Here is a 259,761-nt window from a genome sequence, read left to right on the forward strand (position 1 = left end):
GGAAATGAGGGAAAAAATCAAACAATGGCTGTGGGATAGGTACCATCTCATATGAATATAGTGCATCCACCTAGATATCATCCCATATCTCACCCATTCTGGTCACTGCCAAACACCTATTCTAGACAATTTTCCTGGAAAGTTCCCTTCCTGACAGAACTCAGGTAACTGTTCTTCTCTTCTAGGTCTCGTCTCCTGACTTGCAAGTTTTGGATTATATACACCAAGCTTTGAGAAATGCTTATGGTTCCTTCAATCTTGGCAACTTGAATAGATACCACTTTCTAGCACACTGAATGCACTTCCTCCTTGGCCCTCAGTTTTGCTCACTCACTCGATTTAATGATTCCCCAAAACCTAAAAGTCCCAAGGCTGGTGTGTGTTTAAACTGATATTGAAACTCAGATCTTCTGACTTATGATGTATGATGCCATTTAAACTCTAGAAATTTGCCATTTTAAGATAAAAGGTTAAGAAATGTGGCAACCTACTACTCAAGGTACTTACTTATTCTCCTCTTTATTTCTCTGAGTTAAGATATTTCCATTTTGGTCAGATATAAAAGTGTGGTTCCTATTCAATATTTCCTAGAATTACTACATATTTGATAAAGTCAGCTTTGCATCAGCAACTTTGTTTTGCTTTTACTGTTGTTGCATTCTCTGTCATCTTTAAAAGGGAGCATGTAATGGCATTTAAATCATATAAAACACTGGGACCATGACAAACATTATTTGCCTAAAATGGAAGCTTACAGGAGTACAAAATCAGCACTGTGATAAAATGGTGGCAAAGATCCTCATGTCTTCAGGGTACAAGATGATAATAGGATGTGAGAGGAAAGGGATGACATCAAACAGACTTTGTCTAAAAATCTTAGTGTAGTTTTCTCATGTAATATTTAGCCACTATCTTGCGAATATGTGCATACTATAAAATATCTGGGCACAGAAACAAAATTTGAAGGCTATGTAACAAATTATGGGTATCAAAATTAATTTATCTCTTCCTGTTTATTTCCTTCAGATAGAATAATTAGTAGAACCTGGTTGAGGAGGTAGATTTCTTGGCCCTTGAAAGTCAGGAGAATTAAATACAACAGAACCATAGGATGCCTGGAGTCAAAGATCACAAAAAGTGCTCCTTGAATCAACGATCTCTCACTATCTCAATTTCTCTTCTGAAGAGTTCTCTGGAAAATGAAGCTGGAAACGGTTGTTAGATATATAAGAAGATTCTGTTTACCCAGAAACAAGTCTTTATCTAAGAGTAAAAAGGTGGTAGTGAATTCTAAATTATGTTTTTTTAAAAAAATCATAAAAATGTTTAAACTCTTTTAACACAAGCACACAAACACAGCACATTTCAAAGTTAACATTGAGAACTTTTATAAATGTTAGTTTTGTTTTTGGATATTTATCTCGTGATACTGTTGACTATTTGCCTGATGTTAGAATAAAAGTTTAAAATTTTGTATCAAAGAGAAAACACATAGATGGACTCAAAATAATGAAGTCTATTTTTTCTCTCATTTACCCTCCCTCAGGTGAGTAAGTGGGCTGCTTTGCTCCACATAGTCATTCAGGGATCCAAGTTTTCTCCATCTTTCTAATTCACTTCATTTGCCTTTGAGAATATCATATCATACTTATCTGGTATACTGCCTATCTTTTTCACTGCCCTGTCTCAGTTGATTAAAATCTGTGGTCTTGTTTGTTTTTCTGGGGTTTATTTTTGTTTGGCTGTTTTCCCCTCATCTCCCCTACCTCTAAATGGTGCTTGGGCTTTTTCTTTTTTCTATTATTACTCACTACCTAGGTGATCTCATCCAGTCTTGTGGTATTAAATAGCATCTATATTGATGGCTTCCAAATTAATACTTTTAGTCTGGATCCCTCTTCTGACCTGCAGACCCAGATGTTCTATGGGTCACTTGTCACCTCAGTTGGAGTCTAATAGACATCATCATGATGACATATCGAAAATAGAGTTACAAATATTCCCAAGTCCTCTTATAGTCTTCCCAATCTAACTTAACACTAATCCTGTTTCAAGTTCCTCAAGCCAAAAATCTTGGTGTCACCTTTGACTCTTTTTTTTCCTCTCTTATTCCGTGTATCTAATCCCTCAGCAAATCTTCATGGCTTTATCTTCAGAATATTCAGAATTCAACAGCTTCTCCTCCCACTGCCATTAATTTGTCTGTGCTACTATTTGCTCACATTTTATTTCCTATAATGGCCTAATACCAAGTTGGCATTTCAAATCTTTCCTCCCTGCTTTATTTTTTTCTTTAGCATTTGTTCCTAATAAACTATACATTATGCTTATTTACCTTTTTTATTGTCTGAGTTCAAGGAAGGCAGGATTTTGTTCTCTTTTGTTCACTGACATATCACCAGTATTTTGAATGCTGCGTGTGTCATGGGATCCTTCACCAGCCAGAAACCTCTGTGGCAGGTAGTGCCTTCTGCCGGAGCATTAATCATGCCCACTGGGTTCATTCCACTCACTCAGCCTGGCAGGCTGCACATGGCTTGCACGACTAGCCTGGCTCCCACACCTGCCAAGGTCAAGTCAGGTGCAGAACAGTGATGGGTGTGTAAGCGAGCAAGTGCAGGGTCCAGCCACTGTGCACAGCCAGACACATTGGCTGCTTCAACAGGGTGGGTGGTTGTGTGAGGCTGTGGCTGAACCAGGGTGTACCACAAGCAGCTTCTGCTGCAGGTACCCACATCTGGATGAGGGGAACACAGTGGTGCCTGGAAGCTTGGAGACACCAGGAACCACAGAGCCCCAAAGAGGGTGTCACAGCCCTGGCTCGGGAAGCCCCTAGGTGTGAGCTCCCCAAAGGGTCACAGCTCTTCTCTCCTCGATGCCAGCAATGTAGTGAGCAGGGGGTTGCGGGGGGTGTTTCAGCCCTGTTTGTATTACAGCTTATTCAGTCCCACCCTTCAGCAGGTCTTGAGTTCTTGTCCCATGTCCAGGAAGAATGAGGTACATGGACGACTGGAGGGTGAGCAAGGCAGAGAGAAGATTTGCTGAATGACAGAACAGCTCTCAGAAGACCTGAGTGGGTAGCTCCTTTCCACATGCAGGTACTCCTGAGGAGTCAAGGAGACCTGAAGTTCGTATCTCCCTCCTGCAGCTGGTAGTCCCAACATCTGTGTGGGTCTGCCTGAGTCCAGGGTTTTTATGGGCTCAGAAGGGAGGAAGTTTGTGCTGATTGGTCCACGGGTGGCCATGGGCAGGACAGGAAAAAGCACCATAAGTTCTCACTCCACAGCAGACTCTACCCAGAACTGGCAGCCTGGCCCCCCAGGCTTCAGGCCTTCCCTGACTTGAAGGTGGGATTTCACCAAGGACCCATCCCTTTCCCCTCAGGAGCCTGCTGCTGCCTCCTGCTGCCATTAACATGCCTTCCATGGCACCCAGGCTGTTCATGCCCAGGCGGCGTCTGCAGGCCAGTGCTGAACCACCCTCATCCCCACTTTGGCCTCCCTCCCATGCTTGTCGGCATCCAAATTCTGGAGGGGGTTGAGTCAGCAGGGGGCTGGCATGTCAGTGTTGTCCCGAGCACACACACACATGCAGCTGGATTGCGACAGCACCCAGGCTCAGCCACAACTTTGCTCTGCTTTGGAGTGGATGCCAGGAGCAGGGAAGAGGCCAGGGAGCAGGAGCAGGCACTTTCAAGCCTGCAGGGGCAAGGGGCTTCCTGGGTCCCCCAAGAGCACAGGGATGCCCAGAACTGGAGCTGAGGCTAGGTGGCTGCAGCTGTGCCCAGGAGCACAGGGGCTCCCTTGCCCCACCGCCAACTTGGTAGGGGGCAGGGCTGCCACCCCCACCAGCTCTGCAGAGCATGCAGCCTTGACCATGCATCTCCTGCTGCAGCTGGCATCCCCACAGCGGCTATTCCATACAGGCCACTGCCACAATCACCTGCATGGAGTAGACTCAGTAAATATTAGTTGAAAGAATGAATGACTGTTGTTTCTTCTCCATTGTCTAGGGTGTTTTCCTCAACGTCATGGTTGAAACTCAGTCTCAGGATGGTCCATGTTTACCACCCAGAGATGGGACAGAGAATGGTGGGGTGAACATGCAGTGTTTCCAAGTCTTAACCTGGAAATAAACACGTATCACTTCCACTGATACTCCATCAGGGAGACATTGGATACATGGCCATCTCTAGCTGCAAGGGAGTTTGTAAATAGCATCCCTAGCTTGTAAGCCATGGGCTCACATATGTCTCTATAATTTAGAATAAGGAAAGAACATAATCTCTGAACAGCTGGAAGCTTCCATCTTACTTGGATTTATAACAGCTTATTTTATCCAGAATGACAATGGAATTAAACTGCTTTAAAGTCCCAAAGTGAGTTACAGGCTAAAGGTAGACCAAGTTGTTCAATAATACAAAAACTCAGGAGTATTTTATAAGCTATTGATCACAAATTTGCTTACTAAAGCATGGCTGAGGCAAATCCCATTTAAAGATGATACCAAGTCCCATATATTCTTACTAATTGCTTTAGACAGAAATTGCCCAGAACATATGGAGCATATCTTCAGACTTCTATTGTTTAGTGCAACTTTATTGTTTAGTTCAACTTGCAAAAGTTGTACAGAAATAATGTTGAAACTGAGGTGGAAAAGAAATGTGGGTCAAAACTCCTGAAATAGTATAAAGAAAGGAATTTGTTACTGAGTTTTCTGTCTTGTCACCTCAATTACTACAACTCCTAAATTAACAAAACATTGGACTGACTTTCCTCCTTCTAAAAGAGTCCAACAATCTATGAAATGACCTTAAGAGATTCCAGCAGGACTTGGCAAAGGAAAAAATAAATCAAATGTTTAAAAAGAGAACTAGAAGATGGAGTGGAGAAAATCTGCAAATCTAAGTCCAAGCACAGATCTTTGCGGGAAACAGTCTCAGCTATTGAAATTAATCAGACTAGAAGTAACAGTATTATGCTTTACCTAACATTTAAAAATTTTTAAAATCCTTTTAAGTCTTGTAAAATTAATTAATTGAAGTTAATTCCCCCAGTTGGCAAATAGAGTTTACATTCTCATGCACCAGGATAGAAACATAATAAAAAAGCGTTTGTTCATTGGGCCTACTTTTTCAGCATCTAAAATGTATTAAGTGCCTGATAATAAGCATGGTTCATATCTAAAAGGCTTTTGTTGACCTACTGCAAGACCTTATGATATTTTAGGCAATGAGTTTGTTTCTCTGCCAAGGAATCCAAAGAAACAGTGTCAAATAGCCATCCTTTCCTCTGGTTTTCACTGTGTCACATGAAATGTATTCAAATAAAGACAGCTGGTGGGAGCAAGGCAAGAAGATGAGGCACTTAACTGTATACTTAAAAGTAGTATCTCAACTATTATAACTCCAAACTACTGTAACTCAGTTTCTAAACATTCTCTCCTCCCCTTTTTAAATTATTAAGAAGATTTGGATTTCATCTGACATAATTTATTAACATATGTAAAACTTTTAGCATATGATATGCAAAGTTAAATTTTAGTTACTATTTTAAAAGTTTCTTTTCTTGATTATAGCTATATCACAAACACTCAGTTTATTGAAAAAGTTATACACCTTGATGCGCTGAGCACTTACTTGTTTTTAAGGACTTCACTACTTGTTGGGAAATTACAAAAAGACTTCATAAAATGTGAAACTCAATAAATAGAGAAATTAAAGAGCATTTTCCATTTTCATAATACCCTAATGTACTTTAGCTGTAATACCAAAGTACCAATACAAATTTTTAAATCAGAACAGATTTCTATCCAATTTTAAATAAAATAGTGCTTAGCATGGGCAAAGTAATCCTTTCCATTTTTGTTAGCACTACTTCCCCAATATTAATTATTAAATCCTTCAACCATCCCTTTTAGGGATTATTCCTTAAAAGATTAGCATGTTGCCTAAATGGGACCTTAAAGTCATTGAACCTGAAGTAACTGCAAAGAACAAATTAATTTTGAAACAATTAAAATATGGCAAGAAGCATTTGAAATCATTTGGGCTCTAAATGGTAATCAGAATTTAACTCTCTCACCTTCATGCCATTATCACAGCTGAGGGTGCTAATTTTCCTTGCATTGTAGTATAGAATCATTTGGATTTTTAAAGTGGGTCTCAATCAGCAATGAGTTTTATAATACTGAGTCTGTAGCGGTCCTGTTTATTTCACATTTTATGGTTAGATTGTCTAGTCCAGCTGGCTATATCCAGTCTCCAGGATCCAAACCTTGCAAGGCAATGAGAACAGTCTGGCTGTGCTGTCTAGAAGGCCAACTTCACAATCCTGTGGCAAGTAGGGCCTGAGAAATATTTGTTGAAACCTTATTCTGCTCAGTTCTGTGGATCCAGCCTACATTTGCCAATAGCTTTATAATCACTTTTCCTCACGGCCATACTTCTTAGCTATCAATTAGTTTACTATTATTTTCCCATTTTATTAATATTAAGCAAATGAGACAGAGGAAAGGAAAGTTATTTTTCCACGAAATAAGGCATATAATAGGGTACATATTAATTCGGATTTACTGTCTTAAGACTAGAGACTGCCAGTCATCTGCTGAGCAGAGCGTGGGGTTCGTATATACTGTACATTCCTAGCACATTTTTGTTCTCATTCCCAATCTTCTGAAACAATTAGTCCATTGCCTCTCCAACCCATTCAGATTCATTCTGTAGCAGACATGGTTGTGATCTGTAATATTTGCTAGAAGCCAAGAATGTATTACTCTTCTGACTTAATACACCTGCAAACAATGGATCATATGACCCATCTGGTGGCCTATATAGAATGCTTTTATGCAACTTCCTTCTAAAGAAATATTTGGCAGTTGAACTCATAAAACCATAACTTGAAATGATAGCCTTTTCCTCTGCTAATCCATACGATTTCCCCTGGTTCACTGGGGTTGGAGGTTTTGAAATACAATTGTACATATGCTTCCAATGCACCAAATTTAAAAGAAATCCCTTTCCAGGTGAAATGCAAAGCATGTTGAATTGCATTCTTACAAAAAACATAAAGTGCATGCTCCTTGGGATTATTGCTAAGATATTTATTGAAAACAAAATCCCAGTGCAGGCTTTGCAAATGTGGGCAGACCCATAGGCATTCTTTGGAATGTGAAAGATTTCACAGCCTGGTATTTTTTGGTTACTCTTTTCTAAAAAACATACAGCAATTTTTTTTCAAGCTTAGACAAAGAGTCTAGTGATTGATTTATGATTTATTTAAATGTTCCTCCTATTTCTTGAGCTCAGGGGCAAGGAGAGGCTCTGTTAGGGTGGGATGTGGGGTAAAAACCTGTCTTCAGGTTCCCTTTCTGCTGGCACCCTCTCTGCCCACTGCCTCTGCCTTCTCGATGGTCACACATATGCTCATGGCATCTGACATTTTATAATGATGCATGATTTTATGCCTTTCCCATAATCTTGATAAAGTACTATCACCGGCATTGATAACCTACAAAATGTGCTGTAAAATGTGACCCTGTTTCATGGGTGTTGCACCCATGGTCACATTCTAATCCCTGCACAGTTTGAGGAACCTCTGCTGATAAGCACTGTTGTGCTCCACTCCATCATCCCACTGTGAGTCATTGGCAAACACACCCCTACCCTTATGATAATATCCCAGATGCTCAACATGGCCATCTTTACCTCCACCACCATGGGACAACACACTGGCTTTCAGTTCCTCAAAAGGGCCCATCTTCCCTCATAAGACCTTTGCTGTTCCTTTAGCCTAGGATACTTCCCATCTCTCCAACATTCATCTCCCACCCCTCGAACACACAGGCACAGGTACACACACACACACACACACACACACACACACACACACAAACATCTTTACTGACTCTGACTCAGCCTTCAACTCTCAGTTTAATATCATTTACTCAAACTATGGCCTTCCCCAATCCTCCACTTCTAAATTAGAATCTCCTATAGCAATGATTCAAGTACCTGATACTTCTTTTTCACAACAAATATCACTATTTGAAAATACATATTTTTTTTGTCACTTGCTCTTAAAGTGTCTTCCCTCACTAGGCTAATAGCAAGCTCCATCAAGGCAGTCTGGGTCTCTCACTTACCATTGTAGCCCCAGCAACTAGAATGTAGCAAACACTCAATAAATAAGTATTTGCTGAAAGAATAAACTTTATTTCCACATTGCATGTCAGGAGAAAAGGTCTCAGTACATTGGTCAAACATTTTCCAAAGGTTCTGGGTCCCTGCCCTAAGATCAAGTTTTTTTAAAAAAAGATTGAGATGTGCCTTTTAATCATCACAGGGTAGCATGCCCAGTGATGGCTATCCAGTCTTGGATCACTCAGGCATCCTTCAGAAGAGCAGCTAGCTCACCTCCTGTCTGGTCCTAGCAGGAGAGGGCTAACAGCAGGTGGCCACGCAATCCCTTTGTATGACAGGTAGAAGCTATTTGGATGTTTCCCTGTGTTCTCCACACAGATTTTACACCTTCCCCACTTTCTTCTGGATATCTTTCTCCATCTGAACAGCTAGAAGGCATTAAGCATTCCCAATAACTATTTTTGTCTTCTAATGTTGTTAGGTGGAGTTGGGGAATGTTACCTTTCACCGTGCCTGAAATCAAATTGTCACTCGTTAAGCCTGGACTCCATGGAGACCACATCATATAAGCTCCAAGTCCAATTCTTCATCCCTAGAGCTCTCTAACTAGGGGAGCTTAATGTGCATTCCACTACTTTGTTGCAGGATTGCTATTGCCTCAAGACTTCCTTATGCAGCTACAAGACAAACCATGGTTAAGGAATGTTCAAACTAGCAGTTTCACTGGCCCTGCTGTTGAATAAATGCAACCCTATCACATTCTTGTCCGGAATTTCTGTCAATCCCTTTGCATGACATGAGGAGAATTCTGCTTAGTAACAGAAGACAGAGTCTCATGAGAGGAACTCAGTGGCCCTGCAAAGGCAATCTGTGATGAATAGCATAGTCCTGGAGCCACTCCCATTAACAACCCCTAACTCTAGGCAGGCCCTGGGTCAGCTGTGCGCTCTCCATAGCTGGCTTATGACCCATGGCTGTAATCACACCAGAGACAATCCTTAGCATCTTCCAAGGCCATAAGCAAGGCTAGTAGCTATAACAAATAAATTATTATCAGAAATTCTTGCTGAAGCCAGCTGACTTTACAGTTCTTGGGCCACTTCTTTTAAATGTAGTTCCCTTGCAGTTCCTATTGGTCTTGGCTATGCATAATTTATTACTTCTATTTTTAAAGCGCTATCAGAAATCAATAAGAATATAAACACACCAACTGTTATAAATGTCCTCAAAGCAACTGTTTTCCCATGCCATGTTATTCTTTTCACAGCGGTAACTAGAACAATTGATGTCCTTTTTATGTGAGTTGCTTTGCTCAGGTTGAGCCACAGCTAAATGCAACATTAGCTCATCTTAAGGAAGAACATGCTACCCCCGAACTTGTAAGTCAGGACGAATCATTTAAAGCATAGTTGAAACTCAGCAGCACTGCAGCGCAGTTGAGGATTCAATATATTAACGAATGTCTATTGTGTACATTATATTGAGATATTTTTCCCAACTAGCAAATCCTAACTAAATTGTTACCCTGCAAATCACTTTTTGGTAATAATTGAAGTCTTTATCCATATGACATGTATTTGGTAGTTTAACACTACCATGTGACTGTTTAATTAATATATGGCTAATGCCTTCATTAAGTCACTCAGTAAATATTTATTAAATGCCTACTACATACCAGTCACCATAGTGTTGGTGATACCATAGTGTTGGTGATACAACAGTGAAATAAGTCTCTCTCCCTGCCTTCAAGGTGCTGCTTTTAGTTTACTCCATTGCTGCATTTGAATTTTTCATTAAACTCTGGAGAATGGGCACTAGGTCTCATTCATCTCTGCACTCTCAGTGTCCTGCTGAGTTCCTGGCAAACAATAGATCTACAATGAAGGCTTGTTGAATAAGTGAATAAATAAACAAAGGAATGAATTAAGAAACAGAGGCTACTGAACAAATATCTAAAGATCTAGGTAGCCCAGAGACCATTGAAGTAAGAAGCAATATCCATTTTTCTCTCTTCTTTGAGTTTAGAAAACAAAACAGACTTACTCTTTGCCACGATTCCTGCCATCTGGCTCCCAACCAGCCTCCAGAACCTGCCATTTTCCCATGAACATATTATTTCCTCCTGCTCTTTCATTTGTTCTATATGAAAAAGTTGTCCAGAGTAGCACAAGGAGCAAGCTGTTTAGTTTAATAAGCAGCCAATTAGCCAGAGTTTCTTCCCCTTCGATCTCCCAAAGCAGGTCATGTGGTGGGTTATTGCTAGCTTTTCAGATTTATCTAATACTTGCATTTTCTTCTGTGAATTTATTAGATCAGTCCTGAGCCTCAGGTGACCCAGAAATCTGGTGGCTTATAGGAAGTAGAATGTAACAAAAGTGTCATTCTTGTGTCCTGAAATTCACTATGTATGTGAACTCCACATTTGAGCAGGGCATGGAATCAATTTGCAATTATTTACTAACAATGGCCCAAAGAGTCATCCTGTCCCCCTGAGCCTAGGAAAAGCCTATTTAAGTGACTTCTCAGGAGGTTCCCTGAAGATGTTCAGGCACTCAGCACCAAGCACCACCCTCTGGATGCTTCCACTTAGAGATCTAGGGAGAAATCGGGCTTTGTCCATCAAAACTGTGTGGAAAGTTCTAGTTAGTGAAGAAGAATGATCAACATAATGTCACCTGTCTGCATATAGATCATTAGCCTGGACATTTTTGTTTCTGGGTTTGAAGCAATCACCATAATGAATCACGTTACTTTCAAGACTATGATAATTCTGGCAGATTATAAAACAGCAAAATAAATAAATAAGAAGAAAGACTGTGATAACTGTGTAGAACAGAAAACTCTTCAAAAGCTTCTTTGGCAAGAATAGTATTCATTTATTTAACTAAAAACTTACCTACAAAGTGAGAGACAGCAAACTAGCCAATAAAGATGAGTATAGACAGGTTCCTGTCCTGGAGGGACTTACAATCTAAGGAGTAAGAAGAGGTCAAAGGAAGAGGGATTATTCCGAATTTATTAAGTGATGTGGAAGAACGTATACAAACTACTCTGACAGTAAAAAGGTAAGCGAAATCTGCTCTAATTTATACAATGGAGGCTGTGTAGCTCAGCGGTTAAGAATGCAACCTCTGGAGACAGATGCCCCAACCCCACAGCCCAGTATCTAAGCCTCACAGGGTGTGAGAACTAAAGGACTAAATGAGTTAATACAAGCACTTGGTGAACACTTACCAGTTGTTAGCTCCTCTCCCCAAATGAAGCTATCAGGCTTGTTCTATCCATTGCTATTTAAAATGATCTTTGCCCCATGTGTAACTCCATTTTTTTCTCATTATTGAATATTAATTTCACTCTCCGAAGTTTTTGCTAAAAATATAAATAAAAATTGTTGTTGCGCATTAGCTGTTAAAAGCTGTTTCCAAGACCAATGAGTGTGTTGGCAACAACAACAACAAAATCAGGCTTGGAAGGACATAGGTCCCAAAAACATAGCCAATTCGAGGTGGCCACTAGTGCAACATGAAAGAGTATTCAAGTCTCCCAGTGTCTAGGAAACGAGTTTTTTCAGTACAAACAGGTATACTGTTGAGCCCCAGGAGAGAAGAAGGGACTCCAACTGACAAATTTTAAGGTATGGCCATAGGCAGTTCCAAATACCTATTTAATCCCAAAGCTATCTTTGGGTTATCTTTTGGGGATGGGGGTGAGGAATTCTGTCCCTACCTCTTCATTTTTCATAGGGAAAGAGAGAAATTTCTAAACTCCAGCCCTTGGAGGAAAGGACTAGAAACACTTCTGGACTCTCTTGACCCCTCCCCATCTCCTTCCCAAGAAAGGGGGAATGATATCTCTGATTGGTGACATAGGAAAGAAGAAATAGCATTGGTCTTTGGTCACTTTTCTCTCTCTTTTAGAGGGCCTGATCTCAGAATGCTATAGGCTGAATTGTGTTCCCCTACGAAACAGATGTTAAATTCCCAACCCCCCAATGCCTTAGAATGTGACCTTATTTGGAAATAGGGTCTTTAATGAGGTAATCATGTTAAAATGAGGTTATTAGTGTGGTCCCTAATTCAATATGATGGGTTTCCTTATAAAATGAGGAAATCTAGACAGAGACAGACGCAAGAAGAGGGAAGGTAAAGTCAAGAGGCAGGCAGAACACCATGTGACAATGAAGGCAGAGATTAGAGTTAATGCCACCACAAGCCAAGGCATGTGTGGGGCTACCAGAAGCTGGAAGAGGCAAGGAAGGATTCTACCCCCGTAGGCTTCAGAGGGAGCATGGTCCCCACTGACATCTTAATTTCAGACTTGTAGTCTCCAGCACTGTGAGACCATATATTTCTGTTCTGAGCTCTAGCAAACTGGTACACAAAACACTTTCTCCACTCACCCTGCCGTAGACTGCCTTCCCCTACAAAGAAACCTGCATGTTCATCCTGTTCAGTGACTAAAAGTGTTGAATTGAATAGATGTGAAGTGGGTATGGCCAGGAAGGGGGTCCCCTTTTCTCAACAGATTTCATTGGTAGCAAAGCGAATCATTTGATGTGTATCTTAAGTCTCAGTCGTTCCTGAATTTGGAGTGGGGAGAGAGTCCTGATTTTCTAGCCTAAACCCCAAATCTAGGCTGAGGCACATACTTTACAGGTATTAATGCATGTAATCTTCATAATAAGCCTACAAGAATATGTCCTATTATTATGCCCATTTTATAGGTAAGAGAGTTTAGGCATGAAGAGGTCACATACCTTTCCCAAGGATAATGAATGCTGAGGACTGAACTGCAGGCAGCCTGGGGCCAGAGTCTACATCCTTGCCCACTAAGGGGTGCTGCCTCCCCAAGGGCTACATTCCAAGGAATAAGTCATCAAATGGTTCTATTAAATGGGAGTCTAAGGGTAATCACTGTGGTCCTCCCTATGTACATGTTAATAAGTTTGTATGCCTTTTCTCCAATTAAAAAATAATAATAAAAGGAAAGGGATTCTGTGGTCAAATTTATCAAGAGAACCCTGGGTGAAAAGAAGTGTTTTCTTTAATCTCTTCTAATCTTCTCAGAGTCCTTACAATGCCAACATGTCTTGTGACTGTTAATCAGGATATGGAGCACAGTGTTTGACCACAGAGCACTTTTCAGGGAGCACTTCTTGGGACTAGTGTTCTGAAGAACACCAATTTGGGTCTGAGAGAATATTTTGAGTGGGAGGTACTCTTTCATTTGGATATAGTTCTAGAATCTTTCATAATTTCTATAAGCCAATCAAAATGCTCAGAAATCCCTTAGTTTAAATTTTACAAAGCGTTTAATAGGGCTTAGAGGGAAGGCCGGGCATTGAGATCCACACGCTGAAGCGGACACATGTCCCAGCCACAGAAATAGAAGACACTGGAATGACTGTAACACCAGAACACAGCAAGGACTGCGGAAGGTAAGGCACAGCCTCACAGGAGGATGGGATGATTTCATAGAGGAGTTGGACTTGAGCAGGCCTTGAAGGATGAGTGGGACTTCAGGCAATCATTTTGGATTAACTACCTTAGGACAAAATCTCTCTGTTCCAGGATGGAGTCAGACATCCTGCTGACTCTTGAGATCTGTTTTGATCCCACAGTTTGGACAGAGAAATTTTCCTACAGCTAAGCAAAGATCATAAATTGGTAGCCTTTAGGAAGGATGTGACCAGCAGATCCTTTTTTGGACAACACGATGTGGCTGGTGTGTGTGTGTATACGTATGTGTATGTGTACGTGTAGGTTTAATTTCATGTATATACTCTTGGGACTCACCATCTCTCCCATTTTACTGTCCAGTAAATGTCCAGTCCCGGAAGTTATCTGAGCTCCCCTTTCTAGGCTGATGTAATCACATGCACAACTAAAAGATGAGGTGCCTTTACGCCCCTGTCAACATTTTGGTATGACTGACAGTATCATGGGAAACATCAGAGAGGAAGGTTCTTCCCAACCATTTTCAGCGTATATGTTGTGTTACTTACCAGAACCTGCCTCCAAAATGAATTCCCACTGTAGAGCAGTGGTATATATATTTGCACTAGTCCTGCCTATTCAGTATTCAACTTCAGTACTTTATATAATGGGTTATATTACATTAAACTAGATAGATCTATCATCCTCTTAAATGTGGTGGGGAAAAGGAGAAGCACAGGATGCCAAGTAATTTAAAATATAATCTTTAAAAATCATTAGATAATGATCTGCAGGCCAGCTAAGTCATTTTCCTAAGGAGATTTTGGTCTTGAAATCTTTTACAGTTTTGGTTGTTCTATAGCAGGATGGTTGCTTCACCAATGTTCAGAAAGTAAACATTATATGCTTATAACATATTGTTATGGTTATAGGCACTTGAGTGCAATAAAATACATCCCTACCCACAATACTCTCAGTAGAAGTGTCACCCCAAGAACTACTCTATGCCTGCTTATATTAATAATTACAGTCACAGGAGGACTGGACAATGATGTCAACAGAAAAGCTTTTTTGAGCTCATTTTTTCCTTTGCTCCTCAAGAGGGGCAGAGATACTCATTTCACTTCCCCAATCAAATTCAGTTCTCACTTTCAGCGACGCTGCAAATGGAATTGACTTTTTTCTTTCACCTTTGCACCGGCATTTTCCTAGTGGGACGTTGTGATTCTGAGAGTCCACAGGATTTTGCAGAGCACTACTGTGGAAATGCTCTTACTTCTGACTTCCTAGCCTCCCCTCTGGGCACTCATTCCCTCCGAAGGCCTTGGGTGGTGGGAAGAACACGGCAGAGGATTGTGCCAGCGGCAGTCGCTCCCTCACTGGAGAGCGGTTGCCCCTGTCCCTTAGCAGATATTGCTGTCTGTGCCTTCCTCTCACAGGGCAGGAAACTGCAGTCATGTGGACAGTAGGGCACTGAGAGCAGCCAGCATTGAAATGTTTATAAGTGAACAGAAAACAATGAGTTGGAAAGGGTGGAGCAGGGGACTTTGTTCTTCATTATAAACCCTGCACTAATTGATGGGTTAACTAAATATTATTAGTATAATTTTTTAAAGTTTAAGTCCTCCCTTAAGTGTTTGGACTGCTGCCCCAACCCCTTGCTACACTTTGCAGGCAAAGCTTCCTGAAGGAATTGTCTACACTTCCTATATCTCCTTCTTCACCTCTCCTTCAATCTTACTGAAAAAAAAAGGAAAAAAAGTTGCAATGTGTAAATGATTTTTATCAATATGTGCATAGAATTTTAAATATTTGGCTAGTACTAAGAGGCTTTAATGAAAACTCACATTCCCCTGCCCAGCCCACAATCCTGTTCCCCTATCCCACTCCCAGTAGAAACCACCTTCAACTTTTATGCTGTTTTTACTGGTAACGATTTACTGCTATTTCTTGATCTATTTTAATTTTTTAAAATTCACCTCCTGTTATAGAAGTTGAACTCTGTCAAGACACACACACACACACACACACACACACACACACACACACAGAGAACTTCCCTTTCTTTCTTCATCCTCTCAATATCACTTTACTATAATGTTTGGCTAAGTCAGCAGTCATAGTCATTGACATTACTATGAGCAGTAAATATTCACTGCTTGACCCAAGTTGTTCCTTATGAATATTGTGGTTTATCCTAGAGTTTAAACTGTCTTTGCTTAGCTTTCCATGTAGCTAACATTATATTTTTTCTAAATGTTCTGATAGAGCTGCTGAAACTCTACTAATAATTTTTGCCAGACATCTGAACACATCAGTTCCTTTTTCACCTGGCAACCTCCCTCCTAAAGACCTCTGTCTTCTACCCCAGGTAGGATAAGCTGGTTGCCCTCTAGAAAGACCTGTGCATGAAACCTCACTCTTTCCTCTGTTGTATCCCCTTCTATTAATCAAGATAAGGTAACTGCCATTATAAATAGATCTCAAAATGTATAAAAACACACTATTGAAGTCTATTTCCTACTGACTGCTATGGACTGCATTGTGTCTCCCCCTCCTATGCCATATGCAGTGAAGCTCTAACTCCGGTGTTTATAGATAGGCATTTTAGGAGGTAATTAAGGTTAAATGAGGTCCTAAGGGCCGGCTCCTAATCCCATAGGATTGGTGGCCTTATAAGAAAAGTAGGATATTGCAGCACCTTGATCTTGGACTTCCTAGCTCCAAAACCATGAGAAATTAATGTTCATTGTTTATGCCCCCCAGCCCATGATATTGTGATATAGCAATCCAAACTAAGACACGTACAAAATTGTATAGTGAACTAGTTGGCAGGAAGCCCTCTTCCATGCAGCCACTCAGAGACCAGGTTGAGACGGGCGCTTTGCCATCTTTAACATACTCCATTAGGTTTGCCTGGGAGCCATTCCCATTCCAGCCAGCCCAAAGGGGAAATGAGCATGGAGGAACATGTGTGGTAAGTTTTTATAGGCCAGACCTGGAAATGGTGCCATTCATAAACACTACTGTTAAAGTGGCTATGAGTCAGCCACGTGGGCACACTTAATAGCAAGAGGAGCTAGGGAATGTAGTAGTGTGTCCCAGGAAGAAAGCAGCATGGGTCAGGGTAAGTGGGTGGCTGACTGCCGCACCTCTGTGTATTGGATCTCGTTTTCCTTTTGTATTGCTAGAATTTATACACCAATAGTTTTCTTTAATTCAAATGTACATGGAAGGGGAATTCTTCAGTCTTCACATGTCAAAAAACAATTTTACCTCATACTGACTCAGTTGACTCTGCATATCAAAGTCACAGCTCCACCCTCATCTAGTATTCTGTATGTTACTCAGCAGTCCATGCCATTCTGCATGCTCATCCTTTTCACTTGCTTTATTTTTTTCTCTTAATAATCTCTTAGTGTCGCATCTCTGTTGCTGGTACCGAAATACCATGTTTTATTGATTGTATTAGGTATTAAGTGTCTCTTTCAATGTGGAAACCCATGAAGTTCAGTTTTAGACATATTATCTCATTGATAATTTGTTCCCTCTTCCCTCTTTCTCAAATTCTGATTAGTCAGAAGTTGGACTTACTGAATTGTTCTAATTTCCTTGCCTACTGCTTTGGAAGAGTCTATTGGAAAAACAGCTTTGAAACAGTCTATTGGGTGTTCAGTTTTTCCCCACATAACCTATGTGGAGATGTTCCATATAGCCAAGGGATACACCTGTCAAGTGATGGCTATTTATTTTAGTGATTTACTGGGAAGCAGAGGTCACTGTATCATGTCATACTTGCTTCCCATTCTTCTTTGTTTTCTTTTTCCCTTATTTTCTACCCTGGGATTACACTTCACAATAAAGCAATCATGCTTTGTCTTAGTCTATATTCTGAAAGGAATCTCTGTATGCATGTCAAGGTTGAGGGGTGTTTGTCAGCTACAAATATTAGGGTGCTTGTTATGGACGGAATATTTGTTGAAGGTCTAAGCCTCAATGTGATGGTATTTGGAGGTGGAGCCTTTGGGAAGTAATTAGGTTTAGATGAGGACATGAAGGTGGGCCTCCATGATGGAATTAGTATCCTTATATAGCAATAGTTATATAAAATTATAAGGATATAAGGATATCCTTATTCTTATAAGAAGAGGAAGAAAGCCCAGAGTTCTCTCTCTCTCTCTCTCTCTCTCTCTCTCTCTGTGTGTGTGTGTGTGTGTGTGTGTGTGTGTGTGTGTGTGTGCAGCATGTGAGGACACAGCAAGACAGTGCCTACCTACAAGCCAGGAAGAGGGCCCTCACTAGGAATGGAATCTTTATGGTCCTTGATCTTGGACTTCCCAGCCTCCAGAATCATGAGAAATTAATATGTATTGTTGGAGCCACCCAGACTATACGGTTTTTTGTTATGAAAGCCCAAACTGACCATGACAGTACCTTTTCACTGGGTGATTCTGAAAATATCAGTACATGTCAGTCTTTTCTCAGGGGTAATTTAGATTCTCCAGAAAAGAATCCTTCAATCTGCTATCCAGTCTGTTGCCAAAATTCTGGGAGTAGAGCAGGAGAAGGGAGTCCAGAAACTACAATTCAGTGTGACAATTTTCTCCATATTAGGCCTCCATGCCTTGTCCTTTTGCCAGTCCTAGTTTCTCAAAGTCAAGAGTCTCTAATCAAATTTCTCCAGAGAATAAGACTCCTTGGGCAGGTTGGAAGCACATGGGGATAGGGTCTTCTGGCTGGGCCATGTAACGAAGGGGATTGGTGAGCTCAATCATTCTATAAAACTTTCAACGAGCATTCCTGTTTTCATCCAGGCTTCTCACCTCCGCCTTCTGTAGTACCTGGAGTACCTGGAGAATCCAAGTGCAGAACATCTAAAGGATCCTACATGGCAAACTGCCTCGTTCCTCATTAAATTTCTCATTCCTGTTACTTCTTCCAAGTACACAGGTGTCAAATCCATTTCTACTTCTCCATATACTTTCCATATTCCAAAAATGTATTGCCATTGTTGCCCGCTCTTCTTTTCTTTCTCATATGTTTTGACGTTGTGTTATTATCTCTTGTTATTCCTCTTTTCTTATTTAGTGGGGATGTATGACAGTGCAATCCTCCAGCTTATCCTTGAGCCATTTCCACTGCCCAGAAACTTCTCTTACTGAGGTTAGCAAAGATCTCCATGTTGCCAATATACTGGGGGCTTTTCTAGCTTTATATTCCCCAGCTCCACAGCCAGAGATGATATTGTTGATCATTCTCTATACAACACCTCTCCAGGCATCTCCTGGTTTTTCTCATACATTACTGGTCCTAATTATCTATCTTCTTTCTTGGATTCTTCACCTCCACCTGACCTTGACATATTGAAATTCCCCAGGTCTTAGGACCTCTCTTTTCTAGCTATGCTTTTTCTCTGGGTAATTTCATCCATTCTCATGGCTTTAACTACTATCTACTTCTAGATTAATATTTCTAGACCTCACCTCTCCTCTGAGCTCCAGATTCTTCTACCCAACCCCCTATTTAACATCTCCTTTTAGACATCAAATAATTATTTTTACTCATCCAGCCAACATTTATTGGGTATCTACTATGTGTCAGGGAATATTCTAGGTTCTTGGGACAGATTAATGTCAAATACCTCTCTCTCATGATGCTTTCAGAGGAGACAAGACAAAGATTAATAATAGACTTTATAGAAGTGTTATAGTATAACAAAAGGTGATGAAATAGAAGTGATACAAAAAAGAAAGAGTAGAGTGCCAGGGATGAAAGAGCAGTTAGGATTTTAAATGGGATTGTCTGTGTAGATCTCACTGAGATACTGAAATGTGACCAAAACTTGAAGGAAATAAGGTCAGGAAGGTATCTAAGATATCTGTAGAAAAATTATTCCAGGCAAAAGGAAGAGACTACAAGGGTGCTGAGATAGGAATGTGCCTGGTAAGTTCAAGGAAGAGCAAGGAGATCGGTGGAACAGAATGAGCAAGGAGAGTGTAGGCAATGAAGTAACGAGGAGAGGGTTGGAGAGGGGGAGAAAATATAAGGATTATATATCATTGAAATGACTTCAGCTTTAACTCCAGAATTAGACATGGACTCATTGGATAGTTTTGAAAATAATTTTTAAAGGTTCCCCTTAGCGCTGTGCAGTGAATAGATACCATAATGGAGTATGGGTAAAACAAGTAGGAGACCGGGTCTGTCTAGTGCAGAAATTTCAAACTTAACATGTATAAAACTGAATTTTTAATCATTCTCCCCTAAATCTAGTCTTCTCTATCTCTGCCCAGAAGCTGAGGCCAGACACCTATGAGTCAGGCTCAGTTCCTCCTTTTCTATCACCTCCTTCTCTCTAAACCCATCAGTAAATCCTAACCTCATCCTGTGAACTCCTCACCATCTCCGCAGCCATCCTATTTGTTCAACAACCATTGTCTCTTGCCTGGTCTGTCACAACTGCCTCCTCATTTATCTCCTGCTTTCACTCTTACCACAATCCATTTTTTTCCAACAGTAATCTTTTGAAAATGTAAATCAAATCACATCATTCCTTGCTTAAACATCATCAATAGGAAATGGAGAGAAACTGCTTACTAAGAGTTGTATTTGGAGTGATGTCATGTTTGCAAATTAGATAAAAGTGGTGGTTGCACACACTGCAAAAGTACTAAAAGCCACTGAATTGTTCACCTTTAAATGGTTAATTTTATATTACATGAATTTCACCTCAATCAATTTTTAAAAACCCTTTGATGGCTAGTCATTGCATTTCTTACTACATAATTAGGTGTAGATTTGGTTGCAAGTTTTAGAAAACCCAAAATAATAGGGACTTAAACAACATAGAAGTTTACTTCTCTTTCACATTAAAAAAAAAACCCCTGAGAATAGCCCTTATCAATAGTCAGATAGGATGTACATGGAGTGCAATGAGGTAAATATATTTGACTGAGGGGCTGAGAACACCAATCAGTGCTATTCTCCATGACGTAATCCCAGACATAAGTTAAGGATAGTGCAGTGTCAAAAAAAAAAAAGGACAGCAGCCAAGATAAATAAGGCTCTGGAATCAAATTCGTGACAATTACTGGGGTCTCCTTCACTGGGGCTACCACAGCAGCAGAGAGACATCATCTGATGATTGGGGGTGTCTGTCACTCTCTTAGCCAACCCTTGGGCTTCATTCCTCCCAAATCATCATCTCCTAAAAAAATAATTTTTTTTCTATTTATTATTCAAATGTATTATACTTTATAAAAAAGAAAAATGCTGAGATGGTCTTTCAAAACCATTACTTAGGGGTAGAAACTGCCAAAACAATACAGAAATCAGAAGAGACAGAGCAATAAAATTTTCCAGTTTGGGAAGGGAGAAAAACACAATGATAAAAGCATTCCTTTCCCTTTTTTCTCTGCCACCCAAGTTCTATTTGTACTTGACAAGACCAAACTAAACTTTTTTGCCTTGTTAGGAACTGCAAGGATTTTTCCAAATCTTTTTTTCCCAGACCACAACAGACCTCTTTCAGTATAGCTGGTTGATTTCAACTTTTCACCTTAATCCCATTGGATTTCTCTCCCCCGTTTTCTCAAGAGAATGTCATTTGAGTACATATTTCAGTGCCAAAAGAATGAGGGAAATGTTTTGGTTGGATTTTTTTTCTGTTGAGACAGAATTTCACTCTTGTTGCCCAGGCTGGAGTGCAACGGTGTGATCTTTGCTCACTGTAACCTCTGCCTCCCAGGTTCAAGTGATTCTCCTGCCTCAGCCTCCCAAGTAGCTGGGATTACAGGCATGCACCACTGCATCTGGCTAATTTTTTGTATTTTTAGTAGAGATGGGATTTCACCATGTTGGCCAGGTTGGTCTCGAACTTCTGACCTCACATGATCTACCTGCCTCGGCCTCCCAAAGTACTGGGATTACAGGCGTGAGCCACTGTGCCTGGGCGAATATTTTTATATCACTAATTACTGCTCAGTGAGGCTCGGATGCTCCAGTATAAAAACAGATTCCTTCTTTCAGACATGTTTTCATTTGGCCAGAACTCTGCATCCATCTTTCTGTTGTTGCAGTGGAAGACTTCATGGGAGACAATCTCAAAGAGTTTCAAGGACTAAGGAATTGCCTTATTAAATGGTGGCATCTCAATTTTTTTGCTTCGTTGACTATTTCATTTACCTCCCTAATATTTCTGCAATTCTAAGCATTTCTGTTCATGTAAAGTAAGAACAGTGTCTCAGTTAAGAGCATGGTCTCTGAAGCCAGCTGCTTAGTTCAAGCCTGGCTAAGAAAGCTGTACAATCTTGAGGGCTCCCTCAGTTTCCTCATCTTATTGAGATGTAGAATTGAGATATGCCAAGCACATTCTAAGTGCAATGTAAGTGCTAGCAATATTCAAGAGTTAGGTATACACTTGTTGCTGTGGATCATATGAGGCAAGACTGACACCATCCTGCCCATATGCAGCTTATTAAGGTTTAGGCAAATTACTTAACATAGCCTCGATTTAATTATTTGTAATAAAGTGTCTCTCTCACAAGATTGTTGTGAAAATCACGAGATATGCCAAGAAACATGCTTAATATGAGGTATGGTGAATATTAAACACTCAATGAGAACTAATATTGTCTGGCAAGAAAAGCAGATAATTAAACAGCCTTAGAAATGTAATTATAATAGAAAAAGTTCAGGGTGCTAAAGGAGAACCCACCAGGATATCTAAATTGAGTCCTGATAAATAAGAAGGAGTTAGCCAGATAAAGAAGAAGGGAAAGAGAGGTTCCAGAAAAGGAGGCCAGAGAGCCTCACCATTTTAGATGAACTAAAAGAAGTTTAACACAGAATGGGAGCTGGGAATAGCAAAAGAAAAAAATGAAGTGGTAGACAGAAATCAAGTCATAATAAACATTTTAAGCTACACTCGCAGTTGTATTTGATCCTGAGAAATAGGAGAAACAAGAAGCTATGCAATGGGCTTAAGCAGGAGAGTGATAAAACCAGAAGGCACAGAAGGCATCTTAGAGTCTGGTGGCCACAGAGAGTGGAATGGAATGGAGGGGACCAAAACTGGAGGCTGGAGATGCCTTCGGAAGCTGCTGTTGATCCTAACTGAGAGATGGAAGGGGGCACTTGGGCAGGGTAGTGACAACGGGTGGAGACCTAGTATCCTTCATCAGTCACGTTGCTTTGCTGAGCACTTCACATCTTCATTTGAAATGTCCTCTTTTTTTCTTATATGTACAGAGTTCACTGTGACTATTTCTTTGGTTCAGCTATTCTCTGTAGTGAGGAGTATTATTTGTCCTCCTGAAACTTCAAAAATGTGATACCACTGCTGCAGGTGCTGGAGGAGCATTCACCCGTGTTTGCTGGCTTCGGTGCTTATTATCTCCCACAAAGAGATTATCTCCCACAGTTTTATTTCCCTCAATTCCTTTTTTTTTTTTTTTTTTTGAGATGGAGTCTCGCCCTGTTGCCCAGGCTGGAGTGCAGTGGTGCAGTCTCAGCTCACTGCAGGCCTCCGCCTCCTGGGTTCAAGTGATTCTCCTGCCTCAGCCTCCCGAGTAGCTGGGATTACAGGCGCATGCTGCCACACCCAGCTAATTTTTGTATTTTTAGTAGAGACGGAGTTTCACCATGTTGGCCAGGATGGTCTTGATCTCCTGACCTCATGGTCCACCGCCTCAGCCTCCCAAAGTGCTGGGATTACCGGCGTGAGCCACCGCGCCCAGCCTATCTCCCACAATTCTTAATCAGATGTTTAAGCATTGTACCATGGGTTTTACATGCTGCTGTCTGAAGCTGCCCCCAGATATGCCATGTGACCAGCAGTGACGCAGAGATGATTAGGACCGTAGTTTTCTATCCAGAAGGTTAATGTTTTACCTTACCTGGAGGAGGAGTACAAGTACTTCTTCAAAAAATCAAATAATGAGTTACAAATGTCTTCACCACCTGACCATACCCTATCAAACAATTTTTTTAAATTCCTTGGGAATGACTTGGGTGGCGGGGAACAGGAAGAGTGTGAATTAGCTCTTTCATGGGAGCCCCACCCCCTCTAATCACCGACTTCTTCATCAGAGTACAATGTGACTTGGCATAATCCATATAGAGGTTACGAGTTGTGATAAGATTAATGAGCAATAACTAGTTTATTTAAATAAAGAAGAAATGCCATGTTAAAGGTCATTGACCTTAACTGTTTTTCTCATAAAGCAATATGGGATTTGCAGACGAGAGGATTTATGGTTTGTTTTGTTTTTATTTTTGTCCAGTAGATACCCTGGGAAGAATGACCTCAAGCAAAATTGTAAGTAAAGGAGGTGAACTTAGCATTTCCTACTTTACTGTTCGCTTTACTCTTTGCTTTCCCAGCCTTCAACTAAGACAGGCCCAGTCCCAGGGAAGCAAAGATGATCACGGACTCAGATGGCAAGAAGAACCTGCTGAAAAACATGGATTTGGGGTCATGAAGATAACAGAAGGAAGTGAAAGTCAGAGCCAATTCAGTTGAGATCAATGTCCAATCTGCGTGCTATGAACAGCAGGTCTTCCTCCCCTTCTCCTCCCTTCTGACCCTCCCCTGTGCAACTTAACAGGTAACTTCACAAACTTCAGATTTGTACTGCCACTACAACAGCAAGCTTTGCTCCATGTCACTAGTGCAAAAAAGACCTTTGGTCACTACTAGATTAAATCGTATCATTACTTGGAACTGTGTCCAGTCCAAAACAATAAACTTGTAAATCTCCCTCTCTCTCTCTCTCTCTCTCTCTCTCTCTCTCTCTGACAACAATGTCCTCAAATCTACACTTTACGTTCACATGGAGACTCGGTCCTTATCCCTTTCCCAAACCCCCCAGTTTCCTCCTCCCCTTCATGGACTTTGTAGTCTAACCTGAATTCTCTCCCCTCACTGAATTAAATTTATTAGGTTTCTACTTTATACCATTGTTCTAGACCAGTTGTTCTCAACCTGGTTGTACACTGGAACCATTCGTAGAGCTTAACACACACACACTGTGAGTAGTCCCCACCTAGAGATTCTAATATAATTGGTTCATGGTGCAGCTTAGGTATAAGAATTGTTAAAGCTCTCCAGGTGATTCTAATCCACAGGTAAGATTAAGGAAAGCAGGTACTGATCCAGGTGCTCAAGATATATAAATAAAAAGACAACTAAGGAAGAGTCCATATTCTAACAAGCTCAAATTCCATTCCTCTTCTTATTATCAGCTGCCTGAATTTTTTTTTTTTTTTTTTTTTTGATACAGAGTCTTGCTCTGTCACCCAGGCTGGAGTGCAGTGGCACGATCTCGGCCCACTGCAACCTCCACCTCCCATGTTCAAGCAATTCTCCTGCCTCAGCCTCCCTAGTAGCTGGGACTACAGGCATGTGCCACCACACCTGGCTAATTTTTTTCTATTTTTAGTAGAGACGGGGTTTCACCATGTTGTTCAGGCTGGTTGTGAATTCCTGACCTCAAATGATCCTCTGCCTCGGTCTCCCAGAGTGCTGGGATTACAGGCGTGAGCCACCGTGCCTGGCCAGCTGCCTCAATTATCTTGCCAGCTTGTTCTCTTACTATAGTTGCTGCTTCAGATTTTGGTCTTAAATGAAACCATCAAACCACTGACTGGACTCAAGCGCCCAGGTGTCCTGGCACAGCTGTGTTAAACATGTGACTCTGCTGATTAGCTGCATTACAAATGTATGAGCTCCATTCTCAGCTTGGCTTTCAACGCTGGAAAAATTTTACTTATATTTTGCCAACTCCCTTTCTCATTTCTGTTAGTAGATATTTCAAATCTTTATCTCTCTCTTAAGCCCCCATCAAGATCCTGCCTCTCTAAGCTGATAATTCAACCTCTTATTTAACAAAGAAAATCACAGACATGGTAGTAAACACCTTCAGTGATCTTCCTCTCAACATTAACACTATACCTTTTTTCTCACTTGTATTTTTCATTTCTTTCTCTCTTCTCTACTCTCTAGAAATGTGCTCAAGCATCTGCTTGCTGAATCTGCTTTGAATCACTCCATTTCCTCTCTCTCCACTCACTGACCTATATCTTGAAAGAAATCCCTATACTTGTGGCCACAACCTCCTTTTTTCCACTTATTCCTTCATATTTGCCACTTGATTTCCAATGCTATTACTCTATAGGACTTCTTCCCAATTATTCCATGTCATGACACCCAAAGAAAATTATTATGTTTATTCAGCATCTGAGGACAACAAACAAGGTAACTTTAGCTGCTCCTGGCCATGTCAGAAACTGAAGGGGCTTATCTTGAGCTCACCTGTAATCATTCATGACTTACCAGCCTGCCTTGGCATATGAGGTGGGAAGGTCTGCTCCACTGAGCTGCTCTGGCAAGGGACACTAGTGGCCCCCATTGACAAGTGCAACATCTGCTTCTCTGTCCTTATCTGCTCTACAGCAGAATTTATTGATTGTGAAAATTCTTTAGTTAAAATGTTCACAGGTTGGTCAAGATAATGTGGAATTGGAAGCCAGAAAGTAGTTGAGAATAAGAGAAGGCTACTTTCCTTTCACTGTCTTGTAAATTAAATCATTTGAGAAAACTCTGCCATCAACAGGCAATGCCTTGGAATCCATGCTCAGATTAGGTGGCCAGAGATAGTCATTACTACAGGCAAAGGGCCTCAGAGTCTTAATTTGGCTAAGCAATGGGTAAATGGTGACACTCAAGAATTACTTGTAGGTTGGGCGTGGTAGCTCACACCAGTAATCCCAGCACTTTGGGAGGCCAAGGCACATGGATCATTTGGGGTCAGGAGTTAGAAACCAGCGTGGCCAACATGGTGAAACCCCGTCTCTACTAAAAAATACAAAAATTAGCCAGGCATGGTGGTGGGTACCTATAATCCCAGCTACTTGGGAGGCTGAGGCAGGAGAATCACTTGAGCCTGGGAGGCAGAGGTTGCAGTGAGCCGAGATCACACCACTGCACTCCAGCCTGGGCAACAGAGAAAGACTCTATCTCAAAAAAAAAAAAAAAAAAAAAAAAAAAAAAAAAAGAATTACTTGTATATCACTGTAGCCCTATAATGGTCTCACAAATTAATTGTAAGTAATTAAGATCCTGAGCATAGATTATCTGCATGTTTCTGAGGAGAGGCCATTCAAGGAGTTTTTGCATTAGAAACCTTAACATGATTATTGTGTTTGTGTGTGTGTGTGTGTGTGTGTGTGTGTTTTGAGATGGAGTCTCGCTCTGTCGCCCAGGCTGGAGTGCAGTGGTGCGATCTCGGCTCACTGCAACCTCCACCTCCTGGGTTCAAGCGATTCTTCTGCCTCAGCCTCCCGAGTAGCTGGGACTACAGGCACGCACCACCACACCTGGCTAATTTTTCTATTTTTAGTAAAGATGGGGTGTCACCATATTGGCCAGGCTGGTCTCAAACTCTTGACCTCATGATCTGCCTGCCTTGGCCTCCCAAAGTGCTGGGATTATAAGCACGAGCCACTGCACCCGGCCACGTGTGTATGTTTTAACTTGGGATTGTCCAGGGAAAACCTGTTCACTTTACCTTTACATAGATTTCTTTTCTCCTTATTGGCCCTTACTGTAGAGGTTAAGGTTTGGCCTGAGAAAAGAGCATTTTCCACTAAAATAAGAGAGGATAGAATGTTAACAGCTTGGCATACAACTATATATCTAAACTGTATAGCAGTTGGTAGATATAGTGGGAGGTGGCCTGATAGAGTAACTGGCTAAGTGAAATTCTGAGATTATGGTCTCTTCCATTTGTCCTATTATTCCTATCCCAAACTGGGCTGGGGATGCTGGAATTTACTGCTTTAGGGAGTTGTGCTGGCTACTCATCATTTCCTCCTCCAGATCCATTCTCCACCCTTCTCAGCCCTGTTCTCTACGCCTGGACGCTGACTGCATCGCCTGGGTGTCCTCACCCTTCAGCTTCTGACTGGGGGTCCATCAGTAGGAGATACCAGGAAGAAATCTGAGAGTAGGAGGAGAGATCGGGATAATTGCACCTCTCACTCTCTCCCTCTTTTGCTGCAGTTCTGAGCAGCTACAGTCCTCCACCTAAGGCCACAGCTCTCGCCCAGCGGCTCCCCTCAGACAATCCCTCTTCCATAATTCCAGCTCTTGTTGGCTCTGGAAACATTTTTCCTTCCCCTTACAGCCTACAGGTGGTAATGACTTCCCAGCAGACACTGGGTTCTTCATCATTTTTTATTGTATCTTTGTGCTGGCCTCTCTGCTACACCCTTTATAAATAGTCCCTTCATTAAGGTCTTTTTTGTTAAACTCTTTGAGTATGCATCTTTTCCTTGCCAAGATCCTAACTATATGAGTACATGTATAGCTATATGCCTATGGTTCTGCATTTCAGTGAATATAATTACTATTATTATTCTAGGTTGTTCTGTTAACTTTTTCTATTTATGTAGTTATCTACAACTTAAATTACTTAGCATGTAGGAGGGGCAGTGGGAGGCCAGAAGCTAGCTTGTTGGCACTGCCAGAAACAGTTAAAACCAGTTCTAAGCAGATTGGCATGTTGCCCATAAGTTGGGTTGAAAACGTATGAAAATAAATTTTAATTTACTTCCAGGTGAAATATGATTACATTATGATGAATATAATTCTAAGTGTTTATCTTATTTTTCCCAACCGTATTGAGGAAAAAAAAAACTTTTTTTTTTTTTTTTGAGAACTCTGTTTGTTGCTCAGGCTGAAGTGTTGTGCAATCCAGGCTCACTGCAGCCTTGAACTCCCGAGTTCAAGTGATCCTCCCACCTCCTGAGTAGCTGGGACTACAGGTGCCCGCCACCATGCCTGGCTAACTTTTTAATTTTTTTTAGAGACAGGGTCTCACTGTGTCACCCAAGCTGGTCCAGAACTCCTGGCCTCAAGAGATCCTCCTGCCTTGGCATCCCAAAGTGCTGGTATAATACCCGGCCTGAGAACACTTTGAAACTGGGAATATATGCTACTCTTTTGTCTCTTTTATAAAACTCAGGCTAGGCATGGTGGCTTATGCCTGTAATCCTAGCACTTTGGGAAGCATGGCCGAGGTGAGTAAATTGCTTGAGCCCAGGAGTTTGAGACCAGTCTGGGCAACATGGAGAAATTTTGTCTCTACAAAAAAATACGAAAATTAGCTGGGTGTGGTGACAGGCACCTATAGTTCTAGCTACGCAGGAGGATGAGGTGGAAGGGGCACCTGAGCCTAGGAAATCGAGGCTGTGGTGAGCTGAGATTGTGCCACTGCACTCCAGCCTGGGTGACAGAGTGAGACCCTGTCTCAAAAAATAAAAAATAAAAAAACAATTAAAAATAAAAATAATAAATAAAACTCAGCATACAATAAGTACTTGATAAATGTTTATGGGTTAAATGGGTTTGAAATGGGTGAAAAGGACACTTAATTAAATGTATTTATTGAATAGCAACAAGTTGCTAATAGTGAAACCTGGAATACATACCACAAAAATAAGGTAAATTCCTCCTTCAAATTTAATCAGAAGAAAAGTAAACGTAATATATTAAACCACATGAGAGGAAGAGAGTGTTAAAAGAAAGACGAGATTAATTTATGTGAACCTGCTAGAACAGGGCAAGGGCAGGAGAGAATGAAGACTATCAGGTTGGGTGTGTCTATGAGGCTGGGGTATTATGTCAGGAAATTCAGTAGAAAACATTGGATTTTGAAAGCCCAAAAAGAAATAAGAAATGTTTTTTTAAAAAAATAATGATAGGCAATTACTTTCTTTTGAATATTTAAACATTTGATATTAATTACTGAATGCGGACTAAAAAGTCATAGAAATTTAATTTAAGGGGGTGTTGTAAAATATAACAAATGAGTTAATGGCATATGCAAGCGCTCTGGATTCTTTTCAGTAACACCATTAGTACAAATGCAAGGTGTTATTTCACATTGAATTTATAGATTGTATGTATGATATATACTTTAATGGTTACTATCTGAAAACACACTTAAGCTTAGGAGAGTTGAAGAGGCTGAGGAGAAGTCAAGATTTCAGTCTATTATTACTCCTCTTTCAGTCTATCATACCATATAAACTACTAGGATGTTGTAAAGATTATTGACATAGTATTTATTCATGTTTGAGATCATTGACTGGATACTTTCATAAGGAAAATACAGCACTGTACAATTATTACCTTCCCTTCATTATAGAAAAGTTTGGATAATCAAGCAGACTTTGTATATTTCTCGTTAGACAGTTCAGCTTGAGCTAACTGCTGAAAAGTCAGGTCTGCATGAAGTTAGCATGTCCTCTGGCAATATCACTTTTTTTTACATTTTTAATTAGAAAAAAAAGTCTGTTTTAACTTGCAATTGAAGTACTTTTAAGAAGGGCAAGTTGGAGTAAGGTGATTTAATCATATGTAGTGCCCCAATAAACTGTGGAGAGGAGGATGTATGTGTACTTCTCACTGGAATAGAGCCAGGGGAAACCACTGGAGAGGCAGTCGATGAAGACATGTGTGGTCTAGAAGGCTAGCAGGCTGTCCAGATGTATCCTACAGGGAGTCACTTTCCTGGTGTGGGCACCAGTCTGTTAAGAGTCTGGCCTTTAGTTTGGTAGGCTTGACATTCAATATTGCTAAAACACTAAGGTGACTAGCCTTCTAGTGACTGACTTACAAGAATTATAGTCACAGAACACTCTCAAAACCAGAATATAACTATTAAGCTTGTTAGTAAATTCTCTTCCTCTAGACTAGTCTAGGCTGTTGACTGACAAACAATGAAGGAGACTGGGAATGGGATGGTGAGGCGTCGTCTTTCTTTTTCTTTTTTTTTGAGACAGGGTCTTGCTCTGTTGCCCAGGCTGGAGTGCAGTGGCGCGATCTCGGCTCACTGCAACCTCCGCCTCCTGGGTTCAAGTGATTCTCCCACCTCAGCCTCCCCAGCAGCTGAGATTACAGGTGCCCGCCACCATGCCTGGCTAATTTTTTGTATTTTTAGTAGAGGTGGGGCTTCACCATGTTGTCCAGGCTGGTCTTGAATTCCTGACCTCAGGTGATCCACCCTCCTTGGCCTCCCAAAGTGCTGGGATTACAGGTGTGAGCCACCACATCCGGCCTAAGGCCTCTTCTTTCTATTGAGGCCACTGAGAAGAGGCCTCAGTCTCCCTGGAGAAGCTTTTCAAACTATTTAAGTCACCTCTGTCTTCCCTTCCCTTCTCTCTCTTATCCAACCCCAGACAGTCTTATAATTTTGATAGCCCCTTCCAAAAAGATGGCATCATCCCTGATGAACATTATAGCTAATATTTCTTTAGATAGTATGTAATTTGCATCTACTGCATAGCAAAAAATTTGAAGATTATCACCTTAGCCTAAAAATTTCCAAATTTTTCTCAACATAAAAATCATCTCAGGCACTTACTTGAAGTAGTGGCTAGAATCCCTCCCCTGAGGATTCATTAAATCATGGGTGAATCCCACATGGTGATGATCCTTAGGAAACTTGCAAGTTCAGGCAATGCTGCACTAGGCCAGTCCCCCTGGGAATCAAATTGTTGTCAATGTACAGAACTCCTTTCCTTTGCTGCTGCTGAATTTTCCAAGGCGTGTGTTCCCAGTACTCTCCAGAAGACTCTCTGCCTATATCTGCCAGGTCCTATATGGCCCCAGCACTTACCACTTGATGATGGAGGTGAAGGTCATACAGTAAAAGCAAAGCAATGTTAGCCAGTCAAGCACACACATAGAATTCCACAGGTTAGACCAGCCTTACTTCTGGTTCAAGCATTATGTTTCAACCAGATTCCCCTGAGTGATGGATATTTGTACTGTTTTCTCTAGCCCTGTCAGTTTACTCCCTAACCACCCCTACTCCATCCACAGCTGTATATTATCCCAGCAGACCCCATGGCTTCCTCTCTTGATCAGCAGAGTGGCCCTAGCTCTACCCCTACTGAAATCTCTCTCTCTCTTCCCCAAGAGCTGCTCAGTACTTTTAAACTGTTTTTCTCCTACCTGTTTCCATAATATTCATCATGATTTGTCATTCATTATCACATATATCTAAGCACAGGTTAGTGGTCTTTGGGTCCTGAGGGAGGAAAAGGGGAAAGGCAGGGATCCTAATAGCAGTGCCAACCTAAAAGGAAGAAGTTGAGGCAAAATTAATATAAGTGGAGAGTTTATCTGGGCCAAACTTGAGAATTGCAACTCAGGAGCACAGATTCAAGTTGCCCTGAATATACACTCCAATTAGCAGCAGTTACAAGTGGATTTTTAAAGGCAAAAAAAGGGGACTCATACACAGTTGTTTGTCAGAAATTCTCATTGGCTTATTGTTACAGAAATAATAGTGATTAGTGATTGGCTAAACATTGTTAAGCTATAGGGTGTGAGTTATAGTGTCCAGTGTGGCATTATTAGGCTAATTTATAGCTACTTGTGGCAATAGCAAGAAGTTTCAAGACATGAATACATAGCTCAAAGTGGGGAGTGAGACATCACTGTGGGTTCACTTTAAGGTTTTTCTGCACCTGATAATTAAAAGAACTTGCATTCTCAGATAAAAGTTCTTTTCTCCCTATGGAATCTAAAAAAAAATCAAACTGGCTGGGTGCGATGGCTCATGCCTGTAATCCAGCACTTTGCAAGGCCAGGGCGGCTGGATCACTTGAGGTCAGGAGTTTGAGACCAAACTGGCCAACATGGCGAAACCCCATCTCTACTAATAATATAAAGTTAGCTGGGCGTGGTGGTGCTCCTGTAATCCCAGCTACTCGGGAGGCTGAAACAGAAGAATCGTTTGTACCTGGGAGGCAGGGGTTGCAGTGAGCAGAGATTGTGCCACTGCACTCCAGCCTGGACAACAGAGCGAGACTCTGTCTCAAAAAAGTAAAATAAATAAATAAATAAGTCAAAGTCATAGAAACAGAGTAGAATGGTGGTTGCTGGGGCCTGGGGGAGGAGGAAATGGGGAGATGTTGATCAAAGTGTACATACTTTTAGTTGTAAGATGAGCAAGTTCTGGGTATCTAATGTACAACATGAGTGGTGTCAAATGTGTTGTGATCATCATTACACAATGTATACATATATCAAATCACATTGTATACTTTGAATATCTTCACTTGTCAATTAAATATTTTTTAAAAATTAGAAATCTCACCACCTGACCTCTTAACGTTTCCAAATTCTTCCATCTGTTACCCCTGGTCCATATGTTTTGCAATGCCCTTGGAAACCCTAGGCCATTGATCCTTTCACTTTTCCCTTATTCATTAGCCTCCTCCTCTATTTGCTTGTCTCCCTGACCATCTTTTATTTCCTAGTCCATGGTTTCATTGATGCCATCCTAGGCTTTTTCTTTTTTGGTCTATCGATTCCAACCACCAGCTCCATTCTCTGTACTTATGCCCAGGTAGCTGAGTGCTACTAGAGACAGCCACTCTTAGTTAATACCAAGATTATACCTCATTATACAAGAGTATAGTAATCTATAGTGCTGACTTCGATTCAGCCTTTGGTGCCACCTGTCAATTTTACAAAGTTCTTGTTCTTACTTTCCAGAATGGTTACTTCAAACTGTTTCCATTGTTTTTAGAACTTTTTCTATTTCCTTATTCTCAGTTGATGATGTCACCTTGTGGTCAGCAGAATGGGCCCACAAAGTTGAGCACACCCTAATCTGTGGAACCTGTGAATGTATTATATTACATGGCAAAAGTGACTTTGAAGATGTAATTAGGATTGTAGGCTTGAACACAGTGATAGTATACTGGATTATCCAGGTAGGCCCAATTTAATCACATGAGCCCTTAAAAGTGGAGAATGTTCACCAGCTCAGGCAGGAAGATGTGGCTGAAGCAGAAGGCAGAAACATTCCATGTGTGAGAGCATTCCACACACTGTCACTGATCTGGAACAGATGCCTCTAGGAGCTAAGAGTGGTCCCCAGTTGAGAGCCGGCAAGATATTAGAAACATTCGTCCTGCACCTGGAAGCAACTAGATTCTGCTAACAACTTGAATGAGTTTGGAAGCTTGCCAGAGTCTCCTAATGAGAGCCCAACTGGCCAACACCTTGATGTCAGCCTCATGAAACTCAGAAAAGAGAAACCAGCAGAGAAGTCTATAGAACTTCTGACTTGCAGAACTGTGAGATAATACATTGGTGTTGGTTTAGGCTGGTAAATTTGTCATTCATTTGGTATAGCAGCAATCGAAAACTGACCCATGTCTCCTAACAGAAAAATTGAAGCATCAAAAGGAACTTTTTATTTTATTTTTTTGAGACAGGGTCTGGTTCTGTCACCCAATCTGGAGTATAGTGGCACAATCTTGGCTCACTGCAACCCCCATCTCCCCGACTCCAGCCATCCTCCCACCTCAGCCTCCCAAGTAGCTGTAGGCATTCGTTCCATACCTGGCTCATTTTTGTGTTTTTTGTAGACATGGGCTTTCACCATGTTGCCCAGGCTGGTCTTGAATTCCTGGCCTCAAGCATCCGCCCACCTTGGCCTCCCAAAGTGCTGGGATTACAGGTGTGAAAAGAACCTTTTCAACTTTGTACAAGCAGCCTATGAACACAGCTGCACCACTCCCATGCTTTTCTTTTCCCTTCCTCTCCCTTGTTGTTTTGGAGGAGTTGTTCCCTCTAATCTTTCAGGCTATTACTTCCATCTGTGTTCAGATGCTATTTCCTCCTGACTTCTCATGAACCTCAACTCCTCACTAACCTCTCCATTACCTCTTTCCTTATGTCCTTTACAGATTCCTTCCCATCAGTGGTCCATCAATTTTAGAACATTTTCAGCAGTCTAGAGAAAACCCTGTACCCATTAGTAGTCACTCTTCATTTCTCACCAACCCAAATTATATTTTAACAAACTTATTCTGGGAATGCTTTAGCATCCCTCATGTTTATTTATGAGACACGGTCTTGCACTGTTGCCCAGGCTGGAGTGCAGTGGCACTATTACAGCTCATTGCAGCCTCAATCTGCTGGGCTCAAGCGATCTTCCCACCTCAGCCTCCTAAGTAGCTAAGGCTACAGGTGTGTGTCACTATACCTGTCTATTTTTTTTTAATTGTAGAGATGGGAAGGTGGGTTCTCGAACTGCTAGGCCCAAGTACTCCTCCACCTTAGCCTGTCAAAGAGTTGGGATTACATGTGTAAGCCACTGTGCCAGGTGTGCACCCTTTACCGACCAGCTGTCCAGGAAGCCAACTCACAGGTTCTCTGCTGAACCAGCTCTTCCTCACCCTACTCAATCAGAATTCCACATCTCCATAGCATAAGCAAACTCCCTCTGGTTAAGGTCAACAAAGACCTCAATGTCACCAAACCCAATGGACATTTTCTAGTCTCTATTTCACTTGCTGTCTCAGGAACATTTGATATAAATGGCATCTCATCTTTCTCAAAAAGAGGCTTTTCGTTGGCTTCCTTGTCACCACATTCTCCTGGTTTTCTTCTCTCTCTGGACCTGTATTTGTAGCCTCATTTGCGATGTTTTCCTACTTTACCTAAACTATAATGGGTTTTCCCTTGGACATCTTCTCACTCTCTAATATTTCCAGACCATCTCGGTTGATTTTCCGTGGAATCCTTTACTATTACATGCTGGCTATTCTCAAATTTGTATCTCCAGTCCATGCCTCTTTTTCTGAGTTCCAGACTAGTATCATCAGCTGCTCACTTTTCATTTATACATCTCACACCTCAAACTCATCAAGTTTGAAACTCATCATTTGCCCCCCAAAAGCTGCTGCTGTCTCAGCACTCCCTGTCTTGGTAAAGGGCACCACCATCCACCAAAGAGCTCAAACCAAAAAAAATATAGAAGTCATCTTTGGCTTCATCCTCATATCCCAACTGATCTGCAAATCCTGCAATAAACATCCTCATGCAAAATTAAAAAAAGAAAAACCTTTCAATTCCTGAGACATATGTTCGTTTAGAAGGTAACACGGTGATTCTTTTTCTTTTTCTTTTTTATTTTCTTTTGAGACAGAGTCTCGCTCTGTTGCCTAGGCTGGAGTGCAGTGAAAGGATCTTAGCTCATTGCAAACTCCCCCTCCCAGGGTCCAGCGATTTTCATGCCTCAGCCTCCCGAGTAGCTGGGATTACAGGCATGTGCTACCATGCCTGGCTAATTTTTTGTATTTTTAGTATAGACGGAGTTTCACTATGTTGGCCAGGTTGGTCTTGAACTCCTGGCCTGACGTGATCTGCCTGCCTTGGCCTCCCAAAGTGCTAGGATTATAGCCATGAGCCACTGCGCCCAGACCATGGAGATTCTTAGATAAACAGCCATGGGCACAAAGTAGGAATTCAGTACAAATTTGTGGGTTGAGCAAATGACTTTAGATATGTTCAGATTCGAGTTATTGTAAGAGGAAATAAGTACTATAGATCTACACGTTTTCCTAAATCAGTATGTTTTATCAAATCAAAGAAATACCTGTAAAACTTGATTTACGCTGCCTTGGAGAAAACAATGGACAAGAACACACTTATCTATCATCCATTTCTCTCCCTTGAAACACTCAGTGCCATTATTTTTGAAAGGTGATGAATTGCAAATTTTGTCACTTTTCATACATGGTAAGAACAAAAGGTGCAGTTAAAAAACAAAAAAAAATCATCTTTCTGTGAAAAGGATGTTACTATTTTTTAAAACATAGAAATTAAGATGAGTAATTTGCTTTCTCATATGTTGATAATGAATAGATTGAAAAAACTTCGTATCATCCATTATCAATTATATTATTTAATATATGTACTTGGGGATATTTAAATGGTATAATAAAATGACCTAATTACTTATTTCACAATATTTAAACTGAGGCACAATAGTAACCACTAATTCAAAACTACCCATTCAACAGCCTTCCACACAGAGGCTTATGAGGGAACTACAGGGTTTATATCAGGCAACAGTGCAGGCAGAACTGCAGGCTTTGTTTGGAGCTTTTTGACTTTATCCATGTACACAGGCCAAAAAGCCCACAATATCATTTGAGATCTGTAGAAAATTGTATTTAGACTTATCCCATAATGTCCAAATATTTGGATCATGAAGTAGGGAGTAGGTGGGATATTCATGCAAACTTACTTATAGATGGCTATACATTTGAATCTAGTCATTCAGTGTTACCAATGGATAGGACACCCATGCTTCTGAATTAGCTCTGTGATTGTCTATAAAAACTGCTGATTTGAATTTTGACTGCATCCTAGCAAACCAATCCATTTGCTATTGCCTTCTGGGCAAAATGCCTGGGCTTTGTAAATTTGAAAATGAGCTCCTTATTGAAGGGGAAAAATAAACTCCAGGACAATAACTTTCGATTGGTGGTCTCCTCTGGGTTCTAACCTTTAAAAGTAGCTCTAAAAGAGTCCATTTTCCACAACAATGATGTTGAGCCCTTGGTTAATTTTAGGAGCATTTTCATTTGGGGGAAACTTCTGTATTGTGACAACATCTTTTTTTGGTTTTATATTTTAAAAATTTGGGGGGACCGGGCACAGTGGCTCATGTCTGTAAATCCCAGCACTTTGCGAGGCCGAGAAGGGTGGATCGCAAGGTCAAGAGTTCGAGAACAGCCTGACTAACATGTTGAGACCCTGTCTCTGCTAAAAATACAAAAATTAGCCAGGGTTGGTGGCACACACCTGTAATCCCAGCTACTCGGGAGGCTGAGGCAGGAGAATTGCTTGAACCCAGGAGGTGGAGGTTGCAGTGAGCTGAGATTAAGCCACTGCACTCCAGCCCAGGCGACAGAGCAAGACTCCATCTCAAAAAAATTTTTTTAAATTTAATTTTTGTAGGTACATAGTAGGTATATTTATGGGGTACACATAATATTTTGATATAGGCACATAATGCATAATAATCACATCAGAGTAAATGGGATATCTACCATCTCAAACATTTATCCTTTCTTTATGTTACAAACCAATTATATTCTTAGTTATTTTAAAATGCACAATTACTGTTGCCTGTAGTTGCCCTGTTTTGCTATCAAATACTATACCTTATTCATTCTATCTAACTATATATATATTTTTTACCCATTACCCATCCCCCTTACCCTTCCCAGCCTCTGGTAACCATCATTCTACTGTCTCCATGAGTTCAATTGTTTTAAATGTTAGCTCCCATGAATAAGTGAGAACATGTGAAATTTGTCTTTCTGTGCCTGGCTTATTTCACCTAACATAATGACCTCTAGTTCCATCTATGTTGTTGCAAATGCCAGGATCTCATTCTTTGTTATGGCTGAATAGTACTCCATGGGTATATGTAACAATTTCTTTATCCATTCATCTGTTGATGGACACTTAGGTTGCTTCCAAACCTTGGCTATTGTGAGTAGTGCTGCAATAAACATAGGAGTGCAGGTATCTCTTTGATACACTGATTTCCTTTTTTGGGCATATATACCTAGCAGTGAGATTGCTGGGTCATACGGTATCTCTATTTTTAGTTTTATGAGGAACTTCCATACTGTTCTCCATAGTGGTTATACTTTTTACATTCCCACAAACACAAGGGTTCCTTTTTTTTTCCACAACCTCGCCAGTATTTATTGCCTGAGCACCTTTTCATATACCTGTTTGCTATTTGTATGTCTTCTTTTGAGAAATGTCTATTCAAATCTTTTGCCCATTTATTACTCGGACTATTAGATTTTTTTTTCCTATAGAGTTGTTGGAGCTCCTCATATATTCTGGTTATTAATCCCTTGTCAGATGGATAGTTCCCATTCTGTGGGTTGTCTCTTCACTTTGTTTCCTTTGCTGTGCAGAAGCTTTTTAGCTTAATATGATCCCATTTGTCCATTTTCTTTGGTTGCCTGTACTGTGACGACATCTTGAAGTTGTGAGTTTGGGGATTGCCTGCCTTGTATATTCTTTTCTGTTACCATCATCTTTAATAGCCACAAATGACTGTTGACCCACATGATATCTGCACTAGAAACCCAAAGATTCCCGTCATTATTTTTGTTGATTATATGGAAGCACCCATAAACCAGCGCAAATCCTAAACATAATTATCTAGTCCAGAAGGAGACATTAATGTAAAACATTTATGTCAAGAAAGATTTAGCCACATTCCCTCCGATTGGTCATTCCTAGTTAGAGTCCTTGAGGCTGCCATCGTTTACTTTGAAAACTGCCCAGCAGGTGTATGAATAGCAACTCCAGGACAATGTAGAACCATTACCATTTTAAAGACAGCAATCCCCCTTTTAAAAAACTACTGAGGCCTTCGAAGAAACCACACGGCTGCCTTGGGCCCCAAAAGCTGCGGAAAAGCGCAGTATTCAGTTAAGCAAATAACTACTTACACTGTTTATTTTGGTTACGATTCCTTAAGTGAGAAGTAAATCAATTAACAGGACAAATGACACGATGGTTAGGCACGAAAGGGACAGTGCTGCCACCTCATTAGCTTGGAGCAACCTTCCAGCTCATACCATGCGGACTGATGACTAACCTTGCCAGGCAACGCTGTGAGGTTTGGAAACCCACCTCTTTGACCTAGGCCCGGTCAACACCGATAAACCCTCTGAATCAACGCTGGCGCTCCCAAGCCCACTCACACGCCGTCAGGAAGCAGTTTCCGAAACAGGCCGGGTGCGGGGGTGGGGGATCCCGTTCCAGCCCCACCCCTGAAAGTTGCTGGGAGTGGCACCCAAAGAACTTTCCCAGATTGATCTCTGTTGCCGCTCAGGGAGGTCAGCTCCAGGCCCTCAGCCTTTCGGCCGGGAGCCAAACTGCCCTGCCTGCCAAGCCCCTCCTTCTCTGCACCTTAAACAGCCGCGAGGGGAGAGTCGGATGGGATTTTCTTCTTAAGAAGTCGCGCAGGTTTTTCGAGCTCCACTCTGCGCCAGGAGAGCCACGGCAGCAGGAACGGGCACTGCTGCCACCGGGCCGACGGGTGAGTCACTGTTTGGAAATGGAGTGGGCGGGCGAGGGTGTGAGAGAATGAATGATGTCAGGAGCGCGCTGGGCGCAGGGCGCAGGGAGCGGGCCGCGCGCGGCGGGCGGGGAAAGCGGGCGCGGGGCCGCGGTCAACACTGAGCGCCGCGCCGTGGGCCGAGTGGGGCGGGGAGACCCAGCCCTCGGCGCGCACGGAGCCGCCGTCGGCCGCTCGGAGCCTGGCCGGTGCTGCAGCGCCGCCGAGTGCGGCCTCGGGGGCGGCAGCCGCGGGAGGGACCCGGAGAGCTGCTTCCCCTAGTCAGGCCGCGGCGTGGGAGGGCGAGACCCCGAGCAAACTTTCTAGCGGCTTCGGCCCGAGGGTGGTGACGCCCGGGGCTGGTCGCGGCGGCTGCGGCAGCGGGCTCCATCCCCTGGCAAATCCCCTTCCCGGGAGCAAGTGCCTTCAGCTGGGAGTGTCTGGAGCCCTGGCCACCAGCGGGTAAGGAGCGCGCGGAGGGGCCAGGAGGAGGATGGGCTGGGGAGCGGAGAGTCCTCCGAAGCGCGGGAGGGGAAAGGCGGATTGCGAAGCGGGGACGTGGCTCTAATCCGGCCCCCACCCTCCCCGCCCAGGGCATCCTTCCTCGATTTTGTGGTCTGGAGGAGAGATGTGTGCCTTAGTCTCCTTCCTCTGAGCAGTCATCTCATTCATTTGCAGCCCATTTCGGGTACCCCGGTCCTGGCGTTGGAAGGGCACAGGTTAAACCCCAGATTGTCCAGAACCACTCCGGAGGTCAGGGCTGAAGTTCAGTTGGTGGAGGAGGGACTGTGTGTGTGTGTTTGTGTGTGTGGTTTTTCTTTTCTTTCTCTTTTTTTTTTTTTTTTTTTTTTTGAGAGGCACTTACTGATGATGTGTGAACAGTAACAGCCCAGCTCTGGGCAGCCCACACCGAAACCCTTCAACGTGTGGCATTCCAGAGCTGCTCCCTTTACGGAAGGGAAGACTTGGTTTCTCAGCGAAAATAAGGGGCGGGGAACCCCTGTCAACATCCATCCAGAGGTATGGATAATCATTAATTATCCACGGCTTGAAACCAACTCAAAATGTTATGTCCTGTAGTCTTTTTTATTTATTAATGTTGCCGGTCCTCTATTTCAAGTCTTGCCTGCTCTGAAATGACCTTAAAATCATTTTGACATGTGTGTTATATTTTGAAGAGATTCAACTGTTTAGTGTCACTGGATTCGGCGTGGGTTTTCAATCTGTACCTAACTTTTCAAATCCTTGGTTTCATTACCAGTCTCCTCTATTAACGGTGGGTGCTCAGGCACATTAAACATTCTGAACCAGTAAAATGGGATTATAGCTACTTCAGATAATAAGGTGGATTAAATAAGGATTAATAATGAGGATAATAATGAGGATTAAAGCGCAAAAGACTTCTCATAATGTCTGGTACAAAGCAGACCCCAACAAATTATAGCTGTTTATATATAAATAATAGTGTGTTGCAGCTGGCTTAGGTAATAACCAATTAATTTCCACAGAATGTCCTCCTTATAAGCCTGGTGGGCCGAGGGTTAGCATGTGAAATCCTTTGGCAAGTTCCTTAGATTGGGAAGTGATGTTTTCAGCAAGTTAAACATTTTTAGTACGGATACCTGAGAAGGTTATGGTTTCGATCCTGTGTCATGGGAACTGCCATTTACTGTTTAAACAATGTCAGAGCAATGGCTGAAAGTGACAACCTGGAATTTACAGGAAGAAAGGACGTGAGGAAGCTAACTTTACCTTTACCTTTTTTTTTTTTCCTAAAGAAGCAGTGCAAGCAGTGCAAAATTTCCTCTTTATGGCCCTTTCCTTGGTCTTCTAATGTTCTTACTTCACAATAGTCTGGTTGAAGTGTTTTTTTTTTTTTGACAAGTTAATGTTTAATTTGGTTCCTTTGGTTTCATTTTTAAGTAAAGCTAGTTGACTTGCGAACCTAGAGGGAAACACTTGGACACCTTGAGGTGGCTGCACCTTGTTCTGAGTTTCTCCCCTCGCAGAATCTCATAAAAGCCCTAGGAAATGTTTGGAAGAAACTTTAGCACTTGTGCACGTTATTGAAGACATTTGCTCTTACCATAACTATAACAACTTACAGGGTGAAAGATCTGGGAGCTGTCCTACGACAGTACCGTGTAGTAAGATCATGGACATGGGAATCCAGGAGACCTGAGGCTCTCTGAGCTGTGTTCCTTTGAGCAAGTTTACTTAAACTCTTTGGGATTTTTGTGGGACTTTAAACAAAATATAGGGGAAAAATAGAAATAATCTTAGAACTATTAAAATAGACAATGGAGTATCAGTGAGAACTTTTTTTAAAAGTGATGCTTTGAGGTGAGATGTTTCTTTTTTAAAGGAATAATTAGAGTTTTGGACAGTTTTAGACTAAATCATGACTTACCCACCTTTAGCGCGTTGTCTCAATGGAGAAATTGAAGGCTTTGTCTTGAACTACTAGTATCAGATATTTATTTGCTTAACGTTTAGTATGCAACAACTACATAACAGCCACTGTGCTAGGGGCCAGCAATGCAAACGAAGGAGATAGTTGCTACCCCAAAGCTTATAGTCCAGTAGAGACCTCAGGCTGTGATTATCAAGAGGGGAAAAAAGGAGTCAAAAAAGGAGAGTGCTGGGGACTTGGGAAGAGACAAGAAGTGATTAGGCCGTCATAGGCTGCCTCCCACTGATAATAAGAGATCTGGTGGCATTCTGAATGGTCTTGAATAGGGGCTCGTAAATTCTTTATGAGGCCGAATAATAAAAGTATGCCTTGCTTTACACAGTAAAATATTACGGACAAGTGATAGCTCTTCAGTTTAAATAATTTTAAATATTCAAAGCAAGCTTGTTTAAATGAAATCTGAAGGGTCAGCTCAGCTCAACTGAGATATATTTGCTGTGTGGCTGGGTGCAGTGGCTCACACCTGTAATTCCAGCACTTTGGGAGGCCGAGGCAGGCAGATCACTTGACGTCAGAAGTTCAAGAGCAGCCTGGCCAATATGGTAAAACTCCGTCTCTACTAAAAATAGAAAAATTAGCCGGGCATGTTGGTGCTCGCCTGTAGTCCCAGATACTCGGGAGGCTGACGCAGGAGAATCGCTTGAACCTGGGAGGTGGAGGTTGCAGTGAGCTGAGATTGCGTCACTGCACTCCAGCCTGGGTGACAGAGCTAGATTCTGTCTCAAAACAAAACAAAACAAAACAAAACAAAAAAAGATTTATTTGCTGTGAACAAAACACTATGGTAGATTTTTAAGAGGATTATCCTTGTATGAGTATTCCAACTTATTAGTTTTCCCCATATTATAAGTAATGTGTTACTTATGGAAATTTATAAGTATAGGCAAAACAAATCAGCCATAATCTCACCACCCAGAAAATCATTTAACATTTCTATCCGCCCCCTCTTTATATTTTGCCCCTATGCACAGATAACACAAACAGCTAACGAGTATTGATCTTACTATGGGCCAGGCAACGTGACAGTTGCTTTATACATCAAATCTCTTGTAATCCCCACTCCAACCCGGTGAGGTAGGTACTCTTATTACCTTCTTTTACTGAGGATACAACTGTTTTAGGGAAATTAAGTAACTTTCCTGAAGTTGCAGCAGCTGAAATTTATCTCTACAAAAATGGGTTCATTCTCTATGTTCCAACTTACGTTTTCTCTCCTCATCCAAACATGGACAACTGTATGTCACTAACATACTCTTACACAGCATCATTTTTAGTTTTCTGTTTTGTGGCTGTGTCTCAACCAGTCCCCTATTGCTGAACACTTAGTTTGTTGCCAGTGTTCACTATTTTAAGCAGCTCTGCATTAAATCTTTCTAGCTATGTCTGTGTACACATTCTTGATTATTTCAGTTATTTTGCATTTTAAAAAGTGAAACATAATGTTTAATTTAGCTGCCCTTTTTTCTAAACTGTATTCAGAATTAGAGAACTTTTCCCTGTCTCTTTAATTTAAAATTTCAGAGTCTTAATTTCTGCGTTCCTTTAGCATATCTCATAAGATTTCAGCAATAGGATCAACCTTCTCTATGGAGCCGCACAGTGGAGCAGTAGCTCATTATGCAAGGAATTTATCTGTTGAAAAGGGAACATACAAACTTTCTTAAAGTACTGTTTGTGTGTGTTATTTTTATTAGCCATGAAGCTAAATGTCTTTTGTGGGGAAGTATAGCAGAATGGAGAGGTGCTAATTTTGCCAAGGAGCTCTCTGAAGGACATTCTACTTCTACACTTTGATGAAGCATTAGAACCCAGTGAGACAGATGAATTAAATACTTTCAGGTGTTGCATTTAGTAGACTTATCACTACCTTTAGAATAAGTTCCATCCATTTTAAATAGGTCACCTGTTTTTTAAAACATTACACATTTGTTGTTTGACATTTTGGGGCTGATTTAATGAAAGTGCGAGAAATTTCCATTAGTTTACTTTTATTATAAATATAAAGCATTTCTTGAAACATTCTCAAGTTTTACAATAATATCACATCTTTGCTACTCTGAGTCAAAATTTTAGTTTTTCATTCACTTTTCTATTTTGATTTCCAGTGTTAATTTATCTTTAAGGTTTTGATAAAGGATGTTAGAATATGAGTAGTGTTCATTTCAGCCACTTCATACAGATACCCAGATCAGTTCACTTTATTAGTTTCTAACAATGACTTGTAATTCAAAGCAAAGTTTAAAGAAATAGCTAATAGAATTAAAGTCAAATCAGATAATGAGTTATTTTATAATTGGTTTTCCCTCTATTGACAAACCCCTATACAATTTGAAATTCAGCCTTATAATTTTGTGTTTGTGTTTATTTAAATTGATATCTCGCTTAAAGCTTTCAAACTAAACTTGTGCAACTAACTGAATTATTTCTTTTATATGTACAGTCTTTCCTTTCACTGTACCCCATTTACTATTTATATTATTATTCTTTTATTTTTTTAAATTGAGACAGAGTCTTGCTATGTTGCCCAGGCTGGTCTTGAATGCCTGGACTCAAGCGATCCTCCCACCTCAGCCTTCCAACGTGCTTGAATAACAGGCATGAGCCACCCTTGTCAGCCATGCAATTCCTTTATTTTTCCTTCCAGCTTTTATTTTGGGTGTGCAGGTTTGTTACATGGGTAAATTATGTGTCACAGGGGTTTGATGTACATATTATTTTGTCACTCAGATAGCATAGTACCTGATAGGTAGTTTTTCAGTCTTCACCCTCCTCCCACCCTCTACCCTCAAGTAGGCCCCTGTGTCTGTTGTTCCCTTCTTAGGGTCCATGTCTGCTCAGTGTTTAGCTCCCACTTATAAGTGAGAACATGCAGTATTTGGTTTTCTGTTCCTGTGTTAATTCACTTAGGATAATGGCCTCCAGCTACATTCGTGTTGCCACAAAGGACATGATTTCATTCATTTTTTGACTGCATAGTATTCCATGGTATGTATGTACCACGTTTTCTTTATCCAGTCCACTGTTGGTGGGCATCTAGGTTGAGTCCATGTGTTTGCTATTGTGAATAGAGCTGTGATGAACATACATGTGCATGTATCTTTATGGTAGAATGATTTTTATTCTTTTGGGTCTATATCTAGTAATGGGATTGCTGGGTCAAATGGTAGTTCTGTTCTAAGTTCTTTGAGAAATCTCTAAACTGCTTTCCACGGTAATTAGCTGAGCCAATTTACATTCCCACCAGCAGTATATAAGTGTTCCCTTTTCTCTGCAACCTTGCCAGCATGTTTTTTGACTTTTTAATAATAGCCATTCTGACTAGTGTGAGATGGTATCTATTGTGGTTTTGATTTGCATTTCTCTAGTAATTAATGATGTTGAGCATTGTTTCATATGCTTGTTGGCTGTGTGTATGTTGTCTTTTGAGAAGTCAGTTTGTGAGTTTGCCCATTTTTTAATGGGGTTGTTGGTTTTTTTTGCTTGTAAATGTTTAAGTTCCTCATAGATTCTAGATATTAGACCTTAGATAGAGTCCTGTTTCCAAAGAGAAGTGGAGACTACTCAGGAAGACTTGCAGCATTAGTTGAACATGAAGTTCAGTCTTTGAAACAGAGAGAGGTCAGTTATGTGGGTTCTCCAAGCTTCTCCAAACACAGAAGATGGAGTTAGTGTTGATAAATAGTGGTGGTTAAATAATGATACTATAAGTACTAGTGAAGATTAAATGAACTGCTATCTTCATCTTCAGACAGCTCTGCAAAATGGAAATTATATCCACTCTGTAGGTGTGGAAGCAATTTGGAAAGTGTTTAAAGGTGAAACAAGGCAAAAGTACCCTTAAAGTAGCCAAGGGTACAGAGCTGGTGGGAAGTAGAGCAGGGATTTGAGGCCAGGCCCAGCTGATTCTAATGCCATGCACTTCCCAGTACCCTGCATGGCTTTCTGTTTTGTCTCCACTAGCTTCAGCGATATGTTGGGTTTTGAGAGACATAGTTTGATATAGGACTGTATGTGTATGCTCTCCTGGAACATTTCTCTGGTCCGTGCTGCCTTAAGATCATGAAATTATGCCAGAGGTGAACCCTGACAGGCTTAGGCTGGCTTGGACCTGAGTCCCAGCACTGCTACTCATCACTAGATACCATGGAGCAGCTTCCACAGGTGAACCTCCATTTCCTGGCTGTATAATGGGAGTAAAATAATATTTACCCCATAAGGTGACTATACGAATTACATGGCTCCCCGTGTATAAAACATTGAGAGTAATGCCTGCTTCATGGTAAATATTCAAGGGCTCAGCAATCATTATTTTCTGCATATAAGCTGCACTTCTAACTTTTAAAACAAAGAGTTCAGTCCTGTTGTGTCAAATGGAACCATTCTTTCTCGTTAAGGTGGCATGTATCTTTTGGAATGATATATCCACATTCAAGTGTTACATCTTGGCTGTGCTAATAGGAGCTGGAGCCTGTCCCATATTTTTCCCTCCCCGTTTCCTTTGGGGTTAAAATAAAATGATTGAAGTTGGTTGTACACTGCCATTGAATTCAAGAACTTTCATAAGAAGTGTATAACATCAGCTGTGAATGCTGAAAAGCTTTTCAAGCCACAGTCACAATATGCCTGCCCTCTTAGCAGATGCTGGTAGCGGTAGTCTAGCACAACTGGTACTGTCCCTCACAGAGCTTAGGCTTCTGGGGAGTATTGTACCATGAACACCACTGTCCCAGAAAGTGCCCGGGCCACTAAGAATCACAAACCCTACTGTCCTCGCCAGTGCTGTGCGTCTTTCTTTAGGAGGCCCTGAGACAGTTTATTTAACACAGCTGCTACTGTCTTCTGATATTTGCATTTGTTCAGCGAGTTGTTGAACCACCCAGTTATTACTACCCCAGTAGTTGCTACCAAACTTTCATAGCAACAAAGGGTATTGTTTTGGTTAGTGTAATATACCAGTTCTTCTGCATGAATGTCATTGAATATATTTACGTATATATAAAATATATGCCATATGGTAAATTAGCTAGGGCTGAGAAGTTTGCTCCCTTGAAATATAGTTTCATTGGCAAGTTATAAGCAGCAAGCAGGAGCATTTAAAAGTTTATTTAACAAATACTTATATTCACTATGTGTCAGGGTTTGTTCTAAGTACTTAAAACTGTTACTCATTTACTCCTAAAATTCACTTTAAGGATCCCTACTTGAAACACAGGGGGGTTAAGTCACATACTTAAGGCCACACAGGTGGTAAATAGTTGAATTAGATTTTGAAAGCAGGCAGCTTGACTGCAGAGTCTAATCACTGCAGTGTTGCTTGTGGAATCTAGCATGTTTCTCACAGTTTGGGCCCTATTTGTGTCCTTGTGTATGCAATTTTGCCAAAGAAAAAAATTGCACCTGTTCAAACATATGATCAACTCCTTGATTTACCATGTGGAGGATTACAACTAGATTATATATTTCAATATTGCTATTGAAAGACATTGATAGACTGGGTACTGTGGCTCATGTCTGTAGTCCCAGCACTTTGGGAGGCCAAGGCGGGTGGATGGCTTGAGTCCAGGAGTTTGAGACCAGCCCAGGCAACATGATGCAACCCCTCCTCTACAAAAAACACAAAAATTAGCCAGGTGTAGTGGTGCACACCTGAAGTCCCAGCTATTTGGGAGGCAGATGTGGGAGGTTTGCTTTATCCTGGGAGGCTGAGGCTGCAGTGAGCCAAGATTGCACCACAGCACTCCAGCCTGGGCGACAGAGTGAGATCCTTTCTCAAAAAAGAAAAAAGACGTTGATACTAATTTTCACTATGATGTTACCAAGCATTTCCCTGTAAAAGCTTCTGAGTGCATGGTCGACCCTGGTGATGATCCGGGAAGGAAGCATGCATTCTCCCATTCCCCACTCAGCACACTCAGCTGAGCAAGACTAGCAGCAATCTCAGGCCTCCTGTCCTAACAGCATTCTTTTTATTTTTTTAGCTTTAGGGTTTTCATTTGTTGTAAATTAAAATAGTTAAAAATCTTTATTGGAGGAGAGTAGCTTGTACACTTGAGGTTGCTTTGTTTTCTAATTACTGTTGGAGATGGTAGTAAGCAGAATAATGGCTCCCCAAAGATGTTCACATCCTAATTCCCAGAACCTATGAATCTGTTATACAGCTTGAACATTCCTAGTCTGAAAATCCAAAATGCTCCAAAATCTGAAACTTTTTGAGTGCCAATGTGACACCATAAATGAAAAATTCCGCACCTAACGTCACATGATGGGTCGTAGTTAAAACAGTCAAAACTTTGTTTCATGCACAAAATTATTTAAAACATACAAAATTACCTTCAATCTGCATATAAGATGTATATGAAAAGTAATGAAAATATTCCAAAATTCAAAAAAAAATCCAAAAGACTTCTGGTCCCAAGCATTTCAGATGAGGGATTCTCATTCATCCTGCACGGAAGGGGGAATTCAGGTTGCAGATGGAGTTAAGGGTGCTGACCAGCTGATGTTGATATTAAGATTATCCTGGGTCATCTGGGTGAGCCCAGTGTAATCACAAGGACCTTCTGAGTGGAAAAGGGAAGCAGAAGAGTCACAGCAGGAGAGTTGACATTATTGGAAAAACTCAAAACATCCATTGCTGGCTTTGAAAATGGAAGGAGGCCACAAGCCAAGGAATGCACACAGTCTCCCGAATCTGGAGGAGGCAAGGGAATGAGCTCTCCCGTGGAGCCTCCAGAAAGGAGCACAGTCCTCCTGACACTGTGATGTTTAGCTCAGAGGGATCCATTTTGGACTTCTGACCTCCAGAACTGTAGGAGAAAAAAATCTGTGTTCTTTTAAGCCTCTAACTTTGTGGTAGAGCAGCAGTAGAAACAAATACAGAGCAATCTGTGTTTTGATTTGTTCCTTATGCCAGTCCTAGCAGAGGGCTGCCTGATCTCATGATTTATTACAGACACATTGAGTATAGCAAGGTTTACATTTTGACGGCTGTTTTATTTTATATGTAAAATTAACCACTTTGTGGGAGGGAGAGTTAACTTTTGATAATTCTGTGTATTTCTATACCTAGCAATTATTTAAAATGACAGTACCAAGGTTTCCAGGAAAAAAGTGTCTTAGTGATTCTGGAGCAGGTAGAGCCACTTGAATCTTTTTTGTCAAGAGTTACCTAACAGGAATGTGGCTCTGCATCCTATGTAGTTGTGTCATACCTTTGCATTTGTTTAGGGTGAAATGATAGTCCCAGCATGGTGATACTGGGATGGTGGAGATTATCACTTAATTTTTACTCCAGGTTCCTTTTAATTTTTAAAGATCTGGTATTTTCTCATTTGCCTAGCAATGTTATTATGAAATCCTAGAGAACAACAGCTGTAAACAAAAGGTGGCATCATTCATTGGGTCATCTATTGTAAGTACGTAAAGGGCTATAGACTCTTAGAGTAGACAATATCTCAGAATCACAGTGTCAACTTCTGAAATTAAAAGAACAAGAGGCTGGGCCCCGTTGCTCATGCCTGTAATCCCAGTGCTTTGGGAGGCCAAGGTGGGAGGATCACTTAAGGCCAGGAGTTTGAGACCAGTCTGGGCAACATAGCCAGGCCTCCATCCCTATCCCCTGCAAAATTAGCCAGGTGTAGTGGCACACACATGTAGTCCCAGCTACTCAGGAAGCTGAGGCAGGTGAATCTCTTGAGCCCAGGATTTAGAGGTTGCAGTGAGCTATGATCATGCCACTGTACTCCAGCCTGGGCAACAGACCCCATCTCTAAAAATAAAATGAATAAGAATTATAATAATAGATGGGGTTATTTTTTTTAAGGAACCCTGTGATAACAATCCTATATTCAGTTAAAGGTCTTCTCTTTGTACAATGTAGCAATAGCACTAGTGTAAGAAATAAAATCTTGGGAATTTTCTTGTGTCTTAAAAAGTGGAATCAGAAATAGTGTAGAATTTTGGTAATTTTTATGAAATACAGGTGGAAAATTAGCTGCAGTTTCTAGGGGGAAGAGATTGTCTTGTGTAGAAGTATAAAAAAAATTGGAAACTCAAACCATAGAGACAGAATATTTTCATATTTGTAATTCTTTTAAATGCATTCTTTTTAGATTTGGAGTCACTTTGCGACTTTCAGAGAAAAATATCTATACATATAAGCTGGATTGAATTCCTCTTATAAATGTGCACGTTTGAATAAAAACTCGATGTGGGAGGATAGGAAGTTTTGGTCTGTATTCTAAAATGCTTTTAGAGATTTTTCTAGGCCCTTGCTTCTCTAATTTAGAAACTTCTTGAGCCCTGGCTCTGTGGGTGCAGTGTCGCATCAGACTCTGACTCATTTGCTTACATTTTATCCTTGTCAAGCAATTCTTGGTTAATAGTTTGCTTTGTCGTGCCAGTATCTCCATAACAGAATGGGGATGTCTTGGCTATATAAGTAGCCAAGTAAGAAAGCTTCACTAGTACCAGAAGGGTATCTGTTCCATCTCCCAGCAATTGTTGATAAAAGATTGATGTTCTCTGTTGCATCTTTTGTTAATATGAACTAAAACTTATTTCTCTTTGATGAACTAGTTTCTGAGCTTACAAAGAGCAGACTCCGGACCAATGTGCCCAGAATCCCTAAAGAGTTAACCATCTCCCAAGAACCCAGTACTGTCAATGGAAATATAACATGAGCCATACATGATAGCCATTTATGTAATTTGAGTTTTCGAACAGCCACATTACAAAAAGCAAAAAGAAACAGATGTAATAATGTTTATAACATTTTATTTAGCCTAGTATACCAAAATATTATATGTAATGTTACCAGTTATAATCAATATAAAATTCTTGAAATTTTTACATTCTTTTCCAAGCCTTTGAAATCTGATGTATATTCTACACTTACAGATATCTCAGTTCAGACCGGCCACACGTCAAGCACTCAGTTGCCACATGTGGCTGGCACCTCCTGTACTGGGCACTGCAGCTCTAACCAGCCTTATCCTTAAGGAAAAATATCCCACATAAATCTGAAGACAATTCATTAAGCGTTGCCATCCAATGACTTTGGCATATTGTATTTTAAAAACTGAATTATATCATGGAGTTACTCAGTGAGTGCCACAGCACACTGGTTCCAGTGTCTTCTGCAAGTATGAGTTAACAAATCTTACAGTGAAACTTCTCTCTGAGGTTGTCTGTACCTTCGATTTGTGAATATCAATGCCAGAAAATGTGCCTGGGCCTATAAATGAAATGTTTAGATTATTTGATTATTGAGTATGGGAAAGATGACCACTCATACACTTTTGCATCTGGTCTGGTCTCTTAGCTCTAGTGCATCAATACATTTAACTCCTCATCTATCACCTCATCGTCTACCTCTTGTCCACCATCATCTTTACCCTATCCTTTCCTTGTTTTTGTGGGTAATGTTGTTTACTAATTTCTGCTCTTCCTCAGTTGCTTATTGTGACAATTTGGGAAGCAAGGCCACTGTAAAATCTAGATCAGAGAAAACATTACTTGATATCAAATATTTGGCGGCCGGAACAGATATGATTAGAATGTAAGAAGACCCAGGCATAGTAGAGAGACTGGGAGAGAGGATGGGCAGGGGAGGGAAGGGAGAGGAGAGTACCATTCTCTGGGGGAAAAATAACTCAGTGCAGATGAAAGATTTCATAGCAGAAAACTCACCTGACCACTGGGGAAGCCACTGCATTCATCAAGCTTCCAGGATAGGTTGCCTTGGATTTCATAAATATATTGACTTAATCAAATAACTGCATGACACAGATTGCTGAGACGCAGTCCCAAGCCCTCCTCCATTCCTTTGGAAATTGATTAATGTATTTAACACTTTTTTTTGCACTTGCTAGGTGCTAGACCTCATTTTTGATTCTGGGGATTCAGCAGTAAACAGGAGTCTAGGTTTCTCCTCCAATGGAAATTGGTTGTATATGTTGAGAGAGGAAAAGGTGTTGAAAAGCAGGATTGATAGGATGATAGGCAAGTAAAACCAATGAATAAGTTGAGATTTGGACTAGTTCTTGGAAGGAAGTAGTGACTGGGGCAGCCTACCCTAGGACAGTCAGGAAAGGTTCATCAGAAGAGGTCAGATTTACACTGAGTTGTGAAGGATAAGAAAGACTCAGCAGAGTGAACAGCATGTACAGCCTGTGGAGGGAAAGAGCGTGATTACACAGGAAAGGGAAGAAGGCCAATCTGCTGCAGCCTGTGAGCAGCAGAAGTAGGCGAGAGATGGGTGTGGCGAGGCAGGCAGGACCGAGGTGGGTAGGGCTGGCAGGCTTTGTAAGGAGTATGAGCCTTGTTCCAAATGCCATGAGAAGGCATTGTGATGTGACATAAGGAGAATGAGGTCTGATTTACATCTGTAATAGATCCCTCTGGCTGCTGGGCAGAGAGTGGAGTAGGAGGGGGTTAGAGCAGAAGGAAGGAGATGGTTATGAGGCTATTGGGAGCATTCTGTATGAGAATTGATGCAGCTTGGAGAAGGGTGGTGGTGTTGGAGATCGAGAATGGTGGATGGGTTTGAAAGTACTGGAGACTTACAGGTACGATATGTGGCATAACAGTAGAAAAAATTAAGCATGACTCCTAGTTTTTTTTGTGGGTAAAGAGTTGTAGTGAATGGTGGTGTAGTTTAGCCATTGATTAGAGTTGCCCATTAGTCATCCTAATGGTGACAGATGTCAAATAGCCAGTTGTGATGCAGAGACCTGCATTCAGTGGTGAGATCAGGGCCAGAGTTGTGTCAGTATAGAAGTGATATATAAAGTTATGGGAAGTCTAGAATCACCAGGGAATATTTTGTAGGCAGAGAGGCCCTGAGGAATAACAGTTAATAGGTCAAGTAGGAGACCATGGGGTAACCAATGAGGAGGAACGAAAGAACAATGTCCCAGATGCTACAGGAACCAAATGTTTAAGACAGGGTGGAGTAATCAGTTCTCTTGTTAAGTTCTTAAAGAGTTGAGTAAGATGAGAACACAATGTTTGTTGGGTTTAGCAATGTGGAGGATACTTGAGATCTTGTTGAGCATTTTTAGAGAAGTGATTCAAAGCACAAATGAATTACTTCCAGCGTCCCCTGCAGGAAACTTTCCTGCTCTCTGTCTTTTCCACTTTACCCTGTGGGCTAGAGGACTTCTTCTTCTTCTTCTTTTTTTTTTTTTTTTGAAGTTACATATTAAAATTTTTTTGAAATAATTGTGCATTTACAGGAAGTTACAAAGATGATTCAGAGGGTTTCGTTAGCCTTCACTGGTTACTCCTGATGGTTGCATCTTGTGTAATTCTAGTACAATATCAAAACCAGTCCTCTTTTTGTTCCAAAGTTCGCAGGCCCTTCTTTGTCACTCCACTACTATATTATAATCTGGTTTTCTGTTTATATTGTATTTCTTCTAGACAGAGCGCCTTGAGCAGAGTTTATCCTTTTTTTTTTAAGTATTTCCTAGCATGGTGCCACTTCATACCTGTTTGCTAAATTAATGAGTTGAATATTCTTGGATGCTGCTTTTTGCTTATATCATCTGCTACTGTGTTCTCTTAGGCAGAAGCAAATGAAGAGCCCAGGTTTCCTGTTTTCCAGTCAATCTGCTAACCTCTTCCTGCACCATCTGCCTTCTGTAGCCACTGCCTTGCCTGGACTGAGGATATCTTTGCCCAGAATTACATCACTCCCTCTCCTCTCTGACTCTTCCTCCACCACAACCAAGCCAATTGCCAGTGATTGATTCTGAAGGCTTGCTTAGCTCCATTCCTTTCTTCTTGGACATTTCATTTGTACCCTGTACTTTTTTGGGAGTCATATATGAAAACCTGTGGAAATTCCCTTCTTACCTATTTCAGAAACTCCATCTTTCCCCTACCTCTGAGTTCTTTGGGTGAAGACATCTCTGAATTTACTTCATACAATTTACCATTTTTGAAACTTTCATTTGCCCCATTGCACACTTAAGTATCTTAGAGACCTAGAAAGTTTGGGTTCTATTTGCCTGGTAATAGTTGACTGTGGCAACTTCAAAAGGGTTCTTTTTAACAACTTCCCCCTGCTCCACCCCAACGGTAGTTATTTTGCTACCCGGGCTGTATGGAAGTGGTTGTTTTTTTTTTTCCTTCTCTCCTACTTCTATCAGTTTGTTTTCCACTTCATTATCCTCCTGTTGCAACACCCCAATTATGCTAGTTGCTGTGGAGATATTAAGTGTATTGCTAATGGAGGATTATTCCTTTAGGTGGAGGGGTAGAAGCAAGAGGAGGTTATAAATCTTGTTTTTGTGCAAATGTTTCCTAGTAACAAAAATAATTAATGTTACTGGAGACCGTGGTGTATAAATGGCTATATAGGATTTGCTTGTGTTTTTAGAAGGGATTGAATTTCTTAATTAAAGAAAATATTAAGATTCTGATCTTTTTTGAGATTAATACCCTATTTTAATACTTTGCTGTTCATTAAGTCCCTTGAACATAAATTCCCCATATAGACAGAATATTTTCTTGAAATGATCTTTTAAAATTTATTTTTAAAAGCTTTTTAAAACTTTACTAGAGGGAGACACATTTTTGTATATTGTTCCATCTGATTTCTATTTCTTGAACTCTTGCAGCTTCCCATGGCCTTTATTCTATAATAATTAAGGTGATTGTGTGTCCTGGTTCACGCTAGTCATGGTATATACCTATTGTCCTAGTGTACTTATTCATTAGTAAGGCTGTCTTTCACTGTCACAACTGGCCAGGTTTGGATGTTAAATTATATGGTCACCCTACTTAAAGACTACGTTTAATAGAAAACTGAAGGAGTGAAGTATTTCATATATCCTGTTTTAATCCACATAACTTTTATACACATATGCACATACATATGTAATTTTTCACTTTTTTCAACTAAACTTGTAGAATCTTGCCCCAATGTCTTGAAACTGCAGAAAGATATATATTGTTACTGTTGTGAGTCAAAAGAACTTTTCTTGATAGAACTCTGATTTCCTCATGTTATGTTTTCACTAAGATTCACTGCACTGTAATAGTGCCTGACTTGGCTCCTCCTAACTGGGCGAGGGCTGTTTTTGGGTGGTCAGTGTTGTACAAATATTAGCTGTTGTGATTTGAAAAGATCGTATCTCAAGTTTGATTCCCTCCTCCATATACATTTTCACCTCATGTTCACAATAGATTTCTTCTCCTAGACTGTTCATAGCCTCATCTCTCTATTAGCAGCTCAGTTATTGATATACCCAAGGGTAGACTAACAGCCACTGGAGTGAATAGGAAATAGGAAAGGAAAGATCTTTTAAAACTTGGACACAGTAAGAGGTAAAAAGTTCCATGTTGATATGCAATCTTGCATTTAAAAATATTCACATTCTTTCCCTAACACCTTCCTCTTAATATCAAGTATATTATTGTAAAAACTCTGAAAATCATACTAAAATTTTTATAATTTAATGAAAGATCCTGGAGAAATTTTTGGGCAGGTTATGCTCTAGGGCCAATGGGATCTTGAAGTGATTGTAAAAGTGAGTAAGAGTTAGTGAATTACTAGTATTGGAGGCCATCTTTCAGGGTTAATCTCTAGAAAAGAGTCCTGTTGCACTCTTCAACATGTCAGCAGAATCAAGGTTGGTGAAGGTAAGAGCTTGGTGACAACCAAGCAAGCACATATTTTGTGCCAGGCTGAGTGTACTGTTGTAAACAAAATAGATGTGGTCCCTACCATCATGGAGCCTACCACCTAGTGTGGGAGACACCCAATTAAAACAAGGAAATAGGCATATAATTACAAGTTATGGAAAAGGACCAATGGTGCTGGGAAAATAAGAAGAGAGACCCACTTTAGAGAGTGATTAGTAAAAGGCCCCTTTTAGGAAGGAATATTAAAGTTGCGAAGCTGCTGGCCATGTGTAGCTGTTAACCCAAACCAAAACTCTATGAAGTTGGTGGTGTATCAAGGTGAGACTCATTAAGTAATTTGTTCAGGGTAATTGAACCAACTATTACCAAACATGAGGCCCTTCTGGGTTCCTCTTGCAGAGTTTCCCCATCTTTTTTTCATTATTAACCCCTGAAGGCACCTTTTAGGCAAGTTTTTTCTAGCCACTCTTTTTCCCCTGTGAAATTTTAATGCCTTTGGAAGACTACAAACCTTTTTTTTTTTTAATATGCTTTTCAAGCACCAATCTTTGCCCTTGTTGAGAATGCATGGTCTAGTAGTAGGGCTCATTTTGAAGCAGTCAGAAATTGTCCTTGGATCTTCAGTTGAACTTTAAGTCCCTTGAAGTAGGGACCAACACTAGTTGGGAAGGCTGTAATAATAGATGCTACTTATCATGGTACTTTTTAAAAATTTTTTATTTTTTATGGGTACATTGTAGGTGTATATACTTATGGCCTTTTTTTTAAGAGACAGGGTCTCACTATGTTGCCTAGGCTGGAGTACTGTGGTGCAATCACAGCTCACTGCAGCTCAAATGATCCTCCCACCTCAGCCTCCCAAGTAACTGGGACTACCGTGCATGCCACCATGTTCAGCTAAACTTTTCAATTTTTTTTGTAGAGATAGGGTCTTGCACTGTTGCCCAGGCTGGTCTTGAACTCCTGGGCTCAAGCAATCCTCCTGCCTTGGCCTCTCAAAATGCTGGAACTTACAGGCATGAATCACTATGCCTGACCTTTAAAAAAATTTTTTTTAATATTCTATGAGGTTGGGAGAAGCAGAATAAAGATGTTGGAAGTAGAGCTTGAAAGTTCTTAGATGGCTTATTAAGGGTAGTCATGTAATACATATTAGGTTGCGAAGAAAGTAGGGAATATATTTGAAATTAGGTAAGAAAGCTGTAGTCTGTATCTTCTGCTCTGTATCTGTGTCTGTGTGTTAAGGTGTGTAGTAGGCTGTTCTTGCATTGCCATAAAGAAATACCTGAGGCTGGCTAAATTATTTCAAAAAGAGGCTTTAATTGGCTCACTGTTCTGCAGACAGTACAAGAAGTGTAATGCCAACATCTGCTTCTGGTGAGGGCCTCAGGAAGCTTACAATCATGGCAGAAGGTGAAGGGGAGCAGGAGTCTCACATGGCTAGAGCGGGAGCAAGAGAGAGAGGAGCGAGGTGCCACACACTTTTAAACAACCAGATCTCATGTGAACTCAGAGTGAGAACTTATCACCAAGGGGATGGTGCCGAACCAATTCATGAGGGATCTGCCAGTTCTACCTCCAACACTGGGGATTACATTTCAACATGAGATTTGGAGGGGATGAACATCTAAATTATATCAAGATGTGTGTGAGTGAGACATTTAGATCAAACTAGTTCTAGTTGTCTGGTAGACAGTCATGGAAACTAGAGTAAGGTGTACACGACTTAATGACCTGTCGTGTAATTCCCATGAGTGCCTCAAAGAATTTTTGAGGTAGGCTCATTCTATCAGACTTCAACATTTTAAAGGCATTACATCCTTTTATTGTTTCATCAGCCACTAGTGCCAGATAGATCTTACTTTTTTTTCAACTCTTTAAATCCTGTGGTGTAATCCGAGCTGATTTTCCCCCTTTTAATCTTTTTGTTTTGTTTTCCTTCTTAACAAGCAAATTCCCTTTAGTAGGGGCAGGAAAATTATGAAACTACATTCAGAAAGGATGTGATTTATAAAAGTTCCTTCTAAATGGTTTAGTAGGAAAGGCAATATATGATATTAGTCGCTACATTTCGTTTCTGTTCTTTTTGCCCCATTTGCACAAGCAACTGAGCCCCTACTTTGAGATGGCCCTATTTTGCCATCATCACTAAATAAAACAAGACCTTCAGTTTGTTTTTAAATGGTGTGCTTGAACCTTCTAAAATGTTATTTGTGAAACAATCTTAGGGTTGGGTATAGACTCACTGTTTTGTTTTTTTTTTTTAATGAAAACTTCCTCTTCACTTTTTTATACAAGTAATTAGCTATTCTGGCATTCTGAGAATTCTTTGATCCCTTCAACTTAAATATTGACAAAATGCGTAATTTGAATCATTTGTCCTCAAAAATGCTTTTACTTATTTATATGAGAATTGATTATATTCTAAAGAGAATGTGGATTGTGACTTTAAACTTATCCTGAATTTAACAAATTATTAAATGTTTATAAAGCACAAATGTTCCTAATAGTTTCTTAATATGGAATTTGGAAGCAGAAGTAGTGGAAGATGTGTGGTGTCAGCTGTGAATTGCCATGGATGTGCTTGTCAACAAAGAGAAGCCGAATAAGCTGAGTGTCATGGCAACAGAGACTGGAGGAGGAGCTCTGAGGCCTGGAGTGCTCAGGTCAACCTCCATCCTCTGGGTGCTTTCACCTGAAAAGGCTCAAAGATCTCACATCCTTTGGGTTAGGACTGAAGAATAAATTTATTGTGCAACAGAGTGCTGTGTTATGAAGGGCATTCAGTGTGACCAACCAGGTTCCAAGAAGGCTTGGATGTCTTCTTCTCTGTCCCCTCAAGTCAGAAGCAAGGCAGAGCCCATTGAATTCTAGATGTAATTCACAGAAAACACCAAAAGTTTGTTTGAAATTGAGATGTTTTCATTTAAAATCACAGTATAAAACTTACATGGAATTTTGAAAATGGCAGAAAATTATTTTTGGGGACCTGGCTGTTATTTCTGCAGTCAGTTTTCTGTCTTATGGTAGAATCTTATTTGTAGATATGCTTCATGTTAACTGTATATTCTTGATCAATGAGTAGTTTCAAGAGGTGATTAACATACCTCTTTTTGCCGGGCATGGTGGCTCACGCCTATAATCCCAGCACTTTGGAAGGCCAAGACAGGCGGATCATGAGGTCAGGAGTTCAAGACTAGCCTGGCCAACATAGTGAAACCCAGTCTCTACTAAAAATACAAAAAAAGTTAGCCGGGCATGGAGGTGGGCACCTGTAGTCCCAGCTACTTGGGAGGCTGAAGCAGGAGAATCACTTGAACCTGGGAGGTGGAGGTTGCAGTGAGCTGAGATTGGGCCACTGCACTCCAGCCTGGGTGACAGAGTGAGACTCTATCTCAAAAAAAAAAAAAATGCTCTTTTTAAAATCATTTTGCATTTGGCCAGGTTGGGTGGGCATGTAACTAAAGTGTCTAGGAGTGTTTAAAAAAAAAGTGTCGGATGGACATGGTGGCTCACACCTGTAACCCCAGCACTTTGGGAGGCTGAGGCTGAAAGATCACATGAGCCCAGGAATTCGAGACCAGCCTGGGCAATGTAAGGAAAGATAGTCTGTACAAAATAGTCTGTGCAGCATGGAGGTGCACACCGGTGGTCCCAGCTACTCTACTGGAGAGTCTGAGGTGGGAGGATCACCTGAGCTCAGGAGGTCAAGGCTGCAGTGAGCTGTGATTGCACCACCGCTCTCCAGCCTGAGCAACAGAACAAGAACCTGTCTCCAAAAAAAAGTATCTATTCTCATTAAGACTGAATTTTAGATTCTAAAATGAACCAATTTTAGAATCTAAAATGAACCAATGAAATGACAGTCCATCTCTTCAAAGAGCTCATGTGTAAATGGGATTTAACCAGGTATAGTCAAATGCAGATTAATTTTCTTTCAGGTGCTGATCAGTGTAGCCTTTGATCTGTCTTAGTTCCTAATGGAGACTGGACCATTTGTTCTCTCTTAAACTGGGGAGAGAGTTAATACAAGCTGTGGCAGATGATTGTAGCTCTCCTAGAAAAGAGGCTTGGAAGTCTTCTTCCCTGTCCCCTCAAGTCAGGGGCAAGCCAGAGCCCATACATGCAAGAGCAGTTTTGCTGAGCCAGGAAGGGAAACTAATCAGGAAAAAATGAGACAAGAGGCTAGGCTGAATGCCCCAGGCCAGGGAGCAGAAAGTTATAGAACTCCCTAGAGATGGAGTCTTTTGGGCCACAGGATGATGTTGTAGCATCCTGCAAGAGGCATCTGAGGCCTGGATTAGCAGAACCTTCCTTCTCCAAGGCTCTGAGAACAGTCTGGATTTGGTACTGGAAGCAGGAAACAAGAAAGAGTGATCATCATATGTTGCAGGAGTAGTAAAGGAGCCCATGATCTGAAAGGAAGAGGAGCATGTGGCCATTTAGTGAAAACAGGGTTACTGAGAAGCATTGTGAGGTGTGCTCTGCACCTTCCTCTGTTGTGTGTGGTTTGTACCCCAACATTCTCAACATAATCAGCTGGTCCTCAAGGGTGCTTCACTATTGTGAGCCTAATGGGACTCACAAACCAAATAAAGTATAGGATAGCTGTCTCCCCTTGAGAAAAGGTTTTAAACAAGAGAAACTTGGCTTGTAGTATGGTTCCTTGAGACAAGCAGCTACTAAACCCTTTAATTAGGGGCATTATTAAAGTGAATCTTGGGCTAAAAGTATGTTCTTAAGGGATGTCTGAAAAGATGTCATTTTGGAAGTAAAGCAAGTCTTCTCTTAGGCATTGTTTTGTCAGGGTACAATTTTGCAGATGCACATTAAGGATTTGTGCTAAGCTTCCCTACATGTGCTTGTGTTGCACGCTGAATGAGGGATAAGGCGTGTCCTGCCATTTGTTATATAAAGCTTCCCTTTCATGAATATGTATGTTGAATACGAAAGCTATAGGAGGCAGCAATGGAGTTACAGATCTAAATGTTATACCACCAAATGGAATGCTGCCCTGACCACAAATGTTGTTTCATCAACATTAAGCTGCATTTAGAATGCTCTTTACTTTTAGAAGGCTTAAGTGCTTTCGAATTATAAGGTAAATTTAGATCAGTGATTGTATTTGAGCAAATTGTCATTATTCTTAAAGGATCTAACTAGGGGTGCGGAAAGCTGTTTTTTTTTTTTATTATAATTGTACTTTAAGTTTTAGGGTACATGTGCACAATGTGCAGGTTAGTTACATATGTATACATGTGCCATGCTGGTGTGCTGCACCCATTAACTTGTCATTTAGCATTAGGTATATCTCCTAATGCTAACCCTCCCCCCTCCCCCCACCCCACAACAGTCCCCAGAGTGTGATGTTCCCCTTCCTGTGTCCATGTGTTCTCATTGTTCAATTCCCATCTATGAGTGAGAACATGCAGTGTTTGGTTTTTTGTCCTTGCGATAGTTTACTGAGAATGATGATTTCCAATTTTATCCATGTCCCTACAAAGGACATGAACTCATCATTTTTTATGGCTGCATAGTATTCCATGGTGTATATGTGCCACATTTTCTTAATCCAGTCTATCATTGTTGGACATTTGGGTTGGTTCCAAGTCTTTGCTATTGTGAATAGTGCCGCAATCAACATACGTGTGCATGTGTCTTTATAGCAGCATGATTTATAGTCCTTTGGGTATATACCCAGTAATGGGATGGCTGGGTCCAATGGTATTTCTAGTTCTAGATCCCTGAGGAATCGCCACACTGTCTTCCACAAGGGTTGAACTAGTTTACAGTCCCACCAACAGTGTAAAAGTGTTCCTATTTCTCCACATCCTCTCCAGCACCTGTTGTTTCCTGACTTTTTAATGATCGCCATTCTAACTGGTGTGAGATGGTATCTCATTGTGGTTTTGATTTGCATTTCTCTGATGGCCAGTGATGATGAGCATTTTTTCATGTGTCTTTTGGCTGCATAAATGTCTTCTTTTGAGAAGTGTCTGTTCATATCCTTTGCCCACATTTTGATGGGGTTGTTTGTTTTTTTCTTGTAAATTTGTTTGAGCTCATTGTAGATTCTGGATATTAGCCCTTTGTCAGATGAGTAGATTGCGAAAATTTTCACCCATTTTGTAGGTTGCCTGTTCACTCCGATGGTAGTTTCTTTTGCTGTGCAGAAGCTCTTTAGTTTAATTAGATCCCATTTGTCAATTTTGGCTTTTGTTGCCATTGCTTTTGGTGTTTTAGACATGAAGTCCTTGCCCATGCCTATGTCCTGAATGGTAATGCCTAGGTTTTCTTCTAGGGTTTTTATGGTTTTAGGTCTAACATTTAAGTCTTTAATCCATCTTGAATTGATTTTTGTATAAGGTGTAAGGAAGGGATCCAGTTTCAGCTTTCTACTTATGGCTAGCCAGTTTTCCCAGCACCATTTATTAAATAGGGAATCCTTTCCCCATTGCTTGTTTTTCTCAGGTTTGTCAAATATCAGATAGTCGTAGATATGCGGCGTTATTTCTGAGGGCTCTGTTCTGTTCCATTGATCTATATCTCTGTTTTGGTACCAGTACCTTGCTGTTTTGGTTACTGTAGCCTTGTAGTATAGTTTGAAGTCAGGTAGCGTGATGCCTCCAGCTTTGTTCTTTTGGCTTAGGATTGACTAGGCAATGCGGGCTGTTTTTTGGTTCCATATGAACTTTAAAGGAAAGCTGTTTTTGACTAATGTTTGGGTGTTGCGTTGCATCTTAAACCACGTAATTGGAGTATTTCTTGTTTTACTTTGTGAAAACAGATTATTGTTGTCTTAGATAATACTAAGAGTTTATAGCTAATTCTGAGAAATACTTTTTTGGTAAATTAATAGGCGTTTTTTAAAAAGCAGTTTCAGATTTACAGAAACAATGAACAGAAAGTACTGAGTTCCCATAAGCTATACCCCTACCCCTCAGTATCCCACATTAGTGTAGTACACTTTGTACAGTTAATGAGCCAATATGATATATTATTAACCAAAGTCCATAGTTTAGAGTTCACTTTTTATATTGTACAATCTGTGGGTTTTGAAAAATGTGTAATGACATGTAGCTCTCATTGTAGTACTATACAGAATAGTTTCACTGCCCTAAAAGTCTGTGTTCTGCATATTCACTCCTCCCCAATCCTCAACCTCTGGCAACCACTCATCTCTTTACTGTCTCCATAGTTTTACATTTTCTAGAATTTCATGTAGTTGGAATCATACAGTATATAGCCTTTTCAGATTGGCTTCTTTCATTTAGCAGTTTGCATTTAATGTTTCTTCATGTCTTTGTAGTTTGAAATAGCTCATTTCTTTTTAGCCTGAATAATAATACTGCATTATGTGATGTACCATAGTTTGTTTACTCATTCACCTATTGAAGGACCTCTAGGTTGTCTCCAGTTTTAGGCAATTATGAATAAAGTTGCTTAAACATTTGTGTGCAGCTTTTGTGGGGACAGAAGTTTTCAATTCATTTGAGTAAATACCAAGGAGAACTATTGCCTTGTCACATGATAAGACTCTGTTTAGTTTTATAAGAAACTGCCTTACTGTCTACCAGTGTGGGTGGATTATTTTGCATTCCCACCAGCAATGAATGAGAGTTCCTGTTGCTCCACATCCTCACCAGCATTTGGTGGTGTTAGTATGGATTTTAGCTGTTGTGTATGGTTGTAGCTCATTGTTGTTTTAAATTGCAAATCCCTAATTGCATATGATATTGAGCATCTTTTCATATAATTTTTTGTCATCTATATGTCTTGTTTGATGAGGCATCTGTTCAGATATTTTGCCCACCTTTTAATTAGGTTATTTTTCTTGTTGAGTTTTAGGAGCTCTATTTATATTTAGAATATGTTTTTTATCAGATGTGTGTTTTGCAAATACTTTCTCCTAGTCAATGACTTGTCTTTTTCTTAACAGTGTTTCTTAGAGTAGAAGTTTTTAATTTTAATGGAGTCCAACTTACCAATTTTTTCTTTCTTTCATGCTTTTGGTGTTACATCTAACAACCTATTGCCAAACCTAAGGTCACTTAGATTTTCTTCTATGTTATCTTATAAATTAGTATCTAGATTCATTTTTTTTTACATGTGGAAGTCTAGTTGTTCAGCACAATTCGTTGAGAAGACTATCCTGAGAAGCAGTACTTTCAACATGCAGAGAAACAGACTGGTTCTCTAAGGGAATGCTTAATTTCTGCTTGAGTTCCTCGTGTTCCCTCTGTAAACCTTTCATGAAGTTTCATAGAATAGACAGCTGTGTCTACAGGAGGGTACAATGCGTTGCCTTTCTCCTTAGTTATGTCTGAGAGCACTCCTGTCCAGCAAAACTGACTGCAATGATGAAATGTTCTATAATTTTACACTGTCCAGTACAGTAGCCACAAGTCATCATATGTGGCTATTGAATACTTGAAATGTAGCTAGTGTGACTGAGGAACTGAATTTTAAATTTTAATGAATTTAAATTAAAACTTAAGTAGCCCCATGTACCTTGTAGCTGTTGTATTGGACAGTCCGGCAATGGAAAGTCAGAACAAATTTGAGAGACTATTAAATCAGTGTCTTTATTTTTCTCCTTCAACAAATACTTGAAAATACTTACTATGTATTAGGAGATGTCTGGGTCCTGAGGGTACAGATGAACTGCAAATTGTGGTTGAGTTCACTGTGGTCCACAGAATTAAAGTGACTTTTTAAAGATCACAATTGACTTTTTAAAGATCACAATATCAGAGTCCAGATTAAAACCAGATCTCCTAATTGTAATAAATAGTTTTTGCCCATGGTCTTTTCCCCAGAAAGCCCTTGGCTTGTTTTCATCATATTTCCCTCTGCTCTCAATTAGACGGTAGCTCACAAACTACATTATTCCATTATCATTACATTATTACAATTTAGCCAAAGTACTAAATTTGAAATGAAAAACAAAGTGAAAAATGAGTGTGTGTATCCCCACTGGAAAGAATACACGTGTGATATAGTTTGGATGTGTGTCCCCACCCAAATATCATGTTGAATTATAATCCCCAGTATTGGATGTGGGGCCTGCAGGGAGGTGATTAGATCATGGTGGTGGATTTCTCATGAATGATTTAGTATCATCTTCTTGGTACTGTTCTCACAATAGTGAGTTCTCAGAAGATCTGGTCATTTAAAAGTGTATGGCATCTCTCCTCCCACTGTCTCTTGATCCTGCTCTGGCCATGTGATGTGCTTGCTCTTCCTTTACCTTCCACCATGATTATAAGTTTCCTGAGGCTTCCTGAGAAGCAAGCAGATGCCAGCATCATGCTTCCTGTAAAGCCTGCAGAACTGCAATTAAACCTCTTTTCTTTATAAATTACCCAGTCTCAGATATTTCTTTATAGCAGTGCAAGAATGGTCTAAGACAATGTGGTTACATTTCCCTTATACTTTTTTGTTTGTTTAGAAATGTGATGGAAAACTGGTATTGTTTACTATCTCTAAGCCTTTTTGGAAAGATAAGAATTATTCTTTACTTTTTCCTATAGCAAGCTTTAGACTCTTTATGGAGGTAAGGAAAAACCTCAGAGGTTCTCTTTCTGTGTGCTAAACCCCATCCTTCTCTTGAAGGTGCCATATTCTGAGATCAAGGGGCATCCAGGGTACCTAGCCCAAGAAGAGTGGTGTGATCACTGAAAATGACATTAGTAACATTTACTCCTTTCACTTTCCCTTCCTGTAGTACCTGAGGTGTAGCCTCTGACCTTGCATGACTTAGAAGTCTGAGGTAAAAGCATGTGGCTGACCTATTTACGTGGTCAGCATCACCATCCCGTTTTGTGACAGCCCATTAGAGCTTGGGTGGTTTCTGAGGTTCCACTGGCAGGTCCTCTGATTTCCACCTTGATGCTCATCCAAATGCATTCATCTTCCCAACTTCTGGGGGCTTTGCTTTATTTTCCTTTATGTTGCTCAAGATTCAGTTGCAAAACCTTCTACGAGTGTACCCCTCATTTCACTTTCTTCTTCTCTTGCTCCAGTGATTCCTGGTACTTTAATACTCTCTTTCATATGGACACCACCAAATAACTCCTTGGCATCATGAATATTTAATTTCTTAACTCCCGTTTTGTTCTCTCTGCATGTCATCCTGCCTCTAAAACTTAAAAGAAGACTTGAAAAAACTTTGCTTTGCGAAATAGGGGTTTATGTAAATATGCTAATATGCAACTTGCTTTCTGATTGCTTGGAAGGAATATTGGAAGCCTGCAGGGTGTGGAAGTCTACGGTGCATGCCATGCTCATGGTACACCTGGTGGAAGTCTTTGTAAGAGTTATGACAAGTACAAATCATTCGTCTTTCAAACAAGTTTCTCACAAGAGAAGCAAACCGCTGATAACTACAGAGGAGGCTAGAGTAAGCAACCTCTTAGAAATCTTAAGAACAAGGACAACAACAGATTAGGAGAGAGGAAAATAAAAACTAGAGGACATGGATTACCAACCAGGTAGTCCAAGTAATTACTATCCAGTCAATGAGAGATTTGGATGGCTAGAAAGCTGAAGGGCACTGCCTAACCTGGATAGTTAACATAAACTTAGCTCTGGCTAAATTACTCAGGTATAGCCATTCTGCTCAGTCTGTTAACCTACTCAGGTGTATATTCTACAGGATCCTTACAGTTTTGATAATAACACTTCTGTATATCCTGATGAGTTTTTCTGCATCCCAGCAAATATCCTCTCTCCCTGAGCAAGAAGGGAAGCTTCTCTATAATAACCCCCTCCCAAATTTGCTTCTATCTTAATTCACATTTTTGAATTAAGTTTCTTGTTTTATTTTTACTTTTGGTTTCATTTCTATTTCAAAGACAGGATTTTATTTGAGCATGAGTAGTAATCATAGTAAATGCGTACATTTTCCTTTATTTTTATCAACTATATAATTAGGCTATATTTAACTGGAGAGGCTGATCTCTTTGCTACTTGGTGGTACATCACCACAAATGGCATCTTGCTAAAAGGAAAACTTTTAAGATTCCAGACTGAATGTCTTTATTTGCTTGCCCCACACACAGACTGATCAAAATGAAAAATGAGGTGTGCCGTTTTTATCCTCAGAGCATAATGATATGAAACAATGTGCTTGTCATAATAATTTTTTTTTTTTTTTTGAGACGGAGTCTCACTTTGTCGCCCAGGCTGGATTGCAGTGGCGCGATCTCGGCTTGCTGCAAGGTCCGCCTCCTGAGTTCACTGCATTCTCCTGCCTCAGCCTCCCGAGTAGCTGGGACTACAGGTGCCTGCCATCACTTACACCCAGCTAATTTTTTTTTTTGTCTTTTTAGTAGAAACGGGGTTTCACCGTGTTAGCCAGGATGGTCTGGATCTCCTGACCCCGTGATCCACCTGCCTCAGCCTCCCAAGTCATAATAATTTTTTTAAAAAGAATGTGACTATGGTAGCTATTTGGAAATGTGTTTTGGGAGTTTTTGTGTCATCTTTTCTCTTTAACTTTCTAATTATAATAGCAACTCATGTTTATTTTAGGAAATGTTATGCCTGAATAAGCAAAAGAAAAATTTAAGTCATCTATAAATCTATTATCTGTTAGCATTTTGCATTATCTTTCTAGTCACGTTTGTATTTACACATGCAACTTGTAGAAACAGGAGAAATAGGATCATACATGTATCATTGTTTTATACCCATGAATATATAATGCATCTCTTATCATTCCCCACTAACTGTGATAGGAGCATTTCATTATTCCATTGTATCTACCCACCATGTTGTTTTTAACATGTCTCTTATTATTGGACACTTGTTTCTCATTTTTTTTACTGTTACTGGCAATATCATGGTTAATAGGCTCGGAGCTCATCTTTGTTGACATTCTTAGGAGGTTTATAGAATATATGAAATATATTTTACAATAGCCCTGGAAAGCAGCGTAATAATTTTATGTTGGTATTTTAAAGAGTCAATTTAATATGTAGAAAAATGGTATCTCACTTCTTTGAGTTTCTTTTCTCACTAGTAAGGTTAAACACTTTCTCACTTTAAATGTTAAAGTATAAGAGTTTATTTTCTTTTATTGCAGAAGGTTTGAAGGCATTTGTTTAAAATTATTTAATTTTTACTGTTATGATATTATATGACCTTCTTGTCATTGCTCATGACTTTAACCTTAGGAGGTTAATCATTTGGATATAACAACTTTGTGTCATGAAAGAAAGAACAAGATTGCCAATTGTCTGGGCCATGGAAGACCTAACAGAAACTGTAGAAAGCAGAGCTTATGAGACAGAACTTTTTAATAGGTGTGTCAGGCTTTCTGGGCTTAAAAAAAAAGTCCTGTTTCTTGGATATTTTAATTCAGTCTGCATTGGGCAGAGAGCAGTACAGAGTGGCCTTTCAATATATTTTAAATTTAACAGTCTATAATTAGAAAACACTATTTGAGCTCTTATAATAAACTTTCACTCTGAAAGTACCCATCTAAATTAGTGGGTCATTCCTCCCCACTCCTTTTCTCCCTCCCCCTCAGTCACATCTGCCATAGCCATATCCATGGACTCTGCTTCTGTAAGTTCAAACTTGTGGGTCACTGTTTCATAATATTAAATGATATTAGTGGGGCTTACTCCCTCCCCTTATAAGATTACTTCAGTGACTTCCTTATCTTGAGAGGAACTGACATGTGATTCTTTAGGAACACAGCTTATCTTATAAAATGGGAGTTAGTCAGTGAACAAATATTTATAACCCTCAATTCTGTGCCAGAAAGACAGCAGAGAATCTGACACATGTGATCCCTTCCCTCACAGAGCTTGCAGTCTCACTGGAAAGAGACAAGTAAATCTCTACAAATAACTGACCAAAGTTACAGTTAGCAAACTGTTAAGTCAGAGAAAAAGTAGAAAGTAACGTGGAGCAAGGGAAAGGAAACCAAATGCGGTCTGGAAGGGTCAAAAAAAGCTTCTCCAAGAATGCACAGGAGTTAGTTATAAATGCCATCTCTTGCTCTCCTTCCTTGCAGAATGCTACATTTAGTGTACGTGAACTGCAAGGGAATTAATCTATTTTCTATTCTCTTTAGCAATACTCCATAGGTATGCAAATGAAAATACATTGCTATCGTTGGTTAATAAGATTATTACCATTTTATCTGAAGAAAACATTGTTAAATAATTAGCCTTAAGAACAACATGCTTTGCCAGATGGAATGAAAACGGCTGATAAATCACTGGGACATCAGCTTAGTCACAGGACTGTGTAATAGCTGTGGAAATTCAACTTTATCATGTCTTCCATGTACAATATGGGACTATCTGAAGGAAGACGGGTCGTTTTCTAGCTAAGGTTTGTACTGTATAACTAGTCTTTTAAAGAAAAGTTATCTACTGTCCAATTTACAATAAAACATGGCTTAAGCATAATAGCTTTTGTAATTCATAAAAGTTCTGTGTTTAACTGTTAGGTGGAGCCTGAGATGACTATGACTAATAGGAATATTCTTCCAAGTTGTTTAATCCCCTGAGATGATTATGGCTGTTCTTTAGCCAGACAATGGCTCTGAAGTCCATTAAACTTAAAAACAGATGCTTCTAGGGGGAGTTGCTTTTCAATGCATCAGGTTACTTAGTGTTTTTATGTGGCTATATTTTGGCCATCTCCTAATGTTGGAGAATTTGTTTCAGAGATCTGGAACTGTCTCCTCCTCAGCTCTGGTTATCAGAAGCATGGCAGAGGGAAATGGAAGTAAAAGATGGATTGGAGATTTCTGGTGCAGTTGTGAGCCGATCATCAGAGCTGTATATTTGTATCACATTGCCTTGTCTTCCTACTACAGAATTTGTAGAGAGTTATGCCTTGGGATTTATTGAGAAACAGTGAAAAACTATCAAGTGACGTCATATGGCGGTCTTCCCTGGTCTGCAGTATTGCTCATAGCCTCTTGTGTACAGACCATATTAAAGTTAAGTGTCAAATGCTTTCTTTTTCCTCCTGAGGAACAAAATATGGTTCCCACTTGCCTTCCTCCTAACACATATGGAGATATATGCATTTTCTCTCTTTCTCTGAGTTTGGAAAATTTTTTCCCCTCTAGCTACAAAGGAGAGCCAAATATGCAGTACAGTTTTAGTCATTTTGCAAGACTTAACTAGTATCCTCTATTTTAATCATTTAACAAATACATATAATGCTTACTATATACCAGGTGCTGTTTCTGATGTCTTTATTAGTATTAACTCCTTTGGTTCTTTCTTTTTTCTCCATTTATTTCTGCTTTGATGTTTATTATTTCCTTCTACTCATTTTGGATTTGTTCTTTTCTAGTTCCTTGAGGTACACCATTAGGTTATTTATTTGGAGTCTTTCTATGTTTTCAATGTAGGCATATGGTGCTATAAAATTCCCTCAGTACTGCTTTTGCTGTATCTGATAGGTTCTGGTATGTTGTGTTTCCATTTTCATTTATTTTGAAAAATGTTTAAATTTCCTTCTTAATTTCTTTGTTGATTGTTCAGGAGCATTTTGCTTAATTTCCATACATTTGCACAGTTTCCAAAGCTCTTCTTGTTATTGATTTTTAGTTTTATTCCATTGGATTCAGAAAAGACACTTGGATATAACAGTGACTTTTTGAATTTGTGGAGACTTGTTTTGTGGTCTAAGATATGATCTATTCTGGACAGTGTTCCATGTGCTGCTGAGAAGAATGTGTATTGTATAGCCATTGGATGAAATGTTGTGTAAATGTCTGTTAGTAGGTCCATTTGGTCTAGAGTATAGTTTAATTCCAATGTTTTTTACTGATTTTCTGCGTGGATGATCTATCCATTGCCAAAAGTGGGGTGTTGAAGTCCTCTACTATTATTGTTTTGCAATCTGTCTCTCCCTTTAGATCTATTTTTGTTTTTATATAACCTTTGATTCTTTTAAGGACCTTGTTAAGTTAGTACTATTTATAGATGAGGGAACTAAGGCTCAGGGAAATTAAGTATCATGCCTGGAGCCATAATACTTAATCGTGGAGTCATGCTAAGTGTGGAGTCGGCCTTCAGAATCCTTGTTCATAAACATCAAGCTTTGCTGTCTCTGCAGTGATTTGCTACCGGGAGCAGGTAGAACAATATTCAGTCCCAGGAGATAGCATTCCCTCTTCCACTACACCTTGTGATCAAGAACCCCTCTCTATATTTACCTGCCTCTGTGATTCTACATTAATCATCTCACAGTAGTATTTTGCTGTTGTTATATAATTTACTTTATTCCTTTGTGAAATTATACATTCTACATATACTTTAAAATAAATCATGAACTTATAAGATACTATTTAAAATGAATGTAGTCTTAATGTAACACCATGTTAAGATGTATACAGAAAGGGATTTTGGAGTAGTAAGCTTGAATTTGTTTTGCATTTCCAGTATCTACCCTTTTGCCCATTCTCCTTTTTGACAAGGGCACACATTTTCAGCTTGACTAGATGAAAAGTGCTAGGTTTGGCTGTGTAACTGAATAAAATCTATAAGCTGACCATATTAGAAATATCATTAATACCATGCTCTAAACAATTGTAATTGTCCACAGACTTGAGTTAGAGTGCAAAAGCAACTATCTGCTTTAATTTTATTTGCGTGGAGTGAGTGGGGATGGTAGGTGGAGTCGAGAGAGGGTGATAACCGGAGAAGGGTTCCAAGTGAAATGAGAAAAACATCCTCCAAGGATAAGGTGATCTTTCCAGAGGGGTAAACATGTACCATGGGGAGTGTGGTGTACAGTATCTGAAGTGTAAAACTAAACTGCTTGTGCCTTTTAATGGGGTCTAGTAATGCTTACTGGAATATAGCATTTTGGGCCAGTTGAAGTTTATTTCATCTGTTCACAGCATTTCAGATATTCTTTTGTTCTTTTAATTTTACAACAGTTGCACTGAGATGTAATTCACATACCATAAAACTGGCCTTTTTAAAGTGTACAAATCAGTAGTTTTTGGTGTATTCAGAGTTGTGCCACCAACCCCACTATTTAATTCTAGAATATTTACAGCACTCCAGAAAGAAACCCTATACCCATTAGCATTCACTTTCCATTCTCTTCTTCCCCTAGCCCTTGGCAACCACAAATCTTTCTGTCTTTATGGATTTGCCTATTCTGCACATTTCATATAAATGGGATCATATAACATGTGGTCTTTGTGACTGGCTTCTTTCACTTAGAATAATGTTGTCAGGATTCATTCGTGCTACAGTGTGTATCACTGCTTTATTCCTTTCCATTGCCCAATAATATTATATGGGTTTGCCACATTTTGTTTATCCATTTAATAGTTGATGGACATTTGGGTTTTTTCCACTTTGGGGCCATTATGAATAATGCTGTTATGAATATTTGTGTACAGTTTTTGCTTGGACTGGTGTTTTCATTTTTTTGGGGGGTATATACCTAAGAGTGACACATTTGTTCTTGAGTTTCTTCCAAGAGTTGAGTATTTTTGATTAAGATGGGATCTCAACTAAAAATCGATTTCTGGTTGCAGATGAGTGTACATCCTGCAGTTGTTAAACAGATTTTAATGAAATTTGTTAGGTAGTTAAAAGATATATATATATATATGCTACCAAATCATATACATATATGCACTATTGGGTAGTCTCAGGTTGTATTCTTTGGATATTCATATTGTGGTTCTATGAACTGCAGACCTCTGGCCAGTAGCCTATATTTTGCTTCCATCCACAAGGCAAATTTCAACTAAAAAATCCATTGAAAGACTGCAGCAACTGTATGTATTTCAAAGGAAATCTTCCACCATTTAGTAGAAGGTGACAGATTATGCACAGCACATCAACCTAAGTTTCTGTGACACTTAGTTTGCCCTTTATGTACATAGTCCTTCTACTGTCCTATAAAGCCCTCTGCACTCCTCTTCCCTTCTCTATGCCTAGTTCACAATACTCCCGCCGTGCTTCCCATTCTTTTTAAACCTTCCTGGCTCATTCTTGCCTCAGGGCCTTTGGGCCAGCCGTTCCCTCTGCCTGACTTACTCTTCTTTTGTAGCTGCCCCACCCCTCCATCCCCAACCCTTATTAAGTCTTAAATATCCCCTCAGAAAGGCTTCCCTGACACCACTTGCTCTACATCGACCACATCAGCCTTGCCCTGACTCTGACTGACTTTTTTGAGTGACATTGACTGGTCTTCTTGTTTATCTGTGTGTTCCTGTGTTAGAACGTGAACATCAGGAGGCAAGGGAATCTGCCTGCCTGCCCTGCTCCAACTTTAAATAGGGGCTGGCAGGTGTTAAATATTAGTGGAGTGAATGGCTGAGTTGCTTTACTTGACCTGAAATGTCAGTACCTGTTAGAGCCAGTGTTTTCCTGGCAACTCTCCTAGAGGGCCAGTATCGGAGAGCTCTAGGAGGGTAGCATCAGAGGGCTCTTCATTCCACCTCCACCCCCAGAAAACTAGCAAAACATAGCAACAAAGCCTCATTCTTATTTAATCTCTGACTTTTTCTTCCCCTAGAGCTGCATCCTGTGGCCCTATAACACTCTTCTCCAAAAGGACCTGCCAGAAACTGGGAGTGTTGACTGCTGCAAGGACCAAGGTGGGAATTGCTGTGCTACCATCTGGAAACAGTAGGTTTGGTGCTTCCTGCTGCTATAGCATGAGTCTAACTTACATCAGCTGAAGGTTGGCGGTCTATCAGTTATCCTGCAGCTTTGCTGCTATCTTCCCTTCTCTGGTTAAGACATTCATAAATGTCGTAACTGTGAGAATTTTTATTTCATCCTCAGGAGAGTCTTAAATTTCAAGTTCTTTCAGGTGAATGGATATTTTCTCAGTCTTGGATTGCCGTTTTAAATGACAGCCAGAGAAATAGAGGTAACCCCATAACTTCCTAACCTGTTTGCATTATTGCCAAAAGAGAGCACTCGATTAACTGTCTCAACCATGCCTTAAGAAAACAGAAAATCTTCAAAGAGATATCAGTCAGCCATGTACCTTTTAGCAACAGTACAGAAATTACTAGCAAAGTTATTCTGTTTTTATTGTTATCTAAACCAAAATTAAAGAGCTGTGGCAGTTATACCCATTCTGTGCCCACTGAGGAAGAAGAGGTTTTGCTTGTGTGGTTGAAGCAGTACAACTCAATTCACTGCCTAGAGTACTTGGAATTTTATTTCAAGTATAATTTTATTCTTGACAATAAAAATAGTTGCATTTTTTAGTGCAAAAGATTTTCCCTTTTCTTGCTATATCTCTGGGCACCTTAAGACTAGGGTTCATTTGACCCTGATGATAGCTGTTTTGGTTTTTTTACTTTTTATCATTACTGTTTATTGTGGTGTTTGCCTAAAAAGATTTCTACCCTAAGATAGACACCAGGACCATGTAATCCCAAATCATTTAAAATAAATATTTGTAGGTAGTTAATATTATTCAGCACAGTATTCTATAACACTATTTGTCTTCTGTGAAATTCACAATAATTCTAGGAATGTTGCTAAGGTTAGAATGCCTACTTTGAGCTGGCACTAAGAATGGCAGCTATTTCTAAATATTTGACACCATTTTGATATCTTTCCCTTTGTCTGGTGGTGTCTGTCTCATTGAAGCTGAGTGAAGAAAAGAATTTATTTATTCAACAAATACTTACTGAGCGCTTTCTATGTGCCAGGCATTCTTGTCAGTGTTGCGAATGAGGCAGTGAACAAAACAAAATCCTTTCATGAGCTTTAAAAAAAGCTCTTGAATATCCTCAGCCAACAAACCAGAGCAGGGAGGCACAGAGGACTTGCCTCGCTCTCAGGTACTCTGGGGAAACCCCCTTCAGGATGGCAGATGGACACAAGCAGGAAAGGAGAGAGTGAAACCCTGATTTGGAAAATAGAGTAGTCGTATGTTCTAATTTAATCACTGCAGAATTTTAGAAGCGTGTTAAAATAATAAACCAAAAAAAGGTGCTAGGTTGATATAACTTGGGCTTGAAAAATAAAGGATTACTGTTTTTTTTTTCCTTTGCAATGTCCCACACACTTGATGTAAGGATTACTTTTTAAGTATAGCATTTTCATACATTTCGCATTCACAGAGTCTGCCCAAATTCTGCCTCCACCATCCTCTCAGCCTCTGTCAATGTCTAAAGCATCCTTCTAGAATTTCTTTATGCATAAATAAGCAAATAGGAATATTCCTATTTGCCCTCTTCATAATGTAAAAGATAGCATACTATATTTCTCTGCAATGTATGTTTTTTTCCCTTACGATATATGTAGGAGGACTTAATAAGCTAGTACTAAGACACTTTCCTCATTCTTTTTTCAAAGCAGTTACAGACTAACAGAGTCCATTTATGGATGTTCCACAGTTAAAATAGTGATCTATTGATGGACAACATTTGGGTTGTGGCCAATTGTTTGCTCTTAAACAGTACTGCAGTAAGTAACTGTATGTAGGTTATTTTGCATGTAGACAATATATCTATATAAACTTGTAAAGTAGAATTGCAGGTCATAAGGTGTATGTGTAATTTTAATAGATATCATTAAATTGCCTCTCTGAGAGGAAGGTTTTTTTTTTTTTGAGACGGAGCCTCTCTCTGTTGCCCAGGCTGGAGTGCAATGGTGCGATCTTGGCTCACTGCAATCTCCACTTCCTGGGTTCAAGCAATTCTCCTGCCTCAGCCTCCTGAATAGCTGGGATTACAGGCACCCACCACTGCGCCCGGCTAATTTTTGTATTTTTAGTAGAGACGGGGTTTCGCCATGTTGGCCAGGCTGGTTTCGAACTCCTGACCTCAGGTGATCCGCCTGCCTCGGCCTCCCAAAGTGGTGGGATTACAGCCATGAGCCACTGCACCTGGCCAAGGTTTTCTTATTACATGTCTACTAGAAACTTGTGAGAGTACCTGCTGTCATCAGCGTCTGGATATTTTGCCAATTCTCATAGCTTAAATGTCAGACTGGGTTGCGTGCCTTGGCAATGTGTTCTTATAGCATCCTGAACTTTCAATTATCTAAACATTTATCTCCCTGTGTGATAATGATTTGTTTGTTTCTCCAACCAGACTGCAAGCTTTGTGAGGCCAGGGACTAGGTCGGTCTCTTTCGCCTGGCCATAACAGACATTCACATATCTAATGAAGTTTAAATACATTTTCGAAAGATGAGACAATTAGTGGTAATTTAGCTCTCAGGGTATACAAATGCAGTAAACTGGCTTGCTGTCATAGATGGGGCTCTACTGCTATTTAATTATTAGAAATCTTCAGTTTCAGCATGGGAACAAACATTCTTCTTTTATGTTACTGAAATTTATATTAAGCAGGTAGTCAGCAACAAATTCATGAGGTTAAATCCTCAGTTATCTGCTGGCAATTTGATTTCCCAAGACCTAAATTCAATTTTGAGAATCTGAAGAAATAAGCTTTCTACTTCTGGTTATGTGCATGAGCCAAAACATTTTACAGGGCTTCAGGAGGTCCACCTATCAACTACGAACCCCAAATTAGAAAACTTGCTTGAGAGATGTGGTTAAGGACATTGAAATAGTTTGGAGAGTGATTCAACCCCCTTATTTCTTGCCACTAGTAATTGCAGCCTACAGTTAGCCAGTTCTAGATAATGAGGGTACTCTTTTCTTAAATCTGTTATGGACTTTGGTGGAATTCAAGAATTTTTTAATATAGAAAGATTTTTTTCCTTAAATGTGCCTTTCAAAAAGAAAAATATTTTGGAGGAGATAAAGGATTAACGTGTTTAAGTTGAAAATCTTTGCTAAGTAAACTCATATACCCATTTTATAGTTGTTAAAAAAGTGAAGTAATTCATATCTATTTGATTTTTAATAGTTCTTACGAATATCAGGATACTGAAACCCCAAGGTTAGGATGAATATTATTGGATGAAAGGAAGAAAAAATAAAATTTTCTAAACAATTTTTGTATCCTCCTGTTCATAAACATTTAATAAATCTAGAACTCAGGACTGTCCCACTAAGATTAGGAGTAACATTTAAGCACACCCTTACATCTTACTTTCTTGTTTCTATAGCAGGCATGTCCTCTGACAAGAAGAGCAAAAACGAAAGAAACAACAACAGAAATTCCAGTATTGGGGCGGTGGTGGGGGCGGCTTTTCTAAAACCACTTTTCTTTCTCTGAATATTTAACGCATAGAAATGACTGGGAAAGTAGCGGAGACATAAAATAATAGAGGAAAAGCCATAACTGTCGGAGAATGTATATGGAATGCAAGCCCACAGTGTTTTGTTCTAGATTTTTGGCTCCTAGAGTAACCCAGGCACACATGCTAACTTAAATTTGAAGATGAAGGTTAGTAAGGTGACTTTAGGCCAGCTTTGCTATATATTTGTATTTATGACGGTATTGGAGGGTGAACCTCCTTGATTCCGAAGCTACTTATATTGTGGTAATCAATTCTTGTTATCAAAAAAAGGGACAGATATGCGAATATGTGAAAGAACTAATTCTTTTAAGGATGACAAGTAATTTCCATGATACTGTATAACTCTTTTCCCTTTTATATGTAAGAACCCTGTAATTAGCTTTGTCTTAAAAGTTTTTTTTCAAAACTCTGTAGGAAAAATAGTAGCCTATATTTCAGCTACAAAGATCTGTTTATTCTGTGTACAGCATAGTGCCTTTTGAATGCTCCTGACTTAAAGAGAATGACTGAAGGAGCCTCTACCAAGAGTGAGAAAGTGGGAAAGAACACTGTCAAGTTTAAGCACTAAATCAGCAGTCTAGTGTTGGGAGGACGTCGTGCTGAATAGATTTCTGCCTTATATCCGACTGTACCTGTGCCTGAGTTGTCTTCATCCTGCCAAACACAAACAAGTTGCTAGGCAACAGGAGTGATTCAGATGCTCTGAACACCTCACTGAATCAAATGTCTAACCACGATGTTTCCAGGAAATGCTGCCTCTACAAGTCACTGGGCAGCCTGATAAACATTTGCATGTGCCCTGAGGTCAAGTGACCTAGAGCTTCTCGCTTGTGTGTTATAAGGTGGGGCCAGCTAATGTTTGGAAGAATGCCACCTTACTGGGCAAACATGGATAGTTTTCATGCTCCTACATGGTAACTGTGAGGAGGAAGAGTTGGGGACAGGACTGGGAGAGGTGCAGTCTCTCCCCAGAAGAACTCACCAGGATGGAAATCCATTGCCCTTGGGTCACATCTCTAATTGTAAAAATAGCCCAAGATCCCAGAAAATCACAACATAGCATGGTTCCAGGAGCCTGGACTCAGATGCGTTCAAATTCTACCTCTGTCACTTGTTACATTTCTAACTTCATACCTCAGATAGGGGTGGTAATGGTGACTACCCTATACAGTAGTTGTGTGTATTAATGTTAGCATTTGGGGAACACTAGAACTGGCATCTGTCATAAACTCTGGGAAAGCATTAGCTTGCTCGCCATGCTCTAGACAGCTCCTTGAGAGGTGGGGGCTGAATTGTGAAGGAATGAAGAAAAAGAGAAGTGAGATCTTTTCCAAGGATGTATTTATTCTTTTATGATTTCGAGGACTGCAATCATAGAAATTTTAACCATAACATCATTTAAGAAAGCTCTTCAAGGTCTTTCAGCACTGCATACTTTGAGAATTATGTATCAAAAAATGACCTCAGGGTTATGCAGCGGAAAGGCCATGCGATCATGGAGCATTGCTTTAGGGCTTCCAGTGGATATGTAATGCTCTGAAGCTAGATATGGGTTTTTGCTTTACTGTTTTTTCCTTCTGTTATATCCCCCTTTTTATATAAGATATAATAAAAATGTAATCACAAAAAGTAAACCACAGTAAGTCAGATGAAATGTTTGGGCTCTGTGACACATATGGAAACCATATTTATACAGACACATTAGTGACTCATTTAGGAAAAGAAAGGTACCTGAAGCTCTCTGGGAAAGGGTAAGATAATTCTGGTGTCTTTGAGTGTGTGGGCTGCCACGTTCATTCAACTGCTATTCTAGGGCTGGGCTGCAGGTTCTTGGCTAGTGGCCAGGAACACCAACACGAACAGGACATGGACTCTGTCCTTGCAGCTCATAACCAGCAGAGGAGATAGCCCTGTGTTAAGCAGTGAGCTTTAAAACCCTGTGCTGGGCTGAAGAGATGTGTAGGAGCATAGGTATGGGGAGAAAGCCAATGGCATTCAATCTCAATCTGATCTTTAAGAGTTCTAATTTCACTTGAATTTATTTTTGGAAGGGAAATCAGAATATTAGAGAATTGTGTTGGGAATGTGTCACCACATGCCAGGCTAGTGGCTCTGCAGTTCCTGAGCAATGTTTTGTAGTAGTGACTAAACCCTGCTCTGAGAAAGTGGTGACATTAGGAGATGCAACGGAGAGTAAAAGTAGTTGGAACCTTTCTTCCTGAACTTGCAGAGTCTCTCTCTCTGGTTCTGTCTTTGCTGACTGAGAGATGGTGGTGTTTCCCAAGGAAGTAGTTGGCCTGAAAGTCAAAAGGATGAAAAGGATTGGGGAGTGACTCTCAGAGTTGCCTCAAAAGCCAGTCATAGTAGTTAATTTTGAATTAGGTAGAAACTCTGGTCAGTTGTACAACGTAAGTACATGACGTTTTATTCAACAGCTATAAAGATTTCTTTAAAAATATGTGTTTTTAATTGACAAATAAAAATTGTATATATTAAGGTGTATAACATGATATAATGATTTATTTATTGCCAAAATAATGGCCTAGTGACTTAAGGTTAACTTTTCAATCTCTATAAAAAGTAAAGGAGAAAGCCTGTTGAACTGTAAAATTTTCCAGCTTTCCTTGAAGTCACAATATATAAAGTGCTTCACTGAATTTAATGTTGAAGATAGAATCCCTGTTTTATATGCAGTCTTATGCCTTGAATAACTTTCTATAAGTGTATGTTGGTTTGGGGAAAATGCATTTAAGTTTGGTTTATTTTATAAAGAGCCCAGAGGTTTTTCTACTTTATTACCATTTACATGAATTTAAGTTCTCTATCTTTCATCAGGTATCTTTATGTTACTTGGTGGAAAACTGTATTAACATTATTCATAAAATATTACTGAACAAACATAACATTTTCAAAAACAGCCATAAATAATGCCTCAAGTGATTCAAATAAGCTTCGATAGAATTCACGTTGTTTATATTTGTTTGTTCCAAGAAGCATTTGAGATAGGAATTTATAGTTTTAATGAACAAAGTTCTAAGACATAATCAGCTGCTTTCTCAAAGCTATCTGGCTTAGGAGTGTATGTCATGTATGATGTTAAAACTGGAATAGTCTGCAACCCAGAAAAAAATACACAATCTGGGATTGCTAATCTTTTACGAGAGAGGTCTCATCTAGCTTAATACTGTAAATTGTCTACCTTTAAACATTAATGCTGATGGAATTTATAGTTTAACTTTAAATCAAAATATGCAATTTCAGATTACTTGGGATATTATTATATTTCAATTTTAGGTATTTTGGAAAAGGCCTTTTAAAGTACCAACTATTTATAAACACTAACCAGTTTATACTAATTGGTATTATATTATTTCCTAATTTTGAATCTGCATCTGTATAATGGTCAGTTAGAATTATAAAGCATAATACTTTTTTATATTCTTTCATGTTGGCCTCTGAGCTCACCCAATAACTTTTCTATTGTTTACCTTCTAATTAACTATCTCTTGTTCTAGGGAATATGACCTTTCAGCTACAACTTTATAAAATTATTTTCATTAGCTTTAATGCCTTATTTCTTCTCTAGTAAACCTGAATCAGGAGCTCTTCATTAAGATCTTATTTAATTGGTTTCAGTCCTGGTGGAAATCCCCCCACCCCCATAGTCTCCTCTTGTTCCATTCAGATGCCTTAAGTAGTGACTAGAACCTAATGGGTGATTCTTCCATGAATTTATTTTCCTTTTCATGTGGCTTATTCTGACTGTGTGATTGCCACAAGAAATAAAAGTATAAGATCAACTATAATATGCCAATGGCCAATCATTTAGCATAGCCCCTTATTTGAGAATGCGATAGGGGTAGGACAGAAGAAACTAAGGACCAAGGAGATTGCATTAATTCTCATCAAGTGGCAGAATCAGGGTTAGAACCTGGATTTTAGGATTCTAAGATGTTACAATGTACATTTGACCTGTGTTTAATTTGCTTCTGAGATTAGCAAGGGCATGTTGTAGGGGCCATGGTTATTGAATAAACTTTTGTTATTTATTAATAGTGAATTCACATGGATGTGTTATCCACAAATTATCTACATCAAGCTAAATAAAAATACCAAGTTAAAAAAAAATTCTTGGCTGGGCATTGTGGCTCACACCTGTAATCCCCAGCACTTTGGGAGGCCGAGGTAGGTGGATCACCTGAGGTCAGGAGTTGGAGACTAGCCTGGCTAACATGACAAAACCCTGTCTCTACTAAAAACAGAAAAATTAGCCGGGCATGGTGGTGTGCACCTGTAATCCTAGCTACTCAGGAGGCTGAGGCACTAGAATCGCTTGAACCTGAGAGGCGGAGGTTGCAGTGAGCTGAGATCGCGCCATTGCACTCCAGCCTGGGCGACAAGAGCGAAGCTCTGTCTCAAAAAAAAAAACCAAAACCAAAAACAAAAACAAAAAAAAAGTGTTTGGGAAATATTGATTTCTTATATGATGGGACCAATCTCATGGTGGTGTTCTGAGCAGTGGATCATATGATGGTTAGTAAATTCTTTATCAATAAATTACCTTACCCTATTTCTTTTCTTTCTGTGAGACATGGGATTTTTATTTACCTTTTTAAACTTTCTTTGGTGAGATCACTAACATATCTTTTATTTCTTTCGTTTTATATAATGATATATTTTTAATATGGCCAAGAGTCTTAGAAATCTGTAAAGTAATGGTGTTACACTGAGAAAACTACAACCCAAGATTGCAAAATTACTGACCCAGGATTAATCATGACTTGTTTGTGGCCAAATTGAGAGAGAGATTCTTGTTTCTTGACTTCTGATCCAGGGCTTTGTCATGGCACTATCAGTTTTTAAACTTCTTTAGCCATGGAACCCAGATTTCAGATGAGATTTTGGGTAACCCCTCTAAAATAGAAGGAAAAGCAGAGCTCCTCAAGTTGAAAGGAGATGGAGGCCTGAAGACACATGCACATGGCCTCCCCAAGACTCTCTGTACTGTAACGTACTGCTCTCCTCCACATAGTTCACAACACAAATGAAGGGTGTACTCCTTCTCTCCTCCTCCAAATATGGTGTAGTTCTTTTCTGGAGCATTTCTGTCCCCTATATCTGAAATGAACGTAATTGGAAAGATTGGAGGAGTTACCGACCCAGCCTGGGAATTACATTTATAAATGCAATGCCAGTCTTCCCAGTTGATTCTGGAACATTTTTCCTGTGTGTCAAGAGGAAGCAGTGGGGAGATGTTGCTATGAGAATCCACTGATGTCTGATGTTGGTTCTTCTGACATAGCAGGGCTGTGCTATCCCATTTCCTTTTCTTTGCTGTAAGAATTCACCCTGAAGCTGTGTGCTCATTTGCGATGCTTTTCCCAAAGGGGTAGAACAGCCTGCCGAGTCAGAGCTACCAAAGTACCAAATGCTGGCTTCACTGCTTACTAGTTGGTGACCTTGGGCAATTCACTTAATATCTCTGTGCTCATCTGTAAAACATGGGTAATAATATTTAACCTCATAGAGTTGTGGGGATGATTAAATAAGATAACCAAAGCATTTAGAACTGTGGCGTTTGGGCAATAGTAAGTACTATATGAGTGTTAGCTATAGCTCTTGTTCTTAAGTCTAGGCTATATAAATTTATTTTTTTTATATGGAACACTTCGCGAATTTGTGTATTACCCTTGTGCGGGGGCCATGCTAATCTCTGCATCATTCCAATTTTAGTATATGTGTTGCCGAATCGAGCACAGGCTATATAAATTTAAATCATTAATAGGATACATAGTCAAAATTTTTAAACACTTGGAAAATATTCCAATCTAGTGTTGTTAAACTGAAATAAAAATATATTTTTGGCAGAGGAAATATAGCATAATAGTGATAAAGCCCAATTAGCTCTGCATGATCACAATGTTGATGAAATTGTTTAAAGTGTATATTTGTAAATACTTTTCCAAATAAAAGCTTAAAATAACAACAAAGCCACAATATAATAATCACTTGGGTTTGCAATATAAATTAGATTGTTAAAGGCTTGGAGACATTTTCACTTTTACTTAGTTTTGCATGATTTTATCGTAGGTAAGGAAAGCTACACAAAGTGGTCAACCAACATTTCCCAGAAAACTCTTTTTGACAGTTGATCTTCAAATTAAGGTTTCTGATTGCACTTCGGTAAAAACCTCTGCAAAGAAAGTGTGTATTTAGGCTGTTATCTGTTGAAGAGCAATAATGCCCTTGATGAGTGCATTCTTATTCTTAAAGTTGCTGCCCGCCAGGTGTGGTGGCTCTCGCCTGTAATCCCAGCAGTTTGGGAGGCCTAGGCGGGTGGATCACCTGAGGTCAGGAGTTTGAGATCAGCCTGGCCAACATGGGTGAAACCTTGTCTCTACCAAAAATACAAAAATTAGCTGGGCGTTGTGGTGTGTGCCTGTAATCCTAGCTACTCGGGAGGCTGAGGCACAAGAATTGCTTGAACCCAGGAGGAGGAGGTTGCAGTGAGCCGAGATCGTGCCACTGCACTCCAGCCTGGGCGACAGAGTGAGACTTTGTCTCAAAAAAAAAAAAGTTGCTGCCTTTTTCAGAATAAAATGAGGCCTTTTTCTGCTCCTGTAATCATAGGATTCTGGAGCCCTATTTTAGAGTTAGGATTTTCTTTTTCCACTATCCCTTTTGTACCTGCCTTTAGCACCCCTGGATATTTTTCACATTTGAAAGCTTTATGATTATTTAATATTATGTTCAAGTAATTTTGTGCATTTTCTTACTATTGACAGCCTTTGAACAAGTCTGATTTGTACTTACAGAACACCATTTTTAAGAGATTTGTGTAATTGTGCATGAGTATAGGTCAAAAGGTAGAAGTAAAGAATAGTAGTCATATCATGAACATGTTGGGCACAAAGCACCCAAGAGGGGAAAGTTGGTTTCTTAAGAAGCAGAAAGTTATAAATTAGTGTTTCTTTTTAAAAGGGAATTTAGGGGAGAGGAAGACACTGGGTTTTGTAACCCACCTGGGTAGTGAGTGCTGTATTTGAAAGTTCATTTCTAGGTCCAGTAGCACATACCAGGGAGTTGTAGCAGGTAAGGTTTGTTGGAGGATGTGACATCTGCTGAGACCTGAAGCACGAGAGCCAAGTGTGTAAGCAAGTGGATGGGATTGGGAAGAAGTTTAGGCTGCTAAAAAAAATTTACATAAAGCTTGATAAGAGGGGATATTGCATGTGAAATAAACAGAAATTCAGTAAATATGGTGGAAGTGCAGGATTTAGGGGATGGAAAAAAAATACTAGTTTCAAAAATTGAGGCTAGAAGTGAAGGTAGGGGCCAGATTATGAAAAGCCTTGTAAGCAATGCTAAGAAACAATAGATGTCAGAAGGACATGCCACCATCTAAAAAGCAGTCTTGAGAATAAGTAATTGGATAAAGGTGACCTGACTAGGTATTTGTTTTTTTAAGTAAATTGTGTTAATTTTGTTAGGTGTAAAAATGGCATTAGGGTCATGTTGGGGAAAAAAGAATCTCTATCTTACAGATGAAATTACATGGTCTCTGAGACTGCTTCCAAAAATACAGAGTAGAGGACAGATTAAAAAAAGAAAGATTTCCTGTGATAATTGTTATAGCTAATGGGGTTCACTGTAGTATTTTCTACTTTCATTATGTTAGAGATTTTCTATTATAAATTTTTTCTTAAGTCAAAATAAGCAATGGACTTTTGGGTCATAGGGAGCCATTTAAGGTCTTTAACGAGGTCAGTAAAGCAGGAAATAGATTAGGAACAAAACCAGAGAGGAAGGGAGTGCTGCATTAAATACCATGATTGTGGAGCTGTCAGTTTTTCCTTGTGTAGGAATGTCCATGATTTTATATCTTCTTGGTGAGCTGTTCTCTATTATCTATTTTCTCAATACTTTTACTTTGTACTCTAGTTGTAAAAGTACTGGTGATGCCTGCTATTCCTAATACTATATCAGCCTTTTATTTACAAAATAATCTTGTATGTAGCTTTTTAGTGGATGGATTGGATCCATTTAAAAATTGTTGTGGCTGTTGATTTGTTTGGACTTACGTCTGTCCTCTGTAAGTAAGATGTCTGTGAAAAGAAAGCAGAGGTAAATAGATGGGAGATTAAAATGGACAGGATTTGTAGTGATTTTCAGGTGAGCAGGGGAGGGCGTTTGAAGTCGGGTAATAGCCAACATTTATTTACTCCGAGTAGCTGATTGGATGGTGGTACTGTTTACTGTGGTAAGAAATGGAAGAGGAGGTGCGTGAGTGGAAGGAAATGGCAAGTGTGTTTTGGTACATGAGTTGTAAGCATCTGCTTTTTCTTTGTTCTTAGAGCTATGAACTCTTAGATGGAATTCATTCCTTTCCTTTAAAGATACCCGCCATTAACCCATAATCACTTTTGCCAATTTTAAGATTTCCTCTAAAGTATAGATGCACATTAACCAGAATGTCATTTTTGGTTTCGTTTGGTTTGGTATAAGCTTTGGAAATGGGCTCCCAATGTCCTATGCTTATTGATGCAGATTATGCTGTAAGAGATAATTTTAGAAACAATAAAAACAAAAACTCATTTTCTAGGCTGCTTCTTTGTTTCATGGTAAGCAAAGAAGTATAATTCTTTGATATTTTTAAATATAAATTTTTGATAGCATGTTTATATTTTAAAAAGCAATTTAAAGTGATTATTTATAGGCAAGCACTTTTATTTATATAGAGTCATCAATGACAATTAGATTTAATGGAAATAAGATTAACTATAAAATTACATCTTTTAGCTTCCTAATGCTAATTGAACATTGAGTTTGTAATGTTTCCTGACTACCTCTTGGCATTATGTTCAGGTTTAGAGACAGCGATTTTAATCATCCTGTGTTTTTCTAAGCCCATTTCACCCTTTAGAAAACAGTTTTGATCATAGTTCACTCCCATGGATAGACCACTGCCAAACCAAATAGGATAAGTACTTGGCTGATTTTCTATTCACTGCTGATAGGCGGAGCTTGGCATTTTAAAAGGCTATTAACAGAGAGAGAGAGAGAGAGAGACTATTTTACTTCTTTCTGATTTTATTTTCAGTTTTTATCTATATACCCTAGACGTTTTAAAAATTCCTGTTAAGTTATATATAACCAGTCTTTTTCCCATTTTATTTCTGTCATTTGAATTTACTTTTCACTTTTACATCTACCTGGCATATGGTTTCACTAAACTTCAAATGTTATTTCAGGCTGTTTTCTAATTTGTAAAAGTTTTTATCTCTCATTGTTCTTTTTAAGTGACTTCTGCTTGGGAAGAGGGGAAAAAGCAGTTACTGAATCAAAAATGCCTTGAGGACGGGAGCCAGCTTTCTCTTCTGCCGCCTTCCTTAGCACTTAGGACCCAATTCTGCACAGAGCAGGAGGACATAAATAATTCTGTCTTTGTTGGCTGTCTGTTTACTTTACCTTCTAGGCTATTAGCAATAGTATTAACCATTGCTACATATTTAACCGGCAAGTACTGGTATCTTGAGTTTGGTCACTGTTTTTCATTCAACCCAGGGTACAGTTTTAAAAGTTTTCTATACCTGTAGTTTCTATCCCATTTACTCAAGATAAAATTTAAAAACGTCTGCATTGAAGGTCAAATTCTGAATTCTTGTTAGATATTTGATAGCTTTAACTTTTATGTCTCCACATAATGCTTTTGTTTTTATTCTTCCTCTGCTTATAATATTGCATCTTTAGCCTTTTTAAAAAAGCCTAATATGCGTTAAACACTTATTTTAAAAAAACAGCACTGGGATGATCAATTAAATAAAAGTCCATCATGACCAGTGTAATTAGAATACTATACACATGCTATTTTGATCTATTATAAATAGAAAAGAACTCAAAGGCAAAAATCCATAATTGAGTAAGTATGGGAGCATCTTCAGAGGAATCTTTTTAGTTTTAGAAAGTTATATTGGTACAGGTTTCTAGAGGGCATTTACTTTAATTGGATCTCAGTAGGTTGGAACATAGATGTTCCTGATGTTCTTTTGACTTGATGTTGCACTGATTTTTCTTTCTGACAATGGTTGTTCATTTAAAATTTTAAATTGAGTGTTATCTCATAAGCCTGGTGAGCCTGATTTGAATAGCCACCCTGTTACTTTAACGTCCCATCCTGCTTTGTCTTCGCAGCACTTTTAATCTTTCATTATTATTGTCTTACATTAGCAGAATTCAAGCTCCATGAGGGAAGCGACTTTTTAAAGAATTGTTATATCCCTAGAACAGTGACTAGTACATAGTTGGCACTCACTAAATATTATTGAATGAATAATTATCTTAGCCAAGCATAGTATTGTGCACCTGTAGTACCAGCTACTCAGGAGGCTAAGGCAGGAGGATTGCTTGAGCCCAGGAGTTAGAGGCTGCAGTAAGCTATGATTGTGCCACTGCACTCCAGCCTTGGTGACAGAGTGAGACCCCTTCTCTTAAAAAAACAATAAGAAGAACAACCTTTGTCTTTTTAGGCAGTAAAATTAAAACATGCTGCTTATTTATTTTTTCAATGCAAAAGATAAAAAGTGAAGTAAATGTTCCATGTAGTATCACCCTTCCAGTAACCATGTAATTTATGTAACATAATTTTCTTTATATAATATACATTTATTTATAATGTAACTAGTCCCATTTTGATGGACAGTGTGGTTCTGGTTTTTCAGTCTTACAGATCCAGAATCACTTATCCACAGTTTCAAAATCTGAACAGTAGTAGAATTACTATGTCAAAAGATAAAAGCATTTCTAAAGCTCATCATATATTTACAAAGAGATTCTCAAAAGAATGGTACCAATTTATGATTCTACCAGCAGTTCACTGCAGTTTTTATGCTCCTTTCTGATTACAGCTTAAATTACATTTTAATGGGATTTGTTTCAAAATAACTTTCCAATGTTCCTTATCCATGAATTAGAATAGGGTAGAAGCTTGTGTGCTAATTTGTCAATGAGACATTCTGTAGGAAGTTCTTATTATTGGTAATTGGGAAATATTTAGTCACAAGAACTCTTTTGCCTACTATTTGTCAGAGAAGGTATAGGGGAAATCAGCTTCAAATAGGAAGTAAAGAAATGAGTTCTGGTTCACCTCAGATTTACCTTCTACTTCTGTTTCTCTACTCACTGCAGAAGTAGATATCACAGCAAAAGTTCTTCTCTGTTACCCATGTTTTCTCAGGGTTTAGATTTCTGAAATTACTTGCCTTCATATACATACGAGGGATATGAAAAGAATGTGAAAATGAAAAACTGACTTAATGTGCAAAGAAAGATGAGCATCAAGGCCCCAGATGAAAGCCTTGATTATATAAATAATCAAAATTATATTTTATATATTATTAATCTAAAATTTATTATATACTTATGCTGTGTTTATTTACATACAATAATGAACTGTTCCTGAGAGAGTATCTGACTTTTTCACATGGTAAATTAGTTTTAATTGTGGTTCTGTATACGATTTACTGTTGCCACAGCAGAAATATTTCAGTCAGTCTGTAGAATTTTAATATCATGTTGCTGTGTAAGAGCACCTGCCCACAGTTCCCACCACAATTTGGATTTTCATCCAAATACTCAGGATTTTAATGGCAAGGATTGATCCCCCTGTAAGTTTTACTTTTACAGAACATGTCTTACTTTGGGCTCCTAAGAACTATTTAAGTGCAGCTCCAGTGTCTACCTTCACTTTTCCACATTTTTATTCTCTTTTAAGGCTTTATTGCAGAAACTCTTACTCTTGTTCAGCTATTCCTTTTCTTTTCCAAACTCATTTCTCTCTTCTGATCACCTTCCGAAGGGACAGCTTGGATACATTGGAACTAAATTTCTTGTTTTATAATATATCTAAAAGAAATACAAAATAAGAGCTGTATACCGTGTTCTAGGTTTCTGCGAAAGAACAACAGGCAGTTCACTAGGGATCACAGCATAATTAATGGTGTACAAATAGACACTCCACAATCATTATTGTGCCAGCAGCCACCAAAGCTTTGTGATGGAATGTTCAAGCTCTGTACAGGGGGCATTACTTTAGTAGAGTAGGCAACAAAAGACACATTTGTTTATTAGAAACTTTGCTTTGCAACTTTGTGAACCAGCACAGTTGGTCACAAATGGAAATAAAAGTCTTGAGTGAGCTGTTCTGCCTGTTTTAAGAGAGAAATGCGTCATTCCCTGAAGGTTACTGGATTAGTTTACTTGCTCTAGAGCTAGCAACATAGGGATTTAGTTCTAAAGAACCTTATTTTTCCCTAGGAGACTATGTCTGTTGGTAGCCATTCTGAATATCCACATACTAAGCCACTAATGTTATCTAAAACAGTACTTAAGTACTATGATGAATAAACCAAATTTATTTCCAAGTGATTTTTTTAAGTATACAAACTTTCTAGTGAACATTTTGGAAATTTACATTTTATGGCAGTTTCTTCATTTCCTTGATTTATTAGAATAAATGAAAATTCAATAGATAAATATTGTATATTTTAATTATCAATATCACTGTCACTTGCATTCCTTAAAATTGTTTAAATGGCATTGTTAGATTCATGATTTTAATCTTTTAGGTAAATTTCATGTCTTAGGTTATTCTGTTCATGTCTCTACCTCATGTCTTCAGTGAAGGGTTGGGTTGAGATATCTGCATCCCTCTTCCTAGAGCCAAATTTGAAGAACATAAATCATCATTATTAGGTTATTTGCAGAAGCCAATCTCTGAAGCCTATGATTGGAAGCACTGGTCAAATAAGTGCTTTTGAGAGACAATTATTTATTTAAAAGCAACATAACAGTTTAAGTTCTAGGAGAACCTACAGCCTATTACAACAACCTTAATAGCTTTAGAGAAGGTTTACCTTTTTACAGTTTCATACCACTTGAAAGCAGTGGCTTATTTAGTCACTCATGCAAAAGCAACTCTGGAAAAACAGCCCTGCATAAATCATTCTGTTATAAAGACACATGCACATGTCTGTTCATTGTAGCCCTATTCACAATAGCAAAGACACAGAATAACCTAAATGGCCATTGATGATAGACTGGATAAAGAAAATATGGTACATATATACCATGGAATACTGCGCAGCCATAAAAAAGAATGAGATCATGTCCTGTGCAGGGACATGGATGGAGTTGGAGGCCATTATCCTTAGCAAACTAATGCAGGAACAGAAAAACAAATACCATGTGTTCTTACTTATAAGTGGAAGCTAAATATTGAGAACACATGGACACATAGAGGGAAACAAAATACACTGCTGCCCACCTACTGAAGGGTGGAGGGTGGGAGGAGGGAGAGCATCAGGAAGAATAGCTGATGGATGCTGGGCTTAATATCTGAGTGATGAAATAATCTGTACAACAAATCCCCATGACACACATATACCTGTGTAACAAGCCTGCATCTGTACCCCTGAACTTAAAAGTTAACAAAGAAAAGAAAAACAGCCTTGCATTTTTAAATGGAAGCGGAAAATAGTATGGACTGTATATGAATGGTCTACATTGTTTATTACTTCATTTGTGGAATATTTTTGTGGTTGGCATAAGAGAATGAAAAATGGAGGATTTACAGTCCTTTCTGGTTCTTCTGTGTTGTCTCCCTTTCTCTCTTTTTTCCTTTCCTTTTAATGAAGACCCTGCTCTACCTTGAAGAATCCAGGTGGACTGAAGCATAGGACTTCAGGACACTAGGAGCTTTCTAGCCCTCATGCTCCCCACTCCACAATGCCCCATACTAAGGCCTGGTAAATTGCAGCAAGTGATGGAAATAAACTGTTCAAAGTACAGATTCTAGAACCAACCTTCTCCTTAATAATTTTTCAGTGCCCAATTCCTGCTTCTAGGAAATGTGCCCCTAAACCTCTCAGGCTGTATGAAGCTATTTCTTGAACTCACTTTGTTAGCACAGAGCACAAAGCACAAATGTAATAACCAGTAACCCATTATATTTTAAATAAATATCAATGTCTAATTCTAGACGTTAGACTCCTACAAGGAAATGATATTGAAGTGTATCTAGGTGCCATTTCTGCAGCAGCACAGGGATTGAGTAAACTTCCTGTTCTTAGGCATGTGCCATCCGCTATAACCACCAAATGTTCTAGCCACAGCACCTGGTTAAGTGTTTCTCCTCAAGTCTCTGCCTTTATCTCCATACAGAGCAGGATTATCTAACTCACTTCTATAGATTTTTGCTTAAAGGTAACTTTGCTTAAATCTCAAAACAGAGAGGTAATATCTCTTCCATTGCACTAGTAAACAGCAAGCAATGTTTCAAGAAGTCATTTTTAAATACCCGTTTCAGTCACCTGTTTTTATTATGCTTTGCAACATTTTTTTGAAATGGTATGAAATATATACACTGGTCTCCATGTGGTAGAGGGAGCAATCAATATGTGGATTTCTAAAATAATCTGAAGGTCACAGAATACAAGAGCTGTATTAAAATAGAGAGTTATAAAGTTATTTTAAGAGAACTATTCTTTTTTTTCATTTCATTTTTTATCCTGAGTTTTCTACAACAAGATTATGTTTCCAAATCTAGGAAATTTTTTGTGGTAGACAAGGAAATATACTGTTGACTTCGATTATGATCTATTTACTTAGAAGGAGATCTCTAGTTTCATTTAGAGAGTGTTATGTGGTTTGGGGAATATAATGTTAAACTACTAGACTCAGGTTTTGCTTTTCCTTCTTCCCTGGACTAGCCGTTATTCTTAGGAGAAAATATTAACTCCAATATAAGTCTTAAATATCTTATTTTAAAACTATTAAATGGGACTGGGTGTGGTGGCTCACACCCATAATCCCAGCATTTTAGGAGGCTGACTTGGGAGAATCACTTGAGGCTAGGAGTATGAGACCAGCCTGGGGAACATAGCAAGACCCATATTTCTAAAAAAAAAAATTATTTAAAAAATTAGCTGGCATGGTGGTGTTCACCTGCAGTCCTAGCTACTCAGGATGCTGTGGCAGGAAGATTGCTTGAGCCTAGGAGTTTACTGCAGCCTGGATGTCAGAAAGATATCTTGTCTAAACAAAACAAAACAAAAATGACTAAATGGGATGTTTTTTAAGTTTTTCAACACCTCTCACTTCAATAGGTAATCTATGCAGCCTCCTGTTACAGAGTAAATTAAACCCTGAGGTATTAAAACCTAAGAGAATCAGTTTCTAGGTATATAAATCTTCGGGATATATAAGGAAAGCTAGGAATGTAGAAGCAGATAATTATCACTGTTGTTCAGTTAGGCTGTTATATTTAACCTTACTGATAAAGCCCCCAGGGTGTTTGGCCTAAACAAGTGCTGGCTGCTTTTGTTTGACCATTAAACATGGAACAGGTAATGCAAGTTGTATGAAATGTTTCTAGTGACCACGTGTCTATCTTATACGAAATGATTCTAGTGACCACATATCTATCCTGTAAAGTTTTTTTGTGAATTAGTAAAATGATAGTTTAGGTTATTGAAAGTGCAAATGTCTGTTTATATTATAGGGACTTAGGGACTTCCTTTGTTCATCTGCTAAAGTAGATAAGCATTTTAACACAAAGATAAGCCTTCAACCCAGCTTATTCTCTGAGGCCATGGGTATGTCATACTTCACTAGCAATAAGTCCAAAAAGGGATGGAAAGTAGAAAATTTCCACCTCACTCTTTCTTTCTTTCTTTCTTTGTTCTTTTCTTTTTTTTTTTTTTTTTTTGAGATGGAGTCTCACTCTGTCGCCCAGGCTGAAGGGCAGTGGTGCAATCTCGGCTCACTGCAACCTCCACCTCCCGGGTTTAAGTGATTCTCCTGCCTCAGCCTCCTGAGTAGCTGGGACTACAGGTGCGCACCACCATGCCCGGCTAACTTTTGTATTTTTGGTAGAGATGGGGTTTCACCATGTTGGCCAGGATGATCTCAATATCCTGACCTCACGATCCACCCACCTGGGCTTCCCAAAGTGCTGGGATTACAGGCGTGAGCCACTGTGCCCGGCCTCAGCCTTGCTCTTTCTACTAAACACCGAAAACATCTAGGTCAAGAAGGAAGACACTATTTGGGGAGTCCCATATTCCCTACCCTACAGAACCTCTAAATGTGTCAGAAATGGAGCTGGGGAAAAGGGGTTGGGAGCAAGCATAAACCATCATTTGGGAAAAGCTCAAATGCATGATATGCTCCCCACTCTCACACCTTAACTTTGAGAACCTCTCATCTAGGGCATATTTGAATGGAAATGTGAAGAATTATTTCAAATATCCCCTAGTCTTTGACCTTGTTTTACAGTCTTCTTCTATCTTCAGGGTTTGGGTAGCCCTATCTATCTTTCCATTAACATACCTACCTATCTAGTTAATCCACCTACCTACCTATTTATCTATTCTCTCCTTTATTTTTTCATTTGTCCATTCACCTTACTGCATTTTCCATATTGTACCGTGGATTATTAAAGCGACTTCCCATGTGACTCCATCTTCTTTGAAGATTCTCCTTCTGGAGAGCTTTAGCTTCACAATCCCAGGGCTGCAATTTCTCTCTTTCCAAAATATGCTAAGAATCAGATTTAATCATCAAATTTTCCAGTCACCAACAGAAAGCCTCACAGCTAGGAAATGTCTAAAAAAAGAAGCCAAATTTTAAAATATTCTGTGGAACTTCCAGTTGTATTGAAGGTACTTTATTATATCAACGTCATTAAGGCAGAAACAGTTGATACAGGTGAGCAGTCTTCCACCATCCCTGTGTGCTACACTGTGGACTGCAGATCATCCCTGCTTGTGAGATATTCTCAGTTCTACAGTTTATTGTTTTCAAATTTGTACAGCTAATATTTGCTGTGGGTAAGTACTGTATTCATTTCAACAAGTATTGAATGGTCTACCTGGCCATTTTTTTTTTTTTTTTAGTGAGAAATAGACCGATTTTCCCCCTTTTAATCTAACTCATAGTAAATTTTGATGAATTTTGCTAGAAAATCCATCTTGTCATTTTATGATGTTTAATTACAAGTTTTTTAGAGCACAGTTTATACAAATTTTGTTAAACAGTTTGCTTTTCATTAGATAGTTCTTGATCTTGTCTGTAGAAAATTTAGAAATGTGTGTTATTTCAGAGTCACTGCAAAAGTAGTGCTTAGCTGGTAAGTACAACACTTTAAAGGGATAAGTGAGCCCAGAAGTTAGTAAGAGAGTATGGGATGTTCCTTGGTTTTCTAGTTCTTTAGAAATAATTTATCTTGATGGGCTATTTTTTTTTTCGAGACCGAGTCTCACTCTGTTGCCCAGGCTAGAGTGCAGTGGCACCATCTCATCTCACTGCAACCTCTGCCTCCCAGGTTCAAGTGATTCTCATGCCTCAGCTTCCCGAGTACCTGGGATTACAGGTGCACCCCACCATGCCTGACTAATTCTTGTATTTTTAGGAGAGACAGGGTTTTGTCATGTTGCCCAGGCTGGTCTCGAACTCCTGGGCTCAAGTGATCCACCTGCCTCAGCTTCCCAAAGTGCTGGGATTATAGGCGTGAGCCACCGCACCTGGTGGGCTATACCTTAAACAGCTTGAGTGATAACTCAATATCATAAAATTAAATTGTTTTAAGGGTAAAATGAAATGATTTTTAATAAACTTACAGAATTATGCAACCATCATTACTAATTTTAGAACATTTCTGTAACCCAGAAAGAAACTTCCAGCCCACTTGCAGTCACTGCCATTCTCACCTGCATTCTCAGATAACCACTAATTACTTTGTATCTCTGTTTGTTAGGCCGTATCTTTCTCTTCGTATAAAAACTGGATATAGAACCAAAGTAGTCCAATCTGCTTTAATATGGGATGGAAAATAAGTACCAGAAATCAAAATATCTGCCCTCCACCCAAGCATATCTCCCCTGAAGTTCAGAAGTACAGCTACTAGTAGCTAATTTTTCTATTATATCTTTTACCTGAATTTTTTTTCTTACCAAGCCATTCTCAGAAGAAAGTGTCATCAAGATACCATCAAGCTTTCCCATTTCCCAAATTAAAAATCCTATCGTACTAAAAAAGATATAGGACTTAGTCGCAGTATAAAAACTTGTAGTGATCTGACAAGGACTCTTTTCAGTGTTACTTTTGTTGGGAAAGTATTTCAGAAATACATGATAACTTTTTGGTAAGCAGTGGATCTTCTGTCAGTTTTCAAGAACTTGTTGGTAAAAATACTTAACAAATTTTGTGGGTGCTTCTGAAACAGAATCCCATCACTCACAAAGCACCCTCACATCCATAAGCATATTGGTACCTCCCCATTTTGGCTGGAAAGAATTTTATAAACAAGTTAGTCTCAAACACTGTTAATAAGAAAAAGCTGGCCTGGTGCAATGGCTCACACCTGTAATCGCAGCACTTTAGGAGGCTGAGATGGGTGAATTACTTGAGGCCAGAGGTTCGAGACCAACCTGGCCAACAAGACAAAACCCCATCTCTGCTAAAAATACAAAAATTAGCTGGGCATGATGGCATGCTTGTAATCCCAGCTACACAGGAGGCTGAGGCATGAAGATCGCTTGAACCTGGGAGGCTGAGATTACAGTGAGCCAAGATCGTGCCACTGCACTCCAGCCTAGGTGACATTCTCAAAAAAAAAAAAAAAAGAAAAAAAGAAAAAGAAAAAAGAAAAGAAAAAGGTAAGATGTCTTGGTATTTAGGAAAAACTTTATGGGTATGAGATTTCTTAGCTAAACTGGATGCTGTTAACATAAAATTATATACCCACATGTATTACAGATTTAATATGGTAGCTTATTAGTAACATTAATTAAATGGCAGATATGGGTGATAGGGAAATTTTTAACAGGCTCCTTTTCTTTTTTCCCCACAATAGCGGTGAATTATAAGTTAAATATTTTTCTAAGTTTATATTGATTTTTACAAAATTATAAAGACTGAAGAATTGCCTGTATTGCAGTCTAGAAAACCTCAGCACCATGCAATATACCAGATAACAAACCTGTACCCCCGATCTAAAATAAAAGTTGAAATGTAAGAAATGAAAAAAAAAAACAAGTTCATAATTGATTGTCTCTTAATCTTTTTCACTGATGCTATTGTTGACCTTTTCATATGGAATGGTACTAGAGGCAGTGGTATACCATTTAGGCACAGAGGCTCCTGAGGTCAGATTCCTGGTTAAATCTAGGCTCTGCTACTTCCTCTCTGACCTTGGGCAACGTACATCATCTCAATTTCTTTTTTTTTTTTTATTTTTATGGGTACAAAGTAGGTGTATATATTTATGGGGTACGTGAGATATTCTGATACAGGCATACCGTGTGTAATAATCAAATCAGGGTAAATGGGGTATCCATCACCTCAAGCATTCATCACTTATTTCTGTTATAAAGATTTCAGTTATAATTTTAGTGATTTTTAAATGTACAATAAATTATTGTTGACTGTAGTCACCCTGTTCTATCAAATACCAGAACTTATCATTCTATCTAACTATATTTTTTTACCCATTAACCATCTCTACTTCACCTGCCCTGCCACCCACTACTACTCTTCCCAGCCTCTGGTAACCATCTTTCTATCTCTATCACCATAAGTTCAATTGTTTTAATTTTTAGCTCCCACAAATGAGTGGGAACACGTGAAGTTTGTCTTTTTGTGCCTGGCTTATTTCAATTAACATAATGTCTTCCAGTTCCATCCATATTGCAAATGATGACATCCTCTTCTTTTTTATGGCTGAATAGTACTCCGTTGTGTATATGTACTACATTTTCTTCATCCATCCATCAGTGGACACTTATGTTGCTTCCAAATCTTGCCTATTGTGAATAATGTTGCAATAAACATGGGAGTGCAGATATCTCTTTGATATGCTGATTTTCTTTCTTTTGGATATATTCCCAGCAGTGGGATAGCTGGATCATATGGTAGTTCTATTTTTAGTTTTCTGAGGAACCTCCATACTGTTTTCCATAGTGGCTTTACTAACTAACATTCCCACCAACAGTGTACAAGGATTCCCCCATCTCCACATCCTCACCAGCATTCGTTATTGCCTGTCTTTTGGATAGAAGCTGTTTTAACTGGGGTGAGATGATATCTCATTGTAGTTTTGATTTGTATTTCTGTGATGATCATTGATGTTAAGCACTTTCCATATAGCTGTTTGCCATTTGTCTGTCTTTTGAGAAATGTCTATTTGGAACTTTTGCTTATTTTTTTACTCAGACTATTAGATTTTTTCCTGTTGTTTGAGCTCCTTATATATTCTGGTTATTAATCTCTTGTCAGATGGATAGTTTGTAAATATTTTCTCCCATTCTGTGGGTTGTCCCTTCACTTTGATTGTTTCAATTTAAAAAAAAATCTGGCTAACAATATTTCCTAGGGTTGTTATAGTGATTAATTAGATAATACAGAAGCATAGTACCTGCCATGTAAGTAAGATTTGCTGGGAACTATTATGTTGTGACTATTTTATTCTACAAGTTGATTTTTTAATGGCTTTATAGTGACAACAGAGTTTTCTTTTTTAAGGTCTAAGAAAGCTCTTGTGTCTGTTAAGAAATTCAGCAGATTGTTTCAACTGATATTCAATTCAATAAAATTCTGTTTCAAGACCTCATTTTTCTTATACCTTTAAGTTCAATGTATAAACATCTATTATTCATTATTGCAGTTTATAAATGCAGGAACATGCTTTTTTTGATCAATGTTTTGCATCTATCTTGAACAGATTAAATTCTTTTAAATATTAAAACTGTAATCTGTAGATAAAAATCTCTTAATTTTAAAATTATATTTACACATTTAATATATCTTAAACACTTCATATGCACCACAAGGCACACTTACAAATCTGGAACACAAAGCATTTCTACGTCCTTCTACTGGAACCCATGTCTATGCTCAGTAGCCTCTGCAGCTGCCGTCAATGAGCTTCAGATCTGAACTGCCATCCCTGCACCTTTTTCTGTAGCCATGAGTATCGATCACATGGCCTTTTCCCATTTTTTTAAACTATAACCTTTGATATGAATTATTGAGATTCTACAGTTTCTATTAAGTTTGAAGTTTCTTCTTAATTTGATACTTCTTTTTTTATTTTTGAAATAGAGTCTTGCTCTGTCACCCAGGCTGGAGCACAGTGGTGCAATCTCAGCTCACTGCAACCTCTGCCTCCCAGGTTGGAGGGATTCTTGTGCCTTAGCCTCCCAAGTAGCTGGGACTACAGGCGTGTGCCACCACGCCCAGCTAATTTTTTGTATTTTTAGTAGAGATAGGGTTTTGCCATGTTGGCCAGGCTGGTCTCAAACTACTGACTTCAGGTGATCTGCCTACCTCAGCACTGTTTTCTTCTTATATAGTATTTATATATCTGTCTTGCAATTTTATAGTTACTATGGTATCACACATTATGTGTAATATTAAGGTAACCATAATTCATTTAGCTAACCCCATGTTCTTAGATATTAGATTATTTCCAATTTTCCCTTATATGTAACTGTTGAAAATATGCTTGTAAAAATATGTTTTGTACATCTAATTCCCTTAAGATAAAGTCATAAAATAGGATAACTGAATAAAAATGCCATTCAAACCCAATTTAAAAGCCTGTGTAAAAAATCATTATTCTTGCTGCACTGTCTACAAATAATGAGGCCAAGTATAATAAAGCAAACCAGTCCTACCATGATTTGTCTTTAGTAAAAATGGGGAACTGGAGAGAGAAAAATTATGTTTCAAAAACTATAGTACACTTGTTAGATTCTAGTCTTGCCTAATGTTTTTCAATTTTTAATATTTTCTACAGTTTGGACTGAATTCTAATTTTTCTTGGCTAGAAGTCTTCAAAATAATGTTTTCAATTTTTTTCTTCTTTTTTCCCCATTTTTCCTAATTTGAAGTCACTGAAAACTAAGCTGTGCTTTCATGAAGCCCTGTGAACTGAAGCTAGACAACTTAAACTTCAGAAGAAAATAACAATCTATTTACATTCATAAGCCACTTTCATACCTGCCTACTAATGTATGGACTTCAGAGTAATGTGATCTATATTGATTTTCCAGGATTATTTTGTTTGTTGTTGTTTTTCTCCCTTCCTTCCCCTATATTCTCTTCATAGGACATGAGACTTCACAACCTTCTAAAAATGAGCTTTCCTAATAACTCAGGGCCTACCCATCTAGGAACAAACCATCCTAGCCATGAGAGATAAGATGAAACCTGAGCCCAGAGACTTTTTCTTTTTAAATGCTTTCTCCAAAAGATTTAAACAAGGGAGGGGGGGGCGGAAATGTGAAAGGAAAATATCTCTGGGCCCCAAATTCACTAAGCTAAAGGGAAAAGTCAAGCTGGGAACTGCTTAGGGCAAACCTGCCTCCCATTCTCACACATCTGCTCACTGAGATAAATGTATAACTCATTGCCTCCTCTGGAGAGGCTAATCAGAAACCCAAAAGAATGCAACCATTTATCTCTTATCTACCTCTGACCTGGAAGCCCCCTCCCCGCTTTGAGTTGTCCCACCTTTCCAGACCGAACCAATGTTCATCTTACATATGTTGATTGATGTCTCATGTCCCCCTAAAATGTAGGAAACCAAACTATGCTATGACCACCTTGAGCACATGTCATCAAGACCTCCCGAGGCTGTGTGATGGGTGTGCATCCTCAACCTTGGCAAAATAAACTTTCTAAATTAACTGAGACCTATCTCAGGTTTTCAGGGTTCACACTATAGTTATCCTTTCCTACCAGTGTCTGGGAAAGCAAAAAAAGCCACAATAGTTCCTCTCTCAGTGGATGGCAGTTTCATTAGTTCATTTGTTTAGGGTACTATGCCAGAGTGCAAAGCATATGCCAAGCCTTCTGAGTCTTCTTACATTGCAAAATACTGGAAGTTAACCTAGATAATACTGAAAAAGTTAAAGATCTCTGTAGATTCATCTCCCTTTAGAAGGCAAATGGCAAACTCTGAACCTTCCAGTACACTGCTAGTGTTTTGTTACATTTTTTTTAACTAAGCATGATTTATTCCAGAAATGTAAGGAAGATTTAAAATTAGAAAATGATTGTAATAAAATACATCACAAACATGTTTAAAAGGAAAAGACATTATTATCTGGAGTGAAGCCAAAATGGCATTTGGTAAAACTCAGTATCCAATTGATGTTGCAAGGGAAAAATATTCAGTATTTTATTTTAATAGAAGTATGTATAGTTAGGCTCTTTTGATGTCAATATCACACAATTTTAGCTGTGTAATATATGTTCTAATACCTAGTGGGAAAAGTCTTCTGCTGCTTTCATATTCACTCCTAAATAAGATTTAGAATCTTTTTGTCAAATTACAAGAAAACACATCCATAGACACCATTGTGCTTCTGTGTTTTACTTCTACATCTCTACTTTTTAACATTGTTCTAGCCAATTAAGCCAAGAAAATAAAAACAAAACAGGCAGGTAATGACTAAAAGGCAGAAAAGAATATATATGTGAAAATAACTAAAAACTAAAACATACAATATTCAACTGGAAGGTTAGATTTTGTTTACAAATTAAAAACACAGTATCCTTATAGAATCAGTAATAACCAGTTAGAAAACCTAATAAAAATATGATCACTTACTTGACTATTGGTTACTGATGCAGCCACTACAACAAAGACAAAAATGGCCTCAAATTTTAATAATTAAAATAAATGTTCAGAACTTATTTGAAGAAAGCTATAAAAATTAGCTGATGTGGATAGAAGCAAGCATAAAGCTATACTATATTCATACATGGGAACCTGAGGTTATTATACCAGTAAAGATTTGATGTTGCCATACTATATAATGTGAGTCATTTCCTTTTAATAATGCCAATAGAATTTTTCCTGTAGTCTGATAAAATGATTCTAAAGTTCATCAGAGAGTAAAAATGGTAGCAGCAGCAGGTTTACACCACTAGGTTACATTACATAACGAATACAGCACCTTTGTTTTTTTTTTTTTTTTCTTGGAGACAGGGTCTCACTCCATCACCCAGGCTGGAATGCAGTGGTGTGATCACTGCTCACTGCAGCCTCAACCTCTTGGGCTCAAGTAATCCTCTAACCTTAGCCTCCCAAGTAGCTGGGACTACAGGTGCACCACCACACCCAGCTAATTTTTTGTTTTTGTTTTTTTTTTGTAAACGCAGGGTTTCGCCATGTTGCCCAGACTGGTCTTGAACTCCTGGGCTCAAATGACCTCCTGCCTTGGCCTCCCAAAGTACTGAAATTACAGGTATGAGCCACCACATCGATAGAAGGAATCTCCTCAGATAAGACTTTTTTAAAACCAGCCCAGCCATGGATTTGTATCATCAAATACCTGTGAATTGGGTGATTCTCTCCTCTTGAGGTTCTAAGATAAAGCTTGGAGCTCCTAGGCCTGTCAGAAAGTGACATTCTTTACTTACCACAGGTCAGGAACCCTGTTCAGGGACTGTGTAGACATGTATGAGGCCAGTTTTCCCAAGAGGCTTTTATTGGCTCCATAAGTCAAGTTTGATTCTTTAAAGGAAAGCACACCATTCCAGCCTAAGCCTTGGTAAAATAACCAGTTTCTCCAGTTGTGTCCTGTTATAAATGAAAACAGATTCTTATTGCACTTACACAAATAACTGTATTGCCATAAGTTAAGAATACAAATAGTTGCCAATAGTTTCCAAATTCTTGAGAAATCATGTAGAGAGAAAACAAATATGCTCCACATTTTGTTCACAGGAGTATACTTTACTCAATTGTTAAAAGCTGTAAATAGCTTAAAAGTTTTCCTGACTCTGAAAAACAAAGGATGAGCAGGTTTTAAACAAAAAAAGTTAAAAAGATTACTTTAGACTTCTATTAGTTTAGTCCATGCAGTTAATTCCTGTTCTGCTTAATATTCATGAACATTTCAGCTCTCCATGAGTCCTGAAAGTTTTTCCTCTATTCTGATGTCACAGTCTCCACAGTTATCAGAAACCTGCATTCAGGAGCACCTGTAAGGGTTTTATAGCTGATTATAAAACCACCTTCTAAAGAGGACCAAAATAAGACAATTTTCTGTGGATGACGAAACGTTTTAGGGCAGCCATAGTCAAAGACACAATTGGAAAGAAATTTGTTACCTCTGTGGCATACAATAATTTAACATAACAATTATAATTATTACTGATAATGTACATTAAGTCATATCAGAATTATGGAAGTTTCCCATAATTTTAGAACACATACCAATAGCATATTTATACAAATACAGCCCAAAGAAAACCAAACATCATTTTATATTTGACAATGCTTTCTGCATAATTTTTATACCAAAGCCAAATATGTCATTTTTGGACTTTAGGGAACCTAATATCTTAAAGGATTAATTAGGTAAGAAAAAGACATACTTTATAATTTGATTTGGAAAGTTTGTCAAATATCAAAAGTTTAAAACACTTGATATCACAAAATAGGATCACAGGTCATTGTAAAATAAGTCATTTCATTTAACCAAAGTGATAACACAAGGATAAAAAGGCAAAACCTTCATTCTTTGGGAAAGGAGACTTAATTTTCCAAACAATAAGCCTGAATAAAAACAGCATGAAGCCAATTAAATTTGTCTTTCAAAATTTTATAAACCATAAAATTTTAATTTTGACCATAAGATAAAACTTCCATAAGCCTTTTATAACCTTTATAACCTTTATTAAGGAGTCAGTTAATGCTTCAAGAAAACCTTGTTAATCAGACACAGGGACCTATATGCTTGTCTTGCATCAGTGTGTCTTTGACATTGATAATTAATTTGTAGAGAAACTGAACTTATCTCTCAAAATCAGTTCCTACAGTCTCATACGCCCACCTCTTCCACGATAGTTCCTGGGCCTTGAGGAGTTGAATAGCTTTAATTTCTGGCCCAGTGTCTTAGGAATGCAGTTTATTTTGATTGGCATCTTCTACCTGGCCTGAAGATGGGGTTTAATTGCTGTCAGTGTTTAAAATTTAACAGGACTTGGTGTCCTTTTCAGACACAAGAGTCAAAGGCCTGTAACTTAATGTCACAAGTACCTTTAAAAGCGCATACAAAGAGATACATGGATGCAATAACCTTAATTAAAAAAAAAACTTTTAATCTCAGTTTTTTCCTAAGCAAACCAAAACTTAATAATATGACAACTTGATAATATAAAAGTTTATTTTTAAATCCTCTCATTGTGACTTACACAGACCGTTCATAACATGCTTAGACTTTCTGGTTTGTCCTGAACATCCCTCTTTCTTAAACAACCAGTCATTCTACTCTAGGACTAAATTCTCTCTCATATGAAGAATCTCATACAAAATTATTTTTCATTTGAAATTATTTCTCTTTAAGCTTTCTTACCAAAAAAAAATTTATTTTTATAACTTTCTCTACATCTCTCGTATTTCCTGGTTCATTTTACCTGGTTTTATACATAACCTTTAAATAAGCTTTGAATTAGACAAAAATTGTTCACCCTTTTTTAAAAGGACACACTTTTTTTTAAGAAAGAATGTTTTCCTACAAATATATTTTATTGGAAAATATCCAAATAATGAAATATCTTTTAATTTAATATAACTTTAGATTCTAAATTATGACCTGTTTGTCTACAATTATTTATCCCATTACATTTACCTAATTATTTTAATTGTTTACGTAGATTATTTATGAAAACTGTGATAGTCATCATTTAAAGTTTTGGAACCACCATTGCAAAATTGTAACTGAAACAGTGAAAAAGATTTAAACTAACTGACTTCATCTTGCTTTTAACCTCCAAGCTGTCCTTGTTCATTCCTGGGTGTAGGCCAAACTAATTGGGACCTTAGCTTATAGTTTAGCTTTGAAACAAAGACAGTAACAGTCCTTTCTCAAAACAAACCTCAGTCCCTGTGGACTAAACTGCCCAAAGCCACAAGATTAGAAGTTATGGTAATCTTACTAAATTCAAGATGTAGCTATTTTTTATTAAACCAATATCAATGTCTTGTTTATTAAAGGTTACACAAGGAAAGTTCATTCAGCTTTGGGCTAGGTTCATAGTTTTATAACCCCCATGTCAAATTTTGACACCTTATAGTATTTGGCAGGGATAAGTATGAAATTGCTTGATTAATAAATGCAAACAAGAATGTATGCTGGCAATTCTTAAGACATTTCTAATATTACTTTACCAATAATTTTAAAGCTAGCTTATTTATTAAAGATTTCACTTAAGTTCCGTAAACTTGAAAAAGCATTTGATTAGTCTCTTATTTTTTCCTGATAAACTATTTGATTCAAGTGCTTTTTTCTTTAAGCCAATTAATTAGAGCTTTTTAATATATTTTCAGTAGTGAAACATTGTGTACACAACATATAAATGCATAGACATATTAGGCATGCCAATAGAAACACATCTTAGATTCATAAAAAACGTTTTTTTCCTATCCTAGATTTTCAAGATTTTGATAACCTGTTTCACAACCTTAGGTAGTTGTCAGCTAGATAGCCTTAAATTTGCATATTAAAGGAAACAACTCAGGTGAAAATCAAATAGCAACATTTGCATCATAAGATACAGAGAGAAAAAGTCTAGAGGGAGATTAAAGATGGATGCCAAATCGAACATAAAATTATAAAAATCTATCATAGGATTGCATAAGGAGACCAATTTTATTTTGAGACTACCTATCTTTTAACCAGATCTCTGAGCCCTGGGCAGAGCCCACACTGAATCCTGGGTTTCCAAAAAGGGAGAATTTTTATGAGGCTAGACCATGTGATGTTTTTATGGTTCACTTAAAAAAATTTTTTTTTTAAACAAAGACATTTTTAAGTGTCTAAACTACACTTTTCTTTAAAAACCCAAGAGTAGCCTCTGTTGCAATAACTATTTTAGTCAATAAATCAGGTAACAATATAAAAGCAAGCAGTTTAAAAGCTGAGATGAACTTGTCTGTTTACACTCTTCAAGTTCCATAAGGAGAAACAGGTTTCTCCCCGAAAGGGAGTCTGGTGTCTTCTCCATTTTCTTTAAGGAACCCCAGGCTATTGTAAACTAGTTTAGGTCCCTCATGCAGCAGAGGGTGAAAGAGAAAGGAGAGACAGCAGAAGTAAATGAAGAAAACAGAATCCAGTCAACTGAGAAGAAAAAATTTAAAAAATGGGTGCTAGGCATGGTGGTTCACATCTATAATCCCAGCACTTTGGGAGGCCAAGGCAGGTGGATCAACTGAGGTCAGGAGTTCAAGACCAGCCTGGCCAACATAGTGAAACGTCATCTGTACTAAAAATACAAAAATTAGCTGGGTGTGGTGGTATGTGCGTGTAATCCCAACTACTTGGGAGACTGGGGCAGGAGAATCCCTTGAATCCAGGAGGTGGAGGTTGCAGTGAGCCAAGATCACACGACTGCACTCCAGCCTGGACAACAGAGCAATACTCCACCTCAAAAAAAAAAAAAGACAAGGTCCTAGGGGAGAAAAAAGGAATAAAAACATGAAGGCCTTTTAAATACAAACACACATAAACATACAGACACACATCTTGGATGGTAGTTTTCAATTAAGCTGACTTTAACCATTGAGTTCCTTTAAAAAAACAACTCTTTAAATCTCATTTCCATATTTCACGAACTAGGACAAATTGCCGCTATTTCAGAAGTACCAAGTATCAAACCAGAAAGGGCTTGATTTAGGAAACAAAACTCAGGCTGTCATGGTGGGGAAAAAAAGGCAGAACCTTAGCTATTGAAATGCAGTGTGGGGTGACTGCCTTTGCTTTCAGTTTGACCTGGCTAGCAAAATGGTGGCATTGTTATGTAAATAAAGCCCCTTAAGTAGTCAAAATAAAAATTCTTTCCTTTTTTTTCTTTTTTTTTCCTTTTTCTGGCTGTTTTTCTCCCCCCCATTATACCACCTTACCATACTACCTTTTTTGTGTGTGTCTTTATGAGAATTTAGCCACTTCAGTGGCCTTGTTCCCCATAATTTGGAACTTTCCTTTGGATTTGATCAAGTCGGATGAAGTTGGTCAAACCCAATGGGAAAAAGACTGAAACAACATGAAAAAGAGAAACAATAAAAAAAACCAGTTAAGCAAAAAAAATGATTGCACAACTTATATGATTACTTAGCACTCTAATGGTAAAGACATTAAGACCAGCTGGTTGTTAATTTTAACTTTAGCCAAGACAAACCCCAATTTAGTTAGTTATCTAGGGGTTGTTGGGTCTCAGGCTGAAGACTGCTCTCTATCCTAGAGAAGCAGCCTTGTTGTCTGGGGTGATACCTGAGGTTCATTGTCTCATGCAAGGAAATCAAGGACATGGACACACAAGGAGTGAGGTTAAAAGCAGAGGATTAATAGGCAAAAGGAAAAGAAGAACTTTCTCCTGCAGAGAGAGGGGTCCCAAATGGGTTTCTGCTTCCTCAGTGAAATGCAGGTTTTATAGATGAGCTTGAGGAGGTGGTGTTTGATTTACATAGGGCATGAAAGATTGGTTGGACCAGGTGTGCCATTTGCATAAGGGTGCAAAAAGCTGGCCACCCCCACCCTAATGTTTTATTATGCAAATGGATTATCTTCCTGGCCCACACCATGTTGCCTGTTTCTTTACACATGGTGACAAAAGGGAAGATGGAGGCTACACGTTGAACATACCTGGCCCCCAGGTAGCCATTTTGTATTGGCACAGCTGCCGGCAGTAACCTGTGCAAGCTTCCAGCTTGCTTATCTATGTCTGCAGCTCAATTTTTCAGGCTGCTCTTCATTAGACAAAAGAAGTTTCTCGGGCTGCTTTCTGTTAGAAGGGAAGCCTTGCGGAGAACTCTTACCCTCACTATCTGCCTAAATAACTTCTATCTCCTGTGTCACTAGGAGCAGGAAAAAAAAAAAAAAAAACCTCATCTTCCCTGTTGGAAGGGAAACTCCGTAAAGGAGTTACCTACCTTCCATCATCATGGAAGCAGGAAAAACTTGCCTTCCTTGTGTTGGAAGCAACTAAAACTCCAAAAAAAAAAAAAAAAAAAAAAAAAAAAAAAAGTTGTACAGCAAAATAAACTTTAGATCTCTACCAGAATTGGGGAGATCAGGGATTCTCTGAAATGGGTGCTTCCAGGCCTCAGCAAATTGTCCTATTGGTTTAAGCCATAAAGATAGCCCAAGGTTGAACCAAGCACTGATAGGAGATTTGTTAAAGGTCAGGGGCACCTCCACTCAGAATCCCTCTGTGGTTACCAAAATGTGAACCCTGAAAATCTGAGACAGGTCTCAGTTAATTTAGAAAGTTTATTTTGCCAAGGTTGAGGTTGCACACCCATGACACAGCCTCGGGAGGTCTTGAAGACATGTGCCCAAGGTGGTCAGAGCACAGTTTGGTTTCATACATTTTAGGGGGATATGAGACATCAATCAACATATGTAAGATGAACATTGGTTCGGTCCGGAAAGGTGGGACAACTCAAAGTGGGGAGAGGCCTTCCAGGTCATAGGTAGATAAGAGATAAATGGTTGCATTCTTTTGGGTTTCTGATTAGCCTCTCCAAAGAAGGCAGTCAGATATGCATTTATCTCCATGAGCAGATGTGTGACTTTGAATAGAATGGGAGGCAGGTTTGCCCTAAGCAGTTCCCAGCTTGACTTTTTCCTTTAGCTGAGTGATTTTGGGACCCTGAGATATTTTCCTTTCAAAATAGGAATGAATATGTTGTGATCATTATCTTGATGACAAACATTTCGTCCCAAGATTTGTTCACACATGATGAATGTGCTATGTATATTTAATCTTAATGAAATCCCAAGGAAAATATTAATTTTAACACTAATAACGATAAATAGGCATTGTACTCACATAGTGTTCTTACTCCCAGGGGCACAAAGCTCTTCACAATTAATTATTTCAGTCATTCTCATAGCAGTCCCATGAGGTGGGTGGCTGAGTGTGTCCTCTTGGAAAAAAAAAAGAAAAAAGGTTACTAATTGGATTTTCTTCTGTTCCACATTCTGTGTTCTAGAACCGAGTAGCTACCTTATAAAGACCATCTGTACATCCACTGTGAAATGGAGTTTCAAAATCACAAGCTTCTTTCCCACATGAACATAAGACTAGGAGCACATATGGAAGAGTAAAGTTGAAGGGAATTTGGATGATGATTTGGCAAGATGCTGTAAGTGGATTAGGCAAGGCTGCTAAAGAGAGACAGGAAATGGCTGTGTTAGTGCTTCGGACCTCCGTTAGAAGTAGCAGTTCATGGTGTTGAAGGTTTGTTGTTGAAAATACCTTCCTGAGGCACCTCTTCATTGTGCTTATTCTTCCCACAATATTGTGCCAAGACACTGTCAAGCCTGGGCCTGTCAAAGCCTGGGATGTTAAAGGCCTGGGTCTTTCTCATCCTGCTGTAATGTATTGATAGCTGGGGGCTCTGCAGAAGGACAAGAGAAAGGTGAGATGTTTATAATTCTCAGTAGTACCTTTTAGCTAGTCTCATGCTCCCTTATCCCCCATTTCTCTACCAGGCCAGCTTTCCACATGCTTTTGCTTTCTCAGAAACAGAGCCTGTGTGTGGACACATCTTGTCCCTGGAGCAGGGAAACAGTACAGCTAAACCTCTCACTTTACCTAGTGATCAGCTCATCCCTCTCCTTCCTTTCACAATATGCCATTCAGTCTTCTCCAATAGTCTTTCATCATTTTAGTCCTGTCTCTTTGGTTAGACTGCAAGCTCTTTGGCTGAATGTTCAGGTCAGGTGTTTTTCACTCCTTTTAATTTGCCCTACATAGCCTTCAGCACTGGGGCATTTAGGTGCACAGTAAACACTTGTGGTTTATCTATTTGCCACCCATAATTGTAAACAGACATTGCCTGTACATATTGACTGCCATTTTTGCTGTTTTTTTTTCTTTCATTAAATAAAGGCTTAGCTGTCATCGCTTTGAGTTTGTCCTCCTCAGTTTTCCCTGAAGTTACCCTGAAACGGGGGAGGCAGGGGAGGGGGGAGGCTTTAAAATGCAGTGGATTGTGCTTAAGTTGAGCAGTGTATCCAGGGAGAGGACTAATTACGAGGTTTGAAAACCTCATCAGGTGGCTGGTTTCTGTAGCAGGACTAAAAGACTGCTCTCCTAAATTGAGAACAGCTGGGGCTGTGTGCTAGCAAGTATAAAAGAGGTGGCAGTGGTGCCCCGTGTCCGAAAGAAGTGTGTGCTCTCTGGAGCCTGTGGAGCTGAAGCCAAAGGTAGTTATCCTCATCAGTGTCGTGGTGGGTGAGTCCCCTGAGCTGGTCCTCTGGAGGCCCATTTCTATTGTTTGGTAGAAATTGTGGTAGCTGAATCAAAATATTGTTAATTACTAATTTATCATGCCAGTTGTAGTGAGGTATTTTTATCCTTCAAATAAATTCTACTTGTTACCTGCGTGAGAGACATAGCTAAGGCTTGGTGTATCTTTTCAGAGTTATTTTGAAGGCTGCCAGCTTTTCTTGTATATGGTGTGCATCTCTGAACATAAAAGGATAAACTGAGGCTGTGCCATTTTAAAAATCTTGAATGTGTTGTTCTTGAATCTGTTCTTAAAAGCGGTCACTTAAAAAGACTTCTGTTTTTTAATTAGAAAATAGAAAATTGACTATTTTGACAAATGAAGAGAGTAACAATTATTCAATGCATATAAGCCTCTTACCAGTTTTTTATTCTTTCTTTATGGCTCATAGAAAATACAGTCTTAGGAAGGATTGATGTGATCTCTGGGTAATTTCTAGCTTGTTATGACTTCATGGTTAGCAACAAGTGATAGTGTCTGATGAAGTGTTTGCAATGTTAGGTCCTGATTTTTCTTTAAGGAAATTTAAAGGGAACTGATTGTTAAAATGTTCCTATTTCTACCAATACTAGCTCAAAAAGAGACAAGAATTCCAAGATAAAACTGTTCAGTATTTTGTAAATAAACTTGATCTCAGCAGCTTTAACTAGGTTCTGACGTTACATTTATAAAGCAAATGGCTTTGGTATTTGTTTCCTTAGTTTAAGAATGTTTCTGTTTTGGATGGTTGACAGTTGGACAAGCATAGTTTCTGAACATAATTTTGTTTTGCTTTTAGGTGGGATAGTAACATCTTTTTGAGGGAAGAATTGGCTTCCTTTCTTGAAAGTGGTGAAGGTACAGCATATAGCTGCATGGAAGAAACAGTAATCGGATGGCTACCTTCTACATTTTGTATTAGGAAACAAAGTCCATTGTAAGAGTCCATGTTGATCTTGGAAATAGAAGGATTGAAAAAAGCTAAATTTCCACAAAGAACAAGAACTTGACCATCTCCTTTTTGATCTGAAGACTAGGGGACAATGGATATCATAGAGACAGCAAAACTTGAAGAACATTTGGAAAATCAACCCAGTGATACTACGAACACTTATGCAAGACCCGCTGAACCTGTTGAAGAAGAAAACAAAAATGGCAATGGTAAACCCAAGAGCTTATCCAGTGGGCTGCGAAAAGGCACCAAAAAGTACCCGGACTATATCCAAATTGCTATGCCCACTGAATCAAGGAACAAATTTCCACTAGAGTGGTGGAAAACGGGCATCGCCTTCATATATGCAGTTTTCAACCTCGTCTTGACAACCGTCATGATCACAGTTGTACATGAGAGGGTCCCTCCCAAGGAGCTTAGCCCTCCACTCCCAGACAAGTTTTTTGATTACATTGATAGGGTGAAATGGGCATTTTCTGTATCAGAAATAAATGGGATTATATTAGTTGGATTATGGATCACCCAGTGGCTGTTTCTGAGATACAAGTAAGTAAATCTAATGTTTTGAGGATTTGCCATGGGTTTGTTTTTGAGTGAATAGATGGGTTATTGAGATTATTTTTCCTTTTTTTCCCCAATAAATTCAGTCTTACCCAAACATTTGATGAAAGAAAACAGTAGAAAGCTCTACCACATTGAATAAATTCAGTCACTATTCAGTAAGTGTTTGATGAGCAACTGTGTATGAAAGTGGCCAGTGTACAGCAGTACTGTGGTGGATGACTCAGAGTTGATGAATTTAAGGTGCAGTTCCTGACTTCCAGCAACTTGGTGCTATGGTATTTGTATGATAAATCAAGAGGCTTGGAAAGGAATAACATTCACTTCCATCATGTTTGTTATTTCAGGCTCTTGACAAGGGGGAAAAGGAATAGGTTGAGAAACTTTTTTCTCCATTACTCATAATGTGATGTCTGTATTGGTCTAGAGTTAATAGCCTGCTTTAAGGTTTGCCTAGATTCAGTTCTCAAATTTTACATTTCTGTGGGGCTGGGTGTGTGGATGTGGTTTTGGTTTTTTGTTTGCTTGCTATCTAGTTACAAGTGTTTAAGAGACTGAGTTTAGAACCGGATCCGTGCGGTTTTGATTTTTAGATTTCTAAAGTAAACTTGCCCTCTGATTTTCCTTGGACACCACAAAGGAGCTCATGGTTTACTGGGTTCAGCCTCCTCATTTTTGGAATAGTAGGAAATCAAGAAGAAATAAGTCAGGTACTTTTGCTTTGAAGACACTTAAGAATTGGACATAGCCCTGAAGTGGTTATTTCTGCTTCTCTATGTGAATTCTGACTCCTAGTCCATAAAAACGAAGGCTCCTTAATTCCTCCTTTCCTCTCATTCATCATTTAGACATTTGTTTTCCACTGGGATGGTAGTGATTAAATCACTAAAATATGATTTTGATCAAAACACTGACCATAATATGGAGTTTAAAAATGTAACGTATGCTAACTTGGATACAATCTGAAGATTCCAAGTCAAATAGGATTTCAGTATTAATGCCACAAGATCATTCTTAGAGAATTTTGGCTGTATTGTTTTTTAGTTGGTAACACTTTTTCATTACTTGATCAATTATAGAACTCTCAATGTGGTATATCCACTCAAACCCTAACACTGTTACTGTTTTGTGATTAGAGGAATTCAGTCTATCTTTGTTAAAGAGTTCCCCAAATGCAACTTTGCAGTCTTAAAACCTTATTCCACAAACTGCAGTCATTCCTAAGCATTTTCCTTAATATAACTCTTCATGTGTTTCCTTAATATGCTTAAGTAATAGACTTAGCTATGAGTTGTCTTTTACTTAAAAAAGTAACCTACTCCTGAAATTGTTAAAGGATGCTTTATGCTAAAAGCAAAAAATGTATTTATGAACTTCAGTGTTTTTCTCTTTAGTGTCTGGAAATTAACACAATGTAAGAGCCTGCTAAGGCCGCAGATAATTTGCTTTCTCCTTTATTTAGAGCAAGGTTTTATTGATATATGTGTGAAAAGAGAAATTGTCCAGAATCTGGTAAGTATGTGGTGGACTCCACCCTGAAGTACAGTCTTTCCCTCAATTTAGCTGTATTTTCATCTAGATCTTTTTTGAATTTTCATTAGATAGTTATTATTAACTGCCTCTACCTACCACCTTAGATTTTCAACATGTCCAAACACACGGTCACATAGCCGGACCATACATTTTAATGATATCCACTGTTTCAGTCGCAATTCACACAAGTTTGCCTTTTTACATTTGAAGTAGAATTGGATCTTACATTTTAGTAACTAGTAGAATAATTTTTATAACCTGTTTTGAACATCCCAGCTGAATGAGGAATGTTGCTTGCTCTCTCTTTTAAAAACACCTTTCAAAGCTATGGGAAATAGTCATTAGCACTAGTTCTTTTTCTAAATAAGGCTGTAGAGTACATCTTTCACCTTCTAAGTTGGTTTTCTGTTCTGAGTACAGCTGAACTCAGAATGCTGGAATGAATGTAATTGACTTATAATAATTTCTGCTTATTACTTCCCCTTGTCTAACAGCATGGAGCACAATTCGAAACAGCACTCTGTTGGAACCTGAGGTTGGATCAAAGGCTAAATTGGTTTTCCCTTAACCAAGGGAAGAAACTCAGCACTGTTTATTACCTGCTCCTTTTTAGTACCAGGAAAGGCAGAACTAGAATAGCAAGCCTTTAAAGAAATTCCTTGGGGATAAATAAATACTCTCATCTACCAGTCTAGGTGGTGTTCCATTCTATTTTCTTTTTTGACCCCAGAAACCTTGGAATATTCTTAAAATAGCTGTTGGAAACAGACATCTGAAATATATATTTATACATAATTCTTGAAATTAGAAGTTCCAAATGTTATCTGAATTAGACCTTGATTCATGTCAGAACCACAATCTTAGGGAAAACTTAAAATATGTCACATTACCTGAAACTGCCTGTTTTTTCAGAAGTCTTTGATCACTACCAGTCTTGAAAGCTTGAGACCTCTGAAAATGAGAGACCTAGAGTAATATGTTTTATGCAGTAATGAAGTTACACCTAGCAAGTCTAGGGGCTTTATGTGGAGTCCCACTCATCTCTTAATCCCCAGAGCCCAGAGCTGACAGACCTAACTATACAACAGAAAAGGAGCTGTCCTGTTCAGCTGGACTAAAGACATTCAGACCCATGATGCCCATTCAGATACCCATGAGGCAATGGTACAGTGGCAGAGCCCTTCCCTTTTGAAGACAGGATCCTCCATCATCCACTGGGAAGCCTACCTCAAGCTGAGGACTCAGGTCATGAAGCACAGGGGCTGATGTTAAGACAACGTTCTTCTCACAAACATATAAAGTGAAAAATGACTTGTGGGATTTTTTTATCCTTTTTTTGATCAAGATTGAATGAAATAATCAGCTTACACATTCACTATTAAATGTAATTAACTGTATGAGAACACTTTGGACATTTTCAAGATAGAGTTTTTTGAAAATCTAGTCATAGAGAAAATAGTTCATGCCCGTATTGTCAAAATACCTTCAGATGGTCCTCAAATAAACCCTGCTTATATACCGTGGGCTAAATGTGTTGTCACATTTCCCTATGTGTCTAATTATGTAATGTCACCTTGGCTCATTAGTTAATTCCTCTGTTACTGTGGCTTGCTTATTCCTTTCATATGTTCTCAAGAAAGGGTTTTAATGCAGTGAGTTGACTGAAAATACAGACAGGTTCATTCTCTGGCAAAGAGTGCCTTTGAGGAGAGGTGATTATGTAGACTCTTCGTCTACTTTAGTTCCCCCACTCCACACACACACATCCTTTGGAAGCCAAACAACCTAGATTTATTGCAGTATGTGAATCTTCATTTCTGAAAACTGTGGTGCAAATCTCTCCATGAAACTGTAGGGATGGGCAACTCAAAAGTAAGCCTTTAAACTCTGTGAAACTGTGGTTTGTTTGTTAATGCCATTCTGTACCGATTATTCTTTATCCTGTTAAACATTGTTTTATTTTTCATTAGGAGTAAAACCAACCAGTAAACTTGTTTTTCCCCATCCCTATTTTTTCCTTTAGGTCAATAGTGGGACGCAGATTCTGTTTTATTATTGGAACTTTATACCTGTATCGCTGCATTACAATGTATGTTACTACTCTACCTGTGCCTGGAATGCATTTCCAGTGTGCTCCAAAGGTCAGTACCTCCAAACTGCCACTTAGAAGAAATCAGGCAAACAGTTATTGATCACTTACCCTGTATTATACATTCTTCTAGACACTTCCCTATGTGTTAACTGAAATCTAGCATCTTTTCTATTTTCTATTTAGATTTGAGGGGAAGAAATTAAAATGTATTTATAAAATATATATCTTTTGTGCTAAAAAAATGTATTTTCTGTTAACTGAAAATTACCATTGGGGGTTTGACTCTGCTTTTTTACCTTCTCATTTACTTATTCATTAATGCTTTCATTCTACAGGCATTAAGCTTATGTACCAGGGATTGTAGTAACCCAAACAATGTCCCTCTTCTGGAGCTTATATTCTATTGAGGGATGACAAATTATAAACAAATTCATAATTTGTCACATGCTGATAAGTCAGGTGATTGTCAGGTGATTGTCACAAGCAGAACAGCAAAGCTGAGTAAGGTGAAAGGGTGCTTGAGGGTTCTATTTGATATAGAGGTCAGGAAAGGCTTCTTTAATAACGAGGCATTTGGGCAGGAACCAAGACAAGGAAGTGAGCCATGTGGACGGCATGAGAGCTGCAGGCTAAAACATTGCTTATTCACAGTGGGTTAAAGGAAGAGTAGGGAGGCCAGTGTCTCAGAGTGGAGTTGTGAAGGGTTGGGGTGTGCAGACCACAGATCACATAGGGTCTCGCAGCCTAGTATAGGAACTTTAGCCTTAGTGGTAGCAGTGGAAATAATGAGAAGTTGTTCAGTTCGGGATATAGGATATGCTAATAAGTTGGATATGGGTTTGACAGAAAGAAGTCAAGGATGACCCCAAGGTTCTTTAGCAGCTGGAAAGAGAGAGTGGCCTTTGACTGAGATAGTGTGTGAGGATGTCTTCTGAAACCATCCTAAGAAGGAATTACAGTTTATCCAGGAAGAGCGAGTTCTTCAGAGAGCTGTTAATCATCTCGGACTTCAGTGCACCCTGGTTTACAAAATGGAAAATTACAAATCATGTGCTTTCTGGACAAAGGAATGAAGTCTAACATCATATTTTACTGAACACTAAGCAGATGTCTGAGGTGAAAGAAAAATCAAGCTTCTCTGAAGACGTCCACAGTCTCCCTCACCAAATATAGGTGTGGTTTGGAGAAGCTATACTTTTCCAAAGCCATCAAAGCAGAAAATATCTGTAATTAAAACTGTGCATATTGAATTTAAACACTGGCCGATTTTAGTGAAGCTAATTTAAGGCATGGGAGAAGTTCAGAAGTGTAATAAACACTTCTAAGGGGCTATTGCAATGCGTTAAATGGAGAAATGGCCACAGAAAAGAAGGCAAACCCATCTTAGTAATGGATGAGGTTTGCAGGATGAATTGCTATGATTACAGAAAGAAAGTAAATTAAAGATTGTCCTCTGTGGAAGAGTTGCAATCTTCGGAAGCCACATCAGTGCCGTTGGATAGCCAAGCTACAAATAGTCATAGTGGAACCTCTAGTAACATCCTTACTAATCATCTCCCAGGTTCACTTGTCGGGACCCCTTCCTGAAGCATAAGCAAGCCATATATGCCTGAATCATGGTTCAGTAAAACAAACACAAATCACTTAGTTTGACTAGAGGTGAGGTGCTGTTACAGAACAGGCATCAGAGTTGTGTTCTAAATTTGGTTCATCTGCTGGCTTTGGGTGCTGCTTAGATTTTTATGGTTACAAAGCTATTACAAAATCTTGTCTCCTGTGTTGCTGACTCTATAGAATGTCCTTCATGAGTATAAGCATGGCAGAACTTTGTATATGGAAGCCACTCACTATGGAAAAGTGTCATATCTGTTATAGTAATTGATGCCTGTACAACTTGTAACTCACCAGACATGCTTACAAGAGCCATCACAGTGAAAGCTTTGCTTTCCTAGTTTTCCAGTTGCCTGCTCCCTTATGTATCCTATGGTTCACTTTTAATTTTTTGCTTATAATTTGCTTCAACCTCCAACCCAAGTTTTGATTTACAGTCAGACAATCTGTGTTCTTCAAAGTGTGTTTACATAAGTGTTGGCCCCATTATTATAAAAGGATTATGTGAAATGATTTAGCTTTGCAAACCTATTTTTCCACATACAAGAATGTTTGGCTGGGAGAGCAACATTCCCGTCCCTGAGAAAGTTTTCTAGGGTGAGCTATCCCTCATCTTGGCCATAGGTGGCCACTTACCTCCTTCTTCTTTTTTTTTTTTTTTTCTGAGATGAGTTTTGCTCTTATTGCCCAGGCTAGAGTGCAATGGCGCAATCTTGGCTCACCGCAACCTCCACCTCCCAGGTTCAAGTGATTCTCCTGCCTCAGCCTCCCAAGTAGCTGGGATTACAGGCATGTGCCACCATACCTGGCTAATTTTGTTTTTTCTTTTTTTTTTTTAGTAGAGACAGGGTTTCTCCATATTGGTCAGATTGATCTTGAACTCCTGACCTCAGATACTTACCTTCTTAATGGAAGAAACAGTGTAGATGATAAGCTTTCCTTTTTGGCAGCAGCCAAGTTGGTCTCTCCTGTACCTAATGTGCCACCCATTGCACTCCAGTCTGGGTGAAAGAGCAAGACCCTGTCTCAAAAAAAAAAAAAAAAAAAAAAGGTCTTTCTGTATTTCTCTTCCATGTATTCTATTACATGATTTTTTTTCTGAGCATTGTTCTTTGATTTTCTCAATTTGCTTTATACTTATCTGATCTGAATCCCCCACCCTATCTAGCCCCTCAATAATTCAGTATTCCAATTTTCTATGCCTACAGTTTGGACCAACTCCTTCCAGTATGATTAAATTGTAATGGGGTACAAACCTCTCTGGCCCCTGGCCTAGCCCAGCGTTGTTTCTCACTGTCATCACAGTGGCTTTGCAGGGCTGCTGCACCTTGTCCAGAGGAGCTCTCCCAGCCTCCTGCCGTAGCACACAGGCTATTTCTTTAGGGGATGTTTTTCCTAATCAAAGCTACTCATTTTTAAAGCTGCCAGTACATCCCTAATCCATCATTTTCAAACCTATTTAAATTATTTAATGAGTTGCAACTCCTCTTCTTAATTGTAAATGTTTTGATCAGACATTAATGCAGCTATATATCTGTCCACTTTAGGCTGCCCACCTAATACAAGATACCAATACACTGCAGAGAATATTGGTAATGTGGTATGCAGCTGAATCAAATATTAACCATTCAAAACCCTCACTTCCCCCTGCAAAAAGAAAGTAGCTTTGATCTGCTTTTTAGCACGTAGCTGTGGTGAAGTCATTGGTTATTAATATTTTTAAAAGCTTTGCCCAAGGACACACCACCACCAAGACATATTATTAGTAACATATTGAATAATTTAAAACATGTCAATAAAGCTTGCCAATAAATGAATAAAACCCAGTTTGAGGAGCTTCTCCTTGGATTCTTTTTGACTTTCTAGGTTAAAAAGAAAAAAAAAATCACAACCTGGTGTCCTTTCTAAGAGTCACACAATTAGACTGAAACATGATTTTAGCCACTTGTAAATTCCCTTCTTAATCTTCTTGTGTCATTCAGCTCAATGGAGACTCTCAGGCAAAAGTTCAACGGATTCTACGATTGATTTCTGGTGGTGGATTGTCCATAACTGGATCACATATCTTATGTGGAGACTTCCTCTTCAGCGGTCACACGGTTACGCTGACACTGACTTATTTGTTCATCAAAGAATGTAAGTAATAGCCCATTCCCACTGAACTGATAGCTGTAGTGGGAGGGATCCCTGGGCCCTGAAATTGATAGGAGCCCTTATTCTCTTGGGATTGATAAACTGTGAAAGAGACAGATGTGTGTGTATATATGTATGTGAATGTGTATATATGTATGTGAATGTGTGTGTGTGCGTGTGTGTCTGTATATATATAAAATATAAAATTTCAACTAGTCATATGTGATTTGAACCCTGAAGGCTTAAAACCTGGCCCTGGCTTCTCTCTAGCATTTAACATGCCTCTAAAACATCTCCCTTCTTGGTTAGTACTTCTTAAGGTATGAAAAGCTATCTTAATATTGGAATTAATTGTTAATTTTATTGCAAAAAGGATTGGTACATTCTAAAGACAGATGTAATGACCTTTGAATTATTTGTAGGACACTTCCATTCTAGCATTCCAAATAATTCGGTTAATGTGTTCCCCTTTTTAAAACATTTCCAAGTCCCACTTTATTCTAATTTCATCATCATCTAGCACTTTCTGTGCTTTCATAGGAGTCTTCATGGACCATTTTGCCAATACCGATTATTTTCTTCTCAAGAAGAAATGTGGTGGCAAGAAATAAAAATCTCTTTCTATATTTATATGCTTAGTTCACATTATACAAAATCCTTGGGTTTTCTAGCCGGTTTTATGGCCAAAATCATGTCTTGTTCTTTGTAGGGTTGTACTGTTTTAGCTGCCCAGTAGGTCCCATTTTTATATATTTCGGAGGATTTGTATATTTAGGCCTATTACCTCAAAATCTTTTTGAAGTAATAATGCTTCTTCCTTCATGTTTGCAAAGCTGGTCAGTATTACCCTTCATATTTAGTTCCAAGTTACCTCATGGCAGTATTTTTTGGAGGTTTATCTTAATCCTTTTCACTGGGCATATTTAAAAGGGGGTCTTTCAGCAGAGAGCAGCAGAAGGCAGCTTCCCCTCCCCTGTCCTCCTTGTTCTTCCCTCCTCTCTTGGCCCTTTGTTCATCCAAATAGGTTTATCCTAATTGAATGGTGGTGTGGAAGTCAAGGGTTATCTTCAGTGGTGCAGAAGTGAATTATTGCCCCTTTGATTACCTGGGGTATTTAAGTTCTGCTTTGAGGGTAAGATGACAAGAGTTGAGGTTCTCTGTAGTAGATGAAGTCAAGTCTTTTTTGTGAGAATTGTAGCATCTTTTTGTTGCTTCCTTTGTAAATTCTACATACAGACCTGCAGTAGGGAGAATAGTGGGATACATGTGGGGTCTTCATACTTGACTTAAAAGCTTTTTCCTTATTTCTGTTCTCACACTCTTGGGGTGGTGGGGTGGGTCCTGGATCTGTCTCTGCACCATCATCAGAGGATGGTCTCTTCCTTAAATTTAGTCACTCCATTTCTAATATTGAGTTATTGGTTCTGGGGGGTTGGATGGAAGGATATATGTTGCTATGGTTCTAACTCTAATTTTCCCAAGGAAAGTTCCATGAGTATGCTATGTAAGATCAGTCATTTTCTAGTGTAGATGTACATTTGAGTTTAGGATCTTCTCTATAATCTGAGGATCATAAAAAAATTACAGAAGAAGATGGGGATGAGGGTGGAGGTGGGGGAAGAGGTGCATTTCAGAGTGAAGGCACTGTAGTTTTAAAGTAATAAAAACATCCCCAGGAAACTTAGATTCAGTTTTCTAAAATAACTGAAAACCAACTGATATTAACTGTATTAGTCTGTTTTCACACTGTTGATAAAGACATAACCAAGACTGGGTAATTTATAAAGAAAAAGTGGTTTAGTGGACTCACAGTTCCACGTGGCTGAGGAGGCCTCACAATCATGGTGGAAGGCAAAAGGCACGTTTTACATGGCAGCAGACGAGAAAATGAGAACGAAGCAAAAGGGGTTTCCCCTTATAAAACCATCAGATCTTGTGAGACTTATTTCACTACCACAAGAACGGTATGGGGGAAACCACCCCCATGATTCAGTTATTTCCCACCAGGTCCCTCCCACAGCACATGAGAATTATGGGAGCTACAATTCAAGATGAGATTTGGGTGGGGACACTGCCAAACCTCATAAACAATAATAGCAAATAGACATAATACTCTGTCCCAGGCACTATTCTAGGGCCTTGATGTACATTAACTCATTTGATCCTTACAACCACCCTCTGAGGGATGCAGTATTTTTTCCCATTTTTCAGATGAGTAAACTTAAGCTTAGAGAAAGTGACTTGGCCACAGTGCACAGCCATCATTTTGAGAAGCAGGTATTCATGTTGAAGCAGGCTGAATCCAGGGGTTTTGCTTTTAATTTCTTGGCTCTGTTTAGAACTTTGGAAATTCAAGCTGGCTAACTCTATTGTATTGCCAAGGAATAGTCTACTTATCTATAAGCAGGGACATTGCTCATTATTGTACATTCTTTCATCTCAGAGCAACAGCAAGGCAACTTGTGATTGATTTTGTACTTTAATGAAGGCCTCTCAGTATGTAGAGACATTTTTTCCCAAGACATGATTTTGACTAGAGGTTTCTAAAATTGTGTACATTTATATATAGTGTGCAAGGAATACCATTCTGCTTTCTCCAATTTTTGATTAGAAATAGAGGGACAAATCTGTAATACTTAACACAAACTCAGTTTATAGTCAGTTTTGTATGTAAGCAGAGCATTCCATGTTTGTGTCTGTTTTTTTCTATGCAATTAGGAAAAACATTTATCTTCTAAATTATACCATATGTTCTTGTTCTGAGTAAGCAGTGGTTCCAGTGGTTTCTTTGAAAAGTCTGCTTCTAGAATTAGATGTATCATTTATATATATATTTTTTTACTTTCCCGCCTTTTGATCAGTTTGGGCTCTTTTCCTTGTTTGCTCTGTTGTCATGAGTAGACTTAAATTTAGTTGTGAGAGCACATGAAGATGTGGCACCAGGACCATTTCGGGGTTAGCAAGGGAGGGCTTCATACAGTCGTGCAAATATTATAATTGGGGGGTAGGTTCATGATAAAATTAGCCTGGAGAAATCAGACTAGCTGTTAGTGCCAATCATCTGGCTAGTAGAGAACAGTTTTTTGGTTTTTTGTTTTTTCACCTGGCCACCCTACTAAGTCTCTATTATTTAATGCGCCCTAGGGCTAGAATTCCACACAGACAGTGATGTTAACTATTATTTGTGTCATCACCTAGCTCATTGTTATCCCTATGGGATGAATGAGAAGAGGATTACCATTTTGCCATTCTATTTCAAAACAGCTTCTATTCAATCTTTTCTTTGGGTCAGCCAGTGTTCTCAGTTAATGAGTGGTGGGCCCAATGTGGTAGCATAATAGGAAATACATTTTTATGAGAAAGCACTGCTGGGGTTTCCAGCCATTCCTAAAACCTCACTTGCAATTCCGTGAGTAGTAAAAAGAAGATTCAGGCCACCTCTGGACCTACTTCAACTTTGCTTCTTGTGAATAAACAAATGCAAAATAGTTCTAGTTTGCCTAAACATTTTAAACTTCTAAGGTAAATCCCAGATGACCTGTAAGTTGGGAAGCAGGGTTGCTAAGAGACCTTGGGGGTGGGAGGCGGGTAGGGTCTGAGGTGCTGGGGAACGCATATTTAGTGAGACCTCCAGATTTCTCAATGTTCATTCAATTTTTAATGTCCTGAGTCTAACACAACAGTTATGGGGACTGGATCTGGCTCCTAAGACTGCAAGAGTAAGGCCTCTCCCATTAAAATTCTGAGATTCCATGAGTTTTCTTCCAGAACTTAGTTGCAGAATGAAGTAACTGACAAGTAATAAGGAATATATCCAAAATTAGAAAATCAGACTTTCAAATGCCCTACAGGTTTATTTTCTTACTGTGTGCCATTTGGGACCAACAGAGCAACGGCTAGTTTTACCAAGAGATTATATTTGAATGATACCTGATTTGGCATTTCATTTAAAGTTCTGGAAATGGGCTGGGCACAGTGGCCCATGCCTATAATCCCAGCACTTTGGGAGGCTGAGGCAGGCAGGTCACCTGAGGTCAGGAGTTCAAGACCAGCCTGGCCAACATGGTGAAACCCCATCTCTACTAATAGTACAAAATTAGCCAGGCATAATGGCGCACCCCTGTAATCCCAGCTATTCGGGAGGCTAAAGGAGGAGAATCGCTTGAACCCAGGGGACAGAGGTTGCAGTGAGCCAAGATCGTGCCATTGCACTCCAGCATGGGTGACAAGAGCGAAACTCCCTCTCAAAAAATAAATAAATAAATATAAAGTTCTGGAAATGGATCCTTTTGCTATTCAATCATCTTTCTACATGTGAATGTAAATATCACTATAAATGTAAACATAGTTAAATATGAAATCAATTTCAGTTTATTGGATTAACTTTTATTGTGAGCTAATACAGCTTTAAAATAAAACAGATCACCAAGCTGCTAGAGATGAACTCTGGTTTCAGTTATATTTGTCATTAACACTTGTGTGAGAAGGGGAGGACCATCATGTTTAAACCAGTGAGTGCCACAGTTGTCTCTTACAGCTAGTAAGTAGAATGAACTTTTAAGTGGCCTTACCAGGAAGGCTGAGTCCATAAGTGAATGGTTAGGAACCCTAACCTTTACAGAGGGAATGTTTTATAGTTTCTATTGGCAATAACAGTGTAAAATTGCTGAGAATCAAAATATTGCTAGCCACAATGCCATTCCTTCTGACCCCCTTACCCTACACATACCCCTGGAGAAATAATATAAATTTAAAATCTGAAATTACTCCTGCTTTCCCATTTCCCCCCTTATTTTCATAGACAACCACCTTTTCTTTTGACCCCTACTATCTTTCTTTCCAGTGGGAAAGTGGCTCCTTTATGTGAGCCAGTATGCAGCAATTCCAGCAAACCTAATAAGAAACAATTCTGTTCTTTCTTATTAAACAGCTTATTCATGTGGGTAAGGCCTAGAATGTCTAGTGTTACCAGCTTCCCCAGTGAATGACTATTAGGCCCACTGCCAGGGAGCCCCTCTGCCTCCCTCCTACCTGAGCAGATCCTGGGCAGTTCATAGTGACTCAGTTTAGGTTATCAGTTTTATCCTTCTGGTGACTTCCTGATCCTGGGTTATTCTACTTAAGGTCGTTAGGACAGACTGTAATCATTACTTTCATCTCTGGGAATCTTATTAACTCTGTAATTTTTCTACTGTCCAGATTCGCCTCGTCACTTCTGGTGGTATCATTTAATCTGCTGGCTGCTGAGTGCTGCCGGGATCATCTGCATTCTTGTAGCACACGAACACTACACTATCGATGTGATCATTGCTTATTATATCACAACACGACTGTTTTGGTGGTACCATTCAATGGCCAATGAAAAGGTGAGAGCAGTGAAGATGCTTGGATAATTTCTTTTCTTTGAATGCAGTGGACCCTTTTCATGTCATGGGGTTTTAGATAGCCTAATGGGGATAACCGATGTTGCCACATTCACTTAAACATATATCCATTACTGCTTTTTAAAATAAAGCAAAGAACTTCACAAATATAAATGCCATTTATGGATAAAAATGCCATAAGGTTATGGAGCACAGTGCATTGCTAATTCAGGTAACTTAAACTAGAATGAAGAAATATATGTACTAAATTAAAATTTAGGAACCTTCTCTGTAAAAGCATTGTAGTGCAGCTGGGTAAGACATAATCCTGCCTTCAACTTAAATTAATTTTAAGGAGAAGGTAATAGCTACTTTTTTAATTTTTTTTTTTTTGAGACAGAGTCTTGTTCTATTGCCCAAGCTGGAGTACAGTGGTGCAATCTTGGCTTACTGCAACCTCCACCTTCCAAGTTCAAGCGATTCTTGTGCCTCAGCCTCCCAAATAGCTGGGATTACAGGTGCACGACACCACGCCTGGCTAATTTTTATTTTGTATTTTTAGTAGAGACAGGGTTTCACCATGTTGGCCGGGCTGGCCTTGAACTCCTGACCTCAGGTGATCCTCCCGCCTTGGCCTCCCAAAGTGCCAGGATTACAGGCGTGAACCACCGTGCCCAGCCGATAGCAGCTATTGTTTAAAATCACACAAAATAAATAGCTTATGAATGACTGGATTTGGTATATCCTCTGGTGATAATGGTGCTCTCTGGCTTCCCTTCTGATTCTTCTTCATTTGCTACTGCTGCTTCCTTGTTTCCAGATGCCTTTTCTTTCTTCTCCCATTGAAACTTAAAGAGCTAGCTCAAATGCCACCTCTTCCAGGAAGCCGTCTCTAACTCTTGCTCTCTTCCTCTGGTCCGAAGGCAGAATTATTCCTCCCAGTCTCTCTTTTCTCCTAGTCTTGGTATGTGTCCTTGGTGTAATAGAGTTGGTCTGTGTACCATGACTTACTTATCTTTGAATAGACTTGCCATATTGTCAATTTGGAGAATTTGTGAGCAATTGAAATATTACATTTCCAAAGGATCTACGTCCAACTCTTGGTGTCCACTAATAAATGCTCTTTCTTTGGATTACTTTATTTCTCTTTGTAGCTCTGTTTCCTATTTTGTAGTCTCCCATTTCCATCTTCCTTCTTACACTTCCATCTAGTTGACTACTGACACCACTGAACCAAAATTTTCATCTTTCCTCTTAAATGTGTTCAACTTCTGAGCTCTTCTTTCACTCTTTGACTTGCTTGGCCCCTAGATTTGATCACTCACACATCCTGAAAATTATTCCTCCTGAATAATTCTGAAATCCATTCCCAGAGTCTCCATTCTTACTGGAATTGCAGGCAGAAGAAATTGCATGAGCCACAAAGGAAAGAAAGACACCTAGGTGTGTTAGGGGAGCGGAGTCATGGTAGAGTTAGGGAAAGGACATGAAAATCATTACTGCCATGTGATTCTGAATTCTGTTTTCCCTAGGTTACAGTGAATGACAATTTAAGAAAATAATTGGGATGCAAATTGAGAAAGATATGTCTCATTTAAATTTTTTTCTACCATTTACAGAACTTGAAGGTCTCTTCACAGACTAATTTCTTATCTCGAGCATGGTGGTTCCCCATCTTTTATTTTTTTGAGAAAAATGTACAAGGCTCAATTCCTTGCTGCTTCTCCTGGCCGCTGTCTTGGCCTCCTGGCTGCTTCAAATCATCATGCAAAAAGTATTCACGGGTTCAGAAGATTGGTGAAGACAATGAGAAATCGACCTGAGGAGCAAAACAAAGGCATCAGCTCTTACACCAAAAGAGTTAACGCTGTAACCAAAGGTATAGTTTTGTTTTTTATTTTAGGAGAACTGACTGGTAAATGAAGAAATGGACCAAATTTTGTGTAAACGATTAGAAAGATGAACAAAGTATTGCCCTTTGACTGGTTTTCTTCTTCATCCTGAGAAAGATACATTCTCTTGCAGCTCTTCATTCATTGGTGACAAGCCCCCACCCCGGGACTTTACTAATGAGCTTGTTAAAGAGGTGCCAAAGAACATATTCCTCCTTTCTTTATTCTTTCTCCACCAAAACCCTCTACTTCAGAATTTTTTCAGGATATTTTTCAGCCCAAGGTCAGAAGAATGTGTTAATATTTTAAATAAAATATCTGGACATCTACAGCCACTGTGTAAATAGAACTGCCTAATGTTGAGAGTGGTTTTTAGCATTAGGTTTAGCAAGGGGGAGATCCGTGGGTTGTGCGTCAGCTTTGGGTGAATTTTGTTTCTACCCTGTCACGGGGAAAGTTCGGGTTGAGTCCAGGAGTGCACACTGCTGCTGCCACCCAATGCGCTACGTATCACTTTTTTTTGTTTTGTTTTGTTTTTAAAAGATCATTTTATCTTAAAAAGGAAAGCTGATCCAAGTAAACACAAAAGTATTTGACACACCCCACAGATTTTACATGTGTGTAAATGTTTCACTTTAAAATCTCTATGACAGATACACAGGAAACATGAGATGGTTTCTGCTAATGAGTGGCCCTTGAGTACACACTTGGATGCTGTCTGCCCTGTAAATTTGGATCTGGTGCCCCAGGGCAGTCAACTCTTCTAGCACAGGCTGAAAACACGTGTGTGTCAACTGAGGTTCACGCCACTTGGGGAATGAGCCTGTTTTCTTTCCAGGTCAGGCCCTGGTGTGAGATCAATTTTAGGGCTCCTAATTGGAGCACAGAAATGTATTTGGTCAAATTTCATTGAAGGTGATTTCTTCCTTTTTATGTTGTACTTTATGGAAAAACCAAGATGGAACCTGAAAGTTAATGTATCCTTGCTTTTAGCAAGAGACTCAGTTTCTTATAACTAGTCCTAAGGACATATGCCGCAATTGAGTAATTTTACTTTTACCCTATGAAAATAACATGGTGCTGCACTATAATATACTCTCGGAATCAGTGTGTTAGTTACAGCTATACAGTGAAGGGGGATAACTGTTTCTAAATTTCTTTAAGGTGATGCCAAAAAATGGATTAAAAAATCTGATCAGATTTAATGTTACCAGATTTAGTGCATTATTTAATGCTATTGGATCTTTTGGATAATTCTTGGCTTAATTTCTTAACTACTTGAAGGTTAATTTGCAAGACTTTTAAAACCTTAGAAAAGTTTTAAGGTTGCAAAGTTATCAACACTGGGGCAGAGGGTGGAGAGGCCAATGCGGGTAGAAGGAGGCAGTTATGTTTATATTGAAGGTGAAATTTTTCTTTCATTTAGAATGGAAAACATCCCCAAATGTATCATTATAAACTAGTCAGCCTTGACTACACAAAATTGACCTTTAAGTTGCTTGAGAAAAACACAACGCAAATCGTTCAGAAGGGTCAACATCCTTTGGTGCTAAAATCTTGTGTATGTTTTCAGAATGGCTTTTTCTGTATGTCATAGAATAATCACTAAAGGAAAGGTAGTTGAATTTAAAGTCATGAAGCAAGACTCTTTAATTCAGTTATTTTAAACAAGAATTAAAACCCCAAACATCCTTGGCAGGCTTTGAAGCACACAGAATTTTCTAGTATTTCTTATTAAATACACCAATAATAAACATATACTTAGTTTACCTGATGAGTTTAGACATAATTCTATATAATGTTCACTTATATTCATTTATTAACTAGCAACACTTGTGCAAGAACAAGGTATTCTGCTTGAAAACACTGATTTTTAAGTTCCTGTTGCCCGATTGTAAAGAAAATCATCTGACACAGAAGCCTGGATTTTGCTCTCCTAACACTGGTGTTTTCCTTGAGCCTCTAATTCAAATAAAACAAACTGATACACCTTACAGCCTTATTCATCTGTGTCTGGATAACTCACTTTTCATCTATTGAATAAGAAAAAGTGTTTAAACTTAATAAAATAAAAAATTGTGCACCAATTACTACAGATCCTTGAAACAGTAAGCCTTGGATTTTAGTCAAGTAATCCAGTTTTTTTTTTAATTTAAAAAAAACCATCACCTTTTAAAGAACTTTAAAAACACCTGTGATGCCAATGTGGACACTGCCGCTGCCATGTCTTTACACGCATGTGTCGTATAGCTCTGTCATCGAGTTGAGGAAGTCCATGGTTTGCAAATAAGGGTGGGGGAATCAAAATTTCAAGATGGAAAAATAAAACAAATAGTAAAACCCATTTACATGTAGGAAAGAAAAGTTGAGCTTCAACCCAATGTGCCACTTTGATATAAAACAAGTATGATATATATATAAACTGAAGGTATAAAACAAGTATGATCTTGCCTTTGAAATCATAAATGTTTGGGGTACCTGTTCTTTGCCAGTTAAGATACATATCTTATTATCTTTGTTTTTTTTAAGTCTATGCTCCTGTTTGAAGCTTTTCCTGTAATTTAGGTTGTCTGTGAAATACCTATAACATATAATTCCTATAGAGTATGCCACATTTTTTTTCTAACTCATTTCAAATGAAGTTCTCTCAGATTCTAGTTTTTGAGCTTGTCCACTAGATCTGAAAATAAAGCATCCTTTCCTGAGTCCACTTGAACTAATTGTGAATTTGTTACTTAATTTACTGGCATCTTGGGAAACAAGTTTTGCTGTGGCAGGAAGGCTGTTTTGAGAGTGAGCGTTGAGTCTACTCTGGTTTGTGGATGACATTGCATTAGGGTTATTTCCTGTATTACCAGTGCCCCCTTGTGGCAATATACTTTATGACTTGGAATGCAAACACCACTTTTAAAAGCCTGTTTTCAAGTTTTTGAAAGGCATTTGTTTTCTGTTGTTTGCCAATAATCTGAAAGTATCATGTGAAAGGAATTATTTTAAAAGCATTTTAAACCTTTCCCAAAGGTAAAATGTGCTCAGATTATAGGCACTTGTAATTCTAACCTTGTATCCATTTGATCAAAGAAAATTTGTAGAACATTTTTACCTCTCATGATCACAATCATTAGTGTCTCCCTTTAAAACGACCTATGTTTTGTTTACTTTGAAACACCAAATTTGTTGTCTTGGTTTTTTTTACATGACAGAACTCATGCAGTTTCTTTTTTAGTTGAAAGTTCACATCTTGCCCCTTGAATAGTTTGAACATTTCTTTCTTAATTCTTTTTTGTTTTTGTTTTGCACTGTAAAACTGATGAAAACTTTAAGCCAATCTTAATGCACTAGCCTCTGTAGTGTAAGGAAGTGTGAGAAGGAATTTCTTAATGAGTTTACACGTTTAAATCAAGCATATTATAAGTTATATGCCATGTGTTGAAGGCTTTTCTATTTATATATATAAAGATTTTTAGTATTTGTTTTTAATGTCCTTGTGTTGCAATAATTTAACTCCTTTGACTCAGTTGCTGAAAATATTTCTTCTATTAAGAAGTGCTCTTGACTTTAACACCCAAACACTGAAAATCATGTCAATGTTACCCAAAGATAAGTTTTTATACAGATACACACCTTATAAGTTCTGATTTATTTTCTTACTCATTATGCTGTGTTCTAAATAAATCATGAATGAGAAGAGTGCTTTATTGTGAAATTATTTAAAACTGTCCTTTAAAAGAAAAAGAGGAAACGATGAACAAAAACTAATCTAATTGCCAAGTTAGAATTCATTATTTAATTTACCTCCTATGCAATGATTAATGCTGCAAAATGTATGGTTATGTTACCGTATATTCACAAAAGAAATATTATTACAAGGTTTCAGAGGTAGCCAATTGCATTCTTTTGGAAATTTACTGTACTGTTTCAATGTGTTAAGTGCCTTGTTGTAAAGTAAAATTTTAAGTCTAGATTCATTATTTTCCTGACATATATTTTTCATTATGATATCTACTGTATGCTATTGTGATAGTTTTATGAAATGCTTACATTTTAATCAAATATGTAAATTTCAGAAGCTCTTTTCTCCTACCCACCAGTACCTTAATCATTGGTTTATCACATTGGATTCAAATTCAGGTTCCTTTTTTGATAAAGAGGAAATTTGTTTTCCATGCTTGTGATTTTGTGTTTGTAAACATTTCAGGAGGAATTTAGGAGTGTAACTATAGTTTATACTTCTATAATGTTGTCTTACATTTACATTTTTAAGTGCCTAATTGTTAAAACTGATTTATGTTTCTCTTCTAAAGAGGATATGTGTACTTGGTTTCTAATCTCTTTGGTTTTGCTTTTTAAAAAATGCAAGAGCCTATACTTTGTATTTACCTAATAAACCACAGTGACATCAACAGTCTTTTCAAAATTAATATTACTGTTTCTTTCCATTTACAAAATGTGTCATTTTTAAAAGAGTTCTAGAGTACTTGTTAAAACCGCAAGAGGGATATTTTCTTCAAGCACTATTTTTAAAATAAAGTAATAACTTTCAATTAGTGGATTTAAGGTGAAAAATAATTCAGAACAATACAAGGTCATTCACAGAGAAGAAAATAATCACACATTCCATTATTCTGATTTTCATTGTTCACAAGAGGACAAAGTCACTCATGAAAAGCAGACCCCTTTCTGTCACTAGGTCTCCTTATGCCTTCACAAGACAGAAGCCTAAGGTAATATCCTCAACTGGAGTTTGCTAGACATTGCAACAGCAAGGTGCGGTAAGTAGGTTTTGAATCTGCTGATGACAAATGCCCCTCCTCCAAGATAAATTTTGTAAAAGCAATTCATTGGGGTGAAGTGAATAGGATAAGATAATAAGGTTCAAAGAGTAAGTTACAGGAGATAGTCCAGGCTTTATCCTTAGATTATCTAGAAATGATAGAGCATAGATCAGAATAGTTTTTCTGCCACCTCCACCCAGACCTTGGATGAAAAGCTCATCACAGTGACATTCCCATCATCCTGTGGAAACACTGGCATGCTGATTTTGCTGGCCATATAGCTTCAAAGTCTGCCCTTATCTAGAATGCATCATGCAAGAAACTAACGTGAACTCTTGTTCATCGTGCAAGGGACTAACAGGAACTTTTACTAAGGGGCTAATTCATTCTGGGTTCCATTTGTTTTCTTCATACAAAAGCTCTTGAGTGTGCCTCCTACGAGAGGATAAAACTCTCTGGGCATTTTTGAAAGTACTGAGGATAGTGAAGTTTTTTAAAGTAGTACTCTGTCTCTTACTCCAATAAGGAATCAATAGGCACTTTACAACTGCAGTTAAAGTGGCATTTTCAATCACACTAATCATGGGCAAGTTTCCTAAGTAATTAAAACCACTTTAAAACAAAAAAGAATGGTGATCATTCATGCTTGGTTTGAGATCTCTACCTCACAGCTGTTGATTTTAGAATTAGAATGTAGTGGTGTGTCCAAACAAGTTTTGCCACCAGGTTAGATGCTAGTCTCACTAGAAAGTGAATTTAAATTCGCTTACTTCAACCCCCATCTCATCCCCACCACATTTAAAGATAGAAAAGTATCTATATGATCTATATGTCTACTTAACGACGGACTCAGCTTCAAGTCTGTAAGGTTTTTTGATTGCAGGTCATTACAGTCTTGACCCTGCGTAATGCCTTCAGTCTCTCCAGATGATCATGCTATTAAGAGGTCGCCACAACTTTTGATAATATTCATCTTCCCTGATATTTTGAATCTCCTGCTGAGACACAGGAAGACAGGAAACTAGACTATGTTCACCAACCATTTGAGTGATTCTGTGTGCCATGCACTAGAGCTGCTGATACATAAAATTCCTGACATTTAAGTGGAAATGTCTGCACTATAAGACTCGCCCATAACTCCTAAGTCACATCATAAGAATTTCAATTGCATAAAATATATGCAAGTCTTAGGAAATGTTTGTAAGTTTTAGGAAATGTTGGTCAGGGCCTTCATAGCCAGCTAGATGTTTCAGAAGTGGAAGTGAATTGCTTTTCTGGATGCATTGTCACTGAATTTTACCATTCTTTTCTATTTAATATTTTAGCAAAATTGCACAATAGACATCAAATTTTATCTCATCCAAAGGTTGGGAGAGGTCATATTTTATCTCATCCAAAGGTGGGAGAGGTCATATTTTATCTCATCCAAAGGTGGGAGAGGTCATGTTTTATCTCATCCAAAGGTTGGGAGAGGTAATGTGCCATGGGCTCTGAGCATCCATCCAGCACATTTTTTGCTGGGCATGCTGAGTGCAAGGCCCTAACTCCTGTTACCCAGGCCATTTCTCAGGATTGTATTTGCAGTAAGCAATGTTAAGTAATGAGGTAGCGTATTACCCTAAATAAAGAGAAGTCTTTTTTTCTGTTTACTGTAAAGCAGTAAAAATGCGAAGCTCAGTGGTCCTCAGTTGAGGTGCAAACCCACTGCATATGTAACATCTGTCTTCACCTCTCCAAGTCATCCCCATGGGATTTGAGAGACAAGGGAGCCAAAGGGACCATGCTGACACTTTGGATACTGCTATGCTATGTGTAGTGAAGTCCTTTGTCTCTGACTCAGGAGTCTTGTGTCTTCTAGCATCCAATGAAACAGGAACAGGCTAACTTGTGGGCTTGTAAGTAAAGTCATAGATGCTTCACGAATTGACATGTAAATTTTATTTTCTTCTAATACATAAGAATATCAGAAGCATAATACTGTATTAAGTTAGGATAGTAATGGATTATGTATTACTGTGTGTGTATATAGATATATGTATATAATGCACATTTAATCCGTATGTGGCACCCGTAATCGAACATAGCATTTTACAGTTAACGCTTGGCATACATTTTTAAATCTAAGTTAGGATAGTAATGGATTATGTATTACTATGTGTGTGTATATAGATATATATATATAATGCACATTTAATCCATATGTGGCACCTGTAATCAAACATAGCATTTTACAGTTAACGCTTGGCATACATTCTTTAATCTTCACAAAACCCTGTGAAGTAAGCAAGGCAAGAGAAGGTGACCCCATTTTATGACATGAAAGGGTTCATAAATGTTAGAGCTAGAACTTGAGTTTTGTTTTTGTGGGCTATAGCTTGCTGCCTCCCTGTCGTAATTACTATGGTCACCATCACAGTTAGGGTTTTGTTAGGAAATTAGTTTCAGAAGCAAACTGTCCTTGGGACAGGTTCTTTGTCACATGCTACAGATTTTTCTTAAAATTACAATTTACTAATTTCAAAGGGGAGAAAAGTTGGCTCCTAGTGCAAAATGGCCTTGAAGGCAAAAGAACTCCTCAAGAATCCTCGAGTGTCTGAACCCACAAGTTTGTTAGAATAAAGCAAACTCACTGTCAATGAGTTTTAATGTCATATGTCTCAGATTATGTTTCCAAAGCCCCCACTCTGCCTGCCTTTCCCACATAGTGCACACTAATCAGATACCTGAATTGTTTAGCCGTAATCTCTCCAGAAACTTCCAGAAAAGTGAATGATGAATTGCTAGTGTGGAAATGTCTTTTTTTCTAATAAAAAGAGAAGATTTCATTCACTAATCTATGGCACCCTTGACCATGGGATTAAGAGTGATCCTGTTATCCCAGTCCCAAGTATTAGGTTGGTGCAAAAGTAATTGTGGTTTTTGCCATTGCTTTTAATTTCAAAAAACACGATTACTTTTGCACCAATCTAATAACTCCAGCCGATCCAGCACAGTGACACAATATGTTTAGTACCATCCTGTACCACCAACAAATTTACTGTATTTCACCAGTAACTAGTGAGTTGATTTTTTAATAACCTGCCTATATATTGGAGAGAATATCAGAGTTTGGGCAGTTCTCAGAGGATTTTGAGATTAAATTATATCAGAGTTCAGTTCAAAAATAATTGTTCAATATTGTTTTGTATAGCAGCCTTTACAAAAGAAGTGACAAGTCTTCTCCTGGAGCTATATAAAATGAAATTGCCCAAACTGAAAAAAATTGCAAATATGTGGGAATTAACCAACACACTTAACTGGTGGAGCAAAGAAGAAATTGCAAGGGAAATTTGATAATACCTTGAGACAAATAACAAAAATACAGCACACCAAAACTATGGGATGCAGCAAAAACAGCACTGAATGAAATGTATACCTATAAATGCATATGTTTTAGAAAAGAATAATGTAACTTTAGATCTTAAGGTACTTGAAAAAGAAGACAAAATAAAATTCAAAGTTAGCAGGAGGAAGGAAATAATAAAGACTAAAACAGAGATAAATAGAGAATAGAAAAATAATAGAAAAATCGATGAAATGAAAAGTTGGTTCTTTGAAAAGAGCAGCAGACTTGACAAACCTTTAGCTAGATTGCCTAAGAAAAGAAGGCTCAAATTACTAAAATCAGAAATGAAAGTGGAGATATTACCACTGATTATACAGAAATAGGATTATAAGAGTACAATGAACAAATGTACAAAAAACCTACCAGTACCGAATCATGAAGCAATAGAAAATCTAAACAGACCTCTAATTAGCAGGGAGGTAGAATGAGTAATCAGAAACTTTTCAACAAAGAAAATCCTGAACTGTGGCTTTGTTGGTGAATTCTACTATGCATTTAAGGAAAAAAGTAGCCAGACGTGGTGGCTCACGCCTTTAATCCCAGCTCTTTGGGAGGTTAAGGTGGATGGATCACTTGAGCCCAGGAGTTTGAAACTAGCCTGGGCAACATTAACAAAACCCCATCTTTATCAAACAAACAAAATAGCTGGGCATGGTGACACATGCCTGTGGTCCCAGATACTTGGGCACAAAATAGGAGGACTGCTTGAGCCTGGAAGGTTAAGGCTGCAATGAGCTGTGATCACACCACTGCACTCCAGCCTGGGCAAAAGAGCGAGATCCTGTCTCAAAAAAGAAATAAAGAATTAACACCAATACTTCTTAGACTTTTCCAGAAAGAAGAAAGAACACTTCCTAATTCAGCCTGTGAAGCCAGTTATCACCAATACCAAAGCCAGACAAAAACACTACAAAAAAAAAAACAAAACTTAAGACTAATATACCTTATAAACATTGGCACAAAAATCTTCAACAAACTACTAGCCAACTGAATTCAGCAGCATATTAAAAGGGATATATAACAAGACCAAAAGAGATTTATTCCTGAAATGCAAGGATGGTTTAACATGAAAATCAATCAACATAATACATTAACAGAATGAAGAGTGAAAAGTACATGATCATTTCAATTGATGCAGAAAAAGCATTTTACAAAATTCAACATTCTTGCATGATAAAACTAAACATACTAGGAATAAAAAGAAGTTGCTTCAACATAAGGAAGTTATCATGAAAAAGCCAGCTAACATCATGTTCAGTGGTGACTGAAAGCTTTTCCTCTAAAAGGGAAATGTCAAGAATGATCAGGAACAAGTGAAGAATGCCCAGTTCTCCACCTCCATTCAACATAGTATTGGAAGTTCTTGCCAGAGCAATTAAGCAAGAAAAAGAAATAAGAGGAATTGAAATTGGAAAGGAAGAAGTAAAATTAACTATTTGCATATGACATGATCTTATATGTTAAAAATTCAACAGAAAAACTTTAGATTTCAAATCATGAGTCTGAATGAAAAGTTAAAAATTAAAAAGTTAAAATGAAAAATTTTAAATTGTTATATCTAATGAATGAATTCAGCAAATTTGCAGACAAAAACACACAATCGTTTGTATGCACTAACAATGAACAATCTGAAAAGGAAATTAAGAAAATAATATCATTTATAATAACATCAAAAGAGTAAAGTACTTTGGAATCAATTTAACCACGGAGGCAAAAGACTTGTGTGCTGAAACTACAAAACATTGCTGAAAGAAATTAAAGATCCAAATAGATGGGAAGACATCCCATGTTCATGGATTAGAATACTTGATATTGTAAAGATGACAATATTACCCAAAGCAATCTACAGATTCAATGCAATCTCTATGAAAATATCAATGGTGTTTTCTACAGATATAGAACAACCTGTCCAAAAATTCATATGGAATCTGAAGGGAGTAAAATAGTAGCCAAATTGTTTGTCAGTATGCCCAAATTTTTCAGAATAGCAAAAACTACTGAAAAAGGAATGGTTGGAGAACTCATATTTCCTGATTTCAAAACTTACTCCAAATGTACAGTAGTGAAAACAGTGTGGTACTGGCACAAAGATAGACATACAGACTAATGGGATAGAATAGGGACCCCCAAAATAAACTCTCACATATATGGTCAGTTGATTTTCAATAAAGGTACTAAGACCATTAGATGGAGAAAGGATTGGGGTGGGGCGGGGGGGATTGCTGTTTTTGTTGTTATTGTTTTTGTTTGTTTGTTTTGAGACACAATCTCACTCTGTCACCCAGACTGGAGGGCAGTGGCACAATCTCAGCTCACAGCTACCTCCCCCTCCTGGGTTCAGGCAATTCTAGTGCCTCAGCCTCCCAAGTAGCTGGGACTACAGGTGCGTGCCACCACACCCAGCTAATTTTTGTATTTTTAGTAGAGATAAGATTTCGCTATGTTGGCCAGGCTGGTCTTACTCCTGGCCTCAAGTGATCCGCCTGCCTTGGCCTCCCAAAGTGCTGGGATAACAGGTGTGAGCCACCATGCCTGGGCAGCATAGTGTTTTTAACAAACAGTTCTGTGAAAATTGGAAATCTACATACAAAAGAATGAAGTTAGATTCTTACCTTATACCCCATACAAAAATTAATGCAAAAAATGGATCAAAGACCTAAATTTAAGAGCCAAAACTATGAAACTCTTAGAAGAAGCAGATGAAGCTGTTTATGACCTTGGACTGGGTAATGACTTATTAAGTATGACATCAGAAGAATAAGCAATAAAAAACAGATAAACTGAACTTAATCAAAATTAACTTTTTTGCATCAAATTACAGTATGAAGGGAGCAAAAAGACAATCCACAGAATGACAGAAAATAGCTGCAAATCCTATATCTGATAAAGCAGTTGTCTCCAACCTTTTGACACTAGGGACTAGTTGCGTGAAAGACAATTTTTCCACGGACCAGCAGGGAGGAGGGAGATGATTTCGGGACGAAAGTGTTCCAGCTCAGATCATCAGGTAGTAGTTAGATTGTCATCAGAAGCATGCAACCTAGATCCTTCGCATGCACAGTTCACAACAGGGTTAGCGCTCCTATGAGAATCTAATACCACCACTCATCTGAAAGGAGGTGGAGCTCAGGTGGTCATGCATGCTCACAGGCCTTCTACTCACCTCTTACTATGCAGCCCAGCTCCTAACATGCCATGGACTGGTACCAGTCTGCAGCCTGGGGGATGGGGACCCCTATGATAAAGGATTCATATTCAGAATATCTAAAATGATCCTACAACTCAGCAACAACCAAACAACCTAATTCAAAAATGGGCAAAGGATTTGAATAGACATTTCTCCAAAGAATATATATAAATGTCCAGAAAGCATATGAGAAGATGCTCAGCATCATTAGTCATTAGAAAAATACAAGTCCAAAACCACAATGAGATACACTTTACTACCATTAGGATGGCTGTTAAGGAAAAGACAAACACAAAATGACAAGTGTTGGTGAGGATATAAACAAATTGCATTCTTCATTTACAGAACCCATTAAAAAATAATAAAAGAAATTGCAACCCTTATTGTTGCTGGTGGGAATGTAAAATAGTGCAGCTTCTGTAGAGAACAGCATGTTGGGTCCCCAAAAGAATTACCATATGATCCAGCAATTTTACTGCTCTGTATTTAGCCAAATAAATTGAAATCAAGGACTCAAACAGATATTTGCACACCAGTGTTCATAGTATTATTCACAGTAGCCCAAAGGTGGAAACAATCTATGTGTCTATCAACAGATGAAAGGATAAACAATGTGATATATACAACAATGGAGTATTATTCAGCTATTAAAAGGAATGGAATTCTGACACATGCTACAAACATGAGTAAACCTTGAAAATGTTACTCTAAGTTAAATAAGCCAGATACAAAAGGACAAATATCATATGATTCACCTTAAATAAGGTACCTAGAATAGGCAAATTCATAAAGACAAACGGAATAGAGCTTATGACTAAAGGAAAGGGAGAATGACAAGTTGTTGCTTATTAGGTACAGAGTTTCTATTTGGAATAATGAAACACTTCTGGAAATAGCAGTGATAGTTACACAACACTGTGAATGTACTTAATGCCACTGAACTGTACACTTAAAAATGGCTAACATGGTAAATGTTATACATATTTTTACCACAATAAAAAAACCCAAAAAAACTCCTGACATTTCAGCATATTTTTAATTGAAAGAAACCGAAAATAACTTAGATATTTACTAATAGAGGATTTGAGTAATACATTGTGACATACTTAAATCGATTTCTTAATGGGCTCCTTGGTTTGATCTTTGCCCCTTTAGAGGCAGCAAAAGTGATTCTGTTAAAATACAAGCCAAATGATGGCATTCCTTCTCAAAAACTCTTCAGTGATGCACCATCTTACTGAAAGTAAAGATCAACATCTCTAAAATGCCCTACATTGCTACCTCTCTGATTCCATCTCTTACCACCTTTCTCTTCCTCTTTCCACTCTAGCCAGATGGCCTCCTTGTTCCTGGAAAACTCCCAGCACACCTCAGCCTCAGGGCCTTCACACTTACCATTTCCTCTATATGGAATGCTCTTTCCCCAGGTATCTAAAAGCAGTCCATCAGGTGATCAGCTGTCTATTTAAAAGAGGCCTTCCCTGAACAACCTAAATGAAATAAAACACTCCCCTACACACACACATACACACACACACACACACACACAGCAATTCCTACCATCCTCTTCGTGTGCCTTATTTCCTCCATAGTACTTATCACCAACTGACATTATACATTTGTCCATCCCTTTCTATATCTTTTGTAGAGATGGAGTTTTACCATGTTGTGCAGGCTGGTCTCAAACTCCTGGGCTTGAGCAATCTACCCACCTCAGCTTCCAAAAGTGCTGGGATTACAGGCTTGAGCCACCATGACTGGCCTGTCCATCTTTTGTCTTCCCCCACTGAAAAGCTCTTCGAAGGGAAAGCGCTTTGTTTTGCTTAGATAGTATCTCCAGTGCTGAGAATAGTTCATGACAATTGGTGTGCTCCAGTAAAAATCTATTGATGAAGAGTCTATTCAGTGAAACTACCAGACAGCTATTAAAAAGGATGAGGCTGATGGATACTCACTGGCATGGCGAGATTCTCAAAATACATTGGTAGGTTAAAAGAGCAGGTTAATTAACCAAAAGTAGAGTGTGATGCCATTTATGGGGGAGCAGGAGGGAAATTATGTAAACATAAGAAATCCGAAAGGATATATCACACTTTTAATACAAGTAACTCCAAGAGGTAGAAAGGCAAAAGGGTGTGTGTGTGTGTGTGCGTGTGTGTGCATGTGTACACTTTATGTATCAATAGCCTTAGAAGTGTACCAGTTCTTTTTGGTATATTTATCCTACTGAAATAATCAAAGATGTATATATCCCACTATGGTTTATAATAGCAAAAAAACTGTAAGGAGGGTCAATAACTGGCTATTGGTTAAACTTTGAAATATTTTTAAACAATCGACTAGATTTTTTAAAATTCAAGTGTCAAGAAATAAAAGCCTGCAGGCTAAGCACAGCTGCTGCCTTTTTTCATAAAGCAAATTTTATTGGAAATAGCCATACCCATTTATTTACTTATTGTCAGTGGCTGCTTTCCTGCTCCCACGGCAAGCAGAGTTACACAGTTGTGACAGAGACCATATGGCACACAAAATCTGAAATATTTACTATTTGGTCCTTTTCAGGCAAAGACTGCTGATCCCGGGGCTAGAATATAGTAATTAAAAATGATTTGTGGGAGGCAAGAGGATCACTTGAGGCCAGGAGTTCAAGACCAGCCTGGCTAACATGGCAAAACCTGTCTCTACTAAAAATACAACAACAACAACAACAACAACAACAACAATTACCGAGGTGTGGTGGCACATGCCTGTAATCCCAGCTACTTGGGAGGCTGAGGCATGAGAATCAGTTGAACCTGGGAGGTGGAGGTTGCAGTGAGCCAAGATTGTGCCACTGCACTCCAGCCTGGGTGACACAGCAAGACTCTATCTCATAAAATAATAATAATAATAATAATAATAATAATAAATTTTTTAAAAAATGAGCCGGGCACAGTGGCTTATGCCTGTAATCCCAGCACTTTGGGAGGCCAAGGCAGGCGGATCATGAGGTCAGGAGTTCGAGACCTGCCTGGCTAACATGGTGAAACCCCATCTCTACTAAAAATACAAAAATTAGCTGGGTGAGGTGGCAGGTGCCTGTAATCCCAGCTACTCGGGAGGCTGAGGCAGGAACTCACTTGAACATGGGAGGAGGAGGTTGCAGTGAGCCAAGATCGCGCCACTGCACTCCAGCCTGGGTGACAGAGTGAGACTCGGTCTCAAAAAAAAAAAAAATACCATTCAGGACATAGGCATGGGCAAAGACTTCATGACTAAAACACCAAAAGCAATGGCAACAACAGCCAAAATTGACAAATGGGATCTAATTAAACTAAAGAGCTTCTGGACAGCAAAAGGAACTATCATCAGAGTGAACAAGCAACCTACAGAATGGGAGAAAATTTTTGGAATCTACCCATCTGACAAAGGGCTAATATCCATAATATACAAAGAACTTAAACAAATTTACAAGAAAAAAACAACCCCATCAAAAAGTGGGCAAAGGATATGAACAGACATTTCTCAAAAGAAGACATTTATGCAGCCAACAGACATATGAAAACATGCTCATCATCACTGGTCATCAGAGAAATGCAAATCAAAACCACAATGAGATACCATCTCACGCCAGTTAGAATGGCGATCATTAAAAAGTCAGGAAACAACAGATGCTGGAGAGGACGTGGAGAAATAGGAACACTTTTACACTGCTGGTGGGACTGTAAAGTAGTTCAACCATTGTGGAAGACAGTGTGGCGATTCCTCAAGGATCTAGAACTAGAAATACCATTTGACCCAGCCATCCCATTACTGGGTATATACCCAAAGGATTATAAATCATGCTACATAAAGACACATGCACACAGTATGTTTATTTGTGGCACTATTCACAATAGCAAAGACTTGGAACCAACCCAAATGACCATCAATGATAGACTGAATTAAGAAAATGTGGCATGTATACACCATGGAATACTATGCAGCCATAAAAAGGATGAGTTCATGTCCTTTGCAGGGACATGGATGAAGCTGGAAATCATCATTCTAAGCAAACTGTCACAAAGACAGAAAACCAAACACCACATGTTCTCACTCATAGGTGGGAGTTGAACAACGAGAACACATGGACACAGGGCAGGGACACAGGGCCTGTGGAGGGGTGGGGGCTGGGGGAGGGTTAGCATTAGGAGAAATACCTAATGTAAATGATGAGTTGATGGGTGCAGCAAACCAACATGACACATGTATACCTATGTAACAAACCTTCACGTTGTGCACACGTACCCTAGAACTTAAAGTATTAAAAAAAAAAAAAGATTTGTGGGAGAACAACATGGAAAATGTTAATGATATCTTTTCATTCATATATTTATAAATATGTGAATATTATAAATAGGAATATTTATAAAGTTTACAAATACATAAGACTAGAAGAATATATACATAAATGTTATAAATGATTACCTCTGAGTGGTAAGAATAAAAAGGTGATAGTTGGCTCCTTTATAGTTTCCTGCATTTTCAAATTTTCTATGAAAACTGTATTACTCTTTTAAAAAGCAGAATAAAATATTGGCTTTGAAATATCTGGTTTGCAATGAGTATGTTCTTACCTAAAAGAAGAAGTAAGTAACCTTTCAATGTCCTTTCTTTCTAAAACTTCATTCTCAGTGAGGTTTAGAAATAAGACTTCATTATTAGGCAGAGGGCCAAGCACAGTTACCTAAACCAGGAGGTAACAATCTTGTGTTAGTTTTTTTTTTTTTCTTTTTTGAGACAGAGTCTTGCTTTCTTGCCCAGGGTGGAATGCAGTGGTGTGATCTCAGTTGACTGAAACCTTTGCCTCCAGGGTTCAAGCGATTCTCCTGCCTCAGCCTCCCAAGAAGCTGGGATTACAGGCATGTGCCACCACGCCCAGCTAATTTTTTTTTTTTTTTTGTATTTTTAGTAGAGACGGAGTTTCACCATGTTTGCCAGGCTGGTCTCGAACTCCTGACCTCCAGTGATCTGCCTGCCTCGGCCTCCCAAAGTACTGGGATTACAGGCATGGGCCACCGTGCCCAACCCCCTTGTGTTAGTTTTATTGAAGTAACTGGCTTATACTTTGCCATGTAAATATAATTTATTCTTTCAGATTTTATTGACTAAGCATGCTGTTAATCAGAGGCCAAAGTCAAAGTCCTAAGAATCCACTTAAGAAGAAGAATGTTAGAGACCAGAGGAATCTAAGAGTCCTTGTGTTATAACTCTCTCTTTTGACCAGATGAAGAAAACAAATCAGAAATGTTAACAGCATAGCCTGGCCAACCCAGTTAGATTTGGACAGAGGTCCCCATGTGGTTTCCACGATGATTTCTGCATAGTAAATGGAAGTAAATGAGGAAGAAATAAGGAACAGAGAATTCAGCAACGCTTTGGCGTACACAAAAATAAAATGTCAGGAATCAGTAACAATTGTGGCCAGGCTAACTAAAGTGACTAACTGTTCCTATGGCTACCCACCTCACAATAGATTCATCTCATAAATTAAACCTGCTAAGTCTTCTTACTTCACCATGTCTTTTTCGCCAAGATACTGGCTTTTTAAAAAAAATTGTTTTACTGAGGTATAATTTACCTATAGTGAAATGCACAGTTAAGTTTTGACAAGTGCATACATCCAAGTAACCAACACTTCAATCAAGATATAGAACATTTCTACCACCCTAGAAAAATTTTTCAATTTCCCTTTCCAAACAATCCACCCTGTTCTAATGTCTATCACCATAGGTTCACTTTGTTTGTTCCAGACTTCATATAAATGCAGCTATTTAGTATGTATTCTTGTGCCTGGCTTTTTCACTTGGCATGTTTTTTGATATTTATCCACGCTGTAGAGTGTGTCATAACTGATTGATTTTTATTGTGGTGTAGTGAGCTATCAAATAAGTATACCATAGTTTCCCCTTCCCCTGCCCCCCCTCTTTTGTTGAAGGACATCTGGATTGTGTTCATTTTGGTGTTAAATAAAAAATGTGTCCTAATCCTGGCCCCACCTTGACCAAATAAAGGGATGTTTTCGGAATTGGATTTTGTGACTTTTGAGATTCTGCCTTACACTGTTTTAGATTTTTTTCAGGGGCCTTTCTCCTGTCATCTCTTCTCCAAGTAAATCATACATAATACATGCAAGTGGAGAGGAATGAAGTAATACTGAAGACAGGCACGTTTATTTATTCATTATACAAGACATAAAGGCTAAATATAGGAAACAATATCCTGGCAAGTCTCACATTCTAATCTTGGAAAAAGCTGGTAAATCTGCAAGGTGTGAATAAGAGGCAGCAATAGTGACAACCTATTAAGTTTAAACTATTATCAAGAACCCAGTGATAACTATTATAATTACAGCTTTTATGTATTGAGTACTAGTTGCTAGACATTGTGCTATTATTTAATTATTATTATTTAATTATTTTATTTAATCCCTATGCTTGATATAGGTATATTTATCATCCCAATTTCAGTTCAGGAACATGGAGGCTCAGAGAGTACATAAACACATATATAGAAGACACTCAACGGAATATATATGAAGTAAATCATAAGAACTTAAAGGGAATAAAGGTGTTAATTTTTAAATGGCCAGTGGAGTTGTGCAACTAAATAGTGCTAATAACATTTCTACTTTCTCTTTTCATTAGCATTTTGCAAACCCTTCTTAAGCCATGCACTCTCTCTGTTCATGCTCATTGATTCTGGATGGGTGTCGTGTGTGGCATTTACCTCCCAGAGAATTACAAACCAACTGAACAATTGTAGTTTTACAAATAGAGTAATTTAATACCACTCTTTATAACAAAATAAGTACTCAGCTATTTTGGATATACTGTAACCAACAATTCTGGCCAAAATCCATGTCGAACAAGAATATAGGTAGGAAAGTGGGTGGTTTAAAATTATCTTTAGGGTCTCAATAAAAATGATTTTTTCCCATAATCCTCTTTCTTACCACTTCTGCCCACCCAAAAGATCTCTTAGTATTCTCTTCCTTTACTGCTTCTGCTATTATTTTTTTACCTATATAAAATAAGAGAGATGAAGCAGAAAGTATTCCTTTATGTGGCAAAATCGCCCTGAATGTAATTTGGGGAAATTCATCCTTAAGGAGCACTGAATGAGCTGTGTGGTTTCATGTTTAAAATAGTGTATCCAGCTGGGCATGGTGGCTCTCGTCTGTAATCCCAGCACTTTGGGAGACTGAAGCAGGCAGATTACCTGAGGTCAGAAGTCCTAGACCAGCCTGGCCAACAGGGTGAAACCCTGTCTCTACTACAAATACAAAATTTGCCGGGCGTGGTGGTGCGGGCCTGTAATCCCAGCTACTGGGAGGCTGAGACAGGAGAATCGCATGAACCTGGGAGGCGGAGGTTGCAGTGAGCCGAGATCACACCACTGCATTCCAGCATGGGCGAAAGAGCGAGATTCCATCGCAAAAAAAAATAATAATAAAATAAAAGTGTATCCATAATATTATGAACAATATCACTTCCTGTATTCGTTTGCAAGGGCAGCCATAACAAAGTACTACAGACTGGATGTTTTAAACAACAGAAATTTATATTTATATCCTCACCGTTCTGGAGACTAGAAGTCAAAACTCAAGGTGTCAGCAGGGTTGATTTCTTCTGAGACCTCTCTCCTGACTTGTAGATGGCTGCCTTCTGACTGTGTCCTCACATCCTCTTTCCTCTCTGTCCTTATCTCCTCTTCAGACACCAGTCATATTGGTAAGAGCCCATCCACAGGACTCCATTTTAGCTTAATTACCTCTTTAAAGGCCCTTTCTCCAAATACAGTCTTATTCTGAGGCACTGGGGGTTAGGACTTCAACATATAGTGGTGAGGAGAGGCTGAATTCAGCCCAGATTTCCTATCTGCCCCACACAGCTATTAACCTAGTGAAAATGAGAGATTTAGGAAAACACTACACGTGCAGTTACATCCTGTACAATATAAAAGGGTGGCTGTTGGAGTTGTTAAATTAGTCACAGCTTCAACTATTTTAAAATCATTTATGAATTTAAATTGCTTGTATGGGATGATGTATATAGTGGCTACTGTTTCAGAGAGCAAAGCCCTAGAATCAGATGACATCCAGAATGTCATGTTGAAGATCATATCTGCAAACAAGTAGTTTAAATTTTTAAAAACTTCTCTTAATTCAAAAATTCAAAAAAATGAGAAAAGTAATCTCACAAGTAGTGGTTAATTATAGAAGATGAGAGGTGTGGAGGTTTTTTTTTTTGTTTGGGGTGCATAAGCTTAAAATAACATGAAAAGCATGTCAAAAAGAATATGAGAACAGAGTGGACTTGAAATTTAACATATCCTACTGGCATCACTTGTTTATAGAAAAATAAAATGGATCATGTATTTATTTGAGGACTCACTATGCTTTCTTTGATCACATTTTTATAGGTACAGCGTGGTGTTCAAACTTTTAATGTATGGAGAAAAATGAAAAGGCTAGAAAAATGGCCCAGTACAGACAATTCTATGCTCAATCCAACTTGAACAGAAACTACAGGATTTGGCCTAAACAAGACAGAAAGGGAAGCCCTTATCAGGAAAGCCATTATCTGAGAAGATAAAATAAAGTAAGACTTTGTTTTTAAAGTATTATACAATTCATATCTAATATTTCAACCTCAGCCTTTCAAGTGTTGTCTAACACCAATAATAATATTGCCACCCCTCCCTCAACCGGTTATCTTCTTTTCATATTTCTAGCTACTTAAATCCACCAAGCAAATTCTGGTTTCGCTATTTCTGGATTTAAGTACATTTTCTAATGCACCCAGGCCACACGCAGGAATGGACACAGCTTTCGCTCTCCGCATAAGTTTTCTAGCCCAGGGCAAGCTCTCAGAACGTGACTCCTCGTGCCTCGCTGCCCGCCCCTCGCTCCCCCCACTCCCGCCATCATCCCTTCCGCAGAGTTGGCTGCCAAGCCGACACCCACAGATTCTGCATTCCACGGCTTCCCAGCATCCTGCTGTCTCTGCGTGGAGGAAAGGGTGCTGCGAATCCCAGTTTAGATAAGGAACCCCGTCTTTTCACTACTACACCGAAGCATGCAGGAATAGGGCGTTGACCCCATTCTCCCAGCTCAGGGCACATGTGCTAAGGCCGAGCCATCTCACGGGCCTGTTCACCAGTTTCCCGCACTCAGTACAGATCCTAACACGGTTTATGCACTTCATAACCACGCGTTTGTGTTTGTCAACTGACAAACGAGTGATAATGACAAACGAATGACACAAGGGAAACCAACAGCCAATCAGAGCGCAAGGTTGTGTTGCCAGCATCCCAGTTTCAGGGACAGTCACCGCCAAGCCCGACCCTGCAAAGGGTCGTAACCGGGCTTCGGGGCAAACTTCAGGTTCCCCGCCCGCTAGCCCGCCTACCCCCTCCGCCAGGCAGCCGGCGCGTCTCCAGGTTCCGCCCAGGCGTCGCTGAGTGGCGGCGGCGGGGAGAATGCGCGCGGCGCAGCCAATCCGGGGGCGCTCCTACACCCCCTGCCCGCCCCCGACCTTCCAGCGCAGAGCAGGACACTGGCGCCGCGGGGCAGGCAGCTGCGTGCGCGTCTCCTCCAGGCAGCAAGGGGAACCCGAGGCCGCCGGCGCCCGGACCATGTCGTCTCCGGGGCCGTCGCAGCCGCCGGCCGAGGACCCGCCCTGGCCCGCGCGCCTCCTGCGTGCGCCTCTGGGGCTGCTGCGGCTGGACCCCAGCGGGGGCGCGCTGCTGCTGTGCGGCCTCGTAGCGCTGCTGGGCTGGAGCTGGCTGCGGAGGCGCCGGGCGCGGGGCATCCCGCCCGGGCCCACGCCCTGGCCTCTGGTGGGCAACTTCGGTCACGTGCTGCTGCCTCCCTTCCTCCGGCGGCGGAGCTGGCTGAGCAGCAGGACCAGGGCCGCAGGGATTGATCCCTCGGTCATAGGCCCGCAGGTGCTCCTGGCTCACCTAGCCCGCGTGTACGGCAGCATCTTCAGCTTCTTTATCGGCCACTACCTGGTGGTGGTCCTCAGCGACTTCCACAGCGTGCGCGAGGCGCTGGTGCAGCAGGCCGAGGTCTTCAGCGACCGCCCGCGGGTGCCGCTCATCTCCATCGTGACCAAGGAGAAGGGTGAGCGGGAGGTCGTGGGCTGTGGGTACGCAGATGCTGCGGATGAGTCTCCAGGTGCGTGGGGGCTGCAGTTCCTGTGCCCCTTCCGGCCGCCCGCGCCCCCAGGCTGCCTCACACCTGCATCCTGAACTAACAGGTGATGGTGGTGGCGGCGCTTCTCCTTTCTGATGCCTTTAAGATCCCATCAAGTAGTGACGGACGCGTGACTTGCTCATACTCCAAGATCATAAGTAGAAAAGTCATCCGGAGATTGAGGGAGAGTAATAGGGATGGCGGAAGGACAAGGTGGCAAGCCAGGTTCCATCTTTCCAAAAGTAGCCTTCCCTTCCACCAGCTGTGACCTCGGAGAGAAACTTTGGCCCCCATGTTAGAAAGAGGGAAGGATATTCTTTTTACCTTGTGGGTTTCGAATGTAAGAATTTAAGAAGATAATTTCCAATAAGATAAAAAGTCCAGAAAACACAGAAGAAGCCTATTACCAAATCTCCGGCTTTGGTTCATAGCCTCTGATTCCTGCGTATGGGAGTCTAAATTGGACATTTTTGCGGGTTGGAAAACGTGTTATCTGCTGCAATAAAATGTCCAATCTAACCTGTCTCTACCGTCCCCCTTTGTCTTACTGGCTGGCTTAGATCTCTGACTTCTTTTCTGAGTCACTCCTACGCATCAGTCAGGTGTTAAATGCCTTTTCCTCGGGGAAGCCTTTTCTCACAGCCTCTGCAAGTAGGGTAAGCTCCCTTGTTAGAACCAGGTCCCTTGCCCAAGCACTTTTCCTTCACTACACTTTTCAAAACTGACGCTACATAACTTTATGACCTTGGGCCTGGATGTCAGTCTTCACCACTGTTCTAACATCTAGGAGGACAGTCATTGCTGTCTGAAACATAGTAGGAGCTCAAGTATCTATTAAATGAATGCTATTTCCTGCACCTATAACATGGCAAAGAAAGATCTAGGCTTTTCAGAATCTGATAAAGCCAGAGTTTTGCATCAGGATTTTAAACGGAAAAGACAAATATTGTATGATCCACTTATATGAGGTGCCTCCTAGCGTAGTGAAATTCATAGGGACAGAAAGTCTCAGTTTTGCAAGATGAAAAAAGTTCTATGGATGGATGGTAGCAATGGTTGCACAACAGTGTGACAGTACCTAATGCCATTAAGGTGTGCACTTAAAAATGGTTAAGATGGTAAATTTTATATGTATTTCACCACAATTTTTAAAAAAGAAAAGCAGGTAGGTTTTCTCCAGGCAGCCATGAGCTCAGAAGAGAATTTTAGGTAGAAGCAGTATTACGAAGGCATGTAGTGGATGAGGTGTGAACTGTGACATTTGTGTTTCAGTGGGGCATTTAAAGTATTATGATCTTTATCCCTACTCATTTAAAATCCTTAGATAATGTCTTAGTGTTCATCCATGTTGTGGCATATGTGAAAATTTTCTTTTGAAGACTAATATTCCATCATATGTACAATCATCCCTCCTTATCTGTAGGGGATTCCTTCCAGGACCTCCTGCGAATAACAAAACCCTAGGATGCTCAAGTCCCTGATATAAAATGGTGTAGTATTTGCATATAGCCTATGCATATCCTCTTGGATACTTTAAATCATCTCTAGATTATTTATAATACCTACTACAATGTAAATGCTTTGTAAATAGTTGTTATACAGTATTGTTTAAGGAATGACAACAAAAAAAGTCTACACGTTCAGTAGAGATGTGTTTTTTTGATCTGCGGTTGGTGGAACCAACAGATGTGGAACCCATAAATGTGGAGGGTCGACTGTATATACCACATTTTGTTTACCCATTCATCCATTGATAGACACTTGTGCCTCCAACTTTGGGCTATTGTGAATAATGCTGCTATAAATAGAAGGGGGCAAATATCTGAGTCCCTAGGAGTTACTTGATCATGTGGTAATTCTAGGTTTAATTTTTTGAAGAACCATCATACCATTTTACAGTGAGTGCACCAGTTTACATTCCCACAGGGGTCCCAATTTCTCCACGTCCTCACCAACACTTCTTTTTTTTTTTTCACACTTGCTTTTAAGATTGGGCTTAAATGTTACCTCTTTGAGAATGTGTACCTTGAGATGCTTCCCTACCCTGCAGAAGGAGATGAACTTCTATGATACCATTGTTTCATTTTAAGACCTTCCCAGTCCCTTCTAATCAATCCATAAGTCTTACTGACTCCTACAGCAGATATGTGTGCTACATCCATCTACTTTTCTCCATCTCTACTGTCAGCATCCTCATCCAAGCTACCATCATTTATTTATTTTTCTTTTTTTTCTAAAGCTACCATCATTTCTAAGCTGATACTTTAGAAGCCTCTTAACCGACCTGCTTGCTTCCGCTCCAGATTTTCATCCACAGAGCAGCCAAAAGTATCTCTTACATAAACCATGAATCAAATCTTGTAGCTCTCTGGCTGAAACCAATTGCCTCTGCACTCCTTACTTGACCTACTATGGCCTGAAGGATCTGGCTGCTGCCTTTCTCTTTTTCAGCTCTCCCTTCACTTGTACATTTCAACCTGACCTTCCTACTCTAGACACACTAAGCTGATTTCTGCCATGCCTGGGCCTGCCTCAAGGTACAATGTTTGTCTTCTTTGGGCCTGGAATAACTTCTTACTTGACTGATTGCTTGTCATCCCTCAGGCCTCTCAGGCCAATTGTTACCTTTCAGTGCTATTTTGGTCAATGCCCAGTACCACCTCTTATTTTATCTCATTCATATTTTTCTCAGTAAACACTGGCAAGTATTTAGCCTGTGACCACTCCCACCTCTCAATGGAATGTGAGTTTCTTTAGGGCAGAGATTTTGTTCTTTTGTTAACCACTGTATCCCTACTTCTTGGCACAGAATAGAGAACCAAAAGATGAATGAATTCGTGCATACAAGCATCTATTGATGTATGTATCACATTTTATTGTAATTTGTTTTGTGTGTCTGTCTCTTCCTCTGGATTTCTTAAGGTAGGAATTAGGTTTTCTTCTTTGAGATCTCAACAGTATAGTTTCCAATTCTTAACAAAACAGTTTATCAGAGTGCTTCTTGGTGGCTATTGTTTGGTTGAGAATCTATAACAAGGTCATTTCTAAGCATTAGTTGGACGACTGCTTACTATTAAATCTCTATTTAGAAAAGGGCTGGGAGCCTGGAGGCAATTTGGTGCTTCAGTAGTATCTCAACTAAAGTATTTATTCCCCCAAGAGACAGGATTTTCTTAGGCAATGCTGCTCTGGTATGTGTTGGGTGAATGTGCTGTAAAAGAATTAATGAGAGAAATTTCAGTGGCTAGAGAAGGTGTTGACAAGATAATGCAAGGCAAGAACCGTATGGCATGAAGTAAATGCTTGTGGAGTTAACTTGGAATAAAGAACAGATCATCTGAATAAGAAAGTGTGGCTAGCAGAGGATTTTTTTAATAGAACTTTTTCAAGAGTGAAGAATAAAAAGGGAGGATGTGAATTTATTTCAAGATGATCATCAAAGGATGAAGGAGCAGATGAGTTGTGAGTGGACTTCCCAGATCAAGAAATGGACAGTATTATCAGCCTGAAGAAAAGAGGCCACTGTGACTACAGTCAAGATGCTCAGCTCAGCAAGACTTGAGGACAGCTCAAACCATCTTTGGCTACTGTGCCCAGTAGCAAAGGAGTAAATGTGATACTGTCCAGAAACAAGATGTGTAGGCCATAAGAGAAAAGAAATTATGTTAGGAATTAGAGGCCAATAACATTATTGAATATTTATTATTTTTTGAAAGAACTTTGCTGCTGAAGTTGGTGAGAATAGCAGAGAAGGGTATGTTTCATAATGCAAAGAGAGGCTAGAAATAGTTGACTTAATACATTTGCTGAAAAGTTCCAGAATGTAGGAATTTTATTTGTTATGTTTAAATTCTTCAAAATTTCATGATTAGACAAGGTGGTCTTCTTCTTAAGCCCATAAAAACTACAGTAAACTAGATAGGCCATAAAGATGCTGTGTCCATCATTCTGACTGATTCTTTTCCTAAGCACAAAAAGAAAAGAAAATTACAAAATCAGAGCTAAGGCTACCAAAGGAGCGTTTCACTCTTAAGTGTGCTGATATGGTTTGAAGGTGTCCCCAAATGTTTATGTATTAGAAACTTAATCCCTAATGCAACAGTGTCAAGAGATGGGAACTTAAAAGATGACTAGGTCATGAGGGCTCTGCCTTCATCAATGGATTAGTGCTGTTATCACCAGAGTGGGTTAGTTATTGTGGGAGTGGGTTTCTGAGAAGAAGGATGAGTTTGGCCCCCTTTCTCTCTCTCTCTCTCTTTCATCCTCTCTTACCCTTCTGCCTTCCACCATGGGATGATGCAGCATGAAGGCCCTTGCCAGATGCCAGTGCTATCCTCTTGGACTTCCCAGCCTTCAGAACTGTAAGAAATAAATCTCTGTTCTTTATAAATTACCCAGCCTGTGGTATTCTGTTATAGCAACACAAAACAGGGTAAGACATGTGATCTGTTTCTTCTAAAAGGTTTGTATACATCACATTTTTATTTTAAAATATTCAAATATAAAGCTTAAAGAACAGTATAAACTTGATTATCTGCAGCTCAGATTTGCTTCAGATTTATAAATAACACATAGCTTTATTTGGTATGTTCTTCTAAAACTTGCATATGTTGGATACTTAAAGTATCTTTCTCTAACTAGCTTTTGTTATTTAAAATAACCGTATTATGCAGTATTCCACTAAATAGAATGAATAAAATGGTATCATATTCTCTATTTCACTGTTGATAAAAATTAGGTAAATTTTGCATTTTTTTGCTCTTACAAACTATGCTACCACAAGTGCTTGTAGGGCACTAGTCATGAAAGTAGAAAAAGAAACACTGATTTGACTCTTAAAACCTGATATGGCTCGGATAATATCACTGGAGACTTGGAGCAAGAGTCAAGGCAAGTTGTAAAGCCATAAAAATAGAAGGCCAAAAGAAATTTTGAAGAATTTTAGAAGTATGGGATAGATCAGTCTGACATATACCTCAAAGGGGAACAAGATGCAAAATGAAATTAGGAAATGAAGATAAACAGAAAATGAAAGTTCATCTGGGGAATTTGAAAATGAATAGGGAAACAAGTTAACTGAGTATGTAATAAAATAGGTATTTGAAATGATTTTGAAATAGTTATGCACTCACATTGAGACTGCCTGAATTCTCCCTAATAGGAACACTTCTATGATCCTATGGAAGGAAAGGGTAAATGTAATCAGTGTACAACATCCTCTGTTCAGTAGGTAAAGACTGAGATCGTATTGACATTTTCATGTATCACCTTCCAGTCTTTTTTCTACATGTACATGTATTTTTTTTTTTTTTTTTTGAGATGGAGTCTTGCTCTGTAGCCCAGGCTGGAGTGCAGTTGCAAAATCTCAGCTCACTGCAAGCTCCGCCTCCCAGGTTCACGCCATTCTCCTGCCTCAGACTCCTGAGTAGCTGGGATTATAGGCGCCTGCACCACACCTGGCTAATTTTTTGTATTTTTATTAGAGAGGGGGTTTCACTGTGTTAGCCAGGATGGTCTCGATCTCCTAACCTCATGATCCGCCCACCTCAGCCTCCCAAATTGCTGGGATTACAGACGTGAGCCACCGTGCCTGGCCCATGTACATGTATTTTTAGAAATATATTTGCCTCCTTAAAATGGAATAATTTTCATAATTTTAAAAATTGCTTTTTATCAAAGTATTATGAGCATATTTTCATATTATTAAATATTCTCCTGTAAAGTTCTTAGGAGCTGTATAATATCTGTTTGTGAGAATGTATCAATGTCAATTTAGTCTATACTTTATTTGGTTTGAGTTGGATTTTTATGTTTCCACTGTCTAGCACCTGTTCCTTGGACAAGAATACCTGCTTCTTCTGAGGAATTCTTTTTTTCTGACCTCAGTCCCTTTTACCCTTAACTGTGGTTGAACGGGAGATGCCATATCTTTACATAAACTCACCTTCTTGGCCACAGTGATAAGTAAGTTGAGGGACATACTGACCAAAAGTGGACTGATCAGAATTTCTAACCTTTTTGTAACTGGTTAATCTGTAGGCCAGGCACAGAACTCAACAATTCACAACTATACATCAATCCTCACATAGTTTTGGGATAAGAATAGCATGGCATAGTTAGAAACCTCAAGCCATAAAATAAATTTAAGTTATCTCAAGTTGGTATCACCGCAGGACACCTTACTGAAGCATTTGAATCCTTCCCCAGAATTTCTCAGGTTGAATCTAGAAAATAGAGGGCTTTTCCTTTTGGTGGTGAAACTGGGAAAATAGGCATCTCAGGATAGCTCATTTTTCATTGAAAAGCTGGTTTGCAGTTGGAAAGAATGAAGTCAGAGAGAGAGGAGGGAAAAATAGGTACAGGGAGAAAGAGTTCTGTGACAGTATTCCCTGAGGTGGCAATACCCTTTCCTTCCTGTTTGTTCATTCCATAGCCTAACTGGCCTGTTTGATGAACTAGCTTGAGGGTATATTTTTGTTATTCTGAAGCAAAAGAGTCCTGATTTTTGCTTCGGAGCCATTTTGTTAGACCAAATATTTCTAAAATACAAATTTGTAGTTTAAAAATGGTTAGATGATAAGATCGAGGACCTAACAAAGGAAAAATAATGTTTTTTGATAAATAGGACAAAGCAGAGATGCTATATATGATATATTAAATAAGGAGAGGGCCAGGCACGGTGGCTCATGCCTGTTAACCCAGCACTTTGGGAGGCCGAGGCAGGTGGATCACCTGAGGTCAGGAGTTCAAGACCAGCCTGGCCAACATGGTGAAGCCCCATCTCTACTAAAAATACAAAAATTAGCCGGGTGTGGTGGCATGCGCCTGTAGTCCCAGCTACTCGAGGCTGAGGCAGGACAATCGCTTGAACCCAGGAGGCGGAGGTTGCAGTGAGCCGAGATCGCGCCACTGCACTCCAGCCTGCGTGACAGAGTGCGGCTCCGTCTCAAAAAAATAAATAAAAATAGAGAGGGTAGGTGGGATTGGTATCAAATCCTGAAGCTGGTGTGGAAGACCATATCTATCCAAGAGAAGAGGAGGCCCACCAACACTTGGCCTCTGAATACTCTGCAGCAGAAGACTTGGTCATGGTTAAAGACAGGAGGAATGATTAAACTTTTGTAGCCTAGGAAATAGTTTATGGGCCTTTATTACACAAAAGGAGAGTTCTGGTTTCAGGAGTGGTTAAGACATTTCCATTCCTTCTTTGTCTCAACAATCACATACCATACCAGAGGAATGTTGAACAGAAGAACACACTCTATCCACATTGAAATGAAATGACACATCTACATTTCTGCACCACAACATCTGAAGACAAAGTGGCTATATGATTGGCAAATGACTTAATAGAGTGGAGGATGACTACACTTAAGCATCTACAGAGGGGAATGCCAGTGGAGTATGAGAGGACAGAATGAGAACTACTCCCCTAGTTTACCATGCAGAATCTCAAAACGGGTTAGAAATTGGAGGTACCAGTGATCATAGGAGACAGAAATGAGCCAGTAGACTGAGAACAAGGATAGTTTGAAATGCACATAAAATAAGATCAGGTCCTTATCACTGCCCCCATCCCTGCAGAAAATAGTAGGTAGATGCTCTGGAGAGCCTTGGCTGGGGGATGGGGGGTGGGGAAGAGATATGGCCTGGCAAAATGAAAAGTTGCTTCTAGACAAAGACAGAACTCTTGAAGTGCTTCAACTGGGTGAAAGTTTGACAGAGAACACTCAACAACCCTGGCCACCGACAAAAGAAAACAAGGACGTTTGTCTATCTTGGCCTGGACCTTAGCATAGAAAATGTTTTCCTACCCCTACTCTAAGTGGCAACTATATACTTGACGCTGCCATTTCTTCTTTTTTTTCCTTTTTTTTTTTTAGACAGAGTCTCACTGTGTCACCCAGGCTAGAGTCCATTGGCATGATATCAGCTTACTGCAGCCTTGACCTCCCAGGCTCAAGTGATCCTTTCACCTCAGCCTCCCGAGTAGCTGGAACTACAGGCTTGAGCCACCACACCCAGCTAATTAAATTTTTTTTTTTATTTTTTTAAAGACAGGGAGGGTCTCACTGTGTTGCCAAGGTGGTCTGAAACTCCTGGGTTCAAGCAATCCTCCCACCTTGGCCTCCCAACCTGCTAGGATTACAGGCATGAGCCACCATGCCCGGCAGATTTTGCTATTTTAATGCAAAAACAGCCATAGAACGTATGTAAACAAATTAGTTTTTTTACATCATGAACCGCTGTGTTCCAGTTAAACTTTATTTATAGATCATGAAATTCGAATTTCATGATCTGTAAATAGATCTATAAATAGATCTTTTTGCCCCTTGATTTTACACTAAAGGAAAGATTTAAATTTCATATGCTTTTCACGTATCACAAAATAATATTTTGTTTTTTTTCAACCATTTATAAATGTAAAAGCTAGTCTTGGCTCTCTGGCTGTACAAAGGCGGCAGGCTGGATTTGGCCTTTGGGCTGTAGTTTGCCAACCACTCACCTAGACTTTAAGTAAGCCTGTTAAAAATGTAAGAGTGAACATTCACCCTGTTTGTCTCAACCTAAAGGAAGATGAGAAGGAAGGGGGAAGAGAATGAATAAAGCAGATAAATAAATCTCAGAATAGTATGCTAGATATTAGTAATTAGAATAAATGTAAGAGGACTAAGCTTACTGGCTAAAGGACAGCTTGCCAGAATGGATTTTTTTAATATCCAATTATATGTTGTTTTAAGAGACATAATCTATCTTCCCCAAAAAAGAGACATTCCCCCAACATAAGGGTACAGAAAAGTTCAAAATGAAAAGGTTTTACAATACTAAGAAAATACTTTAAAAAGAAAAGTGGTTCTTTTTTGACAAAAGGTACTCTAAGTGATACTTTATTGTTAAGAAAAAGGAGGGCATTCATGATAAATGGATCCACTTTTTAAAAATTTAAAAAACAGGAAGATAGAATTCTAAGCTTGAATGTACCTAACAATGTCATCTAATATATATCTGTATTTAACAGCATATATATATAAATATAAATCTGTATAGCTACATTGATATTTATCTACCTTTAGCAAAAACTTACAGAACTGTAAAGAGAAACTGATAAATCCACCATTATAGCAAAATAGCTTAATATAAGTATCTGGTTGAGAGATCAAGCAGTTAAAAATTTGTTAAGGATACAGAAAATTTGGCTTTGACCGTTATCAAGCTTTCTCTATTGGACATATAGAGAGGACATATTCCTCAAAATTACTTGGACAAACATTCTTCTCAACTTTATTTAGAAATTTCATTGGCCACATACTAGGGTAAAAAAGCAAGCAAATGTCAAATGTCAAATATCAGCATAAGATAAACCAGGTAAGGTAGCAAAGAAGACTCAAAATAGAAACTTTTTTTTTTACTTAAAACCACATAATGAAAATACATGGAAGCAAGACTTGTGAACTGCAGCTAGAGTAGTACCCAGACAGAGGCAAATGTAGAGCTTTAAATTATTTATTAAGATAGAGGTCTGAAAATTAATGAGTCAGATGGCAAACATTATGTATTATAATAAAAAGAGAATAAACCTAAAGGAAAAGAGGAACATGTTCCAATTTTAGACAAATTCTTTCAGAGACAAAGACTACACCCTGGCTTGTTCTAGGAGGCCAGTATATTCAAGACAAATACAGCATGAGAAAGGAAACTTATAAGCCATTGTCATTCGTGAATATACTATTTTTAAAAAACTTACATTACAAAACAAAATCCAGCAATTTTTTAAAGAAATTTAAAAACAAGCAAGTTTAGATTCATTCTTAGATTACAAGTTTAATAATCATAAAGAAGGCAGTTTTCAAATTAACCTAGAAATGAAGTGTATCTGCGTGAGAATGGAGACATAGACGCTACAAAGTGAGCGTCCAAGCCAAGTTCTGCCAGCAGAAATTCTGCCTCTCCTGGGGTCTTGGTGGCCACATCCAGAGACAAACAGTCTCAGACTGGGGATGGGGCCTGGGGGTGAACCCAAGCCCTCCCAGGAGACAACTTAGCTGCCAGTCACCACCTATTAGGCTCCTCCACCCACTGTCTGCACCTCAGCAAATGCCTCCTATGCTCCATGGATCCCCCAGACCTCTGTGTTTAAAAAAAATAAAATAAAGGAAAAAGAAATTAAATGCAGTTCCAACCAAAATCCTAAATAAGTTTGAGAAACTGATTTTGAAGTTTTTGAAACAGTTTTTAAAAAGAACGAGGTTTTGTAGGGAAAAGGGGACTTCCCTATTAGATATAAAAATTACTATAAAGACTATTTATATCTTATTATAAAGTAACAGTAATTAAGACAATGTGCTTTGAGCACAGTGATAAACACATAGACCAATATAACCAACTAGAAAGCCTGTAAACTGGCCCACCCCTATATAGGAAATGTGTATCAGAGACAGCATTACAGATTGGTGGTGAAGGGTGAGGTAGAGTGGGGACCCTTTGACAAATCATGCTTGAACAATAGGTTGTCTACATAGGGAAAAAATGTTTGGATTCCTACCTCACAATAGGTAGCAATACCTAACACAAATATAAATTCCAGGTAGATTATAGAAACTTAAATGTGAAAACAAAATTTAAAATTTTTACAAGAAAATAGAGAATGTGTTTATGAACCCATGGTAGGAGGAGATTTCTAAAATTATGCAGCACAAATCAAAGGATTGATAAATCCAACTATATTTAAAACTTCTGCTTATCAAATAATACTATTTAGAAACTTAAAAAATCAGATGATAAAAGATCTGCTATGCATTTCAAATATATAAGAAAAAGAAAATTGCACAGTAGATAAATGCAAATTACAGAATAGGAAATCTGGCCAATAACCATATAAAAAGCTGCTCTGACCCACTGGTAACAATCAGAGAAATGCAAATAAAAATTGATGAGATACGTTTCAGCCTTCTGATTGACAAAACTAAAACATTGACAAGTATCAAGTGATGGCAACTATTCTGAACAAATGAGAACATTTAAACACTTCTGTGAACAAGCTTTCAGAGTACTCTCCAATTCAGAGAGTAATCTGCAATGTCTAGTCATACTGAATATGTACATATCTTATGACTTATCAGTCAGTCCAGTCTTAGCAATGTCTTTAAAATTCTGAGGAAGTCCAATGGTAAAATAAATATCACACATAATCTTTAGAAATTCGCCTCCCATGCGTCCTTTCTCAGAAGCTACTAGAGGATGTGCTTCAGCAAAATGGGGGAGTAAAACAAAGAGGAAGAAATATAATTCAGGAAATGGGTTCTGACACAGAAGAAAATTCCCAAATGATAACTAATGGAAGTCATAGCACCTGAACCAAAGGCCTGCAGAGCAACCACTGCAGATTTGAGCAGACATTTGGAAGATTCCAATGAGGAAAGTGGAACTGATAAATTGTCTGATATGTTTGACTGCATGGATGTTTACATTGAAAGACATTTTCAAGGGACATTAAAGAATATGAGAAAATTTAACCACGGAGCAGGGTCTTTATTTCATTTGCAGCTGTATCTACTGCACCCCATGCCTGGCAAATAGTAAGAATTCAGAAGTAATGTGGGAAGGAATGAAGCTAGCCAAAATGATAGAGTACACCATGGAAAATAGGATGAAATAGGTGACAGTAAACAAGGAATATTTGAGAACAATTTGATACAACATCTGGGAGCAATTTTGTGGGGTTTGATGGTGGGATGTATAAGTGAAAATCAAATAGGATGTAGTTGTGGATGACCTTAACAAGTTCATATGTTTTAAAATCAGGGCTGCTGCCGACAACAGACATTTTAGATTACCTGCCAGTTATCAGATTCCAAATTTTGATGTCCGGTAGTTCTAATCTAGTTGGGCTATTCATTTAGTCAGCTAATATTTAACAACCTCTCCTATGTACCAAGCACTATGCCAGAAGCTGGATTTTAATGGTGAGCACAATGAGATATGGTCTGTGCCCTCATGTCAATCTGTTGCTATAATTATCCTTCAGTTCAGAATGTTTAGAATATAGGTGTTTAGAACATGGGGATATATAGCGTGAATTATTTTTCTGTCTTTTTCTTCTTTTTTTAGAGGCAGGGTCTTGCTCTGTCACCCAGGCTGGAGTGCAGTGGCATGATCATAGTGGACTGCAGCATCCAACTCCTGGGCTCAAGTGATTCTCCGACCTTAGCCTCTTGAGTACCTGGGGCTTACAGATGCATGCCACCACACCCGGCTAATTTTTTTTTTTTAATAGAGATGGGGTCTTGTTCTGTTGCCCAAGCTGGTCTGGAACTCCTGGCTTCAATCAGTCCTCCCACCTCAGCTTCCCAAAGCTCTGGGATTATAGGCATGAGCCACTGTACCTGGCCACCTGAGAAATTTTCTAAGCCTGGATTCACTCTTATGAAATATAATACTTTGAAATGCACAATAACTTTGAAAATGAAACTCATTGCTTTTCATTTCACCAGGAGTTACTAACTATAATAAGCTTTAGAGCAAATTCTCCTTAGATATGATCTTTGTTATTATTAGAAACACATACTATCTTGATAACTAAATTTTGCCAATCATTCTTCTTGACTAGTGGTCTTTATATATACATATATATATATATATATATATATATATATATATGAGGAATTTTCCATAAGTGACTTGAAAACTACAGAATGCACTCCACGGTAGGTCTGTTCAGTGTTATCAGGAATACTGTTTCTCATCTTCCTTTCTTGGTGTCCCTTTGCAGGGGTTGTGTTTGCACATTATGGTCCCGTCTGGAGACAACAAAGGAAGTTCTCTCATTCAACTCTTCGTCATTTTGGGTTGGGAAAACTTAGCTTGGAGCCCAAGATTATTGAGGAGTTCAAATATGTGAAAGCAGAAATGCAAAAGCACAGAGAAGACCCCTTCTGCCCTTTCTCCATCATCAGCAATGCCGTCTCTAACATCATTTGCTCCTTGTGCTTTGGCCAGCGCTTTGATTACACTAATAGTGAGTTCAAGAAAATGCTTGGTTTTATGTCACGAGGCCTAGAAATCTGTCTGAACAGTCAAGTCCTCCTGGTCAACATATGCCCTTGGCTTTATTACCTTCCCTTTGGACCATTTAAGGAATTAAGACAAATTGAAAAGGATATAACCAGTTTCCTTAAAAAAATCATCAAAGACCATCAAGAGTCTCTGGATAGAGAGAACCCTCAGGACTTCATAGACATGTACCTTCTCCACATGGAAGAGGAGAGGAAAAATAATAGTAACAGCAGTTTTGATGAAGAGTACTTATTTTATATCATTGGGGATCTCTTTATTGCTGGGACTGATACCACAACTAACTCTTTGCTCTGGTGCCTGCTGTATATGTCGCTGAACCCTGATGTACAAGGTAATTAATAGGTGTTTCCTTTGTTCATGGCAAAACCAGGTAATTTAAATGAGGATTAGCAACCTCAGTGATCTGGTGGCTTCTAACACTGAGCAGTGTCTTCAGGCTGGCAAACAAATACTTGCAACTCATAGGGAGTTGGTAAGATGTTAACAGTGAAACCCAAGTTTCTAGACAGTGGGACTGAGGTCATAACTTGCTTACCCCTGCTTAAATCTCTACGCGTCTGATTCTATGTGAAATCTATGATCATGAAAGACCTTTAGAGAAGAACATTCTAGAGCTGAAGGGAATCATAATGCTGATCTGAACACGTCTTGTTTTTTTGAAATTGGAGAACAGAGGCTCAGAGAAGTTGTGTGACTTTCACAAGGTCACACAGCTAGTTCTACCACCTAGTCCCAATAGATACTGAAAGTCCGTGGCAGTTCAGAGTAGAAGAATACAGGGAGGATGGTGTATTATTAGTTTCTGTTGCTGTTATAACAAATTACCACAAACCGAGTGGCTTAAAACAACACAAGTTTCTTAGAGTTCTATACATTCTAAGTCTGATATATGTCTCATTGGACTGAAAATCAGGATGTTGACAGGGCTGCATTCCTTTCTGGAGGGTCTAAAGAAGAATCAATTTCCATGCTGTTTCTGGCTTCCACAGCTCATGGTTTCCTTCTTCTGTCTTTGAAGGCAGCAGTGTTGCATCTCTGTAACCATTTGTTCATAGTCACATCTTCCTCTGACTCTGAACTCAACAGGGAAAGGTTATCTGACTTAAAAACCCATGTTCTTAGATTGGGCACACCCAGGTGACCAAGGATAATCTTCCCATCTCTGTGTCCTTAAGTTAATTACATCAGTTTAGTCCCTTTTGCCATGTAAGGTATTATGTTTACAGACTCCAGGGGATTAGGGTGTGTACATCTTGTATGGGCCCGTATTCTGCCTACTATAGATGTGATTATACCTACCTGTATTAGTTAATTATTGCTGGGTAGCAAACTACCCCCAAATTTGCTAGCTTTATAAAAACCGCCACCAGGCATTATCTCCCAGTTTCTGAGGGTCAGGATTCCAGGAATGACTTCCAGTTTAGGGTTTCTCTTGAAGTTAGAGTTAAGATGTTGGCTGGGGCTGCAGACTTGAATGAGACCAAAGAATCCAGGTCCAGGGTGGCTATCCATATGACTATTGGCCAAGTTCCTTACCACTGTGACCCTTCCATAAGGTCACTTCACTTGGTGGCTTCCTTCCCCAAAAGTGAGCAACCTGAGAGAGAGAGAGAGTGGCAAAGATGAGGAGCCACTCTGATCTCAGAAGTGACATGCCCTCACTTCACCCTTACTCTCTTGGTCACACAGACCAACTTGGTACAGAGTAGGAGGGGACTGCACAAGGATATAAACCACAAGAATGGGGAATATTGGGGGCCACCTTAGGCTATCACATGTTGTCACAGTCTACTTAGAGAGTCAATCCCATGTTCATAATGAGAGTATGACTTAGGATGCTCCTGAATCCAGAGTGTTTTCTCTTTGGCCCCTCTATCTGTTACACTATCCCACTTCTAAGTCACAGAGTGGCACAGGCACCCTGGGGCTAGCTGTCTCTACCTGAAATGTCTGACCAATGCTTCAACTTCACTGAGGCAGAGTCAGGCCTGAACTGCCAACTGACCAGTTATGTATTAGTGGTGATGGAAAGTATGCAGAGGAGGGCACGTTCGACTCTGTCCCATGCTTATCTTCTGGTTTATTCTTCCCTTTTTACATAGAAAAGGTTCATGAAGAAATTGAAAGAGTCATTGGCGCCAACCGAGCTCCTTCCCTCACAGACAAGGCCCAGATGCCCTACACAGAAGCCACCATCATGGAAGTGCAGAGGCTAACTGTGGTGGTGCCGCTTGCCATTCCTCATATGACCTCAGAGAACACAGGCAAGTCCAGGGTCTTCCTCTTTGAATGCCCTTGACGGAAGCAGGGCCCTCTAATCCAGGGTAGTTGAGGTGAGAGGTGTGGTGACTGTTGTCTAGCTTGATCCTTCTGAAGATTTAGCATTGTGTCATATGTAATAAAATGTCTAGGGAATGTTCAGCCCTCCGCTGTGCATCACTGGTTGTACTAGAATTCTACTACTGCTTAGTTTTACTAGTAGTTCTGTAGCCTTCAGAGCATACACAATTATACTGGCAAAACAAACAATGTCAAAATTTAAATTGGCTATGTTGGCAGAAAAAGCTCCAGAATTGACAAAGGCACCTCTCCCTCCTTTTCATGGAGGTCAGAAGAGCTCATCTAAATGTGGATTAAGGATTTTGCCTGAAAATTATCTTACTTCAACTTTTAAAATTCTGCAGCTGAAGCATAAATATGAAATAGTTAGAAGGCCGGGTGTGGTGGCCCACACCTGTAATCCCAGAATTTTGGGAGGACGAGGCAGGTGGATCACTTGAGGTCATGAGTTCGAGACCAGCCTGGACAAGATGGTGAAACCCCATCCCTACTAAAAATACAGAAATTAGCCAGGCATGGTGGTGCACAACTGTAGTCCCAGCTACTCAGGAGGCTGAGGCAGGAGAATCGCTTGGACCTGGGAGGTTGCAGTGAGCTGAGATTGCACCACTGCACTCTAGCCTGGGTGACGGAGCAAGCCTCTGTCTCAAAAAAAAAAAAAAAAAAAAAAAAAAAAAAAAAAAAAGGGCTGGGTGCAGTGGCTCACACCTGTAATCCCAGCACTTTGGGAGGCCCAGGAGGGTGGATCACTTGAGGCCAGGAGTTCGAGACCAGCCTAGCCAACATGGTGAAAACCCATCTCTACTAAAAATACAAAAATTAGCCAGGCATGGTGGCACACTTCTGTAGTCCCAGCTACTCAGGAGGCTGAGGCAGGAGAAGAATCACTTGAACCCGGGAGGCAGAGGTTGCGGTGAGCCAAGATTGCGCCACTGCACTTCTGCACTTCAGCCTGGGTGACAGAGTGAGACAGCCTGTCTCAATAATAATAATAAGAAGAAGAAGAAGAAGAAGAATCATAGTTAGAAGAGCCCATCTTTTTCTAAAGTCACCTGTTTCAGCCTCTCACCTACAGTGAACTCTGTCTATTTGGTCATGTCCAGACTCTCTTTAAACATCCCTATTAACAAGGAATTTACCTCTGGAGTCAGCCCATAGTATAATGGGCTTGATCTAGTTTTAAGACAGTTATAGCATGCCGTTGCTTATACACGACCTTGGATCACTTAATGGGTTTTTTTTGGTACAAGTTAGATAGACTGTTTATAGTATCTTTTGGGCATTGTTTAAAGCGCATATTGACTTGTCAGCTGGTAAGAGCCAGGGTTGGCTACCCTGTATATTTCTTTATCTTAGTTTACCTCCTCATTACATTGTTATATGGACATAAATGACCCTGTAAACTAAGTTTTATACATATTGGGAATTTTAATTTTTAGGGAACGTTTACTTGAAATCCCCTATTGTTTCTGTTTTAGTGTTTTCTCTTCATTGTAATGTTTTTATGGTTTTATTTATTAATTCAGCATTCATTGGAGCACTGCCTGCTCCCTGTCTCAGGTGGGTCCTGGAATGGTGCGGGGAGAGGGATGCCAGTTGGTAAGATCTTATCCCTGCCCTCAAGTACCTCACAGTTTGGTCTCAGCCAATTAAAGTGATAGGTATATAACTACATTTTTTTTTTCAGATAATGATGTTCAGGGAGAACTACTAGTAAAAGCATACTGAATAACACCCATATGTTTTCTTTTGTTTTAGTGCTCCAAGGGTATACCATTCCTAAAGGCACATTGATCTTACCCAACCTGTGGTCAGTACATAGAGACCCAGCCATTTGGGAGAAACCGGAGGATTTCTACCCTAATCGATTTCTGGATGACCAAGGACAACTAATTAAAAAAGAAACCTTTATTCCTTTTGGGATAGGTCAGTTACACTTTTTTAAACTGCATAATTTTTAAAAGAAGTAGAACTAAAATAATATTTTATTATTTCATGTTGTTTTAAAAATGTTTCTTTCTTGGCAAGCTAATATAAGAGAAGGGATCAATAATTTAGACAAGGCATCTCCCCTATGTTCATTTCAGATTTTAATAAAGCAGTTGGTTTTAAATCTCTAAATGTGACTAGAAATTTTACTTTCAGAGCTGATCAGGTAATTTTGGGGGGTCCCAGGGAGCTACTTAAGAGCAATTTCTGATCTGGTCTGGTGGGTGAGAGGATGGGTTCTCTAATCTCAACAGTTCCTCTTTTAGGTTCCTAGATTAGGAACAGAGGATTCTTTCTGTGGAAAAAGGGAGGCTCTAGGGATTCTTATCTGAATTTTTTGCCTTAATCTTCCAGGCAAAAGTGGAGGAAAGAGGTAAGTAGGCACGGAAGAGACAGGATAGCTGCCACACTGGATCTGTCTCTAGTTCCTGTCTAGAATGAGGATAGGTTTTTACGAGTAAGAGTTAAAATGTGGATTTGATATGTAAAAATTCTGATCAGCATATGCTGTGGGAGGCTATGTGGTATATATGGCAATTTGACTTAAAAACTCCATCTGCATTTAGAATACTCAATTTAGATATTTCATATAAATTTGTACTTTTTGAAATAGGAGAAGGGATGGTATTATAATCCTTCATTTTTTTCTGATCTCATTTTTAGGGAAGCGGGTGTGTATGGGAGAACAACTGGCAAAGATGGAATTATTCCTAATGTTTGTGAGCCTAATGCAGAGTTTCGCATTTGCTTTACCTGAGGATTCTAAGAAGCCCCTCCTGACTGGAAGATTTGGTCTAACTTTAGCCCCACATCCATTTAATATAACTATTTCAAGGAGATGAAGAGCATCTCCAAGAAGAGATGGTAAAAAGATATATAAATACATATCCTTCTAAGCAGATTCTTCCTACTGCAAAGGACAGTGAATCCAGCAACTCAGTGGATCCAAATTGGGCTCAGAGGTCGGAAGGAGGGTAGAGCACACTGGGAGGTTTCATCTTGGAGGATTCCTCAGCAGGATACTTCAGCCATTTTAGTAATGCAGGTCTGTGATTTGGGGGATAGAAACCAAAGTACCTATGAAACGGGATATCTGGATTTTACTTGCAGTGGCTTCCACCGATGGGCCAATCTTCTCATTTCTTAGTGCCTCAGACATCCCATATGTAAAATGAGAGTAATAAAACTTGGCTTCTCTCTACCTCTCAGCACTAATGATGGTCAAATGCCTTACATCTTTTCTGATATCTCTAAAATGCTGTTAAGTTCTGGAGAAGAACTTCAGGAGAAGAAGATCTATCAGCTGGCTTTTAAAGACCTATGACAACATGAAAGTGGTGTTCAGCCTGGAATGCTTTGTCAGAGATGGGTGTGGATTTAGGTTATACTGGGGGAGAACTTTTCTCAGCACAGATTCTATGCCAGCTTCTTTGGGCTTGTTCTGTCACTATCTTTTTGTTTATGATTTTAGTTTTTACTTTTTGTAGATGTGGGATGAAGTGGACTCTGTCGTGTATATTGAGGAAAAAAGAAATTATAATTTTAAAAAATCCCTTGTAGGATTATTATCTAAATTTATATGTCTAACTTCTACTACAACTACAGGAACAGTGAGCCTTGCTACTTCTTTAGTAGCTTCTTGGCAGAATTCCTTTCTACTGAGTTATTTGCAAAGATGCAGCTCTACCTTTTTACTTAAGGCCTGAATGGTGAGCATGGGGATTTTGATACTGGGACTCATCAGGAAAGGATTCTGCTTTCAAACTATACTGAACATTCCTGTCCTAGCATCCCTGCCACCAGGCCCAATGTATCTGATCCTTGAATATACTCTCAAAGAATTCACTCTCTTTTTATTAAGAGAACTAAATTGTTTCTAAATGTAGATGGTCCCTCTGGAAGAGCAGTTTTCAGCAGGGGTGGTAACCCCTTCAGAGGGAGTTTGGAAATGTGTGGGCATGATTCTTGGTTATCATAATGATGGGGGTGCTACTGGCCTTCTGCTGCCATGGGACCAGGATGCTAAATGTCAAGGTAGTCCTATACAGTGAAGAATTGTCCTGCTCAAGATGCCAGGATTTCCCCCAGTGAGAACATGCTCTAAGGAATGACCACCCCTTTCTTTTATTCTCCCACAGTGCTCCATGTACAGAAGTAAGCATAGCAGTCATATGAGCAACCACATTCCTGAACCTTTCCTCATGCTGGCTCTACACTTAATCCTTTACTTGTATGTTTCTGTAATTCTTACATAAATTCTATTAAGAGGGTGGCATACTGTAGTGGATGAAGCTGAGGCTTATAGTAGGTAAGGCACAAAGTTAAAAAGTAACATCACTGGGTTTCAAACCTACTGGTCTCTGTGACTAAAGAACACTTTCAGAACCACTTCTTGATTCTGCCACCACCTGATCCCATAACAGGCTAACCCTTGGCCTCATGCTGGAGTTGTGTGTGTCTGTCTTCATCCCAGGCTGAGCTCCTTGAGGTGAGGATGTTGTGCTGTTTGCCTCCCTCACAGTGCCTTGGTCTTAGTGGATGCCCAGTCGTCTTGTGAATGACTTTTAAGAAGTGTACTTAAGAGAAAAATCCTACCTTATTTGAATAATTACAAGTCACGTTTTTGTTGCTTAAAGGTGATAAATCAGTGTATATTATTTGTTAATGTCCATTAAAGCCAGTTTTTAAAAAAATCACTGGACTTTTGTGTTTACCATTTAAAACAACCATTTTAAACAAACTTAGAACGATGCCTTAGCTGTTTATATGTAACAGAATGTAAACTCCCACCACCTGGAGACTAGGCCATATCCAGGGACCTCACACTGACTTTCCTAAAGGAGAGAAGAAGCTACTGCTGTTCATACTGATAGAGAAGAGGGCAAGAAAAGATCCAGAGTGGCTGTTACTTTGAAAATTAAACGAAAGATGAAATTCTGAACTTAAAACACTTCTGTTTGACTGGCCTTCTATAACTGATCACCCTTCTTTGTTCTGTTTTCCAGATAAATGGAGACACCAGATCTCCCTAACCTCTGACTTCTGCCGTTAGCCATACTCTGTGTAGTTAGATCTCAGTCTGGGAATGGCATTCCAGGGCAATTGTGAACATGAGGCTAGATTTTTCCTTTGATTTAGCACATTCCTAGGCAGACTTTTGCAAGCTCAAAAAATGAAAATAATATCTGCTTAATCAAAACATAATCATAGGAAGAAGAAAAATTTTAAAATGATTGATTTTTGACTCTACATTCTTTATCTACCATACTGCTCTTTTCCTTTTTAGAAATATTACTAAGCACTTTCAGTATAAATGAAATACAGGCTAATCTTTAGGTGTCTTAGGAATTTTTGCTTTTTGAAAAAGAAAAGCTAATAGCCTAACTGCAGAGGAACTGAGTGGATGGGGTAGCTGCTGTATAGATTTTTAGATGAGATGATACAGTGTGGATTACACTGTACCTTGGGCGGGAGAGTTTGTTCTTGATATGGAATTCATATGCTTTTGAATTGCACTAATAACTCAGCATTAACAAGTATATTACTCCTTAAATTATACATGCATTTTCAATATTCCTAACCAAATAGTTTATAGCTTATTGAGAAGAAGTCTGTTCTTGGAGAGATGTTGAAATTAGATGTTTATTAAACTTTAAAATATAATGCCTTAAGCTGTGGCACTTTAAAAACATCTTTATATATAAATTGCTAAAAGGACTGTTAATGCTTTTCTCAGACATATTGGCATTTTACAATTTTGCACATGGTTTATTTGAAATCAAAAAATAACTATACTTTGTTTTATAAGTCTACCTAATATCTCATTTTTGATTCTCATCTTTAGCACAGTTTTGTTGCTTTTATTAAACTATTTTAACTGAGAAAGTGTCATGTCTGTTTTTTGTTTTGATTTAATTGCTACGCAAAATTTTGTTTTACCAGATGTCAAGTTAATGTAAAAAGAAAATAGGCCTCCAAAGACAGATGTCCACAATAGAATGTAAGCATGGTTCTTAGAAACAAGGGTAATTCTTTAAAACTTTCCCCATGGAGTGAAGTTCCTTAGAGGACTGCATCACCACCCAGGTGTCTTATATTCCCTGTAGAAGCCCAGCATGAGTTGAGTTGAGAGGAGATGGGCCCACATGAGCCTGCTGTGGCCAAGTATTGAGTGCTGGTCTTACACTTCCCAGCTCAGGAAAAAGAGCTTTTTCATACTTGAACCATATTTTGCCTGTGGAGGGACCCCCTGCCAGCTTTTTCCACAGCCTACTCTTCTTCCTGAAGTCACAGCTCAGACAGCATCTCCTCAGAGAGGTCACCCACCATGACATCCAAAGTGGCCTTTCCTGAGAACTCCCTAATCTCATCACCCAATTTCCTCCAGAGCCCTCATCACTAACTGCAACTACCTTGTTTATTTAAACCTTCTGTTTCTATCCTCTCTCTCATCTCCACTCCATGAGGATGTCAGGGACTGACTATATCTGATAACTTACCAAGAGTGGATGCCTTATGCAGAGCAGGCATCAGTAAATATGTTGGGCAAATGAAGAATTAAGTGAGTTTGATGGAAGGTGATTATTTGACCCTTTAGGCTACAGAGGTGATGATACAGGCAAACCTGTCATTGTTTTCTGTCTGCTGCCTCAGTGACTGTGGCTGTGCCACCAGAGTATGAGTTCTGGTGAAATAACAGTAGTGAAACAAGGGGAACACCAAATAATGTGGCACCCTCAAATCTACTTCGGTTTTGCTGCACTGTTTTTAGAAACCAAATTCATTTAAGTAGGGTATTTGTTCATTAGTAAATAATTTGGTATTATCATCACTGAAATGATATACTTTTATTTTATTTATTTTTTTTGAGACAGGGTCTCACTCTGTTGCCCAGGCTAGGGTGCAGTGGCATGATCATGGCTCACTGCAGGCTGAAGTGATCCTCCAACCTCAGCCTCCTAAGTACCTAGGACTACAGGTGTGTGCCACCATGCCTGGCTAAGATATTTCATATTCTTATCAGTTCTTCCCTTTGTATGAGGGTCAAATAATCAGTTTTTGTTAAGGGAAAAGGCTAATTATCCATAAGACTCTCAGTGGATTGCTCAGCAAAATCCCTGCAGCCAAGGATAGAGTAGGATGATGTATTCAAAATTCTAAAAGAAAAAAACTGCCAAACAAGAATATTGCATTGGGCAAAAATAGCCTTTAAAAATAAAGGATAAAGTCATCCCAAGACAAATGAAACTGAGGGAATCTGTTTGTTACCACTAGACCTGTCTTATAAGAAATACTTAAGGAAATTCTTCAAATTAAAATGAGAACATGTTAAATAGCAACATGAAAGCATAAATCTCACTGGTAAAAGTAAATATACAGGGAAATATAGAATAATGTAACACTATAATAGTACATAAATTACTTTTTACCCTAATATAAAAGTTAAAAGATGGCTGGGCCCAGTGGCTCACACCTGTAATACCAGCACTTTGGGAGGCTGAGGCAGGCAGATCATGAGGTCAGGAAATTAAGACCATCCTGGCCAACATGGTGAAACCCCAACTCTACTAAAAATACCAAAATTAGCTGGGCATGGTGGCACATGCCTGTAATCCCAGCTACTTGGGAGGCTGAGGCAGGAGAATCGCTTGAACCAAGGGAGTTGGAGGTTGCAGTGAGCTGAGATCACGCCACTGCACTCCAGCCTGGTGACAGAGCAAGACTTCGTCTAAAACACACACACACACACACACACACACACAAAATTGTTAATGGATACACACTATAAAGATAATTAAACACTGAATTCAAGGACACAAAGGTTGGGGAGAATGGCATTTTTGTATGAGATTGAAGTTAGTATCAGCTTGAAATAGACAGTTGTAACTATAAGATGCTTTATGCAAGCCCAAAACATAATCAAATCACAAGGGAAGACAGAAAGAGAGGGAGAAATGAATACAGAGCAACAAAATAAACCAGAAACAGTTATCAGACTGGCAATAGTAAGCCTTTACCTATTGATAATTACTTTAACTGTACATAGACTTAACCTCCCCAGTCAAAAGACATAGAGTAACTGAATGGATTTAAAAAGAAGATTCAACTGTATGTTGTCTACAAGAGACTCACTTCAGATTTAAGGACACACATAGGCTGAAAGTGAAGCAATGGAAAAAGATATTCCATGCATATGTTAATTAAAAGAGAGCAAGGATGGCTATACTCATGCCAGACGAAATAGACTTTAAGTAAAAAACTGTAACTAGAGACAAAAAAGACCATTATATAATGATGAAAGGGCCAACTGAACAAGAAGATACAATTATAAATATATACACATCCAACATCAGTGTACCTAGATATATAAAAGCAAATATTGATCTATCTAAAGAGAGAAATGGACAGTAATACAATAACAGTAGGAGACTTCAACACCCTGCTTTCAATAATGGATACGACATCTGGACAGAAAATCAATTAAAATAAAAACAGGTGACTTGAACAACACTATGGACCAGATGGACCTAACAGACAAATATAGAACTTTCCATCCAACAGAAGAATATACATTCTTCTCATGTGTACACAAAACATTCTCCAGGATAGATCATATATTGAGTAACAAAACAAGTCTTAACAAATGTAAAAAAAATGGAAATCATATCAAACATCTTTTCTAACCACAATGGAATGAAACTAGAAATCAAAAACGGTAAGAAAATGAAAAAATTCACAAATATGGGAAAACAAAACAATACAGTCTAATAAAGATTGGGTCAAAGAAGAAATCAAAGGGAAATTCAAGAAATATCTTCGGACAAATAAAAACCTAAACACAACATACTAAAATGTAGGGGATACAGTAAAAGCTGTGTTATGCGAGGAGTTTATAGTGATAAATGCATATGTTAAAGGAGAAAGATCTCAAATAAACAGCCTGACTTTATACCTCAAGAGACTAGGCAGAACAAACCAAACTAAGCTCAAAGTTAGTGGAGGAAAGGAAATAATAAAGATTACAGCAGAAATAAATAGCAAATAGAAAAGCAATAGAAAAATCAACAAAACCAAGAGTTGATTTTTTAGAAAGATAAAATCAACAAACCCTCAACTAAACTAAGTAAAAAAAGAAGACAAGAGGTTCCAAGACGGCCGAATAGGAAAAGCTCCAGTCTACAGCTCCCAGTGTGAGCAACACAGAAGACGGGTGATTTCTGCATTTCCAACTGAGGTACTGGGTTCATTTCACTGGGGCTTGTCGGACAGTGGGTGCAGCCCACGGAGCAGGGCGGGGCATCACCTCACCTGGGAAGCGCAAGGGGTCGGGGAATTCCCTTTCCTAGACAAGGGAAGCCGTGACAGATGGTACCTGGAAAATCGGGACACTCCCACCCCAATACTGCGCTTTTCCAACTGTCTTAGCAAACGGCACACCAGGAGATTATATCCCGCACCTGGTTCAGAGGGTCCCACGCCCACAGAGCCTCGCTCACTGCTAGCACAGCAGTCTGAGATTGAACTGCAAGGCTGGGGGAAGGGCGTCCGCCATTGCTGAGGCTTGAGTAGGTAAACAAAGTGGCCTGGAAGCTCGAACTGGGTGGAGCCCACCGCAGCTCAAGGAGGCCTGCCTGCCTCTGTAGACTCCACCTCTGGGCACAGGGAATAGCTGAACAAAAGGCAGCAGAAACTTCTACAGACTTTAACGTCCCTGTCTGACAGCTTTGAAAAGAGTAGTGGTTCTCCCAGCACAGAGTTTGAGATCTGAGAATGGACAGACTGCCTCCTCAAGTGGGTCCCTGACCCTCGAGTAGCCTAACTGGGAGATACCTACCAGTAGGGGCTTACTGACACCTCATACAGCCGGGTGCCCCTCTGAGACAAAGCTTCCACAGGAAGGTTCAAGCAGCAACATTTGCTGTTCTGCAATATTTGCTGTTCTGCAGCCTCTGGTGGTGCCACCCAGGCAAACAGGGTCTGGAGTGGACCCTCAGCAAACTCCAACAGACATGCAGCTGAGGGTTCTGACTGTTAGAAAGAAAACTAACAAACAGAAAGGACATCCACACCAAAATCCCATCTGTATTCACCATCATCAAAGACCAAAGGTAGATAAAACCACAAAGATGGGGAGAAACCAGAGAAGAAAAGCTGAAAATTCTAAAAATCAGAGCACCTCTTCTCCTCCAAAGGAACACAGCTCCTCGTCAGCAACGGAACAAAGCTGGACAGAGAATGACTTTGATGAATTGAGAGAAGAAGGCTTCAGATGATTGGTAATAACAAACTTCTCCAAGCTAAAGGGAATGTTCGAACCCATTGCAAAGAAGCTAAAAACCTTGAAAAAATATTACATGAATGGCTAACTAGAATAAACAGTGTAGAGAAGACCTTAAATGACCTGATGGAGCTAAAAACCATGGCACAAGAACTACGTGACGCATGTACAAGCTTCAGTAGCCGATTCGATCAACTGGAAGAAAGGGTATCAGTGATTGAAGAGCAAATGAATGAAATGAAGCGAGAAGAGAAGTTTAGAGAAAAAAGTGTAAAAAGAAACAAACAAAGCCTCCAAGAAATATGGGACGAGGTAAAAAGACCAAATCTACGTCTGATTGGTGTACCTGAAAGTGACGGGGAGAATGGAACCAAGTTGGAAAACACTCTGCAGGATATTATCTAGGAGAACTTCCCCAACCTAGCAAGGCAGGCCAACATTAAAATTCAGGAAATACAGACAATGCTACAAAGATACTCCTCGAGAAGAGCAACTCCAAGACACACAATTGTCAGGTCCACCAAAGTTGAAAAGAAGGAAAAAATGTTAAGGGCAGCCAGAGAGAAAGGTCGGGTTATCCTCAAAGGGAAGCCCATCAGAATAACAACGACTCTCTTGGCAGAAACTCTACAAGCCAGAAGAGAGTGGGGGCCAATATTCAACATTCTTAAAGAAAAAATTTTTCAATGCAGAATTTCATATCCAGCCAAACTAAGCTTCATAAGTGAAGGAGAAATAAAATCCTTTACCAGACAAGCTAATGCTAAGAGATTTTGTCACCACCAGGCCTGCCTTACAAGAGCTCCTAAAGGAAGCACTAAACATGGAAAGGAATAACAGGTACCAGCCACTGCAAAAATATGCCAAATTGTAAAGACCATCGCTGGTAGGAAGAAACTGCATCAACTAACGAGCAAAATAACTAGCTAACATCATAATGATAAGATCAAATTCACACATAACAATATTAACCTTTAACATAAATGGGCTAAATGCCCCAATTAAAAGACACAGACTGGCAAATTGGATAAAGAGTCAAGACCCATCAGTGTGCTGTATTCAGGAGACCCATCTCACGTGCGGAGACACACATAGGCTCAAAATAAAGGGATGGAGGAAGATCTACCAAGCAAATGGAAAAAAAAAAAAAAGCAGGAATTCCAATCCTAGTCTCTGATAAAACAGACTTTAAACCAACAAAGATCAAAAGAGACAAAGAAGGCCATTATGTAATGGTAAAGGGATCAATTCAACAAGAAGAGCTAACTATCCTAAATATATATGCACCCAATGCAGGAGCACCCATTTTCATAAAGCAAGTCCTTAGAGACCTACAAAGAGACTTAGACTCCCACACAATAATAATGGGAGACTTTAACACCCCACTGTCAACATTAGACAGATCAACGAGACAGGAAGTTAACAAGGATATCCAGGAATTGAACTCAGCTCTGCACCAAGTGGACCTAATAGACATCTATAGAACTCTCCAACCCAAGTCAACAGAGTATACATTCTTCTCAGTACCACATTGCACTTATTCCAAAATTGACCACATAGTTGGAAGTAAAGCACTCCTCAGCAAATGTAAAAGAACAGAAATTATAACAAACTGTCTCTCAGACCACAGTGCAATCAAACTACAACTCAGGATTAAGAAACTCACTCAAAACCGCTCAACTACATGGAAACTGAACAACCTGCTCCTGAATGACGACTGGGTACATAACGAAATGAAGGCAGAAATAAAGATGTTCTTTGAAACCAATGAGAACAAAGACACAACATACCAGAATCTTTGGGACACATTTAAAGCAGTGTGTAAAGGGAAATTTATAGCACTAAATGCCCACAAGAGAAAGCAGGAAAGATCTAAAATTGACACCCTAACATCACAATTAAAAGAACTAGCGAAGCAAGAGCAAACACATTCAAAAGCTAGCAGAAGGCAAGAAATAACAGATCAGACCAGAACTGAAGGAGATACAGGCACAAAAATCCCTTCAAAAAATTGATGAATCCAGGAGCTGATTTTTTGAAAAGATCAACAAAATAGACCGCTAGCAAGACTAATAAAGAAGAAAAGAGAGAAGAATCAAATAGATGCAATAAAAAATGATAAAGGGGATATCACCACCGATTCCACAGAAATACAAACTACCATCAGAGAATACTATAAACACCTCTACGCAAATAAACTAGAAAATCTAGAAGAAATGGATAAATTCCTGGACACATACACCCTCCCAAGACTAAACCAGGAAGAAGTTGAATCCCTGAATAGACCAATAACAGGTTCTGAAATTGAGGCAATAATTAATAGCCTACCAATCAAAAAAGGCCAGGACCAGGCGGATTCATAGCCAAATTCTACCAGAGGTACAAAGAGGAGCTGGTACCATTCCTGCTGAACCTATTCCAATCAATAGAAAAAGAGGGAATCCTCCCTAACTCATTTTATGAGGCCAGCATCATACTGATACCAAAGCCTGGCAGAGAGACAACAAAAAAAGAGAATTTTAGACCAATATCCCTGATGAACATCAAGGCAAAAATCCTCAATAAAATACTGGCAAACCGAATCTAGCAGCACATCAAAAAGCTTATCCACCATGATCAAGTTGGCTTCATCCCTGGGATGCAAGGCTGCTTCAATATACACAAATCAAGAAACGTAATCCATCATATAAACAGAACCAAAGACCAAAATCACATGATTGTCTCAATAGATGCAGAAAAGGCCTTCAACAAAATTCAACAGCACTTCATGCTAAAAACTCTCAATAAACTAGATATTGATGGGACACATCTCAAAATAATAAGAGTTACTTCTGACAAACCCACAGCCAATATCATACTGAATGGGCAAAAACTGGAAGCATTCTCTTGGCACAAGACAGGGATGCCCTCTCTCACCACTTCTATTCAACATAGTGTTGGAAGTTCTGGCCAGGGCAATCAGGCAGGAGAAAGAAATAAACGGTACTCAATTAGGAAAAGAGGAACTCAAATCGTCCCTGTTTGCAGATTACATGATTGTATATTTAGAAAACCCCATAGTCTCAGCCCAAAATCTCCTCAGGCTGATAAGCACCTTTAGCAAAGTCTCTGGATACAAAATCAATGTGCAAAAATCACAAGCATTCTTATACACCAATAACAGAAAAACAGAGAGCCAAATCATGAGTGAACTCCCATTCACAATTGCCTCAAAGAGAATAAAATACCTAGGAATCCAACTTACAAGGGATGTGAAGGACCTCTTCAAGGAGAATTACAAACCACTGCTCAACGAAATAAAAGACGACACAAACAAATGGAAGAATGTTCCATGCTCATGGATAGGAAGAATCAATATAGTGAAAATGGCCATACTGCCCAAGGTAATTTATAGATTCAATGCCATCCCCATCCAGCTACCAATGAGTTTCTTCACAGAATTGGAAAAAACTACTTTAAAGTTCATATGGAACCAAAAAACAGCCCACAATGGCAAGACAATCCTAAGCCAAAAGAACAAAGCTGGAAGCATCATGCTACCTGACTTCAAACTATACTACAAGGCTACAGTAACCAAAACAGCAGGGTACTGGTACCAAAACAGAGATATAGACCAATGGAACAGAACAGAGCCCTCAGAAATAATACCACACATCTCCAACCATCTGATCTTTGACAAACCTGACAAAAACAAGAAGTGGGGAAGGATTCCTTATTTAATAAATGGTGCTGGGAAAACTGGCTAGCCATATGTAGAAAGCTGAAACTGGATCCCTTCCTTACACCTTATACAAAAATTAATTCAAGATGGATTAAAGACTTAAATGTTAGACCTAAAACCATAAAAACCCTAGAAGAAAACCTAGGCAATACCATTCAGGACATAGACATGGGCAAGGACTTCATGACTCAAACACCAAAAGCAATGGCAACAACGCCAAAATTGACAAATGAGATCTAATTAAACTAAAGAGCTTCTGCACAGCAAAAGAAACTACCATCAGAGTGAACAGGCAACCTAGAGAATGGGAGAAAATTTTTACAATCTACCCATCTGACAAAGGGCTAATATCCAGAATCTACAAAGAACTTAAACAAATTTACAAGAAAAAAATCAAACAACCCCATCAAAAAGTGGGTGAAGGATATGAACAGACACTTCTCAAAAGAAGATATTTATGCAGCCATGAGACACATGAAAAAATGCTCATCATCACTGGCCATCAGACAAATGCAAATCAAAACCAAATGCAAATCAGTGAGATACCATCTCACACCAGTTAGAATGGCGATCACTAAAAAGTCAGGAAACAACAGGTGCTGGAAAGGATGCGGAGAAACAGGAACACTTTTACACTGTTGGTGGGACTGTAAACTAGTTCAACCATTGTGGAAGACAGTGTGGCGATTCCTCAAGGATCTAGAACTAGAAATATCATTTGACCCAGCCATCCCATTACTGGGTATATACCCAAAGGATTATAAATCATGCTGCTATAAAGACACATCAACACATATGTTTATTGCAGCACTATTCACAATAGCAAAGACTTGGAACCAACCCAAATGTCCATCAATGATAGACTGGATTAAGAAAATGTGGCACATATACAACATGGAATACTATGCAGCCATAAAAAGGATGAGTTCATGTCCTTTGCAGGGACATGGATGAAACTGGAAACCATCATTCTGAACAAACTATCACAAGGACAGAAAACCAAATACCGCATATTCTCACTCATAGGTGGGAATTGAACAATGAGAACACTTGGACACGGTGGGGAACATCACACACCAGGGCTTGTTGTGGGGTAGGGGGAGCGGGGAGGGATAGCATTAGGAGATACACCTAATGTAAATGATGAGTTAACAGGTGCAGCACACCAACATGGGACATGTATACATATGTAACAAACCTGCATGTTGTGCACATGTACCCTAGAACTTAAAGTATAATAAAAAAAATAAATTGAACTATAAAAAAAAGACAAATCAGAAATAAGAAAGAAGACATTACAATGGATGACTCAGAAATTAAAAGGTTATAAGAGACAACTTATGAACAACTATACAACAACAAATTGGATAACCTAGAAGAAACAGAAAATCCCTAGTAACATACAACCTGCCAAAACTAAATTAAGAATAAATTAAATTCTGAAAATAAATAAGAACATTGAATCAGTAATCAAATACCTCCTAACAAAGAAAAAGCCCAGGCTTTTTCTAACACTCAGAGAAGAACTAATACCAATCCCTCTTAAACTCCTTAAAAAATAGAATAGGGAACACGTTCATACTCACTTTAAAGGCCAGCATCACCCCAATACGAAAGCCAAAGATATCAAAAGAAAAGAAAACCATAGGCCAACATCACTGATGAACATAGCCATAAAAATCCTCAATGTAATACCAGCAAACCAAATCCAACAGCATATTTAAAAGATCATACACCACGAACAAGTGGGATATATCTCTGGAATGCAAGAATGGTTCAGTATATGCAAATCAATCAATGCCATATACTACATTAACAGAATGACATGTAAAAAACCACATGATCATCTTAATAGACAACAGAAAAAGCATTTGACAAAATTTGACATCCTTTCATGATAAAAAAACTTTCAACAATATAGGTATAGAAGGAACATACCTCAACACAGTAAAAGCCATATATGTAAAGGTCACAGCTAACATCATAATCAATGGAGAAAAACTGAAAGCTTTTCCTCTAAGATCTGATACAAGGAAGGGATGCCCACTTTTACCACTATTATCAATATAATGTTGGAAAACCTAACCAAAACAACTAGACAGAAAAAAGAAATAAAAAGGCATCCAAGTTGAAGAGGAAGAAATAAAATTATCTCTGCAGATGACAAGATTATTTACACATGGCTAGGCATGGTGGCTCATGCCTGTAATTCCAGCACTTTGGGAGGACAAGGAAGGCAGATCACTTGAGGTCAGGAGTTCAAGACCAGTGTGGCCAACATGGTGAAACCCTGCCTCTACTAAAAATACAAAAATTAACCAGGCGTGGTGGCAGATGCCTGTAATCCCAGGTACTAGGGAGGTTGAAGCAGGAGAAATGCTTGAACCCGGGAGGCAAAGGTTGCAGGGAGCCGAGATCGCGCCACTGCACTCCAGCCTGGGCGACAGAGTGAGACCCTGTCTCAAAAAAAAAAAAAAAAAAGAAAATATTATTTACACATGTAAAAAACCCTAAAGGCTCAACAAAAAAATCTGTTAGAACTAATTAGCAAATTCAATAAAGTTGCAAGATATAAAATCAACATAAAAAATTCAGCAGTGTTTCTATACACTAACAATGAATTATCCAAAAAGGAAATAGGCAAACATTCCCATATATAATAGCAACAAAAAGAATAAAATACATAGAAATAAACTTAAAGAGGGGAAAGACTTGTACACTCAAAAGTACAAAACAATGATGATGGAAATTAAAGAAGATTAGATAAATGGAAGGACATCCCATGTTTGTGAATTAGTGTTTATACTATCCAAAATGATCTACAGATTCAATGCAATCCCTAACAAATTTCAAACAGCACTCCCTACACACGCATAGAGAAAAACAATCCTAAAATTCATGTGGAACTTCAAAAGACCCCAAACAGCCAAAGCAATCTTGCTTGGTTTTTTTTTTTTTTTTTTTTTTTTTTTTTTAAGACAGGGTCTTGCTCTGTCACCCAGGTTGGAGTGTGGTGGCGCAAACATGGCTCACTCCAGCCTTGGGGCTCAAATGATCCTTCCCCCCCAACCCCCCACCCCCCTGAATAGCTGGAACTACAGATGCACATTACCACACCCAGCTAATTTTTGTATTTTGTGTGTGTGTGTAGAGATGGAGATTTGACATGTTGCCCAGGTTGAAAGCAATCTTGAGAAAGAATAATAAAGCTGGCGACATCACACTTCCTGATTTCAAAAGATATTTCAAAGCTACAGTAACCTAAGTGCGATGGTACTGACATAAAAACAGACATATAGATTAACGGAACAGAATAGAGAGCCCACAAATAAATCCATGCATTCACAGTCAATCTTCACTAGAGTGCCAAGAGCACACAATGGTGAAAGGATAGTCTCTTCAATAACTAATGTTGGGAAAACTAGATTTTCACAGGCAAAAGAATGAAATTAGACCCTCATCTGACACCATAAACAAAAATAAACTCAAAATGGATTAAAAACTTAAACATAAGACTCAGAACCGTAAAACTACTAGAAGAAAGCATAGGGAAAAAGCTTTCTGACATTTGTCTTGGCAATAATATGTTTGAATAAGATAGCAAGAGTACAGGCAACAAAAGCAAAAATAGACAAGTAGAATCACATCAAATTAAAAAACTGCTGCACAGCAAAGAAAAAAAATCACAGAGTTAAATAACAACCTATGGAATGGGAGAAAATATTTGTAAACCATATATCTTACAAGGAGTTAATATCCAAAATATATAAGGAACTCACACGAGTCAATAGCAAAAGCAAATAATCCAATTATAAAATGGGCAAAGGACCTAAATAGGCATTTCTAGAAAGAAGATATACAAATGGCCAACAGGTATATGTAATGGTGCTCAACATCACTAATCATCAGGGAAATGCAGATGAAAACCCAATGAAACATCACCTCATACCTATCAGGATGGCTATTTATCAAAAAGACAAGAGATTAAAAGTGTTGACAAAGATGCAGGAAAAAGGGAACCCTTGTACAGTGTTCATGAGAATTTATATTGGGACAGCCTTTATCAAAAACAGTATACAGGGTCCTCAAAAAATAAAAAATAGAACGACCATATTATCTAGCAATCCCTCTTTTGGGATATACCCACAGAAACGGAAATCAAGATTAAGATCTTGAAGATTTATCTGCACTCCCATGTTCACTGCAGCATTATTCACAACAGCTAAGATATGAAAAGAGTGTAAGTATCCACTGACAGATGAATGGATAAAAGAAAATGTGGTGTACACACACACACACACACACACACACACACACACACAATGGAGTATTATTCAGCCTCAGGAAAGAATGAAATTTTGCCATTTGCAACAACATGGATGAACCTGGAGGATATTATGCTAAATGAAATAAGGCAGACACAGAAAAACAGATACTGCTTGATCCCATTGATGTGTGAAATCTAAAATAGTCACACTCATAGAATTATAAAGCAGAATGGTGGTTGCCAGGGGCAGTAGGGAGGGAGAAACGGTAATGTTGGTCAAAGGATAAAAAGTTTCAATATGCAGGATGAATACATTCTACAGATCTAATGTACAGCCTGGTGGCTATGATTAACAATATTCCTTACTTGAAATTTTCTAAGAAGTAGATCTTAAATGTTTTTGCCACAAAAAAAGATAATAATAAAAGAAGAAAAAGAAAATGGTAACTTCGTGAGGTGATAGATATGTTAATTGGTTTGATTGTGAAGACCATTTCACAATGTATACATACATCAAAACATCAAGTTGTATACCTTAAATATGTACAATTTTTATCCATCAATGTTCTTCAATAAGGCTGTTTAAAGAAAAAAAGAAAAAATCCAACTCTTAAAAAAATAATAGAATCAATCAGAAAACTAAAACAGCATACACTTAATGACATAAAAATAGAAAACTCTTGTATTCCAAAAAATGGCTGGCAAATCATGAAAAAATGTTTGTATCAGCCTTGCCAAAAATTCAATATCCTTAATATATAAAGTGCTTATAAGTCAGTGCTTATAAATCCATATATACTATAACATATAGTATCTTTAATATTTTCATATACTATAGCATAGTATTTCTTCTAGTGAACTGTAAGTGCTATAATTCAGTAGTAGAATACCCTAATTTTAAAAACAGGCAAAAGATACAAATTATTGTGTTAAACTTTTAAGTTCAGGGGTACATGTGCAGGTTTGTTACATAGGATAACTGTGTCATGGTGATACAGGAGTTAACAAGAAATCATTTAGGCAGATAGTGAGGGTACAGAAGTCCTCGGTAAGGCTTTTCTCTTTAATGAAAAGCAGCCCCAAATCATTGTCTAACAAAGAGCAGCCTGTAAAGTCAAGCGGCAGACATAGACGAGGAAGCTGGGAGCTTGCATGGGTGAATGCTGGCAGGAACTAGGGGCTAGACATGTTTAAGATGGCAGCTTCATCTTCCCTTCTCTGCCAGCCATGTGTACAGTAAGAAGCAGACAAGATGGCTCAGATCAACTGGAAAGCCCATTTGCATAATAAGATTAGGGTGAGACAACCGGCCTTTCCCCATCTGCTATGTAAATGTCATACCTGATCGAACCTATCTGTGAACCCTTTGTAAATCAGACACTGCCTCCTCAAACCTGACTATAAAATTCAATGCCACCTGCAGGTCTTTTCCATTCAGGGACCCCACTCTCTCTATAGAGAAAGCTGTTTCTCTTTCTCTTCTCTTCTGCCTATTAAACCTCCACTCCTAAACTCCTCTTGTTTGTCCATGTCTTAACATTTTCCTGGTGCACGACCACGAACCCCAGGGTATATACCCCAGACAACATAGTCACTTCTATGGGGGTTTATTGTACAGATTATTTCATCACCCAGGTATTAAACCTAGTACCCATTAGTGATTTTTCCTGATCCTCTCCCTCCTCCCACCCTCCACCCTGAGATAGGCCCCAGTGTGTGTTGTTCCCCTCTATGTGTCCATGTGTTCTTATCATTTAGCTCCCACTTCTAAGTGAGAGCATGAGGTATTTGGTTTTCTGTTCCTGCATTAGTTTGCTAAGGATAATGGCCTCCAGCTCCATCCACATCCCTGTAAAGGATATGATCTCATTCTTTTTTATGGCTGCATAGTATTCCATGTTGTATATGTACCACATTTTCTTTACCCAGTCTATCATTGATGGGCATTTAGATTGATTCCATGTTTTTGCTATTGTGAATAGTGCTGCAATGAACATGTGTGCATGTGTCTTTATAATATAATGATTTATATTCCTTTGGGTATATATCCAGTAATAGATTGCTGGCTCAAAAAGTAGTTTTGTCTTTAGGTCTCTGAGGAATCACCACACTGTCTTCCACAATGGTTGAACTAATTTACACTCCCATCAACAGTATATAAGCATTCCTTTTTCTCCACAACCTCACTAGCATCTGTTATTCTTTTATTTTCTTAACAGCCAATCTTACTGGTGTGAAATGGTTTCTCACTGTGGTTTTGATTTGCATTTCTCTAATGATTAGTGATACTGAGCTTTTTTATATAATTGTTGGCCACATGTATGTCTTCTTTTGAGAAGTGTCTGTTCATATCCTTTGCCCACTTTTTAATGAGATTGTTTGTTTTTTCTTGTAAATTTGTTTAAGTTCCTTATAGACTTTTGATATCAGACCTTTGTTGAATGTATAGTTTGCAAAATTTTTCTCCCATTCTGTGGGTTGTCTGTTTACTCTGTTGATAGTCTCTTTTGCTGTACAGAAGCTCTTTAGTTTAATTAGATCCCATTTGTCAATTTTTGCTTTTGTTGCAATTGCTTTTGGTATGTTTGTCATGAAATCTTTCCCAGTGCCTATGTCCTGAATGGTATTGCCTAGGTTATCTTCTAGAGTTTTTATAGTTTTGGGTTTTACATTTAAGTCTTTAATCCATCTTGAGTTAATTTTTGAGATATAATTTTTATTTTGAGACAGTCTCTCTCTGTCACCCAGGCTGGAGTGCAGTGGCTCAAACTCGATTCACTGCAACCTCCACCTCCTAGGTTCAAGCAATTCTTGTGCCTCAGCCTCCCAAGTAACTGGGATTATAGGCACGTGCCACCACCCCCAGCTAATTTTTATATTTTTAGTAGAGACAAGGTTTCACCCTGTTGGCCAGGCTGGTCTCGAACTCCTGGCCTCAAGTGATCCACCTGCCTCAGCCTCCAAAGTGCTGGGATTACAGGCATCAGCCACCATGCCTGGCCAAAAATTTTTAGGAATACAAATGGCCAATAATATAAAACATTTTTCAAATTCATTGAAATGGAACTATTACAGTGAGACACCATTTTTAACCATTGAATTTTAAAGATATTTTTGAAAAAGGAAAATACTAAGTATTGATAAGACAGAAGTAGTCATACATTGCTGTTGGCAATACAGACTGGAACCACATATCTGGAGAAAATTTAAGAATATGTACCAAGATTCTAATTATTCCTAAATGCACAGTGGCATCCTAGATTGAATCCTGGAACAGAATACTGACTTTAGTGGAAAAACTGGTGAACTCAAATAACGTCTGTAGTTTAGTTAATAGTATCATACCAATGTTAATTTCTTAGTTTTGACAAATGAACCATGGTTATGTAAGATGTCAAAATTAGTAGAGGTTGAGTGAAGGAAATATAAGAACTTTGGACCATTTTTGCAATTTTTCTGTAACTTAAAATCATCCCCAAATTTTAAAAATTAGGCATTTATGTCATTTAACCCAATAAATTCTACTCTAAGATACTAACTATGGGAGATAATCAGATGAAAAATGGTTTGGGATACGTTATTCATTGCAGTGATATATTTGAGAGCAATAGAGAAGAGAAATGGAAAGAAAAGAAAAAAAGGGGTAAAAAATCCACATGCTCAACACTATGGTCAATGGAATACCCCCCCTCATCCATGCACAAAACAATTATGAGGCCTGTTCTAGATGTTGGGGCACAGCAGTGAACAAAAGAAAAATCTGTGATGTAAGAAGCTTCATTCCTGGCCAGGCATTGTGGCTCATGCCTGTAATCCCAGCACTTTGGAAGGCAGAGGTAGGTGGATCGCTTGATGTCAGGAGTTCGAGACCAGCTTGGCTAACATGGTGAAACCCTGTCTTTACTAAAAATACAAAAAATTAGCTGGGCGTGGTGTCAGGCACCTGCAATCCCAGCTACTCGAGAGGCGGAGGCAGGAGAATTGCTTGAACCCCAGGAGGTGGAGGTGACAGTGAGCAGAGATTGCACCACCACTCTCCAGCCTGGGTGACAGTGAGACTCCATCTCAAAAGAAAAAAAAAGAAGAGGCTTAATTCCTGAAAGGGGAAAAAAAAGTTGAATGGATAAGAGAAATAAAACGTGTAGCATGTTAGTGATAAGTGTTAAGAAATAAAACTAGCAAGGGGATACAAAATGTCAGGGAGAGGTTACAATTTTAGGTGGGAGACCAGGGAAGGTGGCCTCACTGGGAGGGTGATTTTTAAGTGAACAGCCAAGGAATTGAGGTGTGAGCCCTGTAGATATCTAGGAAAGGAACACCCCAGGCAGAGGGAACAGCAAGTCCAAAGCCCTCATAGTGAGCGTGTGCCTGCAAGGTCTGAGGAACAGCAGGGAAACAGCACAGCTGAAGCAGAGTGAATGGACAAAAGAGAGTAGCGGATAGTGGTGCGGGGGAGCGCGTGGGGTAAAGACTTGCTCTTATCTGAATAAAATGGGAGCTATGGGAGAGTTTTTAGCAGAGAAGGGACATGATCTGACTTACAATGTATATGTTTGATTTTTGTTTTACTCTTAATTCTTTTCTACATTTCTCAAATTTTCTATAACGAACATCTATTCCTTGAAAAAATAAAGGAACAATGTCCTACCAGATTGCGATAGCTTGCCTGGAAGCAATTGAGTTATTTCTTTCTTTTTTTTTTCTGAGACAGGGTCTCACTCTGTCATCCAGGCTGGAGTGTAGTGGCGCGATCATGGCTCACAGCAGCCTGGACATCCTGGGCTGGAGCAAGCCTCCCACCTCTGTCTCTTGAAGACCTAGGACCACAGGCATGCACCAATGTGCCCCGCTAATTTTTGTACTTTTTTTTAGATGGGGCGGGCGGCGGGGGGGGGGTCTCACCATGTTGCCCAGGCTGGTCTTGAACCCATGGGCTCAAACGATCCTCCCACCTTGGCCTCCCAATGTGCTAGGATTACAGGCATGAACCACCACGCCAGGCCTATTGAGTTATTTCTTATAGCACAGAGCCTATTTGGTTCATGATACTTTAATACTCATCTGTAAAATGAAAGCCTCAATAGCTCTTACTAAAGCATACTAAGAATGTTTAATTGAAAACATCTTTAGTCTAGGCCGGGTGCGGTGGCTCATGCCTGTAATCCCAGCACTTTGGGAGGCTGAGATGGGTGGATCACTTGAGGTCAGGAGTTCCAGACCAGCCTGGCCAGCACAGTGAAACGCCATCTCTACTAAAAATACAAAAATTAGCCAGGCATGGTGGTACACGCCTGTAGTCCCAGCTACTCAGGAGGCTGAGGCAGGAGAATCGCTTGAACTCGGGAGGCAGAGGTGGCAGTGAGCCGAGATTGCACCATGGCACTCCAGCCTGGGTGACAGAGCGAGACTCCATCTCAAAAAAACAAAAAAACAAAAAAAAAAAGAAGAAGAAAACTTTTAGTCTAAAATGATGATATGCTAGAGTTTAATTACAGAATTTTAGAACTAAAAGGGAGTTTAGAGATTATCTAATTTAGTCTCCTAGTAGATGAACTAAAGGAGACTAAAATCTATGTTCTGACCCCTGGTCTAATTTCACCATATTAAAAAAAAAGAGAGAGAGAGAGAGAGAGTAAGAGAGATATATTGAGAGTAAGCTGCCAAATCTTAAGGACCTACCAAAAACAATCGCAGGTAGGATTCTTACTTCATATTGTTTCAAGCACCTACGTTAAATGGTATTATTTTTAAATATACATAAATGTAAAGCTATTCACTTATTCATTCAAGAAATATGTTGAATGGTTAGTATATGCCAAACACTGTTAAAATATTTAAGATGAAGAATTTTGAAGATTTTTTTTTCTGTCTCAAAGAAAAAAATCTTAAAGGCAAAAGTTACATTGGAGGCTGGGTGCAGTGGCTCACGCCTGTAATCCCAACACTTTGGGAGGCTAAGGTGAGCAGATTACCTGAGGTCAGGAGTTCGAGACCAGCCTGGCCAAAATGGTGAAACTCTGTCTCTACTAAAAATACAAAAAAAAAAAAAAATTAGCCGGGCATGGTGCTGCACGCTTGTAGTCCCAGCTACTTGGGAGGCTGAGGCAGGAGAATCGCTTGAACCCAGGAGGCAGAGGTTGCAGTGAGCCAAGATAGCTCACTGCACTCCAGCCTGGGCAACAGAGCAAGACTCTATCTCAAAAAAAAAAAAAGTTACATTGGTTGTTAAATAATTTTCCCTGGGGGCCTGGGATTAATGTAATACCATTTAGCTGTATATCTGTATATGCTGTATATTCTTTCTGCCCTATTAATAAGAAACGTAATTGTAGGAAAAACAATAAAGGCTTGCTCGTCTCAGGAAACATCTGACCAGGTACACAAAGATAAGTTGGAGACAGAAACTCCTAAGGGACCACAACTCAAGCCTGTGGTGGGAGTTACTGCATGAAATGGCATTGTTTTTAAATATCCATAAATTTCGAGCTATTCACTTATTCATTCAAAAAATATGTTGAATGGTTAGTATATGCCAACACTGTTAAAATCTTTAAGATGAAGAATTTTCCCTAAATGCACCTCAGTATAACTCTGAACATAGTGAAACTACCTTTGCAGAATTGTTAAGTAATGAGAGAAATCTAACATGACTGACTGTCTTGCTTGTAACCTCACAGGCTCTTCTCTTTTCCTCTCTTTTTCTCTCTTTCTTTTCTCTTTTTTCTTTCTTTTTGTTGTTGTTTATTCTAGCATGGAGGCCAAGATAATATGAAGGGAATTTAGTTTATAGTTAAACTTTGAAGCAAGGAAAACTGACTCCCCTCTTGCTGGAGACTAATGCTGCATGCATAACACAAGATTAGAATTATGGTTGGGGCTTGAACCTTGCTAAAGAATAAGCATGGTTGAACAATAACCTACTGCTGCTTAGTTTGCTTTTCTATACATTGCTTTCTGCTCCAAAGTCACATGATAGGTCATAAGATTTGTAACTCCCCAGCTACTCCTATAGATAACATAACTATTGTGAAACCTAAAGAACTGGTCTTTAAGATATTTTTCAGATTTAGCATTTCAACAAAGAGATACCACTTGGTTCTGAGAACACCCTTTCCCCCTTCCCTGGGAAGACTTAGCTGTGTGAAGACAATTTAGACACCTCTGTGATTTCATCTTCAGCCAATCAATTGTTTCAGTTCCCCCACTACCTGCCTACCAATTTACCCTTAAAAACTTTACCCTCTGAATTATTGGAGAGACAGATTTGAGAAATTTCTCCCATTCCCCTCATTTGTCTGGCCCCACAATAATTAAACTCTTTCTTTGCTGCAATACCTGCTGTTCTCAGTGCATTGGTTTTTCTGAGCAGCAGGCAAGAAGAACCTGTCAGTCTATGACAACGATGGGACAATGAGGACTGAACCAGGAGTGTGGCACACTTCAGACCCAAGTCCTGCCCCTGCTTATAACTAGCTACGTGATCTCTTTGGTCTGTTTCTTCATCTATCAAAGATTTAGAAAGATGATCTCTCAGATCTCTGTGTAGCTTTATTATTCCATTGTTACACCCTCCCTGCTGAGCATCTTGGCTGTGTCTGTAAACTAATAATCTAATGTCTCCGTTGTCCCCCAACTGCCATTTCCTCTGAAGCTCTCAGATATAAGGAGTTAAAAAGTCTCTGGGTAACTCTCTCCTCTCTGCCTTTCCGCTACTTACCTACAGTGGCATGTCCAGGAGTAAATATAGATGGTGGAAAGAGGACTGCACTGGAAAACAAGGCAGTTTTTTCCTGGGCTGGAGCCCTGGTTCTGCAACTGCCTCTCTGTGTAACTTTTGGTAAGCACTCAACTTTCTTGGGCCTTAATTTTCCCTGCTGCTACAGACTAGAGTTCTTCTAGATCCATGATTCTCATCTATGGCAGTATTTTAGAATCACTTGGGGTGTTTGATAAAAATACTGATGCCTAGATTTCACCCCAGGCCAATTAAATCAGAACCTTACCAGGGTTAGGCCTGAGCAGAAATAATTGCAAAAAGTGGCCAACACTAAATAAAATTTATTTGTAAAAGCAAAGGGCCAAGAATAGTCAAAACAATCATGGTAGCAGATGTCAAGACTCCTTATAAAACTACAATAAGCAAGGCAGGGTAGCACTGGCATGAAGACAAATAGACCAATAGACCTACACACATAAGAGCACCTGATTTGTCACAAAGATGCCCCTGCAGTATGCTGGGGGAAAGAGTGGAAATTTCAATAAATGGTGCATATTAACTGCTATCAGTAAAGGAATAAATGAACCCTGACTCCCTATCTCACACCATATCTTAAAAACAATTCCTGACGGGTGATAGACCTACAAGTGAAAAGTAAAACACAGCATAGAAAATAACATAAAAATAACACAGAAAAGTCTCTTTACCATCTTGGGCTTGTGTGGTAGCCAGAGTCCAAGATGGCCCCTGATGATTCTTCATATGGTTCCCTCCCACATTGAATAACACTGACTTGTATAACCACTAGGCTATTGCGGAAATGATGTGCAGCTTTTGAAGCTAGGTCATAAAAAAACATTGTGGTTCCTGCCTTGCTCTTTTGGGTCACTTGCTCCAAGGGAAGCCAGCTGCTGTCACATGAGGACACACAAGCAGCCCTGTGGAGATGCTTACGTGACAAGGCACCAAGGCCTCCTGCTAACAGCCAGTAAGAATATGGTACATCCTGTCAACAGCCATGTGCCATATGTGAGCAAGCCATCTCGAAAACAGACATTCCTGTTCCTGTCGAGCCTTTAGATGATTGCAGACTTAGACAACATTTTGACTATAGTTTCATGAAGAACCATTAGCTACAGCCACCCAGCTAAGTTACCCCTGATTCCTTGATCAAAACAAAGTGTGAGATTTTTTTTTTCTTTTTTTGACCACAAAGCTGTGGTAATTTGTCACACAGTGATATGGTTTGGCTGTGTCCCCACCCAAATCTCATCTTGAACTGTAGTTCCCATAATCCCCACGTGTCATGGGATGGACCTGGTGGGAGGTAACTGAATCATGGGGGCAGTTACCCCATGCTGTTCTCATGATAGTGAGTTCTCACAAGATCTCATGGTTTTATAAGGGGCTTTTCCCCCTTTTCTTGGCACTTCTCTTTCCTGCTGCCTTGTGAGGAAAGTGCCTTGCTTCCCCTTCACCTTCTGCCATGATTGTAAGTTTCCTGAGGCCTCCCCAGCCATCTGGAACTGTGAATCAATTAAACCTCTTTTCTTTATAAATTACCCAGTCTCAATTATTTCTTCATAGCAGCGGGAGAACAGACTAATACACAGGGTAATAGAGAACTAATGCATACTTCACTCAGCTGCCAGATTACTCTCTTTAAGGTACGGTTGTGCCCAGACCTTGGTTTCTAATACCATTTCCACTCAGAGGAACCAGAGCTTCTAAATGAAAATGGCTGTTTCTGGAGCTAGGTCAGAAAAGGTACAAGATGAGCCTTGTTATGTCCAAAAATCAGGAAGTGAGAAGATGGTGAGGAATCAAGAAGTGAGAAGATAGTGGGGAAATGTCACAAAGGAACCATCTTGGAGAGATTCCCACTGGCCAAATCTGGTTCAATTGGAAAATCAAAATAATTAAATAAATACAGTAATGAATTATATACCTTTGGAAAGACTAAGAATTCATGAGTACATATTGAAAATAAGTCTCTGAGTTGGTTCGGTGACCAGGGTCATACTTCCCAATACTTCACTCTTTCCACACAGAGAAATGAACCACAACTCCAATAACAGGGTGAGGGTGCAAGTCAGGGACCACAGAAGTCACTACTGGGCTCCTGAAAACCCAAGGCCACATTTGGGAAATGATCTGCACTTCTGGCAAAAGTGCAAGAGGGGCAGTGGTGGCCCCAGAAGAAATATTTTAATAAAGAAGATACACGAATGGCTAATAAGCACATAAAAATGCTCAACATCATTAGTAATTAGGGAAGAGAATTAAGTGTACCTTTTCACACACACTAGGATGGCTATAACAGATAAACAGAAAATAACAAGTGTTGGTGAAGATGTGGAGAAAAAGGAACTCATATATTGCTGGTGGTTATAAAATTTGTGTAGTCATTTTGGAAACAGTTTTGTAGTTTCTCAAAAAGTTAAACACAAAACTACCCAAGAGAAATGAAAATGTACGTCCAAGCTGGGTGCAGTGGTACATGTCTGTAATTCCAGCTACTCAGAAAGCTGAGGTGAGAGGACTGCTTGAGAGGAGTTGGAGACCAGCCTGGCCAACATAGCAAGACTCCTTGCTTGTGAATGTTCATAGCAGCATTATTCATAATTCCAAACTGGAACCAACCTCAATGTCTATCAACTGCTAAATGTATAGACAAAACCTGGTAAAGCCATACAATGGAATACTATTGAGCAATAAAAAGTAACAAACAGCTGATACACGGTACATCATAAGGCCCCTTGGATGGGGGGTTCATAATGAACTGAGGCATCAAATGCAAGAAGAGGTGGAAGCTATTTGAGTGAGGTAGGGGGCAGGAAATAATAGGCTCAGATTTTGATAAGTTACGTTTGAAGTATCTGATAAGTATTTGAAGTATCAAGGAGAGGTGAGCAATAAACAATTAAAAATGGATGTTTGTGTTTGAGAAACAAGATTCTGCATGCCGGAAATCAGATGGTATAAACATATGACTCTTACAGTCTTCAGGTAGAACCATTGGGAATCACTGTGGGAAACTTGCAGCTCTGGGGTTTATTAGTAAGAATGTCCAAATATATTAATTGGCCTAATTTTTATGATAATATTACTATAACAGCAAAAGCTCCAAATCTAAACATAGGTAATGTTTACTGGAGAACATCTCCCTCCTTTTTTCCCCTCTAGAAGCAGGGGTACTGTCTAACAAGTATGGAATTGTGAAAAGCATGAGAGCCTTGAGGTCAGAGTGGGATAAAATCTGAGCCTGGTCAGTTATTACGTGAGCTACATTTAATAAATGGTTGAAATGCTCCAAACCTGTTTCTTCATTTTAGATGAGGATAGCACGAAAGCCTGAGGGTTGTTATGAAAAGGCAAAACAGCATGTAGTCAAGAACACGACCCCTGAAAACAGACTGTCCTGAATTTGAAGTCTGCCAGTGCTATTCATTAGCTGTGTGGCCTTGGCTAAGTTTCTGAACCTTTTTGGGCCTCAACGTTCTTACCCGTAAAAGATGGGTACCCTTAGCACCTACCACATAGGGTTATTGTGAGAATTTAATGAATGAATTCACATGTAGTACCCAGAATGGTGTAAAAATAGCAATGGGCTCAATAAATGCTGATATTACATGCAAAACCATTTAACCTAACTGAGTGGTATATAAAAATTGCTCAAAGGGATGGCCATCATTATTATCATTGTTTTTAAGGCTAGTGAATGGTTAGTTTTCATTGCATAAAACTTCATACCTGGAAATCCTAAGAAAACAAATCAGAAGGTATAATTTATGTGAAAGGCCACATTCTGTAGGTGGTTCCCCCCTTGGGTAGTAATGAATGTGTACTGCATGGTTCTCATTGTCCAACTTAGTGAGTCTTATGATCTCATGCAAGCATTTTGGAGACTGCTGGCTGAGGTTAGAAAAATAGTTCATTCTCAATAATTCAGAAATCCTTCCCTTCCCATAAAATAGAAAAAGAATCCTGACCTATACTCAATGAAACCCCAGAGCCACTAATACTTATGGTAAAATAGGCTATTGTCACCCTCTGTGTGCAAAATCTGTGTTTGGGGTGGAATGAACATTTCATCTCCTTAGCAAGAGTCCAAATAAATTCTCACCCAGATTGCAGAATATGCCTAAAACCCTGAATCAAGATTGCATAAGCTGTACTACACATCACCTTCTTTTTTCCAAAGGCAGCATTTTATACAAATGTTTGTTTTGCGTGTGTTTTGACTACTTTGATCCCAGGAATCCTATGCTTCACAGTTTCTAGACTTTAATTTCAACTCGTTATTTTGGAAGGCCATAATGCTCTATAAGTGGAATAAAGGTTTTCTAAGTAGAGGAGAAAATGGAGGTAGAAAGCACCTGGTATTACAACAACTGCTAGCATGATGAGAAAAACCAAGATATTTAAGGTGTGCCAGGATAATTTTTTTTTTCTAAAAGCTCAAGAGCACAGAATTACTTGATAAGTTATTCAGTATTATTAGAGATTTTACTTTATATGTCTTATAAGTCATCCTGAGAGCATGTTTCAGTTTGCCATACAAATACATGATCATTCCCTTCTGAACTAATGATGTCTTAATTATGCAAATCATATGATTATTTCCTTGAAAACTCTGCTGACAAGAGTGGCAATGTCACCCATCTTTAATTTTGCAGTAGGTAAGCTTTTGATTGAACTTTCTGGACTTTGCTGTCATGCCACCCTGAGCAGCCACAGCCTCTGGTTTTCTGCCATATGAAATTTTTAAATTGCTCAACAAAACAGGAGAGGCAACATTAATTTTTCACTTTTTATCCATAAGCCAGAAATTATTAATTTCTCACAAATAGAAGGAAAATCCCAACTTACTCAATGAATCCCAACCCCAAATGCTCCTGGCTGTTAAAAAATCCTGTGCTTGGGTCGATGCATCTATCACCTGACAGTGTCAGTACTGTGTCAGCTCGACTCTCTCTGCCTGCCTACTTCATAAAGCTTGAAGACCAGAAAAGCATTGATATTTTTTGCCCACCACTGCTCTGTTGGAGGCAAAGGACCTACTTTACGCACTGCTTCTGCTGCACTCAGAGCCCACCATCATGTATGTTGTTAGATAATGCTTCTTTGATGTCTATTTTTTAAGTACTATAATTATCCATTTATAGTACAAAAATAAAAGTAGTCATTACTTACTCTGTTCTCTGTGCCAGCCCTTTCCTTTGCCAAAGCACTTGCTGTCTCTGAGTTGGTTTGGTGACCAGGGTCATATTTCCCAATACTTCACTCTTTCCACAGAGAGAAATGAAGCACAACTCCAATAATAGGGTGAGGGTGCAAGTCAGGGACCACAGAAGTCACTACTGGGCTCCTGAAAACCCAAGGCCACATTTGGGAAATGATTTGCACTTCTGGCAAAAGAAGAATGATTCTATTGTAACTGTCATCTGATCAGCACTAGGCAGGAGGAGGGGCAGTGGTGGCCCTCCCGCTTTAGAAGATGGTAAGTGGTGTTAGACTATTAGTAGAAAACAGCTGGAATGTTGTTTGTCCAACTATTTCTTTTGAGAGATGAGAACATTGGAGCCAAAGGAGGGTAAGTGTTTGTAGAAGGTCATACGGCACACTAGTGACTATGCCAGGACACTGAATTCTGGCTACAGTGCTCCTTTCTTTACATCACTTTTTGTTTTGTTTTGTTTGAGACAGGGTCTCACGCTATCACCCAGGCTGGAGTGCAGTGGCATGATCACAGCTGACTGTTGCCTTGACCTTCCTGGACTCAGGTGATCCTCCCACTGCAGCCTCCCTAGTAGCTGGGACTACAGGCAAGCACCACCATGTCCAGCTAATTTTTTTTTTTTTTTTTTTTTTTTTGTAGAAACAGGGTTTTACCATGTTGCCCAGGCTGGTCTCAAACTCCTGGGCCCAAGTGATCTGTCCACCTTGGCCTCTCAAAGTGCTGGGATTATAGGCATGAGCCACTGCACCTGGCCACATCACATCTTTACATACTATAGATACCTCAGATTTGAGAATTGTTAAAAAAAAAATACTGCAGCAGTATTGTGGACTGAATGTTTGTGTCCTCTCAAAATTCTTATGTTGAATCCTAATGTGAAGATATCTGGAGGTGAGCCTTAGGGAGGTGATTAGGTCATGAGGGCAGGCTCTCATGAATGGGATTAGACCTTATAAAAGAGACCCCAGAGAGCTAGCTCCCTTGTCCCTTCTATCACGTGAGGTTACAATGAGAAGGAGTCATCTGTGAACCAGGAAGGAGGATGAATCTGCTTGTGCCTTGATCTGGACTTCCAAGCCTCCAGAATTGTGAGAAATAAATTTCTATTGTTTATAACCCACCAAACTAGTGGTATTTTGTTATAGCATCCCAAGTAGACTAAGACAAGTGGCTATTTTTTCTTTCCCAAGGAAAATAATTACAGATCTGAAAATGTACCATTCTGAAGCATCACTGCTGTCCATTACACACAAATTTCATTGAAAAATATATGACAACACTGTAATTAGACTATGTTCGGCCTTGGATTGACACAAGTTGTAAATGAGGACTAAAAACCCATCTAATCATCCTCCCAATCTATCATCCTAGCTTCATCTCTAACCACACCTAATTCCTCACCCCCTTTTCCTGTTGCTTTAATTTCTTATGCTTCTGCCTTTGAATTTGTTGCTTCCTCTGAAGCAAATTCTCTGTTCTTCATAAATTGACTCATGCTTCAAGTTACTAAGTTTGTCTATGCAATCTTCGTTTTTCATTTACACCCTAGAGGTTTTTGCATTTGCTACAGTCTAGCACTTAACAGATTTTATTATTTGAACCTAACACTTTCTCTTCAGCCAGTAGTGATCTCCCAAGCCTAACATGGGGCTCAACAACAGTGCTTTCTGAAATTTTTTTACAGAATTATATATAAAGATGAGATCAAAGCAAAAAAAAAAAAGTGAACACAGGATCCACTATGACAGTTACTTCTAGTAGGGGGAGGACTTCTTTGATGTTCGTGGGTCTTTATTATATACTATTAAATTAAATATGGCCTAAAGTTCTCTCCATACGTAGTAAACTGTAACCTATCTTAATATGTAAACAAACTACAATCTAACTTGAGAGTATATTCTTGTAACAAGTAGCTAGGTCTCAGCCAATCATAGCAACTGAGATTTCAGCCAATTACAGGCTGCAACTGCTCAGACCATGATAAAATAAGGCAGATAAACAGTTGTAACAAATCAGGTTATTTCTATATGTCACTTTCTTTTTCTGTCTATAAATACTACCTATCCACTATTGCTGGGTGAAGCTGTCTGAATTGTTACTGGTTCAAGGTGCTACCCAATTCATGAACCACTTCTTTGCTCAAATAAACTCTACTAAATTTTATTTGTCTAAAGTATTTATTTTAATAGATTGGTGTCAGAAGTGGGACCCAAAGCAGACCTCCAGGGACACACAGGAGCACGGTATGGCCAAGTGAAGGTACCCACCAGGGATTATGTGCCCACTCATCTCTCACAGCAACTGGGATCATGGCAGAGTTCTCTCTTAAATTCAAGCTCTATGAATTTTTGTTTTGACCTCTCTGACTTTATTTGAGCAATTTTAGTGGAGTGGATCTGGGATGTGATTGGATCTAAGTAACTGAATTGGATCCAGTCAGAGGCTTGAGGTCAGTATCTTTTGAAAATAGGTTTCTCCAAATTTAAAAAAAAAAAAGTCTGGGATTCCAGCCAGGCACTCATGCCTGTAATCCCAGCACTTTGGGAGGCTGAGGCATGCAGATCACCTGAGGTTAGGAGTTCGAGACCAGCCTGCCCAATATGGTGAAACCATATCTCTACTAAAATTATAAAAATTAGCCAGGCATGGTGGCAGGCGACTTTAATCCCAGCTACCTGGGAGGCTAAGGCAGGAGAATCACTTGAACCCAGGAGGCAGAGGTTGCAGTGAGCCTAGATTGTGCCACTACACTTCAGCCTGGGTGACAGTGCGAAACTCCCTCAAAAAAAAAAAAAAAAGAAAAGAAAAAGAAAAGTCTGGGATTCCAAGAATCTGGGACTCCACTTTTTGGTATGCCAGCTAACTTTATGCACAAAAATTATGGGCCTAGAACCTGTGAGTTTTTGTAAAAAATGTCCCTTACTAGGACAACTTAGAATTATAGTTGTTACAGTGGGGAAATTTTAACATACATAAAATTGTTCATTTGCAGGGGCATTAAAAAAAGAATCCAAAATGCCACAAAGCAATGGAATATATTTTTAAATTGGTATGTACAGGCATCTAAAGCAGCAAATAAAGCAAAGATTGCCTCTTTATAAGGTTGCTTACAGAAAACAAATGAAAAAAATCTTAAATATCTTTTTCACAAATACTGTTTAAAAGCTTTACCCATGGGGGCAGGAAATCTTATTCTATTGGCCAGGAAAACAATTCTAGTTCAGATATTTTTTAATAAATTACTGAGTTTTATATTATTGTGCACCTGGCAAATGGCTAAAAATTTTAAATGAAAGCTATAGAAGATCTGTATCTGCTTATACGTTTATGGACAGATCTGTATGTATGACACATGTGTGATATTTTTGTATCTCCTTATGATATTGCCAAAATTGAATTGAAAAAGAGCTCTATTTATTTGGGTTTTTCAAAAATAAGTGCTAATATAAATGAAGTATTCACTCAGAAAATTAAGAACTAAAATGCTTTTCAAATTCACATTACTTGGGTGATCTTGGTAAATAAGAATCTTGTTGATTTCATTAAAACAGTCATGTCTTCAGAATTTTCAGCATTAAATATAATACAGGCACATAACTTTTCCTACCTAGGTTCACTGGTAAAATAAACTTATGTTACCTCTATATTGCAAAATATGACAGCAAGAGAAATAACTTAGATGATGACTAGCTGCTTACTGTCTCATCTTTATAAACAATCTATGCATAATTGTTAAAAATAAGTGAGTTAAACAGATGTAAGATAAAATTTCCATGTAAAACAGTCCTTCCTATATTAGAAGGTCTTAACATTCTTATCAAGATGGAAAACTGAACTTGAGGGAAATCTGTACAAACCACAATTTAATTCTTAGGCCTAGCATTAAAAAAAGAAAACCTAAGAGGCTAGAGATGAAATTTTGTCTCCTCTACAGTTTCTTCTTACTGATACACTAAAGATATTTGTAATTGTTACAAACATGTTCTAGGCGACACTGACGAATTGTACTATAAGAAAGCATATGCTTCTAGAAGTAATGATTGATGGATTTGCCAAGGTACAGATGAGTGATGTGGCAGTTCCATGGGTGATGTGACAGTTCACAATTGCTTGCTTTGTAGTGTTCAGTGGCAGTTAAGGTCACTAAGGATTAAGAATTCTAATTGTGGCTGGGCACAGTGGCTCATGCCTGTAATCCCAGCACTTTGGGAGGCTAAGGCAGGTAGATCATGAGGTCAGGAGTTCGAGACCAGCCTGGCCAATATGGTGACACCTCATCTGTACTAAAAATACAAAAATCAGCTGGGCATGGTGGCACATGCCTGTAGTCCCAGCTACTCTGGAGCCTGAGGCAGGAGAATCACTTGAACCCGGGAGGCAGAGGTTGCAGTGATCCGAGATTGCACCACTGCACTTAAGCCTGGGCGACAGAGCGAGACTCCATCTCAAATTAAAAAAAAATTCTAATTAATATATTTTATTTAATATATAGAATTATTAGAAATAGAGAAAAACTCTATATGCAAGTATATCAGGAAGTTAAGATGTGCTCTGGTTAAGAAAAAGTTATAAGGTATGAGAATTTTTTTGTTAAGGGAAAAAAAGAGTAACTTTTGTCCTCAAATAGAATGACTGGTTGTTGCAAAATGTGAAGAGGAAAAGTACAGGACAAAAACTGAACAGATAAGGAAGTTGTAGAAGTTTTCTGGAAGATGAATCTTATAAATGGAGTTTTATGTGTGATTAAGCTGGCTAATATTAGAAGAAAATTATTTGAGTTTCTCCAAAAGTTGAGCATTAATATCAAAAGTACACTGATGCAAAACTAGAATGTAGTCCTCTCTGTTAAAACAATAAGGTTTTCTTGAATTGTTGGCCTGCTCTTGATAGGAAATTATGAAAAGTTTTTCTTTACTTTTTATATAATTGGCCTAGGAAGCAAAGATTCTGTATTTTACAAAGATAATTTCCTGTGCTTCATGTTGCCTTTATTGGGTTTTTGATCACTTATGAAAACTGAGTCTGCTTTATTAAAAAATGTAATTTACAACTCTGCAACTCTCTGTATTTGCCTTTGAGTCTTTAAATTACCACTCTGATTAAATGAATGATTATTGTTCACAGTGACTTGTGATCCTTTTTTGATCAAATGTTTTAAACCTTTGATATTTTTTATAAACTTTCCAAAATAAAATTCTAAATTAAGTCTTTTCTTGAAATTGAATTAACTTTGAGATTTTCCATATGCACTTTCAGAATATCTCAAAAGGATATCTCTTGTTATAGAAAGAGACATATTAATTGGACTGATCTGATATATTAAATTATATGGGAAGGATTATAAAATAATAAATAATACTACGTTTTTGAATTATATTTGTATAGAATGTGTTAATATGTATTTCAGAAATTGTGTAAAATTCATAGAAATCTAATAGTTCTGCTATAAAGCTATCAGTCATAATTCTAGTAATTATCTTAAAATGTTGAATACAACAGAAGTAACTGAGTTTCCTTGTCAATTGTGTCATTATTGTAATGAACTCTTCCCAGATCTTTAAAGTCATGGCCATTTTAAGTCTTGTCATTCACAGATAGTTAATTGTTTACTCTGATACTTTCTGAGAAACCATAAGCCTAAAGTGTACATCTTCAAGGAGATTTATGGAAAGAACTCTGAGAAGTACAGGTTTCTCATAACTTTAAAATCACACCATTGGGTTGGGTAAGAATTCCCAGACTCTAATGAAGAAATTGACTGATTCATAAAACTGCTAACCTAATGTCACACAGAATAAAAATAATACAAAGGAAATGACTTGGGCAGAATTTCATGCTAATTAAGCCAGTACTGAAATTATTAAGATATACAACTTGAATGAACTATATAATATTGATTCAAGTCAAATTACATTTGATAAAACCTATTCAATAAATAGTGCTATAAGCACCTGAATTGGAGAAACAAAGTTGGTATTTAAGAGAATTAAATCCAATGTTAAGCCTGGATGCATGAAGAACCGGGATGGCTGCCTGGTTCTTCTGGAGTCTTAAATCTTCCAATATTAAAAGCTCTGCACTCCATGACTCATTATGGAGGAGATAAAATGATTCAAATTATGAAAAAAGATTGGTGGGGTGACTGTTATAAAATTGCTAAAATAGTTTATAACCAATGTCTGGTTTGTCAAACCCATAATTGTGGTAAGACAATAAAAACTTCAGGTGATACATTTCCTGAACACCTACAAATGGCTTTCATTCAATTTCCACTTTAAATGCATGTTTTCTGGTTGTATAGAAGATTTCCAATGCAGGAAGGCCAATGATATAACAATAGCTAAAAGGTTATTGGAAAATATGTTTCCCTTATGGGGCATTGCCAGAGAAATTTCTAGCAACAGAGAGGTATGCATTTCACTGGACACGCTGTAAAACAGTTAAACAGGTATTATAAACACAAGAGCTTAGGAAAAGCTAACTGAATTGATTGGATTGCCTTGGTCAAAGGTATTACTGATTGATGGCAATAAGATCCATTCCCACTGTAAAACATAAATTGACCCCTCATAAAATAGTTACTGGAAGGCTTATGCCCCTAATAATAAAGTCTCATGTATCTTCCCCTCTTATAAACCCAGACATGACTTAATAGTGCAAGCCTTGAATGCATTCTGCCAAAGCATATTTTTACCAAGTGAAAGAAGTCCTTCATGACCCACCAACTGATGACAACCAAGTGTTTCATAATATAGAACCTGGAGGTGGGGGTCTTTTGGAAATAACTCCAGAGAAAGACATTACTTGAACTCGGTTGAAAGGGACCATACCAAGTTCTTCTCTGCAGCAAACTTCAAGGCCTTGAATCTTGTATCTGCATTTCTCAACACAAAAGAGGTCCTGTAGACTTCTGGAACTATAAACTTGTTGGAGACCTTGAAATAAAGCTGATCAGGGAAGTTTTTCCCTAGAAGCATATGGCATCCTATATGTAGACAGCTTTCCTAATATTGCAGATCAAGAGTTCTTTGCTATCATGAAAGCCTTCTCTTTTTTTCCTTTTTTCTCTATTTCCTGCAATACTAATTCCTTCCCTTTCTTTAGGAAAACCCTAAATAATGCCAGACTTTTTTGAATTGTATATGTAAGGATATGTTATTAATATGTATTTCAGAACTTGTAAGAAATTAATAGAAATCTAATAGTCCTGGTATAAGGCTATTAATCATAATTCTAGTTGTTGTCTCAAAATGTTGTATGCAACAGAAATAACTGAATTTCCTTGTCAATTTGGGATGATACTCTGTGGATGGCTTTGGCAAAGTCTTATGGTCTCCAAGAAACCAGAGTAACTGTTGGGTTTATGAGCTAATGCCCAAAAATCTGGAAACAATTTCATTAACGCTAATGCCTCTCTGTGTTCCTAATGAGAGTCACCCTGCAACCCCAAGGAAAGAGAGGAAGGTTATCTTTGATATGCTACACATCACTGCTACCTGCCTTCCTATACTTGCTGAAAATAGTATCTTGATCTTTCCAGTTAATAACCAAACTGTTACCAAATATAAAAAATCTGGATAGAGGGGATTGGTCAATGGGTGCAAAGTTACAGTTAGACAGGAAGAATAAAAGCTGCTATTCTATTACACAGTAGAATGACTACAGCTAATAATAATGTATTGTATATTTCAAGATAGCTAGAAGAGATGATTTTGAATGTTATCCCCAAAAAGAAATGATAAATGCTTAAAGTGACATATTATTTAATAATTATCCTGATTTGATCATTGTTCAACATATACATGCATTGAGACATCACACTGTACCCCATAAATATGTACAATTATTATTTGTCAATTGTACATAAAAGTAAAAAAAAAAAACTATCAGAATGATGCCTGCAAAAGGTATCTTGTGCTTCCGGGCATTGCATACTTAAGACGTTGGGGACTACCTATGTGGGTACAAATAATTGCCTGTGTGATTTCACTGGATTAAATCTAGCAAAGTCTTTTTACTAGATCCAGTGGTTTGCACCCTTACAACATGCTATATAGGGACCACAGAAGAGTAAGTTCACCACTGGATTTTATTCAGGAGCTATGCCAACTTGTGGGTGGACAAATTTAACTGACCTCGGCTCAAACACCACTAAGTGGCCCTCTTTTCAAGCCCCCAAGGGCCTACATTGGGTTGGTGGATAATCTGACCTGCCTTCTCTGTTGTTTCCTCACTGGTTCAGATCTTGCTATTTGGCCTGGCTCGCTCCTACATCCCAATAGCCTTCCCTGAAAGTTCCCATAATACCTTCATAATCAGAGGTTAAAGCAGTCAATAACCAAAGTAAGCACCAACCTAAAAATAAATGAAGACAAGTTAGTTTCTACTGAGGAAAGGTTCCAATGGAGGTGCTGGAACTCACTCTTGGCATTAGCAGGGTGCTTGTTGTATGGAATTTGAAACTAATCTGTAAATTGGGGAAAATCTTGAATTTGTAGCCAGTCAGACCTCCTAGGGGTTCACATGGTAGAAGCTACTCAAATATTCTCAGTGGATCAAAACATTTGTGTTCAACAAACACACTTCATGGAACATTACACAACTTTGGATCTCCTCTTTGCTCATGCTGGGGGCTCTTGCATGGTGCTGAATAAAACTGAATGTTGCACTTATTTTTCCTCTAATTTTACTACAACAGAAAACTTAACTTAAAAGGTGGCAGATACTGCTGTTTCTCTAAACACTGCCACTGAATATATTAAGGAAACTTCTCAGGGGAAAGGAACACATGATACATTTATGGGAGCAGCTAATGGTTGGTTTGTAGGCATCCTGAGTAGTGAAAGGCAAGCTAGGCTATTCCAAACTTTTCTAATCTTTATGCTTCTTTAGTGGGTCTCCAGGTTATTATAACTTGTGTTACCAGGCTAACTACAAAAATGGATACCTCTTTAAATCAGGCCATAAGGCTGAATCAGGTCATTCAGTGAACTATGGTCCTTGTAAAAAGTAAAGTAGAGGTTCCTTTTCAAAGACTTTCCTCCTCATCTGATTAGGAATAAATAGTAACCTCTCTTAGAAGCAAAATTTATTCAAAGACCTGTTAACATTCTTAAATATCTGCTAGCTGTAATAAAGAAATCAATGTACTTTATGTTCTTAGCTCCCACAATTTAGCCTAAATATTTGCCCTGGCATGCTTATACTGGTCCAAGTGGGCATTAGGTCATAGCCTGTTCCTCTTCCTTATTTAGAGGTGTTTTTCCCTTCTCAGCATTCCACAAGTTACTTCCTCCTTCCTTTGTTCTCCTCTGCCTTTGCCTCTTTTAAGAATTTCTAGGTTGCTAGCCAATCAAGACAAATACAGAATGTGAAGTCCCGTTCCAGCCAATGGAAACCAGTCACAACAGTAAGGTGGACGGGTCAGGTTATAAATGACCCTGCCTACTTTGTTCGGTGTACTCTTGTGGCAAAACTGCTGGCGAGTGTACTCTTTCCGCAGAAAGTAAAAATGGCCTTGCTAAAGAAATTAATTTTATGTTCAAGTGCTATTTCTTTATGGCACCAAGAAATAAGCATTTCTAACAGTCCTCAACAGCCATAATGCCCTAAATTAGACTATGACCAATTGGACTCAAATACTTTGAACTATCTTTATTGCCTGAACTTTGAATTGTTTGATTTTGATCAGTTCAGTTTGTGGAGACTCCTGTTAAGGTGTGTACCTCAGTTTATTGCTATACTCCTTCTCGTGGCCATAATAGTCTCCCTGATGTGTTGTTTCCCCTCGAGAGTCTTCAATGTCTCTATGCAGCCATCCTTTGTACACCAAATGGTGTTATTACAGTTAGAATAACAACATGAAGAAAGTATAATCACTCAACTAATTTGACATTGTGATTCCATACTGAGACAAAACAAGGTTCTGGTCAATCTCGTAAAACTGAGAGGCTGACCCAAAGGAGGAAACTGTTATTAAATTAAATCTGGCCTAAAGTTGCCTCCCTACCTAGCAAAGCATAATCAAACTTAATATGTAAATAAACTGCAATGTAATTTGAGAGTACGTTCTTCTAACAAGTGGCCAAGTCTTGGCCAATCACCGCAGCGGAGCTTTTAGCCCATTACAGGCTGCAAAAAATATTGTCTATAAACGCGGCTTGCCCACTGTTAGGGGCTGGAGCTCTCTGAACCTTTACTGGCTCAGGATACTACATGATTCATGCTTTCTTTGCTCAAATAAACTCTGCTAAACTTGTTTGAAGTTTTTCTTGTGAACAATATTTAAACATAAAGCAAATAAATTAATAAGAATCCTATATCACTAAGTTACAGTAATTAGAAAGTATTCACCTGAGTGAGAAGATTGGCCAAGCTGCTATCCAGTCTTCCGTTATTTGACAAGACATTTCTTTCCTATGCTTTCTAATAGTATTCGTTATTCCAGAAAGGTTGCTCTATGACCTTAAACCGTCCACATGTTCACTGCACTGATAGACGTCCAACGTCAAGATGGGTAACTAAAGGTCAACTCTCCCTTTACCTTCCCTGAGCCTGATTTTTGCATTGTAACTCATGGTCACTAGACATTTGTTTTGGGTGTTCGCAGTCTACATTTATTTCCCTTTTAGGGGAAACAATCACTGTCCACGGGATTAAAATAATCCCGAGTTGATTATTTGGTGACATCAACCAACGGTGCACATTTTGGGTCCATTACCAACACAGCCAAGCAGCACATATTTCTTCAGAGCCTAGATATGCACACGTCATCAAAGGATAGCATTTTACTGAGGCAACACCACTCACTTCATAGAACAAGGGGCCAGTGGCTTTTCAGAAGAAGGGTCTGTTCTCGGCCCCACACCAGAACGCCAGCCGCCAGGTCCCGCTGCTCAGCAGGTCTCAAGCCCGCGCTCACTCGGGCTCCGGCTGCTGACAGCTGCGAGCCCGCGCGTGTATACCCGCTCAACGCTGGGGCGTTACAGCCCGGGCCAATGGGCAGAGCGGGACTCGAGGCCCCGCCCCCACCCTGTGACGTCACGGTGACGCCGGGGGCGCGCGGTCTACAGGGCCGCGTAGGTCCCCGCCCCCAGAGTCTGGCTTTCCGCGGCTGCCCGCCTCGCGCGTCTTCCCCGCCCGCGTCTCCTCGCTGTCGCCGCCGCTGCCACACCATGGCCTTCGTCACCAGGCAGTTAATGCGTTCCGTGTCCTCCTCGTCCACCGCCTCGGCCTCGGCCAAGAAGATAATCGTCAAGCACGTGACGGTCATCGGCGGCGGGCTGATGGGCGCCGGCATTGCCCAGGTGAGCGGCCCTCCCTGCAGCGTGCCCACGCGCTTGGCCGCCCACCCTGAGGTGGAAGCTCTGGCGCGACCGGCCGCGAGGGGCCTGCACCAGCCCGACACCCGGGAGTTTTCACCCCGCGCCTCCCGGGTGTAGTTGAAATATCTCGCGTCTGGGCCTGTGAGGGCCCAAGTCTCACTCCCCTCAAAATTCAGGGTTCTGGGCCGATCCTCAGCTTCCTCGTTTGGAAAATTCTGGCTGCCCCCAGGGCCCGCTGAAGGTTCCATGGAGAGTGGCGGTGAATGCATTTTGGAAGCGGGCCGTGCAAGAGAAGAAAGAATTGTATGTGCACAAGGTTCAGGCATAACGCGTTTGTTCCTGCTCGGCTCAAACGGGAGTTTGCTGCCAAAGACATGAACTGCGATCAGTTTTAATTTTATCAGTTATTTTTGATTTTTATTCTGTAATTGTGCAGTCTTTGTCAAAGTAGTTTTCTCTCCTAAACGGCCTCCCGGCTCTCCCCGGTCTTCGCTTGCTAGGTTGTAAAGAATAGTAATAGTCATGACTTTTGTAGCACTTTGTAAAGTCACCTAATGGAAGATTGCTGAGGTCCTGGTTTTGACCTTTGAAATAGTGCCGTCTGTGCAGAGTTCTGAGCTTGCGATTTTGGCGCTGCAGCGGAATAAGTCTCTCTCTTTTTTTTTTTTTTTTTTTGAGTAGGAGTCTCTTTGACCCAGGCTGGAGTGGAGTGCAATGGCGCGATCTCGGTTCACTGCAACCTCCGCCTCCCGGGTTCAAGCGATTCTCCTGCCTCAGCCTCCTGAGTAGCTGGGATTACAGGCGCCCCGCCCGGCTAATTTTATATTTTTAGTAGAGACAGGGTTTCACCTTGTGGGTCAGGCTGATCTCGAACTCCTGACCAAAGGTGATCCGCCCGCCTGGCCTTCCGAAGTGCTGGGATTACAGGCGTTAGCCACTGCGCCCAGCCGGAACAAGTCTTTTATCCATTGTACATCTTCAGGGCTTTTCCATTGTTCTGCTGAGCTGTGGTTCAGGCTCAGTTGTGCAAGGGATTGATTACCTGGCTACTGTAATGCTTGTACTTTTTTTTTTTTAATTATTCCATTTCAGCTCACATTGGAGAACCATGGTTTTCGTATCCTAGCTGATTATATTCTTAGCATTTCAGTCCTTTGCAACTTGGTTTGTTGGGGAAGGCGGTTATAGTCATCTAATTTTTCTTGGGGACAGTACTACTGTGGCTACAGTCATGAGAGAGTTTACTTTTTCAATGTCTTGTTTCCAACCAAGTCCACGCTTTCATGCTTGCTTTTTAAAAACAAAAACAAAAAAACCTTTTACTATTAGGTATTATATATCTCAATTTTCTTCTCCTTGGCAAGTTTTTTTACAACGTTTTTATTTGATTGCATTTTCTTCTAAAAGCTATATCCCTGTTATGTTTTATTTATATGACTTCTTACAGTCTCCCATTTCCTCTGAGACCATAATTTTGGACGTACATTGCCCTTTTTATTGTGTGGATCCCCTGGCTGCTAGGTTATAGTATCCCCATAATCTATGTTGTATGTGGACTGGGAGGAGTAACTCCCTTTAACCTAAAAGTTCCACAGGTTATACTCAAGAGAAAGTTTAGTTTGAGTACGTTTGTATTCCCAGGCTCCACCCAAATCTCCCAAGGCTGTGAGAGTGAGATTTGTTGTGAGCAGGAATAGAACAATGTGTTTTTTAGAAACATTTTAACAACATCTTAGTAACAAAATATTAGGGCCTTAAGCAGCCTCCAGGAACATTATGGGAAATGGATCCAGAAACTTGTGGCTGGTGTCCTTGAAGACAGCAGTGGAAAAAGATTAGAAACTAAGTAGAAAGCGTCACTTCAACTTTTGTAGAAGATCAGAGTGCTTAGTTCTTTGAATGCTGCATCCATCATTGGCCAAAAATGGATGTTGTGTTGCATTAAAAGGCAGAGGGGCAATACCTAAAATTACAGGTATGGTGTTGGAGCTTTCACCTGACAAAGGAGTAAGGAGAAATGATTGACATTAATGGAGAACACAGGCTTGTGCTTGTCAATCAAACTCTTAAATAGGTGGACCAGGGAGTGCCTTTTGAAACTTAAGGGAAAAAAAAGCTATTTATGCCATAGGCTGGACACATAATAGAACTGTCATTCTGAAAGGTTATAAAGACCAGAAATCTATAAAGTGGACGACCATAAGAAACAGTAGTTCCATCCTTATGTAACACAGTTTGGAAAAACCTCAGTTACTTTAGTTGACAGCTCCAATCCTCTAAAACATTTGTGAGCAATGTTTTGCAGTGGTTTAGCTTATCTGCTTTTGCACCCTACCCTGTAGCATGCAGTTCTAGGCAGTATTGCTTCATTCTTTATGCTCCTTGACCAACAGCTTTTGGCATAGGGTAAATCTGTTTTGCTTATTGAGTGCCAGAGACGAATTAGTTGATGTGTTTTGAGTACAGATGGGCTACAGTTCAATATAAGAAGTTGGATGGTCTGCATGCTAGCTCTGCCTCATGCTGTGTTAACATGGGACTTTACTTACCTCTGTGTCTCGGTTTTCTCATCTCTAAAGTAGACTAATGCTAGTACCGGCCTCGTAGGGAGAGAATTGAATAAATTCAATGAATTCATGCATATGTCAAGCAGTTACATATATCAAGCATATGTCAAGCACTTACACAGTGTCTGGCATATAATAAGAGTTCACAGAAAGTTAGCTGCCTTTATAATAATTATCTTCGACCCGGCATGGTGGCTCAAGCCTGTAATCCCAGCACTTTGGGAGGCTGAGGGGGGCAGATCATCTGAGGTCAGGAGTTCAAGACCAGCCTGGCCAATATGGTGAAACCCCGTCTCTACTAAAAATACAAAAAAATTAGCCAGGCATGGTGGCATGTGCCTGTGGTCCCACCTACTTGGAAGGCTGTGGCAGAATAGTCTCTTGAACCTGAGAGGTGGAGGTTGCAGTGAGCCGAGATCGCACCACTGCACTGTAGCCTGGGCAACAGAGCGAGACTCCGTCTCAAAAAGATAAATAAAAATAATAATCATCATCTTCATTGCAGTTGTCCTGTCCTTTTGCCCTTTTCCCCTCATATCCACTCCCATCCTGATCACAGCTGCTGAGGTAGGCCTGTAAGGTTTAGATGGAGAATATTGGTCATGATTCCCTGTTCCATCTTGCTTAATCTTGAATGCATATACCCGCTGTTGCTGCAGCGGGTATGTTTTTTCAGGGACCTCTGAAAGGAGGGAGAACACTTTTTACTTACCCCCCATTTTATTGTTAAACTTTAGTAAAGCCATAAAAGTACAATCACAAACTAGTATCGAGGTTATGTTACTGATTTTCATTAGCTTAATTTTCTTGAACTTTCTGACGTAGTTTTAATGTTAGTCAAGGTGCAGTTCTGCTTATAATTTTAATAGTTTTGTCATTTTAAACACGTCAGTTTGTGCTCAGAAGGATGAAAAAATATTTAAATAGATTTTGTGGGAGCCTGATGCATTTCTCAAGCAATTAAGCAATTTAAGACAAGTTCAGTGCTTAATTACATTTGATCAGAGCACAGGCCATTTGTACATGTGTATTTTCCGAGAGTATCTACTTTGCCTGTCATTTCTTTTGTTTGTTTTAAATTAAAAAAACAAAAAATCCCTTAGACTGCAGGTTAATATTTGAAGTTAACTTGTTTCATGTGTTTGCTTATTACACACTTCTGACTTGGTTTTGATTGCTAATTTATCTTCACTGGATACTTAGGCCAATAAAGAAGCTTATAGGATTAAATGAGCCTTGAGTGGGGGACAGGTTGTTTTTTTTGCTTTATAAAGAGGAAAACAAGAAAGGAAGAAAGCTGGTAGCTGTGTGCATTTCTCCAGTATTGAATCCTTTCTAGGCTTTGCTTCATACATTGTGTTTTTTCATATGAGGAGCCCAGAGAGAATGCATAGCTTTCATTAGATTACTTGTGAGGAGCCAGTGGGCTCCCTGGGAACGGGGCACTTCAGATGTCCCCCTTGAGACACTTTACATGCTCTCTGGGTGCAACCTTCTTTTTAGTGCACTACTCTTCTTTGAGGAAGTGAGAAAGTTTGCATCTTAAAGGGGGTTGGGGATAGGTTCTTCTCTCCCAAAGCTTGCTTTTTTTTTTTTTTCTCCTTTTTAAAAAGCAGAAAGTGCATATTTTTTCTAGAGAGAGCTTCTTTGGCTATTAAAAACAAAGTAAGGGCAGGGAGAGCCTGCTACGTTGCAGGGATTTTGTGTGACTCTACCATGCTTGATAAGGATCCAGGTAGACCTGAAAGCTTCTCCCCAGCCACTGGATTTGTTCTCTCATCTCTTCTTCTTGCCCCCAAATCTGCATTTTCTGATGCTGAAAAAGAGAGTGATCAGAGTTGTTTCATATTTTTTTAGCTTTATTCTCTTCTACTGTGAGTACAGCTCTGTTGAGCTGTACAGTACAGTACTGCTTTGCTTGCAAAGCAGTACAGATGCCTAGGAGAAGTTTCAGGATCACAGGAGACCAGCACAGTTACCTGGCTGTAAGCTCTCCTTTTGACTGTTCCTTATGGAGGGAATATTTGTACTCCCAGTTGTTACCTTCCTGCTGAAGGACATGAGATGTGTCTGTTTGTTATGAAGTTTTCCCCCCACTTCCCGAGTTGTTGCTTATCTTTGTTGGGCTGTTCTCTGCTCTTGGTTGAGGTACTGGGATGTAGAACCACCCTCTATTAGCATATTAGTTATTGGACTCTGGGTGAGGTTGGAGATACTGTCATTCCTAGAGGGTAGAAGAGGTAGGGCTCACAGGCAACAGAAAATAATGCTATGGGATATGTTTGGACATTTTTTAGAGCAGAAATGGCACTTCAGTCAGTCAGGTTTTGGCATTTTCCTGCCATGTTTTGCCTCCAGCTTTAATCACTTGCCCCTTGCTTGAGTTTCTTCTTTCTTCCCCTCTCCCTTCTCTCTTATCTGTGGTAGGCACACACACCTCACTCTCTAGTTCTACTGGGACCACAGGAAGATAATGTGGATGTTCTCTGTGGCTCCCCCTGTTATATTCATGATGTTATTATTTCTGGTAGTGGTATTCTAATCTCAAAAGTACAGGCTATGAGGTCCCTGCCAGGGTTTAGATGCTAGCCTTCCTATCCTGCCTTTAGGGACCTCGGGCAAATCACTTAACTCCTCTCTGCCTCTTTACTTACCTGGGAATAATGAGACTCACCTGACAGCTGTGAAAGTTAAATGAACTAATATACAAGCTCCTAGAATAGCATTAGTGTGTTTGATAGTAACTGTCTGATAAATGTTAGCTGCTTTCACATAGACCCATCAGACCTGATCTAGTGAGGATTTCTCTTAGATTGTCTTCACTGTCGGAAGAGTTTTGATATAGGGAGTTCCAGCAATTCTAAAGATGTTAAGACTTATTTATGTGGGTTGTTGAGAAAGATAATCTCAGTGTACCATTTACTGGTTTTTGTAGAGCTAAAACCACTCTACAAAATATGACACTTTATTCTGTTCAAAGAATTTTGATTTATTTAATTTCATGTGACCATTACAATAATCACCCCTGCAGAGATGGTTCCTGGGGTCAATGGTCAGAGGCAGAGCTGGGGTTAGAACTTGAGTTCTCTTCTGTTCTGCTGCCTGTAAATCCCCAAGCCTGAATTCAGTTCTGCCTGCACCTCTGGCAAGTGCTGTATTGTGGGGAGAAGTGTGGCATCCATGGCAGGGGATCCTCTGTGGCTCTCTGGAATCAGTACATCCCAGGTTGACGTCTCCTTGGCTCTGGACTCAAAGTTAGTCTACCTGCTGGTCGTCTACATCAGGGTGCTGTGCTGCCATCCTTCTGCCCATGGTAGACTCAAACTCACCTGCCAAGATCTAATTCATTATTACCCCTCCAGCTTTTTCCAGAGAGCTTGCCCCTCCTGTTGCTGCAGTTGTTCTTCCAGCCACATGTACTCTGAAGATGGGATCACAATCAGTGTCTCCATACCAGAAAAGGCTCTGTAACTTTTCCGTCATGGGAGAGCTCTTTCCTCTGCCCTCTCCTTTGCAGTTCCTAGACCAGGTGTGTTAACCTGAATTGTCATGGGAGCCTCTTAATTGGTCCTTTCAGCAAAAACTAAAAGAAAAAACCCACTCATCATGGCAAACATTGTCATATTAGTCTTCCTGGAGAGGCATTTGGATTTATAACTCTCCTCTACCCGGAAAGTGTCCATCATAGCAACATCTTCCAGGGATTCTTAAATATAACGATGCTGTTGACATGTCTGGTTATCCCTTTACCTTTTCAGAATTTGTGGGAGGTGAGAAGTCTGGGAGAGGTTATCTGGGTTATTATGAAACCTACACACTTACTGAATTAAAAAAAAAACTATGTAACACAATTCTAGTCTAAAAATGGGTGCACACTTTCTTTGCCTTTTAAAATACTTTTTGAAATGTAAAATTTGAAGTCTAATAAAGGAGTCTGTCCAATTAATTTAACTGTTTGAAGAAAAAAACCAGTCCAGGCATGGCGGCTCACGCCTGTAATCCCATCACTTTGGGAGGCTGAGGCGAGCAGATCACTTGAAGTCAGGAGTTCAAGACTAGCCTGGCCAACAAAGTTAAACCCTGTCTCTACTAAAAATACAAAAATTAGCTGAGCATGGTGGCACATGCCTGCAGTCCCAGCTATTCAGGAGACTGAGGTGGAAGAATTGCTTGAACCCAGGAGGCGGAGGATACAGTGAGCCAAGATCACACCACTACACTCCAGCCTGGCCAACAGAGCAAGACTCCTTCTCAAAAAAAAAAAAAAAAAAAAAAAAAAAAAAAAAGAACAAACCAGCTGGTTGTGGTGGTAGTGGTTGACATCCTCAACAGAACACCTTTTGCTAATTGTTGAAGTCAGGGAAGACAACTTGTGCTGATGGCAGAGTTCAAGACATTACACAACCAGAGACAATCATAAACCCAGAAATGCCAGCCCTGAGAGATGCGACTGATGTATGACTTTTTTCCTCTCTGGATCAAACCATGACAACCGTAAAAGGCAGGCCTTGCTGTTAAGGCGCTGCAGCCTCTGAAGCACAGTTGGCCTCAGGGAGCCCTGACTCAGTCTACTTATTCTGGGGATCTGGAGAAAGTCAGAAATCATGTGTGGTAGATAGTTTGCATAACTTTGGGATTTTCCAGAGAGAGGATGAAAACAGTGGCCCTCCTTGTAATGTCTAGGCACATGGGACATCCAGTGGAACTGTTGAGGGAGGAGATGGGAGGGAGACCAGTCACCAGGCCAGTTGATATAGGTCTCATAGACTCACCACTCAAGTTGTGCTTCGGAGAAAGCTGCTTCAAATCTTCTTGATACATTTACAAAGATAAATAAATCCAGTGTGCTTCTGCTTGGCATGTTTACTTGGTCCTGTGGTCAGAGTACTCTGGGGCTTTGACAAATGTGCTAGTCACTTAGCCTATTTTTACAACTCTGAAGCAGCCGTGTCTAAAAATATTTCCTCTCTGGCTGAGCCTGCCTTCCACCAGGCCTAGAAAAGTCATGGAGCTGAGGACATAGCCTTCAAATATTTTTTTTTCCATTGCAGACTGCTTGTCCTCAAGGTCTTACCAGCATGTAGGTCACTGTAATATAAAACATGAGTTCTCAATGGATTGATTTAAATTGTGGTCACTCAAGTTAAACTGCCAGGAAGAGTCCTCCTCATTTGTTGTAAAAATAACAGATGTCTATGAAAGGAGAAAAAGAAGGCCTTTCTTTTTTTGCAGTTCATTTCTCCACTGCCTTCTCTATCCCAGAAAGTTGGCGGTAACTTGGGTGTTACTGAATTACTCAGGAGAATGAATTGTACTTGTTTCTCTGTAGTTATTTTCTAAATAAGAGGTTACGTTATCAGGAGAGGCCATCAGCTACAGCAGTGGAAAGAGCCACCAGGTCTCATCTTGACTTTACCAACAAATGTCTTTATTCAGTCAACATTCCCTGAGGGCCAGCCACAGCCAGGTAGGGTCTAGGTTCTCAGTGTACAAAGATGAATGACATTTGGTCAGGAGCCTACAGTAGAGGAGTTCAGATTACTATAACACAGTTTGGTAGGTGCTGTGGTACACAGATGCAGGGATGTTACAGGGCATATGGGGGACATCTAGCTTAGGGCTGAGAGGATCTTGGGGAGTAGGCTTACTATCTGGAAATGATTCTTTGTTTTGTTTTGAGACAGAGTCTCTCTCTATCACCCAGGCTAGAGTGCAGAGGCGTGATCTTGGCTCACTGCAGTGTCCACCTCCCAGGTTCAAGCAATTCTTCTGCCTCAGCCTCCTGAGGAGCTGGCATTACAGGCGTGCACCACCATGCCTGGCTAATTTTTGTATTTTTAGTAGAGACAGGGTTTCACCATGTTGGTCAGGCTGGTCTCTAACTCCCCACCTCATGATCTGCCCGCCTTAGCCTCCCAAAGTCCTGGGATTACAGGTGTGAGCCACTGCGCCCGGCCGATTTTTAGGCTTAGTTAATAGGTGAAGTTGGGGAGAAGGTGAGGCCAAGAGAAGGGCTGGAGTTGAGAGGCAGATGTAGGGAGCTACTGGCCTTGTGGTGGTGTTAAGACTGTCATGCATGAGGCAATAGTTGTGTTCTTTTTGTTTTTTTGTTTTTTTTTTCTTAGTAATAGCCATCCTAATGGGTATGAGATCAGAGGTTTTTAACATTATACTGTGATGGACATTAGAGATTTCATGAATCTCCTTCATGGTTCCCGAAAGGTTGGTAAAGATTCCTTCTCTGACCTTTGTTGTACATATTGGTCTTCAATATGCATTCTTATGGAAAAAGGTGTTCATGGCTAAAACATTTGAGAGCCACCACACTGAATGATCTCTGGGTTGTCTTCCTTCTCTCAAAATTGATGATCCTGATTATCTGTAGCTAATAAGCCTGAGCAATAAATGCTTTCGCCAATCTCTTAAGGTAGTTGAGAAGCTAGGTGTGTTAGTTTCCCTTCTGTGATAGAGAAGAAACCTGTGTTGGAGAGCAGTGAGCTTATGTGTCTGTGGCCATCTCTGACCTGATTCACACATGTGCCCCTCACAGACAGGCACAGACACAGGGTTGGCATGCCTCTGGCCTTACAGCCTCTTGGATGAAAGGTATAAGACACATTCACATGTTGGAGTAAATTAAGCACACATCCATTTTGAAATCACAGGGCTGGATACCACTTAAAGAATATTGATCTTGCATTGGGCAACGCATAGCAACTGCCCTACATTTCCCCTTTTACCTAGCGTCACAACCACCAGTACTAGAAAGCAGTTAATCTGCTCACCAAAATAACAGAGAGAGACTTTAGTGGCATTTTTTCCACTTGGTAACTGACTAGACTCTGGCTATTAGCTCCTTTTTTTTCCTTACTATCCTTTTCAAACTAATAACGTGACTTCTCATAATTTTAAAGTAACTTGATGCTTACACAAAGTTTATCATAAAGGTTTCTAGCAACAAAACCAGTCATGACTTCTTGAGAACTTATTTCTAAAATAATTTACAAATTGAGACTTATGAAAAAATAGCTCTGTCATTCAAGTGTTCATTTCATGAGTATGAAGTATCTCCCTTGTGCTAGACATCAGGCCAGGTAAAAAGTAAGATGTGATTGCTGCTCTTGAGAAACCTACTGTCTAGTGGAAGAAATACAGGTATGAACAACTAATTGTAATGAAGGCACAGACAGCCTACCTGTCACATCTGGGATTTGATCTGAAACAGATGAAAGTTATAATAGTTTACATACCTTACCTTAAAGTATGGTTTTTAAATACTTAAGATGTGATATGACATATGGTGTGTATATATATCTTATGCTAAGGAAAAAGGGACATTAAAAAAGCTTATGTTAAAAGATATATGTATACATTGTACTGCCTGTATGTTTATGAAATTTGTATTTACTGGAAATTCTCGTTGGCCTGTAGATAGGAGTGTTCCTAAGCACCCTATATTGGGATTTGTGGTAGCAGCAGCTTGACAACCTGAAGTGGATGATGCAACAGCACTTTTGAAAGGTCTCTCCATACTATCTTGATTTCATCATCTAAAGTTGGTGTTGGCAAAGAGAAGATAAGTGTTCAGGGTGTTGGATATCCCAGTTACCCTGATTTGATCATTACACATTTTAGGCAGGTATCAAAATGTCACATGTACCCCAAAAGTATGTACAGCTATTACATATCAGTTTTTTAAAGAAGAAAAGGTTGGTATGGTTAGCTTTTCTATTTCAAGTGTATCATTCATCTTTCACATCTGGGATTTCTCCTATGCTCTGGTTGGTTAATAACTTTTATTCTGAAATCGGTGAGATTCTTATGACATGAAATAGTCTATAACCAGTTAAGTTTTTATTTCTCTGTTCTGTTCACATCCTGGGGACTGGGCTGCCATTACATAACTGAGCAGCCATTGGTGGTTCACACCAGCGCCACACCCAGTTATTTTCTTTCAGTATTTGAATTCCTGCACAAAAGATCTGCTGTATCTGCAAATCACTAGAGGCACAAAAGAAGTGATTACCTCTACTAAGGGTTGGGAGAAGTTTCACTAAAGGAGAGATGGTGTCCATGTTAGATTATGAAGAGTAAGTTGAAGTCCATGAAGCAGCAATGAGGGAGCCGGACATGTCTGGCAGAGGAAACCACATGAACAAGGGCACAGAGCCATGAGATAGCACAGAGGAGGGAGACGTGTGGTGTGGCTGGGGAAGACTACAGAATCAGGTTACTACCGTCCAAAGCATTTGTTATTTAGCAGTTATTGACCAGCTATCATATTCAAGGCATGTGATAAGTACTAAGGGCTACAAAGACCAAATCAATTTCTGCCATTAAGGGATTTTAAATCTAAGAGCAGAGATTAGACAGAGATCTAAATGACACAATTTACTTTGGTGTAAAGTAGTACAATAAGAGCAGTAAAAATCTAGTTCTGAGGTTTCAAAATAGAAAGTACATTCATTTGGAAAAAGGCTTCATGGAGAGGGTAGCATTTGAAATGGGCCTGAATAATGGATAGAACATTTCTGGACAGCAGTTAATGGTTGGGATTAAGGAAAAAGTGTTGTCCAGAAAATGGTGACCTACAGAATAGTGGTACCAGTAATGAAGGCCAAGGAGAATTGATTTTAGGGTCAAGGTGATAACTGCAGCTTAGATAGATTATTTTGGTTTCAGGCACAGTTGGAAGTATGAGAACGACTGGAATTTCAGAAGGAAATTATATTGGAAACAGAACCTTGAAGGAAGTCCTTGTTTATAGGCTTAGAAGATCAAGAGAGGTCAATTAATATGGCTAAAAGGAACAGACAGATAAGAAACTGAACAGTTTCAAAAATGAAACTTTTATTGGCAATGTACAGGGCTGTTGTAGAAGATGAAGCCAAAGAACAGGCATTGACTTTAGCAATTTAGTAGACCATTGATAAGTTACAGTAGTCCCCCCTTACGAGGGGAGGGAGTACATTCCTAGACCCTCAGTGGATGCGTGAAACTGCAGATAGTACCAAATCCTATATATACTATGTCTTTTTGATCTGATAACCCAGTCAACTACCAAGTGACTAATGGATTGGGTAGTATACAGTGTGGATATGCTGGACCAAGGGATGATTCTCCTCCCAGGCAGGACAATATGAGATTGCATCACACTACTCAGAATGACATGCAATTTAAAACATGCATCATTTATTTCTATAATTTCCCATTTAATATTTTTGGACCATAGTTGACTGTTGGTAACTGAAACTACAGAAAGTAAAACCACAGATAAAGGGGGGACCAACTGTATCTAATTTCATGCAGCAGTGGTGGTGGAAGAAGCTACTCTGATAGGAATGTTTGTGTTCCCTCCAAAATTTATGTCAAAGCTGAATCCCCAGTGCAGCAGTATTAAGAGATAAGGCCTTTAGGAGGTGATTAGGTCATGAGGGTTCTGTATTCATGAACAGCTTAGTGCCATTTAAAGGGGCTTGAGAGACCAACTTTGCCTCTTCTCCCTTCTGCCATGTGAGGACACAGTGCTCGTCCCCTCCAGAGCAGGGGTCCCCAACTTCTGGTCCATGGCCCATTAGGAACCGGGCCACATAGAAGGATGTGAGCAGCTAGCAAGACTTCATTTGTATTTACAGCTGCTCCCCATCACTTGCATTGCTGCCTGAGCTCTGCCTCCTGTTGGATCAAGAGTTGCATTAGATTCTCATAGGAGCATGAATCCTGTTGTGAACTGTGCATGTGAGGGATCTAGGTTCCGTGTCCTTGTGAGAATCTAATGCCTGATGATCTGTCACTGTCTCCCATTATCCCCACATGGCACCATCTAGATGCAGCAGAACAAGCTCAGAGCTCCCATTAATTCTGTATTGTGGTGAGATGTATAATTATTTCATTATATATTACAATGTAATAATAATAGAAATAAAGTGCACAATAAATGTAATGCACTTGAATCATCCCTAAACCATCCCCTCTTCCCTGCAAGACGGTAGAAAAATTGTCTTCCGTGAAATTGTCTCCCATGTCTTCCTGGTGCCAAAAAAGGTTGGGGACCTTTGCTCCAGAGCATGCAGCAGCAAGGCACCATCTTGGAAGCAGAGAACAGCCCTCACCAGACACTGAACATGCTGATGATCTTGATCTCTGTTGTTTATACATTACCCAGTCTTTGGTATTTTGTTATAGCAGCACTAACAGACTGAAATAAGCCATATTACTAGAGTTTAGGAATTTAATGGCTCAGAAGAAAGTAGAAGCACCAAGTGTAGTGAATAAAATAGCAGCTAACAAGCTTTGTGCACCTTCACATGCCTGGCACTGGTCTAAGCACGTTAAACACATTAACTTCTTTAATCCTCACAACAGTTCTATGAGGTGGGTACCTTTGTTACTAACCTTTATGACAGATCAGGAAACCAAGACATAGAGGCTTCATAGCTCACCCAAAGTCACACAGTGAGTGAGTGGCTAAATCAGTGTCTTAGTCTTTTTTTTTTTTTTTTTTTTTGCTGCTATTAACAGAATACCTGAGACTGGGTAATTTATAAAGAACAGAAATTTATTTTCTCATAGTTCTGGAGGCTGGGAAGTCCAAGATCAAGGTACCAGCTTTGGTGTCTGGTGCAGACCTACTCGTTGTGTCTTGCCGGGGGAAGAAGGCTGTCTGCACATGGCAGAAGGTGGAAGAAAGCTAGATGAACTTTCTCCGTCAAGTCCTTTTATAAAAACCTTTAATCCCATTCATGAGGGAGGAGCCCTCATGGCCTAATCTCCTCTTAAAGGCTATCAATACTACCTCTCAATACTATCATATTGGCAGTGCCGGACTTTTGAAGAGGACATATTCAAATCATAGCCAGGTTTTAAACCCAGGAACTCCAACTATAGGCTTGTTTCTCCACATATCACCATGCCACCAAGTAATTTAAAGACTTTGGTGGTAAAGCAAAGGCCAGCCTCAGGTGATTAAGGAGGATCCTTTTCTTCCTCCCTTTTTATATGGAGCAGGATCCCAGCCCGTTTGTAAAAAAATAGAAGGACACAGAAGGGAAAACTTGAAAATGAAAACTGAAAAACAAGTCATGAAATCAGAAGATGTGAGATCAAAAGCAAAATAAAATAGTTTACCTTAGAAGGCTGTGCCTGGATCCAACAGTAGGCTTCAGACCCTTGCAGAAAGAAGAAGGGGGCAGCCCAGAATTAAAAAACAAAACAAAACAAAAAAAACCCCCAAGCTATTGTGATGTGCCAGGCACCACTGCAGGTTTTTGACTTGTATTAACCCATTTAACCCTCCCAATAACCCTGTTGCCCCTGTTTTATAGATGAGGAGACAGCCTGCTGAGGTTAAGGAATGTTTTCCATCCCTGACTTGGCACACAGGCTCTGGAGTCTGGCCCTTGCCTGTCTCAGTACTGTTTCAGGCTATTGCCCTCAGACCCCGCCATGCCTTCCAGGGTCAAGAAAGGCATGTGAGCAGGCAGCTTGAGCTCCCTGTCACGTGTAGACAGTGAGAATAATGTGCCTTCCCCAAAGGCAGTTATGAAGATCAGAGGGGATAATTTATGAAAAGTGCAAGCTCTCTTGAGAGTAGGGGATTTTGTTTTGTTCACCTTACAAGGCAGGTGTTGAGTCAATAGGCTGCAGTCAGTGAAGGAATGAATGCAGTGGCATGCGCAGCGTGGTGGTCTAAGTGGTAGTTTTGGTCCATCCCTAGGGGAGCACAAGTCTTGGGCAGAGGATCAAAAGCACACACCTCTGAGAAGCCAAGTGTTTTTGTCTGTAACCTTTGATCATTCAAAAGGAAGCATTTTCTAACCTCTGCATTTTTTTACCCAAACTGTACAAAGGCTTCCTTGCTGTCCAAGTTGTGGTATACTCCAGTGCAGCTGCCTGGCTTCCAAGAGAAACTTAGCACTTCTTGTTCTGTTTGTAGCCTCAAATCAACATGTAACCAAAAGCTGTGAATGAATAATCCAAACTTGAAGGACCCCAGATTTTATTCAGGAGGAGTAACTGGAAGCCATAACCATGAACTTCCATATCTGTCATAGGAAAGAGGTTGGCCTCAGCAGCAATGAGGGATAATTCTTTCAAGAAAGGAATGAAGAGAGAAGTTAGATGGAAAAGAGATTTTTAAGGTCAAAAGAAGCAGCTGAAGAACATGTGTAGGACAGCCTTAGGAGTTACTACACTTCAAGACCTGGGTGTCTGCTGGAGGAAGGAACATGACCCTGCGGAGATGTTAAGGGTTGGGAGAGCTGAGCTTGGAGGCTGGAAGCCCAGCTGGGAGGCTATTGTTAAAGAGGTAAGATGACCCTAAACTAGTATTCAGGATGTTATGTGGTACTAAAAGGAATGTTAAACCAAGTGATAATACTGTATTCAGTTTAAATGTTTATTTGATACTGTAACTCACCATATATACCTTCTTTTTTTCTTTCTTTCTTTATTTTCTGTATTGGAAACTCCTAATCAAGATACCTTCTTTCTTAATATTTGATCTTATGGTTACCAAAAAGATGAAATCAAGCCATTGTTTTTCAAACTAGGGTCTTTGGGGATCTAAAACTTACATTAAACAATCTTAAAATTTGCCTTTATTTGGATGATCCTAGAATTAATACAAGTGTATTCTGGATGATTTGAATGTTTCATCACTAACGAGATCTGAGATATCCATCCCCTTATGTGCATTTGTGTTCATATTATTATTTGTGCCAAGTGAAGCCACAGTGTCTCCTCCAAAGACATTTTGCCGTAAGTTGAAGAAAGAAAAATGGTGGGAGAATGGAGCAATTACAGGCACTTGATAATGTTGGTGTTAGGACTTCGAATGCTAAAGAATGGGGCCTCACAATGGTCAGTACAGTATTTATGTTGTAAATGTGTGTGTTGCCCGGATTCATTCTTTGGAAGAATAATTAGTTATAGGCATAATGGTAACTGTGAATGAATTTTCCTCTTCCAAATATCAAATACAGTCATATGCTCATTTAATCCAGATTTTAATATCATAATTATCTTGTTTCGAAAGAACAAACTGCATAACTAAAGTGATGCTTCATTAAAATTGACATTTGACCTTGGAGAACTGATTAAATAAAATTAAATGAGATAGGATAGGCCTGGTGTCTGGCATTTGGAACGCACTCTGTATGGGAGCTGTTATTAGGGCTGGCAAACCTCAGTGGGCTCTGGTTTCAGTTGGTTGTGGAGTCTTTCACGGAATTTCTTCTCTAGGAGATTCAAGATTTTCTCCCAGCATTGTAGCCTGTGGAGAAGAAAGGAGGATCAAAGCTCAAAGGTGGTGGTTAGTCAGCCAGGAGCAGGCAGGTGACCATCAAGGATCTGTACAGGGGATTGTAGATGCAAGTGTGGCCAGAGGTCAAGGCTAGAAAAGTGCTATTGCAGAGAAAGGGGCTAGAACAAACATAGTCAAGGAAGCAAGTGCAGGGCCTGACCTTCAAGAAAGGAATTAAGCAAGCTTTATGTAGGACTGATGGAGCAAGACCCTGATGTGAAGAGTCCCAGGCAGGAGGCCTGGTGGGGCTTGACCTTTCCTTAGGGAGTGTGTGGGGGAGGAGTCTTCCCAAAAGTGTCTTCAGCATAGCGTCTGGAACTTTCAGAGAGCAACAGGAAGACTTTGGAACTCAATTGGTTTAGAGCTTCTCAGTGGTTTGAGGAGATAGATGGCAACCTAGGAGTGGCTGGTGTAGACAGGGATAGGGATCAGAGCCGACAGGTTATTTTAGGGCAGTGCTCAGTATCTGGGGGTGTTTCTAAAAATAGCAATGACTAGGCACCACCCCAGACTAGAGGAATTAGAATATCTGTAGGTGGGGCCTGGGGTTTGGGCTTTTTAAATATTCCCAGTTGTTTCTAATCTGTGCCGGATCGGAGCACAGATCTTAGAGCAGTGGTTCTGAAACCTTGGTGAGCATCAGAGTCACTTGGAAGGCTTGCTAAACCACAGCTCACTGAGCCCTACCCAGAGTTTGATTCATTGGGTCTGGAGTGGAGTCTGAGAATTTGTATTTCTAACAAGTCCCCAGGTGATTGTTGCTGCTGGTCCATGACCCACACTTTGAGAACCCTTGTCCTAGAACCACAAAAAGGGTTAGGGTGTTCTGTGTTGCTTTTGAGTCTGTAATGCTGACATGGAAACTGTCATTTGTCTGGATAGGTGCACTTGTTTATCAGGTAATTTTTGCTATTACTGTGACTTTAATTTGATTGAAGCTGAAGGATTCTTGTTGAGGGTGGTATGTGTTAGTTTCACTTACTAGCCCTGGGGCCTTAGACACATTATTTAACCTCTCTAAGCCTCAGTTTTCCTCATCTATAAAATGGATTAGGGTTGTTGGATTAATCAGAAATAGTCTTGGAAAACGCAGATTATGAACCCGGCACATAGTAGATGCTCAGTATGTGGCACCTCTTATTTTTGCTGCATTTGGCTTTTTTCTTTTTAAAGGCTTAAGTTTTTGTTTGTTTGTTTGTTTGTTTTTGAGACAGAGTCTCGCTCTGTCCCTCAGGCTGGAGTGCAGTGGTGCGATCTCGGCTCACTGCAAGCTCCGCCTCCCACATTCACACCATTCTCCTGCCTCAGCCTCCCGAGTAGCTGGGACTACAGGCGCCCGCCACCACGCCCGGCTAATTTTTTGTATTTTTTAATAGAGATGGGGTTTCACCGTGTTAGCCAGGATGGTCTTGATCTCCTGATCTTGTGATCCGCCTGCCTCAGCCTCCCAAAGTACTGGGATTACAGGCATGAGCCACTGTGCCCGGCAAGGCTTAAGTTCTTTCTGAGGGTAGGTAGAGATTGACTTCTGTTGGCTCTCTCAGCCCTTGGAGATCTCATAGAAGAAATAAGACAAGTGCACTAATAATTCAGAAATAAACAATGTGGCCTTCAGGTGGCCTATGGCTGCTCACCCATCCTTAAGAATGCCATAGCCTGTCGAACCAGTCTGGGGATAAAAGTTATGCAGTTTTTAATGGTCCAAATGAGAGAAAGGAATAGCCTGCCTAATACCTTGAGTCCATCTCTGTTATGGCCCATTTAGACTAACGCACCAGTAGGAGATGAACACCAACTCCATGTGGATAGATTAATCAAAGAACATTGGACCTATAATCCTGTGGATATCTTATTAAGCATCTAATGTGTACCAGGCATCAGGTTATATGTTTTTCATGCATTGATTGCTCACTGTGGGTCATGGGTTGGGCACTGGGGTTTGTAAAGATGATTAAGACTTGAAGCTGCCCTTAGAAGTTGCTAACCTTGTGTCTCTAGGGTATGACTGTAAGAAATGATGGCAAGGAACCTTGCACTTTTAGATTGGGTTGATCTCTGCACATGGGTAAAATGAAAATGCTACTATAATTTGAAATCACTTGAAGTTATGCTATAGTGGTAGTTTATTGCAACACAATAAATTGTGACCTGCCTCACTGACTTGAATCATTGGCTAGATGGGCCTTGGTCCGTTGCCACTTAGGGGAAAACCTTGGTTTGGATTGATGAGGGTTTTGCTTTTGGGACGTTGTTTTACTTTGCTGCCTGCCCGCAGCCTGTGGAATGTTTCTGCTGATGGGCTGGTTTCCTGCTTGCCTCTGTCCTTGTATCAAGATAATTCATCCCACGTTGCCCCAGTTGCCCAGTCCTGGTTGTCAGACTTTTTGGTCCTGGGAGCGTTTTCATGCCTTGGTTCCCAGACGGTGCTGATGCAGCCTGCAGTGTGCTGCTTTCTCAGGGAGCCATGAGTGCAGTTGAAATAACCTTGCACTTAAAACCTGTCTTACCATTTTGAAAACTGTTCTTTGGAAATCTTGCCTTGGGATTTGAACGTCTTTGCCTTTAGGTTTTGCTCTTTTGTTTCTGTTTCTTTTACTCATTGGTTTTCTGCTTTTGAGTTTTGGTTGCCTTGCTTCAAAAATCTTATATCACGACCATGGTTTGGGACTATTTCTGTCATCTCCTTGTTCTTCTCTGGGCAAGTTCATTCCAGATAACTTGCCCCTCTCCTGCACACTGTTGGTGTCATCGAGGTTCCAAAGCAATGGTTTTGCAGGGGGCTTCTCAGATCCTGAGGGATATCTCAGTTCTGCTGTCCTCTTGCATCATTTATGATTATATTAGGTCATGCCTGTCCTCTTGCTTCTGGCCTGAACTAATTCACTTACACGTGCCTATAAGGTGATAGAGGTGACCCAATGATCTGCTTTTAGCCACAATACCTATTCCATGATCCTTGCTGAAGCTATTGCCAGACAGTGATGAAATAGGGATTGATTTGTCACTCACTGTGACTAAGCTAAGCTGGCTGTGTGTGAGCTTGGGAAGCTTCACTAAACATTCCCCTTACCCTAGGATTCCTCCCTCAGCCAAGGTGGCATGGTGAAGGCAGGGAATTGCCCATCCTAAATTAGCTGATCCCAAAGACTTCATTTTCTTGGGAGTCTTGTCACCAAATAGCCCTTGGGGACAGGAGTCTTTTTGCCACCATTATTAGAGTTTAAATTCTTACCTATTACTGATTTAAGGGCTGTAGAAGAGAAGGGCCAAGAGGCCAAGCTGCACAAGGGGCTCCAGCTCCAAGGAGAAAAGGATGGTGGCTGGGGAGTGGGTGCTCTGGGAACAGCCTGCTGAGCACTTTGAAATATGGCTAGTGCCACTGAGGAACTGAATATTTAATTTTACTTAATTCCAATTAATTTAAATAGCCACATGTAGCTAGTGGCCCCTGAATGGAACAGTGCAGTGTTAAAATCAGTACAGAGAAGTATTTAGAGCTTGGCCTTCGGGGCTTTGATTCAGATTCCGGCTCTGCTGTCTACCCATTGAGTGACCATAGGGACACTTCTTAACCTTCTACAGTTGTTTCAAGAATTTGTTGTATTCAATATAAAGGGTTTAGAACAGTGCCTGGCAAGAAGTGTGTGTTTAGTTAATGTTGACTTATCATATGTTCACTCGGTATTTTGAATGGAATGGTAGTAGAATTCATGTGGAATATGAAATGCCACTGTTTTTTGGGGTGGGGTGTGTGCGCATGCGTGTTATGTTTTCTTTCTTTTAACAGGAAATTGTTCTTTTGTTGCTCTAGGTTGCTGCAGCAACTGGTCACACAGTAGTGTTGGTAGACCAGACAGAGGACATCCTGGCAAAATCCAAAAAGGGAATTGAGGAAAGCCTTAGGAAAGTGGCAAAGAAGAAGTTTGCAGAAAACCCTAAGGTAATTTCTTATTATCGATGTCTTCAAGACAAGTCCTCTGACTGCTTTACATTTGCAGGGCAATGGGGGATTTCTGGCTTTCTTTCTTTTTTTTTTTTTTTCAGTTTGTTAGTGTAAAACTCATTTTTCCATAACTTTAAACCAATATAATAACATAATTACTAAACATTCAGGGGGTACTGATTACAAAACAGGAGAAGTAAATAACCATTTTGTTGGGTGGGATTTGAGGTTGAGAAGAAAGCTTGTACAGGTGGTGAACTCATTCTAGAAGAACATGAGAATTTGGAATTGAAGAACACTTGTTTTGCTAAAAGGATGGAAGAAGAAGAAACAGGAAGATAATTTTTATACTACAAGTTAAGAAGAGAATGATATAATAAATATGGTATTTATAGAAACTAAGAGTGAATCATTCTACTTGCCAGGAGCAGAAGAGATAGAAGAATTTGAGGAACTCTGTGGAGGCTGGGAAAAAAACAGCATGGTGGGATGAGAAGGAGTTGGTGACTAAGGGCCATGCTGTTTTTTCAGCGCACTTTCACTTAGGAGTTTGCATGTAATTAGAAATACAGCACAAATCACCCAAACAAATTTTAATTTACCTTTTGTCATCTTGTTAAAGTTGCTTAAGATTGATTTCCTTGGGGCTTGGATAGAATTTCTCGCTGTATGCAGCCAGAGAAAAGTACACATAAGGCATTTGTTGTTTCTCACTTCAAGTATCCAAGGTGGTATATCTAGATGCTTTTAAAAATTTTTTTATTATGGTAGAATATATAACATAAAATTTGCCATTTTAAACTATACAATTCAGTAGCATTAATTACACTCGCACATTCATACTTCATGTAAGTGGAATCATACAATATTTGTCCTGTGTCTGGCTTATTTCACTTAGCATAAAGTTTTCAAGGTTCATCTATGTTGTAACGTGTCACAACTTCATTCTTTTTTTTTTTTTTTTCTGAGACAGAGTCTCACTCTGTCACCAGGCTGGAGTGCAGTGGCACAATCTCAGCTCACCACAACCTCCACCTCCTGGGTTCAAGCAGTTCTCCCTCAGCCTCCCAAGTAGCTGGGATTACAGGCGCACGCCACCACGTCCAGCTAATTTTTGTAGTTTTAGTAGAGACGGGGTTTCACCATGTTGGCCAGGATGGTTTCAATCTCTTGACCTTGTTATCCACCCACCTCGGTCTCCCAAAGTGCTGGGATTACAGGCGTGAGCCACCACTCCCGGCCAACTCCATTCCTTTTTATGGCTTAATATTCCACTGGATTATTATCATATTCCAATTTAATATTCCGTTGGATTTATACCACTTTTTTTTAACCCATTGTATTAGTCTGTTCTCATGACATTGCTAATAAAGACATGCCTGAGACTGGGTAATTTATAAAGGAAAGAGGTTTAATTGACTCATAGCTCCACATGGCTGGGAAGGCCTTACAATCATGGTAGAAGGTGAAGGAAGAACAAAGTCATGTCTTACATGGCAGCAGGCAAGAGGGAGAGCATGTGCAGGGGAACTGTCCTTTATAAATTACCCCCCACTGGGCCCCTCCCACAACACGTGGGGATTATTACAATTCAGGGTGAGATCTGGGTGAGGACACAGAGCCAAACCATATCACTCATTCATCTGTTAATGGAATTGGGTTGTTTTCACCTTTTGGCTATTTTGAATAATGCTGCAGTGAACATTGCTATGCTATTGGTTTGGAGTCTCTGTTTTCAATTCTTTGGGTTATATACCTACAAGTAGAATTGCTGGGTTGTATGGTAATCCTATATTTAGCTTTCTGAGGAACCACCAAATTGTTTTCTGTAGTGACTGCACTATTTTACATTCCCACCAGCAATGTACGAAGGTTCCAATTTCCCCACATCCTGGCCAACACTTGCTATTTTCCATGTTTGTTTTGTTTTGTTTCTTATTGTAGCCATCTTAGGTGTGAAGTAGTATCTCATTGTGGTGTTTTTGTTTTTTGGTTTTTTGTTTTGGAAATGAGGTCTTGCTCTGCTACCCAGGCTGGAGAGCAGTGGCATGATCATAGTTCACTATAGCCTTGAACTCCTAGGCTCAAACCATTCTCTCACCTCAGCCTCCCGAGTAGCTAGGACTATAGATGTGAGCCACCACACCCAGCTAATTAAAAAAAAATTTTTTTTTTAGAGACAGAGTTGTACTGTGTTGCCCAGGCTGCTCTCAAACTCCTGGCCTCAAGTGATCCTCCCACCTTGGCCACTCAAAGTGCTGGGATTACAAGCATAAGCCACCGAGTCCTGCTATCATTGTGGTTTTGATATGCATTTTTTTCCCAATGTCTAGGTGGCCTTTAGATGATGGTGGAGATAATTTTACCTTCTCTAGGATGAAATTCAAATAATAAATATCACAGGCAGATTAATGTTAGAAATGCTTGTTCTTTGGTGCTGTAAAGAAATAGCACTTGAAATAAATTTAATTTCCTCAGCAAGACCATTTTTACTTTCTGCAGAAAGGGTACACTCGCCAGCAGTTTTGCCACAAGAGTACACCGAACAAAGGAGACAGGGTCATTTATAACCTGACACGTCCATCTTACTGCTGTGTCCAGTTTCTATTGGCTGGGACGGGACTTCACATTCAAATGTATTTGTCTTGATTGGCTAGCAACTTAGAACTTTTTAAAAGAGGCAAAGGCAGATGAGAACAAAGGAAGGAGGAAGTAACTTGTGGAATGCTGAGAAAGGTAAAAACACCTCTAAATAAGGAAGAGGAACAGGCTATGACCTAATGCCCACTTGGACCAGTATAAGCATGCCAGGGCAAATATTTAGGCTAAATTGTGGGAGCTAAGAACATAAAGTACATTGATTTCTTTATTACAGCTAGCAGATATTTAAGAATGTTAACAGGTCTTAGAATAAATTTTGCTTCTAAGAAAAGTTACTATTTATTCTTAATTAGATGGGGAGGAGAGTCTCTTTGAAGAGGAACTTCTACTTTACTTTTTACATTAAGATATTCTTCACCTGTCCCTTATATTCTTTTTTGTTGAGACGGAGGAGTCTTGCTCTGTAGCCAAGGCTGGAGTGCAGTTGCGCGATGTCGGCTCACCGCAAGCTCCACCTCCCGGGTTCACGCCATTCTCCTGCCTCAGCCTTTTGAGTAGCTGGGACTGCAGGCGCCCGCTACCACGCCCAGCAAATTTTTGTATTTTCAGTGGAGACGGGGTTTCACCATGTTATCCCGGATGGTCTCGATCTCCTAACCTCGTGATCCACCTGCCTCGGCCTCCCGAAGTGCTGGGATTACAGGTGTGAGCCACTGCGCCCGGACCATCTGTCCCTTATATTCTTAATTGTAGTGGGACCCCATGCAGGGGATGTTATGAGGAGGGTCCAGACAGATGAGATTATAAGAGCCCTGGGCTGAGGGTTGGAGTCTAGGACAGAGTGAGTTTGACCCAGATAGCCTGCATTTTCCGCTTGTTTACAGACTTTCAGCTAATTGTCTCCTTGGGCTGAGTTTCTGAGCCACACCCTAAAGATAAAAGGATGGCCCCTATGCTCAAGTTGCTCAGCTCTGGCTAGCTACTCCTCAGAAGTCTATACTCCTGAGGTTTCTCTCCTCTGCCAGGGACACCACTGAGGAGGGAGGTGTCAGTTTCTCTTTGCCTAGTTGACATACTGTGCTTATCTAGCTCTATACTGACCACCAATATAATAGCTACTCACAAGTGGCTACTGAGTGCTTGAAATGTGGCTAGTCTAGATAGAAATGTGCTCTGAGTGTAAAATAGACACTAGATTTTAAAGCTATCATAGGGGAAAAATATATAAAACATCTCAATATTTTTAAATATTGAGTACCTGTTAAAGTGATGGCATCTTAGATATATTGGATTAAATAACATTAATTTCACCTGCGAATGTCTTTTCCCTTTTTTTAATGTGGCTAGTAGAATATTTCTGTATAACAGCTGAGATCTAGCTGCTTATTCCATGATGATTTTGGATGCCTTTGCTGATTATGACTATTTTGATGCCCTGTGGACAAATTACACTATGAAATAAAATGGCGGCTTATGGAGGCACCATCTCCAATTCTGTCCTTATTGAGGTCTGTGGAAACCTGGAGTCACAGGAGAAAAATGAGGAAACGATGAAAACTACAGGCTCTTTGGCAGCAGAGGCTGTGTCTAGCTTGTTTCGGAAACAACAGTTTCAGGCATATGACAGACAATAATTATTTGATAAATGCTAAGTCGGCTTTCTTACCCTGGCTCTTGCCCTTGCTCTAATAGGAGCTAGTCTCTGCTTTTATTAGAGAGGAATAGTCAGCACCACCTCAAGACTAATGGATGGCGCGGAGCTATGGAAGGATAAATTACAGGCTTCGTGGACACTTTGAGAACAGATAGGGTAGGCCAATACAGGTGCTCTGAACACCCAGTTTGCTAACTGGAGCAGAGCTAAGAACTTGAAAGATAATTTCCAGTGAGCCCGGTGAATGTTCTCTTCTTCCTCCCACTGCATTAGGCCGGCGATGAATTTGTGGAGAAGACCCTGAGCACCATAGCGACCAGCACGGATGCAGCCTCCGTTGTCCACAGCACAGACTTGGTGGTGGAAGCCATCGTGGAGAATCTGAAGGTGAAAAACGAGCTCTTCAAAAGGCTGGACAAGTTTGCTGCTGAGTATGTAACCTCTGGACAATCTTCTTTTTTTTTTTTTTTTAACCTTATTTTTGTTTTTCATTTTTATTTTTTGTTTTTATAGATTTGTGAGTACAAGTGCAGTTTTGTTCCATGCCTATATTGTGTAGTGGTGAAGTCTGGGCTTTTAGTATACCCATCACCCACATAGTGAACACTGTACCCAATAGGTAATTTTTCAACCCTCGCCACCCTCCCACCTTTTGAAGTCTCCAGTGTCTGTTATTTCCCTCTGTACATCCATGGGTACCTGTTATTTAGCTATCACTTATATGTGAGAACATATGGTATTTGACTGAGTTGTTTCACTTAAGATAATGGCCTTCACTCCTGTTCATGTTGCTTCAAAAGACATGATTTTATTCTTTTTTATAGCTGAGTAGTATTCCATGGTGTATATATGCCACATTTTCTTTAATCAGCCATTGATGGACACTTAGGTTGATTTCGTGTCTTTGCTATTGTGAATAGTGCTGCAATAAACATATGATTGCAGGTATCTTTTTGATAGAATGAGTTTTTTTCCTTTGAATATATACCCAATAGTGGGGCTGCTGGATCGCATGGTAGTTCTGTTTTTAGTTTTTTGAGAAATCTCCATACTGTTTTCCTTAAAGGTTGTACTAATTTACATTGCCACCACCAGCATGCAGGGGTTCCCTTTCTCCAGATTCTCACCAGCATCTGTTGGTTTTGACTTTTTAATAAAAGGCATTCTGACTGGTATCAGGTGCTAAACTCATTGTGGTTTTAATTTCCATTTCTCTGTTGATTAGTGATGCTGAGCATTTTCTCATATGTTTATTGACCACTAGTGTGTCTTTTTTTGAAAAATATCTGTTCATGACCCCTGGACATTCTTGACAGATTCTGAGGGGTCCCTCCCTGGGCCTTGAACTTTCCTCCTTGTTTATTGCCTTCTCCCAGGAAGGGATCCTCTGACCAAGTTTATCCACCTCCCTCTCTCCTACCCCACAGCTATTTCAAGAAAAGCCAATATGGTTTCCGTTGTTCTCCATCCTCCCACTCCCAGTTTGCTTCTGAAGCTTGGGCTGCTGTGATCTGATCCTTGTCCCAGATGCGTGTAGAATTACCCATGGTAACATGGAGGGGTCCATCCAGGGACAGGCCTATGTTTCTTGAAGTGTGTAGGTCATGGATACTCCTATGCCAGAAGCTGCTCTGACGTTCCTTGGTTCATTTCACACTGGCATCTAGAGGCTGCAGAGACATCTGACAGCAGACAGTTAAGGACATGTAGGGTACTTCTGTGCTCCACTCTCGGGCATAGGAGTACCCTACGTGTCCTTAACTGTCTGCCAAGGACCCTCAGAGCAGTTCTGTGTTTCCTCCTTTTTTGGATGGAGCAAACAGAATGGTGTAATTGAAGGGAATGCCTATAGACAGAGAGGACTTTCCTGTTTTGAGCTTCATCTGGGTTCAATCGAAGTACTCTTGGGAGTGTTAAAGGAGCATTGACTTCTTAGCTGGCTGGCTTCCTGGTGGAATTCTTCCTGGCAGAATGTACCTTGGGATCCAGAGCCTTCGAGTGTGTGACACCTGACCCACTGATCAGTGCTCTTCTAGTGACTTGTTTGACTATATTTTCATGCTTCTTGGTTGGAATTGAATGGCAGAATAAGATTATATGACAAAAGCAATTCTCAGGGCACTTCCGGTGGGCAGTGGCTAAAGAGAGACACTTGCATACCAGCTTGTCGGAATGTTAACCTTCAGAGATGGGTGGCCTTGTGGCCAGAGAGGCCCTGCCCCTGACAAAGAGAAGAGACTTGCCTTTCTGTCATCTGTCCATCACTGCCAATCAGTGTCCTCGTGCATTTCACACTGGCATCTAGAGGCTGCAGAGACATCTGACAAAAACAGAAGACACTTGTGGTACCGGGACTGGCTCCCAGGCCAGCAGGGAGCCCTCTGGGATAATAAACAGCCACCCCAAAAAAGGGAGTTTTGTCAAGCAGTTTGATCTTTATTGAAAAGATTGGTCGCTCTTGGTGACAGTGAAAGGCCTGACTGCCCTCCATTGTCCATGTCTGGTACAGAAGAAGGATCATTGGAGAAAGTCAGGAGGCCTGGGCCTGGTGCTGACCCCCTCACCACCTCCAGCCTTGGAAAGGTCCTCAGTTTCATCATCTGTAATGCAAGTTGAGGTGTTTGGGGTAAATAATTTCCTAGACCTTTCTGGCTCTAACTCTCTAAGACTAGCTTCCCCCATGTGTAAAATAGGAGCAGCAGCACTGGTACCTATTGTACAGAGTTGTTTAGGAAACTCATTTAATTTAGCTCACTTTTCCTGAGTGCCTGCTGTGTATCAGGCACTACACTAGGCTCTTTAACCTGAATTGATGCAAAACAGATATGACGTGTGAAAAGAAGGCATGACCCATAGTCATACCAAAGATGTGACTTTGCTGCTGACCTTCTCCACCTTTCTTGGCACTGTTTGTTTTTGTTTTAGATCACCACCATTATTGAATGCTTGCTACAATTTTTAAGCAGCCGTATTGAGAGGTACTTTACTGACAAATTTTACAGTTCGATCCTATAATGGGAGAAGAAAATATAGTAAAGTGATACATTTCGGGTTGGAAGCCCTGATGAAACAGTTGCATCCTGGAGAGAACATGACTTCTCTAGCAGCAGCCTAAGACACACAAATGAAAAGTATGACCAGACGCACAGGCAGCCAGATCGAAGTCCTGACTTTCCCCTTTAGACAAAGTACAGACTCTTGAATCCTTTGCCATCCCCACCACCCCTCTTGTCTTCTTTATACTAGGGTCTGGGGCCATTGCTAATAATCACTGTGCTTGTGTTGTCGATTTTCTTTTAGAACATTTAAGAGAAAAGTAGTTTTTTTGGTACCTGAGTGTCAGAATGAAAAAAACAAAAGATGGTTCAAGACAAGTGTTTCCAGGAACATGTAAGAGTCCTTTTTTTTTTTTTGAGATGGAGTCTCGCTCTGTCGCCCAGGCTGGGGTGCAGTGGCATGATCTTAAGCTCACTGAAACCTCTGCCCCCCAGGTTCAAGCAGTTCTCCTGCCTCAGCCTCCCTAGTAGCTGGGATTACAGGCATGCGCTACCATGCCCAGCTAATTTTTGTATTTTTAGTAGAGACGGGGCATGTTGGCCAGGCTCGTCTCGAACTCCTGACTTCAAGTGATCCACCTGCCTCGGCCTCCTAAAGTGCTGGTATTACAAGTGTGAGCCACCGTGCCCAGCCCAGAGTACATTTTGTTTGTGGATGAAAAGACTGTCCTATGTGTTTAGTATTCTCTGAAGACAGTGTGAGACTTTTAGGAACAGAGTCAGCCTGACCCTGTTGGGAGAGGCAGAAGCAGAGGTCTGCTGGGGAGAGATCATTTCCTCCTTCTGATAAAATGTGCCAGAGTGCCCTGGACTGGTAATACCTGGAACTGGGCTCTGATGTCACTTTATTTTACCAAATGTGCCCAAGTTTCCCCTTTTTGCAGGTGAATGGCCCTTCAAACATTCTACAAAAAGGGGTATTACGATTGTAATACTAATCTTTAAAATAACACTTTCTTTTCTTAAGGGGAGTGTGGAGCCACAGCTGGCACAGCCTTGGGCCCAGGCTGTCCCTGCTCTGTTTTTGTGGTTCCAGGTGCTTGTGGTGCAGGTTGTGTGGTTGAACAGTGCTTGTGTTGGCCACACACATTGTTATTGGAAGAGGATCTTTTTTTCATTACCTTCTGTAATGGGGAATAGTTTATATTATTTTCCCCAATGAACGAAAGCAAGAAACTTTGAAAACTGAAATTTTAAGACCTTAAAAAAATGTCATTTTTTTTTTTAAAAAGGAAACCCTGGCGTTTAAATGGCCTACCTTGGAAGCTGTTGGAGAAGGCGGATGTGCTCATACCTGGAAAGAGAAGGCTCTCCGCTGCCTACCCACACTGGTCTCGCCTTTTACCTCTTTTCCCTCCTTTCCAAATAACTGGTTTCTTCTCCCTTCTCTTCCTCCTCTCCTCCCACCTGCCCCGATTTGAGCAGATTATAGTATTGCCTTTTAGGTAAGCAGAAACCCCCAAGCCTGGTCAGTAAGGGATCCTTTCCTTTCCTGCCCTGTTACAGGCCATCTTGGTTGGAATCAGCACCAGGCCTGTTTGTATGTTTTTATCCGCAAGGTGGCGCTGCAGGAAAGCCTGGAAGTCGACCTGTTTAAAGCTTTTCCTCTCATGCTTTTGGCACCCCACTTTACTGTGGCCTTAAAGAACTAAATTTGGTTTAAGTCAGTATGGATTTTTTTTAATAAATAAGTTAATGTCTTATATATGCATATGCCTATATCCTCTTTTCCCCATATCTACCCATGTAACCTTAAAATTTTTTTGAACCATGTTGGTGTTCTTGTTTTCATTTTAATTCCCATTCAATTGAAAAATAAAGCTTTTCACTTCAGGGAAAATATCTTAATTCATGTTTATCGTATGTTTCTGATTGAGGATTTATGTGTTCATTTAGAATTTTGTTGCTTTTAGGTGTCTTTCTTTCATTATTTTTTGATCACTGAGTTTCGTTTGTGACTGGGATTGGTTAAGTAGCTTGATCAATTAGCCACCTCTTGTTATCTCACATACCTTGGAAGTTAACTAATACAAGTAGGTAGGGGAAATTTTGTTCTGGAAAATCAAGGAAGGATTGGTGAAGGTTAAATACCTCTTCGGAACAGGAAATTCCAATTTTATTTCAAATTTAAAAATTTTTAAAAAGCTGAAGTCACTTGATTTCAGCCTCTTATATGAAGATGTGTCTTCTCCCTGATTCCCCCAATGGGTCAGGACAACAGATGTGGCAGTAAGCAGTCACCTTGTGCATTGCATCCAAGAGTCATGCTGTTTTGAAAGAAGAGATTCACTCTGATACTCCCACTATATTTTCTCTTCACAGACATACAATCTTTGCCAGCAACACTTCCTCCTTGCAGATTACAAGCATAGCCAATGCCACCACCAGACAAGACCGATTCGCTGGCCTCCATTTCTTCAACCCAGTGCCGGTCATGAAACTTGTGGAGGTCAGTGGGTGTCAGCTTGTGTGTGTCTGCCCGCTCTGCCAGCTCTCTCAGTCCTGCTTTTCTGTGTTACACCAGCCCTGCCACCAGTTGCCTAGGATGGGTTTTAACCTGAGGGTAGAAGGTTGTCCCTGAGCCTCATATCTAGGAGGGCTTCTATGCTTTGTTTCTTCACAGCCCTGTGTCTTGCTTAGTGATATCCAGAAAGGCTGTTAACTTTGTGGAATGTCATTTACTTATTTGTGCCAGAGCTGATGGGCAGTGCTGAGAGGCATCAGAATGGGAAGGCAGCACTAGAAACCGTGGGCTGGATGGGACCACACAGAGGGCAGCTACATGTGTTCATATTATCTAGTCGAGGTCAGCTTGCCCATGCTGTAAATGCAGTTCTCATTAGATACACTATACTAGCTTGTCCACAGTTCCTGGGGTTAATTCTGACCCCATGTAATGGTGCCTTAGCGTTGTCCCCAGATGAGGTACATCTCCTGTGCCTTGTGATCAGAGCTATTAAAACCAGCTCCCATTGGGTGCGGCGGCTCATGCCTGTAATCCTAGAACTTTTGGAGGTGGAAGTTAGTGGATTGCTTGAGACCCAGGGGTTCAAGAACAGCCTAGGCAACATGGCAAGACCCCATTTCTACAAAAAATAAAAAATCAGCCAGGGGTTTTGGTGCACGCATGTAGTCTCCAGTACTTGGAAGGCTGAAGTGGGAGGATTGATTGAGCCCGGGAGGTTGAGGCTGCAGTGAGCTGTGATTGCACCACTGCACTCCAGCCTGGATGACAGAGCAAGATCCTATATTGAATAAAAAAACCCTAAAAGTAAAAAAATAAAACCAGCTTCTGATAGCCTTGAGCCTCCTGACCATAAACCTGGAAGGTGGAGGGGGGAGGCAGGGAGGGCTTCCCCAGCATCCTGTTTGGAATGCTTGGAGACTCCAATATGTTGGAGTTGGAGTCACAGTAGGCAATTTGCACCTGAAATGGGACAACTTGCCTTTTACAGGGTCCTAATTACAGGGTCTGAGGAGCAGCCACTATTAAAGTAGCATTTGTTCTGAGGTTGAGGAGTTATTGCCGTGCGAAGTGTGGGGGACGCTGATGCTGCCATGTGGGTGATGTGGGGCCAGGCAAACCTACACACACTGGCTGTGGCCTCTCTGGGAGTGTGTATCGTCTGTTTTCTTCATTATTGCCTTTTCCAACTACCTTTTCCTTCCTTTATCCTCCTCATTCCCTCACCACTACTCAGCATAAGCATTTTTAATAAGTCATAATAATGACCATTTTTTTAGCATTTTCTCTCAAGTGACAACTTTGACCATCTTGCAATGGGACTTTTTCTGTCTTACTAACATTGCTTCTCAGCTTCCTCCTATTTTCTCCTATCCCCTAAGGCTGATTTTTTGAAGAAATTGAAGAATGAAGGGGAGGGATTTGGGGAACAGAAGAAACAGCATTTAACAGCTCTTATCTCATGCAGATTAAGAGCAAAGAAGTGGCATGCATTTCCAACATTTCAGTACTTAGGGACTAGTTGATTTCTTTAGTTATTATATTGTATATATAAGTGTTTTGGAGATAGGCACATTCTGTAGATTTACTTTAATAATGTTTTCAACTGCATTTATCTGGTAATGTATGCTTTTGTCTTTGGAAATGTAGTGTGTTGGTTGTTAACAGCTGATGTTTAGCAAATGCTACTATTTTTTAGAAAGTATTTTGTAAAAGTGTTCTTCTCTATTCAGTTTTTATTGTTTAACTTTAGCTCTTCCTTGTGTTGCTGGTGGTGTACACCAAAATGACTTGTATAATAAGCTAAGTGGCTCCTTTACTTAGGACTGGGCTCATTTAAATGTATATATATATATATGTATTTTTTTTCAGACTCTGTTGGAACTAGGAGCAGCGTATCTGTACAAATTACTGTTCGTTGAATGAATGAATGAGTGAATAAACATCCATCTCTCCTGTTTAAAAAGAAACAAACCTTCACTATTATTAACTCCTTTAAACCAAAAACTTAATTTGAAAACTCCATAGTCAGCAGTGTTTGTCCCAGCTCAGTCTGTGGTTTTGATGGAGACTTTTAGACCTCCTTTCAAACAGCTCTGGGATTCTGTTTGATTTGTGGTACCCGCAGGGTGGCTTCTGGTCTTTCTCGTCCTGCTCCTCTTCTCCATCTTCACTGTGTCTTTTCCTGTTTCCATCCATTCACTTCTCTTGATGTCACGACATGACACCATGGCCCAGGCTGTGATCACACGAAAACAGGAGTGAGAACTCTTCTTTGTTTATATAGCACCTTTCATCCCTGCACAGACACTAGCTCATTAGTTCACCGAGTCAGACGGCCCTCTTGCACAGGGAAGACATGCCCATGATCCCCATTTCAGAGAAGAGAGGTGAGGCAGTTGCCTAAGATCCCATGAAGGGTCTAAAGTAAACCCTTTGACTCCGATTGAAGTTCTTTACTGGCCTTTACATTTTACATATATATATATGTGTGTGTATATTTATGTGTGTGTGTATGTGTGTGTGTGTGTGTGTATAGTTGAATGAATGAGTGAATAAACACGCATCTCTCCTGTTTAAAAATATATATATATACTTCATCTGGTTCTTTCCATTTACCATTACACATGAGTTCTCTAAATGCTTACTGAGGGCTGACTGTGCCGGGCATCGTGCTTGGTGCCGTCCCCTACAGATGCCAGTAGGGCAGCCCTTGTGCCCTTGCCTGTACCTCACAGAGGTCAGGAGGGCTGCTGGAGCAGGTGGCAGGCCCCGCTTGCTGTAAATGAAAGCCTTCCCCAGCAGGATGAGTCTGTTCTGAAGCCAAGGGGCCACTGGCCTCTAGAGCATCTGTGTGGCAGAGGGTGGAGTCATGGGAGGAATACTCAGGAATCCAGGAGAACTGTCACTTGGGCAAATTACTCTACTTTCCTGGGGCTCCTCCTCCTCTATAATAGAAGATCAGGTCCCATGTAGAGGACTTTTAAGGGCAACCATCATATACTTCCAGACTTCTAATAATTAAATAATGGAAGTCAGCATTTATTGAGCATTTGTGCTTAGGCTTTGTGCTTTACTCCCAATGTAATTTCATTCTCACCTCAACTTCCTGAGGTGAACAGAGTGATTTCAGTGTCATTTCAGTTTCAAGAAACATACTCAGGGTCACACAGCCAGTAAGTGGTGCAACTGAACCCAGGCTTGTCTCAACAACAAAGCCTGTAAAACTGTCCTATACACACATGTACACACATACACTTGTATTTTAAGCCGTGATTTTGTACATTCTACAGTACACTGTTGTCTTTTTTTTTTTTTTTTTTTGAGACGGTGTCTTGCTCTGTCACCCAGGCTGGAGTGCAGTGGCATGATCTCGGCTCACTGCAACCTCCACCTCCCAGGTTCAAGCAATTCTTCTGCCTCGGCCTCCCAAGTAGCTGGGACTACAGGCACATGCCACCACGCCCAACTAATTTTTCTATTTTTAGTAGAGACAGGGTTTCACCATGTTAGCCAGGATGGTCTCGATCTTTTGACTTCATGATCTGCCCGCTTCAGCCTCCCAAAGTGCTGGGATTACAGGCATGAGCCACCACATTTGGCCTCTGTTGTCTTAAAATAGTCATTTTGGGAAATACATTGTTTCTGGCTTGAGATTCCTACTTCTATGCTGAAACTCAAACTATTTTTGTTGCCTATATGGAGCCTTTTGATCAATCATTCCTTGAACCATTCTACTGAAGTTGCTTGCTGACACTCTGGTCATAATTCTCTGCTTTGCATTTCCAGGTCATTAAAACACCAATGACCAGCCAGAAGACATTTGAATCTTTGGTAGACTTTAGCAAAGCCCTAGGAAAGCATCCTGTTTCTTGCAAGGTAAGAGTATGGGTAGCTTGGGAAGGAGGTAGTTCTTTTCTTCTTGGACCCTGACTTATTCCTGGTAGAATTCTTCTCATAGAATGATGTGAAAGAAGGAGCATTGTATACTGCAAGCTTGTCCACGTGCTGTAAAGAGCAATCCGTGCCTCCTGTTCTAGTTTGTAGACAGGGAAACTGGACTCCTAAGCCATGCCTAAGGCCATTATGTGGATAGTCTGAGACCTGAATGGAGCTCAGGACACCAGCTGAGTAGAAGACACAGGACTGCTCTCTGTCCTGGCTTTTGTCTCCTGATGAATGGCTGCATTTTCATAAATGATTTTAGGTACAGCTTGGTAAACACATACATCCCTAACAGAAAATGAGGGCTTTACTTTTGCAAGAAATACTACAGATGGTGAAATAAATGATAAGACAGTGAGAGAGCAACCTGCCAAAATAGCATTAAGGAACCTGTTTCTCACCGGGAAGTTGCATTATGTTTTTATTGTTTGTTGTTTTGTTTTTCAAGAAGCAGCATGGTTTAGTGGGAAGCCTGCTTGACTTCCATCTTTTTTTTCCCCTTTCTTAAGCTGCCCAGTTATTGTATATAAAGTAATCCCAGTTGCTGAAATGATAACCTACCTGAAGGTAATTATTTTGATTACCTTCAGTTTCTCCATTTGCTTTAGTTCCTCTTTAGTTCCCCCAAAACTCGGGGACTATACTTATGCATGACTTTGCAGTTTTTCTTAAGGGGTAGTTGTGTCACAAAATGCTACACCATTACAAAGATTTACATATAAGTCATCTACTTTTTTTTTTTAACTGTAATCCTTTGTATCATTATAGTTCTCATAGCAAACTTTTGCTTTCTAAAATATTCTCGAGTTTGAACTCACAGTACTGTACTAACCCATGAAAAATCATGTTGTTCATGAATCACCTGAAGAAGCCATCTGTTGAGGTGGACTCCAGCAGCCAAAGAGAGCAGGCTTGTGTGTCCTGCTCCTCCCCGTCCATGGGTAAAGTGTTGTTAGGGAGTCTCATGCTTTAACACCCATTTTTTGTTTGTTTGGTTCCGTAGTTTTAAGTCATCTAGATTTCTAAAATCATATTAATAATTGGATGTTATGATTGTACTTTCTTACGCAGTTATGCTTTGTTAGTGGAAGAAAGTAGTAATGGTATTGAAAAGAACATCTGTGCAAGACAAAAAGATATGGAAACAGAAGTACAGGGAAAAGCTAATGATTATCTTCAGCAGCATAATAATTAATCTACAAAGTAATGATTCAGTCTTCCATCAGAGTGGCCACGGCAGCTGCAGAGATGGGAACTCTTTGTTCTCATTAAGTTGTTCTTGTTAGGTCATTCCAGAACTCTCTCTGTGTGGTATTCTAAGGGCTTTCAGAGGGTCTTTCTGGGTCAGTTGTTGAAGCTCTTTATGAGGCATCTGGACAATATATGGCAACTACATAGGACAAGGGTCAGCAAACTTCTGTAAAGGACCAGATAGTGAATATTTTCAGCCATACAGTCTCTGTTGCAAGTAGTCAGTTCTATTGTTGTAGCATGAAAACAGCCATAGACAGTATATGCAATATGAGTGTGGCTGTGCTCCAGTAAAACTTGACTTACAAAAACAGGCTGTGGGCTGGATTTGGCCTACAGTATTGTACTTTACCAATACTTGACATAGAAGAGGGGCATTAATGTGCCTGGAATGTGCCTTCCTAGTGACACTTCATGAGGGGATTGTGGTATATAGGTTAAGGGTATGAACTAGCCCAACTGGGTTCAAATCCTGGTGCCGGCACTTATTAGCTGTGTAACCTTAGGCAAGCTACTTAACCTTGCTGTGCCTCAGTGTCCTCATGCTTCACATAAGGATAATTATAGTACCTCTGTCACAGGGTTATTATGAGGAATGAATAAATTAATATTTTTAAAGTATTTAGAACAGTACCTGGCACACAGTAAGTACAGTAAATAAAATGTGTTTAATAAATAAGAATCTGAAAAATATGAATTTGATTACATAAAATAAAATTACTTTATTTAAAGATTGTGTCTCCTGCTAGGCACGGTGCCTCACGCCTATAATCCCAGCATTTCGGGAGGCCAAGGCTGGTGGATCACTTGAGCCCAGGAGTTCGAGACCAGCCTAGGCAACATGGCAAAAACCCTCTCTACAGAAAAATAGCTGGGCATGGTGGTGTGTACCTGTGGTCCCAGCTACTTGGGAGGCTGAGGTGGGAGGGTCGCTTGAGCCCAGGATGTGGAGGCTGCAGTGAGCTGAGATCACGCCACTGCACTCCAGCCTGGGCAACAGAGCAAGACCCTGCCAAGAGAAAAAAAAGACTGTGTCTTTTCACATTCCGCCAATATACTGATAGCATCTGTCTCTCTGCATTCTCAATAGCATCAAATATTATTACAGTGGGGGAAAAACCTTTGATAATCTTGTTGGCAAAAATGCGTATTTTTTTGATTACTAGTGAGTTTATTTATTTATTTATTTTTTATTTTTCGAGATGGAGTCTCGCAGTGTCTCCCAGGTTGGAGTGCAGTGGCGCAATCTCAGCTCACTGCAACCTCCATCTTCCGGGTTCAAGCGATTCTCCTGCCTCAGCCTTCTGAGTAGCTGGGACTACAGGCGCGTGCCACCACACCCGGCTAATTTTTGTATTTTTAGTAGAGACGGGGTTTCACTGTGTTGGCCAGGCTTGTCTTGAACTCCTGACCTCATGATCCTCCTGCCTTGGCCTCCCAAAGTGCTGGGATTACAGGTGTGAGCCACTGCGACTGGCCAGTGAGTTTAAATATTTAATTAGTCTTGGCACTTTTTTCTTATTGAGCTCTATGAGCTTTTTCTGTAGAAGATATTAACTGTTGGAGCTTCATGTTCTCAGGTACCCTATCTTGAGTCTATAGTGAACCTTTTGAAGTTGAAAAGAGTATTTTTGCCTCAATTATAAAATCTGTATTGTTCCATAATCTTAATTAAGCTGATAAAACTTGTTTGTGCATCTTTGTGCTCATGTGGCAATAGATGGGGTTAGGGCTTGGTTTCAGTTTGCCTAGGGTTAAAGGAGGTTCACATCCTTTGTGTTACTGTCCAGTTTCCCAGCATGCAGTCAGGTTAGCTCTGTGAGGAGTGCCTGGTCATCTGTAATTCAGACATTAAGGAAGTACCTGGTGTGTGCTAGAAACAGAATGCAGAGTTCAGGCCAGGGTGAGGATTTCTGCCCTCAGGAAGATCACAGCCTTTTGACAAAAGAGGAGGCACCATTTGCCTAGTGGAAATCAGCTTCAACAAAAAAATCACCTGCTTTTCTCTACAAGTCCCCGGAAGAGATCAGTAGATAAAATCCAAATCCCACACCTGTCCTCCAGAGAGATGATTAATGTTAGTTACTGAGAAGGGAAATGGATGAAAGGCGTATGTGGCACAGGGGTCACCGCAGGATGCAGAGGTCTTAGGGGGTGTGCCGTGAAAGGCCAGCTCTCTGTCAGAGGCTCTGCTCCTTTGTCGGAGCACGTGCCCTCAAGTCAGCTCCACTGCAGTGTGCGCTGGAACCTGAGAAGTTGCTGAGTAGCCTAGGAGTGGCTCCAAGGAGCCTGGAAAGCAGTCCTTCTTTGAGGACCATTCAAGGTGGAGTGTGACGTTTTGTCGATTCTTGAAAGGGAATTGGGAGGAAAGAGGAGGAATAAAGGGATGGGTGTAGGGCTGTGTGTACAGCATTTTATGTGTTTTCTGATTTATCTTCACAACTTTGAGACAAACTGTCACCCCCAGTTCACAGATGATGAAACAGATTCAGAGTGACAGAAGGACCAAGAGTATTCAAGATTGAACCCAAATCTGTCTCTCCCAAAGCCATGCTCTTCCAGGTCACACCTGTGCCTTGATCTGTCTTTATGTCAGGATCTGTGCAGTGGGGCATCTGGGTTTGAATGTTTTTTTAAGTACTATGATTGTTGGATAAATTGTCATATGAGATAGAAATAAGGCCATGCTGAAAATTTTGAAAATGTACAGCTTGATAAATGGGGGCAAACATGATCCAGGGTAAGAAGGGGCAATTTGGTGACTTCACAAAAGATACCATTTAATGAAAGTTTACTAGTTTTTTGTTTTTCTCTCTCCCAAAACAGGACACTCCTGGGTTTATTGTGAACCGCCTCCTGGTTCCATACCTCATGGAAGCAATCAGGCTGTATGAACGAGGTATCCTTCTGACCCAGGCCAGGAGCAGCAGGCCTCCGCTCCTGGCGCCACTGTCTGGAATTCTCAGTGTCTCTAGGAGGGGTCGGGCCGTGCACAATGGAGGAAGCAGTGTCTGTTTTCTAGCTTTGTGAGCTCAGCTGCACCCTGAGCCCTGGTACCTTTTTCACTGTTTTCCCAGGGCCTCCTGGCTTCCCTGTGAGGCCTCTGAGAAAGGTTTCTGGAACTCCCACCACCCCCACTACAGTCCCAGCCAGAGCAATTGCATGGCCGGCCCAGATTGATATCCTGGATCTCTGCTTTTGATTAAAAGGTTTACTGCTTTTAAAAATAATCATAATGTAAAAATCACTAGGCTAGGAGATCTTGAAAGTTCCTTAAGGTTCTAAAACTTGTGACTGACAGGTGATTAGAAATATGTGACAAGGCCGATATGTGGTAAGGACAGTTTTTAGTAGTCTGTCCTTACTGAGTGATGTTATGATGTACTTTTTGTAACCTTAAGAATGGTGTAAACAGTTTTCCTCAGTACTTGATTGACAAAGAATGCTTTTCTCTGCTGTAGAAATATCAGATTTGGGACAGGGTCCAGGCTTCTAAATTGATCTGCATTCTCCTGCCTGCTTTCCCTCCCTGGTTTCTGGAAAGGTAGCTCTCATGTCTGCTTCAAAGGCAAACAAGCCTTAATAGGACTGGATAAAAAGCAAGTGTAATTGTTTTCAATTACTTCATTCATAAATGCTCACTCCTGAGAGTGTCTTTTTTTAAACAAAACATTTACACCAGCTCTTCCAGAGAGATGAAAGCACATTTGCTTCCTCAAAATCTGCTTTAAATATTAAAACTTTTCTGTATGGTTTATGGAAGCAATTGCCTCACTTTTGCTCCAAGATCAAACCAACACTTCTGGTTTATCTATCAACAAATATGCCTAATTACACCTCAAAGAAAGCACAGAGCATTTTACCCTACCTTGAAAGGCAGTTGTATGTCTTTTTTTTTTTTTTTAACAAAATGTAATGTTTTAGAATGTAGCATGTGAGAGATCCACCTTTTAATGGTGTTTTCCTCACTGTCCATTTGATGCATTCTCCAATGCACCAAGTATCAGATGGTAAGTTGAAAGCCCTCTTCTTGTCTGTGGTCCCTTTCTGCACAGGTGCATGCCCTTTAGCCCTCACCATCCCTGGCCGCCTGTGGGCTGAAGCTGGAAGAGCAGGACCTGGCCTCAGGACATGCTCTTAGCTTGCTCTGGGCATGGGCTTCAACAGCCTATCATTGCTGGTCCCTCTGCTTCTTTTTCCACCACCTTCTCAGAATCTGCTTCTGAAGTTGCTGGGTGTCCTGCCTGGGGTGGGTGCTGCTTCCCTACTGCACACTACAGTCACACCCTAGGCCTCTTACCATGTCCCCCCGCCCACCACCTGCTCCCTCCTCTCAGCCAACACAGAGGAGTGCTCAGAGCATGCCCACCATGCCATCTCCGTTCATACAGTTCCACCTTGAAGCCTCAAGCATCTGGAGGCTCCTTCTCTTGTCTGCCACATCTGTTCATCACTTTTGATTCCTTCCTGTCATGCCTGTTCCACCTCTTCATCCCAGCTTTTCCCCATCCCAGTCAGGCTGCCTTCATGAGGTTCCTTAGGTAGCAGAGTAATTCACGCTACTCATGTCTTTTCCTGACTGGTCCCCGCTACTGCACTTACTGAGAAAGTATCATATTGTCCAGGAAGTTGAGACACCGCCTACTGCATCTGCCCACACACCCCCTGCACAGCCTCGGCAGGAGCTCTGTGACTGTTTCTGAACTCATGCAAGGAGAAATTTTCTGTACCCCACTGTTGATACACCTGGGGTTCCAGGCACATGGTTTGGCCAATGCTGCCTTGAGTGGTGCAGGCTCTCTGGAAGGATGTGTGTGCTGTTGTAGGTCAGGCCTCCTGGATGACCGGGCCTCCGCCACTAACACTTCTTGCCAGTCCCCATGGGATCTCGTGGAGGCTCACGCCCTTTTGCTCTGCTGTTTGTCCACTCATTGTGGCTTCCACGTTGGGCCTTCTTTCCCAGTATCCCAGCTCCGTCCTCACTCTTCCTATTGCTCTTGTTCGTTCACACTGTGACTGAGGCCTGATGCATGCCCCAGTCACTGTCACTCCTGTGAGTCAGAGGGACAGAGGCTGGATAGGCTGTGTCTGACAGTGGACTGCTGCCCTTGCCAGGCACCCACTCCTAATGGCCAGTGTGGGCAGGATGGTGGGGCCAAATGGTCAGCTCTTCTCAGGAGGGCTCTGCTGGCAACAGGCCTGGGAGGACCATGAGCCTGCCCCCCAGTCACCATGTGACATCTTGCTCACATTGTCGCCCCTGCTCAAGACAGGCTCAGTGGTTCTCTGGTTTCCTGCCATCTACAAGCTCTGCCAGAGAGCCTTCCTTCTGGCCACCCTCTGCCCCTGCTGTTATCACCGCCAACTACTCCCGCCATTCCCACGTTGCCCCACCTGAGTGTCTGCAGAACTCCCAGCTGGACATCATCTCTGTCATCACAACTGTTCTTGCTTTGGCTCTCCCTTGGGTCACTTGTCACTGTCTTCCCTGTGGCATGGCAGGTGTTTTCTTTCCCTTACTATACTCTCTTTTCTGGGGCACTCTGGCTCCTCCTCATCTTCATATGCCCCAAGGTGCTGTGTAGGGCGGGCACATAGGCAGCTGCTGATGAGTAAAAATGCTGTTTCTGAGTTGTTGCTAAGTGCCTCTGTTGTTCATGCTAAGAATGGTTGGCAGGTGGTGCTGCTGAGCCAGACAAAGAAGCAGATGTTGGGCAAGTCCCAGGCCCTCAGCTGTGCTGATCTGGAGTTCACTGAGGAAGCTTTCCTTTGCTGTCTTGTCTGGAGTTAGGGGCTCTTAACTGGAGGGAGGTAGGAGAGGGTGTCCAATGAACCTCCTAAAGTTGATGCAGAATTTGGGGTATATGTGCATTTTTTATGGAGAGGGTGTCTGATTGTCAGAAGTACTTGATTCTAAAGAAGTTTAGGAATTATTAGTTTAAAACATGATTCCACATCTAACTGTCACTTGGCACACCAATCTCTGTATTTTGTTTCTCTGTTTCTGAAAGTTTGCCTCTTTTGCTCTGCATTATTGAGAACACGATTTTTAGAGTTGTGCTGACTTTGTAGAGTTATTTAGATATTTTTCTATCATGTGCTGTATCTTCATATTATTTCTTGAAATAAAACAGTCCTCAAGTGAGTCTCTGAATATGGAATTACAGCGTTGCTTCTAGGGTTAATTGTCCTGTCCTTGAATATAGATTTCATTAAATGGCTTTAGCTGAGTTGCAACCATTATGCTGTCAGATTTCTGTCCCAGGGAGACTGCCAGTAATGAATGAACCAGTACATAAGCATGTTAGGTTGTGATGAGTAATTGTGGAGAAGAAGATAGTAAGGGGTGGCAAGAGTCTTGTCCTAGTGTCCTGGCCTTTTCTTTAGTGCAGGGAGTTGCTTTTTTTATATATGCAGGGAGGAGAAGAGGCTCTCAGAAGTATGACACCTGAGCAGAGGCCTGGAGGAAGTGAGAGACTGAGCCCCGAAGCTGTCTGAGGGCAGCACCTAGGCACAGGGAGCATATCCCAAGCCTGAGGAGCCTGTGAGGCCGGCACTTCCAGCATTCCAGGGCTCTACCAGCACAGAAGCTGCGGGGCTTCCTAATGAAATCCTCTGAGTAGAACCCACTTTTAAGCTTCATAGCCACACCCCAAATATGCTGTGTTCCTTCCCATTCCTGCCTCTGCATGTGCTGTTCTCTCTACCTAGAATGCCCTTCCTGGTCTGCTCATCTCAGGATTATCTTCACCTTCCAGGACCCAGGCATGGGGGTGGTTTTGGTGAAGCCCTGGCAGTGTGAGTAAATCTCTCCATCTTTACTCACACAGAGCTGTGTGAGTCATGAATCTTCCGGTCTTATTATGTTGAAGTTTTTGGCTTACACATCTGAGTTCTCCCATTATGTCATGAATACCTTGAGTGCTTGTCTGGTTTATCGTTGTCTCATTCTACATTTCTGGTGCCTGCTACATAATGAATAGAAGTTGAATGAATGAATGAATGAATGACGCTGCCTATATGATTATTTTTGTTTCTTTGCTTTCTTATGGCCTAACACTCAAATCATGATTTCTCAGGCGTCTCTAATCCTAATTAGTGTAGTTATTAGTAATGTCAACCATAATAAATAATTGTGGTGTATTTTAGTCACCTTGAAATGCCTTGAAATCCTTTGGAATTACTTTAGTACTTTATTTGCTTTTAAAAATATATCTTCTTTATCGATGTTTAAGTAGTTTCTCTCTGAGTGTCTTAACATTTTTCCCTCTTTTCTTTAGCTTTGATCTGATTGACTTCTTAATGCTTTGGAACAAAATTCTAGATAGCCACCTGTTGCAGACTATTCTACTTTTCTGATTTCAAAGAAAGGGAACAGGTTGTTCTCCATAAAGGCCTCTTGGGGCCAAAGGACATAGTAAATTTCCAAGGGAAAAGCACATTGATCCTTGTCGTAGTCTACTCAACAGACTTCCAAACGTGTGGTGATTCTAACTCGGGTTTGGGCTTTTCTTTAAAAGGTATCTTGACTAAAAGGTTTGTGTGAAATGTGATGCCAGGGGAATACTCCTTACTTGTAAAACCCAAAAAACTGGGGGGAAAGAATACATACAATAACTATACATACAAAAGCAGAAAGCTTAGTTTTCTTTTTTAAGAAAGTTTATTTATAAATCAAAAATATGCTGTAGCATTAAATTATACTTTAATAAATGATTCCAGAGTTGGAAAATCCCAATGTATTTGAAAGTAGCTGAAGTTTCGGGCATGGAGACTTCTGTCTCCATGAACAGGGTATCAGTACTCCAAAATTCACCTCAGTGGTGCGTAGCTTTGAAAATCTTGGGCCACACACTGTGGCTTACACCTGTAATCTTAGCACTTTGGGAAGCTGAGACGGGAGGATCACTTGAGGTTGGGAGTTTGAGCCCAGACTGGCCAAATGGTGAAACCCTATCTCTACTAAAAATATAAATATTAGCCTTGTGTGGGGGCGCACACCTGTAGTCTCAGCCACTTGGGAGGCTGAGGCAGGAGAATCACTTGAACCCAGGAGGCGGAGGTTGCAGCGAGCTAAGATCGTGCCATTGCACTCCAGCTTGGGTGACAGAGCAAGACTGTCTCAAAAAAAAACAAAGTCTTATGACCTCTTTGGCATGTACTTTAGAGAGGAAATCTTACCCAAGCCAGAAAGTCTCAGTCTAGGCATTTTTTTTTATTGTGCAAGCATATAAAATTCTAGTAATTCTGGGGCTAATCCCGTGATAGGGAGAATTCAAGGAAAGGTGGTGGTGACCCAGTGCTGCCGTTTTCTCCTTAGGTGACGCATCCAAAGAAGACATTGACACTGCTATGAAATTAGGAGCCGGTTACCCCATGGGCCCATTTGAGCTTCTAGATTATGTCGGACTGGATACTACGAAGTTCATCGTGGATGGTAGGAATTGGAATTTTTTGTTGTCTTTAATTGAGGTAGTTTTTCTGAACTGTAAATTATAATGCCTTTTTAAAAAAAGTTAGCAGGGGTCTTAATAAAGACCTTCCAAAATCCTGCCTCACCAGGTTGAGAATTCATGAACAGATGTCAGGAGAAGGAAGAATGTGACTGTCTAGTGTCTCTTTAACAGGGTGACCTTGAAGAAAAAAAAACCTTTATGGATTCACAGGAAGTTACAAATATAGCACAGACAGGTCTTGTGTGTGTGCCCTTCACCCAGTTTCCACCAATGGTTATATAGCCATAGTACAATATTAAATCCCAGGAAATTGACACTGGTACACTGTGTTATCACATAAATAGATTTGTGTAACCTCCATTGCAAGCAAGATACACATCCATTTTAAAAAATATATCCATTGTAATGTAAAAGCTCTGAAGACAGGGTAAAAATAATAATTAAAACTGGACTACTGAAGTTGAATGTAGCTATCTGTTCCCAAGTTTCACAGAATGCTAGTTGAAGAATTAAATTTTGAATCTTATGTGGATGCAAAATACCAATGGCAGGAATGCAGATTTTTTAACGTGTATTCTGAAAGTTAACTGTGCCAGTGATGAATCCAACCAGCAAATTAATGGCTTCTATCAGTGTACTTGGGCCTTTGGCCTTAGTGATTTCTGAGAAGACTCTTGATAAGCAGGAGGACCATAGTAGGGCCAGGCTTCAGGCAGCACAGGTGGGTGGCAGTGCAGCAGCTTTGGGGCTGATGTGGCTGCACCAGCACAGCCTTCCTTGGTGCCTCTGCAGTGGTGGCCGGAGGGGCGCCATGCCTGGGGGGCTCTCCCACATGAGAGGCAGGCCTCCAGACTTGTCCTTGGAAATGCCAAGATGTAAAAATAAACCCAGCACTTCATCCTGAGTTCTCTTCCCTCCGCTCAATAGGGTGGCATGAAATGGATGCAGAGAACCCATTACATCAGCCCAGCCCATCCTTAAATAAGCTGGTAGCAGAGAACAAGTTCGGCAAGAAGACTGGAGAAGGATTTTACAAATACAAGTGATGTGCAGCTTCTCCGGCTCTGAGAAGAACACCTGAGAGCGCTTTCCAGCCAGTGCCCCGAGTGCCTGTGGGAATGCTCTTTGGTCAGACATTCCCTCACACAGCACAGTTTAATAAATGTGCATTTTGATTGTAATCTATCGAAGTGATTATTACACCAGTTACAGCAGTAATAGATTCTCCATTAAGAAATAATTCCCTTTTTTAGTCTGTTCATTTCTGTGTATTTTCTAAACAGCTTTACACCCTTGGTGCCTTGGAGCAAACATGTTTTTTGAACCTTGTCATTTTTGTGAAGAATTGCCTGGATTCCTTCTCTCATCAACGGGAAAGTACTTCCTCTGAGAGTGCGAGTGCACCATGCTCACTGTTGCTGCGTGGGAGAGTCACAAGCCACTGGCAAGCAAGTGGTATAGTCTGTGAAGCACTGCAGCGAGCAGCACCTGGATCTTGCCTTTATGAGAACATTTTACTACCTGCAGCTTTGAGTCTTGCCCTACATTTTGGGCATGACATAAGATGTGTCTTTATTCAGCTCGTCGTGAAGATGCTGCTGCTGAATGGGTCAGCATATCTCTGTTTGCATGGTTTGCAGGAGGTCGGTTTTCATGGTCATTCAGTTCCACAGATCTGAATGATTACTGTCTGTCTGTGTCTTTTTTCCATGAGAAATCACTGTTGCAAATTGCCTATAAATTGACTCTACTAAACTAACAATGTTTCAGTCTGAAAATTTGAATTGAAAAAAATGTATAATATAAAATTGTAATACACTCAAATGATTATAAAAGTAAAAGTTGGTAATTTAGGCAGAAGGTATTTCTCCTCTTCTTTGACCTGCTGTTAATTTTTAAAGTGGGAGTGACGGGGAGGGAATGGCAGGACAAGGCATTTGTGTAAAACCTGCCTGTGGCCGTCGCTGCCAGATTTCTTACCAGGAAAGCAGTAATAAGGGCACAGAGAACAATTTTTAAGGAACATCTGTTTCTTCTTTGCCAACAAAGTGAAATAGTGTAACGTAAGCTTCTTTTAATCATTGGCTTAAGAAAGTGTCTTCCAAGATAGAATTTTGAAGTTGGAAAGACATCAGAAATCCTGAGGTCCAATAGCCTCATTAGCAGAAAGCTTAAGGGATGTGCCCAAAGTCACTAGATATTTTGTCACAGAGCCTAGACTAGAACTAGGTTTTGATAAAATTAAGTACAAAATAGCCCATTTGAAAATCTCCGATCCAAAGTTTCAGACAGGACTCTCCCTAAAATGGGCATCCTTTTTTGGTGTTCTGGGTCATAGGTCTAATAGTCGAGAGATTTTTTTTCTTCATTTTATGACTGATAAAAGGGAGCTTATTAATTTTAAAAATTTTGAATCTATAACATAGTGGGAAAATAAATACATCGGTGCATTTGTACCGCACATAGAACCTGGGTAGGACACTTTTAGGTTATTCTTATAAAATGCTGCCTAACGAACCAAAGGAAGCACCTGTGAGGCCACCCGCATTTCCATTGCTAAAGGTTACCCTTGTGGTCTGACAGCTCCCTGCTCTCTCAGGCTGGCTCTTGACCTTTGGCATGAGCCCTGGGCCTAAGTGGGGGCTTCACTTCCTTACTGTCTCACCAGAGTCCCCATAGGATGCAGGCCCTTGTCCTGGAAATGGCAGGGTTCTTTCTTGACCACTGAATTCCAGGAAAGATGTAACTCAGCAATGCAACTATCAGACTGCCGGGATGAGAAGGTAGGGGCTGCAGCAGTCTTTCTGGCTGGCATTTTAAAATACACTTTAAGCCTACCAAATAGTCAAAAGGCCTAGCCTCTCAATATCCTTTTATCGTTTTCAAAAAATATTTTCCATGCACCATGTTTGGGACCAGGAAGGGATTTTGAACATCCTTCCTTTAGACATGGGAGGTGAGGGAGTAGCTTTTTCTTTCCCAACTCCATGTCTCTGCGTTCTCAGGTGAACATAGCTGCTTGCCACGGAGAGCTCTTGGGGCGGGGGGAGGGAAGGTCATGTCAGTCAGGTTCTCTGCTTCCAAATATAGGCCCGCTGCTGCTGTTTGCTTCAGTCTGTGGTTAAGAACTGAGCCTCAGTGAGAGCCTCAGGTGCCTTGCATCATCCTCCACTGTGTTTTGGCAGCACTTGTTCAAGAGGGAGGGTGGGTCCTGGCAGTGCTGCTGGGCCTGGTGTCACTGCTCTTGGTTCTCCTCACCTCCCCAAACTTGCCTCCTAACCGTCATGAATCTTTTATGACACTTGAAAGTAAAGACCAAGTTTTAGGTCAAGAGGATACTTTTTTTTTTTTTTTTTGAGATGGAGTCTTGCTCTGTCACCCAGTCTGGAGTGCAGTGTTGCAATCTTGGCTCACTGCAACCTCCACCTGCCAGGTTCAAGCAATTCTCCTGCCTCAGCCTCCCGAGTAGGTGGGACTACAGGCGTGTGCCACCATGCCTGGCTAATTTTTTATAGTTTTAATAGAGACGGGGTTTCACCATTGCTGGCCAGTTTGGTCTTGAACTCCTGACCTCATGATTTGCCTGCCTCAGCCTCCCAAAGTGCTGGGATTACAGGCATGAGCCACCGTTACCTGGCCACTTTTTTTCCTCTCTCCTATGCTTCCCCTTAGTGATATTTTTATTTATTTGTTTGTTTTTTGAGATGGAGTCTCGCTCTGTCGCCTAGGCTGAAGTGCAGTGGTGCAATCTCAGCTCACTGCAACCTCCACCTCCTGAGTTCAAGCGATTCTCCTGCCTCAGCCTCCCGAGTAGCTGAGATTACAGGCACACATCACCACGCCCAGCTAATTTTTATATTTTTAGTAGAGACGGGGTTTCACCACGTTGGTCAGGCTGGTCTCAAACTCCTGACCTCGTGACCCACCCACCTCAGCCTCCTGAAGTGCTGGGATTACAGGCGTGGGTTACTGCGCCCGGCCAGTGATATTTTTATTTACCTATAATACAAGTGAAAGTTTGAGATTAAAAAGAAAACCAGGCAACTTATGAGATGACTTGCTGAAAAAGATGGTGAGCCTCTGATAGCCATCACCTAGACTTCAATTCTGTTTAGTAAAATGGAGTTCTCTGAAGGATCGTTTTAACTCTAAGATATCCTTGTAAAATGAAAATCATGGCCCTTTCATGTTCTTAAGATTCACTGTTAATAGTAGTTTTTCTGGGGAAAATGGTTAACTTTTTCTGACATCAATTGTAAAGCGTATTTCCACTTTGGGAACTTCAATGACACAGCGTGGGGGTAGGTGGAACCATGTCTTGGAACTCGGAAACTACTATGAACAAATCCGATGTTAGAAAATACTCTCAGCTGGGTGCAGTGGCTCATGCCTGTAATCCCAGCAGTTTGGGAGGCCGAGGGGGGCAGATCATGAGGTCAGGAGTTTGAGACCAGCCTGGTCAACATAGTGAAACCCTGTCTCTACTGAAAATACAAAAAATTAGCCAGGCGTTGTGGCGGGCACCTGTAATCCCAGCTACTCAGAAGGCTGAGGCAGGAGAATCGCTTGAACCCAGGAGGCAGAGGTTGCAGTGAGCTGAGATGGCACCATGGCACTCCAGCCTGGACAACAGAGCAAGACTCTGTCTCAAAAATAAGAAAAAAAAAAAATGACTCTTCACTGGGTTCCGTTAATAGTAAGTGTTTTGACTAACGCATCAGCTTTCAGAAACCCATTTGAGATTCAACCAGTCATCATTGGAGAGGTTACAGCCACTATGTTAGTCACGGCTTATACAACAACATACACTAATTATGCTCTTTGTGAGTTATACCGTTCACATATTTGAAACAAGCTTTTGTCTTGTCCCCACCTTGATTTTAATCCCTTTAACATTTCAACCTAAGTAACTCATTAAGTCTACCAAAAGTATAAGGTGTGGCTATAATTTTATGAGACTAATTTTCTTGTAAACAGGCATTGATGCTGCATAAATAGTAATCGAAAAAATGCTTTGAACAATGAAATCATGGCTGTGCTTTCAGTACTATACTTTGAAAGAATCCATTTGGCTGTGTAAATTCTATTTTTTAAATTGGTCTCACTGTTTCATCATCACAGTTTTAATGTCTATTTTAGCATTTTTTTTCTTGCTACCATTTGACATGGCATAACAGACTTTAACTCCTGAAAGACAGAGAACCCTGTCATTGATACTGATGTTATTCAATGTTTTAGTGAAAATCACCAACTGTAGCTGCCGCTACAGGATTAACCAGCACAACTACTTGACAGCATGGGCTTTGCAATTAAACCAACTTGGGTTCTAGTTCTCAGTTCCACTGCCTTTACCTGTGTAACCTAGAGAAGTTATTTGTTTTCTGGGTATATCTGGTAGAATGGGCATAAGGATGGAACCTATGCCATAGCGTTGCTGGGGACCAAGCGAAGTAGGTTTCAGGTGTTGAGCACACTGCCTAGCATCTATAGGCCAATTGTGAAGGAAGCCCCAGTAACCTATGTTCATCGGGTTACAGATGACAGCCCTGAACATGTGACAGCAGCGGGAAGTAGGCTTAAGATTCAGAGCAGGCCTGAGTCTTGGAAAAGTGAGTCTCAGAAATTAAGCAGTTGGGCTACCTGGCAAAAAGACCAGTGCTGGGGCTCTGCACTCCACCCCACAGCTCCTCTGGAAGGTCTTCCCACACTTTCAGAGAGGTGCTGGTCGGGGCTACTCAGAAAGGGGTTGCTGTCACTCAGGTAGGCTACATGTTATGTGTGAGCAGTAGACTGGATGATTTAAGACCCCAGACAAACAGCAGGTGTGTAGAAGAGACGTTCCCAAGATTCTCCTAACACATGGTAATTAGAGAAGTGGTGGCATATGAACAGGAGCATAATGATGCTTCATTCTATCATAATGTAATTTTATTTATTTATTTATTTATTTATTTATTTATTTATTTTGTTGAGACAGAGTCTTGCTCTGTAACCCAGGCTGGAGTACAGTGGCACGATCTCGGCTCACTGCAACCTCTGCCTCCCAGGTTCAAGCGATTCTCCTGCCTCAGCCTCCCTAGTAACTGGGATTATAGGCACTCACTAGCACACCTAGCTAATTTTTTCATTTTTAGTAGAGACGGGGTTTCATCATGTTGGCCAGGCTGGTCTCGAACTCCTGACCTCAAGTGATCCACCTGCCTCAGCCTCCCAAAGTGCTAGGATTGTAGTGGCCAGTAGTTTTAAATGACATTAGGTTACTCTAAAGATTTATTCAGAACAAAATTGTGGGAGGCCCTACTAGGTCTATTAATTATTTAGCCAAGGGAGCAATAGGATGGCCCCTAGGGTTTAAACAAATTCAAGCTGCTCTTGATTCATCATCAAGGAGGGGAGAGGATACCATAGCTAACTTGAACATCAGTTCGTCAAGCTGGGTGGGGTGGTGCACACCTGTAATACCAGCTTCTTGGGAGGCTGAGGTGGAGGATTGTGTGAGCCCAGGAGATTGAGTCCAGCCTGGGCAACATAGCGAGACCCCATCTCCTAAAATAAATTAGTCTGTCGAGGTAGAATCCCTTTGGATGACAGAGTGGCAATGGAGCCCTTCATGATGTCAATAAACTTCACGGAGACACCTCAGTTTCACTTCTACAGATGCAGTTACTGGAATATTCTATGAGAAAATGTAGTCTGTTCTCAGGCAAGCAGGTATTAGAAGACAAAACCTCCTGGAATAAGAACTCTGCCCTTGCTACCTGCTCTTGAACAGCCACTTCACCACTCAGATTGCAGGTGTAGAAGACAGGAAATTGGGATGCCTCCAAAACTAGTAGGGAGTGAGGATGGCATTTTTGAAACTGAATTTCCTACTTGAGGCAGTTTGAGTGGTTTCCAACTGCCTCATTCTATGTGGAGGTTTTGGTATATGCTGCTGGGAAGGTAGTTTTCTGGAGCCCTTTAGCGTCAATATTCAAGTTGCAGGGAAGGGTGGGAGTGGAGAGAAATCTATCCTTCCACCACACCAATTTGTAGTAGGACCAAGGAGGGTGAAATGGAAAAGCTCTGTCCAACCCCAAAATCTCCATATCTAGGCAGAGACTTTATTTTTATTTATTTATTTTTGTTATTATTATACTTTAAGTTTTAGGGTATATGTGCACAATGTGCTGGTTAGTTACATATGTATACATGTGACATCCTGGTGCGCTGCACCCACTAACTCGTCATCTAGCATTAGGTATATCTCCCAGTGCTATCCCTCCCCCCTCGCCCCACCCCACAACAGTCCCCAGAGTGTGATGTTCCCCTTCTTGTGTCCATGTGTTCTCATTGTTCAATTCCCACCTATGAGTGAGAATATGCAGTGCTTGGTTTTTTGTTCTTGCGATAGTTTACTGAGAATGATGATTTCCAATTTCATCCATGTCCCTACAAAGGACATGAACTCATCATTTTTTATGGCTGCATAGTATTCCATGCTGTATATGTGCCACATTTTCTTCATCCAGTCTATCATTGTTGGACATTTGGGTTGGTTCCAAGTCTTTGCTATTGTGAATAGTGCCGCAATCAACATACGTGTGCATGTGTCTTTATAGCAGCATGATTTATAGTCCTTTGGGTATATACCCAGTAATGGGATGGCTGGGTCCAATGGTATTTCTAGTTCTAGATCCCTGAGGAATCGCCACACTGACTTCCACAATGGTTGAACTAGTTTACAGTCCCACCAACAGTGTAAAAGTGTTCCTATTTCTCCACATCCTCTCCAGCACCTGTTGTTTCCTGACTTTTTAATGATTGCCATTCTAACTGGTGTGAGATGATATCTCATTGTGGTTTTGATTTGCATTTCTCTGATGGCCGGTGATGGTGAGCATTTTTTCATGTGTTTTTTGGCTGCATAAATGTCTTCTTTTGAGAAGTGTCTGTTCATATCCTTCACCCACTTTTTGATGGGGTTGTTTGTTTTTTTCTTGTAAATTTGTTGGAGTTCATTGTAGATTCTGGATATTAGCCCTTTGTCAGATGAGTAGGTTGCAAAAATTTTCTCCCATTTTGTGGGTTGCCTGTTCACTCTGATGGTAGTTTCTTTTGCTGTGCAGAAGCTCTTTAGTTTAATTAGATCTCATTTGTCAGTTTTGGCTTTTGTTGCCATTGCTTTTGGTGTTTTAGACATGAAGTCCTTGCCCGTGCCTATGTGTTGAATGGTAATGCCTAGGTTTTCTTCTAGGGTTTTTATGGTTTTAGGTCTAACGTTTAAGTCTTTAATCCATCTTGAATTGATTTTTGTATAAGGTGTAAGGAAGGGATCCAGTTTCAGCTTTCTACATATGGCTAGCCAGTTTTCCCAGCACCATTTATTAAATAGGGAATCCTTTCCCCATTGCTTGTTTTTCTCAGGTTTGTCAAAGATCAGATAGTTGTAGATATGTGGCATTATTTCTGAGGGCTCTGTTCTGTTCCATTGATCTATATCTCTGTTTTGGTACCAGTACCATGCTGTTTTGGTTACTGTAGCCTTGTAGTATAGTTTGAAGTCAGGTAGCATGATGCCTCCAGCTTTGTTCTTTTGTCTTAGGATTGACTTGGCGATGCGGGCTGTTTTTTGGTTCCATTTGAACTTTAAAGTAGTTTTTTCCAATTCTGTGAAGAAAGTCATTGGTAGCTTGATGGGGATGGCATTGAATCTATAAACTACCTTGGGCAGTATGGCCATTTTCATGATATTGATTCTTCCTACCCATGAGCATGGAATGTTCTTCCATTTGTTTGTATCCTCTTTTATTTCATTGAGCAGTGGTTTGTAGTTCTCCTTGAAGAGGTCCTTCACGTCCCTTGTAAGGTGGATTCCTAGGTATTTTATTCTCTTTGAAGCATGTGAATCACTCATGATTTGGCTCTCTCTTTGTCTGTTATTGGTGTATAAGAATGCTTGTGATTTTTGTACATTGATTTTGTATCCTGAGACTTTGCTGAAGTTGCTTATCAGCTTAAGGAGATTTTGGGCTGAGACGATGGGGTTTTCTAGATATACAATCATGTCATCTGCAAACAGGGACAATTTGACTTCCTCTTTTCCTAATTGAATACCCTTTATTTCCTTCTCCTGCCTAATTGCCCTGGTCAGAACTTCCAACACTATGTTGAATAGGAGCGGTGAGAGAGGGCATCCCTGTCTTGTGCCAATTTTCAAAGGGAATGCTTCCAGTTTTTGCCCATACAGTATGATATTGGCTGTGGGTTTGTCATGGATAGCTCTTATTATTTTGAGATACGTCCCATCAATACCTAATTTATTGAGAGTTTTTAGCATGAAGCGTTGTTGAATTTTGTCAAAGGCCTTTTCTGCATCTATGGAGATAATCATGTGGTTTTTGTCTTTGGTTTTGTTTATATGCTGGATTACATATATTGATTTGCGTATATTGAACCAGCCTTGCATCCCAGGGATGAAGCCCACTTGATCGTGGTGGATAAGCTTTTTGATGTGCTGCTGGATTCGGTTTGCCAGTATTTTATTGAGGATTTTCGCATCAATGTTTATCAAGGATATTGGTCTAAAATTCTCTTTTTTGGTTGTGTCTCTGCGCGGCTTTGGTATCAGGATGATGCTGGCCTCATAAAATGAGTTAGGGAGGATTCCCTCTTTTTCTATTGATAGGCAGAGACTTTAACTTGTGCGTGCACGTGCACACACACACACACAGAGAGCAGTCAGAGTGAACAGCGCACACAGATTGCTTAGAACCAGCTACCCTTTCAGCACTGAGTCTCATGGTGGATTCTGCCACTAGCTGGCACAATGTTATCACAAATCACAGGCCTAATGTAAGGGTATTAATACTTTTATCTTGATTTTTTTTTCTGTTGTCCTCCCCTTCTTAAGTCTTGTGTATGTGTGCATGTGTGTGCATGTGTGCACACTCACACACACCCTTTATTAAATGCATCCCTTTATTAAAATAGTTAATCCCAAATGCTGGGAGAGGACAGCACGTCTCATCTCATTCACGTGATTTGTAGTTTGCAGTGCCTGCCCCTTCCCAATTAACCATGGCCTCCTTGAGACTCTGCACTTCCTTGACATCCTCATCCCTGCCAGCTAAAGATCTCATCATCCAGTCTGAGAGATGCTGTTCTAGGGAGCAGAGGCCTGGGAAAGAACAGAGACAATCTAAACAGATCTGAGTATAAAAGTTGCAGTGGCCATGATATTGTCTTTCATTCAAGTCGAAAGCTCTTGAAAGCCAGGTGGTTTTCGTAAGGGCTGCCTGAATGGGTTTGCACTCTGTAGGACCAGGCACTGAGGAAAGATCAGCCCCAGCTAATTGGAACATGAGAAGCAAAGCAGGCAAAGCCTATACAAGATGCCAGCATGTGGCGAGCAGATGAGATTGCTCACAAAGCACCTCTGAGCTTTAGTGAGCCCTGCAGTGAGCACTGCACAGCCCTGGCTTTGTGCAGTGCTGAAGGCTGTCTCCAGGGCTGAGCGTGGAGGGCAGGCGAGACTCTAAAGCCATTGTTGCCATCCTCCAGTTGAGCAGTGGGAGTCTGAACTAACTTTGAAAGGACCTGTAATGACAACCAGGCCAGCTTGTGGGGATCTGTTTTACTTTGGTTGCCTCATACATCTTCCTGTTGGGGAAAAAAAAATCACTATGGTGTAGAATATAATTCAGTGATTCCACTGATTTCAGATTCTGAGACAAGTTGTAGATGGAGAAGAGAAAATGACAAGTCTACAAATTCCACTGTGACTACAGAGAAAACCGTTAAAATGATGTGTGATGACATCTATTTGTATGCAGTGTTCTCATTCCATCTGGCAAATACATTTTTCTACCAATTTCTCCCACTTATTTAGTGGGGATCAAAAATTTAATAATTTAGCTGGTAACATCCCAAGCTATTATGTATTAAGAAAAATATTTATATGAACACATCAGTATAGATGACCCAATAAATCCAAACTCTGCCCCTTTTGTACAAGTACTTCCACGGTCCTGACTCCAAAACAGAGTGCTTAGTCCTGTTACCCACTGCTTCCCTAGGCAGAAATAAGCTCACATGTTCTATGGCTACAAGGCAATATATAAACAAGATATTTTTTGCACTGGACAAAACATGTTTTCTAACACATTATAAAACAATTCAAGGGGAAATTAAAAATTTACTAGTCACTTCCTGTCAGGCTTCTCTCTCCTTTACCTCTCACATACCCTGACAGAGGTCTGTGATACCTTAGCCCATGAGGAAGTAAGTGTGCCCAGAGGGGTTTAGTGTGCCGTTCCCAACAGTGGGATGAATAGATTTTGTCCAGCTCTGTGGACTCTAAACCTGGGCTTTCCTCACTGGGCCACCTCCTGCCTAATATAACCTGTTTTAAGTCCAAATTACCATCCAGGGAAAAGGACCCTTGCACATCATTGTAACAAATGCGGGCAGTAGGCATTTCTTATATGCCTACAGTAGACAGACAATACAAAACATTTTTCTGGTGTCCAGTTATTTGAGCATAGCCCATTGGAAAGTGCTCAGTAAAAATGTATTGAATGAATGCATCTATTATTTAACACCAGTTTACTGTTGATGAACAATGCTATAAACAATATTAGCACTGCTTCTTCAATAAAGGCAAGTAGTTTTCACTTGTC

General features: G+C 39.9%; 3 protein-coding genes, 1 long non-coding RNA gene and 1 other non-coding gene across 25 annotated transcripts; 3 read left to right on the forward strand and 2 right to left on the reverse strand.

The window, feature by feature from the left end:
- The first annotated feature begins 37,039 nt into the window (after positions 1-37,039).
- On the forward strand, positions 37,040-145,591 carry SGMS2 (sphingomyelin synthase 2). 17 transcript variants are annotated; one of them, XR_008955511.2, is made up of 8 exons: positions 39,618-52,589; positions 73,198-73,310; positions 110,006-110,704; positions 114,276-114,393; positions 117,938-118,091; positions 123,288-123,454; positions 125,071-125,330; positions 145,133-145,591. XR_008955511.2 is itself a non-coding variant. In XM_057302123.2 (8 exons), exons 4-8 carry the CDS (start codon positions 110,250-110,252, stop codon positions 125,272-125,274), a joined length of 1,098 nt encoding a protein of 365 aa, XP_057158106.1. In that variant the 5' UTR covers positions 39,619-52,589; positions 73,198-73,279; positions 75,006-75,113; positions 110,006-110,249; the 3' UTR covers positions 125,275-129,764. The 17 variants fall into 17 exon arrangements, 13 of the variants coding, with proteins under 13 accessions (XP_063459929.1, XP_057158107.1, XP_003830042.1 ...); XR_008955509.2 differs by having other exon boundaries at positions 73,198-73,279; XM_057302123.2 differs by lacking the exon at positions 145,133-145,591 and adding an exon at positions 75,006-75,113 and having other exon boundaries at positions 39,619-52,589; positions 73,198-73,279; positions 125,071-129,764.
- On the reverse strand, positions 82,516-82,619 carry LOC112439669 (U6 spliceosomal RNA). Its single transcript, XR_003027921.1, has one exon. It is a non-coding gene; the product is annotated as a U6 spliceosomal RNA (small nuclear RNA).
- Positions 122,453-194,643, reverse strand: LOC117980027 (uncharacterized). The gene is made up of 2 exons (XR_004671153.3): positions 193,492-194,643; positions 122,453-125,270 (listed from the first exon to the last, which is right to left on the reverse strand). It is a non-coding gene; the product is annotated as an uncharacterized LOC117980027 (long non-coding RNA).
- Positions 145,673-168,197, forward strand: CYP2U1 (cytochrome P450 family 2 subfamily U member 1). 5 transcript variants are annotated; one of them, XM_063603857.1, is made up of 5 exons: positions 145,673-146,891; positions 159,679-159,924; positions 162,086-162,247; positions 164,082-164,249; positions 164,976-168,197. In XM_063603857.1, the coding sequence occupies exons 1-5, from the start codon at positions 146,192-146,194 to the stop codon at positions 165,152-165,154; spliced, it is 1,455 nt and encodes a 484-aa protein (XP_063459927.1). In that variant the 5' UTR covers positions 145,673-146,191; the 3' UTR covers positions 165,155-168,197. The 5 variants fall into 5 exon arrangements, with proteins under 5 accessions (XP_063459927.1, XP_008953609.2, XP_063459928.1 ...); XM_008955361.4 differs by having other exon boundaries at positions 145,680-146,891; positions 159,679-160,314; XM_063603858.1 differs by having other exon boundaries at positions 145,680-146,837.
- Positions 194,644-204,581: 9,938 nt separating the features above from the next.
- Positions 204,582-249,961, forward strand: HADH (hydroxyacyl-CoA dehydrogenase). Its single transcript, XM_003829995.4, has 8 exons — positions 204,582-204,843; positions 224,543-224,671; positions 229,203-229,360; positions 234,308-234,434; positions 238,239-238,328; positions 242,472-242,544; positions 247,966-248,082; positions 249,029-249,961. Exons 1-8 carry the CDS (start codon positions 204,712-204,714, stop codon positions 249,145-249,147), a joined length of 945 nt encoding a protein of 314 aa, XP_003830043.2. The 5' UTR covers positions 204,582-204,711; the 3' UTR covers positions 249,148-249,961.
- Positions 249,962-259,761: the final 9,800 nt, after the last annotated feature.

Source organism: Pan paniscus, chromosome 3 (assembly GCF_029289425.2).
Source record: "Pan paniscus chromosome 3, NHGRI_mPanPan1-v2.0_pri, whole genome shotgun sequence".
Classification (NCBI taxonomy): domain Eukaryota; kingdom Metazoa; phylum Chordata; class Mammalia; order Primates; family Hominidae; genus Pan; species Pan paniscus.

What these genes read in the sequence shown, in the direction of transcription:
- SGMS2 (XM_057302124.2), top strand. Translation starts at nt 110,250, where the DNA reads ATGGATATCATAGAGACAGCAAAACTTGAAGAACATTTGGAAAATCAA. An exon ending in TGGCTGTTTCTGAGATACAA is followed by an intron (nt 110,705 to 114,275) that starts GTAAGTAAATCT and finishes TTTTTCCTTTAG; the next exon opens with GTCAATAGTGGGACGCAGAT. An exon ending in ATTCAATGGCCAATGAAAAG is followed by an intron (nt 123,455 to 125,070) that starts GTGAGAGCAGTG and finishes TACCATTTACAG; the next exon opens with AACTTGAAGGTCTCTTCACA.
- CYP2U1 (XM_008955361.4), top strand. Translation starts at nt 146,192, where the DNA reads ATGCGCGCGGCGCAGCCAATCCGGGGGCGCTCCTACACCCCCTGCCCG. An exon ending in TGCTGCGGATGAGTCTCCAG is followed by an intron (nt 146,892 to 159,678) that starts GTGCGTGGGGGC and finishes GTCCCTTTGCAG; the next exon opens with GGGTTGTGTTTGCACATTAT. An exon ending in CTTTATTCCTTTTGGGATAG is followed by an intron (nt 164,250 to 164,975) that starts GTCAGTTACACT and finishes TCTCATTTTTAG; the next exon opens with GGAAGCGGGTGTGTATGGGA.
- HADH (XM_003829995.4), top strand. Translation starts at nt 204,712, where the DNA reads ATGGCCTTCGTCACCAGGCAGTTAATGCGTTCCGTGTCCTCCTCGTCC. An exon ending in CGGTCATGAAACTTGTGGAG is followed by an intron (nt 234,435 to 238,238) that starts GTCAGTGGGTGT and finishes TTGCATTTCCAG; the next exon opens with GTCATTAAAACACCAATGAC. An exon ending in AATCAGGCTGTATGAACGAG is followed by an intron (nt 242,545 to 247,965) that starts GTATCCTTCTGA and finishes TTTTCTCCTTAG; the next exon opens with GTGACGCATCCAAAGAAGAC.